At 36.3% G+C, this 232,174-nt stretch overlaps 2 protein-coding genes across 12 annotated transcripts in view; both read right to left on the bottom strand.

Annotated features, from left to right (window-relative positions):
• Positions 1 to 27,598, bottom strand: part of AKAP11 (A-kinase anchoring protein 11) — a 46,781-nt gene extending 19,183 nt beyond the window's left edge. For both annotated transcript variants that reach the window (XM_063102684.1, XM_063102685.1), the window contains exons 1-7: positions 27,511 to 27,598; positions 16,224 to 16,331; positions 9,897 to 10,013; positions 6,436 to 6,483; positions 4,776 to 4,910; positions 3,148 to 3,412; positions 1 to 2,570 (exon numbers count right to left, since the gene is read on the bottom strand). The exon at positions 1 to 2,570 is cut by the window's left edge and continues 1,919 nt beyond it. In XM_063102684.1, coding sequence (XP_062958754.1) covers positions 1 to 2,570; positions 3,148 to 3,412; positions 4,776 to 4,910; positions 6,436 to 6,483; positions 9,897 to 10,013; positions 16,224 to 16,283 — 3,195 coding nt within the window. In that variant the 5' untranslated portion in view covers positions 16,284 to 16,331; positions 27,511 to 27,598. The remainder of the gene's footprint in view (positions 2,571 to 3,147; positions 3,413 to 4,775; positions 4,911 to 6,435; positions 6,484 to 9,896; positions 10,014 to 16,223; positions 16,332 to 27,510) is intronic.
• A 34,748-nt stretch (positions 27,599 to 62,346) lies between these two features.
• Positions 62,347 to 231,412, bottom strand: DGKH (diacylglycerol kinase eta). Of its 10 annotated transcripts, XM_063101705.1 has the most exons (31): positions 174,849 to 174,914; positions 157,904 to 158,014; positions 155,481 to 155,561; positions 127,768 to 127,872; positions 127,382 to 127,514; positions 122,783 to 122,889; positions 122,034 to 122,159; positions 118,688 to 118,790; positions 117,007 to 117,166; positions 114,558 to 114,666; positions 114,284 to 114,423; positions 110,164 to 110,248; positions 106,086 to 106,171; positions 99,764 to 99,863; positions 97,868 to 98,141; positions 96,992 to 97,108; positions 93,534 to 93,665; positions 88,017 to 88,134; positions 86,901 to 87,011; positions 86,664 to 86,760; positions 82,141 to 82,248; positions 79,794 to 79,907; positions 79,409 to 79,543; positions 78,236 to 78,399; positions 75,003 to 75,108; positions 73,554 to 73,646; positions 70,643 to 70,762; positions 70,207 to 70,315; positions 68,610 to 68,740; positions 65,997 to 66,045; positions 63,376 to 63,413 (listed from the first exon to the last, which is right to left on the bottom strand). In XM_063101705.1, exons 1-30 carry the CDS (start codon positions 174,876 to 174,878, stop codon positions 66,010 to 66,012), a joined length of 3,441 nt encoding a protein of 1,146 aa, XP_062957775.1. In that variant the 5' UTR covers positions 174,879 to 174,914; the 3' UTR covers positions 63,376 to 63,413; positions 65,997 to 66,009. The 10 variants fall into 10 exon arrangements, with proteins under 10 accessions (XP_062957773.1, XP_062957774.1, XP_062957778.1 ...); XM_063101703.1 differs by lacking the exons at positions 65,997 to 66,045; positions 174,849 to 174,914 and adding an exon at positions 231,209 to 231,400 and having other exon boundaries at positions 62,347 to 63,413; XM_063101704.1 differs by lacking the exon at positions 65,997 to 66,045 and having other exon boundaries at positions 62,347 to 63,413.
• Between the last annotated feature and the right edge of the window lie 762 nt (positions 231,413 to 232,174).

The raw sequence follows: 232,174 nt of genomic DNA, 5'->3' as shown, positions 1-232,174 counted from the left end.
CTGTCCAAAAGACAAGGGCTCAAGTGCTGTATTATTCAAATTATGCTTTTTCACTGGTTTATCCTTAACAGGTTCCTTCAAATCAGGTTTCTGATCTGCCACAGCTGGACAAGGTGGCAGTGTCTCTAAAGAAAATCCATGAGCCATAAAACCTTTACATTCTGGAAGAACACAATCCTTTCCAACTGAAGGTGAACAGTGAGTTAAGTGATCTTGAGCACTGAGAAATTTGGGGAACTTTTCCAAGGTGATCTGTGATTCTTCCCCAGGAACAGGCAAGACTTCCTTATATGCTGCATTTTTATCTGTATTTACAAACACTGATTTGCTTTCATCTATGGAATGTTTAATAATAGATTTCGATAATCGGTCAGCAAACATGTCCTTATTACTAGCTTCACTCTGTTGCAGTGTTATTTGATCATACTGGGAAAAAGGAGGGTTTTTTCCATTTACAGTTTTAGTTAAACAATCTGTGTGTTCACCAACTGTTTTTGTAATTTCAAATGATGTCACTGATTCCAAAGTTTCGTTCACAATTGTATGCACCATTGCTGCAGAAAAGTTGTTAATAACCACAGGATCATTTGTTAATTTTGAAGAACTTTGCATTTCAATATCATCTTTAGTTGGTTTAAAATCACTCTGGTTACCTGGATTGTGTTCTGAAGGTAAACAAATATTTGTGAGACAAGCTATTTCCTCTTCTTTGATTTTTGTGGTAACACATGCTTGGGCAGAATCACCATTTGAATTACTATCAACGGATGATAGATGAGACTTTGCCTGATGTACAGATGAAATATGATATGGGAGAAGGGCACTTCCGGCCAAGGGCACTGGTATAGAAGTTACAATTCCAGAAGTACAAAACAAGGCCTGCTGTACTGTGTATTCCTTTCTATATTCCTTCATTGGTTTTGTCACCATAATTGCTTGATTGTGAAAAGAAGGGGAAAATGTAAAGGTCTGTGTCGATGGCACTACACTTTCTGCACTCACATATTTGACATTATCAGTAGAGACACTAACTGCTGCCTTTGTTGTGAAGGTCACATCAACTTGCGATAGCTCAATGAATGCTTCCTGTATTACAGATTCAGACAAATCTTTTGCATATGACTTCACTACTTTGTCTTCGAAGTCGAACGACCAACACTGTGGAGATGCAGGTGTTGGAGAATATGAAAACTGACATACTTCCATGATGCCTTCAAAAACAAGCTCTTCAGCAAGATCTGCAGCAAATGTAGCAACTGTATTTTTAAATATCTGCTTCTTTACATACTGTAAATCTTTTAAGGCATTTGATAAAGCTTCACTCACCAAAAAATTAGCCAGGCCACCAATGGCACGTTCTTTCAGTGAAAATGCACGCTGCCTTTTCAGTTCATTAAATGCCATCTGAAAAACAGATGATGTCAATTTGACGGCTAAGTGGCACAGTGCATTTGTGCATGAAGAGACTCCTTTCTGTAAGTCTTTAAATGCACTGCCAAAACTTTTTTCCACAAGATCTGCTGCAAATTTCTGAATGCTATCTTTAATCATTAAGGATTTATTTTTAGATTTACTTTTTTGATCAAGATCACCATGCTTAAGACCTACAGTTTTATTTTCTCCACTTTTAATACTATTAATGTTTGATGTGGCATTAATATGCTGGGTATGAAGAACTGAACCTAGTACTTCACAGGAAATGCTATTTGCATAATCTTCATAGGTGTAATAAATAGAATCATGATTTTTATGAATCCTATTTCCATTATTATCTGTTTGGCAAAAACATTCAGCAGGAGTACAGCCTCCAAGAGGACTAAAAGCAGAAGACCGAATAGGGCTAAACAAACCACTGTCTTCCCCTGAGGCCTTCACTGGGCGAGGAGAATCTGGAGGATCACGCAGGTTACCATAAGGAGATTCTGGTTTACGAGGAGTTGGCTTTCTAACATTAGCTGGGAGAGCTGGACGATTGAACTTGAATTTTTGAGGATTCATACAAGCTTTTCCATGTTTGTGCCCACTCTTTTGCAATGACTTCCCTACGACAGAATCTTTCATAAAGAGACAAGAAGTCTCTAAAGTTTGCTCTAGTTCATCAAACTGATCAAAACTATCAAAAAATTCACTTACTTCTGAATCTGAATCCTCTATATCATCTTTCATCACAGGAATTTTAGGCAGCTCAAGTTTTGCTTTCAAACTTTTTTGATATCCCTCTTCATCCAAAAAAATAACAGGACTTGGACTTGAGCATTCTGATTCAGATGAGTAGGCTGGAGAAGAAGAAAAAAAGGTTTTCTGTATTTCACTACCTTTATCTGAAGTATTAGATGACCTATAGAAACTCCTTTGGATCCAAGGCTCTGAAGTTGATGTTGTGACTGAAGTTTTCACAGAAGGCAGTTCTTTATGTCCCAGAACACTTATTAAGGAAGTTGAGGGTTTAGCCAATGACTTCTGCTGTCCAGAGCTAACCAGAATTCTTAAATCATGGGTTTCTAACTGGTGACCAGAAATAGTCTGAGAAGCAGCATCACACTGGCTCCTTAGTGCAGTAATGTTTATTCCTATAGAAAAGAAGAATAAAATGATTAAATTATTCTTGAACAGAACTTTTTGAAAATTAATTTAAATCAATGAAATAAATTGACTTTAAGCATGAAATATTTATTTGTAACATAAGTGTCTTCTACCCTATGTTAGTTAACAGAAAGATTCACCCCAAGTAACACCTTCACTAAAACAACTTCATTTTACCCTATGTCCTGGGATACCTGGTCTATGCAACATTTAGCATGCTGTCACACATGTTAAAAACACTACTGCGGTAACTCTGCCAGCTAACTCTTCTGAAATTTGAACTTAAGCATGTTCCACACACATTTACAGTAATGGGCTAAACAGTGCTTGAACAATACTACCTAAATAAGAACAGAAATAGCAAAACTGAAAACAAGATAACAATAAATTTAAAAATCACAAAGAAATTAATTCCTCAGGCAATCAGAAAAAAAAGGTTAAAATGTTTAAATTGGATCAAGTTTCAACATAAATTTCAATTAAACAAATCTGCCTTAAAACTGTCAAAACTGAACTTTAAACTTTAATCCCCTATTTCAAGAAAAAGTCTAATAAAAAACAAACCATCATTATATGGCTTTGAATTCTCTTCTTCCTCTAAGTGCTCAAAAGCAGTGACAAAGTCATCCTCTATGGAAGACACAGACTGGTTAGTATCATCATCATCTTCATTAGTGGTCTCAAGTTGGCACTTCTGATGCAAGTACGTGTCCAGGGTGTATCTTATACCAGTGGCATATTTACTCAGAAGACTAAAGATAAAATCAATTCTGAGTCTTGGTAATGTAGGTGACACTCTCATGACACAGAGCATTCCAGAATGACGATGCTTGGAAAAGATGAGATGATAAAAACAATTTTTAATTTCACATATAAAACATCTGGAAGCAAAGCCTAGAAATAAGACAATCACAGAGAAAAAACAAAAAAATTTCAAACAAAAGAAAACAAGAAATGCATGCATCCTGAAAGGCTTTCTGGTTTTCCTTTCTTTACATTTTTCACTTCCTAGTCTCTTTATCTCCTATCTTTCTCTTACCAAGGTTTTCAAATTCTATCTGGCCTATTCTTCTTAAATGTTACAGAACTTACTATCTACCTATTCGTTTGGGTAATTATGCTTTCCTGGATTATTGTACAGCTCTGTGATTTTCCTTATTTAATCATTCACCTATCTCACCAACTACATGGTAAACTACTTGATGGCAGGAACAAATTTTATTTTTTTATCCCATTTTCCAGGAGCTTCCAGCATGCTACCTCCTTCTCTCCTATCACAATAAAAGAATCATCCCCTCCTTTTACTTAAGTTTCCTTATTACTACAACTTACAATAATATTTACAGCTCTGATTATGAATACAAGTCACCAGACTTCCCCCCACGTATTATCTAAGAAAATGCAAGCGTGGACGAATGATTTATTCAAAAAACTAGGCACCAAATATAATAGCTAATCTTATATCCTAGCAAATAAGGCAAAGTAAATACAAATGAAGAATACAATTAAGGAAATGAGGCAAGCAGTTCTACTTTTACTGAATGACCTCATAAAGAACACAGCAGTTTTTCATACCTGAAGTAATCCAAATTTTAAACAATTGTATATGATTTAGTTCCTAAAATGCAAAGCATTTTTCTTCAATGATTTATTCAAAAAAATTATCAACAAAATCATACGTGGTAAAGAATTAAAAGCTGAATATTATAAAATAACCACCATTTGAAATGGTAACATTTTTGTTTATAAATAAAGAACACATCAAATGTCCACTTTACATAGAATTTTTTTTTTAAACAGAAAATGAGTTGAAGTACATATAGCACAATATTTACACAAATTGGAATTGACTGCAAAGGGGAAAAGTCCTCATGGCTTATACAAAGGTGGAAGAAGTTCAATAAATCCAGAAATAATGAATATTCAGAAAAAAAATTAATATGTACTTGCATTCCATTTATGAAACTTCACATATGGAAAATCTAATATATAAACTATGACAAAAATTGTTCTATACTTCAGGGATGACAATGTTTCATAAGTTAGATTTCTTATAAATCATATTTCCTTGAAATAGCATTAAAAAATACAAAAAAGAAACTTCATTCAAGCATTTAAAAGTTTAACATTCATGTTCAAATGTAGTAAAATTTGACCTAAAAAACTCATTAGAAAGCATGTATAAAAGTTACCTGATTTAGAGGAACATTGCTTCTATCTGATGATTTATTTATATCCTTCATACAAATAATTTCATTTTCATTTAAACTGCAGAAGTGGAGTGAATTCAGAAGATCTGGAAGCTCCAAAGAAACTGCAGCCAAATCCTAATTTAAAATAATAATAATAATAAATAACACTGCAGAATAACACTTTTGTTAAGATTCCTATAATGTGGGCCCTACCCAAAAATCATAAGGTCTACTGGTTAATAAATTTTCTGGTTCATAACAGTTAACATATACAGTTTATTATCCACAGATAATAAAATTTTTAAGAACTCAAAAATAAAATGTAGTAAAATGTCCTAAAATGTACTAAAATTTAATACAGTCCCCTTCAGGTTTAATTAACTCTGGAATTTTTCATGCAGGATTCTTGGCTATAGAATGTACTTCCTAAGAGCTTAAGTTTTTTTTCTTCCCCCCGACCCATGAGGGGATCGCAACCCTAGGCACATGTGGTCTGCACCACGCTCAGCCTGTGAGTGCACCGGCCATCCCTATATAGGATCCGAACCCGCAGCCTCGGCACTACCAGTGCCGCACTCTCCCGAGTGAGCCACGGGACTGGCCCTTAAGTTTAACTTTGTAAAATACAAGTCCATTTTTCTGACTTTCCTCTCTCCAAGGTATTGTATTAGACCTTAACTGAAAATTTTATTAAGATGAAAGGAGAAGAAAATAGCTTTTATTTTTCTTCCTGTTTGCCCTTTTTACATAAATATTTTACCTAAAGAATTATTAAAGTCTTTAACACATTATAGAGTACTTCCATTTATAAACATGGTTTTATCACTAACTCTTAAAGGAAGAATATTAGAGAAACACTGAAACATTTCTCTCTCCAGCCATATACTCTCAGGAATATGTCTCTTGTTCCTTCTGTCCAAACTATTTCCTAAGGACACAATCAAAACATATAGCAGAGTTTTCATTCATAATCACCTGATACGTATTATTCAGAAAGAACTGAATTATGTTATTTTTTTCCTCTATTAGGAGATGCTTTACTGCCACCAAAGAAAACATGTAGCAATCATAAATTTTTAAGATGCAGCATGAGGGAGGAAAAAAGTATGCCTAACACATACATACATCTACACAGACTTCATCAATTCTTTACGTAACTGCCAAGTTTTCCTCTGTTGATCCTAGTCACAAATATCAGTCCCTCTGTAAAACTGCCTAAATCAAACAGGCTAAAATTTTTGCATTGGCTAATTGCAAAAATTTTATAAACTTTATCTTTTAAACTTAACTCCATCTCAACTAAAAATATAAGAATTTTACTGCTGAAGTCAAATTATGAAAACCATCAAAATAAACAAAAATTCTTACATTCTATATTACGCACAGAATGGAAGAAAAGTCAACCTGTGATTTGCAACCTCCTCGGATAAATGACTTTTGTGGTCAAACCTAAAGCTGCCTTCTATAACAGGAATACTCAGGAAAAATGTCCAAAATGCACTTAAAAGTTGACCTCAAAATATCACCTTTTAACTCTAAAAGGAAAGATATCAGAAGAGTTTAATGTAAACTTTGGGCATTAAAGCAAATATTTCATGCTCTCAAAATTTGTTCAAAATAATCTCTCATGGTACTTTCCAGTGCAATAAGTTGACCATACCTGTATATGAGCAGCATCTGTTTCTTCATTAAAACCCAGAAATGTGACCTGAATAAAAAGGAATAAAGCTCCATTAATTTGAATTTTTAAATCTTAGATTGTTGACAGAGCTGAGAAACAGGAAAAAACATATAAAGCACTAAAATGCTGACTGCCTTGGAGAGGACACTTTTTTCGAAGATGATCAAAAAGATTTTTCACCAAAGACTTAGCTCCAAATTGCAGTTCTTAAACCTCATTCACATATCCCTAACTAGCAAGTTCAATCAATTCTACCCCCAAAACATATTTCAAATACATCCCCCTGCCACCCCTTCTTCCCTGCACTACTACAATCTCTCTCATCTGGTCCCCTCATTGTGACATTTCCCTGTCAAAACTCTTCCATACTTCCCAGGGAAAAATCCTAACTGGGGTTAGCTGATGCCTTCAGCCTTCCCTCATTCTCATTCATACACATGGGCCCCTTTCTGGGTCTGGAACATGCCCTGTACGCAGGTACATCAAAAAGTTCATGGAAAGATTCCTGTTATCCTTTTTTTTTTTTTGGCAGGGGGCAGGCTGGCCCGTAGGGGGATCCGAATCCTTGACCTTAGTGTTACAAATCGGTATTCTAACCAGCTGAGCTAACCAGCCAGCCCCCGGCACTCTTTTAATTCTATTTTCCACAAAAAATAGAACTTTTTGAAGTATCCTCACACTTTATGTTTTTGCCTGAGGACTTTGTGATTGTGTCCCTTGATCTGGGTGTCTCTTCCTTAGATGTTTACATGCCTGTCTCTTCCTCATTCTTCAAGTTTCAACTCAAAGATCACCTCCTCAGAGAGGTCATCTCTGGGTAGACCCCTAGGAATACTTCTTCACTCTCTGTGAAACTATCATTTACTTCCTTCAACACCCTTACATACAGATTACTCTGTAGAAGTTTATATAAACTAAATGTCTAAAAAATATCTAATGGCATAAGGAAATGTAACATTATTAAGTAAAAAGGACAAGTTACAGAAAAATGATATATAGTATACACATAATTTTAACACTATTTTAAAAAACATGCATGGAAAATAATACTGGAAGGCAATACACCAAACCATAAGCAATAATTAACTCAGGATGACGGTGTTGTAGGTAGGTGATCTTATTTTTCTCTACTCTTTTTTCCCCTATGCTTTTTTTCACCCAATTCAATGGTAGTCATTTCCTTTTTTTATACTTTCAGTATTTACTTTTCTACAAAGAATATGTACTAGTTTTAAAACCTGAAAAAAGTGTTGTTTTTTAAATTTATATTCTCTTATGTCTATGGCATCATATTAAGAAATTTTTTCCATTTGAAGATAGAATAATGAACAACTAAGCAAGTACTGTGGCTAAAAATATATAATACTTAACATGATAGCAATATGGATGATCAGTTCTCAAAAATTATGGAAAAAGAGCAGTTAAAATATAAAGCAACACTGAATATACTTTTGACCTCTTTCTGATGATTCAGAGGCCAAGTCAGAATCTTAAATTACCCTGCAATCTTTACTCTAATTAATTATGCTTATCACTTCGTAGAAGTGTTACAGTTAATTTCCAGGCATCTAGGTAAATTGTTAACATCTAGAAGCCTGATCCTTCATCTATAAAACTTCAGGCAATACAACTCCCCTCCCAGAGTTGTGAGAGTTAATTAGAAAATGCACGGGAAAGTACCTGGCATGTCACAGGCACTCAATAACAAACAGATAATCAAGTAACAAATTTCCTTCCTTTCTTTAAAAAGATACTTGGAGATATGCACACCCTTATAGTGGGACAAAAATTCCTCCTACTCTTCCAAGTTTCCTTTACTGAACACAGAAGAAAAAAATAAGCTAACATAGGATTTTGAAGATGCCAGGGGAGTTTTGTTTCCCACTGATCAAGGAAGGCTTTGCCAAGGAATGTGGGTTTGGAAAGGTACCACATAAGCAGCTGGAGAGATACAGGCTGGAAAACTGTTGTAGGGCAGAAGGACACAGGAGACTTGTCACACTTGCCAACAACTGAGTAGACTAAGAGTGGCTCTGTTTCACTAAATAAAGAAAGGAATGGTAAAGAAAATAAAAGCCAAGGGCCACAGAAATTATGCTGACCAAAAGAAGAGCCACAGGTGGCAAAACACTACAAGCCTGAAAGGCATGCCCATCTCCCTATGAAATGATGTCAGACAGAGAATTTCCCAAGGAATGTGAAAAAAATCTTTCCCTAAAATAAGAATAATCAAGATTTTTATTAGACCCCCTCCCTTCAAAAGAAAAGTTTTAACTTGACATATTCATCAGTTTTAAGCTATAATGACCTAACACCACATCTCTGATTTGGTAATATGATGATGGACTATGGAAATATTATAGAAAAAAACTCCTTTTTATAGTAATAGATTCAAACAAAGATTGAAAACACTGGATGAGGTGAGCAAGTTGTATATCTTATCCTCAAATAACAGAATACCTTCATATACCTGTTCCCCAATGTTCATCGCAGCACTCTTTACAATAGCCAAGAGTTGGAACCAGCCCAAATGTCCATCATCAGATGAGTGGATATGGAAAATGTGGTACATCTACACAATGGAATACTACTCAGCTATAAAAACGAATGAAATACTGCCATTTGCAACAACATGGATGGACCTCGAGAGAATTATATTAAGTGAAACAAGTCAGGCACAGAAAGAGAAATACCACATGTTCTCACTTATTGGTGGGAGCTAAAAATTAATAAATAAATCCACACACACACACACACACACACACACACACACACACACACACACACACACACACACAAAACCGGGGGGGTGGGGGAAGAAGATATAACAACCACAATTACTCGAAGTTGATACGACAAGCAAACAGAAAGGACATTGTTGGGGGGGGGGGAGGGAGAAGGGAGGGAGGTTTTGGTGATGGGGAGCAATAATCAGCCACAATGTATATCAACAAAATAAAATTAAAAAAAAAAAAAACAGAATACCTTCATTGCAAAGATAAATTCATCTCTACTTTTTCATTTTGAATCAGAGCACTGAATTTAAACATCAAGAAAACTAACAATAGCCCGAAAAGTGAATATAGGAAATAAGCATATATTTTATGTTCAGAGTAAAAAAATTTAGTATTAAAGCACCAATCATTGAATATAATAGGAATCATCTAATGTAGTAACATATGTCTAATGAGTCGTCAATAATGCCTATGCACTGAATTAAAGGTGCTTAAATTAAATGATTAAATTAAGTAAATTAAATAATTGAATTATAATACATTAAGACAATTATATTAGCCAGTATTTAGAACAGGTACTTCTATTTCACATAATAATACATAGAAATCTTAGACATTTTAAAAATAGGTTATACAGTCCCACAAAGATGCATAAAAATACATTGTGTTTTATTAGGAAAGGGTTTAGAAAGTAATATGTCAAACCTCAGTTAAACTGGTATGTTCATCCTGCTTTAAATAGTCCTCTGCTGATATGCTACATAGTTCCTTCTCACTCTGCAACAAAGACTTTACAGACTGGAACACATCTTCACTGAAGCTCTGGAAAAAAAAAAAAAGACATTCTTAATTTATTTAATTTTAAGACAAGGCAAGAGATCCTGGAGATATTTTGGTTTTAGATGGAGTCACTCATTCTCTAATTAATATTCACTTGGCACCTTTTGATAGCATATGCAGACGTCAATTCAGCTGATAAAAAGCTCCACTCAGCTCAAAGGCTTAAGTAGAGTTCCACATGCCCAAAATACATACATACACCAGAGCCTGAGCATTCATCTCACTGGAAGACCACACAGGCCCTCATGCTGGGTTCACTTACTCTTACCTTACACTAAAACCTAACAGACTGAATATCTGATTTCCAAGTCATTGGCAGAATAGAAGCAACAATTTCTGTAATGAGTGAGAGGATCTGGGAGCCACAGTAAGGCACACTAACAATAGTGATTACTCCCTTAACAAAGCTGGAGACAGGAAAAAGCAAGCAAGCACAACTCAAAATAAGTTTTTTCAGGGATCTTAAGGCAGCTAGTACGATGAAAATGAGGGAGGGAATTCTAGATTGGGGGGAAGAGGGCTGACACAAGTGCAAAGGTAAAGAGGGACGGAAAAGTTACATAAAGAAAACAATGAGTATTAGACATAAATAGAACATTATTTCCTTCTACCTTATTCCCCCATTCTGCTGATTTGGTGATCTGCTCTTCCATTAAAAATGTACTTACTCCCCAGTCTTCCCCTGTAGAAATCCTACCTGTCCCAAAACCTGTAAAGATTTTTTCCATCCCTTGGTCATAATAAATCTCTCTAAAAGCTCCTGCAGCAGTGTTGGCACATCTAATTTATATCACAACATATTATAATTACTATACTCATATATATTTATCTTTCCTACCCATTAAACCAAATTATGGAGACTCAGAGACTGTATTTCAATCATTTCTCCAGATTTCAGAACCTCAGATACTAAGTGAACTAAACAGTTGCTAATTTTAATAAATTGAAATTAATGGAAATCTTCATCCTAAGAGGAAAGATACAAATATGAAAACAGAGTTTAAGAAAAAAAGAAGTAACACAACTTAAATTTGACCTATCAATGTGAACTCATAATCTTTAAATATATGTACTACCTTTTCCCATTAAAATATCTTATAAGCAATGACTTATAAGTAGCAAAGAGTGTACCCAGAATCTAGATTTTGGTTTCTAAATATCAGTTACCAATATAAAGAACTGGAGCTCCTCAGGAAATGGCTGGTTCCAGGTCTGAAGCAGAGAAAGTATGCAGTGAGCCTAGAACATCTAACAGTGCTCAAAGACTAATTGGTCATTTCAAAAGAACACAGAAGCCAGTTTGAAGGAATTCCCACTGGCCACATTTGAGACAACTGGGACATCAAAAATAATAAAAGTAATAATAAATTATAACTACTGAATTTTTAAAAATATCTATGATTCCATTAAAAGAGAAAGAGAAAAGTCAGAATGCTGGTTGACAAACAAGGACAGAATGACAAAATTAGAAAATCCCATTTTGTTATTCCCAATGTAACTACTGGTTTAGGAAAGGATCATCAACATATACTAAATGTACTGGTTAAAAGCCATTGGGGAACATGATACACTGTCTCAAAGTATCACCCTACAGACTATTTATTAATTGTATTCATTACAAAGGGACTATGTGCATTTATACCGGAGACATCCAGTGGTTATAAGCCTGTCATCAATAATACGTGCCCCCTGATCTGATGAAGTGGAATGAACACATCACCTGTGAGCTGTCCCAGCTGAACTTAATTACAGGGAAAAACAGATGAACTCAGAATATGGGGCTGTTCTACAAGACAACTGGCCCACCTTCTTCCAAAGATTTGCTGTCATGAGAAAAGAACCTAGACCACTGGAAGGACACAGATTGTGGGAAACCAGAGACAAAATACCCAAATGCAGTGTGTGAACCTTTACTGGAAGCTAGATAAGAGGCAAGGAAAAAATTACAAGGACATTTGCGACAATTAGGAAAATCTGTGTATGGATTGCAAATCAATGATACTATTGAATGAATGGTTTTCTTAGGGGTGGTAATGACTCTGACATACTTAGAAGTAAAATAATGTCTGCAGCCTACCCTCATATAATTACAAAAGGAAAGTGTGTGTGTGTACAGAGAGAGAGACAGAATGGTTATGGCAAAATGTTAACAAAGGGTGAATAAGTGAAGGATATGTGACAGGTTTTTTCCAACTTTTCTGTGGGTTTGAAATTTTTCAATATTTCAAATAACTTTGTTTTCATTTATGAATGCAAGTTTTCACACTAATTTACAAACATAAAATCAAAAGAGGAAAAAATATGAAATGTGAGATCTGAACTTGAATTATCAATATAAACTCATGATACAGTAGGAGCAATGGGCACTCCTACTACCCAGATCTTGGTTTCTAATTATGAATAAGGGTTCTTTGAAGACATAGCCAATTCCAGGTCTGAGGAAGGGAAATAGGTGAAACTGGGTCATCCTGTACCAACAGGATACAACCAGAATAGCAAGAAAGCAATCAAAGAATTATGAGCCTGAGACAAAGGAACACGGGCACAAATTTGGAGGGGCTCCCAAGTACCAATTTTAGGACAATTTGAGAAACTTCAATAAATGAATGAATGGATAATTGACTGAATGAATGTAAATAAACAAAAGACTGTAAAATACAGAACTGTAAAAAACCATGAGTCCAGAGCAATACAAACAAATGAATGAATGAATGAAGGGAAATACATTCACTTGCCATCAATGGAGGTGACAATTACAACAAATCATTAATCTGAAAATCGGTAATTAGAGGGCATTTGCCCTGCCTTTACAGGAAATAATATAGTTCGTCTAAGGTGGATGAGGAAAGCCCTTCTTTAAGAAGAATGCCAGCTAATAAACGTGAAAGGAATTTAAAATTAGGAAAATCACCATTTTGCCACTCCCATGAAATCATGACTCAAGAAGGGGTCATCAAGGGATGCCAAAAATATTAGATAAAATGCTGTTGGAAAAAAAAAACAACAACATTTTCACACAGCCAAGTATCATCTCTCAGATTGCTAACTAAAAAACAGAAAGTGGAGTTTTACAATGGACAGCTCTGGCAGGGTTAGCACCTTAGCCAACTGATCGATCTTAGCATCTGAAAATCTGAAATTCTGTCCTGACATCACTGTATAAAGTACTCTTGCCAAAAATGTTTAACCTGATGCAATTAAGCCTTTACATCTGTAGTGGATTGAATGTCCCCCCAAAACTCATTGAAGCTTGAATTGTGTCCCCCAGGTTTTATGTATTAGAAACTTGACCCCCACTGTGACTGTCAGGAGGGTAAGAAATCCTATTATGGTAATCGAAAGGTGGGGTTTTGAAGAGGTGATTAGATTGCAGGACCATGCCATAGTGAATGGGTTAATAATGGTGGTCAAGGGTGTGGTTCTGAGGGCTTTAAAATGAGAGCACATGAGGAGGTTAGTCTCTCTGCTCTGCCATTTTCTGCCATGTGAGACCCCTGGGTCACTGTCCCCACCACCAAGACTGTCCCAGATGTGTTCCCTGGACTTTGGACTTCCCAGCGTCCGAAACTGTAAGCAACAAACTTCATTTTCTTTATAAATCACCCAGTTCCATGTATTTTGTTATAAGCATCAGAAATAGACTAGTACAACAACTAACTTCCTGTTTATGTGAAATATAGGAGAGAGAGGAATAATTTAAATAGCATTGTGAGTGGGCCGAGCCCGTGGCGCACTCAGGAGAGTGCGGCACTGGGAGCGCAGCGACGCTCCCGCCGCGGGTTTGGATCCTATATAGGAATGGCCCGTGTGCTCACTGGTTGAGTACCGGTCACGAAAAAGACATAAATAAATAAATAAATAGCATCGTGAGAAAACAACTACACAAATCCAGATGTGGGACATTTAAGAAATTGGCCTGGTCTATTCAAGAAGTCAGTATTGAATTTAAAAAAAAAAAAAAAGAGTAAAAACTCTTTCAGACCAGAAGAAATGTTAACAAGTCATAACTGACAGATGCAACAAAGACCCTAGGAGCTTACACTGGAACCAAAATGGGGGCAGAGGGTGAACTTTTTAGAGGTACTAAAGGAAATCTGAGTCTGACTGAGTATTAGATATATAGGAATTCTATTTCATTTTCTTGATGTGATAATGGTATTATTGTTACACGGGAGGAGCTGTTATTCCTGGGAGAAGCATGCTGAAGTGTTCTGGTCAAAAAGGCATTATGACTATAACTTTCAAATGGTTCTGCCAAAAAGTAAATACACACACACAAAGGCATACACACAAAGCAAATAAGAAAAAATATTAATGACTGTTAAATATGGGTGGTAGGTACACAGGGTTATATGTAGGTGACCTATACTTTTAATATTTCTATATGCTTGAAATTTTTCATAATAAAATGACAGAAAAAATTTAATAGGGTAGAAACTATACCTATTTCTGATTTTCCCAATATTAATTCCCAGTAAATATTCAATGTATCTCTATCTTTAAAGCAAAGTAAAATGAAATCTAGAGAAGTCAACTACACCTTTCAATTTCCACAGTTGCCAATAGGTAAGTTTTTGTCATTCAGTTGTACCAAGTAAAAACATGGAAGGTGGCGTATGTGTGTGCATAACTGTTTATATGAACAGTATATAACATTTGGATTTAAATACTTTTACCTGAAAGGGTTTCCAGGATTCAAGTGAATTCAAATCAAATCTTTACTGCATGCCTAATATGGATAATGTGCTGAATAACAAAAGACATTAATATGATAACTATAAGGCCGAGCCCGTGGCGCACTCGGGAGAGTGCGGCGCTGGGAGCGCAGCGACGCTCCTGCCGCGGGTTCGGATCCTATATAGGAATGGCCGGTGCACTCACTGGCTGAGTGCCGGTCACGAAAAAGACAAAAAAAAAAAAAAAAAAAAATATGATAACTATAGTACAAAATTTCAGTTGCTGCCTAATCCCTTAATCTTGGCAATGTATTGGTAAATTAGAGTCAGGTAGTATCACGCCTGGAGAACATGGTCGTCAGCTCACTATTACATTTTGTATATATTTAGTTATAATTATTAATTTAAAGCAATCAGTATAATTTGATCATTAAATGAAACCTATGGGTCCAACTGCTAATCTGAAAAAAGTATAGTAAAGACATTATAGCTTTTAAATAGTAGAAACAGAGAAAATATTTTTTATTATACTTTTTTCAAATTAAAAAGTGGACCTATTAACTTTAAAGGTAATTTACCTGAAAACATATACAGCATATTGTTTGAAAATATATTACTTTCTGTTTTGCAATTTTGCAGGCATCCTGTAGATCTGGGAACCATTCTATTAGATTCAGCAGTCAAACCCATACATTTCTTAGATCAAAAAAGCAGTGACAATTAGAAGTTAAACACTGACAATTAGAAGTTAAAAAGAAGATCAGCAAAGGAGACAGGGGTTACCATAAGAGAAAAGGAAAGCAAGTAAAAAAACACTGCAATGAAAGTAGTAAAAGATCATCTTAACATGTAAGGACTGGTCAACAGTGTCATATAATGCAGAAGATGAAGTCCAGAAAAAGGGCTAACAAAGACTGCTAATCATCTTCTAATCTCCACTCTCTTCTTTTAAGTCACGCTCCCAAACTTTTAGCAAATGCCAAGAAATGGAAGGTTAACCAAACTGTTTTAAGAGAGCAAGTGAGAGGTTCTTCTCCAGACTAGAAAGAAAAAAGGATCATGAATCATATTTCCTTTGCTCACAACTGATTACCCAACATCTAGCATAAGGCCTGGCATGTATGTAATAAGCACTCAAATTCATATTTGCTGAATGAAGGAATGAATGAATGGTAACATTTCTATATACCTTTAGGGTAAAGCTAAAGGTATATAAGAAAACTTACAGCCTCTATTGCTAAAAAACAGATGAAAAACTATCTGTTGAGAAGAAATAGGAAGGAGGCATTGTGATCTTTAAGAAATAAAGATTTTAGGAAGTAAAATCATCGTGATTATGGTTTCATATCCCTATTTTCATATATGCCAATCTTTGTAGTATTTTAATGTTACTAATTTTAAAAAAAAGATTTATTTAAAAACAAAATGTAATAGCTATAGGACTTCAAAAAAACTGATCAATATTTTTATTAAGAGTATCACGAAAAGCAATATAATACTCATATAATGAACTTACTTTTCTGACAGATGCTCTAGTCTTCATGTGACTGTTTCTGAAAGGCTGGAAAGTCGCCATAACTATTGCTGTTGTATGTAATCAATAAAGAGTTAATCCACAGAACGCCTAAATAAAATATATGAAAAGAAAGCAACTTATTAATCTTAGCAATCCAAGCAAACATTTGTGCTAAAATAATTTCATTAAACTCATTTAAGTAAAATTAAAAACAAATATTTTGAGCCCTAAAAGTTTACTTAACAATCCAACATGAATATTTGAAAAATATGTGAATATTGGTACTTAATGAAATACAAAATTATTATAAAAATCTTATTTTTTGGTTCAAAATTATAATGTAGTTTACCCTTACCTACTCAACCCACTGCCCTTTGTTATTGCAAAGCCTCAATAAGAAACATTTAGAAAATCTTTTAAAATCTTAGAGAATATCACAAAAAGAATCCCAGCTTTCCTGCTTCCCAAAAGTCACTCATCTCTATAGCAAGAGTGAATGCCCTAGACATTCTTAATTCTTGAGCAGAAAGGTTTGATAATATACAAATGAGAATATGGAATCTGCACATATAAATCAGATAGATGAACAAGAACAAATTCCTTATAGAGAAGCTTAAGAGCATACCAATGACTACAGTTCAGAAAACGTCCAAGCCGATGATTAACAGTACTTACAAACACACACCCTGGGATAAACTCGAAAACTAAGTCTTAATTTTTTAACAATGCTTTAATAAAATACCCTTGAGAACTTAAGTCAACTTAGAGCATTAACCACTCAATACCTAAACATGGCTGGAGAACCTTGTCCATTCATTTAAAATCTACTGTGCTAGATGCTATGGACACAGGGCGGATAAGGGAGATATGGTCCCCTTGGGTTCAGATTCTCCCAGGAAAAATTTTTATTGCAGTAAAGAGTAAAAGTTGGGAACTGGATGCTAAATAACCAAAAACTCTAAATCAATAAAGATTTAAGAAATGCTAAATTAGTTTCAAGTATTTTCAGTAAATCAAACTGGTCTTATCAAGAAATGCCTAGTTGAAGTTTCTAAGACATTTGGTTAATACAAATTTATACTATAAGAAATTTATATGTAAAAACAAATTTCAGTCTAGTCTCCGCCATCAGAACTTCAAAAAAACTAAATTTTAGTGAAGTTCTAATTTTATATTCTTTCACTGCAGAGATAACACTGAAGTGAGTGCTCACACACGTGCACCCCCCCTTTAATTTTTAGACAAAGAATTATGATGGTATTCTATTCTGAACTAAGATAATCCCAGTGGTTTCTATAACAATAAAATTTGATTAATTACTGAAATTGAAGCAACAATGTGAGAAAGGCTTAGCATGAAACAAGGGAGTTCTCCAAAGCACAAGACAAGGAAATACACAGAGGGTTAGAAGAGTACCATTTGTGTCCCTGTTCTGCCTCTTATTAGCTTTGCTTCCTCTGGGTAAACTCAATGTCTCTGGAACTGTTTCCTAAATGTATATAATACCCTACTTACCAAATTTATTGTGAGAATCAAATGGAAAATAATTTATGAGAGGCACTTTGGAAACTATAAAACACAGACAAAAAAAAATTTAAATATCTACCTATGGACTAAAATGATCAAGAGAACCAAAATTATCAAAACAAGGTTTAAGTATAAAGGTCTATGGGCCAAAGCAAGAAGATAATCCTTTTGTCCCAAGTCAACTCTCCTCTTTTTTCCCCACAGCATTCGCTTCAACTGCCAGAAATCCTCAGAGGTAAATGGACTTGCCTCAAATTTCACATAAAATATAAAATACAGAGGCCAACACAAGGATTCCAGAAAAGCAGGAACTCTCAAATGCAGCTCCTAAGAAAGGTGGCACCATCTTACTGGAGGGCAAAATATTTCCACTCTCTGACCCAGCAATACTTCTTCTTGGAATTCATCAAAACAAATAACGATCCTGGAGCACCTAAGGTTCTCAGGAGAGCTCATGATGCACCAAGGGTTCTGCTAAGAGATTCATGTTACCATCTCATTCAATCCTTGTGACTGGCAGAAGAGCACCTCAGTCTTACAATGAGAAAAACTGAGGCAAGGGAAAGTTAAGCAATTCGCCAGGCCCACACAGTAAGTGACAGAGCTGAATTTCAAATCCAAACTTCCTAACTCCAATACCTGGCTCTTAACCACTCTTCTGTAGTGCACAAAGGTTTGATAAGCTGTTCATCACACTTCATGAAAGAAATGAGAAGCAATCTAGATGTCAGAAACAAGAGAGTGATTAAATAACTTTTAGTTTGCTCCCACAATGATATGATGGCAGCCATTAAAAACAATGCTGAAGGACAGAGGAGTGGCACGCACAACGTCTTTAACTCTCTCTGAGTCGACTACAACTTGCCTGTAAAAGTAGGGAAGAGATGGGAAACAGCAATTACCTTTGTAGCTGCTGACTAAAGTCCACTGAGCAAGGATAAACACCAACTCACAGGAGACAACTGTCTAGATGAGCTGCTTACCCTAAGGTGCTACATGCCTCTGAGGCAGAAGAAAGTGTCAATCCGGGTTGGGGGAGGCCAGTGCTCTGAGATAACATCCTGGGATTGGTAGGTTACCTCGCCCAGCTCACTTTACCCACAATATTCCTAAATAGCAGACCCAAACAGAACACCCTTACTCAAGTTTAAGTAATAAAGCAAACAGAATCCCATATGGGACCTATGAAGGAATGTTAGAAGACGAACAACAACAAAAAATACATAAGAAAAAAAAATTTTTTTTAAATGACAAATATAATCATGCCCCCCCCAACTCACAGTATCTAACAGTACCTCAGAATTTATATTATTGTTTGAAATTAATAAAAATTAATTCCATGTTAAACTTAGTTTCACTCATGGAAGAAAAACAATTTACTGAACCCTACTCCACCACTCTGTGTTTAACTTAAACATGAATAAAATATTGCCTCACAAAACAAAAATCTATTAGAGAATATCTGCAACATAAAAATGAATCCAATATGAGATGATATGACATATTTCTGGAAAAGCAAAGAAAAAGAAAAAATCATCTTTGGAAAGGATGCAAGACAGACGGGGGTAAAAGAGTAACAGCCAGAGCAGCTGTTCTTCGTATCTTATATAATTAGAGAGAATGTAGTTTTAGAAAGATTTCACAAGAGGAGCAAAAATACAGTATCTTACCCCAGAATACCTTTATGTTATGATAAACTTTTCACTTAATGCTTTTTTGCTTTGTGCTCTATTCTGGGTGAATAAATAAGAGTCCTAAGCAGGGAATAACTAAGTGTGTTATATAGTCAAAGAAATTAAAGTGAACCTAGACCACCTGGAAAAAAGCAGATGAGAGACATGAAAGTGCAGATGGACAAGCTAAACAACTGAAAAGTGAGCTGCTAGAGCTGAGGAAAGACACATAAATCCTCTTAGAAGCAATAAAAAAGCAGGATATTCCTGAAAACAATGGAATATCAAGTATGTTTTAAGAAAAATCACTGAATGAAAAGGAAAACAAATGAAAGCCATTAGAGAAACAATTATAAAGAATACAGAGAACAGATATAGAACACTTTGAATAAATACACGTACTCTTTGATTCTGTGATTTCACTTCTTAAAATTTATCCCACATATATACTTGGCACGAAATTCACAAAGATATGTGAAAGAATATTCCCTGAAACAAAACAAAAAACAAAAAATAAAAATAACCTAGAAGTTCATTAATTCAGATAAATTATAATACATTCACATAATTATTATCCAGCCGTTGGAAAGAGAGAGAGTAACACATACTGGCATGAAAGAGCAAGTTGCAAAATGGTGTAAATACTGTGCTCTCAATTGTGATCTTAAAAAAAATGATATACATGCACAACCCTGACACACATGTGTTCACACATGCCTAGGAAATATATTAAAAGAGGTACTCTAAACTGATGACGGTGATCACCCATGACAAGCAGGTTTGTTTTTGAATGTTACAACATGTCATCTACCTATAATATGGGAAATGACAGATTATGTAGCAAAATAAGGCAGGTTCCATCATGTTCACATTATCCCATTTTGTATAAAATCTGTATAACTACATGTATATTCACATATGTAATATAAAAGAGGACATACACTAGACGAGTACAGACATTGGTTCTACCTGGGTAGATGCAATTAAGGGTGTTTTGGTTTTTGTCTTATATGTTTTGCATTTTTTTGGATGAGCAAAAACTCTTTTATAATAAAAAATAAATTTCTCAATTATTTCCTCCTCTTCAAGTCTGGCCTAAGAAATGTTCAAGTCAACATCATCTATTACCTGACTTTTTTTTATATCAGGAGAATTAATCGTGTCACAGAGTCTCTGAAACACCTTTCTAGTCTTCTATCAACAATATTGTCCTATCTTGACTCTCCTACAGCAGTGATTCTCAAAATTCAGTATGAAGCAGCTTACTTCTAACACATACACACATATTCACAGATTCAGTAAGTCTACGTGGAATCCAGAAATCTGCATTTTAACAAGTACAGTACGTAATTTCTGATGAGAAACAATGGCCTTTTTCTCTAACCATTACATCAGTCTCCTTCCCTAAATTCTTTCATAACTTCTTTCTCAAATATTAATATTTCCTAACCTTCATCCTTGTCCCCTTTCGTTCTTATTCTTTTTAGTTTTCCAAGTATATTTCACCTCTACCTCTGGTTTTCACTATGCGAATAACTCCCTAATTAACATCTTCAATGCATTTCTTATGTTTGAGTTTCGGTTCCTTATATCCAATTTTCTATTAGACACTTCCAACTAAATATCCCAGTTACTCCAAAATTAGTTATGTTCAAAAGCTAAATAAAACTTTCTCTCTAAAAATCTCCTCCTGTATTCTCTATCTCACTAAGAACCAGTAAACCAATCCCAGCCAGTAGGCCAAGCTGGAAAATGGCCCTTCCTTTAATTCCTACAGACTATCACAGCTAGTAAATTACCAAGTCCCAACCTGTCATCCTCCTAAACTTTCCTCAGATCTACCCTCTCTCTTCCATCAGCTGAACTGTTACTTACTCTTCTTCATGTATCAGTTCAAGGACCTCCCTCCTTGAGATCTTGACTCATCCTTCCTTTATCTCCCCCAGCCCAAACAGTAGCTACCTCCTTCATGCTCAGAAAGTTGTTTGTCCTTTAATCCTTTGGTGCCATGGTTTGCATACTTCCCTCCTGTTGTATGGTTCTTGAGGACAAAAGTGTTTTATGTACTTGTATTTTAACATAGTAGACATTCAAACATCTGCTGAATTAATAAATAAAAAGTAATTTTATTTAAAGAGCAAAGTACGTCTTTAAATGTTTAAATGGATATGTCCACATAAAATGAATTGTCTGTGAAAATACATTGAAAAGTCTGCAAAAATTTCTCTTTTATAATACTTGAGATCATATTCATATTAAGGACTCCAAATATACATTTTAACCAAATGCCAAATGGCCAAGTGTTAAAAATTAATATTCTGCTAAATATAACTACAACAAAGCAGAACAAAATATATATCAAACATTGGTTTACAAACATTAGACAACAGGCAATGCAGGACTGTGATCACTGAGAGAAGGGAAACATTGGCTGCCAGCTACTTCCAGGTCACTACAGAGGGACAGGAAAGCCAAGCAGTCTGGCAGTCTCACTGAGTTTTGGAGACAGAGATCAGAATTTGGAGAGACCAAAGTGGCTAGAATTTACAGGGTACAGTATTGAAGAGAGAGTTCAAAGACAGCAAGAGCTCTAGAGATCTACAGAATGGGTTCCCCTAGAACCTTTTGTCAAATACTAACCTGTGCAGAGTACCTGAGGTCGGGGAAATAACAATGAGAGTGCAGCAGGTCAAACAGTACCTGGAGCCAGACGGGGCTTGGAACAGTTTGCACTCTCACTAATCAGAGCGGAAAAACCTTGTAATATATCAGGCAATGGACAGATTCCTCAAAAGGAAGTTGCCTTAGTTGGGGGAATAAGCAAGCACTACATTAAAGGCTGTTCTGGACACACACTGACAAAGCTTAAAATCAAGGCTCGAAGCAATCCAACACATTCCAAATAACTGTGCACCACAACTAAATCCAACACTCTTAAGGAATACAACAAATCAAGCAAACAACAGCATAAAACTCAATACCTAGCACACAATCAAAATTCACCAGCTATGCAAAAGAAGAAAAATATGACTCACAGCTAAGAGGAAAAAAAGTCAATAAATGCAGACCCAGAAATGACAGAGATGGTGGTATGAACAGAAGAGGGCTGTAAAATTATAGTATAAACATGTCCTATACATTCAAGATCAGAGAGGAAAACATGATCATGACAAAGAGAGAAATAGAAGATATAAAAGAGACTGCAATTGAACCTTTACAGAAGAAAATAAAATATATCTAAAATGAAAAACATACTGGGTGCAATTACTAGCAGATTAAATACTAGAGAAGAAAAGTTCAGTGAACTTGTAGACACTGCAATAGAACTCATTCAAAATGAAAGAGAGAAGAAACATAAAAACAAATAAACCCAGAGTATCAGTGACCCATTAAGCACTGTAAAAGGTGAGTAACTGGAGTTCCAAAAAGTGTGTATGTAGAAGATGGGGGGCAGAGGGGGCAGGGGAGACAGAAACAAATATCTGAAGACAAAATGACCCAGAATTACCCAAATTTGATGAAAACCATAAGCTGACAGTTCCAAGGAACTTAAATAAACCCTAAGAAGAATACATATAAAGAAAACCACACCAAGGCACATCATAACCGAATTAATAAAAACCAGTGATAAAGAGAAAATCTTAAAAGCAATCAGAAAAAAAAGTACAAGTACACATTACATACAGAGAGACAAAGAAGAACAGCAGACTTCCTGTCTATGCAAGACAGAAAGCAAGACAATGGAAAAACATCTTTAAAGAACTGAAAGAGAGGAAAAAAAGTGTAAACCCAGATATCCATACCTAATAAAAATATCTTTCAAAAATTAAGGCAAAATGAATTTATTCAGACTAATAAGAGCTGTGGGAATTCACCATGAGTTGACTACCACTAGAATAACTGTGATAAGAAACTCTCCAGGCAAAGAAAAACAATACCAGATGGAAATTTGGATCTACACAAAGGAAAAGAGCAGCTGACATGGTAAATATGAGGGTAATATAAAAGTTATTTTCTCAAATAATCTTTTAAAAAATATAAATATTTAAACTAAAAATAATACTGTAATATGGGGTTTACAACAGACAGAGGTAAAATGTATAATAAAATAGCATAAAGGAGATGGTGGGTGGGAGATGAAAAAATACTGTCATAAGGTTTCTACATTATATGTGAAATGATATTATTGAAGAAAGACTGATGTTAAAGTTGTTTGTAAACCCTAGAGCAACCACTAGAAAAATAAAATGGAATAATACCCAATGAGCAAACAGTGAAACAAAGGTGGTGTTATGTTATCCCCCTTTTACAGATAAGGCTCACCTTCGCAGGACTGCTTAAGAATGCAATGCAATAACATATGTAAAAACAGTACCTGATACAGCAGGAACTCACATGTTCACTTCTTCCTTGGGTACAGACCTGCTGTTTGACTTACAAAATCTAAAAATACCACAGCTATCAGTTACTACTGTTTTGCCTTTCAAAACAATAATCAATCATATAAAAAAAGATTTGAATTATGTCGTAATATCTACTAAGATACTTGCTTTTTAATAGTTTCTGCCCTTTTAGTTCTTAATTTTAATTCAACCTCATTTCTGCATTCACAATATACATTTTGTTCTTAACTGATAAGAGGGTTTCTCAACCTCAGCATTATTGACATTAGTTCCTGTCATGTGCCAGCCAGACACTGTTTAACTGCTTTACATAAGCTCATAATTCTAACAGAAGGTGCTGTCATTATACCCACTTTACACATGGGGAAACTTGGGTACAGAATGTTTAAGTAATTCACCCTAGGAGAATTTGCTCTGAAAAGTTAGATCATTACCAAGCTGAGAGCAAGTTCAATGCAGTGCTAGGGGAAGAACTCAAACTGCAGGATGTTAGAGCACACCAGAGGTACCCATCATTTCCTCCCTGTCCACACTCTTTTTCTTAAAGAACTTGCTGTGGCCAGTCTAAAAAGTACAGCCCTACAAACTGTGAGAAACACCTAAGTCTCTTCCCCATCCATCTTCCCCTACCACTAGCCAACTAGACTAGAAGTAGGTATCTGACCAACCGGATTCTCTCTCCAGAAATTCAGAATTGAGATTTGGAGATATTTGCTGAGAATCATGCTGCAATGTCAAAGTGAGTCTTGGCACCGTGGCAAACCAAAGTTGTAGTGCAAACCCAAGTTATGGGGAAGCAGAAACCAAGAACTTTAAAGAGAAAGCCAATCTGAAATAAACTGGAACAGACTTGCAATGAGTAGCAGAGACAGAAGACCATGTGTTCCCAGAGAAAAACTGGAAGAGTAATTGCCTGAAGATGTTTGGTTCCCAGGACACTGAGCTGGAATCATGCAATGGACTTCAGAGGGAGTGCTCCAATTGTATGACAAATGCCTTTTTTTAAGTAAGCTAAATCAAATGGCTCTTTGTTGCATGCAGCCAAATAGTCCTCAAGCCATTAAGGGAGGTCAAAGAAAAAACACTGAGTAAGCAGCTACTAGGTGCTTCACACAAACTTTCAAAGGTGGGTATTTTAACTCTCATTTCAAGCATGAGGAAAATGAAGCTCAGGGATATTAATTAACAGATCTGTATGACTCCAAAACCGAAACTCCTCTATTCCTCATTTTCACTCAAGTAACATCCTCTGTGTTCCAGGACACTACACCACTTATCTTTTTTTTTTTTTTTTTTCCATAAAACATTCTCAGACTAATCCAAAAATGTTAACTTTTCTCCTTTTATCATATCCAGTCTCTAATCAATATATTTCAAATACCTTTACTCCAGGAAGTATTTTTTTTCAACGAACTTTTATATGTAAGAATGAGTAGAAGATTGAAGACATTTGGATCTGTCCAGTCTGTTTTTAAAGCATTTAATTATAAAGTATTTTCCTTTCCCTTCCCCAAATTGACAGTTTATGTACACTTAACTCATACCCAGGCTAAGCTTAGATCTTTTCCTGACCTGACCCCGCCCCTCATGACCTCCCAGTGGTTGATTATATTACTAAAATGCAGGCCACTAAACAGAAAAAAAAAATCAGTTTACCTTTCCTACCTAAAGTTACTTCACTTACTTCTCAAAGGCAAGACAAAATAACAAATACACTAAAAGTATGAAACCCTTGCCTAAAGGTTATAAAGACTAGCAAAAAATTCTATTACATATTGCATTCATGTACCAAAATATCACAATGTACCCCATAAATATATACAATTATTATGTGTCAATTAAAAATAATAATTTTAGAAATTCTATTTTTCTATCTCTGAAAATCAGCTTGGTAAGATGGAATAGGGGGAAATTTTCTAATCTAGACTGATCTTCTTTGCCCATTCTCAAAAAGGCATTTTCAGTTATGGACAGAACTCCTCTACCTATTTATAAATGGAAGTTTCCCTTAAAATGGCCTGTACTATATCATCTGAATTGGTTTGAGTCCTGTTCCCAGAGAGTAAGTTCCTGAAATTTAAAAAAAATAAATAAATAAATAAATTTAACATACCATCCCTTTTCCAGCCTCTAGAACACAAAGGCAGGCTTCTTCACCTTCCAGTCTTGCCCCTGGAGTTCAGAGGCTAGAGAACACTATAGAATTTCTCACTGTGGTCCTGGATCTTAAGCAACTCCCATATCCTCAACAACTGGGAAATATCTTTGGCCTAGGAGTATATCACGAGGCTTATCAATCATATCAATAGTGCAGTTATGTGGATACATCTACTAGTCACTAGCTCAGCTTGGGAACCGAATTCTTCTCTGATTCCCTTACACTCTTTGATCTCTCATAACTCACTGTTACTCACAGCTACAACTAATCGTGAAATTCACTGTCAACCCTTGGGTCACAGTTTTGCTCCAAGAAACATTTAAAAAATACGAATAGCCAGGGTACTACGTGAAAAACAGGACTGTGTTCAAAAAGAGTTATTCAATTACACGATTTTAACTGACACCCATCATGCCTTGCAGTGGGCCGCTATGCTGAAATCCTAAGACATTAAAACAAAATCATCTATCTTTACATTACCGAGTACCCCATCTTTTCTGAGCACTCTATTTTCTGAATATTTTCAGACATAGCAAAATTAGTATCAATCAACATTAACATTTCTAACAAGGTGGGGAGAAGCTAAGGACAACTTAAGCGTTTGCAAGCGACTGAATAATTACAAAGCTGAAAAGAGAACCAGAATTTTTAACTCCATCGTGCACTAAGATCATTAGATATGTATCTCAGCATTATTTCTCATCGTGAAATTCCTTAACATCTCAAGCTAAATCACTTCCAATTTAATAAGCTTTTAGAGAAGGAAAACAGAGGAAAAGAACTGTCATACCACTGTCACAGATTTTACCGTCATTGTCATTCTGCCAAAGTTTTTTTTTTTTAATACTCTGGTTAATCTACATATTTTTTATAAAGCAGCTTAGATCCCTGAAATAACAGAAATAAATCCAATCCATTCAGAATAACGAACGGCCAGCATTTAAGCATTAACCACCTAGGAGAGAATTTGACAGCGAATCCAAATGTCAGTATTCCGAGGAGCAGCCTGACGCCTTCCGTTTCTGTCGCAAGATTTGAGTAGAGCCTGGTTCCGTGGCTCAGGGGTTCTGACAGTGAAGGATGCTGTTCGGGAACAAAGTGCAACGTCGTCGTCGTCCTGCAAATGTTCCTGTGCCAGCATCACGAACACAAACTAAGCACACGCAGCGAGGGGTCCCGGCTCTGAAGACCACCTCGGAGGTGGAAATATCCTGTCATTCACAGGGACGGCGGCTCCGCCACCACACTCGGGACCTCAGGAAGACCCTTCTCCAGCCTGAGGACCTCCCCCTCCCCCCCGGGCCCCGTGCCTTGCGCTTCCTCCCCCTGCCCCGCTCCTCCCGCCTCCTTCCACTGCCTTGCGAAGGCGCAGCACTCGGGCGGCCCAGAAGCCAGTGAAGACACACCAGGCAGGCGGAGAGGCTCGGGCACCCGAACCAGGGTGCTCCATCCATCCCTGCCCCACACCCCGCCGCCACCCAGCCAGCGCGCTACTAACGCCGCGGGCGACTCCGCGCCCAGCTCACCTGGGTGCCGCAACCTCCGCAGCTCACAGGCGTGTCACCGGCCCGCAACGACGACCATTGCCGCGAGCCGGGCAGGAAGGCAGGCGCCCCTTCCTGCAGCCGCCCCCAGCCCTCCCCCCTCCCAGCCCCGCGGCCCGCCCCACCCCCGCTCTTGCCCACCCCCTCGGCTTCCGCCGCCGCAGCTCCAGCCTGCAACAGCGCCTACCACACACACCTCCCACTCAGTCTCGCGAGAGGGTGGCCTGCCTCTCGCGAGAAGAACGCCCTGGCCAAGCCCGCGCAAAAGTGGGTGGGCTTTATAACAGGAAAGCAGGAACAGAAAAAGCCTTCCCACGTGCTCCGGGGCAGCTAGTGGATCGGCCCCGCCGGTCACATGACGTCCAGGCGGCCTCTCCATTGGCCAGAACCCCGTGGGAGCTTTAAAACTCGAGGGTGACCTATGAACCTGCGGCCGACGTCTTGCGCGCTTCCTGGCCCGTTGTCCTGGAAACGGTTTAACTCTTTCCTCTGGCAAAACAGCCAGGCCTTGGCTTGCTCCGCAGGCTGGGTTTCAAGTCCTGCCTCCTTTCCTTGGACGCCTTGGTCTTACCGCCTGGGGTCAGCTGAGCTCCTTCGCCGCAAGACTAACTTTGCTTTCTTCTGAAGCCCCAGGCCCTTCCCAAAGCCGCAGCCCCACCAGATCTGACGGCCCTCGTAAGGCTCATCCTTTCGGGTGGCTCCGCCCCCTCTCCGCAGCATCTCTAGGGAGGACCGCTCCGAGAGCACCAGGCCGTCGGCCCTATCCGAACCGCGACAACTACCACCAACGGATCTCCAGGCCCTAGTGCTCACCCTGACGTGCTTACCTCGTGTCCCAATCAGAAAGTGAAGCTTTGGTCACGGAGCAGCTAAGGCCGAGATGAATTATTTCCACTTAAAATCGGCAGGGCCAGTCCAGTCAGGTTGCGCTGTCTCCTTAACGGCGTCTGTTCCTCGAGGGTGGAAATGCCGGATCCATGGGAAACATTTTTAAGTATGTCCTCATTATGAGTTAAGTCTTGCCCTATTCGGAGGAGAGGGGCGGGGAAGGAGGGGTGCATTCACATGTTCCTTTCTTCATTCCACACATTTTGGTTGAACTCCTCCATGTGTTAGGCACTACTGCGGGCCTTCGACTGAGCAGTGATGAAGACAAAGAGTCTAGGGTCTGGGGAGCATATCTCAGAGGAATAAAGAAAAAATATCTGTCTGTTGGTGTCAGCCGTATGCAAAAAAATTGCTCTAAGTGATGTGAGGTTGCTAGTGATTGGGTGGCTGCTCTTTTCAAGAGGAGATATTTAAGCAGCGATTTGGACTCATTTGAAGTAGTCAATGAAAAATTAGGAGAGCATTCCAGGCAAAGGAAAAAGCTAGTTCAAAGGCCCTAAATTGGGATCTCTTCTAGTGCATTTGAAAAGGAAAAGAATAAGAAAGTAAGCTTTCTTGAGCTTGGAGAGGTAAACAAACAAGGGCCAGATCCTGCAGGGTTTTGTTAGCCAAGAAAGGAACTGGGAGTTTATTCTAAGTGCGATGGAAAGCATTGGAGGGTTTTAAATAGGAGAAAGACAGCTGTAGTTTCCTTTTTATTGTTTTGTTTTGTTTTGTTTTGTTTTGTTTTTTAAGCTTCTCCCTGCAGAGAATGCGTCTGAAAGAGGCCAAAGCAACAGCAGGGAGATTAGGAGACTTGTAGTACAGGTGAAAAACAGTCGTGAAAGACTTAATTTCCAATGACCTTGGCATTCCTCTTCTAAAATCCTTTAGATCAGAACCCTGGTGCTGTTTGCTGCCTTTTGTTAAAAACATGTGGGTTCTCCTATTTAATAGGAGAAATAAATGAGATTTTTTTGTTGTTGTTGTTACTTGGGAAAATGAATGGCCCAAAAGGAAGTATCCACCTTTGACTTTCTTCCCTGTTTACACTTCACAGATAACCACCTCTTCTAACTGTTCTTAAAGTCAGTTCTCAGAAAAGCGAACATAAAATGATGTTCTGTGTGGATACTTATTCTTTAGTGTAAGATTTGAAAAGATGGAGATTGAAGGCTGAAAAATGAAGAGGGTGTTTCACTAAAAGAAATAGGAATCAGGAGATGAGTTCCAACTCGAAGTCCTCTCTTTAACTAGAGATGCAACCAAATCAAGGTTCCTTATCATTTCTGAGTCTCAGCTTCCTCATACATAAAACATGGCAATTTAGCCTGCACTCAGAGTGGTTAAGCTTGAATTACACTTTGGCATGCACACACCAGTAGGACGGAAGCTGGAAAGGGAAATGAAATGAATTTTTATCAAAAACCTAACAGAGTCAGCAGCGCAAGCCAAATGAAATTAGACACACACGTACCAGCAGAGGAACTATGAAACTGATTAATACAGATACCACGAATGCCTCCCTAAGAAACCTTGGCCTTCTCAGAGTGTGAAAACGGAAGCATCGCCACCTGCTCAACCTCATATTCCCTTTCTGTGAAGCTATTTTGAACCTATGTAGTAGTTAATAAATAATGATTCACATTCTCCTCATTAGAGTTTAAGAACTAAATAGAAAATGTTTAAAAGGTCTGAGGCAATATCTTAAAGTTAAGCTAACATCTTAATTTTAATGAAAGCAAGAAACATCATAGGGTTACTTTTTAAGAGGAAAAATGTTAAAAAGAGAAAGGATATTTTAACAAGACTATCTTTTAAAATGTTAATTGAGTACTTTTTGAGTGTTTCCAAGCCCTCATAATGATTAACTGAAACAGCTGCTTGGTACTGCTAATTTAAGGAACAATGGGCTCAACTCTACCATGCTAACATGTATTAAGAGAGCCATAAATCCTCCCAACTCACCTTAGCAAGACAGTCATTGTGGTCTCTTATGTCAGCTACAATTATTTGGAATACAATGAGTATAAAGTGAGCAGAAATTTAGGACTGAGATCCAGTTTTATACATGTCCCTAGTTCCTCGATGCTTTTTTAAATTCTTTTTAAGTTTTATTCAGATGTCATTCACATAACATATAATTCAGTGCTTTTTGGTTTATTCAGAATTGTGCAACCATCACCAAACTCTAACTTTAAAACAGTTTTGTCCCTCCTAAAAGAAACCCCATGCAAAGGAGCAGTCAATCCCGACCTCATCCCTAGCCCTAAACAACCACTGATCTACTTTGTCTCCATAAATTTGCCTGTTCTGGACATTTCCCATAAATGGAGTCATTCATATGTGGTCTTTTGTGTCTCACTTCGTTCACTTAGCATGTTTATATCAGTCGTCCATGTGGCAGCATGTATCAGCACTTTGTTTCTTTTCATTGTTGAATAAAGATCCCATTCTATGCATATAGCACATTTTATTGATCAGTTTATCAGTTAATAGTTATTTGGGGTGTTTCTACTTTTTGGCTATTATGAATTATGCTGCTTTGAACATTTGTCTACAAGTTTTGTGTGTTCATTCTTTTTAATCTTCAAAAAGTATAAGACATTAAATTTTTCCAGTTTACAAAGTTCATATTTCTTTTCCTAGCACAGTTGCTTGGCTCCTAGGCTTTATCTTTTTTGCATGCTGTTTGAAGTATCTGCACTCTATCCCCAGAGGACTGGCATCTCTAACCAGGCAATTCACATCTGACCATGTCACTTCCCTGCTTAAAACCATTTAGTGGCTTCTTATGGTTCTCCCCATGATCTGCCTGAATTTCTCCTCTGCTCTCATATCATTCTCCCTCTGACTGTCCCCATTTCAATTCCTCAAAATAGGACCAGACCCTCCCTGCCTGGGAGGCTTCCCACAAGCTGTTCCTTCAGTATGGAATATTCTTTCTCTGTCCATCCCCCTTAACCTCTGAATGCCCACAAATCCTTCAGCTTTCAGCTCTACTGTCATAGGAACTCTTGTCCTAACTCCCCAGACTAAGTAATATCCCCTCTATCTAGGACTCTTTACTTTTTCTTCAAAGCATTTATCAACTTATAATAATATCTGTTTGTGTGATTATTTGGTTGATGTCTATCACCCTCTTTTACTAAACTATAGGATCCATGAGCATACATAGATCGCATCTGTTTTTGCTTACCAGTCCCTGGCACATAATAGGAAGAGAAGGAGATGTCTTCCCAGACTATGCTGTGCTCTATTTCCCTGTTTTGCTAGGAATCTTCACTAAATTCTTAATAAATGTTGCAAGCCAAATCTGTGCTGTGCTAAGGGGAATTAATGGCAAGGCCTGTCCCATACCTGGGATGGTGCAACACGGGAAGGAAGACAAGTGTGCCCTGCCCATGCTTTCCACAGAGTTGGGGTAGGGCGAGGGGAGACCAGTGGTATACAAAGGAGCAAAGTTTGGCAAGTCAGCGAACACAGGCGATGTCTAAGGGCACCTCAGAGATCACCTGTGAAACCTTCACATGTCCCCCCGGGGGCCATTTTAGTAGGCTAATTTCTAGCAATCGAATTGGTGGTGTCTCCTCAATCAATTTTGTTATTTTGTAATTTAATGGAAATGTTACTTTCATTTGTAGGCAAAGTCTAATGGAGCCAAGACATTTGGGTTATAGGCACATGAAAGAATTGTGACCCGGCAAGGTTGAATGATTTGTTTTAAATCAAATGGGGTACTAAATATCATAGTTCAAACTAAAATTAGCTGGTTCAATCTGGTCCTACCTTTCAGTGAAACTAAGCATACTACACAAAGCTAGCTTCTCAGCTTAATCTCCCTCCTGACCTTTTGACTACAAAGGCAAGCATCATCTTTCCCCAGGAGCTTTGGAGCTTTACACTTGCAACTTCTGACAGCCAGAAGCAGATTCCATGTCGCTTCCTGTTTGAAAACTTGAATCTCCCTTTGGCCCACTTGCTGAATTCCTGCCTGAGTGATGTTTCCTGCCTGAGTGATGGCCCCAGCTGGCAGTTCACTTGTAAAAGAGAGATGTCAGGTCCTTCTTTTCCAACCTGCTCAGTCTTTGAATTTTGTTTTTTTATGATTATGAATTAATATACACTCCTTATGTAGAACATTGGAAAAGACAGGAAAGATAATGAAGCAGACCACCTTTTTTGGTGGTTGCTTTGTATGCATTATTTAATTCAATAATACTCAATAAACAAATATAAAACACTCTACTAAAGGGGAAATTTTATCAGGTATTTAAATATGTAAAAAATGTTTTTTAAATTTAAGAAATGAAGTATCTCCTTCGTGCCTTTGTTTTAAAAGCAAATTATATCACAGTTATTACATAGTTTATAACTTACACATTTACCTAATTCTTTTGTAGGGAGTCTTTTGAAGGACAGAAACACATCTTAATCATTGTTATAACATGATACCTAGTATTGTTTTAATATATAGAAGGTGCTCATTAAATGCTCAATGACTTCTAAGATCATGATTGTACTTATTATTAAATAGTACAGATGATAATTTAGATGTGCCACTCCAAATTAAAGACCTCTTGAATAGCAAAATAAATCTGAGTGCTGACATACATCACACAAATATAATGATTCTTCTGTTTAAAATTATCATAGTCATAGCTAATTACTGACTTAACTTCCAATATGTAAAATACAGATGTACGCTCTTTTAAGAAAATGTAATATATAGTTGTCTGAAACTTAAAAACAAATAATCATGCCTAAATGTAATTACTTCATAAGAGAGTTTCTTTAAATGTCATTGCCCTGCTGATTTTAAGTGGTTGGTATATAGTTAATCATAAAATAACTATGTTAATCATAAAATAACTAGTTAATCATAAAATAGAAACACGGTGTTTTATAAAAAGCTTATGTTACAAACCTTACATAGTTCAAAGAAGCATGAATGTTATCAAGCATTTCAAAAGCACTTAGTATAAGTAAATGGAAAAATAATTTACGAAGAAAAATTTATACTCAACTTTTCAAAAATGCCTTTGCAAAAGGTGAAATAGACTTCCTCTTTGTGTGAGCCAACAGCATACATGCTTACTACTTTAAAAGATATTAAATAACTTCCCCAGGGTTATGTATCTAGAGGGCAAGAGCAGTCTTTTGAATATTGTCATAACTTTATGACAAGATAAAACAGATCCTAGAACAAGTTGTTCCTGGGTCTATCATTTTTGTTGCTTCACTGCTTTGCTTTTCAAATGAATCATTAATTTAACATGCAGAGAGAGCATTCTTATCCGTTAGTTAACTCACATGAAATTCAACAGAAATATCTTTATGTGCTTAGATTTTGAGATAATACTCATGAATGTGAAATATGAATACTGCATGTCTACTTCTGGTCTGGGAAGTCAGTAAACAGTGTGGTAAAAAAATCTAGACTGAAAAGCAATAGAGCTTTTAAGATACCTTGAATGCTTTCTAGCTTAGGCCTTAAGAAATCCCTGTTCTATTTAGGGTTTTAAGCCATGAAACTATACTAGAGATGTCTAGTCTGGCCCCATGCCAGTTTTGATCCCCATTTGTTTTGGATTCCCTAGGTATATCTTGAACAGATTTGGCTTCTTCCCCACAATGGAATTTGTGAAATCGGCCAATCTTCTGAAGGACAGACTAGGATTCCTCATAGCCAATCTTCATGAACACCCAAATAGCCCACCATCTCTGATTTGTTGTTTTACTGGCCTACATCATTTCATGGTTAGCCCAGTCTTCTTCATTGGAAGGACATGGCTACCAGAAAATAGCAAATGCAACCTTAGGCTACATGAATGCTAGCATGATGCTCAGAACAAAAGAGGTGCTGGTCCTACTCTACTCTGAGCTAGTCAGTCCATATATGCATTAACCAAGTAAGATATAACCAGAGGAGAGGGGCTGGGGAATGTATCATATGTGGAATTTAACCTTTTGGTATTTAAAATGGAGAATGAAAGACTCAGAGGTATCTAACAAACTGAAGTTGAAAGGCCAACGTATGAGAAATGTCTTAGGCTTCTGCTGTTATTCCAAAGAGAAGAGAACAGAAATTAGTTAAAATATAAGGGGAAAAAAATAATTAGCACTGTCTTAAAATTGAATGGATTATTTTTATAAACAATGGATGTTAAATTTCTTGCATCTATGCAATTTATTTTTAAAATACCCTTTGTAGAGCTCAAATTTATAAGGTCCTAAGCTCTCACTTTGTCATATTCTCCTCTTATCTCTAAACTTATTTATAAATTCTTCTTTTAAGTGTGTCCTTATCTCACATTTGATTGTACTGGTTGCTATTCTTATCAGTTGGTGTAATAATATTCTTACAATGATCTTGTTATCTTCAAACAGCATGCCTATAGGTTGGGTGTAATGGGTGTAATAAGATTCCTACAGAGCGCTTATTTAGCAGTAAAATGGCCTGTAATTTTCTCTCTCTTTTTTAGGTGGTCAGCAGCTATTTTGAAACTGTCATATAAACTCCTAATGAAAGTAAGGTCTGAAGTAAAATAAAGTCTGACAAAATATACCATATTAATTTTTATGTACAGTTTGAGGAAATGGCATTCTTTTATGGAAAAGAGAAGTCAATATTTCCTATGTGCTACTTGGGCTTATAGTGTCAAACCCTATGCCCTTCAAACTTTAATATTAGTCTACATTTTTTATAACTTAAAAAAAAAATTCTCATGAACATTACTTGCTCATTTTATTCTTTATGTATTTCTAAGAATTCTCAATTAAGTTCCAGGGGGAATAAAGTCCTCAACTGAAGTCTGCTGAGATGTATATTATCCTATCTGATTTTTGATCATTATTTCCTTTTCACATCAGCATCCACTGACGTACCTGCATTTCTGCCTGGTCTTTAACTATGAGCAGTGCTGCTTTCTGCTAAGCATTTCCTCATTAAGACATGGCTGGACAATGCCATCTTACAAACAGGGATCCCTCTCTCTCTGCAGAAACGTTACTTGATCCTTAGATATCATGCAGAACCTGTATACTAGCTTCTTCTGCTGGGACATGGCAAATGTTTCCTCTCCTTATTTTCAATGATCTGATTGACCAACTCATTGAGGACAGGGTTTTGTGAGATTGCAATGTTTTGTCTTATGACCCAGCCTGCACTGGACCTGTCTCTCACCCAGAAATGGCAATAATATATTAAGACACCAAACAAGCTCTCTGCTTGCCCTCAGAGAGAAGTCTTTCTCAAATGACCTACATGTCATAAAAGAAAGTCATAAATCCTGCCCTCTGTTCATTGGTTCACTTTGGCCAACTTAAAGTTCTGCTTTCCTTGACTCATGACTTCTGGTAACTCCAGGTCAAAAAGGGAAAGTAATGGGATGCAATGATATTCAAGATATCCACAAGAACAAACATCTGCTGGGAAAAGCCAAAGGCTTTCCGTGCTCCCTGCCAAGCATTCAATTTCCCTGGGCCACCTTCATAATGGATTAAGCTCCCATCCTCTCAGTAATATGATATGATACCACCTTCGTGGCTATTCCAATAACAAGTGGCTCACTTCCACTTATGCCAGGGAACCCCCACAGAAGTCACTTGGATAGTCGTATTAGTCATTTTTTACCTTCACAAAGGCATCAAAAGATTGCTGTGGTCTGAGGACCCCTTTGTGTTTATATTCAGGGTGCTTTTACATTCTGTTTTCACTAGTACAGTTACACTTGTTGCCTGTTGTTTGCACGTCTTTTCTTAAAAATATCTCAGTTTGAAAGATAAGGTATACAGATACCCTATTTATATCCTGCCCTAGGCAGAACCTCTTCTTTACCTGTCAGTAAAAATGGACCTGTCCCAGGATATCACCCCCAGACTGCTAGCCAGACAGACGTAACTAGCCGAATCCTATAACTATATCTTCAGTGCCACTCTTCCCACTACCAAGATAAAACTAATTGATTATTTCTCCTTCTCATCATCTAACTTGCTTATTTAAATGGCATCCACTCTTAACACCAAATGTGCATGAGCCACATACATTTTCTAATCAAGGTACTTCTTGGGCTTAACTCCTTGTCAATGGTTGTAGCTGTAGGATATGTTAAGAAATTCTAAACCACAAAGGATAACTGACAGGCTTTCTAAAGGAGGGTAAGACCTTCAAATGACATGTCAGCAATGGTACCCAGGGGCAACCCTAAAGGCATGTTATTAGTGTCAGTAACAACTTGGTAATTTCTCTCCCCACAACACTTCACAAACCTACATAGTACTGTTCTCATGTTCTCATCATTATGACCATCATATTGGCGACATACAACTATAGCTCCTAATGCTTTCGAATTCTACAGTGTACTTCATTGGTCCCTCCTTCATCCTGCCAAATTCAACTCCTACTCTTCTTTGAGGGTGTGGGGATGGGGGGTGGCTTGTTACCAGCACCACACTCTCCCAAGTGCAACTTCTCTTATTTATACTATGAAAAGATATTTAGAAATATGTAGATTTTGTCATACCAGATTCTTGGCTCCACTGAAAACAAATCCAGTAGTCTGACAAATGCAAGACAGTTAGAAGACTAATGCTGAGAACCTTCTACCTCATCTCTGCCTGCCATTTGGGGTCCTTGGCCACTGACCTACGAGGAAAATGCAGAGACCCATAATGCTGAGATTTCTACTGCCATCTAGTCCCTAGAAAAGTCTTTAGTTAACTTGGAGAAAGTAGCATCACCTTCTATGCCCAGGAATCTGACTCTCCTTGAGAATTCCTGAAAAGACATTTATCTGGGAAAAGACACTTGTCTGGGCTTGGCCTGCATGGGATACATTTCCCCAGCCTCTGACTTTGGCCTACCTCCTGCTTCACCCATTATCTTTGCTTCTACACAACCAATTTGACCAATGTGCCACTTGAAGTCAAGAAGGGACTGTGCCTTGTTTATCACTGATTCCCAAGGGTCTGCCACAGAATTGGGCCAACAGACATCAGTTGGGCAACAAGCACATCTCTGCTGTTTCACAATATCTTCTAACTCTCTCTTTGTATGCTTGCTTGAAGCTTGGCCTGAGGAACAGAGACAAAATAGCAAAGGAGGTCTGGATCAGAGTCAGTAACCTTGAAGATAACGGGGAGCTCAGGTTGGGTATAGTCCAATAGCTAAAGAGTCTAAGTCAGGTGTGAGCTGTGGTCTTTAATAGGGCAATAAACAGGGGTCTTGCAGAGAAGCAAGAAGTCAACCTTGTATAAGGCCAGAGGGAAATCTTCAGATAGCAGAAGGGCCAAGCTGTTCAAATGCAATTATTCAGGAGGCCTAAAGCAAAAGAGTTGCTAACAGATGTTGCATTTTATAAGGCCAAGTAGCTTGGGGCCATTCCTTCCTGGGTGAACACTTAAAGGACTCACATGTCCTATCACCTCCAAGACAGAGGGTTATAGTTCCAAAAAGCACTTTATCTCTAGGTCCGAGGAGTGAGGGAAGGTAATGAGAGACAACTGTGTCCTAATAAATTTTCTATTTTAGGAGCCTGGCTCTCAGGAGTGATTAATTTGATCAGTCTGACACAGGTTAGGAAGGAAATCAGAAAGCTTAGCAAGTGCTAAGAGCTGTAAATTTTCATCAGTCTCAGCTGGGGCTCTCTATTACACTCATCCACTGGATTGGGACAGGTTTTAGGCAACAGAGCTAAGTGGAAATCCTGTCTGGAGTTCAGAGTTCCATATCCCAAAAATAGTTCATGAATGCAGCAGGTGTTAAAGGATCCAACACCAAGTATGAGAGGGAATCCAACAAGCAGACAAAATATAGCATAAGGGAATCTAGGCTCAAGAGATAACTGACAAAGATTCTTTGCTTGGTCGAATTTTAGTCGAGCTTCCAAATCTTCTGCTAGGCCTATACATGCACTTCCCTGTAAATTCTAGTTTCAGCAAAGAATGCTGCTGGGTCAGTTTAGCAAGGAACCCCCCATCCTGCATATTTGATCATCCTCCATATTTGGTCAGGTTCCTCATCCTCTGTTATCCCCTGAATGACTTCAGTGAGAATCCTGTTAGGTCGCCAGAATCCCCCTTATCCCTAATGTTTCTCCTTAGTAATTTTCGGTCCACTGACCCCCACACTGCTCCTTGGCTATAAATTCCCACTGGTCCAGGCTGTATTCAGCGTTGTGCCCAATCTCTCTCCCCTGCTGCAAGATCCTGTTGCAGTGGTTCCTCTACCTATTGTGGGTCCTGAATAAAGTCTTCCTTACCACATTTAACAAGTATCATTGAATAATGTTTTCTTTAACAATACTCAGAAATCTAGCGTGACATTTGGCACTCACTAAGAAAGTATGTCAATGAATAAAGTGGCCTCTGTCCATATGGGTGCAGGAGCAGGACACCAGTTGGGGAATAGGTATGGCCAAAATAAGGGAAGCTTCTAGAGCTCAATCAACTTCTTACCAAGTTGATAAGTTACAAAAGACCTCAGGTTTAGTGAAAAGAGAGGAATCAAGTCTGATGAATCAGGGAAATATTATCAGATTGGGGGCATAAGATTAGAGCTAGAGGCAACATGAGGGTATTTTGCGTACCCTAAAGAGGTTTCCAAGTGAGGAAAAAGCCTAGAGCCTGGCTCAGGATTGTTCTGCAGGGAGAAGATGGAGGAAGAATGTGGGAACTAGGTAGGGTATCATTTTAAATTATCAAATATTTAAAATAAACTGAGATAATATGACAGGTTTTTAAAAAAATATGTGCATGTATTTCATCAAGGACGTTTTAGAAAGTTTTTATTACTCTCATTTGTTTGTCTCTAGTTCTGAAATATTTGATAATTCATAGAAATAATTCAAATAGTGAAAAATGACCATTAAACTCTTCATGGGTTTTAGGCACTTCACAGTGTTGAGATGCAAGCCAGAGTCAAGGAACATTTTCTTGTGATGCTATGTTCTCAGTAGAAATTGTTAACAGGTTTTTTCAAGAACTGAAATGTTCCAGGTTGATAGAGTTTAGATGTGTTGTTCCCCCAAAACTCATGTGGAAATCTGATCCCCAGTGTGACAGTGTGTTGGAAGCTGTTTGAGTCATGGGGGTGGATCCCTCATGAATGGATTAATGCTCTCCCTAGGTGAGGGGATTAATGAGTGAGTTCTCACTCTATTAGTTCCCATGAGAGCTGGTTGTTTAAAAGACCCTGGCACCTCCCCTCTCTCTCTCTCTCTCTCTCTCTCTCTCTCTCTCGCTTCCTCTCACCAAGTGATCTGTTTGTATCCACCAGCTTCCTGCTGCTTTCTGGCATGAGTAGGAGCAGCCTGAGGCCTGTGCAGGATGCAGCAGTCCCAGAATCGTAAGCCAAATAAACTTCTTTTCCTTATAAATTATCCAGTCTCAGATATTTCTGTTATAGCAACACAGAACGGACTAAAACACAGGTACAGCTAAAACCCCATTCTCAGAATCCCTTTCTACTTCCTTCCTCCTCATGGGAAACACCTATCCTGAAATTAATGCACGTTGTTACCACAAATGTTTTTATATTTTTCTATACCTGTATGAACCATAAATAAGATATACTGTTCAATGTGTAAAATTTTTACATAAATGGTATCATGTATGTATTAGTCCATTTCTGTTGCTTATAATACCTGAAACTGGGTAATTTATAAAGAAACAAAATTTCTTTCTTTCAGTTTGGAGGCTGGGAAGTCTAAGGTCCAAAGAACATGTCCACTGAGGGCCTTCCTCTTGGAGGTGACTCTACAGTGACTCAGGGTGTCACATGGTGAGAATTGCCTCAGCAAGAGAGCTAACATTCTCACTTGTTCTCCTTTTAAAGACATCAGAACCACACCCATTACTCCATAAATGGATCAATCCATTCATGAGGGCACAATCCTCACAATCTAATCATTTCTTATAGGTCCCACCTTTCAAATGCCATAATTGGATTTCCATCCTCCTAACACTGTTAGGATTGGGATCAAGTTTCCAATACATGAGCTTTTGGGGGTCACATTTAACCCATAGCAATGTGGTTTATATTTTTGCAACCTGCTTATTTTTCCATTCAACATTGTTCTTGAGATTTATCAATACTGATTGGTGTATGTTGGTTTAATTCATTCAACTGTATTGATAAATGAGTTTATTCATTCTCCTACTATTAAATGTCTCTATTTTTCATTAATACAATCTTACAATAAACATTCTTGTACATATTTCTTTGTGCCCATAGGTATATAGCTAGGAGTGGGATTGTTAGGTCATAGACCAGATGCATCTTCTACTTACTAGGTATTACGAAATAGGTCTCCAAGTAGTTGTACTGATTTAAATTCCCACCTGCAGTGAGTACAAATTCCCATTTCCACTCATCCCTGTCAAAAACTACATGGTTTTGCCAGTCTGAGGGACCTAAAATGGTATCTTATTTCTCTGCATTTCTCTGACTACTAATACTACTGAACATATTTTTAGATGTTTATTGATTATTCTGAGTTATTTTTACAGAAATTGCCTGTTTATATAATTTGTCCATTTTTCTGATGGGTTGTTGGGTTTCTAGAAATTGATTTGTATGAATATATATAAATGGCAAAGAAGCACACAAAAAAGATGCTCAATATCATTAGCCATTAAGGAAATGCAAAGTAAATCCACAATGAGATATCATTACTCTCCCCTTAGAACTGCCTTTAAAAATGATAATACAAAGTATTGGCAAGGACGGGAGCAACAGAAATACTCATACATCAATGGTGGTAATAAAAGTGGTGCAGTCACTTTGGAAAAGTTTGGTAGTTTCTTGTAAAGTTAAAAATATCCCTGGGCCAAGCCCGTGGCGCACTCGGGAGAGTGTGGCGCTGGGAGCCCAGCGACGCTCCCGCCGTGGGTTTGGATCCTATATGGGAATGGCCGGTGCACTCACTGGCTGCGTGCCGGTCACGAAAAAGACTAAAAAAAAAAAAAAAAAATTAAACATATCCCTGCCATATGACCAAGCAGTCCTATAGTGTTTACCTGAGATAAAGAGAAATACATGTTCATACAAAAACTTGTACACAAATTTTTACTGTGGTTTTATTCGTAATAACCCCAAACTGGGAACATCCTAGTGTCCTTCAACTAGTGACTGGATAAACAAACTGGTATATCCATATAATGGGATACTACTCAGTAATAAAAAGGAAAAACTACAGATATAAGTGATGTTTTTTATGCTAAGTTAAAGAAGCCGGACTCAAAAAGCTACATACTGTGATTCCATTTAAATGGCATTTTGGAAAAGACAAAAATATGGGGATAGAAAATAGATCAATGATTGCCAGGGGCTGGGGTCGAGAGAGACTGATTACATACAGGCCCTATAAACCTTTTTTTTTTTTTTTTGGATGAAGTAATTTTCTATACATTGATTGTAGTGGTGGTTGTACAGTTAGACGCATTTGTTAAAATTCATAGAACTATACTAGAAAGAAAGAGCTTTCCTTTTTGTGAGTTATACCTCAATAAATCTGACCTTAAAAAAATAAAGCAAGTCATTTGTTGGAGATATGTATGTATATTGGCTACTAATCCACGGTAGCTTACATGTTTGAAAATATTTTTTCCAGTCAGTGGTCTGTCTTTTAACTTTTATATGTTGTTTATTAAACAGAAATTATACATTTTTTATCTAAATTTATCAGTCTTTTTTAAAAAATGAGCTCTGCTTTTTGTGCTTTACTTCAAATAATCCTTCCCTAGCCCAATGACATAAAAAATATTATCTTATATTTTCTTCTGAGAAGTTTGCTGCTTTGGTTTTCACATGTCGTTTATTAGGAATTCATTTTGAGTATGGTGTGAGGGACTTAATATTTTTTTTCTTTTTCCATACAGGTATCTAATTATTTCAGCACCATTTATTGAATAGTTTTTTTCTTTCCTTAATTTTTAAGCATCAATTTAAAGTCTAAGGAACATGCCTGACACTTCCCAAATTTTTCTACCTTTATATTTTGTTCTCTAAAATATCATAATGACATTTTACAAGCCCAAAATCTTGTTACTTCTGCATCACAGAACACTTGGACAGATTAAGTACAATGTTGTAATTCATTGTTTCATCTACCTTCTGAGAAATAACACTGACAGCAAATCAAGTGTTTATTATATGCTCTCTTTTAGAATAAAAATTCCAGGAAATAACTAGAACTCAAAGTCTCCTTATACAAATCTTTAAAAATTCTTATTCAGATAAAAAATATATATATATATTCATTCTCAAAATATAATCAATCTAGTAAGGATTCCGCAACATTATTGAGTATCTATAATGTACAAAAGACTAATCTAATACCATGATTTTTAAAAAAGACATTTCCTAAATAATATTGCACACTAGATTATTTAGATCACCAACCACAGTCTAGTAGAAATAAAATGCATGCCATGTATATAATTCTAAATTCTCTATTAGCCACATTTTAAAAAGAGAAACATGCAAAAGTAATATATTTGACCAAAATATTTTCATTTTAACAATTAATATAAAAATTATTGAGACATTTTGCATTCTATTTTTCATATTAAGTTGCAAAATCCAGTGTGTATATTAAAAAAACTCAGACTAGTCCCATTTTAAATGTTCAATAGCCACATATAGCTAGTGGCTACCACATTGGACAGTGCAGATTTGGACTAACCTTCCTTGGTAAATAATTTAAAATGCTGGCTAAAATATAAATGAAGTCAAAAACCTAGAGTTAACCTTATCACTGAATCAGATTTTATCTTAGGGTATTTGCCAAAGTGGCTAAATCAAGCTGTTAACTTTTATGACTCCTAGGAGCTCAGGAGGAACACAGTCAAGCCAGGACCCACTCTAGATGGGGAGTCTAACAGAACCCTCCCCCACCCCCTCTGCCAATAAAGCTAAAATACCAAAGCGCAGCACCCTGACTGTTATAGTCTATTCGTGCTGCTATAACAAAATACCATAGACTGGGTGGCTTATGAACAAGAAACACTTATTTCTCACAATTCTGGAGGCTGGAAGTCCAAGATCAAGGCAGTGGCAGATTTGGTGCCTGGTGAGGGCCTGCTTCCTGATTCACAGATGGCCCCTTTTTGCTGTGTGAGGGGGAAGGGATGAAGGCGCTCTCTGAAGCTTCTTTTATTTTTTTATTTTTTTATTTTCTTTTTTGTCGTTTTTTCGTGACCGGCACTCAGCCAGTGAGTGCACTGGTCATTCTTATATAGGATCCGAACCCGTGGCGGGAGCGTCGCTGTGCTCCCAGCGCAGCACTCTACCGAGTGCGCCACGGGCTGGGCCCAGAAGCCTCTTTTATAAGGCGACTAATCCCATTCATGAGGGCTCTACCTTCATGACCTAATCACCTCCCAAAGCCACCTCCCCTCCACCCCCCGCCCCTGCCAAATACCATCACCTTGGAGACCAGGTTTCAACATATGAATTTTGGGGGAACACAAACATTTAGGCTATAGCCCTCAGTGTAAGGGTGAGCCACAAATTAACCCATCCCAGACCTTCACCTCCAGGGTAGAAAGCCGCCTTTGACACACTTATTAAAATCTTGTGAATCAAAGAAACAAACTGTAAAGTAAAATTACTAATTGCTTGAAAATAGCCAATAATGAGACTACATATTAAAAGTTGTGGGACTCACAAGACCTTCCCCAGCAGGTTCAGCCTCCACAGGCCTCTCTGCCATTGGAACTCAGCACATGGAATCAGTGGGCAACAATTGCTGGTCTAGGGTCCAGGGGGCTTCCCCTAAAGTCTGAGCACCCACAGAATCCCTGAATGCTGGTTCTCTCCCCCGTCAACCATGCAGTCTAGAATGTCTGACTGGGATTCTGCCTGGGATTCCTAACTACCGATTCCCTTGCTGGAGTCAGAAGCTATCCTGGGTCTCAACCCTGTGACCTCCCTTAAGTGATTGAACTGGTCCCTTGAATTCCTAGATAAGCAAATGACCATCTTGAACTCAAATACAGCCCCTAAAAAAAATTAAAGAAAAAAAAAGTTGCAGGATGCAGCTAAAGTTGTATTAGAGAAAAACTGATAATTTTACGTGCTTTTACTGGTAAATAAAGAGAATATACTAAGCATCCAACCCAAGAAGTTAGAAAAATCAAACAGGACAAACCCAAAGTAAATAATAAAGCTATGACTAGACAGTTTTACAGATAACTCTACCATACCTTTGAAGAAAGATAATTCTATTCTTACTCAAATTCTTTCACAAATGAGAAAAAGCAGTATTTCCACAACTCATTTTATGACCTACTATAACCTTGACTCCCAAACTATACAAAGGCAGTGTAACGACACTTATGAGCACAGATGTAAGAGCTTTAAACAAAATATCCCAAGTAAAATACTCTCTTCACCCATTCAAAAGACATTTATTGAAGACCAGCTAGGAGCCTAGCTTTGTGCAATGTCATGGGGACAAGATGAAAAATATATGCTGTCTGCTCTCAAGCAAATGCTAATTTAGTGGGAAGATAGCTGCATTTATAATTCAGATGCAATATAATTGCTCTAGCAGAGGTATGTAATGGGAACAAAGTGTAATGGGAATACAGATGAGACTGTCTAAGTTTTAGATACTCTGGGTGAGTTTTAAAAGGTTCCGTTGGGGGACTCCTTGAGTGGAGACTACGGATGAGCAGGAGCTTCTCGGGTGGGTAAAGTGGGGAGGGTCGTAAGGATGTAATTTAGGGAAATGTGTGTGAGTTCTTGCATGTGTGTGTCTGTGTGTAGTGTGTAGAGAAACAGAGAAGGATGAGAAAAAACAGCAAACCAGAGGAGGACTTGGAAGCTTTCCTTTTATTCTGAATCAATACACAGAGGGAAGAAGTAACTTCAGATAATACCTGAAATACTCTGTAATTAAAGTTACCAGAGACTGCAGAAAAAATGAGTAGGTATAAAAGGAATACAGGTATGAAATGAACATAAATATTTAAATTCACAGAGCTTTACAATGAATTTTTCACTAATCTTGGTTTTTAACTTCTAATTTTTATTTGTGCCCATCTTTGCCCATTTTGTTGTTTCAGTATATTGAAGTCCACATATAAAGTCTGTATCAAAATAATTTCTATCTTGATGAAAATAGAGAACAAATTTTACTTTTAAAATTAAGTTCCTTCAGGCCAAAAAAACATGAAACGTATTGCCAGCATGCTATAATCACTTTCAAATCAGCTGACATTCTTTAATAATTTGATCTCTAGTTGAAATTGCACAGTTCATCAAATCATAATCAAGCTAATTAGAGTTTTACATATTAATGTTTTTTATTGGCTACAAATTTGTCATTATGGAATAATGAGATTTTAGACATTTATGTCTTTGGGCTGAAAAACCTTTTATAGTAGCCTTGAGATGCTTAATATTATTATCTATTTAATGGGCATTGGCTTCTGTCCTTTAATTGGTTATCACTTTCTGCTGAGTTGCTACAGGGAAATGTATTAAACAAATTATAAGAGGTGAGTTTTATGTTCTGTTTCAAATTTCTTGTTATTAGTTTCTAATGTAACTGCACTGTGATAGAGACCCCAGTTTGTGTGACCTGGGTTCTTTGAATTTATCGACAGTTGCTTGTGTCCCAGAACATAGCCTTTCAAGGCTTCAGTTTAGTGTCTATAAAACAGGGGCTGGGGTGAATGCGGACATTGGAACAGACCAGTGATTCCTAAATCTGGCCACATATAAGAATCACCCAGGGAGGATGATACAAGTGGGGTGTCTCAGACCCCTTCCCCAGAGATTCCAGTTCTATAGGTATAGGGTAGGTCCTGAAAACCACTTTTAACATACTTTCCAGATGATTCTTAGTCAGTTGAGCACTGGAAACTGTTGAACTAGCTCTGTGCTTTTAAGAAGTTAGTACTGTGAGCCATGACCTATTAGTGCTGGGGTTGTGTCAACATGTCTGTTTTTGTAAATAACGTTTTAGTGGACACAACCATGCCCATTGGTATTGTCTATGGCTGCTTTCCTGTCACAACTACAGAGGTGAGTAGTCCCAACAGAGACCACACGGCCTGCAAATTCAAAAATATTTACTCTCTGGTCCTTTACCGAAAAAGTTGACTGACCCTTTCATTAGTGGATTTTAAAATAACTCAATAGGTTGCAGTCAGTATTTAAGAAAAACTAAATAGAATAGAAACTATTAAAGCACATTGTATGTAAATAAATGCTGTTTTGTTAAATTTGTTAATATGTAAACATATATGTTTATATATTGCATATGTATATGTGTGTGTGTGTACACATGCACATTCATATACATTTAGGTATACTAGGGAAAACGTATTTCTCATTATGGACATCAGTCAAAAAAGCTTGAAAAAAATTAAATGAAAAGATCTAAGATCCGTCCATTTGTGGCCTTTCTCCTAGTTGCTGGGGTGCCGTGGCAGCACGGATTGGGGTGGGAGAAGAGTTGTGCGTGGGAGGAGCTGTGCGGAGAACAGCTTCCCCTGACTCACTGTGGTTCTTGGGTCTGCTTCCTACTTGGTAAATCAGTATCACTGCTCTAAGGAAGGGTTAGTGCTCCAGTGCCCACATGTATCCAAAATGTCATTGCCAGAAGTGGAACCAATTCCAAGGGTTCAAAGTCGTTTCAAACGGGGCTAATACTAAACTCATGAGGTGGTCATGAGGGTAAAATGTAGATATAGTGCCTCAAACTAAGAAGTGCTATACACTGCTAGGCTGCTACGATTTTTATCTGTAGCCTGTTATTCTTGTGGCTAGTGCCACCATCCCTGCCTTGCTTTGGGACAAACTCCACAACGTTTGACAAGCCTATCACTAATTGTCGCATTTTGTGATGCACCAGTGGCAGCACAAGGACCAATAGAGACAAACACTGAAGCCAGAGTAGGAAAGAAAAGATGGGGTTCAGACCCTTGGACTGCCTGATTCTTGATTTCCACATCAAAAAAATCTACTGTATTTAGATTTCCTGTTGAAAATCCTAAATTGCTAGCACTTATAAACCATTAGCTGCCAAGATTTAGGGAATGGGCCTTATGATTCATCAAGAGTTATGGCTATGTAAACAAATTGCTACTTTAAAAAGAATTAGTATATAATAAAATACAATTTGCATTTTAAAGTGAGAGTAATTTAATATGATGATTCAGATAGCCCTTCAGAATCAGGCAGTGCCTCAGGGCCATCGTGTAGATTCATGAGCGCATTGGTTAATAGCGACCTGCTTTTAAAGGGATACTGGATACTCAACCTTTTTGCAGCTTAAATTCTGGTTCATTTATTTCCTAATTCAGTTAGGACTCTGCATATTTTATTTTGTATATGATCAGTTGCAGGATGGAAAGGGACCTCGTGGTGATCTAGTCCTCTGATCTAATGCTTGAATCATTTCTGATTTATTCAACAAGTAGACGTTGTGCACATACCATGTGCCGAGCACTATTGCACACACTGGGATACAGTGTGAAAAAATGGCTTTCCCTCCTGGAGTTCACATCCTTGTGGGTACCAGCTGTCAAGTGGTTGCCAGCCTCTGTTAAAGCCCTGTCTCAAAGGGGAACTCATTTTATGAGACAGTGCATTGTTAGACATCATAGTATTTTCTGCCGATTTCACTTACTCATCTCATTTGGAAGTAATGCACGTCCAGTTCCCCATGGCGGTTCCTCAAATATCTGAAGACAGTTCTCTTCTCTGGTGGGAGATGTCCAACCTCATCTCCCACCACCTCTACCCCCACACCCTGCACCTGAATGTTATCCTTCCCAAGCTAAGAATACTCCATTCCCTTAAGTACTGCTCCTGGGGCAACCCTTTGCCCCACTTTCCTGTGAATGTGGTAAAGACTGTGTCGTTCTTGAAGAAGAGTGCCTTACTAGACTTAGTGGCCACCTATTGGACTGTATTCTCTCACCTGCACATACACCCTCTGATACCCTGGGCTGTGATGCTGGGATTGGGGCTCTGCATGTGGTATTGCTGCCTTGCTGGCTGGTTTCCTGCCCATTCCGCCAAAAGGGGAGAGACAGGGAGGCTGGGAGGCAGGAGAGCAGCCTCGCTCTCCCTGCTTTTCTCACTGTTGTTACCAGCATCCCAGCAGCACCGGTTCTCACCCTGGCAGAAGCAGCTGGCTTGTCCTCCAGCTTCTTCCTCTGGCACTGCCAGAGCCGCCATCGGAAGAGTACACCCTCTTCAGAGGTCTGGGTCCCAGCTCTGTGGGGCCCCTTTTCTGAGTTCAAAACAACTTCATCTTCTGCAATGGCTTCAACCCATGACTCCCAGGTCTGTATTTCCCTCCCATACCTCACTCCAACATTACATATCCTATAGCCATCCTACAGCACCTTAAACCCACGATGCCCGAATAGGAACTTGACTCCCATGCTTTCCTCTTCAGTCAGTAGAAATCTAGAATTCTCTCCTCTTCACATCCACAGCCAATCTCCAGGTGCACCTTGTACACCTAAGCATTTCTCAGACCCGTTCTCCTTTCCACTGCCACTAAAACTGCCCTAAAGCAGTCCCTTGTCATCTCTTGCCTGAACTTCTACAGTAGCCTCTAACTGATCTCCCTGTCCTCGGCCTCCTTCATGTCAGTCCTCCCACAGAGGCCACAGATCTGTCTAGGGCTCACGTCTGATTGCACAGTTCCTCGCTCGCCAACTGCAGTTCCATCTTCTGTCCGTCCCTGCTCTCCCTTCATGTGCAGCACCACACTGCACCCTCATGCTGTTTTGCTGCCTTTTCTTGCCCTGTCCTTGCTGCCTTTCTCATATACGTGATTTGCCTGACTAACTGATTGAAGACTCAATGTCACCTATCTGGGCAGGTGCCCCTAAACCTCCTCTATGTCCGCCTTTCTTTGGTGGCATATTTTTATCATTGCACATGACACTCCGTGTTACAATACTCTTTCTCCCTCACTAGACAGTGATCTTAAAGAGCTATTCCCAGAGTATTACCACTGGAGACAACCCTTGTCACACACTGGGCTCTTAAGTGTTTTTTGGTGAACTTCAAGGGATCATTGCTATAAGGGTAAATCAAATTATGTTTTTACCATTAGGAATTCCTGCACCAGACAGTAAATTAGTGTAGCCATTATGGAAAACAGTATGGAGGTTTCTCAAACAACTACAGATAGAACTGCCATACAATCCAGCAGTCCCACTACTGGGAATACACCCAAAGGAATGGAAATCATCATGTTGAAGAGACACCTGCACTTTCATGTTCATCACAGCTCTTTTTACAATAGCCAAGATATGGAACCAACCTAAATGTCCATTGATGGATGACTGGATAGGGAAAATATGGTAAATACACACAATGGAATACTATTCCACTGTAAAAAGAATGAAATTCTACCAATCACAGCAACATGGATGAACTTAGAGAAAATTGTTAAGTGAAATAAGCCAGGCACAGAAAGAAATACTGCATGTCCTCACTCATAAAGGGGAGCTAAAAAAAAAAAGCAAATAAATAAGAAAAGAAAGATACAACAATCACAATAATTCTTTCAAAAGAAGAGAACAGAATTGAGGCCACCAGAGGTGGGGAAGGGGAAGGGGAGAGGAGTTAGCAAGAAATTGGTAAAGGGCCACAAAAAGATGATTACATTGCATAATGTTGAATATACTAATTGTCCTGATTTGAGCATCACATATTGCACACAGATATTGATAGTCACATTGCTGTACCCCACAGATATGTACAATCAATTAGATTTGAATAAAAAATTCCCCCACTATACAGAATACTCAGCAATAAGAAGAAATGAACTATTGATACACACAACAATTTGGATGAATCTCCAGAGAATTATGCTGAGTGAAAAAAATGTCAAATATAACATGCTATAGGATTCCATTAATATAAGGGTATTTCAGAAGTCCATGAATAGAATTAAAAGATAACACAAACCTTTCCATGAACTTTTTGATGACCCCTCATATAACATTCTTGAAATGATACGATTATAGAAGTGGAGAAAGATTAGTGGTTGCCTGGAGTGAAGAAGGGGGTGAGGGTAGGAGGGAAGTAGGGGTACCTATAAAAGGACAACATGAGGAATCGCTGTGGGTCCTTGTGGCAATAGACTAGTTCAGCACCTTGACTACATCAATGTCAACATCCTGGCTGTGACACTGCACTGTAAGTTTGCAAGATGTTACCACTTGTGGGAAATGGGCAAGGGTACACAGGATCTCTCTGTATTATTTCTTACAACTGTATGTGAATCTACACTTACCTCAAAATAAAAAGTTTAATTAAAAAAAAAGATTTCCCATCAGAAAGAACAGTCTTCAGAACTTCTTCAAATGCATTCTTTTTATTTGAGAAGGACAATCTCAAGGCAGTGCCCTTTGGGAAAGACATCTCTCATCATTATGTACATTTAGATCAACCATTACTCCCAACAAAGTACAAAAATACACACACCAGTGACTTCCGTACAATAAATACATAATCATGCATCCCACAATAAAAGGCACCGAAAACTGGTCACTTAGTAGTCATAAAAATTACTAGTTACATTAACAAAGCCACCCAAATTATCTGTACAAGGAAATGTAACAATATATTCCAAAGGTGAAAACACATAAACATCTTTAAAATAGTATGCAATAAATATCTCAATTGTTGTATATAGTTTAAAAATTATGCCATTGTAAACAGCATGTAAACAAACAAAACTCATGTTGTCTTACCATTATTAAAAGTATTTAGAGCCAAAGTTATAACTTCTGCTCCGTCAGGTATATTTCACTGGCAAGTGTGCTAAGCAGTTTAAAAGTTTTACTCTTTTCTGCAACAAACAGAGCCCACTGTGTAATAAATAGATAGACGTTATCTGCATCTTTCAGATACAAGTACTTACTTTCAAAAAAGACTACCGAAATGTAGTAAATTCCTAACTGTAAATAATATGATAAGGATAAATTAAAACTAACTTTTGCAATGTAAGGGACAAAAGGAACTATGCTGTTATGTTTTCAACATGATGATAAATAAATAGGAGGCAAATAATTACTGATTATCTTTCTTGAAAAGTAAAATCAATGTACTGAATGGAAGGGTAAAGCGTCCAAACTTCTGAGCCTCCTGCTTATGTGGACTTTGTCGAAAGAGTAAGGTTGGATCAAATGGATTTTCTTTTGCTAGAGAAATAGAAATGGTTGATCCTTCATATTGATGGGAAACACTGACTTCAAAATATGATTATACACACAATAAGGTTTTCTCCATACTTACTGACAACAAAGATGGTTTTTTTCTTTCTCATAAAGGAACCCTATTGCTTAACTACTGCTAACTATTCAGATAAGTTAATTTTTTTTGTCTTTTTTTTTTTTTTTTTTTTGGCACCGGCCGCACCGCATTCAGCCAGTGAGTGCACCGGCCATCCCTATATAGGATCCGAACCCGTGGCGGGAGCGCTACTGCGCTCCCAGCACCGCACTCTCCCGAGTGCGCCACGGGGTTGGCCCAAGATAAGTTAATTTTTTATAAGTCAAATATTTTTGCTTTGTTTCATCTATCAGTGCCTTGTAGCACACAAATACTAGTAGCATATTTACTATATGCTTAAATAAGTATGCTACCTGTTAAATTTTATTACTCCCTGTTTCCCCATTAAAAATAACGGAGGTGAAAACATCACCGCACAACTTCAAGTGGAGCCTTTGAAGTATGTCAGAGCATTACTACATAACTTTTCCCTTCTACTGTCGGTTTACAATGCATACCTCTCATGTATTTTGGTGTATGTGTCATTAATAGTGATACATGCCTCCTTAAAGTGAACTTTAAATTTAACTTATGTCCTGCAAATCAGTCAGTGGGTCACACATAGCACCTATGGTTGTGGAAATGGGATACTCTAGGATTGATGAAACATGTACTTGACAAGAGATGATCAAAATGATTTGTGGCTGACATGAAAATACAAAAATTGTGGACATAAAAATGGAATTACCTCTTTTTGACACAGAATTTGGTTAGTTTTTTGGGGTGGAGGGGGGTAGAAGGAAACTCCTCTGAAATAATGTGAGAAAAACTTGGTTTAAAAAAATCTCCTCTCATTTCTTGAACAGGCTGTAGAAAAATAATTGTGAAAACAAACTTGAACTCTACCAGATAGGAGCTGTGTCTTATTTCACTTGTATCCTCAGCATCTAATCAAGTGCCAAGTATACAGTAGGTAGAAAAAATATCAAGTGAGTGAAGAAAGAGGGCATTTCACTTAATTACATACATTTTAACTAGTATTTAATTTTAGAAATTACTAACTTTAAAGAGCTTTCTGTGTTAACATTGATCATGATTTGGGGACAGGTAGAAAGGCTTTATAGAATCACAAAAGAAAAACAGGCCCACAGGTAATAGATTTTAGTCTTCGTATTCTATAAGGGGTGATAATAGTCACAAACAAGCCTTTTTACAATTACATTTAAAAAATCATTAACTATAAATAACCTGAAATCACGCAAATTCGGTCTACATCTACCTGGCTGAATATTATTTAAAAAACTTTCACCTTCACTATTACTTTTTATTCTTTCTCAAGTCTCATTATTGCGTGTAGGAAATCAGTGTATGTGTTTATGCAGCTTGTATATACTTAATGTCTGTGAAAGAGAAAGAATCTTTAGGGCATATTTATGAATTACAAATAAAACTTTGGCAGTTATGTGAAAATTGTGTAAGCTTCATTTTTAGAAACGAGGATTCAGCTTTGGTAAATATTTCTGATGCACAGCTAGCAAATGGTTATCCTTCACAAAGCAACTGCTCTTCCCTGATGTTTCTCTTCTGCTGGTTTGCCCAGAGTGCACCCATGCCCTCGAATGCACACTCACCTCATTTGGGCTTTTATTTGTGAAAGTATAAAAATATAGAGAGGTTTGGGTTTTAATTACCTTCATTCAGAAACATTTATCAATGTCTATGTGCTAACTAGACAAGGAGACTACAAAGATGGAGAAATTGAGAGAGGCAGGTGTGTGTGTGTGTGTATGCATGTGTGTGGGTATGCACAATTGAAAGGTGATGTTATTTTAACAGAAAAAGTTTCAAGATACTATGAAGCATGGATGAAATACCTGCCTGGGGAAGTCAGGTAGGGCTTCACAGAAAGTTAAATTTGAACTGAGTCTTGAATGAACTGATCTAGTGATTATGCCAAGGCACTAAACTGCGAGTAGTTCCACATTCCTGGATTGCAAAAAGTCCTTAGAGAGATGGTGGGAGGATGCTAAAAAGGTGGGAAGAGGCAAGATTATAGTGATTCTCATCCATCCTGCTAAGAATTTAGGTTGCTGTGCTGCAAAGAAAGGGGAGCCTACTTAAGAATTTTTAGCAGGGAGATAACAAAGCAAGTTTGTGTTTTAGAAAGACCACCCTGGTGGGGAAGAATGAAAGTAGGAAAACCGGTGGCTGAAAAACTATGACAAACGCACAGCAGAGAAAAATGATGGTTTGTATTGCTAAAGGCCTGAACCAAGGCAATGGAATTAATCACTTTACTGCAACTGATTAGAAACAGAACATGAAATGCCAATTCAGTTTTTGAAATGGTCAAAAATGAAATATGCGACTGCATAAATACTGAAAAATATTCTACATATAAAAACCAAGATTAGGATTAAGCATTTGTTTTGTTTCATAGTTTATGAGCTTCTTGGCAGAAGAACAAAATTTACATAATGTTGCCGCAAAAACTGTGTCATCTTTCAAAAGCTTTCTGAAAGCTTTGCAAGTAAAAGGAGGAGAGGAAACAAAAGAACTCTTCAAGTTTGCGATTCTTTCACCTCCTCATTATGTATATTACAAAACTGCTGCACAATTGAAATCTGTAAACGGGCAGGTTCTAATTAAAATTACAATTAATTTCACCTATGCTAAGGTCATCTGTATATCAAGTCATTGTGGGAAACAAATTCCCAGAAAAAATAATTTCCCAGTCACTGTACCAAATCATTCTGGAAAAAGCATTTAGAGATCCGTCAGCATGAAAATTAAGTTGTGTCATTAAGACAAATCAAAACATCAAGCTGAGGAATTCCAATTCAGTCTTTTCCCTTACGTTACATAGCTTATACTCTCTTATAATTCCAATATTTTTCGAGAAGGGGGATGCAACAGCAGCTCCAATTTATCATATTTTTGTTATAATAAATGCCAGATTTAGCAAAGAAAACTTTTGGTCAAGAATTGGATAGTGGCTGAAATCAAATGTCATGTAAAAATAAAGTCATCATTCATTTACCCTCATGTATAACCAACTTAATGAATTTTAACTAAGTTATTCTAATTCATAATTTCTTTCCCTCAATTGTACCCAGATTTCCATTATAGTAATAATTAAGACACTCTCTAGTCGAGTTTCTTTACAGGAAGTTTTGAAGGTACTTTGCCTGAGATAATACCATTCCACAGCCACAGAACACATGGTCCATGCTCTGAATCAAACAGCAAAGAAACCATTCATAACTGACTGTGTAGAGAATGTGACATCACAGGGAAAAAGAAGTTTTCTAAGTCCTGCACTTCATTTTTTTAACCCCTAATTTAGAGATATTTTCCTCTTCAGGGAGTTGATCTAAGAAAAACGTGAGGCCTAAATTTTAAAAAAGAAATAAATATATTCAAAATAATATGGTTGTTTGGGATGAGTGTAAAAAAAATGAAACTACTCAAAATTTTTGAAGATTTTAGAAGTGAGGATTTAGCCTATCCTAAAATGAACAATATAAACCTGTGGTATACAGATGAAAATACCCATAGCCTACTCCAGTACAAATGTTAATAATTTAACTTCACTCTCATTTTTAAACTGAACATCAAGGGATATTAATTTAGAATTTTAATTTTCATACTATAGTCTTGGAAGCCTTTCTTTGTATCTAAAATGACAATGGTAAAGAAATGGTCAATGATTCACACTTACATAGTTCCTTTCATAAAAGAAAAATTACCAGCTACTTACAATTGATAATTCTGTGTGCCATTTTTAATTGGGGAAACCAAGGAACCAAAACATACAGCTTGTAGAAAAGATATAATGAGCTAGTGCCAAAGTCAGTTACAGAACCCAATAAACCTAAGCCATATTTTCATCTCCATAATTACAGAATTCAGCTCTTTATAATACTGTACCTTTTACTAATTTTTTGTTATTTCAAGTGAAAGAAAAATTCATCATTGCTGTCAAATTTCAAGGCTTAGCAAGTTCATGAAAATCTCTTTGGTCTGCCTGGTATGGTCTGATCCATGTTTACTAGTGTTCTTCTATAGGATCCAGCGAAGCCCTTCTGTCTAGTTCTCCCTGTATCAATCACTAAGTTGAGAGAACATAGACATTTGCCTCATATAATAAACTCTTGTATGGACTATGTTGAAATTTAGGAGTCAGTTAAGGAGGTAGATTGGATGACCTAATTATTCAAGACATTTGATATAGTCCACACAAGTGTTTATTATATGAGGCAAATGTCTATGTTCTCTCAACTTAGTGATTGATACAGGGAGAACTAGACAGAAGGGCTTCGCTGGATCCTATAGAAGAATTTATGTCATCCAATCTACCTCCTTAACTGACTCCTAAATTTCAACAGTAGAATGGGCTCCCTGAATTCACTAGTTATTTTGGTAAGCTCTAGAAACAGTCTCAGCCTTCAGCCATGTGACATGCTTTGTTTTGTGGTGGTGTGCCCACCATACCATACATCTCACATGTAGTTTGCATCTCTATAAAACAAGGTGAAAGGCATCTATGTTCAAACTATTTGTTCCCAAATCTTTGCGAAATTACCAACTAAAGCTCCTTTCTTCTGCAATTTACATGTTTTTTGCATGTTTTCTTTCTTCCTGCCTTCAATAACTGCTTGTGTAAAACTAATATAAAACTCTATGTCTTTAAAATTATAGTAAATTAATTTTCAATTTCCTACTATGAGTTTTTATATAGCTTATAATTCACCTACTGCTTACACTGTAAAATAGAATAAAACAGTTGAAAAATAGAATAAACAGTTAGGGCTTGTTAAAGTGATTTCTTTACTATACCACACTGCTTCACATTAAGTCAGAAGAGTTTTTTTTTCTTCGCTGATGACATGTGACTTTATTCAGCATGATACATTGTGCCATTATGTTTTAAGTTTTTAATTTTTTGAACAGTTGGATTGAAAATGTCTAAACGGAAATAATTCAAAACTTAATTATACTCTCATCAACTTACTTGACAGAAACAAACCATTTTCCACCTTGGTTACTATCTGTAATTAGCCCAGAGTCACATGCAAACATATGTTAAAAATATGCACCCTGGAGCCAAGAGCTGGCCACAAGAGGTATGTAATATTTTGGGGGGTTCAAGATTCTTAATGTTCATCTGAATGTCATATTGGTAGCACAATCACTGTGATCACTCTTACAACAAAAATTGAAAATTTACCACAGAAAAGAAGTTATGACTTGAAGATAAAATATATACTGGCAAAATATAGCACAGTGAATCCCTTGGCTACGTTAAATTCTTAATATTGGTGATTTCATTTTGGCTTTATGTCTTTTTTGGTATTTATTTTAAATAATGAAATTATTTTAAATATTTTAATTATTTAATGAAATTATTTTTTAACAAAGCCCCTATTGCAATTCAGTTACCTATAATAGTAAACAATACAATTTTTTACAAGGAAAAACAACTGGGCTTCTGTTTGACAGAAATGAGTGCTTCAAGTACATAAGTAAATCATTAACAGAGCTATTACACTCTAAGCAAGAGCAGTAAAAAGGAAAAGAACTAGAATACGCATTTTATATAAAATTTCACAACATAATAAATAAATGTACTGATTTATACAACTTGTGAAAATCTTCTCCTGATTACAAGTAATACTATCTGTTTTTGACTTTGCTGATATCAGCAATGCCTTACATAGAGAAATTCAAAGATAAAATTCTTACCCCTAAAGCCACAAAATATACAAAGCTTTTATATTTGTTTGTTATTAAATATTTTATCTGTCAAAAGTCCTGCAAACTAAAATACATCTTGGCAGTTTGAATAACCAGCATGATAATTATTTTGGTATAAAACGATAAAAAATTTTTAATATGAAAATTAATAACATCAGTAAAAGGAGAAACCTGTTGTATAAATAGACATTTTAACATAAAAGCAAGACTTCTACCTCACTTAAGAGGAAGAAAAAAATTTAATACAACTTACTTGAAGATTTGAAAATAATTACTTTCCCAGCTCTAGATAAATATATTACTCCAATTTACTAGTTATCTTCAATATACAATATACAACTCACAAAACTGGGAATGTTACAATACCGAAACCTTCATAGCACTAGTCACCAGTTACCGGAACTGTAAGAAATCTTTAGCTACATATCAGCTTAATACTTAGAATACAGAAATAGATATGGCTAAGTTGTGAGAACCAATAGTGCAATCAAACATTATGGATCACAAAATATATCCTTTTTCCTTTTTAGCTTGTATACCTAACTGCATTATCTTACTTTAATGGTATTATCTACTGTGTATGAAACTCCTTTATTTTAGTGCATTTTTTAAATAACCCTATGTTCCCTTAGATTTAGTTAATTTACTCTTGAAATGCAGTTCCTATGAAATACCCAGAGTATTTATAAATTCCTATTCGATGAATAACTTGTAGCTAAAATGAAATATTTTATGTGGAGTTTTTATAATTTTAAAGTAGTGGTTTGGTTTTTGTTTTTCCAACTAAAACTTGGAAGTGCATAAAAAATTAAGAGAGTATATAAATAATGTAAATAGAATATCTTAGTTACATAAAGGGGAATAACCTGTTCACCTATGTCACGTAATATGGGGTTTCTCTTAAACATTGTTGCTGAGTTTAACCCAGTCTCAGTTACTCTGTTAAGCTTCTTTTCCTGAAAATAACAGAAAGAATTATACAAATAGGTACAGTCCAGCTGTCTATGATCTCTCTGTTTTCTATAATGATAAACCTATATAGTTTTTTCTTCTAACATAAATGTCTCTAAACAAAACTTGGAAAAAATAATAAAGAGAAAAGCATAATAAAGGTGAGAAAAATTAATGCTTTGCATATTATAAAAGCCAATAATCATCTTTTGGAAGTTTTGGTGGTTTCTTTCGGAAGGCATCCTATTGCAAAGGCATCCTATTACTGATCTGACACGGAGACTACTACACACAAGTCCACGGGGGATGCCACAGCAGAGACAAGTCCCAGGCACCACTGCACTGGGGTGGGGTGATGACAGGCGAGGGAGAAGTGGGGCCACCAAGCACTGTGGGAACCACTCCCAGAGGCTAGTCCATTTGTCAACAGTTACTATTTGAGAAATTCTCACTTCTCATTCTTCACTTCAGCTGATTTAAATAATTTGGTGTTTTAAAACTACCACTTGTATTATCAAACTTTAAACCCATTATCTTATCCAACCCGCATGTGAAAGATGTAGGATGAGTTCATTGGGGTGGGGGTTGGAGATGCGGGACAGAAAAGATCCTAGACGTCAAGTCAAGGTTGAGAGATGTATTGTTTTTTGAGCTTAATTAAAAGCTATATCCTTAAAGAATTCACATCTGTAGAACATGTAAATCCACTATGTTTTCAGCCCAGTTGGGGATAAAAAATGATTTACTTTAGAAGTATAGAGGTAACTCTACAATTTTCTAAGTCATAGCTTTAAATGAATATTTTCTTCCTCAATTCCTGTTAAAAATGACTTCCATGAAGGCTTGAATAGTGCTGCTCTCTTTATTCATAAAAATAAGCCAAAGAATCTCAAGGCAACTACATTTTGGTAAACTGTATCAATACGTAAAAATTATTAAGTGAAGGATTCCTGACAATAAGTCATTGGGAAAGATCTTACTATGGAACTAAATAATTTGTATTTTGGGGATCAAGAATATGATGCATTATTTTTCAGGCCCTATTTTAAGGAATTATTAACCATGTGAAAATCAGGATAAATGAGCATAAGAAAAACAGATCTAAATCTAGCAAAACATACATTTTTTGAGGGCTTAAATGACACACGACACATTTACTTTACTTATAACCATTTTGGTTCTATCCTTTTTTTTCCTTTTTACATGCCTCATGCTTCATTCAATGTGAGTGTGCTGCTATGTATCCTCAATCACGAACTATGTCAACAGGATAATCTACCGATACGAGAAAATGAAAATGTACAGGTTGTAGGAGACTGACCTGGTCTTTAACTCAGTATACAGTCTTCTGAAATGTTCCCTGTGACTTAAGTTGTGAACAAATGAACATGTCCCATGAGCAACAAACTGAGAAAATGTGGATTGTTACTGACTCAGACATGGAGTCGGGGCTAGAGCGAGGCCAGCTGTGTTGGTTGGCTAATCCCATGTTCCACATTAGCTACCAAAATACAGTCATTGGGTAGGTAGGATTCATTAAGAACCAGAATTAAGAATCAAGATTGAGAAGAAAACTCAGCAAGGGTGAGGAATGAATTTCAGCTTGTTTCTGGATTAGCCATAGAATGAAGAAGAAACAGTGGGTTGGAGAACAAGAGATTCTGAGGATATTCTGAAGACCTCAGATCTCAGATCACTAATATCTAGGAGGGATAAAATGGATCTAGGCCAGGGCTAATCACCTGAGTAATCTTGTTAAAAGGAAGATTTCAATTCAGTAGGTCTGGAGCAGACCTGAGATTGTGTATTTCTGTAAGCTCCCAGGTGGTACTGATGCTGCTGGCCCCTGGACCACATTTTGAGTACCACTATAGACCAGTGCTGTCCGACAGGATTTTTGCAATAATGGAAATGTTCTACATCTGTACTGTCCACCACAGTTACTGAGCACTTGAAATGTGGCTAGTGCAACTGAGAAACAGAATTTCTAACTAAATTAAATTTAAATTTAAATGGCCGCATATGGCTAGTGGCTAAAATATCAGATAGCATAGATCCATTCATTCAGGGTCACACCTCTTCTCAGCCAGAACACTATATATCACTGTCCCCAAGTTATCTAATCCATCAATTCATTTAGCTTATCTAGCAAACTGTAAAATTAGTTTCTTTAAATTGGTTACTTCCTAACACTTAGCTAAATGACGCACAATGTGTGCTTAAGGTAGGGAGAGGTGAAAGGGGTCATCTTGTAGTGGGGCACTTGATGGGAAAAGGAGAGTAGATGGCAGCGTGAAACCAAGCAACCATCACTGTGGGAAAGAAACTCAGAAAGGGAGGTGGAAGGACACCAAAGAGGAATATTGAGTACTCCAGAGTTTTACTTAGGCCTGATCCTGTCCCTTTTTTTCTTAAAAAGCAAGTTCTTCATCAGGAAAATGAAACTGAAAGAACGTAGATTTTGGCTGTGACCCCTGCCCACCTTCGTCTAGGTGTGGGAGAGCCTGTCAGGAGAAGAGGGGACAACTGCAGCAGGCAGTCAGGGGCCAGTGTAAGCTTCTCACTTCTGCTGAGGCATGGATCCAAGCACAGAAGCCTCTCCTGCACTTCCCAGAGCTGGGATCCTTTCCCATGGAGAAGTTCTCTCTCAATCTCTCTCTTTTTTTTTTTTTTTGTCACTCCCATCTACTGTAAGAACGTGGTTTCTCTGTGACACTGACAGGGGCTTACAGAAGCTCTGAGGGCTCCATCCTGGCAGACAGGTGTTAGCGAAGTCACCTGCACAGCCACAGGCAGACAAAGGTTACAGGAAAAACTGCTCTCTTTTAACAAAAGAATATGTCCAAATTGTCATTTTAAAGGATTTCGCTCATCCAAAAGCCATCTGCAGGAAAATTCTAGCCAATTAAGGATTCCATTAACTAGGATTTTAAAGCATATATAAAAGATGTTACCTAAGAGTGAAAAGATAATCAAACAAAAAAAATCCAATAATTTACATTATACTGTACTCTTAAATTCAAAACATGTAACATTTATGCCTTAAGAATTTTTTTTATTGGCAAAGAGGTATTTGGGGGACTATAAAAGAGTCTGGAATGAAAATCTTTAACTTTGTAAGTGTGGATAAAATTAAAATTATTAAGTGAGTAGCTTATTACTCTTTTAAACGACTTGATATAATATTCTTCGGAAATTTTCCACTTATCCTCATCTTAGATAAAATTTGTAGTCAAACCTACTTGGTCAGGAACCAAATTTCTTTTACTTTTAAGATATCCAAATTTTATGATTTTACTAGTAGTTAAATACCCATGTTATAAATAAGAATAAAGGATCAAATAATTTAATTCTTTTGAGATAATCTAATATGTCTAATAGTAGTTCATTTTAAATGCTCTCCTATTGATATTTTTCTTTACACGTTGGGCAAATAATTTTCAAGAAAATATCAATGCTATTATATCTCAAGACTATATGTAAGTGTGTAAATGGATATATGTATATGTATATATGTGTGTATATGTATATTTACTGAGCACCTGGCAGGCTACTTCATGAAAATTGTCACCACTGGATCACTACCCTGTTTATTTCTCTCATATAGAACATTTAAAAAATTATAGTTAATTTTTTGTACCTAATGGGTAAAGAAAGCTTATTTAAGGATATTTTTGTGACTTTTTGATATGTATGCCTTTGGCTTTCAAAGACCTGATAATTGTAATGTTGACTTCTAATGAGCTACACTGACATACAGTTTAGAAAAAGGAAAATAATTTCTACCTGATAGGATATAAGAATTAAGTGAGATAATAATAAATATAATGTAAAGCCCTTAAGAAAAACTTAAATCTCTTCTGTTGGAAACATGTCAGAAGTCACTGTAGCTAGTGGTTACCAACTGGTATACAAAACTCAGTTGAGACCTTGGAGAATTCCTGGATGTCAACAGTCTACTATATTAGAAATTCAAACAGAACATTAAATCACTATTAAATTGAAATGAAAAAATGGGAACAAAATGTGGACATTTTAGTTTGGAAAGCTGTAACAAATTCTGTTAAGCAATGGAGGATGTAATTTTATGAAAATACTCCCCAAATTTTCTTACTGTGTACACTTGCTTATGATAGGTGGAAATAAAATTGACTTGCATAAGATGTATATCATTTGTTGATTATGGCACAGACACATATTCACAAAATCTTCGGTATATAATATTTATGCAAAATCCACATCAAAAAAAGAGAAAAGTGCAGTGCCTTTAGCCAACAAAAAGGTACTTGAGTAGCAATAAATTAAATTCCATTAAAACTGACATTAAACCTACTAAAGTATTAAAATATTAGATGTGACATGCAAGAAAAAGAAAGAATTCAGGCATGAACACTGTGCAATAAGATTTGCATTCATTCATAGTATTTGATGGATTTTAACCACATTCTTTGACCACTGAGTGCTAGGAACCTGAGGTGATACTAATCTAATATTCAAAATACAACTTAATTTTTATCTCATTTTCCTAACCAAGGATTTTAAGGAAGAAGCCAATGCCTCCAATAATGAAACCTAGAAAATTTTAGCCACATATTGTTATGTGATTACACAGTAAGAACTTTCCAACACAACAAATTTAAGGAAAGGAAACATTTTGCAATCCCTCCTTTTAGACAATGCAATCATCTCAGATTCCTCCTACTTATTTACTGTTGTGACCATATTTGAACATGTCAGGTTTGTACAATAAGAAAATGGCTTCGTGGAATGTATTTTTGGCACAAAAATATTTTCTAATACCTCAAATCAAAATTTCCATCCACAGCAAAATAGCAAGCCATAGAGGTGTTTCAGTGGTGCTCACTTGTCTATGCAGAAAACTACAAGAAGAGCCAACGGCTTCCAAGCACTTTGTATTACGTAGCAACTACTTCTCTTCCCAGGAATAGCACCAATATGATTACACCTCAGACTGGGGAGTGCTCCTTCCAAGCTCTTTAATTCCCTGGAGAATTCGCTTCATATGGCCCACTTTCTGTATCCCCAGGTCCTAAAAAAAAAAGGTAGAAGGAAATTTTAAAAATGAAACAAAGAAAGATGACAAAGAAGTTTATTCATATGAGAAAAGTAGGGATTAAATATTTAATCAGCAAGTAACATAATTAGCATTTAGTTCATTCATTTTAGTTTATATTCAATAGTTTGGAAAGTAAAAGCTAGAAAATTGAATTAATAAAACAAAAATAAACCAACACTGAAAAATTACCAACTGTAAGAAATCACACTCTACACAAACTGTGACATTCTTGTATATTATACAAAGCGGCAGTTCTTTAAGAGTTAAAACTAATTTAGTTTCTCCTTTATTTTATTCCATTTTTTGGAGACAGGCCCGTTTGGTATCTCTGAGAAAAATGATGTATGACACTAGGGTATCCACAATTATTCCTACCGCAAAATATTAAATTTAAAAATGAGGCCTAGAGGAAGATACCAGTGCCCACTACATAAATTTGGAATGTAAATGCATTTGCAGTTGCATTAGGAGTCTTTGATTTGAGTGGATATTTAACTAAATATCCTTTATATTTTTTAATGCATCTGTGTAAAGAATTACTTAAACATAATTATCTGTTCGTTGTTGCTTTCCCTCAAATGACTATTGGCTTTTTCCCCTGCACAATTATTCTTCCTGTCTCTTAAATATATATCTTTCTCTAAGTGCCAAGAATTCTGCTTCAAGATAGCCAGAAGAGAGGATCTTGAATGTTATAACCACAAAGAAATGATAAATGTTTAGGTGACAGATATGCTAAGTATTCTGATTGGATCATCATACAATATATGCATGTACTGAAACAGCAAACTGTACCCCATAAACATGTAGAATAAAAAAAAATGAAATAAAAAAAATTTTTTTTAATTAAAGAATTCAGTATTTAACTTTCAGAAATGGAGGATGACTGCCCAGTGTGCCTAGCAGGCACTTGGCAAATACTTGTTGCAGGAATGTATGAAACCCATCGAAGGTAGCCATAATATTCACTATCTGAAAAACTAAAAGAAAGAGTTAAGGCCTCCAAACTCTATAATTTCTTTGAGTGTAATAGGTATACTCAGTTTGCTAATATGTGAAGTCAAACAACCTCTTCACATAACAGAGTTTGAGATATTTAAAAATTATTAAAAGATGATTTCCAAAGCAGACTAAAAAACAGGGTTATAAGATACCACAAGATTATTCGTCCAAGAAGATAAAGATTCCAAATATCCACATTGTTTTTTTAAATTAAGAGCATTATTTATTTTTAAACTTTAAAATGAATACATCGAACTGGTTTAGGTCTACACACTCTCTCTCTTTCCCTTGTACTTTACGAGCTCTTTCAGTTCAACAGCAACAATGCTACTGACGATTTTAAATCCTTCTGGAAATACTCTTCCCAAAGCCAGTGCTATTTTCAAGCTTGAGATAATTTCAGGGTAACATTTTTATAATATTTAACTGACCGACCCCCCCAATTTTTCTCATACAACACCAGGGCATCCAAAATTAGTCCTAAGGCAACTATACAGTTCCTAACTATGTACTAAAAAGCAAGGCCAAATCCTAGAGGAAGATACCAGTACCTATTACCTAAGTTTGGAATGTAAATGCATTTACAGTCACATTCAGATTTTTTTATTTGAGTGGAATGTTTAAATATTCTTTATACTTTGGGGTAACACAGGTATCTGATTATAAAATATATTTAAATATTAAATATCTTATTTTAGGTCATATATACACAGTATTCTCAAGAATGAAACTTTCTGTGGGAGAGGTAGACTACTCAGAAATAATATTTTGATGTAATGAGATGAATGTTTCCCATAGAGTTACATTAACTTTTTAGCTATATTTCTTTACTTCAAATTGAGTTCAGTACTTTTATGTGTTCTGGGGTTTAGGCTGTGATCAAATTATGCTGTGAAATTTGTTACATCTTTATTTATTTTTATCATATATCATATATTTTATCATATATCATTATATATTTATTTTTATCATATTCTTTATTATCGTATTTTTCTTTCTTTGGGTGAATAGGCCTGATTTTGCCAAAGTATGCTTTGTAAATACTCAGTTATCTTTTCAGCTACACACATACAACTTTCCAAGAAAAAAACAAAAAATAAATAAACAATAACCCACCCCCCCCACCATGTCTTTACCATTTTCTTTGGTATCCCTCACTTTGTCCTACTGTGTTCCAGAGGGGAAAATAATGCAGTCAGTTTGCTTCTTCATCTGCTAAAGCACATTAGGAATACTGCCCCCGTCTCAACTTTAGACTGTCACATTTCTACCTAGCTGTTTCAGTGATAGAAAAGTAACACTTGAGTCAAGCTCTGAACAGGAGTTAACCAGGTGGAGAAGCATAGCAAAAGAGGGTATACACCTAAGGTGAGAAAAAATTTAGTATTTTAAAGCAACTATAAAAGGCCAGGGTGGATGGGGCAGTGAGGAGCCAGAAACTCCAAAGGAGGTTGAATGAACAGGCAGAACCTGTAGGCCTCTATAAAGATGTGAGTCTTCATTCTCATAGAAATGCAAAGCCACTAAAAGGTTTTAAGCAGAAAAGCGATATACCTGATTGATGATGTTAAAATATCACTCTGGTTGCAATGTGGATAATGGACTGGAAAGACAAAGACAAAGTAGCAGTTGAAAGACCAGTTAGGAAGCTATGACCTTACACAAGCAATACTGGACAGTAGCACAGAGTAGGGTTGAGGAAAGGAGATAAAGAGAAATGAATGGAGATTAGACTCAACATGACTTGGTTATGGGCTTGACGGGTCATGTGGAAATCGATAAAGATAAAGAACATGCTAAGGGGCCGAGCCGTGGCGCACTCGGGAGAGTGCGGCACTGGGAGCGCTGCGACGCTCCCGCCGCGGGTTCGGATCCTATATAGGACTGGCCGGTGCACTCACTGGCTCAGTGCCGGTCACGGAAAAGACAAAAAAAAAAAAAAAAAAAGAACATGCTAAGTATGACTTTGGGTTTCTCTGCCTCGAGTACTTGGAGGGCCAGAGGCGTGATTTACTGAGAGCACAGAGCACTGGAGAAAGGGAAGAATGGGTGTGGAATAGGAGATGGAGAGCTTGGTTGGGGCATGTTAAGATTGATATCCCTGTATGACATCCAAGTATCCTAAAACTTCACACAATCCTGAAGTTCACGATTGAGATCAGGTAGGGCTGGAGAGATAACTTGAGAGTTACTGATATATTCCCAGGCAGTATTTGAAGCAGTGGCAATGGATGAGAGCACCTAGGGCGTAGGTAATCCTTCACCCACATTGAGAGACTTTATTCTGAAGGGTCTGCTCCTTCTGAGAGCTGCAACTGCAGAGAATGAGGAGAGATCGTTCTTTAGCTTCATGGTTTTGGGCTACAGAAGTCTCTTTTTGTAAACTTTCCTTTTCCCATCTCCCTAAACCCTATTTTAGAACCAAAGGAGTTAAAAAGGACAATGTTAATACAAATTTCTAAAAGCAAATTTTTAATGGAGAGAATATAATTTGCATTGAAAATAAAAACATAACAGAACAAAAAAGTCCCATGAAAAGCTAAAGAGAAAGTTTACTAAAATAATTCTTAACTATCTCCTTTTCACTCTTAACTTTCTTTCTCTCAGCCAGGTCCTAACACTCTAACTTTGCCTCCCGTATATGTGAGCTTTGTTTTTTCATTCTGCAAACATTTGCTTCATTCACTGCATGTGTGTGCATCTGTATGTTTGCATGTATATATATATAACACATAGATATGTATTTACACATGAATATGTTTTTATGCACACACAGTCTTTTCCTTGAGTGTATGCTTATTCATGCAAATGAGATGCAAGCTTCTAGAAGGCAAATACAAGCTAGAGAAACAGGCATAATATATTAATCAGTAGCTACTCAATTAAATATTGCTGCCTGCCAAGGAAGGATATCAGAAGCTACGTACATATGTTGGATATAATGATCCCCTACATTTTTTTTTTTTGTGCACTCATTTCAAGTTTTGAAGTCAACCTTCACTTTTATGAACTCTAACACTGTATATTTTGCTTTTTCCAGATTTAAAACTGTCAACTACGGTAATTCATTAATCTATTATTTTATTATTATTTTGGCTAAAAATGTTTAGTTTCAAGTGGTGGTCCTCTTTTGATGTGTTAAAACTCTCTATGACTCTGCTTATGATCTATACTTTATACTATCCATTATCTGTTCAAAGATCTTTGCTAACATATTTGTAGATGAAGGCGCAATAGTCCATGAATTTGTTAGGAATTCATTGTATAGTTATATATCAATATATCAATACATGTAGATTAGGACTTGGTCTACAAGAGAGGAATCACTCCAACAAATGTTATCACTTATTAGAATTTTAAAATGGCAGTGTGTGGTAAGAAAACATACCAAGACAAAATCCTATTCCTAACTCTTTTACAGAATAGGCTACTTTGGCTATTTCTGTCCAGTCTCCACCCAAAGAATAAAAGATTTGTTGCAGACCATGAATTCATGATTTTCCTTCTCTGTCATAAATGACAAATAGGCTATGAGCTGCTCTCTAGCAAAAGCTAGGCATAATTTTTACTTTGTTTACTAAAGAAAATTATGCATTTCTTTTTGAGAACAACATAATTTTAACAATATATCATAGAAAAGAAATTTCAATTTATTATTGGTGTGACCTATGAAAGGTCAATTTAGAAACACAACAAATTCATCGGACTCTAGCCATTGCTGAGTTTCTAATTCCATATATTAGAAAGGCTTTGTTATTGTTATTTTGAATTAACTTTTAGTTGTTAACCATATATTAGATGTTTTTTAGTCATTTTCAGCAACAATTATCACCTTCTATGATGATCCAATAAAATGAGCTGATGGAAACACGATTGTTTGGCAATATTAGTACAAGAATGGTCAAACCAATGAATGCAAAGAAAAATTACTAAGTTCATGCTGAACTTTAGCTATAATAGAGAATGATTTTGATAGGGAAGTATTACTGGCAATTCTTGTTCAGAAAGCATACAATAAACTCAGACCACAGAACAGTGAATGCTAGACTACTGCACATTTGCATAACATAAGCCAAGCTTAAAGCACATAACAGAAGAGGCACAGCAGAAAGGATTCTGTTTTGCAAGAAAATTTTCAAGAGCAGAAGAAAAGCACAAAGGAAATACCTTAAGATCTCGCCTTTCCAGATGCAAAAGTTCAGCCCCTCTGATGTCATGACTGATGAAGATTTCTTTGTACTCTCCCAAATTGAGCAGATCCAGCCAAGCAGCAACTTCCTCTGTGCCCCATTTCTGAACTACCAAAGTTAAGAGCAAAACCCCCTTAATTTCTACATGCTCAATGCATTACAAAGCAAAGATCTGGCCAAAGAAGATGCAAAACAGAGTGCAGTGGCAGTGCTAGCAATGAAAAGGTAAAGGCATTGTTTCAACAAAACTATGGTTCTATTTTTTCCCATGCAGGTTACAGACTATCGATCAACACAAGGATCTGACTATGCAAAGACATTCGCTGCCATGCACCCATGCCTGTAGCTTTAGTCCAATTTCTTCATTAAAACTACTCAAACTACACAATATGCATAAAAATCTTATTTCGCGTCAGTGGTGCAAGGTCTAAATAAGTCTGATGATTTCCTTAAGACCATGCATGAAAATGGTTATAGTTGGAAATGAGCTATGAATGTTAAATAAAATTTAAAATCTGATAGGGGATACTCAGTTTTACACAAACTATTCTCCTTCAGGTCTTGCGGACTTCAAGTGTTACCTTTATTAGTTCTATTGCTATTGAAAATTACCTGTTAAATCAATTTAATGTCATTTAAAAACTGTCAGCACTGCTCTCTAAAGTTAGCTGGATTATGTTATTTTGCAGTATGTATAATCATTCTCTTTACACATTTTATTCAACATTGATGAGCTTAATAAAAGCCTACTTATTTTCTGTATTTGGCTTTTAAATGCCCTTCAAAAGCTGCTCTATGAATATCACAAATAAGGTTTTATATCACTTTTAAAAAATGAGATCGCTAACTGAGAAGAATTTATGAAATGATTTGATTATGAGAGGCAGCTACTGTCACATACATAGAACTTGAAGGTGCGTTTACACTGGTACAGCAGTTTACTGGTACAGCAGTAAATTTAATCTCTAAGGAAAGACAGAAAGTGAAAGTGAAAGAAAAAGAGCAGCAAAGAGTGGGTTTAATCTTTGACTGAGAATACAAGTATCACAGCAGATTTTCATTAATGAGGGGTTGAAATTGTGTCCTTAAAACAAGAGAATATATAACTTTACGTGGAAAATATATTTAGCAAGGTAAAGAAGTAAATAAAAGTTTCTATGTTCCATTTATCAAAGCGACCTAGATTTTGAACTTTGAAAAAGAAAAACAAGATACACACTGATGCCCTGAATTGCTATTAAGAAATATAAAGATCCATCTGAACAGACAGCTTGACAACCACCAAACAAAGCAGCAGCAAATTAGCAACCACCTCTTTTTCTTGTAGCTTCATAACCTCAGATTCTTAATGATACTTTGACATATTTTAGGTATACTATGACTTCTTATGGTAGAATTCACATAGCATAAAATCCACCATTTTAACCACTTTACAGTGTACAATGCAATGACATTTAGTACATTCATAATGTTGTGCAACGCTCACCACTATCTAGCTCCAGAATATTTTTATCACTTTAACAAATTATTTTTTCCATCATGTTATACTTTCTCTTCCAGTGTCGTCCACTTACCAGGATGTGAACTTGTCTTCTGCTTCTGAACTTTTTCCTTTTTAAATTTCGGCACTATACGAAATACTGTGCTTCTGCTGTTTCTTTTGGTGCAATCCATAGGAGGCTCCTGTTTAAATACAGCAAGAAAAGAAATAGGATACGAAGAGAAGAAAACCTCACTCTGATAACAGAGATAACAGGAATAGGTTATAAACACTAAACAGTGATAACTGCTTTTAAAAATGTTCTTAATTTAACAGACTACTGAAAATGTACCAATTCCTAGAAGATGCCTTTGTTAAAATAAATGACTTTTCTCACTTGTTCAAGAACAATACATTTGAAAATAGTATTCAGAATTTATTTTCCCCTAAATATCTATTTTTCAAAGATGAGTTTGAATTTTATTGTCGTAAGGTCTTCATTTATAAAAAACATTCTGAGTGTTACATACCTCATCCTCATTTGGATGTAAGATGTAATAAAGCCAAGGAATCTCTGTCAATTTCTGTAACTCCACCTCCACAGAGTGTAAGGCATTGGACACGCGCTCTTCATGTGGAGATTCCAATTGCTATTTACCAGCAGATTAAAAAACAAGACAAAACAAGACTCAGTGACTAACCTCTAATAGAATAATGATTTTATTATGAGAATGAACATCCTCACCTTTTATTAGGCTAGTTTTTTTTTTAAACAAAGAAATATTTTTACAAGAACAAATTATTTTGTATTGACTCATCTTTAAAAATCTGTATAGATTTCATCTAATCCTTACTTCCCAAAGATGATATAAATCGTTAGTGTGACTTTAATAATTTCACAGAAAAAGTTTTGATTTTGGTGTTTTTTTCCATGTAAACCCCTTCCTTCCTTCCTCGCAAGCATCTACCTATCCATTCTGCTTGTTGTATTAGTGAGTAGTCTTATTATTCTACTTATTTGTGCCTCAAATCCTTCTGATTTACATAGGTCACTACATGAAGAAATAATATTTTTTCAGTCAGTCAAAAACTTGTCATATCAAAAGAACTCCACAAAAATCTCCTGGAGAATTAAAAAAATAAGTTTAAGGGAAAAAAACCATGAATCTCAGAAAAAATTTATTATGAAAAGCTGTTGTAAAAATCAGGGCAAAGCAAAAAGCTAAACGGCTTGTAATCTGGAAGAGGTTTTGGACACTTTAAAGAGAATTTAACTGGTCACCTGTTATTCACATTAACCCATTCAAAGCAGTTATTAAAATGCATTCAATAAATGAATAAAGGTGAAATAAACACTGCTATGCACAGAACTGGAAGGCAGTTGACTGAAATTTAGTCCTAGCCTTTTCACTAACTAACTATGCAACCAACAGAAGATTAACTGATTTAACTGATTTCAGGAGGCTTAGTTTCCTCCTGCAGAAATAGTACAATGTGACTAGATTATTTCCAAGGTCTCTTCCAGATAATCAATACTCTTAAAAATTACTTTAAAATTGTACAGCAACTATTTATGTTCGTAGAATTTTAGAACTGAAAGTTCAGAGAGAATATCACAGTTATTTATTATAAACATTATTTTTTTTATTTCCCCTTGTTATTCATGGTATCTGCCATTTCTAGTAGTTAAAGAAAATATGGAGATTTTTAAGTTCATATAAAATTTACCACTTCCCTTAAAGTCTAAGAATATATGCCTTATAAAATTGATAAAATGGCTATTACGTATTCATTCTAGAAGTAAAATAAAGAAGAAATCTTAATTGCTTTCAAATATAATTGACTGTTGTAATATTACAATTGTCAAAGGTTTTGGTAAAATTCACTTGTATACATTTTAAACCAAACATCCATATTTGAAAAGGAGACAATTAAAAGTGAAGGCAGGGTGTTCTTCCATATTAACATAATACAATTGATAAATATTAACAAAGGAGCACTCAGTGGGTACTTTATGTGTAGAGAAAAAAAGTACTGAATAAGTTATGCTTCTAGTCCTTGCCAGAAATTATCTTAAATGTATTTCAAATAATACAAAAAATACATGTCCTCAAGACAAAAATTAAACTCAATTATAATCATAAACTTTCACACGCATGTTTGTTGGGATGATTATCTCTTCTAATTATCATATCCCAGAACCAAAAGGATGCACTGTCTACAGTGAATACACTCAGGATCACATCTCCTACCTACAGCTCACTGGATTTCCTATAGGACTTATTTTAGAAGAACTGCAGAAGATTCCGGTTAACAATCGTAGTGCCAAAAAAAAAAAAAAAAAGCCAAGATGATGTCACTATTGGTTTTATCAAAAGAGACAAGCAATGTTTCTTCCTAAAAGTTTCTTTTCATGGCCACAGTAGAGGCAGCCACCTCTTGCCTCAAGGAAGTGGTTTGTTTCCTCTGGAGGTGGTTAAGAGAAATGTCTTTCACGCAGCCCCTGAGCTTGTCCTCTCAGAGAAAAGGATGCTCCAAGGGCGGCATTATTCTGGACCCCAATCAGAGATTCCAAGCACAGGCACTTAACTAGGCTATATGACGCACCTTACATACACCCACTGTGCCAGGTACTGTGACTCTTAATATCACTTTTATTTAGGTGTATATTTGCCCAAGGAAGAGAAAAAATTACTGTCAAAAGAAATATTTTAAGATCTCCACTTATCAATTAATCAGAATTGTTACAAGGAAGAAAAAGACAGCTAACGCATCAGGCCTTCTACACAGTAAACAGCATGTGTGAATAGCCCACAATCAAACACTAGGTGGCGACAAGACCCAATATGCTAGAACATTTGAAAATAGTGAGGTGCTATGAAGTCTGGCTGACTCTGGGGCTAACCAAACAGGACATCCACAGGCTTCCAAAATTCATGCTTGAGGTCCATGGATTGTGGTCAGGTTAGACTTGGCCTAAAGGTGGTTTCCAGGACCAACCTGAGCTAATAAACTAGGGATATGGCTAGTTCTTGGAATTTAGTTTTTGAAATACCGAGTCTAGAAAGTATCCTCTTTTAAGCAAATTTGGAGGACCACACCAATCATACTTCAAATGTTAATTCAGAGGAAAAAAACCAATGACTTCCTCTACTTTTGTGCAATAATGAGTACCTAAGGAATGTGTACTGTACTCTGTAAAGCTCAAGACTCTCCAAGCTGACTGCATAAAAACACGATGGCATACACAAGAGGAAATCTCTACTCCTGTTGGCCTGAATCATAATTATGAAGTTTAGCCATATATTTTCTTGAAGGCAAAAGCTAGGAAAAGAGGAAGCTCCAAGGATGGAGGTCAGACAAATGCATGTTCCCTAATGAAGGTAAGGCCCATACATTTATTTCATCATTCTTATGTTATCAACCATTTCTTTTCCTTACCAAAGGAACCCTGCCAACTAGCAAAGATTCCGTTTCATTATATAGTGCCTTCACATTGATGGCTATTTCAGTGGCGGTGTCTCTTGTAAGACTCTAGAAAAGAAGAATATCAAAGACACGTAGTTCTGCATTAAATTGGGATTCAATCATCAGTAAATACAGACGGTCCCGATTGACGATGGTTCAACTTATGATTTTTCTACTTTAGAATGGTGCAAAAGCCATATGCATTCAGTAGAAACTGTACTATGAGTACTCATACAACCATTCTGTTTTTCACTTTCAGTGAAGTATTCAATAAGTTACATAAGATATTCAACACTTTATTATAAAATAGATTTTGTGTTAGATAAAGGTAGGCGAGGCTAAACCATGATGGTCAATAGGTTAGGTGAATTAAATGCGTTTGGGGTATGATATTTTCAACTTATGATGGGTTTATTGGGACATAATCCATTGTAAGTCAAAGAGCATCTGGTTACTTTAAATTTCATTCTCATAAATAAATTCATACCACAAATACTTTTTTTAAATCTAACAAAATTCTATTACGATTGCAAAATTTCACACTCAACATTTGTTAGTATGATTATCTCTTCTAATTAAACACAAAACCAAAAGAATGCAGTGACTACAGTGAATACACTCAGGATCAAATCTCCTACTATAAGTAGGTATATGCTGGCACCAACATGTACATATTCCCATAAAAAGTTAGGTCAAAGAAAATTATGTCTTAAAGGGGGCATAATCTGATTATAATCAGTTCTGTCGTAGACTTTCACTCTCAGTAGTTCCAACCACATTGTTTTCTAGGCTGTAATCTTAAGGACTAACACTTATTTACACATTAATTTAAGTGTAACTTCAATTGAATAACTAAGAGAATAAAATAATGCTATCTGTCTTCTCTATACTGTTGCATTGTACCATTTAACATGTTTCAAGGGAGTTATATTCTATCCATTCTGTTATTAACTTCTACATTAAAAAAATTTTACAGAAGTATCAATTTCCAATTTAGTAAAACAAAATGAAGTAAGAGTAACTTCAGTGCACAACTCCAAAAATGAATGAACATCTCTAACAAAATGCACCCCGATGATATCTAGGTTTGCCCTTTATCAAGGTGTAGGGGAGAAGGTAAACGAAGGTGTAAGGAAGGATGGTAGCAGTTAAAATGGGAAAGAGTAGAAGGAAGATAGCAAGGTAACAAGATTAAAAGTGAAACAGAAAGAAGTGGAGAGAATTTAAGAACAGAAATGAGAAAAATGTCAGGAAAAGGAAAATAAAGAAAACTTCGGCCACCTATTTACTATAAACTTCTGGTAGAGACTCATATAGACAATATAACTTTATTTCACAGGGTGTGGCATATCTTACAGTATTAAAATATATGTGCAACACCAAAAGAATCTGTGGAATGAGAATTTACCATTAGATCCTCACCTCCGGGCATCTTGGGTTGGCTTTATTCAGTGCGTGAGAGCATGCATTCACAGCATGGGCCAGTTCTTGCTCTAAAAGACAGTGAATTGTGGCTGCATCACAAATCCTGAAAGCAAAATTGAAACAAATGAACAAAAAAACTTTATTAAGCATTGCTGATTTTTCTTTTTCTTGAAAGTGCAGAGGTGGTAGGATCAAACAAGTAAAAATTATATAAAAATCAGTAAGAAAAAAAATTTTTTTGATGGCTGCTCAGTTATGAATGGCACAGGGTAAGTTTAGGTTTGCAAATTAAAACCCCACTGCAACAAAGAATATTAAATCAAATATCCTTATATAAAAAGTTAGGGTTAGAATCAGAGATAAACACACTGAAGTGCTATTTGGAAGGACAAAATACAGTAATACGTCATTTTGCACTTATCACTGGAAAATGAGAGGGGTCAGAAGCATAAGGAGGAAATGCTTATCTTTTATTCACTGAAACTTCAAATACAACAGAATAATGGAAGATCATTATCATATTTATCACTTATATGCTAAGTGCTTTATAAGTATTATCTAATTTAATATTCACAACCTTAAAAGGCAGCTATGATTAATTTTCTTCACTTTATAGAGGAAGACATAGAGGCTCAGAGAGATTTTAATCTGTCTATCCAACTCCAAAGCCTGTTGTGCCACTCCTCTGTTATCTAAACCTCTAAGAGTAGTCCTGGAAACACTAAATCCGGGAAGGCACTAAGGCCAAAGAAGAGAAAGGAGGAAAAGTTCCTCTGATTGCTAGAAGACGATGTAAAGTTTGCAGACAAGCAAGAAGGCAAGACTATTCAAACACTTTTTGCTTCTGACCTCTGTATGGAGAATGATCTTCAGTCTGGAAAGGATGGAACAAGAAAAGGGACAGAAGCCCTACATAGTTGAATCAAAAGTAGAAGAAAAGAGTTTAATTGTTAAGAATCATATCACTGATGTCCAAGGCACAAGGGAACTTGCAAATGTTACCTTGGCATTACCAAACACCTTGAGAAATCATGAAGAATGGGCTGTTTATCAGAAGAATAGAGATGGGCAAATGTTATTCCAAGTTTCCAAGAAAGGGAAAGAGGTAAATCAACTTCAGACCAACATTTCCAACTGCCTACTTAATCTGCTCATAAATTTCTAATGTTATTTAAATACTAAGTCCAACATAGAACCCATCATTTTCCCTCTCCAATCTACTCCTCTTCCTCAATCTTATGGTTCATCAGAGGTACCACAATCCATCCAGCCGTTCACTAGAAATTTTAAAGTCATCCTGTCTCCTAACTCACACTCATATACCAATTTCAGATCCTAAACTCTTCTCATTTCCATCTCAACTGCTTTAATCCATCATTTCTCATTAGGACCATTTTGACAGTGCCCTAAGTGTTCACCCTACCCCAGCTTTGCTGTCCTACAGAAAATCCTCCACACTACTTCCAGAACCATCTGATAAAGATCTGGTCCCTCTCCTCACCTCTCCATCTGCATTTCCCACACTCTAGCATATATCATGCCAACATTTCAGTCATCCCAAACTCTCTAACATTTTCTGAAAGTAGCATGCACTCACACTCTGCCCATGCTGGTTTCTGTGCTTAGATTGCTTCTTCTCTTACATGCCTCAAGATGCGGCTAAAAGGTCACTTCTTCCAGGCAGCCCTCCTTCACTGCCTCTGGCCTTCTCTGTGTGCCTGCAGCATCTGCTATGTGCCCTGTGACAGTGCTTTGGCCACACTTTTCCCTTCTATTAATCTGTGAGCAAATTAAGAAGGACCATGGTATTCCTGGTGCTTAATATGTTGCTTGGCCCACAGAAGAGGCTCAAAAATATTTATTCAATATTGAATAAATACATTCTGAAAATACACAAGTCACCCCGATTTTCATCTTTTGTATAATTTAAAAAACAGACTGGGAACCAAACTAGGTTGACCAAAAGCACATCTGGCCAACCTTCCCTTCCCTTTTTTTTTATAGGTTATCTGGTTGGTGCACAGGAGGATAACACAGGAAGTATATTTTGGTTTCCAGGGAGTATATTTTGTTTTCAAGAAAACACCGTAAATTGGAGACCACAGCAGTTTGTGGTATATAAAACAGCATTCACCCTAAAACTAACATCCCTGTGGATAAGAAGCTGAGATGTACAGTAATGCAGTTACATGGACTTAGCTGAGTAAATATTCCTTCTCTTACCTTTCTTCTAAGCTACACAGTATCTTGCAGCTATCATACTTTATTGTAATTCTGAATGTTGGTTTTCAGCAGTAAGGAGTGTATATCTTTTCTCTTGTATCTCTAACATCTTGTACATTCTAGGTATCTAATAAATATTTAAAGAGAGCAAGAAATGAGAGAAGGGGAGCAGATGGCAAATAGAAGGGAGGGGGGTGGAAACAAGCTGCCTCTACCACCACTGAGCTTTGCTTTCCATTCTTTCCTTTTTCACTATTTTGATCAGTGACCAGGTGAAGGTGTGGGAAGCATATGACAGCTGCCATGCACGTGCACTAAATATGCCAGACATGATGTGCTTAGAGCTCTGTACCTCTAGAGTCTCAGTTACTTCTCACGCACTCCTGTAAAGTAGCTCTTATAACCCGCATTTGGTAGATAAGATTTAGGTGAAGAGGAGTTAACAGACTTGTCCATGGTTGCTCCTCCCCTCTGAAATTTGCTCCTGGTCATAGTGATATACTATGCTCCTCGTCATAGTTACTACAGAACTTGTTTTTTATTTCCTCCCTTTCTGTCTACCAAAATTAATTTGTGAGTGGTCTCAAAATGTTTGCTGCCCCCAACTCTCCTTGAACAGAGTTAATGTTTAGACTTTCTTCTAGATTCCATAAACATTTAATTAATAATTATAAGGCAACCTGTAAGTGAGCAGTATAGCATAAAGATCATAAATAAATGGGTAGATAAACAATAATGGAAAGAGGATTGTGTGGTAGGGTAAGTGAGGCACGTGTTTCAGGAAACCTAAGATCTGGATTGCAGAGAATACTGTGTGTATAGGTCTGCTGGAGAGGATCTGATCCAGGGCAGCACAATTATTGAGGCACAAATGAGACAGCAGATGAAGAGTAAACACATGTCTTTTTGATACCACAAACCACTGAAACAATGTATTAAAATTAAAAAAACAAAATTGGCTAAGACCAGAGCTGTCACGGTCGGACAAGCCGGCAGAACCGCCATACCTGGTAATGAGCTCCTCTGCAGCCTGGGAGCAGAGCTGCATCTGTGACACTTCTTCCGTTGCCAAGTCAATGGCATGATGGATGTATAAATGAGTTCGAAGAACTGGTTTGCCAGAATCACACTTCTGTTTATCTTCCCAAGATTTCAGAGTGCTTTCAAAGGCCTATTTAAAATCAATATTGCAATGCATTGTTAGTTTAGAGCTCTGAGGCCCACATAAATGTGTATTTTGATATTATATGAATGTCTTTGAAACTATGATTGCTTTTTCCCTAGTCTAATCCCTCATTAAATAAATCACAATAAAAGAGGACATTTCAAAGTTTTGCACGATACCGCAACAAACAAAAAGTAATGGAACCAGTGATGATGAATATATCACTGAAAAGTCAAAAAAATTTTTATGATTCGATCTTTACTATTTCTTCAATTTATTCTTCAATATTTACTGTTTTATACATACTAGATAGGGTGAATATTGGCAGTCTTATTTGTTAATTTTTTTTTTTTTTTTAGGTTGGCCAGTATGAGGAACCAGACCCTTGACTTTGGTGTTACAAGGCTGTGCTTTAACCAACTGAGCTAAGCAGCCAGTTCCTTAATTAAAAATACTTATTTTGGGAAAGGCAAAACTATGGAGATAGTAAAAAGAAGTAAGGGATGGCGGGATGAATAGGTGGAACACAGGGAAATTTTAGAGCAGTGAAACTATCTGTATGATCCGGTAATGGAGGATACGAGTGATTCTACATAGGTCCAAACCCACAGATGGACAACACAAAGAATAATGTAAACTATGGACTTTAGTAATAATAATGTATCAGTACTGGCACACCAATTATAACAAATGTGCCACACTAATGCATGATGTTAATAATAGGAGAATTTATGTGTGCATTGGGGGAGGGAGAGGATGTATGTGGGAATATAATTAGAATTCTCTGTACTTTCTGCTTGATTTTTCTGTAAACTTAAAACTGCTCTAAAAAATAAAGCCTATTAATCAAAAAAACTAACTAAATATTTGTTCATATTTTAAAACCACAATGACCTAAATGTCAGATTTAAGAGACAATTTAAATCTTTTTCCTTGTTTTCTACTTTTCATAACAATTTAAGATTTTTATAAAACGACTTGATACATTTCTGGAAGAATGTGTTTTGTTACATACTCTGTCCCTGGTTAGCATCTGAGCTCTGTTTTTGTGCACAATTTTGATAATCCCTGGAGGCTGAACCCATGCTTCACCATCCACCTGCACTGGGACTCCCTCATCACCGAATATGGTGATTTTTACTGTACGGCACTGAAATAAAACAAACAAGTTATTTTAGAGTACAAATCATCTTGAGAAATCTGCATTCAGGCTTGAGTTTTAGTCCATTCTGTGGAATAAAACGATATGCTTTGCCACTGTTGATGACATAGTAACAAATGACACAAAAAGAAAGTCAATATTTTACAGATGAATATCCAGGGTAGGAATCATTTGGAATAGCTTCCCCTAACTTTCCACAGCCCAAGAAGTATAGTCAGGATTGATTAGAGAAACCAACCTGGGCTATTCGATGATGCTGCAGTTTAATGACCCTTGAAACTGCCATTTGCATGCTGTCAAATATTGCAACAACTTCCAGGATCTTGTCATCAAATGATGGTGCAGCAAATATCTGAAAGAAAAAATTATACTATACTTCCACTGAAAGTTTAGGTTATGTGGTACATCAAGCAATGAAAACTCTGCAATATATATATGTATATATAAACTTATAAAAAACAGTAAGCAGGAGAGTAAGTAAATATTATTCGGAAATGATAATTCAAGAAGAAAATCGCTGAAGATCATTTAAAATAAACTAACATAATAAAAAAAGAATTTTAAAACCCACAGGAATATAATTCTTATATCTCTCATAAAGCACTCTTTGGAACAGTGAACTAATATATTTCTAAATAATTCAACTTGGTATAAAACATGTTAATTATCTGTTCATACATAACTCAGATATCTTGAGAAGATGATGCATGTAATTTTTGGAAATCTAAAAAATCTAAAAGGTGATATAGTTTCATAAGGTTAAAGCTAATGAATATTCAAATTATAATCCAGTTCACTTGGTATATTCTTGGGGAAATCTTTCAAGGTGTTCCAAGCAATTTGCATATGTTCTTTATATCTTAATACAACTTTTATTTGTATTTATTTATTTTTTTGGCTGGCCAGTACAGGGATTGAACCCTGGACCTTGTTGTTACATACTTTTTAGGGCATTTGAGTATTTAAAAACAGAAACCTTAGAGAATACAGATCATGTAGGCTTACTTTGCCTTTATGTTAGATACATTTTTACAAAATTAATTTACTCTAAAATTTTAAATTTAGCCTGTATTTGTCCTTCGTACTCTTTTTTACTATATCATAAATAACTGCAAGTAAAAAAAAATTCAGTATAAAGTAGTATCCTAATTAAAACTTTCACTGAAAATATCAGAACATGAATTTGCTAACATTGATGATTTCTTATAATTTTTGTTATTGGGCTGCCTGGATTTAAACCCTGTCTCTGCTACCTACTAACTGTAGAAACTCTGCCTCAGCTTTTTCATCGGGAAAATTTAGATTAAAAACATAGGTATTAAATAATGAATGTGAAGCTCTTAGAATACTGTCTGACTACCTAGTAGGTGTTCAGCTTAATTATCTTAATTTCACTGATTTCTTCCCTTCAAAACATTTAATAGTGATGGGCTGACAAAAAAATGTTGACTGCTAGTGTAAGCTTCTATACTTTAACAGGATTGGAATATATTCATATCACGAGTATTACAAATACTCCCCAAATCATCTTATACTTTAATCTCTTCTTGCCCATTTCAGAGCCCTGAGAAAATGGGTGAGTAGGAACCATTATTTCATAAGCTTCAAATCAAAATCAATGTATGACTCTTCAAATGAACACTGTTATAATGCTTCTCATTTTTATTGCTACATATATGTTAATTATTGTGCCCTCTCTTTTGTTCTTTTTAGAACAATTGCATTTGTGAGGTTGTGTTTTTCTTTTTTAATATAGGAAAGTGTAAAAAAAAAACAAAAATAGCCCTTAACCTTACTGGCCAAATAAGCCTTTTTAATTTTTCTAAAAATAACAACAATAATAATATACAGATAAGTTTAGAAAATTTAAAATGTACAGAAAGATATTATGGTAGGCAGAATAATGTCCACCTCCCAACCCTAAAAACATCCATGTCCTAATCCCGGAACCTGTGAATATGTTACCTTACATGGCAAAAGAAGCTTTGTATATGTGATTAAATGAAGGACCCTGAGATGGGGAGATTGTTCTGGATGATCTGGGTGGGCCCAATGTAATGACAAGCGTCATTAAAAGTGGGAGAGGGAGGCTGAAGAGGAGATCAGAGTGCTGTGATGTAAGAAGGATTTAACCTGCCTCTGCTGGCTTTGAAGATGGAGAGAACAATGTGAGCAGCCTCTAGAAGCTAGAAAGGGCAAGGAAATGCATTCTCCCCTAGAGCCTCCGGAAGAAACACAGCCCAGCTGACACACCTTGACGTTAGCCCCATGAGACCATGTCAAATCTTGATCATACAGAACTATAAGATGATAAACGTGTGTTAAGTTGCTAAATTTGTATTAATTTGTTATAGCAGCAACAGAAAACTAATACAGGTATGAAATTAAAAACTACAAACTTCCTTTTTTTATCGCCTAAACTACTGTTCAAATAAAATCTTAAACAAATCTATTCCACCCTTCACCTTTCCAATGTAAAATATTCCAGCGTGAAATTAATATTAAAAAGTACATTTTAAAAAGCAAGGCATTCCAGTGATTTAATTATTTTTGAGGAAACAAACTACTCCTATTAGGCTACTTACATCGTCCTCTTTGGTGCCACCCCAGAAGTTAGTGCCTCCGGCATAACTGGGAATGTTCAAAACAGCTATGCCTTGCAAACTGGGGAGAGGAATATACTGCCCATCACACTGTAAGTTAAAAAACTCAGAGGTTAGACAAAAAGAACAAAACTCCTGTTTGAAAGACACTAAAATACCAAAGGGCGATGGAGCAAAGTGTGTTGGTAATGTTTGCTCTCCTGTACATATTCATTCCTATGCAGTACAAGGGCTTTTACCTTATTTTTTTAATTAAAAAAATTAAAAAGTGTAAGTAACTATAGCAGAAGCTGTTACAGAAAACTATATTTCTTTTTTTTTTTTTTTCGTGACCGGCGCTCAGCCAGGGAGTGCACCAGTCATTCTTATATAGGATCCGAACCCGCGCCGCTGCTAGCGCAGCACGCTACCGAGTGCGCCACGGGCTCAGCCCCCAGAAAACTATATTTCTTACAAAATGTTTTCCCTCTTCTTCTCTCCAAAATCAGGCCATACTTTTCTTGAGTCTTGTCAGGCCGCTTATGACATTCTCACTCCTATCATGATCCTCTCTGCTTAATTGAAGCATGCTTTTGAAAGCAGGCTCTGTAAAGGCAGACTCTGGTCCTGGCCAGCTCATCTAGCACTCTCACAGCCCCTGATCTATTGCCAGTGCTCTGTACCTACCTGGTGACTGGCTAAACCCAAAACAGTTTTTCAAGTAGTCAGAACCAAAGCCAAACAAAAACACATGCATGTCAGAAAGTGCCTTACTTTCCTCCTTGCCTTCAAATTAATCTCTTAAATGAAAATTAAACTACAAATCTTTTTTTTCATTTAATTAATTATATATAACATGTAAATAAATTCTTACTAAGTAGAAGCAGAATTGTTACCTTTTCATAAATGTTATTTCTTAAATCAATTTCTTGAATTAATGTTGTTTGCTTCATTCTATCTATTAATTCCTTGATAAAACCTAATTAGCTATTAAGGAGACGATCAGTTAAGGAACTGACATTTTAAAAATACTGAAAAAAATGATCATAATTATGTCATAAATTTTATGATGACCAGATTTAATATTTTAATCAACATTTAAACAGAACCACTTAACATTTTTCTAAATGAACATTTAATCCAATGAAATGATTTAAGCCTTCATTTTAAAAAAGAGCCTGCAGATGTCAGATTTAAATAGATGCTACATTGTCACTAAACAATTCTTATATTAAAAAAAATTAACATAACCCCATAAAAATTGCATTTCAATGCACAAATGATCTTCAACCTTTAGAACCAATAAGAATCCAGTTTGAATAATCTACTTTAATAACTGAGATTTTATATACGATTTACCCCGTGATTTTTTACAATTACTTTCTTTACTTTTTCATGAAAACACACTGTTAACCATTATAGACACGTTGAGTATTTCATATTTAAAGGTCCATAGTGTACCCTAGCACCTGGGGCCATGCCACAACAAAACAGGGAAAGGAAAACTTATCAAGCAAAAAGATGAGTTGTTTTGCCAAGGACTGTCACTAGTGAAGGGATCTCTTTGGGAAAAGTTTCCCAAGTCGTGGGTCTCTCTTCTCCACTTTTTTCCCAAGTGAACCATCTTCAGGGAAATGAATTTTAGGACAATATAGGCCTTCCATGGTCCTTAGGAGGAAGTGTTTTCTTTGTGTACTTTTAACTATGGCTAAGAATTCCCTACTTCTACTTTATTTTATAATATGTTATTTATAACATTTTATATTAACATGTTTTCATTTATCTTGTTTTATTAATTTTATTTTCCTTTTTTATCATTTAATGTATACTCATACTTCTATATCAAGGGTTCTTGCTCTCACTTCCTCTGCTCTGCCATTCTCGCCAGGTGACACCCTGCACTGCTGTAGAGTCACCTCACCAGATGTGTTCCCTGGACTTCCCAGCCTCTGAAACTAGGCAAACAAATGAATTCCTTTCTTGGAACCTACATTCTGAACTCCTGCTTTGAAATCCTTCTACAAAGAACACAACAGCTTTGATTTTAAACTAGCTATTCCAGTAGTAGTTACAACAGTGCCACCCAGCAAAGGATTCCTTAAATTTGAAGGACAGAATGTCCCAGCTGTTGGTAACAGAAAAAACTGCTGAGAGCTGGTATGGCTGAAGACGTGGGCAGGGGGCCCCCATGCCCCTCCTGGCAGATGAGTCAGGGCACTGCCAGCCACCTTGCCACACCTTCCACTGACCTCTGGCCATTTGCCATGAGTCCAGGGCACCTGAGGCCTCAGTCACCCAGGGACTCTCCATCTCCCATTCTGGGACTCTCCAGGCCCGCCTCTGCCCCTACAGATTTGGCCCCTCAGGGCAGGTGGGGTGTGGTCCAAGGCAAAAGGGCCCTCAGTGCTGCAGCCCATTCCCAACCCTTGCTGCACCTCCTGCCCCACCCACCCAAGTTGTGTGTGATATCTAACAGCAGAAGAGCAAACCACATGGCTTTTCTAAAGACAAAAACAAAACAAAACAAAACAATTCTTAACTTGAGGTTCAGAAACCCGGCATCCAAGGATAGATTCAGGGGGATCTTGATGGTAAAAAAATATCTCTTTATGTTCACTAACCTCTGAAATTCAGTGTAGGTAACAAACCAGGTATTAGCAATACCTGTGACTTCATCATTAATAGATACATAAACATTTTTGGATCACATTATAGATGTTTCCAATATCCTATATCATCATTTATGTTCACCACTTTTAGTTTATGGTATTTATTAGACATGCCATTGGATTTTTATTTAACGTGGGAGTGATGAAACACATATATTACTCTTTAACAACTTAAAAAATATTTGTTAGTGTATTGTAATATTATTGGTTTCTTTTGTAAGTCTATGCATTTTATATAATGCATTTAAAAACAATATTCTGAGAAGGGGTCTATAGTTTTACCAGAATGCCAAAGGGATTCACAGCTGAAAAAAGACTAGGAACTTTTTTTTTTCTTTTTCGTGACCAGCACTCAGCCAGTGAGTGCACCGGCCATTCCTATACAGGATCCGAACCCGCGGTGGGAGCGTCGCCGCGCTCCCAGCGCCGCACTCTCCCAACTGCGCCACGGGCTTGGCCCAGATTAGGAACTTTTAAAATGGAGAGTAAAAAGCAGCTGTGTATGTAAGATGTCTTGTTCAAAATTTGGACCACCAGTTGAAGACACAACAAATCCTATTTTTGAAGAGCTGAGGCTCTTCCAGGAACTAAGACTATCCAGTCATTAGGATTCCAGATAGTTCCCTAAACCTTAAAAATGGCCCCTATGAGGCTTGATCACAGTACTTACCAAATTATGCTGAAATGATCATTCACCTATCCATTTCTCCCTCAAGACAGGGTCAGGTACTGTGCTAAACACTGGGATAACAAAAATGAATTCAACCTCCTACCTGTCCTTAAGGAGTGTGGCGCACCGGGGGATATGGATTAGAAAAGGAATGATTATAATAAAATACACAGGAGGACACCTAAGTTGACATGGGGATAAGCTGTCAAGGATAGCATTTATAAAATGTGAACCTTCCTAATTTTCTGCCTTTCCATCCAGTAATGTCTATCTTAATTTTACAAGCAATGGTAAATTAAACCAGCTAATCATGTAATTGTATTTTTAGAGTGGGAGGTGTAATAGGCTTATCTTCCCTAGGACATTTAGCTGATAATGAATGAACGAGCCGGGCACCTCTTAAGTCCACATTCCAGTATTGAGATAACACCTAAAATAATAATGCTCTGTTTAATTTATTGAGCTGTAGACTTAAGGTTTATATGCTTTTCTGTATGTATAATATACTTTAATTAAAAATATCCAGTTATAAAAAGATATGATAGGAAAGACATGCCTATCAGTATAAACAGTGAGCCCTGGACCAAGCAAGGGTAAAGGAAAATAAAAGTCACAGAAATTAATAGGCTTTTCAGAGCCATGTCCCCAATCTTCTTTTTTCTGTTATTGGAGGAGATAAAATAACTTTTGTTATCCTTAATTCCCTATTTAAATTAGTGAAAAGTACAAAAAAATTTAAATGCTCAAAATCTCTTTTTTTTTTTACTGACTTGTTATAAATAATTGAAACAAAAATATATACACTTAAATTAAAAGATTCTATTTATTAATGTTATTTTCAAGGATTTGTGAAACTTTGGGCATTGCAGAATTGGGTCAGAATTTGGAAACTTAAATGAGAAAATCTATTAAAAACCCTATCCTATACGTGCATTGCTGTGGCTCCACCTTTTCATGGGGCACCACCCCTCCATACTAGCCCCAACTTCAGGAGCTAATACAAGGATAGTTAACTGTCATTCAGTGTCTATACTTCCATTAGTATAAAGTTGACACTCACTTCCATTTTTTCCCTTTTAAGTATTTGATCACTAATCAAGAGGAATTTAGTTCGAATTGCATCCACAACTGAAATTATTTTTCAAAGTACAATAATCTGAAATGTCTTTACTTCAAGATGAACTTACCTCAAGTTGAACTCTTTGTTCTAAATTCTTGTACGATCTCTGTAATAACTCCCGAGTTCCAAGGACTCCATACCACATCAAATTTTTAGTTCGGCTCCTGAAAATGAATGTTGGCAGGCAATTTCAGGAAATTTTATTTATTTACCCCTTGAAGGCAGAGCAAGCAAAAGATATAATAAATGAAATTAAAGTAAAATTGCCTTCATGTAATAAGATTATTACTATTACGCAAATTACCTGCATTTTTCAGGGTGCTCCTCTCTTTTATTATTAAATTCTAACGAAATTTTTGCATCCAATCCAATCCCAAAGTAATTGTTCATGACACATTTTTCTGAATATCCATCTCTATAATAACAAGGAAAACTACATGAAAGTCAATTTCAGGTTCATTACAGCAATTACAATTTGTACACAAAATAGCACTTAAAACCATTTAAACTTCCATTCCATACAGACTTAGCAGGAATCACTTCCTATTTATATGCCATGTGTACAAGACGATACATGTGTACAATTTGTGGTACGTGTGATATAAAGGGATGGTGGGAAAGCAAAGCAGAGACAGATAGTTTGGTTTTTCTATTAACTATAAAATCTTAGTTCTTCTATCTCCTACATGAGTTCCTCACAACATAGACAAATGAGGATGATTATGGGGAGCCTGTGAGCAGGTGCCAGTACTTCTCTATTTTTGATGATTAGAAAGTCTCCTCCTTAACTTCTACTCTTAACAATGAAGAAATATTTACTGAGCAAAAAACTACTAGTTCTAATCCATTCTTCTAGGTGTTCTGGAAAGTTTAAAATGTGGTACTGTCCTTGAAGAATGTCATTACAGAAGTGAGATATAACAGAAGTGAAATTAAAAATGGAAGTAAAAGGAAGTATATTTTGGACTCCCAAAAAATTTTTTAGGAGTTTTGAGAAGGGAAGAGAACAATGTGGGCCATAAGTGTCCCAAAATAAGTAAACCCAGAGCTAGATGTGGAAAGATGACAGATTTAGCAAGACTGACAAAAAAGAGGGGAAGGGAATAGTATAAATACAGTATGAAGTACCACACTGAGTGAGCTACTCCAGGGAAACTGAGTAGAGCTGTATCTTCCTTTGCCAGAGTGTTGCTCTCACAAAGAATAGCCTAGAAAGGGACCTACCACAGGGACAGACCATGGAGTTCACTAAATTTCAAAGGGCTCAATGTGCTGCTCATCATTATCAACTTTTGACATTTTCTGATCATCTTTTTTGTATATGGAACCAAATTTATTGTAATACATTTGAAATCTTACAACTCATATAACACCAAAACAAGAAAAGACAAACAAAATACTTGCAAAAGCATTTTCTTACACTGAATCTGGATCTGGGTCAATAAATGGTGTTGCCCCAAAAGGATCAATATTTGCTAGTAACATTTTGTTGATAATAGAACTCCCAGCAATTGAGGCAGCTAGTCCTGCTCTTAAACCTGGACAGAAAAATAAATAGATACAGGATCACATGTCAAGAAAAAAAAGAGAAAGAACCAGTCCATTCAGGCCCAGTCTTAAAAATCTTACTCCCAAAGCATGGTTTTCAGTACCTACTTTTCTGATAAATCAAAACTAAGAAGTATGACATTTGTGAATACAAGGTTTTTGATACTACCAAGGATCTATATATTGTCATAAAGAATTAAGGAGATAAGGACATAAAGAGGAGTTGCTTTGTGAAATTTCTCATTTACCATCCTAATAATTCTATAACTTCAACAGATACACGTTACTTCCTTTGATACAGCAAATAAAGTATTAAATCTGTAAGGAATTTACAATAACGGCTGAATTATCCAAAATATCATGGGGTTATCACTTCCACATTCTCAAAGTATAGGTAACAGTAATTTAAAAGGTTAAGAGATGTATTAAGGCGGAAACTAAGTTTTAGTGTCAAGGATGAAAAGTAAAATAATAAGTGTAAATATTTATGAATTTTGGAAGCATACAGTATTGAATATAAAAAAGGAAGCATCCATTTTACTTCTGAGTATGCAAAACTTCAAATTTATTTCAACATGCTTTCCACCAACTAATCATGGTATTTAAATGAATGAACTTTATGATACACTCAACCCAACATAAAGGCTAGAAACACTAAAGTCTAGAAAGAAAACAAAGTAATAGGGGCCTAAGGGAACAAATGAAGGACAGAATCATGAAGAAAAGCATGTCATACAATTGAGAAACACTAGGAAATTAGAAATTTCTTTATCAAACATTCCTTTCCTCAACAATGTGCTCTTCTTAGAGGATTATTATTATTCATTATTTTAACTAATAATGTTTAGCTGATTATCAGATAGTCAAGATGAGTTTTATTTTCACTTAATTTCATAGTTTTGAATATGCTATGGCAGACTTTGCCAATTTCCTTTATGTCCAAATGAGTAAAAAAAACAAACAAGACAATAGATCTCGTGAGAATAAAGAACAATTTAGAGAGTTGAAGAGCCATATTCCAGGTGCCGCATAGAAAAGTATATTTTCTAAAATGTTTTAAGGTTAGCCATATTTGCAGATTCAGCCCAGAGGGGTTATTCCAGGGTTCATAGTTGGAATGGAAACATGACCTCTAGACCCAGAGGCCTTTTCAAGAACAGGCATGTTTCCAATTTACCTTTTTTTCTTTTAATATTGTTATTGTCATATAATTCACCTTTTTAAAATTTTTAAATAACGTAGTTGTTTGTAGTACATACATGAAGTTGTGCAACCATCACCACTATCTAACTCTAGAACTTTTTTATTACCTCCAGAAGAAACCCCATACCCATTTTTCCATCCCCCACTCCCCACGCACCCCCAGTCCCCTGGCAATCACTATCTACTTTCTGTCTTTATGGATTTGACTATTTTACACATTTCATATCAATAAAATCATACAACATTTGGCTTTTATGTTAATCTTTCACTTGGTATAATGTTTACAAGGTTAATCATGTTGTAGCATGTGTCAGTGCTTCATTCCTTTTAATGGCTGAATAATATTCCATTGTACAGATATACCCCTTTTTGTTTATCCTTTCAACTGATGGATATTTCAACTGATGTTTACACTTTGGGGCTATTGTGAATGCTGCTATAAATAGTCATATACAAGTTTTTGTGTAGAAATATATTTTCAGTTCTTTTGGGTATATACCTAATATCAGAAATGCTGGGTTATATGTTAACTCTATGTTTAACTTTTTGAGAAACTGTTTTCAGAATGGCTGCACCATTTTATATTCCTACCATCAACGCATGAAAGTTCCAATTTCTTTACATCCTTGCCAATATTTATTACCTGTCTTTTGTGATCATAGCCATCCCAGTAGCATAAAAGAACACCTAATTGTGGCTTTGATTTGTATTTCCTTGATGACTAATATTGAGCATCTTTTCATGTACTTATTAGCTATTTGTATATCTTCTTTGGGAAAATGTCTATTTAGATCCCTTTTTCATTTTATAATTGTGATGTTCTTCTTTTTATTGTTGAATGTTAGGAGTTCTTTATATATTCTGAATACTAGTCACTTATCAGACACATTATTTGCAAATTATTGAGTCATCATTTAACTTTTGTAATAATGTCCATTGAATCACAAAAACCTTTAATTTTGATGAAGTCCAATTTATCTATTTCTTTCCTTTGTCACTTGTGCTTTTTGTCATATCTAAGAAACCATTGCCTAGTCCTAGAATATTTACACCTCTGTTGTCTTTTTGATAGTTTTATAGTTTTAACTCTTACATTTAAATCTTTTATCCATAATGAGTTAATTTTTATAGATGATGTGAGCTAGGGGTCCAATTTCATCCTTTGCATGTGGATATCTAGTTATTACCAGTATCACTGGTTGAAAAGACTATTCTTTCTCCATTTAATTGTTTTAGCACACTTGTTGAAAATTAACTGAGCATAAACATAGTTTATTTCTGGACTCTCAATTCTATTCCATTGACTTATATGACTGTTCCTATGGCAGCATCCTGCAGTCTTGATTACTGTGCTTTGTAGTAAGTTCTGAAACTGCAAAATGTATGTCCTCCAATTTTGTTCTTCTTTTTTCAAGATTGTTTTGGCTATTCTGGGTCTTTTGCACTGCTATATGAATTTTAAGTTCAGCTTGCCAATTTCTGCAAAAAATCCAACTGGGACTTTAACAGGGATTGTGTAAAATCTGTAGTTCAATTTGAGGAGTACTGCCATTACAATAATCTTCAGTCTTCCAACCCATGAACACAAGTGTCTTTCCATTTAGTTAGGTCTTCTTTAATTTCTTTCAGCAATGTTTTGTAGTTTTCAGTGTTCAAGTCTTTTACTTTCTTGGTTAAATTTATTCCTAAGTATTTTATTATTCTTGATACTATTGTAAATGGAATTATTTTCTTAATTTCATGTTCAGATTGTTCATTTCTAACATAGAGAAATGCAATTGCTTTTTATATATTGGTCTTTTATCCTGCAACCTTACTGTACTCAACTTACTAGCTCTAATACTAATATATGAGATATATGTGTGTGTATGTGTATATACTCCTTATGATTTTCTACATGCAATATCAGTCTGTGAAGGTACATAGCTTTACTTCTTCCTTTCCAATTTAGATGCCTTTAATTCTTTTTATTTTGCCTAATTTCCCAGGCTGGAACCTCCAGTACAATGTTGAATAGAAGAGGCAAGAGTGGACATCCTTGTCTTGTTCCTTCTTTTAGGGAGAAATCTCCCAGCCTTTCACCATTTAGTATGATGTTAGCTGTGGGTTTCTCATAGATGCCCTTTACCAGGTTGAAGAAATTCCTTCTGTTCCTAGTTTGTTGAGTGTTTTTATGATAAGAAAGTTTGGATTTTTTAAAATTGTTTTTTTTCGAGTCTATTGAGATGATTGTATGGTTTTTGTCATTTACCTTATTACTATGGTACATTACATATTTTGATTTCCATATGTTGAATCAACCTTGTGTTACTGGGTCATGGTGTATATATCTTTTGAAAATGTTGTTAGTTCACTTAGCTAGTGCTTTGTTGAGGATTTTTGTGTCAATATTCATAAAAAATATTGGTCTGTAGTTTTCTTTTCCTGTAATGTCTTTTATCTGGATGTGGTATCAGGGTAATACTGGCCTTCTTTGAATGAGTTGGAAAGTATTTCTTCCTCTTCTATTTTTTGGAAAAGTTTGTAAAGGACTGGTGTTAATTCGTTTTTAAACATTTGGTAGAATTCATCAGTGATAATACAATTTGGATTGGGCATTTTTTTGTAGAAATTTTTTTGATTACTAATTCAGTCTCTTTACTTGTTTTAGGAATGGTCAAATTTTCTACTTCTTGAATCAGTTTTGCTTAGTTCATGCATTTCTAGGTATTTGTCCATTTCATCCAGGTTATCTAATTTGTTGGCATGCAATATTTTATAGCTTTCCCTTATAATCCTTTCTGTTTCTGTAAGGTCCATAATGATGTCTCCTCCATTCCTGATTTTTTGTAATTTGAATCTCCTCTTATTTTCTTGGTCAGTCTAGCTAAATGTTTGTCTATTTTATTCGGCTTTTCACAGAATGGACTTTCGGTTCTGTTCATATTTTGTATTGTTTTTCTATTTTCCATTTTATTTATTTTTACTCTAATCTTTATTACTTCCTTTCTCCTGTTTGTCTTGTATTTAGTTCACTCTTCTTTTTCTAGTTTATTAAAGTAAAGAGTTAGGTTATTGATTTGAGATCTTTCTACTTTTTCAATGTATGCACTTAAAGCTATAAATTTCACTCTCAGGACATTTCAGCTATATCACATAAGTTTTACTACGGAGTATTTTTGTTTTCACTCATCTCAAAGTATTTTCTAATTTCCCCTGTAATTTTTTCTTTGGCCCACATATTTGTGCATTTCCCAAATTTCATTTTGTTATTGATTTCTAATCATTCCATTGTGGTCAGAGAATATACTTTGTATGATTTCAATCCTTATAAATTTATCAAGAATTGTTTTATGGCCTAATAAATGGTCTGTCCTGGAGAATGTTCTATTCACACTTGAGAAGAATGTATATTCTGCTCTTGTTAGGTGGAGTGTTCTTTAGACATCTATTAGGTCTAGTCATTTAATGTATTTTTCAAGTATTCTGTTTCCTTGTTGACCTTCTGTCTAGTTGTTCTATTCATTATTGAAAGTGAGGCACTAAAGTCTCCAATTATTATTATTGAATTGTGATTCATCTTTAAAAAGAACTTGTAGGATACACTTATTTTCAGGGTCTAACTTGGATTCAATCTACTCTAAATGAATCAGGAAAGTTTTCAGTAAGTCAAAAAACTGGTACTTAAGAGGGCCTCTAAGACATCTATATTTTCTCCCATCTTCTGTCCCACAGTCCTTTGGTTTCCACTAATGCTAATGCCAAGGTAAATTCATTTTATCAGGGCTGAAATAGATGCCTCAGATGTTCAGAACTGAACCAGTATCACTAGTCTAAAAATGACTACAGAGAGACTTGAGACTTAAAACCAAAAGGAAAGCAGTGGAGATACTTAAGAGGTAGTAGAATATAAAATCATATTTACTTTGGTTACTTAATAAATGCAAATTTCTGAACTTTGTTCTAGAAATACTGAATCATAATTTCTCAGGGCAGGGCCCAGAAACGTGTATTTTAATACTTACTAGGCAATTGTTATACACAGAAGAATCTAAGGACCTAGATTCCGGCTGATAAGTGTACCATGAACATTGTCCTAAAGGAATATTTACCTTTAAGAATATATTTCCATAGTTCATGAAAATGAGTACTTATACATTTCCACAGAAATACTTAAAAATATACCATGTTTCAGAATCTGTACTACCTGGGCAGATTATTCTGGTGTTGAGCACAGGGAGATTTTCTTTGCTGGCTGCCATAACTGGACCAGAGACAGAATCAGTTTGGGAATGGCCACGACTTGCCCGGGCATCTGGAGACCGAGGTGCAGTTTTAACTGTTGGCAAAAACTCCAGATTAAAAAAAGATAACAATAAAGTTATAAAACTAAGCAAGACTCTATAAATTTAAGACATAAAATAATTGAATAGTTGTTTAAATAAATCGGTGGAACTGAAAATATTGTGCTTACTTGTTCTTTACCATTTTGTTTTCATTTTCTCGAGACTTATGTGGAAGGAATCTGCCACAGATAGATGTCTTGATCTCTCATCTCAGATGGAGATCAATAGAAGACAGCTGTCTACCATAATTAAAGGCCAGCAATACTCATAATTTGAATGTGATCAACCCACACTTAAAGATGAATGACATTTTGAAGCCTGATTTTTTAAAATAGAACATACGTTGTAATGTATACTACCAATGTAAACCTTTTCTTATAAATATTGAGTAAATGATCAAATTTAATTAATGTAATCTCAGAGCTAACATGTGAAACATGAGTTAAAATTGTCTTCTGTAAATGTAAGGAAAAATAGCATTCATTTTTCAATTGAAACCCATACAATTTTCCTGCATTTCTTAATTAATTTATTCAAAAGGATGATTTGCCCAAAACAGTTGTATCATGTTTTTAGAAAAGCTCAATATGTTTTAAAAATTATTCCAAAACATAATTACTCTCAAAATAAACAACAAAAAAGAAAGATTTAGTTCTATCTAAACTGAGGCAATTTAATGGAGAGCAAATAGTACCTTTAACTAATTTAGGAGTTATTGGCAGGTATTAAAAAAAAAACAGTAATCCTCAAACTCAATTTTAAAATACTCTAAATGTAATTATCTTCACTCTCTCTAAAACTAATTACAAACTAACTATATTAATCTTACACTCTATTCTCTCTGTTTAAAAACAGTTGCACTAAAGAAAAGTAACAGAACAGCCACTCTTCTTTTTTCTTTCTCTTTTTTTGATAGATGGGACTCCTGGGGCTAATTTCTAATAAAAACAACTTTTTGATGTTCATCGTCGATAAAAAACAGAGAGCGTACTAATGACTAAGATTGATGTTCCCTTGCAGGTAACTAAATTAATGTTTCATGTTTCTTCTTAAATGAAGAATCTCATTGATCATATTAATATACTGTATTTCTCATATCTCAGACAAATGAATTTAATAATAATACAATGTGTGCTTCAAAAAAATGGTTATTCAATACAGAAACACTTCTATTGTGACTGATTCCTAGTGAGTTGGATTACAAGCCAAAATTAAGATCAAATACTGCACCACTAAAGACTTAGAAGTTATGCCTGCTTCAACATCAATACGTGTGGCACTGTATCTGTATTTCTTAGTTTCCTTTACAGACTACAATGGAAGTGTAGAGTTTATGAAAGTATGGTAAGGTGGGATGAGAGCTGGTTGGAAAACCATTAGCAAACTGTTGAAAAACCAACCCTCCAAAGACAGCAATTACCTTATGGGGAATTACCAAACAGCATACTTACTGTAAGGATGCCATTGTCAGCCCTGCTTTAGTCAATGTTTTTTAATGGATGAAAACATCTAAGGCCTGTTTATCAAATTCATAGATGAAATAAACTTGAGATGACAGAATCAAGCTTCAAAAGATTTTCACAGGATAAAATGACAGATCCAAATCAAAAAGATAAAAGTTCATAGGGATGAGTGCAAACCACTATAATTAGAATTTTTTAAAAAAGAGAAATCTTGGGTAGTGTTTGCAACATCAAAAATGTCCAGAATGGATAGCATATGGGTACCAATGACACTACAGAAAATATCTGCAGAATTTTGTTCAAAATGAGACATCACATTTTGAGATAAACACTGGCCGAATAGATGCAACCAGAAAAACAAAAGGTCTATAATCATCAAGCTAAAGACTGGTAGAGGAACTCAGAGCAGATCATCTGGAAAAGAAGACATAAGGTGTGAGAAGGGGATATGTTGCCATTAAAGTTGTTTTCAGTGTCACTTAATGGCTACCACGTGGGAAAAGAGTAAGGTATAGCTCCAGAGGCAGAGTCATCTTCAATATAGTGAAATGATACGTGTGCAATTGCTTTTTAAATTACCCATAAGCACTGCACAAATGCCAGTAGTTGTCACTGTCAACATTATCATACATAAAACCTAATAATTACTGCAAACATGGGTAGAAATTTAAGGGAGAAAATAGAGAGCTCAGTATAAAGAAAACTTTCTAGCAATTAGAACTTACTGTAAGGGTGAAATGTACTGAAAGTGACTGGGTCCAATGACCATTGTCAATGACTATTCTAGGATATGCCTGCATTGGGTTGTATGCTGAACATGTGAGGTCTAATTCCAGAGTCTTTAAGAATTTTAAATGCAATCAAGGAATATTCTCTCAAAGTTAAGGTAATGAGTAGCAGCAGCAGCAGTAGCAGCAATAATAATAAACACTCATTAAAGCACTACATAACAGACACTATTCTAGGCACTTTACATAGTAAAAATTAACCTTCACAACAACCCAATGAAATAGGTACATTATTATCCCCATTTTACAGATGAGGAAACCTCAGACAGGTTAAGTAATCTGCCCAAGTATTTATGTAATAAAAATAAAAGCAAAAATTTAATGACTGTGAACAATTCTAATCGTGTTGATTTTTCATGAGTACCATGTATTTATTTCCATATTATTTCCTCATTTTCCTTAATATTTTAACTTCTGTTTTGTTTTATTCCAGTAAATTATAAACTTTTCCCTTAGGCAATACAAAATATTAAAAGTATAAATTCATCTTCAGTTAAAACCTAAAAGGTAAAGAAATAGCTAACATTCTTCAAGCAATTACATATTAATTTCCTGGAAAAAACAATTTCAGTAAAGTAGGTGTCCTGTGATATTAAAGCTTAATTTAGTAATAAGAACTATAAACCTAGAAGATTGATCCAGTGGAATTCAAGAGACTGCTGAATCATTAAATACCAAATTTTGTGCATGTGGAGCCTGCAGCTTTTCTAAAACTTTCAAAGTAATCTGTGTGCTAAAATAGATTAAAATTGGATAATTTAAATGTTTCTTCTCTTTCTTCAGGAAAACTAAGCTATTTAACCATCCTTAGTCCCATAATACTTAATTTATTATTATGGTCTACAGATTACATGATGAGAGAGAGACATGACAGTATTTGAAAATAGTCTAAATAATCTGTAACCTTTAATATTTTAGCATTCATGAACATCTAAGTTTTAACTTCCAAAAAGCCTTTTCGAAAATATAAATACAAGTAGTTTATTTCAACCTGATAATCCTTTCGAAAACTAAAAGTGAAACTACATTTTGTTTAATTCCAAAATAATTTTATCATAGTTTTCTTACCAGTTAATGACTCTTTCGTATCTTCATCTTTAGATTCTTCTTTAGATTCATCTGTGCTATCGTAATCGGATGACTGATTAACTGGTTCACAGGAATGAACAGTTTGATCGTCCATAACTTTAAGTAGAAAAAGAGAAATATGTTTGGACAAATAAAAATAAAATGCATCAATATTAAGATATGCTCAGGAAAATTGAAATATATACCAAAGGAAATTCCATATTTACAAATAAACACTATTTAGCAATACATTTGGGGGTGATATCTGTAAGCACTAGACATTATGAAACTAAATAAAGTTGTTAAAATTATATTTTTATCAGAATAAAAAATAAAATATAAGAATTTTAGAGAAGGAAATAAGTCCAATTACAAGTTACAAAGGGGTTTTTGAATATTAATTGTTCATATTAAAATTAACTTTTAGTCTACTACTAAAATTCTAAGAGAAGTATATACATTATATTAATACAAAAAATGAAAATATAGGCAGAGCTTTTATAAGCTTTTAATAAAGCAACATAAACATTTAGGAAATTAATGTTAAAGAATATTTTCTATATTTTCCAAGTATTTACAGGCTTAATTTTCTTTAAGAATTCAACAGATTCCAATTAAGTGAAATACATTTAAAATTTTAGAAATGTTACTTAAACTAATTTTCTATTTTAGATAGAATAGAAATGTCTCAACTTATATCTGAGATTTTGTTTTATGTATCATTAGTATGCTGATCCTTATACTAAAACAATAAATAGGACTAAGCACAGATTTCATTTTAATGGCTTTATCTTCTATCTTATCTTACAAAAGAATTTTTTTAAGTGTGTCCAATCTAACCACTATGAAAACTCTGTCATGCTTGCAATAGTGTACCTTTTCCAGCTTCTTCAATGACTTGCCTCACTGCTTTCTTTAAACTGTTTGCCCGCAACATTATTTCCCTTGGTTTGACAACTTTCTGGGAGGAAGGTTTTGTAACCTCATCAGTGAGCTGTTCCTTGCTTTCACCCAAGGATTCTTCACTTGAAGATTCCACAGCATCTTCTTCCACAATGAGAGGGTTGATGCCCGGCAGAACGGGAGCAGCCTGGGAATCTGTGTGCAAAGCCTGGAGCAGCTGTTCGAGCTTCTCATTTAGGATTGAACACTGAGAAAACAAAAATACGGTAATGATCTTACTTCAAAAAGAAGTAAGATCAACAGACAAAATACAAGAAATTTTTGTGTTAAAGGTATTTTGAAAGTTTAACGACAAGAGAGAAAAACACTAAAATTCGAATGGCTACCACCTTTAATTCTGTGGATGTTTGGGTTCAGGACAGATGTAATTTAAAGAACTTCATTTAGTGGAGATGGAAAATGATAATTAAAATGAATGGTTGTTGTTTTAGGGGAAAGATGCCTATGTTGATATTTACTATTAATTGGCATTTATTATTTATTCTTTAGACTTATGGGCTAAATAATCATTTTTCAAAAACAATATAGCACAATTCTTATGTAAATTCATTGATTTATACTTCCTCAACCATTCAGACTCCATTTCATGGGTAAAAATCTTTACAACCTTTGTACAGAGATTTTTCCTTAAAAGAACACAACAAACACTTTACTATAAAGTAATATACTACACAGAAATATTATATATTATATAAAATTTGCTATAAATTATACAAAACATTAGATAAACTTTTTTTTGAGTAATTGACTTATGGCACTTTGAGCATCATAAATTGCAGGTCTAGCTGCAAGTTTACCTTTGAAGCTTTGGTTTGCAAAAGAATGACCAGTGCCTAAGAGATTATTGGCTCAAAGGAAGAGCAAGAAGGAAAACGCACAAGGAGGGGAAAGAGAGACACTGCAAGAAAAACAAGCACTCGGCCCTTGTTTCTTTCTGCTTTCCTTGTATTACCAGCAGTGCAGAAACACTTAGGACTGAAGCTGTAGATACTACTCCTAATATACCTTTTGTCTCCATACAATTTCCAGTCCTTTCCTCCCCCATTTATTTGTCTCTGATGCATACCAAGACAAAGTAGGAATAGCTCAGAGACAAACATGTGGCTAGGGAGGGTTTCTGTCTTCTGAAACTCTCCACAGAGTAAAAGACAGGAGAAAGAGGCTGTAAACTTCAAATGTATGTTTATTTCCATTTTCTTTTCCTTCCACTCAATTAAACCACCATCGACAGCATGAATCTGGGGGAACGAATTCCTTTGAAGCCCAAAATATCTAAGCCTTTTGTAAGAATGCCCTGTCATGAACTTCTGAAAGCAAAGACAGTAGCTTTTCAGGTTAAGTAAACTGTTCTTATTTTAGCGTCAGAGAGCTCATGAAGGGAAAATAACGTCTCTAAAGAAAAAGGCAATGGAAAGATACCAACGACTGTAACGTCTAGGGAATCCAAGGAACTGTGCTGGGAGGGACCTTGAACGGCCAAAGTTTGCCTGGAAACAGAAAGCCACTGTCTCTCCATGGGCGCTGGCTGCACAGCATTCTCCCCTACAAGATGTCAATCACCAGGAAAGGGATATGAGTTATAAAATTCAGTGTGTCAGGTGGTTTTGAGCAATGCAGTTTTCCTACATACTAAAGGGTAACCATAAAATAGAATATCTTTTAAAATCCTCACATCTCATTCAAAAGTAATTTTTGTCCTGATTTAAGATGTGTTAGCAGGAAAACCACTTAATCAGTTTAGCTTTAAAACACAGTTCAATGTTAACACTGTCAGTAAACGACTTTCATGTGCTGAAGTATCTCTCTTACTTTACTGGCCACGGCATCAGCTACAACAGCATTTTCCAATGTTTTATCATATGCCTTCTCTACTTTGGCAACGAAGTCCTTTACAGTTTCACATAGTATCCTTTGAGGAAAAGAAATTGTACAATTCAGTAAACTTAGCTGGTTGATTTGCTCTGATATATAACATTATTTTAAAATAGGCACAATTAGGCAAACTGTCAAAATACCTGGATCATTTTAATATAAAGCCATACTTCTGTGTTTACCTCTGCTGTGTAATATGTCTTAGATAAGCTGAAGATATTCTAAGTGATAAATGCATACATGAATAAACCCTGCTCTACATAATTTAAATTATAGTAATTTTAAGGTTATAACAAGCCTTTCTCAAATATTTAAATTAAATTATTAAGAAGAGTATTTTTAGATCCCATTAAAAAAATGATCACCCACAGCTTATATATTTTCATAACAGAATCTGCAGTGTTGAACACACAAGGATAAGTTTATCACTCATGTTGTTACTGTTGACCTACTGTTCATGATATGGGTATCTCGATAACATATTGTTCCCAAAGAGAAAAGAGGTTGTGTATTATGCTGGAAACAACCTGCCAATTGAATTGAGCAATATTCTCTGTAAATCCATTCATTTTTTCCCCCTTAAGATAATCAATTCAAAAACATACAAGATTAACCTAATTTAGGTCTTGTTAGTGTCAGCAATATATGGTTTACTTATTTGTTCCTTTTAATAACATTTGGTTTCTCTGCAACAGAAATAAAGTAAAAGAAAAAATAACCTGAAACACTAACAAAATCTGTCTTTCAAAAATCTTTGAATCTGATGTTGGATTAAAAACAATTATCAATAGAATGGTACAAGACTGGCCTTTTTAAAGCAAGGGCTTATACTGATAGAATCAGACTATTTTAAAATCATTGTATTGCTCTCTATCATTGATATAGATTGGGGAATTTAAAGAAAAAGGAAAAAAAAAAAAAGGTTCCAGCCATTATTTCTTCTGTTATACTCCCAATTTTCTCTAGTAGGTGAGTGGCATAATGGTAAGTTTCCAGATACTTAAGTATTATGAAATTGAGCTATTCAATAGATATAGGACACACACACACACACGCATGCACACACTCCAAACCTTCACATTCATAATCTAGAAAACAAATGCAATACTCCTAACAATTTTGGTTTTGTTTGTTGTTTTTTGGCAACCATTTCTAGATTTCACCTGGCCAAAAGGTAATATTTCCTAACCCTCAACCTTCTTGGCCAGCTTTTTAAACTCAAATTTGTACAGAGAATCTAACTTACTACTCACTAGAGACACATTCATGTATTTCATGTCAAGTTTTGCCTTCTTTGCTCATGTACAATACTTTTCTTGAACTATAAGACAGACTATCATGAAATCTCTTCTATGGGCTTCACTGAAAATTTCTCTGAGATGTCTCCTCTGAGAGGAGACACTGGCATTCTTACCTCCTTGTGTAACTCCAAAATTGAGGTTTTTCTTGCCTATATTACAACACTGTCTTGCTATAATGAAACTGCATATACCATAACTTTATCATAGCTACTTTTGTTGTATTTTACTAACTCCTAGGGATACAGCCCATCAGTCCATCAGCCTAGGAATGAAAGGGGCAGAAAAGGGGCCCTTCCTCACTTGTGCCATGTTGTTGAGGGAGACAGGGGCTGAAAGAGGCAGTATGATCTTGTGGAACTGGTGGCAAAGAGAAATGATGAACGGGAATACGAAGGTTAGGAGAAAGCTTGCCACATAAACTGTGTGAAGAATCAGGAGAAATGCTCTATCATATGGTCCATTAAGCGCCATATTCCAGAAGGAATATAGAATATTTATATTCTAGAGGAATGGATTGACCTTCTACTACACTTAAACAGTGAATGTAGAATTTTTAAAATAGAAATAAAATATGTACTTAAAAATAGTATGATTTCAAAGTCACACCACCTGGGAACTTACAGATTGGAATAAAACAATTTTAAGATGTACTTACTATAGTAACACAAAAGACTTTCTCCAACTGTACAGTTTCCTACTTTAATACATAAAGGCTTCTAGAAAACATGTGCAAAAACCAAATAAATGAAAGTGGAACATGGGTTTTCCCAGAGAGTTAAAAAAATTTTAAATCCCTAATTACATCTTTAATTAGTATTAGATTTTGAGGATATATTCCCAACACTTTATTTCTTTAATTTTGTTCTTTTCCTTCCAAGTTGAACACAGCCAACCATGTGCACCAAATATTCAGTAGATGCTAATGACAATTCACACTTGACATGCTTGATGCTTTCCACCATGGCCTCGATTGTATTTATGAGATCTATACTTCTTAGCGCTACTGTATTTGTGCCTGCATTTATTAGTTTTCTTCCTATTTTCTTTTAAATAAACGCAAGTGACAATAAAATATGCAAACACTATATTAAGATATGGCAATGGTGCCCAAACAGAATCAGAGATTGGCATACCTGAAAAATTCATTTTTCATAAAATAGAAAAAATTTCAGTTAGAAATCAGAGATGACTTAGAAATATCAATCCATAATATACAAAAATCCCTAACTATCTATGTGCTCTGAGGGAAGATTTTTAATAACCATGTACCTCACCTCATCAATTAAATGAGTGGGTTGCCTGAATTACCTCGAAAGTAGATTCCAAATCTAAATTCTATGTTTTTATGACAATGGCTCCAATTTTATAGTTTTCACCTGCCAGCTATCCCATTTTCTGAAAGTTTTGCATACAGAACAAATTGCACTTATTTTAAAAGTTGGAGGTGAGTAGAGTGGGCAAGTAAAAACCTAATTAACTCCTACTGTTAATGCCAGTAAATTTTACAAACTGGCTAAATAAAAGTAGAGACATATATTTCAGGTAAAGACAGCTTATTTAATAACTTTGTTTTTCATTTGTTTTCATAAACAGTATCTATCATTACCATTTATTAGAGCTTGTGATTCTCAGAAGATAACACCTGTTACAATACCAAACTGACAAAATTCCAGCCAAAGTCAAAGAAATGATGTTTTAGGATAACCTACATTAACTACATTAGTTAACTTACATATTAGCTATGCTGATGAAATACAGCTTTCCATTAGCATTTCAACATTTAAAAAATAGTTGGAAACAGGCTATTGGGAATTATTATTGTATGAAATAAATATAAACATTCACAAGAGAGTTAAAACATTTTGCCTTAATACTGTATTCAACAAATAAATGATATCAACAAATAAATGATATCAACAAATACTATTCAACAAATAAATGATATTAACAAAAGAAGGGAATTCTTTATTTCATTCAGCTGGTGATTACAAGGGTGTGTGTGTGAGTGTGTGTGTAGCATTTTTTTTTTTAATCATTGAGTTGCACCCTTGTGCTTTGGATACTTTACTGTATACTTATTATGCCTCAATAAGAAACTTTTTTAAAAAGCAGGGGAAGCCATTACAGATTTTAAAGTCTTAAAGAGGCAATTAATGAACCTTGTTTGGATTTTGATTTGAACAAATCAACTGTTTGAAAAAAAATCTTCACAATAACTGGGGGAAATGGGATATGGACTGAGTAATAACGATGGTATTAGAGAATATTATTAAATTTATTATGTTTTTTAAAAAGTTTATTATCTAGCTATACATATACAGCAATAAATAAAACAATTTATAAGATTTCCATGGATACTGTAGCAAAATAAAGTGGGCAGAAGATGGCAAAATGTTGAAAAATACTGAAGTTGAGCAATGGTTATGGGGGGAAATCATTATACCAGTCTTTGTACCTTAATGTATGTTTGAAAATGCCCAGAAAAGAAAAAATTAAAAATATATTATATTACTGGTATAAAGTTATTACATACTGTCCTCTCATTTCTCTTTTGAAACTCGTTATGGCAAATCTCCTAGAATTTTAATCAGAGGCTGTAAAGGCAGGGCTCCTGGGCAGGCCTGGAAGCACAGATAAGTGACAAAAGGGGGTCAGGGTTGGAATGGAATCTGCTTAAAGGCAAGTGAGCTAGTTGGGGAGAAACTCAAAGCGAGGGCCAAGAGCAGAGCCTTAGAGAAGGAGCCAGATCAAGGTCAAAGGAAAAATTTGAAAGGTAATTGGGTAAAACACGAGGTGATGATACAATAATTTAATATAGCACTCTATAGTTTATAAGCTCTCTATTTTATTACTCAGCTTAATTCTCCTAACAGTTCCATGAGGGAGGAATAATAGGCATTCTCTCCATTTTTACAAAACAGACATAGATCACAGAGCTAGCAAACGGTTCAGTCTCAACTAGGACCCCAGATGGACTCCAACTTAGTCCAACACTATGGCTTACACCAGTGGTTTTCAAACTGTTTTCCAGAAATACTCCAAAGATTCCACAAATGCTTGATTCAAATTACATTCAGAAATATAGAATATAATTTTTAAATGCTCAAATTATCATTAGAAACATTAGAGACATATATTAAGTTTTACTTCAGAATTCACTAGTTTTTGTGTAAATATTGGATTAAAGCAACTTTGGCTAATTTTCATTTAATTAAAGACAATTTCCTTACAATCATGTAACCAAAATAAAATACAGAAATAACTGGAAACACCATCAAAATAAGACTACAACCGATATCTATAACTTTATCACTTAATTTTTCTCATAAACGACTTTAATAACTCAATCCTATCCAATTTATAAACATCAACAAAACAAAGCTTGAGTTTTTTAAATATTGGGATTCTATGTAAGATTTTCTTTGAAAGAAGGTTTCCACTGCTAAAAATGTTATACTACACAAGTATTAAGATTAAGAACAATAGGGAGAAAAGGGTGGTTGTTTGCATCTGTCCAAATTTATAACATGAATTCCATTTAATTAAAAATATATAAAATATATAGGAGGCAGTGATCAAAACATTAGACACATGAAAGTCAATATAAAGGCTTTGCTATCATCCAAAATGTGGCCAGATAAAATATTTACTTAATTATACTAAACGAAGAATAATTATTTTATAACTTGTTACACCATTCAAAAGCTTCCATTTCAACTTTCCATCTTTTCTAGCAATGTCCTCTGAAATGTCCTATAAAGACACAATTGATTCACAGGGCAGGGATAGCAAACTCAAATGTCTATGGGGTCCAGGAAAGTAATTACAGGTGTATGAATTGGGCCCAGGATGAGAAAGATGACAGGGAGTGCTGAGGCCCGGGACAAAGAGATTTGTCCATTTCAGCATAAAGCAATAGAATTCATTTAAAAAATCAGCCAAACAAAACAAACATAAGCCAAATAGCAGCACTGCCCAACAAAGAGAGAATGTAGCCCCCCTCTGCCTGGGCCAACCAGTGTTCTTCCCTTGCCCGAAGCCTTTGAACTTTTTTCCTATTGTTCAGTCCTATTTCCTATTCCTGGGGGTGGGTATGTCATCAAAAGCAATTGTTACTACATTTGTACTGGTGTCACAAGCAAATCTGTTTATAATGATTTATCTTGTCTTTTCTCCACTTCATTGCAAATTAAGTACATAATATACTGAAATTTGCATATTTTTTCCTTCACCACTTTTCCTTTCCCATTCCCTTTCATTCCTTCTTTTTCTCCCCTTTCTACATAGTAGTAATATTTGCCTGCATAGCCATAATCTTAAAGCATTCTTTTGCTTATCCATTGAAAATTTCAGTTGGTTTCACCTCTTTCCTCTGGTTGACTTTCCAGTTCTCACGACATCAGCATAGGATGCTTCAAAACTAAATTCTAAATTCCAGTCAGGCAACATTTGGGATAATAACATCAAGTTGCTTTGTCTCCATGTACAAAATCAACTTAACCAAAATCTGATAACTTTGAATTAAAATATAATTATGCAACTTAAACACGCTGAGAAATGTCATTTTGAAATTTCTCATCATTATTTTCCGTTTACTAATGTGAACAGTTCCTAAATAGTGTTTGTGGAAATAGTGAATTATTATGAAATGTGTTCTCCATATTATAATTAACCATAAATACTTCCTTAAATAGACGTTTAGGTTCATTAAACTCTACACACATTACTTTTTTGACAAAAATCTTCCAAATAAAGCATCATATAATATAACCTCTAAATACTGCAAATAAGATGCTAATGTGATTTTTAAAAATCAATTCAAATTTACTATATCCATGAGCTACTTCAGAGATGCTTTTTTAAAAGAAAAATCACAAAGAAATGATGTAAATGTAGGAACCAGATTTCTTATCATTTTCACCATGTAACTATTTCATGACTTAAACTCCACAACTCACTGGGCAGATGATATGACCACTGCGTGTTCATCAGAATTGAGGATTTTTGTAAGATGATTTGCAACTGAGTCTTCATAAATTGTCATCTGAAAAAAGAAAAAAACCTACACTGTATTATTGTTGTTGGCATTTATACAACTTGGTTGTTACTGCTTCAGATATGGACCCATTCATGACGTGTGAGACGGCATTGGTTATAATGAAATATGGAGTCATTATGCAAAACAGAAAAATATTTCCCTTCTGTGAAAGGCTTTCGATTTCTGAATTCCTTTAATTTATACTCTTAGAAAAATCCATTAAACCCCCTTTTAAAAAATTAAAGAATGTTATCTACTTGAATATAAAAAGAATTCCTACAAATTAGTACAATAAAAGCCAGACAATCTAATAAAAAATGGGCAAAAGACTAGACATTGGAATACGAAAATATCCAAATGGTCCATAAATACAAGAAAAGGTGTTCAGCCTCATCGGCCATCAGGCAAATGCAAACTAAAACTACAGTGCAATGTGGTACCACTCTGTGTACACCTGGCAGAAAGGCTACAATGAAAACAACCACCAAAGGAAAATGCCAAGTCAACAAGGCTGTGGAACTACACAACTCTCATACACTGCCAGTGGTACAAACACTCTAGAAAACAATTTGTAGTATCTCTTAAAGCTGAACATATGCATTAATACCACAGGACCCAGAAATTCACCTTCTACATATATACCCAAACAAAATGCAGATGTATGTTCATTAAAAGACATGTACTAGAATGTTCACAGCAGCATTCATTCAATAGAATGGATGACAAATTACAGTACAATTTGGGCAGTGGAATACAATAAGACAATGAGAATGAATGATTTACAACTATGCCACAATATAGATGAATCTAACAAACATGATAGTGAGTGAAAGGATCCAGACACAGAAGAGAGCATAAAAAACTATTATCTTTCATAAAGCATAAAACAGACCAAACTAATCTATGCTGTTAGAAGTCAGGATAGTGGCTACTGGGGTGAAGGTGAGGGGTGGTGACTGAAAAGTGGCATGAGGGGGAATTATGGGGTATGTGAATGCTGTCCTGTATGTATATTATATTCTTTTAAAATGCTGAATACGCTGCCATACAATCACATAAATAAATATTTCTCTTAAATAATGAAATAATCAAATGCCAAGTGTCCTCTTCCATTTGACTCAAACTTTAACATCCTGTTGAAAGAACCCATCTTCCTAATATGTAAACATGTGCACAATATTTAAATAGTGCTAGAGACTTCCATCAAATGTTTGCCTTCAATATATATTCCATGTCACACAGCTCAAAATTTTTCAGCATAAATGATCCACTCTATTCAAGCTGGCCTTCTATGCTCTTCTGCCTGACTTAGGTATATTTTCATTGCTTTTAACCAATCAGTATCAGATTACTCAAACTTAATTGAAGATTCAACTAATGTCCCTCTCGACAAAAAGCCTTCCTGACTAGCTGCTTCCCAAAGGAATCTCATTCATAATTTACATTAAGTCCACCAGTGGCTAGTATGTTACTCTTTAAAATTTCTATCTTACTTCCTTCAAAGGCATATCACATAAGGAAAAGCAATATTACATCAAAAAAAAAAAGAGGGGAGGACAGGAACTCCAAAGTGACATACAATATTGTATTGTCCAACAAATCCACTTTTATTGATCTCCTGGTTTAAACACTAAAAACTGCATATTCACAGTTAAGAACAGAAAAATGAAAACACGTCTTCTAAAAATACAAAAAAGGAAATGTTCTTCAACTATTAAGTCTATTTCTCTTTTCTGCAGGGTAGAAAATATTTTCAATGACTATTAATTCCATTAATTAATTAATTAATTAATCAAATGGCATTTGACTAGGGCTATTTGAAACTTACTTTTAAAAATCCAAGTGTTTGTCCATTAAAAATATTCAGACAAAAAATACAACCTCTTTCAGAGGACAATAAAATAACCTCCATGTCCAAGGATAAAATTATAGATGTCACCTATTATGTAGTCACTTAGCAGGGTCAGGAAGGTAAGTAATAATAAGAGTTAACATTTTTTATTGTGTATCAGACACTGTGATTAAGCACTTTGTATATATTTATCCCCTTTAATTGTCCTGTTTCACAGCCAAGGACCCTGAGGCTTAGGTGAGTTGAGTGATTTGCTTAAGATGCATAGCTAATGAAGAGTAGACAGCCTAAGAAGGAAAGTTCAGCTTACTTTTATTGCAGTTTTCAAGGTAAAGAGTCACACACAATAAAGTGTATTCCTGGTGTCAGCCAGAGGGCTTGGTCAGGGCCATCCAGAACATTCATTTAATCTGTAATCTTATTATGTAATCTTGTTATGAAAATAAGTTTAACAAAATAAAGTTACATTCAAAACCCTTTTGCACTAAAAAAAGTGATTTCCTTCATATACTTAAAATCGTAACTCATACTTAGGGATTTTATATGTGATAAAGTAAATTACCTTTATTTTACATGCTCGGAAATAGATACTTCTGACATAAGTAGAAAAAATGATTCCCCTTTTTGTCTTTTTGGAAAGAAAATAACTTTACAAAAATGCTGTTAAGAAAAAAGACTGGTGCAGGAGCTTTTTCTCCACTGTAAAGGTGAAGAGGGTGGGAAATCCTATTACAGTAGTCAAAAGGTGGGGCCTTGAAGAGGTGATTAGATTGTAAGGACCATGCCATAATGAATGGATTAATAATGGTGGTCATGGGCATGGTTCTGAGGGCTTTCAAAGGAGAGCACATTAGACTATCTCTCTCTCTCTCTGCTCGGTTATATTTGCCATGTGATACCCTCAGTCACTGTAGTCACCACCAAGACAAAGCTCTCACTAGATGTGTACCCTGGACTTTGGATTTCCCAGCCTCCAAAACTGTAAGCAATAAATTTTGTTTTCTTTATAAATTACCCAGTTCCGGGTATTTTGTTATAAGCAACAGAAATGGACTAATACAACTGGTTTCTATAAAATATATATAGTCAGATAGAACAATATTACAACTAAATGCTGCTGGAAATAAAGTAGCAAATATATTAATCTTCAATAGTGATTATGTCTAGGTGGAAGAACTGTAAGTGATTTTTACTCTTCATATAATTTTGTATTTTCCAAAATTTTAGAAGCAGTTTTTGCTACTTTTATATCAGAAAAAGTTCTAAAACTACAATTAGCTTCTCTAAGGATCAGCCCCATGTTTCTAGTTATTATTCCTTGCCTTCACTTAAAGAAGATCATAACTTTCTTAATGACAAAACAAAGATTTCAATTGTAAAATAAACAGATGAATTTTCCTAGAGGGAAAAATAAGCTCTCAGAGATCAAATGGTCTTAATGAGTCAGAGAATAATCTTTTGAAAGTAAGGTTCTGTTTTAAATCTCCACTGCTTTGAGGTTTAATCAGAATGCTGAATCTTTAAAAACATCTAAAAACTATAGTCATCTGTGGTCTGTAGCAGGGACAGAATGAAGTGATCTGTCTTTCTGCCTTTGTTTTACCTATATAAACAGGCTTAACCCAGAGACTGGTCCTGCTGCCTGAGCAGAAAGAGAGAAACTATATAATTTGGAGATTGTGTTTGCAGATTGTTTACAGGAGCTGAGCTAACACCTAATAATCAAATAGGTGCTCATGGCCAATGCAGAAGATGAGTAAAAGCTAACAGAAAACTGTCGTCAGCTGGCCTTCCCTGGCACTCTGTTGGTAAAGAGGAAACAGGCAGGTAGAATATCAGAGAGAACTATAGGAACAGGAGACTAAGGGGACCTTGCCTCCTGGTGCTTTGCATACATTAGTTACATCATTTAATACTCATAACAGTAGCCTGTGTGCCCAGTGTGGGTGGTCATAGAAGGACACTGAGAGTTTCAGAATTCTTTTATCTGGGGGAGAAGTCTAGAAGTAGTCAATGAGACCATACCCCTCAAAATAAAAATAAAATTAAGCGAACATGCTACAATATCTTATGAATAACTTCTCTCTTTTTTTCAAGATATCCACCCTTATTTCAAATGATAAACAGGTAAAGGGTTAAGTCTTACATAAAATTCTTCAGATGCTTCTGGAGGTCCGGGAAGTAGAGAAGCCTTTGTTGGCAATTTAAGTTCATATGTCATTATACTCCACCTGAAGGGAGAAAACTCTTTGGTTTAAAATTTCTTTAAAATTTAATAAACTGACTGTTCCCATTGCATATGCATATATTCATTAACTAGGGTTATTTGTATCTTAAAACAACTAAAAAATGGGAAAAGAGATGGAATTTTGGTATTCTCAGAAAATGTTGAATTCATAATTTATGATTTCTACGTCTTATCATATCATGATAGGTGACTTCAAAACATTTTAAGACCATGGCCCTCAGTAAGAAATATGCATATATAGCAACACTTCCCCTTCTTCAGTAGGTGCGATGCATTCTGACTTTTCTAATCTTTTCTGTTCCATTTTTAAAATAATGCTCATTGCATTTTACTAACTAAATCACAAGTTACTGAATCACAACCCATAGTTCTAAAACAACGTCCTAGAATATATAAATGCATACTACCTATGAAAAATAAACCATTCTCCATGTACTCTTGTTAAATAAGCTTATACAGGTACATAAATGAAATGAAAATTAGCTAAATACCCCTCCTTAAATTAAGAAAGAATAAATGTAAGCATGGGATTAAGGGGAAATATTAGTAGAAGTAATACTTAATTGCAGCAAAATTATTTCAATTGAGTATTAGTATTAATTTCAAAGCAAGTATTGAATCATTTGGTGTTAGAGAAAACAATCAACTCAGGATAAGTCCAGTCTTCTATCTAAAATAATAATTTCCAAATTTGGGAAGAACAATTGGGCCAGGACATTATAGACTAAGAAGATGTGAAATGAAGATTTTATACAGAAACAAAGCATAATAAAAGAGTATTGTTAATACGTGAATTTTTAAGAAAAGCATAACACAGCTAAAGCCAGTGAGAGAACCTAGAGGAAAATCCCAAGATCAATATTTAAACAAAGCCTAGTGCCTTGGGTTGAATGTCCCCCCAAAACTTAATCTCCACTGTAACTGTTGAGGGTGGGAAGTCCTATTACGGTAATTGAAAGGTGGGGTCCTCAAGAGGTGATTAGATTGTAGGACCATGACTAGTGAATGGATTAATAATGGTGATTACAGGCGTGGTTCTGAAGGCTTTAAAAGGAGAGTGCACAAGGAGCTATCGTTCTTTCTGCTCCACCATTTCACAGTGTGATACCCTACCATCACTGAAGTCATCACCAAAGAAAGCCTTAACCAGATGTGTTCCCTGGACTTTGGACTTCCCAGACTCAGAAACTGATAAATTTTGTTTTCTTATAAATCACCCAGTTCCGAGTATTCTGTTATAAGCAAAAAATCCAAATTCCCAGAAAATCCCCCAAAGATGTATGTTATATGTTAGGATATACAAACTGAAAAGTTACTTATAGCTACTACACAATTCTTGACATGAAAATACTATAAAGAAATTTATATTTGAGCACCAAAAGCCATTCATTCATTCATTCATCCATGCAACAGGTACGTATTATAATTTTTGTGAGTGTGTGTGACCAGTAAGGGGAACGCAACCCTTGGCTTGGTGTTGCCCGCACCGCGCACAGCCAGTGAGCGCACCGGATCCCTATATAGGATCCGAACCCTAGGCAGGAGCGTCGCTGCGCTCCCAGCGCCGCACTCTCTGGAGTGAGCCACGAGGTCGGCCCCAACAGGTACATATTGAATGTTCCAAAGTAACGGGGTCTGGAAACACAAGGGTGAATAAGGCTTCCCTAATAGAAGCTTATATTCTAGTGCAGAAAACAGGCAAACAAGCAAACAAATAAAACAATTAAGCTTTGTAAATATCCAAATAGAGAAAACTGCAATGGAAACATAAAAGTCAAGTTCCTCATAGCTGGAAATACTACTCTGGTCAAGAGACAGTTAAAGAAATGGGAAAGAAAGCCACCCAAATGTCTAGGTTCTTTGCACCTCCTCTATGGTACATCCCCCTTGACTGGGAATGAATGGAGCTGAAGAAACAGGAGAAAGTGGTGGCAAGAGTCAGGAAGAGATGCATATTAGTACAAGTTAAGCAGAGTTAGAGGCCAGAGGCAGGGACCTGTCTGGGGCACACATGTATGAAAGGAGAGAAGGGCAGCACTGAGGAAAGAACCTGAGAACCAGAGTCTAGACCCTGGTTGATAGTACCAGTTCTACTTATCAGCTATGTAACTTTGATAATGTCAAAACCTCTTAGGCCTTTTTACCAGTGAAATGGAGTTGACAATATTAGCTCTCTCTAGGGGCATAGTGATGATTAAACGAGATGATATGTAAAGTAAACCAACTAGAAGTGCCAGGTAGACAAATAATATTAGTTGTTCCAACTCCCATTGTCTCCACAAGTCTCAGTTTCCATGTTTATAGAATGGTCATAGTAATTCTTTTCTGACCACCCACAACGTTTGTTCTTTGAGGATCAAATAAATTAATACATAGGAAAAGCTTATATAATTTGTAATATTAAACAGTAGGTTTTTTTTCACCTGTTCTTTACAAATAGTAAACTAGTAAAGAAAACACGGAAACAAAATATCCTTATGTTTCTAATAACAGCCCTAGGTTTTTAAATCTCCTTTGTTTTTTTTTTTCCCTGTGTTTTTTTGCAGGCCAATCATTATCAAGGAATTTCACCATGGGGGGTGCTGTTTCTCAGCTAACCATGGAGAGAAGTGAATTTCTGTAACACACAAGGGAAAAAGCACACAACCAGGAAATGCTGCTAGGCACTTCAAAGGATGCAGTAGGAGGGGTCTTTAAATTTGCAACAAAGGAAGCTTCTAAAATACTCCCTGTTGTTTGGGTAAGCACAGAATTGGACAGTTTCTGGGCTCTTTTACAAATAACGGTGATTTTCTTGTTTCTTTCCAATCTTTTTTCCCCAGCTTTATTAAGGTATAATTGACAAATAAAAATTGTATATACTTAAGGTGTACAACTTGGTGTTTTGATATACATATACATCAAGAAATAATCACCACAATTAAGATAACATATCTATCACCTCACAGTTACCTATTTTTTTTTTTTTTTTTACCTCCAGCTTCTTTTAAAGATTGGAAACTGAATCCAGCTCCACACTAAATTATAAAACTCTATGCACCCAAACTACTGGAATGTCCCTCTCACGCCACTTTTGATCAATGCACACAAATGCTCTACTGTCCAGCTCTCTTCTGTCAGCAAAAGAATTAACCTTTACAATGTTATCATAAGACAGGCAAGGTTGCAATTAATTAGGTTATAGCTCATCTTCGAATAATTACATTTTAGATTGGTGGCTCCCTGATGAGACTTTGTTATTTTCGGGAAGAGTTCCACAGATGGCTAATCCTATCAAAGTTGTTTTGATTCATGCTAGCTCAAGTTTATAATGATATTTTGACATTTGTCATCTTTTTATGGAGAAGAGAGAGATTACCGCCTACTGAGTCCTGCCTGTTGTTCTCTAGACACAAATTCTAAACACCTCTCCATAATACTCAGGGTCCACACATTGGAATTTCTTTCTCAAACATAGGGCATTCAGAGAGAAAGCAGTTAAGAGATGTGATCAAGGTACAATAGTTCCTTCGTATGAAGCTATACTGTACTTGCTAATACTTGTACTTCCCTGTGCTTGGGAAAGGATTATTTATCTTTTAAAACATTTAGTTTTTTGTTTGGTCAATTCATTCTTAATATGTATGATTAAGAAGAGATATTCTAGCAAATCTGAAGTTTATATGTCTTTCTTAGCTTTTGTCAAACCACAAGATGAGAGACCCTACTGTTATAGTAACCAAAATCCCCCCTACAAAATTAACTATTTTAACTTTCCGACCTGAATAGTACTGAAAAGTAATTAGTATTAATATATCATCTATGATTAAAATAATGGGTTCATTAGACTAGTTTTTTCAGTTTTTTTTACAATTCATTCATTCACTCAAAAAACATCTTTATTGAGTGTCTACCCTGCTGTCCATCTCAGGGATGAAACAGTGGAAAAGATCATTTTATTGTTGGTAGAATTTAAGTTATCAAAAAATGATTCAGTATGCCATTTGCAATCCAGCTTTAAAAGAGAATTCACTTTTACCTGTCCAACATTTTGGTGCTGGCTCGTTCCAGCTTCTCTAGTATCTGAGGGAGTTGGGTGTCATCGTCATATGAACCTCCCCAGCCAAGAACCCGAGCAAGGTCATTTCCTGTCCCCAAAGGCAATACTCCCAGCTGACACTAAAAGAGATCACAATACAGAGACTGAAACTTTCAGACAAGTTGGGAAATAGGAACTATAACATTTCTGCAATTCTCTAGTAAATGCTAATATGCATTCATGTTAACTAGCAATAAAAAGAATTAGCACTTGCCTGTTTATTCAAGTTGAGCTTATCAATTTCTGACAAAACCCAACCTACACTTCCATCTCCTCCACAAACAAGAATCCGGAAATTGTCAAACTTCTGAAATAATCTTAAACTGAAAGTAAAAAGTATTTTATTTAAGTATAAATAAATAAAAATCACTTTTTCCAATTTTTTGTTATTCAGTATTTACTGGTATTCATGTTCAGATTAAATACAAGAACTCCTACTTACATATTAATTATACTATAAAAATAAATTTGAGTGCAATTTTTAATTCAAGAAAACTTCTGAATCATAAAAAGGAAAAGGAATTATAAGAAGAAAGGGAGATAAAATTAGGAGGAAAGGGGAGTGAGTACTGAGAAGACAAAAAAAAGCAGAAACGAAGAAAGGGAACTAAAGGTAAAGTAACAGATATGGTGAAAGTAGTGGTTTTTCTCTTTCCATTACAAGGATATGTTATTTCCCTAAAATTATAAACCAGGGGTGGGGAACCTGGGGCTCTGATGCTAATAAGGGGAACTGAGGCAGTTCCTAAAGAAACCTGCAGACCTCGCCCATGCATGGCTTTTAGTACTCTCAACCTGCTTTTTCCTCCTCCTTCTCTGCTATTCTCAGTCCAATCCTTTTACATCTATCTTCCTTCATCTCAACTTTTGACACATGCCATCTCCTGCATATACCTCTGTACACCTCACATATTGTGGAAAATCTGAAAAACCATATTATATGGACAATTTCAAGAAGTTTCACAAATAGAGCTTTCCTTAGAGAATGTCCTCCCTGGATGAATCAACAGGTCGTGTGGGAGGTACTTACATGGGATTTTTGAAAAATGCAATGCACTTTTCAGCTGCGAAAGCTTACAGCTGGCATGGGAAGCCTAAAAACAATTTAACATCTAAGAGTACAAACACATCATGAGGCTTTCTTTCTGGGAAAGGGGCAGAGAAGGAAAATAAGGTATCACTGTGCTTCTCATTTTCATGACTGTTGGCAGCACAATCCAGCACTGGAAGTAAGTCACGGAAGAAGGCTTGGGGAGCTTGGTGCGAGCTGTTACTTGCTTTACGTTCAATCACATTCCTTGTCTGTCTTGCTTGCTTGACATTGCATGAGGCAGAGAGTGTATAATGCTTTCTGACAACATGGGAAGAAAACTGAGGGACGGGAACATTCACCCGGAGAATACATTTTTAAGAGCAGCCAGCAGGCTCTACCTTTTACTGTAAGAGATGTTATTACTTTTAAAATATTGTAACTGTTTTAAAAAATCTGTAACCTCCCCCCCCAAAAAAAACAAAAACAAATAGAGATCCTTGGAATCTTAGAGAATGAATGGGAAAAAAACATCAAGAATATAAGATAAAATAACTATGAAGGATTATAAAATAGACGTGTTAGAAAGGGAAATAAAACTCCTCAAGAATGGAAGAGACAGAAGGCAAAAAGGGAGGCTAGATGAGAAAAGTCTAGCACCCAAATAGAGGAAAGGATGGGATGTGAAAGAAGATAAGGAAGAAGTTGGGTATAAATGAAGAAGACACTTGACAAGGAGGGCCTGAGACTTAGCAAGAAAAAGGCAATGGGAACAGGGACAAAAGTGAAAAGAGGCACAAAGAGAGACAGAAGAGAGAAATAGAGAAGACAGAGGAAGTGTCAAATTATAAAACACAAAATGTCTTTTCTGGCACTGGTATCTAAAACCCCCATTTCTACTTCTGTGTTCATGCTTTAAGGTAACAGGGGAACACAAGAGAAAAGCTGAGTTGGCATAAGCAAATCACAGAGATTGAAGCCCCCAGTTCAAAAGACACAATATCACTTCTTAAGAAAAAGCAGATACACACACTAAAAAATATATTAAAAGTGCCTCAAGGCATATTTTCCCTCAATGAAAATACTATTTAGTTTTTTTTTGTTCAGATTTTAAGTTATATGACATTCCAGAAAGCTGAAAAGACAATCAACAAAAGTATTTGTTTTTTTAATGTGAACTGAGTCTAAAATCCTTGAAGAACTGTCCTTAAGATCCATGATAGAACCTGTATTTTGGTTAAATAATTGATTATTCATATTACATATAAACCAATATTAGCCTTCCATGCAAATCATTTTCTAATGTTATTTTTTATTTCTATATTTATGCAAGTTGATCTCTCTTGGAGCTAAATGAACTGTTAGTATTGTTTGATGTAGGATATATCCTAAGACATCTTCTAAACAGATTTTGGAATTGGGAAACTTCGATATAAATTTTGGAATTTATATAAGGAAATATTATAACTATCAAAAAAGCTGTGTTAAAACTATTACAGCTTTATAAAAGGGAGGATTGAGAAGATCTGCATAGAGACGTCTAGAGAAATCCATAATTTTCATAAACTGAGAAGCCAGATGCATTTCATGCCTAGTGCTATATTTCATTCAAGTAAGATTTATCAATAATTACCCTAAGTGCGGACCTCCATTCATTAAATCAAACACCTGAGCCGGATTTAGCAACTGTTTAAAACGACGAAGGAACTTTACTCCCTGATTATCTCCACTCTTAGAATTGACAAAAACCAACAAAGGACTAACACAGAATGAAAATGTTGCTCTACAGAAACCTGTAAAAAAAACAAAACAAAACAGCACAAAATCAATAGGTACAGCTTTCTCTTAAATTTTTAACAAACATTCAGAGAAAAGAAGATAAATTCATAAGAATAAAGAACCTTGTTTATTACTGGAATATTAAGTTATAATTTAGCTCCCAAAATGAAGATAGGTTTACTGTTTACATACTAAGAATGTACAACTTATCTTTTAAAAATATGCTCTACAATGAAAAAATCATACCAAAGATAGTAAAAGTATTACCACATAATTTGAGATATACCACCTGCCTTAAACATACTTAAGTATAAGAAAAACTAATCACAGTCTATACATTCACATTTGTGAAAGATATGTTCATATTCAGTATTTTAAAATATTTTAACTGCTCCTTGCTGGTGCTAGAGAAATATTTTAAAATTTATAATAAACAAAAAAACCTTGATATATCAGGGCTTTGTGGGGGGCGGTGCTCAGGGAGGACTGTTCATAGCACAGGTTAAAAAACACAACTTTTGAGGTTTATATTATTATATCTAAGATATCTATTGGCATAATTTATATAAAAAGTTTGAAAAGCATAAAGTACTATATCAATGCAAGACATTAATGACAGCATATGGTAAGCTTTTGTAATATGGTTTGCTCAGAAGGAAGTTATTAACATGCTTTCTCAAAACCAGGGTTGCAAAGAGGTTCCTCAGAACTTACAAGTAACTTGTTAGATTTTGGAAAAAGTGAATGCATTTATAGGAATGTAAATTCCTGCAATGAAATTACAGGAAAACAGATTTTAATAACAGCCATGCTTTTTTTTTTTTTTTTTAAGAAATTAAATGTCTTTCTTTTTTATTTTTTAGATAATTTATTATAAATACATTTGGGGTACCATGTTGCTTTGCAATAATTGTGTACAATGTGTGATGGTTAGATCAGAATAGTTAGCTTATTCATTATTACAATACACAATCATACTTTGTGTCTGTTGACCAATTCCTCATTAGCCCCCCTCCACCCCACCCTTTTCCACCTCTAGTTTTCTAAAAGTTCAATGTATTACTGTTTTGGAAAAAATTGGGGAAAAAGAAAAAAAACAGCCATGCTAATGGGCAGTTTCAATTATGGAAGGGAAAAAAAGTTCAATTGGTTACAGCATAGTGCTACAACGCCAAGGTCAAGGGTTCAGATCCCTGTATTGGCCAGCTGTCCCCACCCCCCAAAAATTAAATGAATAAAAATTAACCTTTTCATATTGGCTTTCAGTACAGAATAATGATCTTATCTTATTTACTGAAACGTAAAATCTAAAAGTCTTACACAATAATTTCACCACTGTATTAACAATTATGTTAAAACTTTCATTTAAAATGTTCTTTTAAAAGTTAAATATACTATTCAGCAATTAAAATGTAATTATTATATAAAAACTGACCAGAATAACAAGTTACAGCTTTAAATATTTTAAGAAAATAAATGTACATATCAACATTAAAGGTACCAGAAATATACATACTTACACTACTAGTACATACCATCAGAATCGGTGCTGTTTAGTGCAATTGGAGGTATTATAGATACTTTACACTGACCAAGTGGACATATAGGATGGTATAAATCTTTGCAGGCAGTGTGTACCTAATAACAAACAAATAAACCTTCAAGAATCATAAAAACAAATTAATGTTTTGCTATGTTATAAATTACATCTAAGGAATTGATAATTTAGCATCAACTACATCACAAAAAGTTCAATAATTCATAAGTTACTTTAATGGCACAATATTTACACTTTTAAGAAACAAACTAAGCATTTCAGGGATGGAAATTTGATTTTGGTCTATGCAGTCTATTTTTGTGATTGTCTCAAGCAAGTAGTATATAATCAATGGATGCCTGGTTAAGGCAAGGAGAGAGGAAGAGAAGTGAGAGAGCACAGATGAAGGGAAGGAAAGAGAAAGGAAGGGAGAAAGAAAGTAGGGAAGCTAACCAGTATGTCAATGTCACTGTCCATAAAATAAACTGATGACATCTATCTCACAAAAATTCTTATAGAATTTAACGAAACTAAAAATAAAATCAGTAATGTGCCTGCTCTTTCTGCAGTGATCGTATAACTTTCTATTCACATTTATTTTATGACATTTTCATATTATTATAGTTACAAGTCCATCCATGCCTATATCCTTAGTTAGACTGCTGTTCTGTAAGTAAAAGAAAAGTGATGCACATTATAGCCACTCAGTAAATGTATTTTGGAGAAAAAGTTTCAAGGTCACTCAAAATACTACAAACAACAAAAGCAGAGATTACTCATTAATTAGGACACAGGCAATTTAGAATACTTTGTGTATTTGGCTAGAGAGCATTTTAAATGTTTTAATTAGTAAAAGCAGATATTTCATAAAGCACTTATTTAATATGGCTTTATTTCATTAGTCTTTTTTTTTTTATTTCATTAGTTTTTTAAGAAAACTTGCATACTAATTAAACTTGAATTTATCAAAACTTTTGGAGAGAATAACTGAAATTTAACAGTGATCCTTATTCTGCAGATGACCTGTTTTTGGACAGTTTCCTATTATGATTTACAATAATTAATAATCCAAATGCATTTTAGAAAAACTTGCATGCACAATTTTAAAAGTTATTAAAAGAATGTATGAGAATTATGGAGCAAACCAGAAAGACTTATAATAATGCTAAATAAAAAAAACAGGGCTCGGCAGTTAGCTCAGTTGGTTAGAGCACAGCCTTATAATACCAAGGTCACGGGTTCGGATCCCCATATGGGCCAGCCACCAAAAAAAAAAAAAAAAAAAGTAAAGTAAAAGATAAAATTGTTTCTTCATATCTTCACTATTTTTACAGAAAAGGTAAAACTGCAACCAGAGACTGGACAACAACTGGAAAAACTGTGAGCTGGCCCATTAGCGTGTGGCACTATGGGCTTTTTATTTGTTTTATTTTCTTTTTTATCAGCTGACTATATTTCAGGCACTAGATAGCCTGCTGTTTAAAGGCAAAATAATATGAAAACAGATCAATGATAGCACATAGGAAGTGCAAGCCTGTCTAACTTACACAGGGCAGGGCAGGAATGATGTCACAACTAAGAGGAGGTTTGAGTTTGCCAGGGAAAAAGGGGACAAGGCATTCCACAATGCCCTCCTGTAACACCTGTAATAACACTGCTACTCTATTTGTGAATTTTTTTAAGTTGGGGATGAGTACAACGAGCAAGTAAAATACCTAATTAACTCCTACTGTTAAAGTTAGTAGAGTTTAAAAACTACTGACGGTAAAAGCAGACATACATATTGCAGATATAGACAACTTATATGAATCTTTTCTAAAATAATTCATCGTACACGATATGTCTTTCTAAAAAGTTAAAAATAAACAGCTAAAGCTCTAGAAGTAGATAAATAGACTTTAGTAAATGTACAGACTAATAAAAATAGCAGGAAATGCTATCAGTGCTTGTGCCCCCCAAATGAAACCTTAGGTAGGATGATGATTTAAAATCTTATTTATGGGTAGCGCTCCTTTAAAATAAGGAATGGCGTAAGAGAGTTTTAGTGGTTAGGACTGCACTAAGATTCCAAACAGCGACACCTATTACAGTCTATATTACAGTATATATTACAATTAATATACTATATTAAATGGGATAAGAGAAATAAAAAGTAACACCCCTATGGCTAATAAAAGGCAAGTGATGAAGAATAACCAAAGCATGAAGACAAAGAGAAACATGTATAATTTAAAAATTAAAAGGAAACACAGTGTACCCATCAGGCCTCACTAAAATATTGTAGGACTTATTTTCTTCAGTGGCCTACGGAGTCAATCTCATGATTAGGAAATCAACACATTATACTCACACCTCTTACATTTGCTGATCTACACCATATTTACCAAAAGCAAAGATTTTTGCACATTTTTTTTATTTGGGACTAGCTGACAAATTTGGGCCAGCAACTTTAAAACACTATAAGACTCAAAACACCACCAAGCAGGGGGAGGGAGAAGGGAGGGAGGTTTTGGTGATGGGGAGCATTAATCAGCTACAATGTATATCGACAAAATAAAATTAAAAAAAAAAAAAAAAAAAAAACACCACCAAGCAAATTAGCCCCATGCAAGGCAATCACCGCCATCAAAGGACAGCATCACCCAGTGTTCAGATGAGCACTCACAGCTACAGCCTCCTGGTCTTGCGGTCCTCCAGCCCCACTCCTTGTCTGCATGGCCCCCTTCCTACTCTGACTGCCCTCATATGGTCCAGAGGCCAGTTCTCACTGTTCGGCATAAATGAGACCTGCCCTGCGGCCGACTCCGCATTATGCTGTGTGTGCTTTCTACCCCTTTCTTGCACATGCAAAAACGTTTTAAAATATTTATTTATTCATATGTTATAAACTTATATAATTTAAATTACATCAGTGCATGACCTATCAACCTCAATGTTCTGTCAGAGAACATACACGGGGTGGCAGCAAAATTGCATTTTGCATGTAAACCAAAATTTGGCGGCACACAGAGAAGAGCTTTCTGTGTGCGACAGACAATAAAACAGGCCTGAAAATAGCAAAACCACTAAGTGAAGCTAAAGCAAAATGAAAAACATTAAAACTGTGGGAAAGAGATCCTGAGACATAGACAATATACAAACGAGAGTATTACAAAAAGGGCATTGGAAAAAGTGACTAAACTGGAAGTAATACAGTTTTAAAAAAGAAGAATGTCACTATGGGGTATGTGTGCTACCAGGCTCTGGTCTGTTGTAAATTCTTTGTTTTGCCTCTAAACCATATAACTGACAAAGTTAGAGAGAGATGCTAATTAAAAAGGATGAAATACTTCCAAAACCCTCACCATCGTTTTACACCAAAGGCATTTCCAATCTTGCAGACGGAGAACACTGCCACAGGTCTTGTCGCAGACAGCACACTTGGCACTCACAGGCAAGTTACCCTCAAGCCACTGGTGAGGCATAGCGACCTGAGGAGCAGGAAGAGAGTGGGGAGGACACCATTCTTACCTGCAGGAAGACACTGAATGCCTTCTTACTCTATGGAATCCATAATGTGTACCATCTGTGACATTAATTCATTTAGCCACATTTACTGAGTGTCTGTTATGCCTGAACCCTGTAGGGTACAAAGCTAAGACAAAAGCCCTGCCCTTGGGACTCACGGGGAAGTCTGGCTGAGGAGAAAGACATGTAAAGGGATCATGATTAAGTGATCCTAGGTGCTGTTATAGACTCGTATGCAAGGTGAAATGCAGGCAAGGTTGAGAAGGTTGGGGCTAAATTGAGAGGATGTCCCAAAGTCTGAAGAGTGAACATCTGAGCTAAACTGTAAATAGCTCAGAGCTTTTCAGATAAGGGTCTGCAACACCAGCTCAGCACAACAGCCACTCCCAAGCCCTATTCACAACAGATTTTTCTCAAAATCTAGAGCTGAAGAAAGCTATGAAGGATTAGATTAAAAATAAAAATTCATAATTAATGAAAACCTTCCATTTAATCCTAATAATGATCACTCCCACTTAATCTCTATCATTTGGCAGAAGATAAGACAGGAGGTACAGGTAGAGATTGCAGACAGACAGACACTTACTCCGTCTTCATCCTCTATGATGTCCTTCCCGATGGAGGCCAGGGTGGTCCATTTGCAGTTATTTGTTGCCCTCACTGCACATCTTTTGTGAGCCTTGAATTTACACACTGCAAAAAAAGGCAACCATTTCTAAGTGAATAAGTACTTTTGGACCAATGATGAAAGGAAATCACGGCCTGAAATTTTAAAAGGGAGGGAGACGGCAGAAGGAAAACAAATATTAAAGAAAGTTTAAATTACTCTCCAACAATAGTAAAGGCCTTCTAAAAAACAAATGGCTATGTATTTATGAAGCACTTTTATCAAGCTGTAGATAGATTGCAACTTAGAAGAAAGGAAATAAATACAAAAGAATTAGCTCTTAAGGAAAAGGGAGACGACACACACACACACACACACACACACACACACACACACACACAGAAGCAAATAAAACTCAGTAACAAGGGTGCTCATGACAGCCTATTTCTTAATTTGGGTGCTGATTACATAAATGTGTTTAACTTGTGAAAATTCACTTTTGATTGATACTTGCATTTTTCTATGTGTATAAAATATTTATAATAAGGAGTTTGAAAACGTCGGTAAGATAAAGATACTTCAGAAGAGTTTTAAAGTGCAAGTAAACCAAGAAAATATCCAACACCGTGGGAAATAAATTGAAGAGGGTCACAAAGATAGCACTGTCTTTTAAAAGTATTATGCTGGGATGACTATATTATAAATGTAGAAGGGAAAATTGATGAAGTAATATTTCCAATACAGGCTTCACTAATTCTTCCCAGCCATATTATCATAAAGGAACTTATCAGAGAGAAATAAGAGGAAATGACTAGGAAAAAACCAGTACGTATATGGAAAAACAAGTAAACCACAGGTAATTTGAAAGATTAATAACCATGCTTATGAAAATCAGGACTTTACTACGAAACACATTTTTCATGCTAAGGACACAAATTCAAGCGTTAGTGGATACTGATGCGACATCAGCTCCTGGCCTCTCAGATAAACAGTTAAGAGTAGAGATCATTTCAGTGGAAACATAAGGTAACTTTTGCTGAATTTAAATGTAAGGTGATCTCCTTTTCACGTTTTTTAAAAAAAATTTCTAGTAGTTAATCATTATTTAATTTCGAATAAGTTACACACCACTCCCTTTAAATCATCCTAATTTGATGTAACATGAAAACAAAAGATTCAGGTAAAATAACTAAGATGTCTATAACCAAATGTTCAATATGCTTCAGATATCATGATGAACCAGTATATACATAGCCACTTAAATTGAGCTGGTTTATCCTTGAAGAATATTAGTCTATAGACATTAGAAATGTTTCACTTACCTCTTTTGTGTACTTTGACAAATTCTTTCCTGGCAATCATACTATTTTTGTTATAAATGACTATGTGACTCAAATACAGACTATATATAGAAAATAATTTTTCAGTTGAATTTCGTTGCTGATAAACAGTACGTGTAAAGACACAGAAGTAAGCTTAGCTTGGAAAAAAAATTTATCACGACCTGCTCCCTTTTGTTCCAATACAAGTGACTATTTTAAACTGTGGTTGGTTAGGATCTCTGTGCCTTTTCATCTGTTATGGTATTCCTCAAAAGTGCAGTCCTAAAACTATCTGCAACAAAGTCCCCAGGGTGCTTTATTAGTACAAATAGGTACTTGATATTAACAGTCAATACCTGGCTTCTAAAGGGAACAGAAGGAAGTAAAAGAGAAAAATGGGGCCTAATTCCATGGTTTTTTGGAAATTTTGCCATTAAAAATTAAACAGCTCATTAAAAATAAAAATCACACTTTTGTAATAATAAAGTGCTCATGCAATGAACCTCGAGAATTACAAAGTTGCTTAATATATTATATAAAGATATAATAAAACAAACCAGACTGCAATTATGGTCATTAAGAAATTGAAATGATCAATGGGCATCTTAATTTTTTTTTTTTTTTTTTTGTCTTTTTTCGTGACCGGCACTCAGCCAGTGAGTGAGTGCACCAGCCATTCCTATATAGGATCCGAACCCACGGCGGGAGCGTCGCCGCGCTCCCAGCGCCGCACTCTCCCGAGTGTGCCACAGGCTTGGCCCTGGGCATCTTAATTTTATTAGGTGATAATTACATTTCTCCAGACAAGTTATTCTGAAATAAAGCACTTTTCCCTGACCTGCAAAGACATTATTTAAAACTACGGAACTTAAAAAATATACTGACATGATAAAATTATATTTAATGCAATATTTAATCTTAACAACACTGAAACTTTGTGATAAACAGCAGTTAAGATAAAAATTCATAAGTCCGCACGTTAATGTATTTGATCTGTTAATTTTTAAAAAGTTGCCATTTAACTTTTTTTGGTGAATTACTGTTTAAGTAACTGTGAAGGACAATTATGCTCTGAAATTATAATCAACATTCTCAACTGATTTAGGGTATTATTCATGAAAATTATTTTTTGTCTTCTATTTTTCATTTATATAACATTTTATATATGCAATGCTTTAAAATAATTTTAGCTATTACTCAACACAAACGTAGAAGACAAGTTACGTACAGCCTCATTTTATTGCAAAAAACAAGGGAAGAAGGTTAAGTAAATTTAATGATGGATTTTCACATTGGAACCCGTATTCCATTCCAATACAAAAGTTATTCATCTTCATTGTTGAACAAATTTCTTATTGTATTTGCATCTTTGTTACAACTTTTAAAGCCTCTTGTACCCTATGTTTTTAGTTTTACCAAGCAACTAGTTTATTCAAATTTGAAGGGGTTTCAAAAGTTTAACTTTGATCATTGTAAAAAATATCTGAAATTACCATATTCTCATAAAATAAAAGAACAACTTTTCTTAACATCTATAAAATCTCTGAGATTTTAAAAACCTGCTACAGTTCTAAAAATAGTAATAGAAAAGATACTCTAGATTTAAAAATCTTACTACTGGAGAAAATGAATACTAACATATAATCTTCTAAAACATTTTCTTAATTCAACAATTGAAACAAAAATGTCAGGAAGACTATGTTATTTGCAGAAGGATATAACAAATTTATTAAATACATTTAAGTTTCTTACTTTCACCAATTAATATCATTTTCATTTTTCTTTTAAAATGCTTAGAAAAATATTCAGTCATTCCACTATTGACTCAATTCCCATATAATTAGGTGTATTTAATAATGCATAACTCTCAAATCAGAAGGGTACAAGAGTACATCAGACCTGGAATCTTTTTTTAGCATTTGGGGGATGAAAGACTAGAAGGTACTAGTAAAAAGATATTCAGAATAACACCACATAATATTACAGACTCGGTAGGAGTTACTCAGATCTACATGAACCTTTTTAGATTAACGAAGTCATAAAGTCCAATTATATCTTTGTTTGCAATCATTCTTTAAATCTAAAACACAAAAAGATTAATGTCTTCTCCAAGCTCACTTTCACAAATTTTAATATACACCAGGCCCATGATGCAATCTGGAATTATTTACTTGATAATTATTTTCTTGATAAATTTCTTACAGAGCACAGTTATAAACTGCTACAATTTATTTGACTAGAAAATTGGTTTTATATTATATATTCTCTCATTTAATTTTCATAGTGCTTCTATTAAGTAAAATGACTATTATCCCCTTTTACAGATGAGGAAAGGAAAGTCTAAATGAGTTAAACTATTTCACCTGGTTACATTTTGTAATGGTGGAAGTATAAGAGGTCTGACTGCAGAGCCCTTCTCTTTAACCATTACGCTGTATTATATTAAATACCTGAAACAATGATATATTGCAGATTTTATAATTTAAAGTCAATTAAAGTGACTATTACTATGCTATTTAATTATAATTGTTATATTCAAAATTACTTAAGAAATTTTTGTATTGGGAAAAAGGTATATTATATATAGCTCAAAAACTGGAAAACAATGGTATAATCACTGAGGTACGAAATGAAATAAATCTGTGAGTTTTCTCTTGGTAATTATGAATGTATTTGTTTTTGGTGGTCATTGCTCTTAAAAAATAACTCAGAAATCCTATAATAAAAACAATAGGATATACCTATTTTTAGAAAAATTTTAAAAAATTAAAAAGGATGACAGCAATTTAAATTAAACATAAATGAAATGAAAAAAAAAACATACCAAGGTTTAAAACAATGCAATATAAGCAACAATCAGAAATTCCGCCAGAGTGTATATGTCCTCAAAAAATTTTGTTCTCCCTAATCCATCAGAATAAAGAATACTACAATGATATATAAAGTCTAAAGTATTTTTTAGACAGTAGTCCTTAGTTCCTTAGGAGTGGAATGCTATATTTTGATTTATGCTTCCTTTTCAAATGATTCTATATTATTTTTTCATAAGCAAAAATATTTCCAAAGTTAATCCTATGTGTGCAGAGCTCAATATTAAGCTACAATGAAACTTAAACACTGTACTCCAGCTGAGGTACTCTCAGCTACTGCTTCCACCCAAGGGAAATGTTTTCTTGTGATGAGTGTTTCTGTGTACTTCGTGGAAGTATGTCTACGGTTACTGATGGGGGAGGACATATGTTGGATGCAACGGTACCTTCACAGGACAGGCCATGGGAGGTGACTCCAGAAAGACTCTCTCTGCACACGTTACAGAAGGTGGGGCGGGCATGGGAGCAGGCGTACCAGTTATGCATCCCTGAGAAATGTTCCACATTAAACTGGGCCACCTAGAAATGAGACATGAGGACAGATTTGCCAAACAAGAGATAAGACTACAGATGCTGAACTATTTGGAATATATACAGTAATGAGCAAAATTTCAAATCCATCATTTTTAAAACCAAAGCACTTTGCTTTATAGAAAAAATTTCAAAATCTGAATGAGTCTACACAAAATTATTTTTGCATAGAATAGCTCTTGCTCTTTGGCTAATCCTTATTCTCTAAGAACACAAGGTGACAGAAGAGATGCTATTTTACCTCGTAAGGTTCTCTGGTCTGTACAGATTTCAGTGAGCTGATCCAATCTTCCATCTCTTTTCGGTTCTCAGCACACAGCATTAGCCTTCTGAATGGAGTGATTATCTGAAAGGGATAATCCAGTCTAATGATTGTAAATACTCAACAAGGAAGATTATTGCAAAACTGAACATCTTATGGGGTAATTCCATTTCTAACATTTTATTTTCTTGATGAAGAAAGGATTCTCTGCAACAGAAATGAGTTTTTTTTCTCTGTGTATGATTTGATGTGGTCTAGAAAAGGAAAATTCTAAGGAGACTTTTCTTGTCTTTGTTCCTATTGCTACTTAGTTATCAGGCTTTTTAGCCTTTTTCAAGAGGCTATAAACCCAAAGAAATAATGCATTCTTATTTCATGGAATTTATTTTGAAAATTGATTGTAAACATACTTCAAAACAATTCATAGTAAGCTTAGAATACATAATTTTCAACACAGAAAATACTTTAAAATTGAAAAGCAAAGGAACACAATATTAAATGATTTCATAATTGATTTATTATATCAAGAATATTTTTAATAGTTATATTGAGTTTACGTATCATTTTCACTGCCTATTTTAATATGATTTATGTGAAAGATTCGCCCCCGGACCCCCCATTGTGTAGAACTCCATGTACTACTTTTTAGTGAGAGCAGGGAGTAAGAATTAGCATAAAAATCCTTTAGTTGGCTTTAGGGAAGAAAATAATTGTGACTTTCATCTTTTTTCATGTCACCAAAAAAAGGCAAATTAATTACCTTAAGAACCTTAAAGAAAGTGGGATGAAAACTTCATGTGGTTGTAACACCAAAAGTGCTTCAAAGTAAGATTCTGAAATGACTTGTAAGTCCTGTATATGTGTGAATATGTTATGTGGTTATAACCTTAAGTTTACTAAATCCTAAGCATCTGCTGCAAAGAAGGGACTATTTACTTGTGAAAGAAGAACAAAATGTTACATTCCTATCCAGAAAATATTACCAAATAATAAATTACATATTACTATAAAGCAAATAAAAAACTTTCCCAGATTAAAAGCCTCTTGATTAAGTGATAAACCTAAACATTCTATTGCATTATACAGATTTCACCAGTAATGAAAAAGCAATAGTCATTTAAAAAGAAAAAAAAGGAACCCTTCCCCAAAGAAGTAAACTAGTAAGCCTAAATCACTACAATTCATCTTAAAAAATAAATCCGTTTTCCAAAACAATAGAGAAATCAGCCCAATCTTAGCTACTCACCAGTCACTGCCTCCTCTCATGTGTAATCGGTTTAGGCTAGACAGTCCTTCCTTACACCCAGAAGATTTTAATACATCTGACAGGCACTCCCACTTAAATACAGCCGGCCAAAAGTCACATGGAAGAGGAGCACCAACCGTTCAGCTCTGGGTGTTTGTTAATTGCATATGAAACTGAAGAGAACCTCACTTTTGCATTTTTTGTTTTCCATGACCCTCTTTGGATAAAGCTTATTAGCAGTTGGTCACTTCTCTTCCTGAATAAATAGTTAATGCAAAGAGCAATGTGTACCTCATTACTTAAAAGCCAAATGGATGCTTTATTGCTTCAAAATGTTTTTCTAGGACAGCTCATCAAGTGCAGCAGAGAGGTACCATTAAATCATAATATGCTCCTGGCTCCAGCAACTGGCACGGCAGTCCAGAAACCTCCGTTTCACTGGAATCAGTGAATAAATGTCGCCTCTGGCATTTATTTTATTTTTTGCTATACTATGTGATGTAACTATAAGGATTCCCTCTTTGCCATTTATGATTTTATCATGAGACAAGTATTATTCAGAAAAACAAATCTTGCTTGCGATTTTATTCTTTCATTTTGTTCTTTGTTGAATTCTAAGTAAAAGCATGATGACATGATGAAAACTATCTTTAATGCCTTTACATTAAAAGTCTTTAGAAATCATCATGAATTTTAAAAAAGGTGAGAAAGGATAGACAATGGCTTCTACTTTTTCACACAGCTTTTGGAACTACATGAATGCCTCAATTCTAAATGCTTTCGGCAATATCATTTAATTCTGCATGTACCTTACATCCTAATGAAGTAAAAATTTGTTTTAAAATGAACAGTAATAAGTAACTAAAGATCTTAACACATTTTTTAAATAGAAAGTTAAGATTTCCAGAGGAAAAAATAAATTATAAAGTTATTTTGATTTATAGGCCATAATAGTGATTAAGAAATCTACTGATTATAAAGTTACATTGTAAGAAGTCAGTATGAAAAAGAAGTCCTTTGTAAATCATACGATGCAAAGATGTCTGGCTTTGTGGCTGCAGAAATACCTCAGTGAGCAGCCCAGAGGTGCTGGGCTGACTGAGACAAGCCTGACAAGAGCCAACTTGAAACATCTTCCAAATTGGCCCTTTCTCTCCTGGGGTAATCCCTCAGCAGGTCTTCAATGCTCTGAGTCCTCTCTCCACCTTTTAAGTTTTTCCTCATGCCAGACATTTGTAGGCAAGAATCTGACAATCATAGTTGTTGACTGACAGGCTCTAGTTATACCCAAACTGAATTCCATTACACTATAGCAGTTTCTCATCTACATGGTTATTGGGAAAATATCTGGGGAAGAGCAAATTCAGAAAATTATTTGGTTCTTACTCTGAAGGTGTATCTGATTTATCTTTATTATAAGTGAGTAGGATAGGGGCGATGGAGGGATAACACAGGATCCCTTCACCATGTTGTGGTGGGGAGCTATTCCCCAGGGAAGACAGCCTGTTGGGGGCCAAGTCCAGAAGCTTCTGGAACTTCAGGACGTTTTACTTTTCTTGAAGGATCTGAAGCTTACCTATCCTAAAGTGTCCTCTAGTCCCTTTCCTTATCTCAACCCCACTCTTACCTTCTCTGCCTACCACACCTACATTCCCAGAGGATTTTTTCAAAACATCTGAACTTACTTCAGTAATTAACGTTTTCAAACTGTAACCACCACTCCTGTAATACATATGTCTGTTCTTCCATACAAGCATTAAGTGAGCATGTACTGCATGCCAAAGCCCAGAAATAAAAATCACAAGGGCTTTGCCTAAAGAGTCTGTAAGGGGGACAACAGGTAAACCAGGGACTGACTTGTCTGAAAAAGTGCTGTACATTAATTTTTAGCTCCCACCAATAAGTGAGAACATGTGGTATTTCTCTTTCTGTGCCTGTCTTGTTTCACTTAATATAATTCTCTCAAGGTCCATCCATGTTGTTGCAAATGGCAGTATTTCATTTGTTTTTATAGCTGAGTAGTATTCCATTGTGTAGATGTACCACATTTTCCGTACCCACTCATCTGATGATGGGCATTTGGGCTGGTTCCAACTCTTGGCTATTGTAAAGAGTGCTGTGATAAACATTGGGGAACAGGTATACCTTCAACTTGATGATTTCCATTCCTCTGGGTATATTCCCAACACTGGGATAGCTGGGTCGTATGGTAGATCTATCTGCAATTGTTTGAGGAACCTCCATACCATTTTCCATAGAGGCTGCACCATTTTGCAGTCCCACCAACAATGTATGAGAGTTCCTTTTTCTCCGCAGCCTCGCCAGCATTTATCGTTCAGAGTCTTTTGGATTTTAGCCATCCTAACTGGGGTTAGATGGTATCTCAATGTGGTTTTGATTTGCATTTCCCGGATGCTGAGTGATGTTGAGCATTTTTTCATATGTCTGTTGGCCATTTGGATATCTTCCTTAGAGAAATGCCTACTTAGCTCTTTTGCCCATTTTTTAATTGGGTTGCTTGTAATATATAAATTCACACACACACACACACACACACACACACACACACACACACACAAACCGGGGGGCGGGGGAAGAAGATATAACAACCACAATTATTTGAAGTTGATAGACAAGCAAACAGAAAGGACATTGTTGGGGGGGAGGGGGAGGGAGAAGGGAGGGAGGTTTTGGTGATGGAGAGCAATAATCAGCCACAATGTATATCGACAAAATAAAATTTAAAAAAATAAATAAATAAATAAAAATAAAAAAATGAAAAAGTGCTGTACAACACGCGGTACAAAAGACAGACATCTAAATCAGCTTCCTAAGTGTTCCTTCAGATAACACACAAACTCTCTGTTAATAGAGACACTGCTCCACTTTGGGAGTTACTGGCCTATAAGAATTGATCCAACGACACTATTATATGTAAACAAGAATCAAGAATATCTCAGTCTGGTAAGGCATGTAAATACATAAAACAGATACAAGGCAATCTGGCATTAAATACGATACTATAGACCAGTAACACTGTAGTTAAAACTTTAAATATATAAATGTGCCCAGGGCAAAAAAAAAAGATACACATATCCAAATACTGTGCTGCTATCTTTCAGTGAAGGGATTACAGATCCTTTTGTCACTTTTTTTTGTTTGCAGTTTCTAAGGCAAATATGTAGTAATTCTGTAATAGAAACATTCATTTTTTACTAACTGAAAGATGGGAATTCGAAATTTAAAAATTTACATTGCTCCAAAGCAGTTCTCAGATTCTGTAGCACATTAGAATTACCAGGTGGTTGTATGTGGAACGTGGCCTGGACATTGGGATGTAAACAATGTCCAGGCCACGTTCCACATTAATGAACTCAGAACACCTGAGTGTTGGGCCCAGCCACCAGTATTTCTTTTTAACTCCCAGGTAAATCCAAAGTTCAGCCAAGTTTGAGACCCACTGTCTAAAGATATTTTATTGTTCCCCACAACGTTAGAACTTTAAAAATGAGAGATGCTTCTAGAGAGAAGTGAATTAGAGGGAATTGTTAGTCTGAAAATTCTCAATTGGAAATCACTAATATGAGCAGAGTGATTCAGCACCTAAACTCTGAAGTTGGACCGAGCTAACCTGAGTCTGAAAGCACCCCTTCTCACCTGTGTGGCTGTGGACACGATTTCTGGGCTCTCTGAGCCTCATTCTCTCCTCTGCTGAGTGGGGATAGAGCAGTAACTCACAACTGTGCAGAGTCAGGTGAGGATGATGAGACAATCGAGGTAAAGCATTTAGCACAGTGTCTGCCGCTCAGTCAATGTTGGCATCACAATTACTCTTGGCAGTGACAGAAATTACATATACATTTACCAAGTTCTTCTGTAATGTATTTACTTCCTGTGTAACTGTGGTCCAAGATGAAGGTCAAATGAGCTTAAGTCAGAAATGAAAGCACTTTGCCAACAAGCTAGTCACTGACTAGCAAACCACCAAGATAAGAATAATAATAACGATGACCTACTGACCTACGCCTTGGAAAATATTAGGAAAATATCAAACAATAAATGAGGAAAAAATTGACCCCCCTTAATTGCACCACATCTAACCTTACCCAAAGCAGTAGTATAAAATGGCAAAAGGCTCACCAAATTTACAGAATCAGTCTCTGTACAGCACTGAAAGAATTCAGCATGTCATGTTTAGTAGCTACTATACCTAAACTATTCAAGGTACGTGGTTACTCATTTTAACTGAGATCTTTTGATTCTACAATGTAGGAAATTCTGCAACCTTCTCTTCATTTTAAATGTCCAACAACTTTTTGTTTGGAAATTCTTATTTCTAACCTCAAGTTCTTTACAACAAACTGATCACATCTGCCCTATTGCAGGACTTCTTGTTGAATCTTTAATGATTAATCCTGAACTGCCCTTATACAAATTAAAAAAAAATTTTGGCGGGGGGTGGCTGGCCAGTATGGGGATCTGAACCCTTGACCTTGGTGTTTTAACACCATGCTCTAACCAGCTAAGCTAACAGGCCAGCCCTTGAAATAAAAATTTATATGCAGTAAGAAGCCCTTATTGGGAGGCAGGACAAGCAGAAAGTTTAATTGTTTTATAATAATTTTTATTGTCTACATTCATCGTCATTTAGGGGATACAATTTGACTTTTGTTATAGGTATATATATATATATATATATATATATTGTCAGGTATAATATGTGCCTTTTTAAAACTAGTTTTGCTACACCTGAAGTTGCCAACTGCTCAGTCTTAATATACCTCTTCTATCTTTCTGCATAAAATCTATATCCAGCTCTTTAATTATGCATGTTGCTTTTTTTCATTATTCTTTTACAGGATGAAATAATTCACTTTGACAACTTAAATGTGCCAAACTGCAATGTAGTCATGCATCTTAAGTGACTATTTTGAGAGCAGAGATCCTCCCATATTTCAAAGAGTAAACTGGGGCCTTCTACATCCAAGAGCACAAGTCTGCAACTGCAAATGTGCACTTGAATCAAGCCAAGAGGTTTTTTTTTTTTTCAAAACATACCCAGCCCCATACCAGACTTGCTGAATCAAAATCTTGGTTTGGGGGGAGATGTGGATAATTTTACATGTAGTTTGGCAAAGCTACACAAGTGATTCTAATGCACACCTCTGCTTGTCAACTATGAAGGATAGTGGAAATGTCCAACTTTCCTTTAGTAAAGGCAGGGTCTGGTCTAAATAATGTCAGGAAAGTGCTGTTAATCCTTATGGCTTCTTATCTCTCTTTTCAGCACCTTCTGCTCCCAAATTCCCAGTGTTCTCATCTGCCATCAATAGGATTCCTTTTTTGGGACCAATCTGAAATGGATTTTTGTTTTTGTTTGATCATTCTGTTTGAACCCTGAAGTGCTATGTTGTGGTTTTTTGAAGAAAAAAAAAAGGCTAAATCCACCATAATTAGACAGGTACAAGTACAAGCAGCTGAAGTCTATTTTTACTCCTACACAGACTCTTCCAATTCCTTTGCTTTCTGGAGTCAATATTTCCCCATTTTATTATCCAGTGACCTCAAGCCCCATCTGTTTTCTAAGATAACAAGTAGCAATTTTTCTGAGATATGAATACATAAAGGTTTAATGCATATTTTATTTCAAGGGTGCTTGAATTTTTAAATAAGGTAAAATGTCACACCAGATGCATTTCTGGCACCATGACCAAAGGAAGTGCCACTCAACAGACAGTGTAGTTTAAATCAATAGAATAACAGAATTCTAGATTGAGAAGAGACCTTACCACACCGGTGCAATACCATAAATGTTCATTTTATAGACATGAACATTATGGAATCTACTTAAGTGCTCAAGAAGAAAGAGAAGAGTTCCATGATAGCCTAGAACACAAATTTCACAATATCTAAAATGATGCAAAATAACTTAAAAAGATGTAATGAGGGCCGGCCCCGTGGCTCACTCAGGTGAGTGCGGAGCTGGTAGTGCTGAGGCTGCGGGTATGGATCCTATCTAGGGATGGCCGGTGCACTCACTGGCTGAGCGTGGTGCAGACCACACCGTGCCGAGGGTTGCGATCCCCTTACTGGTACATACATACATACATACATACATACATACATACATTACTTACATACATACATACATACATACATACATACATATATACATACATACATACATACATACATACATACATAAAAAGATGTAATGGACTAATGATAAGACCGAGGTTGCCAGGTAATTCAAACATAGAACTTCATTAATAATCTGCAGCTGAAATTTATAAAGAAATTCTGCTATGCAGGCAGCATACTATGTAAATAGGATCCTAAATCATAATATTTGCAGCTGAACTAAGGTCCTCCCTATTCCTTCTCAGAATGATCTAAAAATATTTTCAGATGTCTGCTTAGTACAACGTTTAGATTTATACACAAACACATATACATTCTTTACTGAGAATCAAAGAAGGTCTTGAAAGTCATTCTACACTTTTGGTTTTGGCTGACTGATCATCCTTCTAACTGGTTGGTCATTCTGACTGAATAACAACTTATTGATCTTAGGGGACATCCCTATAATGCAAACTAAGAGGTATCAAACTTCAAATCATCTCCAAAGGTGCTCAAAATAAAGAGGGAGCCATTTGTTAGGAAGTGAGAAAGTTTGTTCCCGTGCAGCTTATTTATCTGTTTTAAGGAGAAGCTATGCATCTTCTGGATGTAGTATTAATTTCAAAAACCAAACTACAAATCAAGTAATTACCTATATACTGACATAGATAATTGATTGAGAATTCTGTCCCAAATATAGGAAAGACTACTCACTTTTGACAAGGTTCTACAAAAAATGTACAAGTATCAAAAACGAAATTCTAATGAAAAATTTTTATAATAACAATTATTCTGAGAAATCAATGAATTATAGATAGGAAAAAGATCTTTGGATGACAGCAGAACATCTTTGCTAAGAGTATGTCTTTTTCCTTTTCTACAGGAACACTTGACAACTGGCTTATGGCAGAAAGGCAATATCTCATTGATCCCTCAATTATCTCTGTAAATTAGGTATGAATTAATTTTGCTGCAACATATTAAAGAGAACAAACAAATGTAGACGCTAAATGAGTTGTCCGCAAATTTAATGCATTTCTTATATGAAGAATTAAATAAGTAACAGCACTGTTATAACAAGAAAAAAATTAAAAAGATTATTCCTTCATTGGCAATACTGGACTATATAACTATGCTCAGTTCAGTAAATCTCTTCCACAGCTTCTGCATAACCAAGCAGTGTTTGAAAAGAAAGATGGAAAGGAAGATTTAAAATCTGGCAACCATATTTTTAGGGATGCCTACTGAAAAATGAGGGATGAACTGCAATGATGTGAAAAATTTGCTTTAAAACACTTCAGTAAAATAGGAAAAGGAGAAAATAGATGACACAAGTGAGATAAAATCTAGATAATACTGGGAGTTGGACAACGGGGATATGGGGCTCATTACAGAGTCATCCTGAGTTTGTATATATTTGAAACTTTTCATAATTAAAAAGAAAAGTACCCAAGCATTTGAGAACTCCTAGCAAAGCTCTTCAAGAGACTAAGAAGGTGAGGGACCTTAGTGTCCTTATGTCCACATAGACCCTGTTCAGCTCTTGGCCTTAGCTTGTAGACCACATCCACCAGGACCCATCTCTGACCTCCTACCTTTCTCTGACATACCAAACTCAATTTAGATGAGTAATGTGGCTCCCTTATTCACGTGGCCTAAACTGTCCATAGAATCTAATGAATTAAAACTTCTGTTCGCTGGTTGAGCTGGGGTGGGATGCACTGAGCTGAAGAAAGCTGTCACATCCTACTTCCATAATTCTTGAGCCTTAATGACTCTGCTTAACATCAGGTCAATTTGACTCCTTAGCACAAAACCTACTTCTTGACCAAGGAATCATGGCTTCATAACAGTGTCATTTTCCATGTTAATATGACTTCTTTTCATAACCTAATATTAGACTTTTTTATTGCCTTAAAGTGTAATGAAAGGAACTGGAAACCATCATGTTACGTTAAGTCAGGCACATAAAGACAAATACCACAGGATATCACTCACATATAGAATCTTAAAAAAAAAAAAGTGGTTCTCATAGAAGTAGAGAGTAGGATAATGGTTATAAGAGGTGGGGGCAGCGGGGAGAGGAGGAAAAACGGTGGACGAATGGGTACAAAACTATGCTATCTAGCCTAACTGAATCATTGCACAGTATATGCATGCATTGAAATAACACACTGTATTCCAAAAATTTGTACAAATAAATGTTAAAATATTTTGAATTAAAAAAGTATAAAATATAAATAAAATATAAATTCTGATACCTGTTTCCACGAAAAAAGGAACTACAGATTTCAATGCTCTTAGTACCAATAGTAACACTATATACACAGTATTTCCGCAGGTTCTCAAATTCTAAAAAGCAAAACTTTTTATTTAAATTTTTAAAATCCAAAATACTATAAAATCAAAAAATTTTTTGAAAAACGTAATAAAACATTACACTTTAATAAAATAAAGGCATGTAAGGTGGCACAATCCAAATATTTTTCAATTCAGCAACTGAATTCAACCTTACATAATTTATACGGTCTTAGACTATATACTAAAACTTTAAAAGAAAGCAGTCTATTTAACATCTTTCTGGGACCATCATGTTTTTAAGGCTGTGTTTCAGAGTCAAGGCCCCAACTGCTACTTCCCAGAAGCCTCTGGTTCACAGGAGTCAAAAGCAGAAGGACATAGTGAAACCTTGGCAGGTAAAGACAGTCTCTCTGTAGGTTGCGCCTTTGCCCTGACCTCCCTGGGAAGAAGACATGGTAAAGGCCCTGGGGAATCTACTTAGACATGCTTTAGGTGTTACTTGCTGGGGTATCCTATTATATCTATCTATATTATTCATCTATATGTATCACATGTACAATAATAAACCCCTATTGCTTTGAAGACTAAATTTGGGCCAAAGTCAGTATTAAAAGCCTCTTAGAATGCATACAAATTATGGTTATTAATGTTTAGTCTATCTCCATTGTATCAGTTTCCTATTGCTGCTGTAACAAATTGTCACAATCTGAGTGGCTTAAAACAATACGTATTTACTCTCTTACAGTTACGGAGGTCAGAAGTTTAATATCAAGGTATCTGGAGGGCTGTGTTCCTTCCAGAAACTCTAGCAGAGAATCCACTTCCTTGGCTTTTTCAGGTTCTAGAGACCACCCACATTCCTTGGCTCAAAGTCCCTTCCTGGCATCACTCCAACCTCTTACTTCCTTACTCACATCTTCTCTGACTCTGACTCCTCTCACCTCCCTTTTACAAGGACCCCTGTGATTACACTGGGCCCATTTAGATAATACAGGATGATCACATCTCAGGATCACATGATCACAAGTACAAAGCTCCTTTTGCCAGGTAAGGTGACTTTCACAGGTTCCAGGTATTAGGATGTGAGCATGTTTGAGGGTCTATTATTCAACTTACTACACCCATAAAATAAACATAATACATAATTATTAATTTTGATATTGTCATAATGAACTAATAAATCAATGATACCTGAAATTTATTTTTCTTAACATACTCATAATTTCAATTAATATCTATGAATACAAACAACTTTTCTTCAAACGAACTAATAATTAAGTTAATTAAAAATAGGACACATAGAGGGCTTTGATGCTGATAAACAGAAAGATTACTTCTGCAGCATCTTACATTTTCAAAGTGCTTTGCTGTCAAAATGGTCACATACATTATCTCATTTAATCTTCTATATAACTCTCATGGCCTCCATGAGAGGTAAAAAGATATTTAAGTTTTCTAAAATTGCAAACTCAGCAAGTAGCAGAGCCAGACTGTACAGCTGGGTCTTCTGACTTTAAATCACAATCTCTTTTCTCTGTTACACCAGACAAGCAGGTCCTGTTTCTCAGGTTCTGTATTAGTCCATTTCTATTGTTATAAAAAAAATACACAGAACTGGGTGATTTATAAGAAAATGAAATTTATTGCTTACAGTTTCTGAGGCTGGGAAGTCCAAAGTCCATCTGGTGGTGGCAACAGTGACCCAGAGGTCTCACATTGCAAGATGGTGGAAGCAGAGAAAGCAGAGAGAGAGCAAGACAGACTCTCTTCTTCATTCAAAGCCCTCAGAACCACACCCCTGACCACCATTTTTAATCCACTCACTACTGCACGGTCCTACAATCCAATCATCTCTTCAAGGCCCCACCTTTCAATTACCACAATAGGATTTCCCACCCTCTTAACAGTCACAGTGGGGGCTAAGTTTCTAATACATAAAACTTGGGAAACACAGTTCAAGCTTCAGTGAGTTTTAGGTGGACATAATTCAATCCATTATAGGTTCCTTCACATGAACCACAAAACGCAGCCTAGAGTACAATCTATTTTGCTATAATTTGATATATATAGCTCTAAGAAATCAAATGCCATTAAAACAATTATTTCAATAGAAAATAAAAGGGTTAAGATAGAGAAAATTTCAGATTAGCAATAACAAAATAATTTTTCCTTAAAATTTTTCAAAATAATTAAGCTATAATCTCATTTGGCTATATAATAAATAGCTATAACTAGGTTTTATTACTAAAAATATACTTGGTTCACCAAAATTGTAAAAAAAAAACTTAAAAATCTAAAAATAACCTAGCACTCTAGGAACAGACTAAAATCAATTAATACTTAGATTGCCAATATAAAGCAAGCATATTTCACAACTACCAAAGATAAACAAAAATAATTCAAAACTGATAGGCAAGCCACACAAATCAGCTGCATAATTCTATGTCATTTGCTTAGTGTTTGCAAGATTGCAAGCTTGCAAGCTCCCCTTAAATTCAACACCCAAGTGTTTGAAATAAAAAGTTTACTGGCTTTTCTCTGATAACCTTATCTAAAAGGGTCTCCCCCTTTTATTCTCCATCACAACATGCTATTCTTACCTTCGTAGCACTTTTCTCCACTTATATATTATCATTTGATTATTTTCTGGCTCCACCCACTTCATGTCTGTTTTCACAACTAAAAGCCAAACACAAGCCTAGAACAAGGTATGTTAATGTTTTAAGCCATGAGCAAATACGATAGGTTAGACAAGCTGTAGCATTTTGAGGAAAGTGCTGAAGGCTACCTATTGTGATAGTTTAAAACTCACATTCTCCATTTGAATCCATCCATTCATTCATTAGAAAATGTAAACTGTGCTTATTTTCTGCCAAGCAATGTTGCAGCTGCAGGACAGAGAGAGGAGATACCCAGTCCTTTCACTCAAGGAGCTCACAGTACAATGGGAAACATAGATAAGTAAACCTAAGTTCAGTATAGTAGCTCCCTCCCTTTCATCTTCCAAACCACTCAGAATGGCTTACAAGATACTTCATGATCTGAACCTATCCATGCTTTCAGCACCCAGGGGGCAAGGAGAACACAGTGAAGGAGCAACTAACCAAGACTAAAGGATCAGGGAATGTTTTGTGGGAGAAGATGATACTCAAACAAGTAAGGAGGAAGATTTCGTGTGTGTGTCTGTGAAAAGCAGAAGGCATGGATATTGTAAATCAAAGGAAACACGAACACACACACAAGAAGAGAGGTCAAGGCAAGGGCTGGGTATGGTTAAATAGTGTGATATAACAACCACAAGTTGAAAAAGGAAAATAAAGCCAGAGGGGTAATTATGAAAAAAACTGTTAACCACACTAAGGGATATGGATTTGATCCTAAAAGCAATGGAGCACTATGCTGAAGGGCAGATACTCGTTTTAGAAAGGTAACACCAACAGGGCAGTGCAGCCGGTCAGCTCAGTGGTCAGGAGACATGGTAGGAGACTGTTACAAAACTGCGGGAAAGGCATGACAGGACATAAGTTAAGGGTGCAGCAGGCCCTGCATTGCAGCACACCACACAGATTTGAGCAGATGATAGAGAGGAAAGGATTTAGCAGGTTTTTATAAGGCAGAATTAACGGGACTTGGTGATGAACTGGTTGTCAGGAGTGACAATGAAAAAGGTTTAGATGACTCCAGCTTCACATTTGGAATTTAAATCATTTTACAATCCAAAAAAAAAAAAAAGTTTTAGACAAAAAAATGCAAGAGAAAATTTGGAGATCTAGGAATAGGCCAAGAGTTCTTAGTCTCAACACCTTAAAAAAATCCATAAAAGAATAAATCTGTAAGTTTGAGTTTATTAAAATTAAAAACTCGCTCCATGAAAAAAAATTCTTTTTACAAGTCCAAAATACAGTACTAAGAGTTATCATTTATGGAGTAATTGTAACAGGCCAGTATATACTCTCATCTCATCCACACAATTCAACAAGGAGGAATCGCATTTTTCCTTGGAGGACCCTAAGGCTCAGAAAGGTCTGTAATTTGTCCAAGGTCTCAAAGTGCAGATGGGATTTGAAACTAAATTCTGTCTGCCCTACCAGCCATATACTAGATAATGAAGGAATGGCAAAGAATGTACTGACATCATCCTAGAAGGACGGGCGCAGAAAAGGCTCCATATGCTGCTCATTTTTTCTCCCCTTAAAATAATAGTAAGGGGACCGGCCTGTTAGCTAACTTGGGAGAGCGTGGTGCTGATAACACCAAGGTCAAGGGTTCAGCTTGTTTTATAGCCAGACAACAAAAACAAAACAAAACAACAACAACAACAATAATAATAATAAACAGCTGCTGCACACCTGCATCTCAGCCCTATACCTACTTGCACATTCTTTAAAGGTGAGCAAGAAAGGGGATACAGAGGTGTTGGTCAATAACAATAACGATGATGATGATGATGATGATGATTTTATTTACTAACATAGACAGGTCTCTGCAAACCAGGCACCTTTAAAGAATAAAATATTTACAGGATATGTAATTATGTATGGCATTGTATTAGAAGTATTATTACATTGTACACAGGAAACTGAGAGGTTTTTTTTTAGCATTAATTGTAATAACAAGGATCACAGTGATTTCAGAAATTACTTATGTAGGCTGTCACATACACTCCCATTGTAAATTAGTGGTATTAGTTAATGGATGCATTAAAACTTTTACCATTCATTTAATATTTTCAGACTGTACCAGAGATCGGAACAATGCATTAGCCTCATTCCCCTGGCACTAGCTATTTGGTTCATAACCGTAAATGGCTTTGTACAGGACACGTATGTAATGGGAAATTTCAAAACAAAATCATTATCTTGTTTTGTATTGGTCACCACTAAACAAAAATATTTCTAAAACCCAAATTTTCCATTACACCATATCATACTTAAGGAATGGAGAAGATATTTGAACATGTTAGAAAGTTAAAAAGAGCCATAAAAATGATACCAAAAAAGTACTTTTTTAAAAAAGCCACTGTAATAGTGTTTAAGTACCTCTTTGAACTGCCTGCTAGACATCACCAGGATATCTTACCATCACTTCAAATTCACAATGTCCAGAACTGAAATCTTCTTTTCATTCCCCCTCTCCCCCACAAGCCTGCTTTTATTCCCATTTTCTACCCTTAATTAAAGGCATAATTTATAAACCAATCCTTCCAAATTCAACAACTCTACATTAACTTCCTCCTCTTCTTCTTCTCTTTCTTTGGCCACAGCTCTCCAGTCTTCCTGCACAAGGTCCTCATCCATCCCTTCCTTCCCTCCCATAACAGACAATCTGATACGTATGTACCCTATCATGGTTTCCCTGGACATTGTGGTAGTGTCCAAGTGGTCTTCCTGCCATCTATCGCTCTTGTCAAATGTATCTGCTGGAAAGCTGCCAGAAAGGTCTCCCATGTAGCATTTTAAATTTTCTGAATAGGTAACACACATTTGTGATACAAAATTCAAAATGTATTTAGAACGAAAAGCTCATCTCTCTCCTAGCCTGCCCCCAGCTACTAATTTGCTCTCCTGAAAGCAAATATGTGTCAGCTTCTTGTGTACTGCTCCAGAGAGTCTAGCTCCATGTAACTATGTGCTCTTTTGAGATTTAAAATGCACGTGTGCACACACACAAACACACAGAGTAACATTTTATACGCGCATGCTGTTCCACATCTGGCTTTTCCCACTGTATAAAACCTGGAGTTTGGTATGTCTTTTTGGTGGCTGCATAATATTCCATTGTGTGATGTATTTCATAATTCATTCCAACCAGTCTCTAACTTACACATGTGGGTTGTTTCCAGTCTTTTCCTATTACTAAGTGAAATCAACATCCTTACATATACATATGTCTTTGCACACATAAACAGTACATTTCACTACCCCTCTGATTTGGATGATGTAGAAAGTGAAGGATTGATGAATCTAAAGACTTGAAAAACCTTCTTCACAACCTATTCTGTAATATGTGTACCTTGATATTGTGTTAAACCTCAGGTTAAAATCTTTAAGAAGTTCTTCTTCAGTCATTTTGAAGATGGTCTTGTCAGTCTTTGCTGGTAGACATGATTCTACCCATCCTGAAAAGGCACATACAATCTAAAACATATCCATATGGACAACATTTTACTTGTACAAACAAACAAAAAACCCTGAATTCTCACAAAGATCGCCCAATGGAGGATTAGATGCTTTGTCCTGACAGCTTTTCTCACATTATAGACCTAACAAATAGGGCAGTTCTAATAATATTGTTGAGCAACTGAGAAAAATTAATTACTGTTAGCATCCTTATTGACGGAATTCTAAAAAAAAAAGGCCAAGGTTGGTGCAGAAACCAGACCACAGAAACCAAACACTCAGCCCATTGCTCTTACAAACATGAGATCTACAACACGTAAAATACTGTCACTATTCCAACTTGAAATATTAGTGGTGGGACTATGTGGCTTCTGGTTACTCCTCCATTAGCTACTCACTGTCAGATGTTCATACTAAATAGTGTTGTGCTAGATTATCAAAAAGCATTAATGAAATGCATAAAGCATCCATTTGCAGAGACAAGAAGCCCTACCAATTGATCTCAATAGACCATGTCACTGGGAAATGCCTGCTATGTGGATCTAAGGAAAATATCACTCAATTTTGCTGGAATGGGCCTTATCAAGTCCTGATGTCAAGAGCAAGAGTTGTTGTGTAGCCACACCTCCTACTCTAAGATGTCAGATCTCTCTAATAATTTCTTGCTACTAATGTTTTCTTCCAAGATATGAAGACTAACTTCTGCCTTGAGTTCCATTCTAGTGGAGGCTGCTTACTGGAAGCTTCTGAGAATATCCTAAGAAAGGTGGCTAACCCTCTACCCCAGCCCTAATCAGCTAACACAACCTGAGTTCCAGGAATGTCCATAAGCCTTCTGTCTGCTACCAGCAAGTTTCATCTTGTGACAACCGACAAAATAAATAAATAATTAAATATCTCCAGCTGGATAGCACTTCACCTACTCGTTGTCATTAGAAAGATCTTGCTTCTGACTCCACGTGTCTATTGCTGACTAGATTGTAATTTGTCTCCTGTAAGTACAAACCTATCTTTGCCTTCTTGTATTAAGATTTGGTCTTGGCCAAATTTAAATTTGGTCCAGAGACCACAGAAGTGTATAAGGTAGAAAATACTGAATTGAAAATCTTTTTTACAGAAACTAATTTAAAAATTGACCTTCTTCAATTTTTCTTACCTGATTTCTTCAGGTAAGAAAATTAAATTCTTACCTGAGACTAAAATGCAGAGGGGGATCAAAATTGCTAATTCTCTTTCATCCATTAAAGATAATTAGCCTAATGACCATCACAAGAATGGACACTGTATGACTACAAGCAAGCTCTCTAATCACTGCTAGCTGTACACTTTTCTACATAAACTTTCTCCTCACTTGAAGGTAATGAGGATTCACTAGGAATGGCCAGATTGGACTAAATCCTACTAAAAATGGTGGGCTTTTACCTGGTTTCTGTGACTGTATTCTTAATTATAGGAGCTTGAAAATTCCAATACACTATCCGTTCTCATGAAAGAGCACGGGCTTTAAATGTTAATTATGCTACTTGGTAACTATGTAAATTTAAACAAATTAAGTTCTCTGAACCTCACCCCTTTCATCTGTTGAATGGAAGAAAGAATTCTTCCTGGGCTTATTGAGATAATTAAGAGAGATATAAAATGAAAAGTGCCTGTGTGCTCATACGGCTTATGATGAGTTATAGGATACATCAAAGAGGTTTCAGAGACAAATGAATAATCATTTGTTTTCTCATAAATAGTGTAAACACCTTAAATTTTTTAAATGTAGAATAATAGGATTTCCTCAGTACTGTTTTAATATTTTATTAACATTCAAGGCAAAACTAAAATTTTAATTTTTTTTTTAAATAAAAGGTTGATGCTTTAAATTGTCTAATGGAGCCAAAATCTGAGAGGTGTAATGGTGTATTCTTATTTTTAGAGCATTTCATAGAGGATGCAAAGCCTGATTCTCTAGTCGTCAGTATGACCAGATATGATGGACACGGAGCTCCTGTCTGGGTGCACATCACTTGGGCCTCATCAGGATGATTCGAGACTCTACCAAGCTTGCGTTGCTCATAAGGCACAGAGTTACAAACATCTCTGAAATTTTTTGGAGAGTTTGAGCACCATGGCTCCCTACTATTCGCAATTTCTTAATAGGACACCAAAGATTCTGGCTTCCTCAGAGATCTGGAACATCAAAATTCTTAGAAAACAAAACTCCACCCCTAGCTAGTGCAGAACTTCCAAGATATTAAAACTGATCAGGGTTCTGCTGCTTCAATCAGATGGTCATAAGATATGAGACCTTCTTTAGCTAATATCCATATATTTATATGTTTTTATTTTAAAAAGTTTACCGCCAGTAGTTTATTTTCTCATATTAGGCCCCTATTTCAGGTACGTAATGTAAAACAGAATATTGTCTTCTACAGGATTTGAGGCTTCAGTCTGCACCACAAATGGGTATCAGAAGTTGGAATTAATCTAAATGAGTGTGGGACTAAAGAGAGCCTTCAACTAAACACTTCAGCCATGTAAAAACCACAGTGTAAGCCAAGTAAATTCCGTAGTCCTTCTTCAAAAAGTGCATTGGTAGATCAGTCAGGCTGGCAAAGAGTGAATAAAACCTTCCATTGCAGTCTGCACAGCTTCAAAGCCTCTGTACAACAGGATGGCTGTTGAGATTGGGGCTGCTGGTCCAAAACTTGAGCCATCCTTGCCAGTTTTCATGCAGAATCTCTCAGGAGAGAAGATGAGCTGTAGAAATTTTACTCCATAAGTGCTTTCTCCAGGATCATAGTGATGGTGACAGCATCAGCTCAGGACCATCTCTTTGGAGCCTGTGAAATGCCTTGTGCATGGAGCATCTGAGTGAAATGCAGATTTACAACTAGGCCCAAAACCAGGAGGCTGTGCACGAAGTATGCAGCCATTCACTGGAGCTACAATATGGCAGGAGCACTGGGAAGGTCAATCCTTCATGATACAAGGTTAAAACTGGCCAAACTTTCCATCTGGACAGCAGTCTTCCATTGGCCATCCACAAGGTACCTATGGTTAAAGGCCTCCTAAAAAACTAGCTTCATAAAACACTGGTGCCCAGTCTCACGGATAAGTAGTTCTCCATGGTTGCAATATTTTGGCCTCAGAAATACTGACATAGGCGCATATCAGTGGAGAAGAGCAGATGATGCAGCCCTAGAGGAGTTTGTCTATGGAACCCTGAATGGTCTGGGCCTCAAGCTCCACAAGGGTGTATAATCCTTTCTCTTTCCTATAACTTTGGTCCTTGCGATGGTAGTTCCAGTCCCAGTTGGGAGGCGAGTCCCTGTTTTTTTGTATCCTAAGAATCCTATTCCCAAGGAATATCCAATCCTATCCCTGAAAGTAGTCCCCATATCCTTTTAAATTTGCTTAAATTCAAGTTAAAACTTTTTAAAAAATTGGTAGTCAGTAGCTAACTCTTTCTATTCGCCACTGTATACCAAGAATCTAGCACAACGTCTAATATAGGTAGTGAACCCTCAATAAAAACTTGCTAAACAAATGAATGAATGAATCTAAGGGCAGTCCTGGAAGTGAAGAATGAGGTGGGGATGGGATGCACTAGCCTAGGAGGACAGAAAAAGTGCTGGAGACAGCAGGTTGAAGGCTACTGATCAGAATGCCACGTTCTCCTTGAGTCACGGATCTTCAGCAAGACCAGATACAGGGCAAGGAGAAAGGGTTAATACCAAGCATAGCTACTTATCATGATACCCAGACCGTATCTCCAGGGACACAGCTGTTTAGTTGATGAGCCCCCTCCCCCAATCTATTGACAGTGTCTATTCAGACCATGACAAGTCATCGATCAAACTGATCTATGTACTAGGACTCCCATGGTCTGATTTTGCAAGCAAGCCCAGGTTCCCAAAGCTCCAACTTGGCAGAATACTCAAGGACATGTTCACTCGGTCTTTCCTTATATTAGAAAGCCCATTTGAAGGATTTATGGAGGGCTGCTAGTGAAGGTAGAGATAAAGGCACTGTTCTTCTGTCCACACCTTATCTCTACCCCAAGATTTTAGTCTTGCTACAAAAGGACTAATGGTTTCTTACCCCCTAGGACTTGGTCTGAGAAAGCCCATAACAACTTTAAGAGATATTTCTCTGGGCAATATTCTTAGAAATTTTGCTATATCACTAAATGAAAAGAAATAGGGCTACCAGTTAGCTCAGTTAGTTAGAGTGCGGTGTTATAACACCGAGGTCAAGGGTTCAGATCCCCATACCGGCCAACCATCAAAAAAAAAAAGAAAAAAAGAAAAGATAAATATGATACACCCACAGAAACAATAACAAGATATTTTATTTCTAAATGCCCCTAATGTTTAGGATGTAGAAAAAGGAATACAGATTTCAAACTTAACTTACAAATTATTAACTTTCATAGTACAAAGTCATCTAAACTGTATATGAATCAATTTAAAAAGGCAAACCAAAAACCACTTAAATTGCATTAATATGGTATAATTTTAGAATACTATAAAATATTTTAACCAACATAGATACATAAATATGAGGTTTACTTCTATCAGGCACATAATAATTACGCAAAGGTGGGATCACTGCAGTGATTAATGAAAGGCAAGAATCATGTTTGTAAGATTTACTGTTGGAATAAGAATAGTTTGAGTTATTATATAAAGATTTCAATGAGGATGCAAATATTTATGGGTATATTATATATAACCCAATATAATGGGGGGGTTGGGTGGAAGTTCAGAAACTGTGCTCTCTAGGTTAAAACATGAAATGACACTTTTGCTAGAAGAAAAATGAGATTTTACAAATATCATTCCTTCATTCATTCAGCAAATATTTATTGGCTTTCCCCTCTGTGCCAGGTACCATGTTAGCCTTGGGGATTCAGTGGTGAAGAAGACATAGACTTTGGGACTGCAAGGAAATTTCAGTCTCCACCACCTCCCCTCACCCCTCCCATATCCATACACCATGCAAAGAGCGCTCCAAAGGATGGTCAATTAGCTTCTTGCTGTGTGTTATAATGAGATGGTGTGTGTCTAACACAGTGCCCAGCAACCTCTAAATCCACTCCTCCCTTCCTACTCCCAACAAACACCAAGAGATGAGAGCCCCAAATTCTGTACTAGCTGCACATAGCAATCAGCCATCCAACCTTAAGAAATTCATTTCAGCACTTTAAACCTGAGTCTGCTCTGAGAACTCTCTTCTTGAAGGCCCCTTTCAGCTCACCGGGAATGAGATGACAAGATTTCTAATAATGGGCCGAGGCATTACCTCACAAGGGGCCTGTTCTATCAGATGACTCCTGTTAGAAAGTTCTCTTTTACACTGAGCAGAAATTGTCTTTCCATGAATTCAACCACGGGTCTTTGTCCTGCTCACTGCACTAACACAAAACTCTCTACTGCCTCTCCTACATGGTGATCCGTCAAATATTAAAAGACATCTGTCACATTTTCCCAAATCTTTGAAATAAAAAGTGCCCTTAAATGCCAATTAATCCCATGATTTCCAGACCTTTGTATAATATTGATTACCTTTCTCATGGGCTCTTTAGTCAACATTTCTTTTTAAAATGTAGTGCCCAAAATATAATGTAATATTCTAGATTAGTAGTCTAACCAGCAAGTAGAAAAGACAACTGCACATGTAATAACCAATTAGAGGAATACCACCAGAATCACATTTACTTAAAACTTGACAATAAAGAGGCAATAATAGCAGAATGGCCAAGTGTACAGACTGAGGCCAGATTCTAGTTGTTACATATATTAGATGTTAGCCTCTGTTTCAGATTCCTCATCTATCTAACTGGTGATCATAATAGACCCCACCTTATAAGAATGATATAAAGAACTGGATGAGTTATCAAATATAAACCATTTAGCACAGCAACATAGTTACAGCAAATACTCCTATTATCAAATAAGGTAGGCAACTTATTTAAGTGATTATTTATTCAGATGATTATCTAAATACATTCTGTGTGATGATCATTCACAAATGATATCAAAAGAAAACTTTTAGTTACTTCCTTTGTAACTAAATATTGAGTTATTAATGGATAAAAGTAAATTGATACTTTCTTCAAAGGATGTGATGTCCCTTTTAAGAGAGAGATGAACTGAACTATATTAACTGAGAGGAAGCTAAGAGGAAAACAGAATAAACAGAAAGTAAACATTAAAGAAGCAAATTCTTAAGAACATTTTCTCTTCCCTTTAAAACCCAGCCTGCTCATTTCAAATTATGCATAATTTCTGGCATTTTATGTTCTATAAAGGTCTGCTCTCTTTGTTTAATTGGTTTCTTTTCATGTATACTTTTTAAGCCCTCATAGGAAGAATCATAATTTGAGGCTAATCAACTTTCAGTCATATTTGCTATGGCAAGTGACCCCTAAACTAAAACAGCTCTTGGTTGCAGTGCTCATGCAGGTCTATAAATAAGAGTTATCACATGGCACCTGTGTTTTATCAAGGAGTAAGCTGGTGTAGATGTGCAGTACCCGTGGGATTTCACAAACACCACACCTGCAGACAGTTCACTACAAATGCTAAGTGGGTTAAATAAACCAAATAAATAACCTCCATATTTCTTCCTACTTCAAACAAACAAACAAGAAAACAAAGGAAAAGCATATGCTACTTTCTCTAGAAACTTCCATAAGAAGTTTTAACAGTGCCAATACAATAATTTCTTTAAAATGATGACTCACTTGTTTAAGGTTTAGCCTAATCTTCATTAAAATTTAAAGAAAATAGTCATTTGAACAGCACACTTTGAAAGCCTAACATATTACCATGTGATTGGGATGACTTTCAAATCATTAAAAAGCTTTTCTTTAGCAAATGACATTTACCTAATAAAGTACAATTATAATTCCATTCATTACCAAATGGTTGTTTTTCCCAGTGATACTTTTTTAACAGGAGATAAAAGTTGGAAAGACAGGCAGGATGAAATCTTCTCGCAAGATAAAGTTCACCCACATTCCCCTTCAAAATTCCCAAACTTTTAGGAATTAGCAACATATTGCCACTTGTGAAGGAAACAGAGGGATGATAAATTCAGGATAATAAGAGCCACCAATATTTATCAAACTCTATGTGCTCATGACTGTGCTAGGTATTTTAGTGTATGATCAAATTTAATATAATCCTCTTAACCTTATGAGGCAGGTACCATTTTTGTCTTCGGTTACAGGTGAGGAAATGAATCGAGAGGGCCTGATTTGTCCAAGGTCATATAACCACACATGGTCAAGCCAGGACCCAAACCCAGGCTGTTTGACTTCACAGTTCAAGCTCCTTTTCTCTGCAACTGGGTAAATCAAAAAAATCTGAGGATATACATATCTTGACTAGTAAGAAAGAGACAGAGAGAGCAATGGATGTGAAAAGAAAGAGCATGGAGGAGGCAAAGATTATCCAGATGGAGAGGTCGCTGTGTGATGGGAACGAGCCCTGGATTAACACCAGGAGGTCTGGGAGCCTTGCCCAGTTGGTACCAGTGTGACCAAGGGGAATTCGATTCTTCTCTCCAGCCTAATGTAAGAACACATTCACATACAGCATAGCGGTGTGTCCAAGATAGAAACATTAAAGTGAAAATGAAACTCTAATACATCATACAGATATCAATAAAATAAAAAGAAATATTTTTAAAATGAACAAAAAAAGGAAGAACATATTATAGATTCCACAATCATAGAAAACGCCATGGTAGAACTTAAACTACTAATAAATCAATAAACATTAAACTAAAGGTTTATAAAATGACAACAAGGCAGTCAGGGATTGTCCTTTTTCAGTCCCTGGTTACATTACTGCCACCTACAGTTGTAAAAAATGCTTTTGATGTTAGTAGATTTTGTTGCTATTGTTATCTATTGCAGAAGAAGACACTTTTAAAACCATAAACTCAAACCGTGGTTAAAATTAGCACAATTTAAGGCAATTTAAAAGTCTATATATAATTTTTTTTTCTTAATTTATCACTTCTATTTATTTCGATATTGTAAGACCCAGAGCAGAGGAATCTAGCTATGCTGTGAAACCTACAGAAACTGTGAGACAAAAGGGCATTGTTTTAAGCCACTAAGTTTGTGGGGGTTTGTTACACAGCAATGGAAAACTAATATAACATCCGAGGTAATTTACATGGCTGAAAGAACAAGATAATTATTAACTTGGGGATGGGAGTGGGAAACTCTGCAAGAGGGAGAAGTAATCATTACGTATGTAGGTTTTAAAACATGTCTGCAAATCCTTTGACACCAATGTCATGGTGTCTACATCCTTTCCTTTAAGCATGGCCAGCTTTAGTGACTCACTCATACCAATCGAATGCTGTAGAAGTGAGGCTGAGTAGCTTCCAGGTTAGGTCAGTTGCTGATCTTTTCTCTAGAACATTCACTCTAGAACCCATTTTACCAGAAAATTTGCATTGGGTTTTCAGGCAAAGCACAGGTTTTCCATTTTCCATTTACTATCTATAGATTTTCCATTTAATATTCCTCTTGTCAATATATCATCCTTAGGGACTTCATGGAGAGAAGGGATGGCTTTAATGAAGCAGAATTTGGCCATTCCTGGATTCTCCAGCCTTAATACCATCAAAATACACCATTAACCTCTGACATTAAGAAGCCAAAAAATAGCTTCAGTAGCAGTCCCTATAATCTAGAAAGGCAGGACATTTAAATATTTAAAGATAGAGAGAATTGTCAATTACTGGTTGAAAACATCTCTCTTGCTCCATTTTATACCCTGGAAAATTCTACCAAATTCATTTGCTGTAAAACCTTAAGCAATCTGCCTAACTTTTTAGTGCCTACATTTCTAGTCTAGCAAATTCCAGAAATAACATTGGGTTAAATGAAGAAATTGCTTGAAAATATTTCAACAAAAAGTCTTCTCATGCCTGTAATAAACTTTCATCTTATTAATTAAAATCAACAAATACTTATGGATAAAGTACTATGAGGTAAAAAGATATGACAGGTCCTGTCTTCAAGGAAGATATGATAAAAAAAAGTGCTTAACTAAATGTAAGGGAGAATACAGTAAACTCATTAAGAAAAATACAACAAAAGAGATCACAAGGAGTTGGAGAGCCAAGAAAGAGCTACAAAAACCATGCTTTTTAGTTCCCTTTGTCTTTATCTGCTCTAACACCCTAGACCTTGTCTTCACCTGAAGTTATTCCATCCTTCAAATCTTAAATTTTGGAACCCTCTTTCAGACCAAACTGTAGATCTCTATTAGGGGGAAACCTTTATTCCTCCCTCCAGGAGTCACCCTAAAGGGGAGAGGACTATAGTTCACTGCCTGGGAGGAGGCAAGTGGCCAGTCTGACTGGTAGGACTGGTGAGGTTCTTTACACCCATCCAACCCCATCTTCACCTGGAAGGAAGGAAGAATAAGCAACATTTCAGCTTTAGGCCTCCGACAAGTTATCAGAAGCCCCTGCATTCAGTGATTATTGAATTCTGTTCGGCCATTAATAAAGCTGTCCCCTACTCCTGTGTTTTACTCTCAAAAACTGAGAACTCAGAAGGGGAAGATGAATGAGTTACTGATCCCTCAGACATCCAGCAATCCCTTTATCTTTCTGTCCAGAATGCCCTATAAATCATCAACCTTGGATCAATTCATTCATTTGTTCTCTACTCCCATGTAAAGAAAATGCTATCACAGATATGCTAAATATCCTGATTTGATTATTACACAATGTATACATGTACTGAAACACCACACTATATATACCCCGTAAATATATACAATTATTATGTGTCAATTAAAACAATTAAAAGTAAAAATAAGATCAATTAGAAAATGCAACAGGCATAGGAATTAGGGATATTATTAAATTTGATTTCTAATCTTTGCTAGGCACTATTTACTGCCTAGTAGTAATCTTCTACAGGTCCCCATTCAGTTTCAATTCTCTTTTTCTACAGAAGCTACTCCAAACCATCCTAAACTCTCACACTCAGCAGATAACCTTATCCTTCAATTTCACTGAGAAAACAGTAGTATTTGGGTTTGAAAGATATGGCCACACCTACCTGCATAAGCATGCCATCTCGCTAACGCTGATCGCTGATCATCACTGTGCTCTGGTCCCCAGGCCTTCAACTCATTCAGCCATCACACCTAATCAATTGTTCCCCTTTCTCCTGAATCTTTACCTTTTGCTTCTAACAGTTCCTTCCTCTCTTCATATAAACACAATCAAAACCCATTTTAAAAACAAAGCAAAAGAACAATAACAACAAAACCAAAACTCTCTTCTAGCCTAAATATTCTTCTAGGTATCTGTTCTTCCCTTTTAACAGCCAAGTTTTTAGAAGTCTTCATCTACCCTGGGCTCCATCTGCCGTTGGGTTTTGCATTCACAGTTCAGCTTAACTCATGCCACCCCGCCACTGAAACTACTCACAGCAATGTGACCAAATGACTCCAAGCAATTCAACAATCACTTTCCAGTTCTTTTGACTTGACCTCTCTACAGTACTTCACGTTCAACAACTTCTACCTCGAATCTCTCCTCCACTGGGTTTTTATAACATCATTGCCTCCCGATTCTCCTTCTTTAATTAAAAATGTTCTCACTCAGTCTTTATTGATCAAACCTTAAATTTTAACATTTTGTCAGGATTCTATTCTTGGCTTTCCTCTTAAACTAAATTCTCCCTGCGGGCGGGGGTAGGGGGGAGAGATTATTTACTCTAGGAATTATCCCACATTCCCATAAATCAATAAGGCTAAATCTGAATTCATTTGCTTCCTCCCTCCACCTCTCCCCCTACCAGTGCTCACCTCCATCATGGCACTGCTTGTATTTGTTTATCTGGCTGTCTTCCCTGCCTTGGCATATCTGGCAGATGGAAACAGCACATTATAGTCAGTAGTGGTGGCTTCCTAGAATGGGGACTGGGAGTGTGGATAGGGGACAATATAACAAAAGCAATGCATCTGAGAGACCCAAGGAATACGGTTATAAAAAGTATCCCACATGAATTTCACTGGACTATAATGTGAATATCTTGAGGCACTTGTATTTCTTGTGCTTGGCACAAGTGCCTGACATAATGGGAACTCTATCCATATTTTGTGAATGAACGAAATAGAAGAAAAATGGGATGTCTGAAATAAGCTTTGAAGAATTGGTGGGATTTCAACAGCTGTAGATGGGGAAGGAATCATTCAAGTCAGAGGGAACTGGGAAAGCACAGACAGAACTGCTGATCTGCTGGGGCGTATGAGGACAAATAGTTACCAGAAACACTAGAATGCTGAGGTGTGAGCTTGCAAGACTTGAAGAATGAGTTGGAGATGTGATTTGCAAGCAGTGTGGAGCCAGTGAGGTCTTTTAAGCAATTTGATTTGTGATTGAAAAAAAAGAAACTGGAACAGAGGATACCTCTTAAATAGCTACCAAATGAATTACGTCAGTGAGAAGAAATGAAGGCCTGAACTATAGCAACAGCCTCAACAATAGCAACTAGAGTAAAAGTAGGAGGAGAAAATATTATTTTTACAATTGAAGGTAAGTAAACTTTTTGAATATTCAAGGACAATGGAATTAATAAGAATTAATTTAAAGGAGATGAAAAATTTAAAGCACTAAAATTAAAAAGTCTTAAAAGGAAATAACATAATTTAAAAAAATACATTTAACCCCAGGTTTACTGAGCCAAACAATCATGACTGGTACTAGGTGTTGGAATATGCAATACTTACCAGAGTTCACTGTGTTGGTAAGGACTCTAATATGCATAAGTTGACACACAGTTAGTAACTGAACAGGGCATTCTGTACTTGCTTAAGAAAGGTCATTTTATAACTTCTGAATAGGGGATTAGCAGAGTATAACCATACCGTGAAGCTGTTGTTAGCATTTTTTGTGCTGGCTTCGGCTACACTGGCATCTGAAAGGTCAACTTCATCAAATATCAGAGACTGTTAATGAAAAAGAACACAAACACATTAAAAGAAAACTTAATTCAATGCTCCTCAATATGTTTTTATTCTCAGGTCATGACTACAAAGCTATGTCAGGAATTAGGAATAGAAAATGAAGAAAAATTAAGTTAGTGGTACTTGGCAATTTCTTCCTAGGAACAGTGAGCAAAACGATAAAGCACAACTAATCCATAAATCCCAAACTGAGAAGGACTTTAAAGAACCCCCAGCACACTGTGCCAGTGCAAATGCTCTGTACTCTCTGGAAGCATAAGGGTAACCATTTATGGGGAATCTACTGAGTGGGTGGCGCACACACACACAACTCAGTGTCTCTAAAGCTTGCGACAACTCTGACAGAGGGGCAGAGGCAGTGTTATTGTTTCCAGGTTTGCTGCAAACTGAGAACTTGTCCTGGCTCAGATCACGGTGAGTTTCTGAACCTTCTTAGTTATTTTCCTCATCTATACATATGTGTTCAAATGAGATAGTGAGTGTGCTCTGCAAATGACATTTCTTCCATACTCTTAAAAGTTGTTTTAACTAAACAAGTTTCAGTGGTAAAAATGCCAAAGAAACAGAATTTTAAAAAACGTACAAGTTAGCAATTAGGAGATTCTAGTAAATAAAGGCATCCTTCCCACTTTTACTCAGGGAGTCATTATCCACACTCATTCAGTGTTTGTCCTTCCAGCAAGGCAGGCACAGCAATGCACCTCTAAAACTGCCCTTTTCTGACAGCTTCCACACTTCGCCCCCAACATATCCAGAGGGTTGTGATAATCTTTCTCAATTCAACCATTCTGATATGTTCCCTGACTGGAAGGAATTTATAATCTAGCACAGGAGATGAAATGGACAACTAACTTTAATGTAAGATAAATTATTAACAGTGGGAGAGAATTATGATCTATAATGATGAACATGCTAATAATATTGATTTGGTCACATACTGTACGCAAATACTGATAGTCAACTCTGTACCTCATAAATATGTATAATCAAAAATAAATTAATTAAAAAAATATGATTTTTAAAAAGTGGGAAGAGAAAGTTACAACAAAGTCACAGAGCTATGGAAAGTCACAGATGACGTGCTCAGCAGAGAACAATTAAACTCCTTCTCTTGTGAAGGACGGAATAAGGACTATTTGAGGGGGACCCTTGAGGGAGACCTTAAAGAAAACAGGGAATTTTGTCATTCTGGAGATGGGAAGCACGGGCCAAAGCTGAAGGCTGTCAAGTAGTCAATGCTGTCTAGAGATGAATGTGAAAAGCCAGGATGGAGCCCGATAAGAAATAATCTTGAACATAATGACTTTTAAAATAACATTGTTTTATTTGGTTATTACTTTTATAGCTGCTTAGACTAGACTAAGAATTAGGTTTGTTTATTTGTTTTTACTTCCTAGTGTATAACTCTACTAATTATATCAGGAACATACATTTTTTAAAATGGAAATGATTAATTATTCAACTGGGACAGTAGCAAGAAATCTTCATATTTTTTTTCAAAGTAATACTAAGATGTCAGTTTTAATGGAGGCTCATCGTTACATATTTTTCTCCCCTAAATGCATTATTATTATTTGATTCACTGTTATATAAAATTACTTTGCCTTGATTTTATTTCAATATGACTTTTATTCTCAATTGCTACCACACTGGAGTGATTATTTTGTGTCAGGTACTGTGTAAGCACTTGACATGCATCATCTCCTTTAAGCCTCCTCTCAACAACACATGCTACCCATGGCCACTCCACTGGCATGTGCTGGAATTGGGATGTAAACTCTTGTCTGAACCCAGAGCATGAATTCTTGCAACTATGGCAACTCTCTCTCATGGTCAGGGAAAGATGTGTAAGGTAAAAAGTAGCAGTGGGCTGGTTGATTAGCTCAGTTGGTTAAAGTGCAGCCTTATAACACCAAGATCATGGGTTCAGATCCCCATACTGGCCAGCTGCCAAAAAAAAAAAAAAAGTAGCAGAAATGGGGAGAAGCCCAAAATTTTTAGTTTATTATATCTAGTAAAGTTATATTTAATGTTTTGTTGTAATTGGTAGGAAAGAAGGAAGAAAGAAAGAGAGGGAGAGGGAGGGAGGAAGAAATAAAGAAAGAAAGAAAATTACACTAGAGCTTTCCTATAAGATTATCCTTTGGGACATGTTATGGGACTGGCTCAAATAGATCTCAATGGGATGGGGTCCAAGATGGATCACATTTATGCAGAATTCATGTAAGAATAATGAGCCTTTAAGACAAAAGCAACTTATACAACCAAAATTTTAAATCCATCCACAACCTCAAGTGCTAGGAACTAGTATTCTCTTGAATTACCTTTGAGTCCTTTGCATAATAAAGTGTACGACCTCGAAGTTTGAAGTATCGCTTTTTCCACCTTTGGAAAGAACTGGTTTGCTTCAATAGCTGTCCCTCTTTAATACTGGTCTGGGGAGAAGCAAAAGCACAATGAGATGACTAAAATGAAATTCAAAACCAAATTAAATTCAGAATCAATAATAATATCATTAACATTTTGAATGATATTTCCCATGTCTTATAGTTTACACAAGAGAGTATTTTATTCTCATCACAGTTAAATCAAGTAAGCACATGTGCAAAGCCCCAAAGAGTAAAAGTGAATGCAACATTGTTCCCTGCCCTCAAAGAATTCACAAATAATAAGGAAGACACATGCACACAAACTACTACTTGCAATACAGTATGATGTGTACACACCTTGTATACAGTATGATATAATGATTATGAAAGCATCTGGGCTCTGGAGCCAGAAACCTTGTATTCACCTCCTGGGACCACCATTTAATAGCTGGATGATCTTACACAAGTTCTTAAATTTCTGCATGCCTTTATTTACTCATCTGTAAAATGAGGATGATAATAGCCTATAAAGGCTGCTGTGAGGAGTAAATGGAAAACATGCGGAAGACTTTGTGCATGGCACATAGTAAGTGCTGGTTCAATGTTAGTTACCATCAGCTGTGCACTATTATAAAAAACACACACAAAGAACTGTGCGTGGTGGTCCAGAGAGGTAAGCATCACTTGTCTCAGAGGGAGTCAAAGGCAGCCTCCCAGAGGAGGGCCCAAGGTGAATCTTGAAGAAGCTTATCAAAATAAAAAGGGACACAAGAAGGGCATTTTAGGTGTGTGCAAAAGTAGAGAGGTTTAAAACAGTGTGGATATTTAGGAATCTTCAAAGAGCTTTCTGTTATAAATGTAGCAAGGGTTTGCAAGGGGGGAGTGCTGTAGATTGGATATCCCCCTCCCCCCAACCTCAAAGAAACTTAAATCTCCATTGTATCTATTGAGGGTGGGAAATCCCATTACAGTAATTGAAAGGTGGGACCTTGAAGAGGTGATTAGATTGTAGGACCATATCATAGTGAATAGATTAATAATGATGGTCAGGGGTGTAGTTCTGAGGGTTTTAAAAGGCGTGGGCATGAGGAACTATCTGTCTCTCTGCTCCACCATTTTCTGCCACGTGAGACACCTGCATTGCTGTAAGACACCACCAAAGAAGACTCTCACCAGATGTGTTCCCTAGACTTTGGACTTCCCAGCCTCAGCAACTCAGCAAGGCAACAAATTCCACTTTCTCATAAATTACCCAGTTTCAGGTATTCCGTTATAAGCAACAGAAATGGTCTATTACACGGAGCAGTAGGGATGTGGCTGAAAGATGTAGGCAAGGGCTCTGGAACTCTGGGCCAAACACCATACTGAGCGCTTTATGTATGCTAGTTCATTTCATAGTCACCAGCAAAATACTTTCTGTCTCTTGGTCCCTTCATCAACGATGGCTTCTCTGCTTTTAAGTGGGCATGCGTGCTCCTGCGTTAGGCCTGGGCACTATCTCCTCTCTCCTCAGCTATCCACCTGGCTAAGACCTTCACCTCCTTCAAGTCTTGGCCTTCTCATTGAGACCCACCTCGCTGACCATACTGCAGCTTATTCTCCGTATTTTCCCCCAACCTCATCTTATCCACCTGCACGAAGTACTTTCCATCTTCTAACATATAATTTACTTATTTATCATGTTTATTGTGCTGCTCCTATGAGAATACAAGATCTTTGAGTTTATTATATCTAATACAGTTAAATTTAATGTTTCATTTTAATTGGAAGGAAACAAGAAAGGAAGGAAGAAAGCAAACAGTCTTTCTATAAGATTGTCCTTAGGGACATGTCACAAGACTGGCTCAAATAGATCCTGTTAGGATGGAGCCCAAGATGGATCACATTTATACTGAAACAGCTGACAGAACCAAAATTGTAATCATCCCACTGGATTGTACATAATTAAATTCTAGAACATTATCTGACACGTATGATAATGAGATTTGCATAAACAAATGGCTGGTGCGGAGATTAAATCTATGTTTGTTTGATTTCAGAGTTTATTCCTAACTTTTACACCATACTGTCTCATTAGCAGCAAGACATAAAGTATTGAGAAAAGTTTGTTGTCTCCAGTAAGGTAGTTAATTTATATTAATGCTTATTTTCAATTTCAAATAAGACATTTACACCAGCGCTTGCTCTAAGACTGTCCTCCAAAATTGTTGTGAGATCATTACAATTTAATGAAAACAAAATACTTTTGAAACTTCAGTACCAAAGAGCTGATTTAGAGTCAGACAGACTTCAAGCCAGGCTCTGCCACACAATAATAGTATGAGCCAGGGCAAGTTACTGGGACTTCTATTCCCCAGTTTCCTCTCTTAAAAAATAGGAACAATAATACCAATTTCACAAGCTTGTTGCATCTAATTTGATTATAAGATAATGCCTGTAGAGCACTTAGCACACTGTCTGGGTTACAGAAAACATTCAATAAATGGCACAAAGTGTTGTTATTATCATATCATTATGCTATTAAGTTCAGGGAATATTTGCCAGGCATCAAATTATAAAAGCTTCTTGGAAGAAGTAAATAAGTGTTCACAGTCCACTGTCAGGGCAAATAACAGCTGGAGTAGAAGGAAAGTATCAAGAGATGAGGTTACAGGAGGCAAGAGCCAGGATATGCTGGCCACACCGGGGAGTCTGCTTTTTATTCTAAGTGCAAAAAGCTACCGAAATGTTTGAGGCAGGAAAGCGACAATAGGGAAAAGGGTGAGAAAGGAAGTGGAGAAACAGTTAGGAGGCTGCTGCAAGAGTCCAGGGGAGAAATGGCAGACACTCCAACTAAGGCTGCAGAGTCATCTATCGAGATGGAGAGAAACAGATGAATTTGAGATATTGTGGAGGCAGCATCTACTGTACATGCTGATAGACATGCAGGGCAAAAGAAAAAAGAACCAAGGGAAAAGTCTATAAGCATTTGGCTTGAGCAACTAGATGCAAAAGACTAAGTGAGAAAGAGCTTGTTAGGAGAGGTGGACTATCTGAGAAATCAAAACCAGAGAGAACCATAGCTCAAAAGTTTCACTCTCCTTAAATTCATATGTGGAGTGCAATGGAGATGAAAACTAACATTTACCAAAGTTAGCTGTTGAAAACCATGAGTGCATTTGAAGTCAGAGCCTCCTGGTGAATGGCTCTCACCCAATCTCAGAAGCCCTCCTTCTGAGATCAGCAGTAACTGGGGACGATACTTTAGGGTTACCCACTGTAGTAAATAGACTCCGACCCGCACACATGTCAAAGCTTTGCCTTGTCCCGCACCAGAGAGTAGTGATTGAAGGTCCTGGTCTCCAAGCCTACACCTCTAGAAACCAAGGTCTCTGAGAGAAACACACCACAAGTGCTGCTAGTGTCATTCCATGATGCAGAAATTACATGACTATACTCAATGATGCTGCCACCTCAGATATATTTGTATCCAAATAATTAATTGTAGAACAAAAAGTTTAAGAAGAAGCACCAAATCAAAGCCTGCTATTACAGTATTTCCTGTCCGAAAAGTGAGTGTAAATTGAGAAATACTCCTTAAAGAAGGCAGGGAAGTTTCAGAGTTGAATTATACAATGGGGACTTAGGTATATGAAAAGTTTAAGGAATGACAACAAGAAATTCCCCAGGAGAGAGAACCTGATCATGGGTCTTCAAATTGTACAAAAAAAGAGGGTTAAGGCAAAATGAGTGAGAATGGTTCGTAGCAGGGACCATTTTACAAAACTCTGGGAAAAGACCCAGACAGTTTATGGGAAGAATATCAGATATACTGAACTACAAATACATAGGACTAGGGGAAAATCTATGAACAAAACCCCCCAAAAAGCCCAAAGGAACAAACTAGAGGGTGACAGGGCTGTGGAGAAAGCAGTTTCAACCAAAAACCAAAGTGGAAATACGAAAGATGACATATTGAAGAATGTTTCTGCACAGAAAACCAAAAAGGAATGAAAGGGTTAAAAGCAGTGTAGACATATGACCCATTATAGACCTATGCAGGTCAAAAGATTGAGGAAATGCCTATGACAGTAGGCAGTAATGGCAAGAAACTCTTGAAAAGACAACTACATATTTTTTTTTTTTTTAAAGATGACCGGTAAGGGGATCTTAACCCTTGACTTGGTGTTGTCAGCACCACGTTCTTCCAAGTGAGCTAACCGGCCATCCCTATATGGGATCCAAACCTGGGGCCTTGGTGTTATCAGCACCACACTCTCCCGAGTGAGCCACAGGCCGGCCCACCTACATCTTTTAAATTCCTGCCAGGTTAACTACATAACTACTAAATATGGAGCATATAATTTACCTTAATGGAATATGGTTTATATCCTCAAATTCTCTTAAAGAAGTGGTTCTCAACCTTGAATGTACATCCAAATTACTGGAAGTTTTTAAAATAATAATTCTTGGATTCCATGCCAGAGATTCGGATTTAATTTGTCTGGGTTGCAGCCCAGGCATCAGAATTTTCTAAATATCCCCAGGCAATTCTAATGTCAGCCACGGTGGAGAACCACTGCTTTGGACCAAGTTGGACCTGACTGCACATCTAACCAAATCGTGTCTGCTGGAGTCCACACAGATGCAAGGGTAGAGAGGCCTGCTGAGAAGATGCAGTGAGGAAGGCCAGGTGTGAGGACAAAATCTTGCCCTTAATGAGCCTCATGTGGCCACAGCAAATAGTGCCGCTGGAGTGAAATTTCAGGCCCTATTCTGAGCAAACTCTTAAGAGAAATAAGATAAAATGTCTGAATTCTAAGGCTATCAAGTACCCCCCCCCTTTTTTTTGCTAACTGTAATTCTTTTTATAGAGTAAACCACCATTTAAATGTAGTACCATATGATACTAGCTTAATCCACCGTGGGAGGGACTAGGTTATCGTCTTTCATCTCTCCCCTCCTCAGGGCCCATGACCCATGTAAATCCAGGTCAAACCCTATTACCAAAATATACTGTGACAACCACCATTCATGTAGCAAGAATAAAAAGGTCTTCAAGTCCCATTCAAAAGCCTACTTTTATCAGTATTTAATAAAAGGGAATCCTAGTACAGAAAGGAAAAAACCTGTACCAGCCCTGCAAGTTGACTTACATTCAGTAACACTATTTTTTTATTCCACAAATTACACTTAGACTTTGCTTACAAGGATAAATATCAAGAAAACATAAATAATGGTATAAATTTCTTAATAACTTAATATGATTCAAGTCAATTGAGGCTGAGAATGTCATATTAAGTGCATATCAATATCAATTGCACGTCAAAATTATCAGAAATATTCAGATTTATTATATTAAATTTATACAAGAAAGAAAAAATATCCATGTTTATGATCTCATTATTTTGCATATTTTAAATGGTCATATACCTTTGAAAAAAAATCTATGCTAGCATCAATTAAGCAAGAAATACCAACCAAAAGAAAATGACATTATAGAAAAAAGTTTGCAGCTTTACTGAGATATAATTGCCATATAATAAACTGCACATTTTTTTTTTTTTTTGGTCTTTTTTGTGACCGGTACTCAGCCAGTGAGCGCACCGGCCATTCCTATATAGGATCTGAACCTGCGGCAGGAGCGTCGCTGCGCTCCCAGCGCCGCACTCTCCCGAGTGCACCACGGGTTTGGCCCATAAACTGCACATATTTAAAGGGTAAAATTTGATATGTTTTGACATACATATATGGCCATAAAACCACTGCCATAATTAAGATATTTAACATATTCACCACACACAAAACTTTCCTTATATCCCTTTGTAATCACTAACTGTCCCCAGGCTACCACCTATCTGCTACCAGTCAGAAACTATTATTTTGTTTTCCAGAATTTTATATAAATGTCGTTATACAGTGTATCCTTTCTTTTAGCCTGCTTTCTTTCAATCAGCATAAGTATTTTGACATTCATCCATACTGTTGTGTATATCATTTCTGTCTTTTTACTGCTTATATATTCCATTGTATGAATATATCACAATATGTTTACACATTCACCTACCAGTGGACATTTGGGTTGTTCCCCACTTTTGGCTATTAAAATTGTGCTGCTATGAATGTTTGTTTATAAGTTTTATGTGGACATATGCCTTCCACTCTCTTGGGTAAATACCGAGAGGAGTGTCATGGCTAGGTCATATGGTAGGTGTATGTCTAACTTTTTAAAAAATTGCCAAACTTTTTCCAAAATGCTGTACCATTTTACATTCCTAACAGCCACATCCTCACCAAGACTTGGTCAGTCTTTTTAATTTTAGCCATTCTAATAGATGTGTAGTTGTATTTTATTGTGATTTTAATCTGCATTCCCTAGTAACTACTGAATTGGAGCATTTTCTTGTGCTTATTTTCATTTGCATGTCTTCCCTGGTGAATTGTCTGTTCAAATCATTTTCCCATTTTAAAAATTGGGTTGTCTGTTTTCCTATTATTGAATCTTAAATGTTCTCTGTATATTCTGAATATAAGCTATTTATGATATATGATTTGCAAATATTTCTTTCCAGTCTGTGACTTGTTTTTTTCATTGTCTTAGTAGTGTCCTTTGAAGATCAGAGGATCTTAATTTTGATGAAGTCCTATTTGTCAATTTTTTCTTTTATGAATCATGTCTAAGAAATCTTTGTCTTATCCAATGTCAGAAAGATTTTCTCCTATAGAAAAACATTATTTTTGCAAGCATGACTATTAATCTCAACAAAAAAATCTAGTCATTTAAATTTTCAATTGCTCTGTTGCTAATTTCCATTATACACTGTTCTTTTAGAAAATATGAACAATCATTATTACATAAAATATTTGTTCATAGCAGTTACTCTGTAGATGAAGAGACTATTAAAAGAACACCATGAAATGTACAACTTTTTGAAGTTTATAATATACATTGTGCATATCTGTAAAGAGGGACCTTCATATCTGGGGAATTAGTGAGTTAACATAGCTACTGTGTAACTAAGGATTAGACTTCAGTTCCCACCACTGGCTTCTTGGTAGCAAACAGTGAATGTACAAACTAATCCAAATATTTTGTTCTAGAGTTAGTCACATCTTTTTGTAAGGCTAAACACATTTTTGGTCTTAGATTATATACATTTTCTAGTCAAATGAAAGAATATCTTTCAAAATTATTTGCGTAATTACAATTATTTGTGTAAATTCATACTTAACCCCAAAACATGCCCATCAAGAACCTAATATTCTCTCATTAAGAACCTAATTTGAGAAGGGAAAAAGACAATTTCCATGCTGTACCTCAGAAAGAAAAGTCTGATTTATGAACACTTCACATACAAAACAGTTGCTACTAATGAGAAGGTCCTTATTCTCGTTAATTCTTCAAAGGACTCTTCAGGGAGAGACTCTTCAGAAGATCTGTGTCCCAGACATCTGGGTTCCAAGTTAGAACTAGGAGTACATCTTCCAATAGAAACTACAACATATATTTGCCTTAATAGTTAAGTCCCCAGGCTATTCTACCTGTGTCTCAATCCCAAGGATACCAGTTACCTAATCCCTCTATAAGTGTCATGGGCACATGTTCAGGCTGAGAGAAGACAGGCTTTGTCCTTTCTCTTACTGACTCTCTGGCATCAAAGGGCTCGCCTCTCCTACTATTTTGAACCGAAGCTCTAGTGGTGAGAAGTAATTAATTCTGATACAGCTACAGAAAAATGAACAGAAAGGACACTAGTAAATTAGGAAGGAGTTCAATCTCAATTGAGGATTGGTTGGAGTGTCTTTTCACCCCAGGATGGATAATAAACTACTCGGAGTCTCGGAAGTGTACCTTATTTGTCTTTGTACCTCCATTGTGAAGGTTCTATAATATTTACATAAGTAAGAGATATATCAATTTTATGGAAAAATGTGGTCTAAGTGCCAAACAACCAGTTCATAAACAAACTACTTCTGGAACAAAATCTAGTTGTAAGTTGGGGCCTGGGCATAAACAGAAAAATGGGCGAAGTAAGCTCTGGGACAGTGGTTCATAACTTTGGTTGGATCAAGAAGTCTTTTCAGGACTGATGAAAGTTATGAATACTATCTCTCCAGAAACATGCACGCACACATGCCCACACACTTACATACTATAAATTACATACAATTTTACAGGGTTCACGAACTTTCTGGATCTACCATAACTAAAAATGATGGCATTCACATAACATCAAATTGGATGAATTTTTTGGTGGTGGTTGTTTAAATAAATCTGGCCTTAATGTGGTATGAGTAACAAATATTAATATTTTTAACTTTCTCTTTACTTAGCATAATAGTCTCTTATAGCATTTCAAACAGCATAATTTAATATTACTTAAGAGGTTAGGGAGAGATAACTAAAAAATTGGGGGTTCCAATTTTCTGTTGTCATTACAGCACTATTTAATAATTGCAACCCATAACCAAGCACATTGTAAAATATACAGGCTTTACCTAATTTGAAGGTTTAAAATATGCTTATTTATTTAATTTGAAACTCTGATTTTTGAAGCCATACTACATACGAAGGTACTTCAAAAAGTTCATGGAAATATTCATATTATCTTTCAATTCTATTTTTCCATGAACTTTTTGAAGTACCCTTGTAATTGTTCTTCCCAAGATCATTAAAGAAAAACATTACTTTGTAAAAACGGAAAGCTTGCCCTAAGAAAAGTTAATTGGAACTAAAATACTCATTCCTTTGACACACAAAAAACATATAATCTTTTTGTTTTGTGTTTTTAGTCCTAGCTTATTTTCCAACTACGATTAGAGATGGGAACCTTCGGGGTTATTTTCACTTTGAGACTAAGGAAGCTCAATTAGCACCTACACCTCAACAACCTCAAACAACCAAACAACAGTTCAAAGAATCTTTAATGTCATATCCAGTTTCATGGTTCGTTGCTTCATAAAGTGTCCACTTGTGACTCATAAAAGGACACTACCATGGAGAGGTCAAAAGGTAGTATGGGGAGAAATATATTAGAAACTACAGTAGAAAGGACATATCAAAGATTGCATTATTAAAGTACTAGTGAGTCCTTTCAGAGAGAGTTACTCTGAAAAGAATCTTGATTCAGCATTTATGATTAAAAATAGAATGTACAAAAAATGAGAAAAAATGTGTAAAACTTAAGACTTAGTAGCATGCTAAATAAAAATAATTATTAACCTAATCAGAAAGGAATATAAAGTATTAGTTAAGAATTAAAAGATTACATTGCACAACAATATGAATATACTTAACACTACTGAAAGGTACATTTAGGATTATAGGATGATAAGTTTTATGTTAAGCATTTTTCACCATAATAAAAATGATTTTTTTAGAGAAAAGATTACAAAATTCTCAAGAGTAGTGTCAGTATCTTCTAATCTAACAAAGTCAGTGAGAGAAGGCGACAGAAAGAAACTACATTGTATGACATGGACGAACTGTCTCACCTTGTTCTGAATGGAAGACTCATGCCCTGGCGCCTACAGCAGGACCACTTTTTGGACTAGACTGTAGATGACCACTAATGCCACATGAAGGCAGTTTTTGGCACCTAAGTTCTGAACTTTGTCATGTTACGTTATACTAGATTTTTAGGCTTTCGTTACTATAACTCTATTCCTCTTCTTTTAGACATTTGCTCTGATTAATTCACATATAAATTTCATCCTTTTTTCCCTGAAAATGCTTAAGATATGTAGAATAGTCATACCTATTCAATACAGTCCTATTTTAAGATGCCTTGAGGAGAAATACAAGAAAAACCTATTCTTACTGCTAAGCAAGGATTAGGGAGAGTTATGGGGTGAGCTGCATTGCTATAGCAGTATCTGATGTTACCTAGGCTACAGAGTCTATGATTCTGAAAACCAAACTCAAAATATTAAAATGCTATAAAAATATAACATCCAAAGTTAAATATAGATAATTTATCTCTAATTTGGAAATTCAAATTATAGAAGTGAGTATATTGGGACTTTTGTAAAGTTCTGTTTGAGGCGATGAGGAAAAAAGTTAATATTTGGTCTATTTATGTTCTCTAAGTACTATTTTAAGAAAGGATAAATAACCTACTTCATTCTCACATGCTTGCTTATTAGGGTGATTTTCTAAAATGAAAACCTGGTTATATTATGCTGCAGCTAAAAGCCCTTGCTTAGTTCTCTTTTGCATGCAGCATAAAGTACAAACTCCCATATGTATCATAAAAGATCCCTCATGATGCTCTCTAAACTCACGGCCTGTGCCTTCCCATGCTTCTTTCTCTGCCCTGAACGTCCATTCTCAATCTACCTGTTTTGAAATCTCCTATTCATCTAAACTCTGATCCAGTACCACTGGCCCTGTGAAAGATTCTCTGGCCCCCTAGGAAGAAGCAACCACTCCCACCTTCCTCCCTCTAACACGCCCTTATCCTCTCTGTGTAACAGCACCTATGACACTGAATGATATCTGTTTCCACGTTTATGGTTCCACTAGGCTGTGGCCTTCATAAGAGCAGAGACTGTGTCCCACCCATTTTTATAATATCACCATCTAGCACGTTCGACAACACATCATAGGGCCTCCATATATCGTCAGTTGAGTTGAACTGAACAACTTTCAGTGATGGTATAAAACAGTATGCAAGGTAGCTTTGTATTTTAAAGCAAGGAAAAAATTAGGAAATGGGAAAGCACTGGACTCCTGATTGAGGGGAAATGGTATCAATGAGTAGACAAGAAATAATGGCTGGAAATGATTTTATGGTTCCCAGGGTCCAGCAAGTCAGAGCCTGTTTCTTTTCATGTGTATAAAAACAGCAGATACAATATACAAAGTTGTATGTACCCCTAGGGGCACTTCCTGAGTGAGGGTTAAGGAAAGACAGGAAGAGGGACAGAAGATGTCTATCTATCCCAATTTTAAGAATATTGGTAATTTAGAGATGTCTGTGTATAGTCACTTTCAAGGCAAATAATTTATCTGGTTTTTTTTGTAGAACTATTGTTCTTCACATCTTACATAAGCATGGATTAATCCTCAGCAATGTGTGAGGTTGTAGGGAAGATAAAGATGTATGATACAGCCTTTGTCTTCATGGATTTACAAACGTCTCTCTGTTATACAAAGTTAATTTTAAATTCTTGAAGGAAAAAAAAAAGAAAAAAAAATTCTTGCTTTCCTCTAAGAGACACGATTAAAAAGATTTATCTGGGAGGCAGTTATTCACATGAAAGTGAATCCTCAAAAAAAACCTTCTGTTAATATACAGCTAAACAAACACTTCTTATAAAAGAAGGAACATAACAAAAAATGATTAATTTGTAAAATCTCTAGCAAATATAATCATATAATCAAAGTGTGATTAAGAAAAAAACATGTTTAAAAAAACATATACGGCTCCAAAAATTTCAGAATAATGAGTACACCAGTAAAAAAAAAAAGAATTATTTTTTATTTATTTTTTATTGATTATACATATTCATGGGGCAAGAGCTGGCTGTCAGCACCTGTGCCCAAGTTGTGCTGAACAAATCAATGCTATCAGCATGCTTACCACCTCAAATTGCAATTAAGAAATTATTTTCTAGTCATACTATTATATTCAATATTAACTTTCAACTAGAATAACAAATTAAAATTAGTAACAGATATAAGGAATAGTTATAATCACAGAGTTATGATTAAGAATTTGTTAAAAACAAATATCATATTTAATTTCATCTGGTTCACAATCTCCAGGGTAAGAATAAACTCCCCTCTTCTTCCAAAAAGGGCTTAGAAATATTTATATTTAACTGCCATTTAGTCATATGATCTGGCCAATATTGGTTTTAGTACTATCTGACTCTCATGAAAAATCAGTATAGCCATATAGACTCTAACCATAACCCAATATCCCAGTTTCCAAAAATTAAAAAAAAAGGTAAATGAACTTGGCTTTGAAAAAATTATTTTTAAAAAATAAGCTTCAAAGTTTTCTTTTTCTCTCTCTCTCTTAAGCTTAAGTTGTGTGAACTTTTGTCTAGCTGAATTTCTGAGACTGTTTTTAATTCAATGTCTTAAAGCTGTGGAATTGCTCATTTTATACTCCTTGCTTAGAGCAAAAAAAAGTAGTTTCTCTTTTGAATTATACACACACAGATGCTCTCGGATTTCACCTAAAATTTCAGAAGCTCCTCTGTGTCGCAAGCTGCAGTTGCTTAGATGGAATGCTACTTTCATGCCCTGAGGAGCATGTAATTTTAAAAATAGCCATCATTCGATGAGCCCTTTGTAAAGCTAAGAATCTTTGAAAAATCAGTCACTGCCTGATTTACCTAATAAGTGTGCATTTTCATATACTGGGGTTTTTTTTAGGGGGGTGGGGTGGGGAGAGGGCAATTAAATGTTGTAAAGTGCAAAGGTCAGTGATGATTCATGTGTTTTACAGAAGCCTTCAAAAATTCCAGAAAAATCTCTGACCTCTATTAGTCTTGTCCCAGCATGACTCCTTCACTTCTCTTCTAGGGAATGGAATTTGGTGTGATGGTCAGCAAGTCTTCACACTATTTTTATGTATGCATCACTTCTTTCCTATCTCTTCTAACTACTGTCCTGTCCTCCCAAACAGACTTTTTCTTTGCCCTCTACCTTTCCTTATCCATTTGTCATATAAGCTCCAGGAAGGCTGTGTTATGTGTTTGTATGGAACCTGTAACACCACGAGTCTATCTGACCATCTTTAATGATGAGCCTTTGGTTTACTGTCCTTAATTTCTGAAGTGGAAATACTACCTGCATATCACAATGTGCTATTATAATATGTGAAGCAATGGATATGAAAGAATATATAATTCTTTAAAAATATGGTATGTCAAGATAATATCATCATTAACATTAGTACCCATCAGAAGCATTATTTATTATAGAAAAGGTTTCATTTCTTAAATCTATCCCTTTCCTCTCCTCCTGCCATTGTGTTAGTTCAAGCTCCTCTAAATCCCTTGAACTCAACAGTTTCCTAAATGTTCCCCATGCTGTCGGTTTTTCCAACCACTAGTCCTTTCTTCCCAATGTGGGCAGAATTATCTCTGAAATAAAAATCTGATCCTGCCAAACTCTGGTTGAATATGTTCAAAGTATTTCCCATCATCCACAGTACAATTCCAGACCTCTGAGCTGTGCATACAAGACTCTTCCTTCCACAAGTGACCCACCTTCTCCAACAGCCTCACCTTCAGCAGTCGCCCTAAGTTCACTTAACAGTACAGTAAAAGAGAAGTACTTGCTAATCCCCAGGTATGCCCTGCTTCCCTAAATCCAAGCTTTTTCATGAGCTTTTCCTTCTACTCAATATTGCCCTCTGCTTCTTCTTATAAACTTGCCCCTCCCCCATCACTTCAAGGCTTACGCCACTATTACATCCTTGGTGCACCCACAGCACTAGGCTTATATATAATTTATAGCACTAATCGTGTTGTATAGGGATTTTTTTAAATGTCTGTGTCTCTCTCTCCTATAAAATGGAACTGTTCAAGGACAAAAACTGCATCTCATTTATTTTTCTATCCCCCATAGCCAAATACCTGATAATTAGAAAATAATACCTGTTAATTTATTAAATTATCAGGAAACAAAAAGTAAGAAAATAAAAGAATTAAAATATTTATTTTGACTGGTAGGAATTTAAGAATTCATTGAAGATATTTCAATTTTTCTTTCCAGCAAATCACTATTCTGGCAGAAAGTAAAAGAAATAGACTGACTCCTGAAAAAGCCCCAGATTGGGTTCCACTTCTAGCCCCACTAGAAATCATAACTCCCAAATTCTACATAAACTATCATAAGTAAGGTACTATTTTAGCAAGTCATACTTTTGGGAAAAGGTGTTTTATGTAGAACTGACACAAGTTAAATAAAGAGATTAACAATCCTTAACAAGGGCCCAATGTTCTTTTTAGAGAAATTATCTCACAAACCTCATGTTTAACCACATAAAGACTACAGTCCCAAAATGTATAACATTTTCTAAACCTTAAACATAAAAGCAGAAATCAATCATGAAATTGCATTTAATAAAACAAAGAAGCATAGTTTATAACATGCTATATATGTTATTTTACTTCTTAGAACACCAATCTTGTTCACCAGTAAGAATTAAGAAATGACTAGAATTGCTGCTGGATAACTCCACTTGGATGCCACTGGCTCTTCAAAATTCAGTAAGCCACAAACTGAAATAAAATATCCATCTCCCCAGCTACCTGCAAGCTTCATGCAAGCAGAGGCCATGTCCATTTCGTTCACATTGCAGCCCCAGCACTTCTCACGGTTCCTGGCACAGATAATAGCTATTAGTAATCATTCGATGAACAAATGAATGAAGATTGACATTCAGATAAAGCAGCTGAGATGGCTTTGGGGGGAACTTGGAGTAGATTATCTTTAAAAGCTCTTCAGGGAGGCATGAGCAGGAAACCTGACAGCATCCTGAGAACTGATCCAGAGATGCTTATTTTGTGGCTGGTCATCTCTTTCTCATTTGTAAATGTCCCCCTTGCAAACATTTGTATAAGCATTTAGTTGTTGACTCCTCTGAGCTTTTTCCCAAATTAAAAGCCATTCTGCTTTTCTCCACTACCACTTCATCACTATTAAGGGAGGCCTTCTATCTTGTCAGAGTTAATATTGTCTTCAGGTGGTACACAGAAGAGATATATACCTATAAAATGTATAAATCAGCTATTATTTATAGATAGTGAAATTGAAAGAATAGTAGTTTTCAGTCCTGTATTTTATCCAACAGTTAAACTTACATAATTTAGCTTGAAAGGTGGTCACACACGAAACACAGAGACCCACGTTTTACCCTGCATCTCTAAAACAGTTTATCTCCAAACATTTGCACTTTAATGTATTATGTCTCCTATTCAATGTTGCTTTTTTCTTTTGTTAGCCCTTCTAAATACTTTTTTGTGTAATTACAAAATAAGAACTATTTTTTTTCCATAAACATGCCAGAACTTATATCCAAAAGCTGCCTGCTCCTCGTCTTATGGCTGTGGACGGTAAGCCATTTGATATTCTGATTCAGTCTGTCAACTTCTTTCATCAGCCATGTGTGAAATTGCTTCAAGCCTGGCTTTTCTATCAGCCTCCAAAATTTCCCATCAGTTCCTTTTTTTTTAGATTGCTCTATTTTATCAGGCCATCACAACATTAATATTCAACATTTATATTTTTGTTTGGTAATATACATACAGAAAAATGCACATTTCCATTGTACAACTCAATGAATTTTTGATACCAGACCCTTTGGGTTTTATGCCTTGTATCCTTTCTCCTTCTAAGTTTTGTCCCTTCATGAATTTCCTACTTTCTTAAAAACAAATTAAGCCTATTTATTAAAATAAGTACATATACATTATACTAAGCTCTACAAAACATGCCAGTTTTTCTAAAATCTGACCGATTATTACATGGAGAACTTTATAAACATTAATGCCCCTTAGTTTACCTAAGAGGTTTTGATTCAATAGGTCTGGAGTAGGTCATATTAAAATTGATAATGCACATATTAAAATCTCTTTTGGTATTTGAAATTATCAGTCAGGCTTAAAAGGCACTCTCATTAACAACATTTTTAAGTATAATAACTTGTATAAACCATTGACAATGATAAAATTTTGGGGGGGGTCCTTTTTTTCATTCACCTTTATCATTCAGTGTTAACCAGTTATATTAACCTGGCTTTCAGCGTTTTAAAAATTCAGTGTTAGACTCTTCCTAAAACACATTTTTAGGAAGGTATTGCATCTGTTCACTCAAAAATGTTTCTTTCCCTGTGTGTGGAGCCCCATTAATATGCAATTCCTGCCCTTTCCCCACCCCTACTAGCTCTGCCCCCCAAGAGGGGTAGTGAGGAGAAGAGTAATTTGGGTTTAATAACTCAGCGTGCTCACGCAAGCACTTCCCTTCTTCCTCTTGAGAGCCAGCTCTTCACAAGAAACCAAGCTGCACTCAAGTACAATTCAGACAAAAAAACAATATTTCTTTGCAGATGGAGACTAGAATGAGACCTTGGATGAGGGAAGAAGAGCTGCGGCGGGTCCTGGTCACTACCACTGTGTGCTGGGAGGTTGTTGGGAGTGGGTAGAGAAGAGTGGCCCACGATGCTTGTCCTGATCCCTTCCATCATGTCTCCAGCCTCGCACTGCCACCCACAGCTGATGCTGGCACCAGCCTGACCTAGCCAGGAAAGCAAATGCTGGCGGAGGAACTGCAGTGGAAACAATGAGGGGGAGTTTAAGAGAGTGATTGACCAGCTTATAGAAGAATGGAGATATAGTTATTTCTGGAACCAATATTTAATGATCATGTAATAGGGTGATGATGGTTCTTTGTCATTTATAATATCACAAATCATTTCCCTTTTTGTAAACTGCCACTCGGAGCAGTTGTTCTCAAGTAGTTTTGTGTATCAGAATAATCTGAGGAGCTTCTCCCAAATATATACGACCAGGCATTTTGAATAGGTAATCCAGAACTTGATCACTCAGCTTCCCCATTCTGGGGTGCCTCTGAAGAATTCTACAGCTCCATGAAATTGAGTTCAAAAGACATGAGGCTAGATGACATGCATTTTATATATTAATATTTAGTATTCTAGAAATTTATAAAGTAGTTTTGTTTTTGTTCTCAGAAAAATATACAACCACTATTTTGTTTTGTTTTTGTTTTTTAAAATTTTACTAGAAGTAATTGTTTACTTTTACCTGTAAAACACACACCTTCTGATTCTGGTTGTCTGGGATGTACACGTGGGCTGACAACCATAATCTGGCTGCCCACCATGCATTGGCAGCATATACCCCCCAAGTACTGTCCGGTGAAGCATTCTTTAGAACTCACAAGTGGATCTGTGCATCTGCAGTTTTTCATCCTGCTACATTCAACCCAATGATAGAGAAAGGTTCCTCTTCTCTGTCCAAAAGGAAAAAAATTCAATCTGCCAAACAATAGCCAGTTATGCTGTAGGCTGCACACATCCAGGAAGTAGTTAGGTCTGCCCCTAGAAGAATCAAGAAACTATAAGCCTGGGGATCATGATGAAGAAGCTACAGTTTAGCCTAGTGAAGTATTCTGAACACCTCCAAATATATTCAAAACATCTTTGTTATTTTGTTTGAAATACTATAAACTCTAATATTTGGGACATGTATATTTAAATATGAATTAATGTATTCTGAAGCAAAATAATGGAGATTATCCAACATATTCTAATTACCCTCTACGCCAATAAGCCATCTAGTGATTGCTGACGTACTTTGTCCCTTATACTGGTTTGTAATTTTCTTGAAAAAAGCTATAAAGATATAGTTACCTTTTTGAGACTTTAGTTATTTTATGAATATTTATTTGTTAATTCCTAAAATTAAGCTGTCCCTCCATTTTTAATATGTACCTTTGTTAGAGCAGTTTCTGAATGTATTTCTCTAATTAATATTAGAGAGATCAAAATATATAGTTTAGTAAGTGCTATTACACCGAGAAGATACAAAATATGCATGATGTATAAATATCAGATAGTTTTTTCATAAAATTCAATGGACTACAACATACTGCCACAAGGTGGTAGTGGTGTTATGCTAATGCGCAGGATTTTCTTTCCAAGATGTTCACATAGATGGGCCTTTTTTGAGCATTACACAAACCCTTGCCTGTAACTCAAGAGTAGCAAATAAGTAATGCTATTGTAAAGGAGTAAAACAATTCTACCCTCCCAATTCTGAATTTACTTCTTTATCAAAGCCCCTACTCACTTCCAAGCATAATCCGTTTGCCCACACACGACACTGTGATGTAAACCACTTTCCCACATGGCCACAATGATACAACTATTTTGATGTAGGGGCATTTGATGTGGCCTCAAATAAACCATTAAACATTATGTTTATTTTTTTTAATTAGTAACTAATGTGCAAAACAGATGACCTCACACCATGCCTGAGTCTCACGAAGATGGTGCACTCCCAGTGTTCCCAATCCTGGAATGCACTTCATGGTTGAGATAGGAGTTGGGGGTCTGTGGGATAGTCAAGGATGGGATGGGAGATGGGGTGAAGGGATCTGTCAGACTAACCACATATAACCAGGAGTCATATATTTACACACATATATACTTATTACGGGCTATTCACCTTTCTACACAAAGGATCTACCTACTTTCTAGAATTTCAATTGTATCTTCAAAAATCTGCCTCTCAAGTTCTCTAGTTCTTCCCCCAGAGAATACCTGGGTCCCAACTGCATAGGAAATTCTCACTTAGAAATATATAATTTCTGTAAATTCATAGATAGAGAGACAGATGGATGAATGGATGGACAGATAGACTGGTAGATGAATAGACAGGTAAACATACATACAGACACACATTCATGTTATATTTAATACCATAAATGCCACTCCAATGATGGTTTTGAAGGGCAGGGCTGATACCTCTAAAAGGATAACCCAGTTCTGGTAGATTTTTTAAAAATATCTTCTTTGTTCACAGAAATGAACAGAATCGAATGTGACTGTCCTCTATGATTAGGATGGGACAAGAAAGATAAGAGAAAAAGGTTGTGCAAATTACTAGCTACAACAGCAATACACACACAGACACACACACACAATAACAACTTGGGTTGTAGACTTTGGTCATGACCGTGTGTTCTTTTATGTGGATCCATCCCGTCTTCCATTTATTCCTCTTCTGAGAACTTCCCTATCCTACTCTATTCCCAGCCAGAAAAATTTAACACCTCCCTCCTTTAGGCTACTTCTCTACATTATTCTCACTTCTATCTTTGCACTGTAGTGTAATAATATGTCTATATAATGCACAAAGGTGCAGAGCTATGGCTTGGATTCAAATCTTGACTCCACAGCTGACTAGTTTTGAAAGACCTTGAGCAAATTACTTAACTTTTGTGTGCCTGGATTTCCTCTTTTTAATGGATAATAGCAATAAACACTAGCTCATAGGGGTGTTGTGAGGACTAAACGAGTCAATGCATATAAAGTATTTGCAGCAGTTCTTGACACATGGTGCTCAGAAAAATTAGTTGTTCTTGTGTTTTATTACACAGTAACTTCCCGAAGTCAGGATGTTTACTTAATCTTTGTATCCTTAGTACCCAGCACCCAGATGATAACCCAGTATCGTTTCAGTAGTACTTATAATTCGTTCATTAAACTAAATTGAACTGTTCCTCTGTCTTCCATCTCTAATGTTTACTCTTCACCCATTCTTTCCCCTTGGCATGTCTTATCTTAAAAAGTAAAAACATTTTTCACCTCTTGATTTCATCCCAGGCTACAAACTATGTCTTCTTCTCCATTACTACAAAACTTCTTTAAAAAAATTAGAATACTGTTGCTGTCTCTTGCCTTTTCTCCAGCCTTACTGCATGCATTACAGCTTTCACTCACTCCTTCACAAGAAAAACACTCCTTGGTTATTTCTGATTATAACCTATGTGCCAAATCTCTCTAAGTGAACTTCTCCTTCCCATGGCTCCAATTATCTCCTTTAAATGTATGCATAACTCCTAAAATAAATTTTTGTACTTAGTCTCATTTTTTCACTCCATCTCCATTTACTACTGCCTACTTGACATCTCCACAGGGAGATGCTATCACCACCTGAAACTTAACAAATGCATGTTATTTCATGTAATACTCATATATGTCCTAGTATAACAGAAAAACATTGGTCTGGCTTCAGGAAACCTAGATTCTAATTCTGAAACTTCTGGTAACTAACTACATGACTCTGGGTAAGAAGTCCCTTACTCTCATTCACTGTATGTGGAACTTAAAATGAATTCGGCACCTTCCCACAGCAACTCTGCTTCTCTTCCTGTGACCACATCTGTTAGCAGCCCCAGCATTTTCCTAAGCACACACTCTCCAAATTTCCAAGCTATCTTTTCTTGTCCCTCTCCCTACCATCAAAATCTTTCTGAAATCTGGTTTTCCTTTTTGCTCCTACTGCCAGTGCCCCAATTCTTGTAAGTATTATTTCTCACCTAGACTGTAGAAATTACCTCCTATGAAGAAATGCTTTCAGGAGCAGCACTCGAGGAAGAATCTCCTGATGGAAAGCAGAGCTTGAAATACTACCTGACTGCCACCAGCACTAACCCTTCATTTGGAAGCTACTGCTTCCCTTTGAAGTTTTAACCAAGAGTGGAAAACAACTCTGCTCTTAATAATCATAATAAAGTGGAGACAAGACAGAACACTCAAACAAGACTTTACTAAAGGCTGGCAATAACAAAAGAGAGGTAAACAGAGAGTACTATTTCAGTCAATAGAACAAAATCCCTCTTGTCCTCCATGCCTGTGAGCCCAAAGAAGGACTCCAGGACCTTCCAGTCTCAGACCCCCAACCAGGAGCACCCCAGAAGGTCCCCTATGGCCAAGGAGCACAAGCTCAGAGAGACAACACACTCAAGGTCTCTGCACCACAACCAAGAAGCGGAACCTACTGCTGGCCTGTCTAGGCCTGTCACCACATTTCTTGTTCCTTTACTCATAGAGATGCTGCCTTACTCAGGCAGGCCTCAACTGAACTTCACAATCCCACAAGAGTCCCCTATTGTTCATAAAAGAAAATCACATGGACCTAAACATGAAAAACACATATTCTCCCTTACACCAAACTAGCCACCCCTGTAATTAATCTTCCATACTCCCTGCCTCCAAAATTGTTTCCTTAAGACACAGATCCCATCCAGCCATGTCTCTAGTGATTGTTCATAAATCACAGAATAAACCAAAACCCTTCAATTCAGCATTTACAGCCTTGACTGTCTACATCTTTACTGCTTTTGTAGCTCCCTCTCTAGCTTCCACCCCCACCTCACCAGCAGTTTATATTCCTGGCATACTGGTCTACCAGTTGGCCAAACAAAACACACATCTTCCTATCTTGGGCTCTTTACTTGGGTGTCTTTCCATAGACTCAGAATGCTCTTCCCCAGGACCTTTCCTCCCACTGACTCACCCTTAAATGCTGGGCTTAAATACCCACTCTTCCAAATGTCACTCAAGTAGAGCTCACTCATTTCCAATTCTGTGTTTTCTATCCTCACAGAGCCCTGTTTATAAAAAGTAACAGATTCACACAGGAGAATGATGCACTAGGTTTATGTTTACTCTAAAATCCTCACTCTCATATTTTCTAATTATTTTCAGTGGTACATAAATTCTGAAAGTATATTAAAATATGAGGAGAAAATTAATCATAAAACAGGTCAAGTTACCTACTCAGTCTTTAGAAGCTGGTCTAAACTTATTGCCCTAACTCCCAAAAGTCATTTTAGGATCTAAATTATTTTATTTCTTTCTCATCCTACCCTAACTTCACCTCACTTGAAAACAGTTGTCTTGAAAAGAGTGAATGTTTCTGTTGCTGTTGAGATGAAATGGAACTTTCTCCACGAATCATGTGCTTAAGGGATGCTGACGCTATTCCTAGTTCTAGCAAGTACATATTAATTAGTTTAACAAATTCTTATAGGGATTCCTTTTCCCTTGCCATCACTAATTAGTTCAGAGGTGAGATGTAACCCAATTCCAGCCAATGAGATGTGAGTGGAGGCCTCCTGGGGGAATTCTTCTGGTACACCAGAAGAAAAAGCCCGTGTTCTGTGTGCTGTCTGGACGTGACACCTGGAATTGATTCAGGCACCTTGCTAAGGACACGGTTAACACAGGGAGGAGAGCAAAGCCTTGAGAATCACAAAAAGGAGTCAGGGCCTGCCCCTCCTCCAGGTGCTCAAGCTAATAGAATTCAGGGTCTTTTGTTACCTGCAGCTGATGGCATCCTAACTGATAAAGTATGACAAGAGTCCTCATATAATGTACATAATAAACCAATCCTAGAAATGAAGTAGAATTAATGTACTACCCCCATCCCAATCATAAAATTCTACTTCCATTCCATTCGTTAAATATGGAAGAAACATGTTTAATTACTATCACCCTAATAACCTCGAAGGGCACTTGAACTGCCACACATGGAAGAAAACCAGTTATATCACAGTAGCATTCACATTAATTTACTCTTACTTCGAAATGACAGTCCATAAATCTATGAGGCTTCAAACTACTATAAATGCCAAATACATAACAATTAATTTCCTCCTTATCCCAGGCTACAGGGTACTTCTAGAAAAAGCAAAAATCTCATTTGACTGGTCCACTTATCTCCTGCTGTTTCTCTTCAACTGGGCATGTTGTGGGTTAGTATTTATCCATTTCTTATTGATTCTCAACACAATCTCTTAGAGGCTTTTCTAAACATTCTGCATTCTCATTAAACTGCAAGGCAGCAGAGCCATTACCTCACATTAAGCAGGGCCCCTTAGAGAGCAAGCAGCAAAACAACTGTACTCTTTGTCCACATGCCTTTAAAACCTTTCAGATGCGTATTCGTTGCCTCTGCTGGATCAGATCTGTTCCCAGGCTTTCCCACTCATTCATAAAAAATTAAAAGTCCTCTGGGTCACCTCTAGTCACAAAAGTACTTTATGTTTCAGTAGAGAAACTGTGCAGGCCCAAACTGCAAACTTTACTCAAAGTTAACATTTTCCCCTCACCCTCACCCTGGGCTATTCCAGGCACAGTGGCTGCTTCTCTCGAATCTGTCAGCTTCTTCCTTCAATTCACTAGTCACAGTATCTGACTCCTCAAATGTGGCCTCTCCCTGGTTGTGCAGAGATGTTCCTGCTAGAAACAGACTTCTGTAGCTCCCAGGGCTCATGCAGTAACTCTCTCAAGTGACCACTGAGAAGGCTGCCTACCCTCCAACACCTGCATCTGACAGGCACACCTCCATCCTCTATTGTGAAAGTCACATAGTCCCTGGTAGGAAGAGCTCTTGTGGGGGGCCACTTTTTAAAAGACCACCAGGCCTCTCCTGGTTCATGGAAAACAGACTCCGTTGCCACCTTATTAGTGAAAGCTCAGCTGCTCCCAGTGTAGCCACCTTTCCTTGATCTGCAGCCAGACAGAAAGGTATAGCTCCAGCAGAGATTTGACCTCTAAACTTTCCTAGACCAGGTTCAGTGTCCCCACAACCTCCGGAGGACACAGATCAAGTCAGGAAAGCCAAGCGGACTCCTTCCAAGCCCTTACTCAGCGTGAGGTGAGACGGAGTCATCCCTTTCCTTCCTGCCCTCCCAGAGCTTCCTGGCCTCTTCAGGCTCAACCACACCCTCAAGAAGTTGGGCTAAGGGTTACAAACTTTCACAAAGGAATGTGGATGTCATTGCCACTTATTGTTTTGTTTGCAATGTTTTGGGATCTCAGCCCAAACTGAGACAGAATGAAACCTATTTCAACATCCCGTTTCACTAATTTTCCCAACATCCAATACGTCTACCTCCTCCCACACAGTCTTCTTCCAATGTGCAGAACAGATTCAGTCTTTCCACTGCCACAAACTTTTTTCTTTGCCTTTAAGAATGTTCTTTTCCAATTCTCTCTCTGTCTCTCTCTCCCTCACACACACACACACACACACACACACATACACCTCTTTTTACTTGGGCATTTTCTTTTTCTCCTTCTTGCCACTGTCAGAGCTCTAGCACCAACTGTCTGTATGCATCACCTCTGTTTCCACCTCAAACACTTCAATCTGAATGAACTGCCAAGATATTTCTCCTGCACAAGTTTCTGAAACAGAATTCTCAAGTCACCTGTGACCAGCACTGCCCAGCAGACCTTTCTGCAACCAAGTAAATGTTCTATATCTGCACTGTCAAACGAAGTAGCCACTAGCCAAATGTAACTATTGAAATGTGACTAGTGAGACTGAGAAACTGAATCTTTCATTGTATGAGGGTACTTCAAAAAGCTCACGGAAAAATAGAATGAAAAAATAATACCAATCTTTCCATTAACTTTTTAAAGTACCCTCATATTTAATCTTAATTGATTTTAATTTAAATAGCCATACATGGCTAGTAGCTACTGTATTGAACAGCACAGCTCTCCACAAATCAAATGGCTTGTTCTCAGTTCTCATCTACCTAATTGCTATGCCATTTGGTACTGCTACTGTTCTTCCAAGAAATATTTTTTAATCATAAGTTCTAGAAGACTATTTTTAAAGAATGTGTAGAATTTAAATCAATGAGCTTAAAGGGGCCAGTCTGGGCTGGGAAATACCATGAATATATGCAGTGCATAATTAATCAGCAAATGGTGTGTGCATTGGGGAAGGGAAAAGAATGACCAGACTAGAGCAGAGGATAAAGGTGATGAGGGGTGCAGGAGGTACTGGGTGGTCAAGCTAGAGCCAGATCAGAAAGACCACCAACAGCTAGGGGTAAAAGTTACAGAGTAAAAACTCAGAGCAAAGATACAGATGAGAAAACAAAGGCTTACTTAAGGTCAGAGAGCATTTTGTGGCAGAGCTACTACTAATATCTAAGTCTACTTTCCCCCACAGTATGGTTTGGGTTTCAAGCATTTAATTAAAAGCTACAGTGTTTTAAGAAAATTAATGGTATATGTATTAGTCCATTTCTGTTGCTTACAACAAAATACACAGAACCAGATAATTTGTAAGAAAATGAAATTTATTGCCTAGAGTTTCAGAGGCTGGGAAGTCCAAAGTCCAGTGAACACATCTGGTGAGAGCCTTGGTGGTGGCAACAGTGACAGCAGAGTTTCACATTGCAAAAATGGCGGAGCAGAGAGAGAGTTCCTCATGCACTGTCCTTTGAAAACCCTCAGAACCACACCCATGCTCTCCATTTTTAATCTATTCACTACAGCATGGTCCTACAACCTAATCACCTCCTCAAGGCGCCACCTGTCAATTACCATAATAGGATTTCCCACCCTCAACAGTAATAGTGGGGATTTAAGCGTCAGTGATGGTGGGGGGCATCCAATCTACAGCAGCACAGAAGAGAGATCAGAAGTGAGAAAGTAGGAAGGTGCTGAAAGCAAGTATGATAATCTAAGAGTAAGGTGAGATGAATTCCTACAAGGTGATTTTCAAATAAGTTTGGCAGTGGATTCTCAATACATAAAATATCGAAATAAGAAGTTTTATTAAAGTAAATTCATCTTTAAGTTTAAGCGGTAAAATTATATATTATGAAGTCAATTAATGCAAGCAAAATCGTTTTAAAATCCATGCCTGTTTCCAAACATGAATTACCACGGAGGCACAAGTTCATGCTTTGTTGGTAACAAATGTGTAAATTTCCTTACATAACATATATGTTTGCCCAGGCTGTTTTTCATTACTGTTTTTGAGATGTTTTAAAACATACTGAAAAGTAAAATTCAGAACAAATGCTTACAGGCCACTTGAAGCACATCTGCTGCCCCCAGGGCTCCATGAACACAGTGTGAAAGTCATTCAGGTTACGGCCCAAGATCCCCAACTCCATCATCCTGCTTTATCATTTTCCTTAGGGCATATCACATTTCAACATACTACACAATCTACTTACTTATCATACTTACAGTCCCTGTCCATGAAGGCAGAGATTTTCATATGTTTTGTTCACTGTTGCATTCATTTGCAAAACAGTTGCCTGGCATGCAGTTGGCCACTTGATAAATATTTGTTGAATAAATAAAATATCTTGTCAGCCTTAAAAAATCTTTGAGCCTTGCTTACCAAGGCTGCTTCACCTGTATGTAGGTGGCCTCAGCCTTGCCACTTACATTTCAGCAATACTACCCAAATACCCTCAGCTGTTTCAGGTCTTCTCCCCAGATGGGTTCAGTATCAATCCTCCATGCTGCCAATAGGATCCTGTGTGAATGTGGAAGTCTAATATAAAATTTGGCATTTAATCATGTTTCCTGTGAATGTTTCATTTTTCCAACAAGAAAACTCATTTGTAACTCCTTTTGCATTTCAGTATACTTCTGAAATGTGACCTTACATATTAAAAATTATTTTCTCAATTAACATAGCTCTGAAGCACTTGACTAGCTTAAGAATAGTGACCTCATATAGACTAGCACATACATGCACTCAGATATTTGTTAAATTAATGGATTTTTAATATAATTCACTTTACAAATATATACTAAAAAATTTAAATTATACTTATGAAGCATTTGCTGCATGATTTAAATCACAAACAGAACAGCATCTCATTAAAAACGTAAAGAAAATGAAGACTTCCCACTGCAAATGTTAATGGTGGGAAATCCTAGTATGGCAATTGAAAGGCAGGGCCTTGAAGAGGTGATTAGATCGTAAGACCATGCAGTAGTGAATGGATTAATAATGGTGGTCAGGAGCATGGTTCTGAGGGCTTTAAAAGAGGAGCACATGAGAGGTTAGTCTCCCTCTGCTTCTACCATCTTGCAATGTGAGACCTCTGGGTTGCTGTTGCCTCCACCAAATGTGTTCCCTGGACTTTGGACTTCCCAGACTCCAAAACTGTGAGCAATAAATTTCATTTTCTTTATAAATAAAAAAGAAGAAAAGAAAGAGAATGAAGACTTGATGAATCATATACTTAAAGAGTCTTCTGATTTCTTTGGGGGTATCATCAAAAAGAGTGGCTCTAAAACATGGCCTCTACACATTAGTCAGCTTTTAAGAATTAATTTTTAAATGATATTAATTCTTTTATCATCTGTCTAAAGTTTTAATTTCCTGAATTCCTTACTAAAAATGGCTGATTGAACACACACATATATACAAACACATACATACAGTCAGCCCTCCAAATCCATGGATTCAACCAACCATGCATCAAAAATATTTGGGGGAAAAAAAACTGTGTCTGTGCTAAACATATGTAGACTTTTTTCTTGTCATGATGCCCTAAACAACACAGTACAATAACAATTTAAATAACATTCGGTATTCTGAGTAATCTAGAGATGATTTAAAGTATACGGTAGGATATGTGTAAGTTACATGCAAATACTACACTACGTTATATCAGGGACTTGAGTATCCACAGATTTTGATATCCACAAGAGGTCCTTGAACCAATCTTCCATGGATACTAAGGGATGACTGTATATGTTTATGTATGTACACATAACATATATATCTATCAAGAAATAAAAAACTCAATAGAAGAGTTGGAAGATGAAGTTGAAAAAAATCTCCCATAAAGCAGAACAAAAAGATAAAAGATGGAAAACAGGGAAGGTGATGGGGATAGGAAAATCAAATGATGAGTGGAGGAGGGCCAACATCCAAATAATAATGATTCCAAAAAACAAAGAACAGAGAAAACAGAAGTAAGAGACCAATCAAGAGAATTTCCTGGAACTGAGGACTGAAAGGGGATATAAAAAGCCCGAACAATGGATGAAAATAACCCATGAGTTTCATTGTGAAGTTTCAGATCCCCGAGGAAAAGAGAAGATCCTGCAAGCTTCTAGAGAGAAGCGGGGCGGGGGGTATTATATAAAGCATCAAAGGCCCACATTGCAAAGGATTTCTCAGTTCTGGAAGCTAAAACAGTGGAGCAATTCCTCAACATTCTGAAGGAAAAGTGGTTTCCAATGTAGAATCCGAAACCCAGCCAAACCATTAATCTAGTGTGAGAGAAAAATAGAATCATCTTCAGACATGTGTGCCCTGCCCACATGTACAAGACTCTCCCTTCCTATATGAGCAAACTCATTGGTCCTCGAATAATCTTTCCACATTTTCTTTTTCAGATGGTTCCCTCAACCTGACCTCAAATGACACCTCTACACTAAACGATCCTCAGTCACGTAGCAGGAACATTCTCTCCCAGGAGGGCAGCAATTTTATTCATCTCTGCAAATCCTACTAAGCATGGCAGAATGTTCAATGTTACTGAATAAAAGTTATTAAAATGTACCAATGGGAGAGAATCAGCAAGTTAGAAGTAATTGTGAAAAGCTTACCATATAAATGGGATCTGAACTAAATTTGAAATCTCTCAAAAATTACTTGTTACTTAAAACTATTGAATGTACACACATTGAAACAATTATTCATAAAATCGAAAAATTTAAATTCTATTAAGAAAATAAGCTGCAACATAGATGCAATATAATTTCAAAATAAGCAATTAGACATTTGAAAGTACACTGCTCTCTAAATTTAGAAAAAGATTCGGTTCAATCAAAAATGTTTTTAAACCAGAATACCAACAAGTGCATAGTTACCTGTCAATTAGTGAAAAAAGTCAGGTTATAACTTAATTAAATTGTGTTAATTATGGCCAATGATTACCCATAACAATTTAATAAAATGTTACTAATCATCATTGTCTAATTCAAGTTAAAAGTCTGATGAGCAATGCTAAAAACACAATTCCTGACTCAAACAATTTCTTCTTCCAACACGTATTAAGTACTCATTAAAAGTAGTCAACATTTATTGAGCAGCTGCTATGTCTAAGAGAAGACTATAGCAGTGTCTTCCACAGTCAGAACAGAAAAAAACCGAAGCAGGTGGAGTGTCTTAGGGGAACCCACTTGTGTTTCCTGGCCCCTTCCTACCTTGTTCCCCAGTCCTTTCTCAGTTTTCTGCATTATTTCAAGGGCGTCGCTAGTCAGGGAATCAGCTGACACACATCACACTACACATTTGTTTTCTGCTACCTTTCTATGGGTCTTCTTTTAAAACACAATTACTCAAAGCCTGGCAAGAAATAAATGAGTGGTAGTTATGATACAGATGTAGGAATCTGTCAATTTGGATGTCTTTCTGAGACTGTGGAAAACAACATATGGGCTTCACATAAACAAAAATTAATTCTGAATCTCTCTCTTGGCAGAAATTTGACTGTATAAAAATTTAAATCTCCTTTTAAAATAAAACTTGTAAATGGTACACTGTTGTAACCAACACTCGACTCTAACCAACTGATAACATTCAGTTCATTATGCAGATCTAGGTCTGTGAGAAATAGGAGAAAAAATGTAAAACCCTTTATGAAGCATGAAAATTCAAAGCATTACTACATAGGTACCAATGAAGCTTTTTACAGACCCACACTAAATACTAATATTTCCCCCAAAGCCACTGTAATTTATAACTGGAAAAATATATATTTAAAGATGAAAATTGTACTAACAGTTTTGAGTCAGAGTTTGCCTTTTAAAGCTGCTAGAAATCTAGAATTATAACCAGATCTGATCAGTTGTTGCCAAATACTATTTTAACATCACTTTATATAGTTTCTGTTTTGGTGTTGTGATGGTGGTAAAATACACATAATTTACCATCTTAATAATCTTTAAGTGAACAGTTCAGTACTGTTAAGTACATTCACATTGTTGTACAACCAATCTCCAGAATTCTTCATCTTGCCAAACCAAAACTCTGTACCCTTTCAACAACTGCCTGGTTCCGTCTCCCTCCAGCCCCCAGCAACCACCATTCTACTCTCTTTCTCTATAAATCTGACTACTCTAGGTACCTCACATAAGTGGAATTGTACAGTATTTGTCTTTCTGTGGTGGGGTTATTTCACTTAGTGTAATGTCCTCAAGTTTCATCCATGTTGTAGCCTGTGCCAGAATGTCCTTCCTGTTTAAGGCTGAATAACATTCCACTGCATGCATATACCACATTTTCTCTATCCATTCATCTACTCATTGGCACTTAGGTTGTTTCCACCTTTTGGCTATTGTGAATAATACTGCTATGAACATGGGCATACAAATAACACTTTCAGACTTTGCTTTCAATTGAGTATATACCTAGAGGTGGAATTCCTGCATGTGGTAAATTCTACGTTTAATTTTTTGAGGAACCACCACACTGCTTTCCACAACAACAACACCATTTTACATTCCCAACGACCATCAGTACACAAGGGTTCCAATTTCTCCATATCCTCACCACACTTGCTATTTTCTTTTTCTTTTTTTTTAAATAGTAGTCATCCTAATGAGTGTAAGGTGGTATATCTCATTGTGCTTTGGATTTGCATTTCTCTGATGGTTAGTGATGTAGATCATCTTTTCATGTGCTTGCTTATGATTTCTATATCTTCTTTGGAGAAATGTCTAGTCAAGTCCTTTGTCCATTTTTTAATTTGGTTGTTTGTATTTTTGTTGTTGACTTGTCAGAGGTTTTTCTCCCATTCTCTGGGTTGCCTTTTCACGGTTGATTGTGTCCTTTGACACACAGAAGTTTTTAACTTTGATGTAGTCCAATTTATCTATTTTTACTTTTATTATCTATGCTTTTGGTTTCCTATCCAAAAAGAATTGCCAAATCCAATGTCATGATGTTTTCCTATGTGTTTTCTTCTAAGAGTTTTTTTAGTTTTAGCTCTACGTTTAGGTCTCTGATTTTGAGTCAATTTTTGTATATAATGTTAAGGGCAGGATCTAACTCCATGCTTTTGCATGTAGATATCTAGTTTTCCCAGCACCATTCGTTGAAAAGACTGTCCTTTTCCTATTAAATGGTCTTGGAAACCTTGTTGAAAATCATTTGACCATTTACGCAAGATTGATTTCTGGGCTCTCTGTTCTATTCCATCAGTCTATATAGCCTGTCTTTATGCCAGTCTCACAGTTTTGACTACTGCAACTTTATTTATTTATTTAAAAAATTTTCATTGAAACATAATTGATTATACATATTTGTGGGGTACAGAGTTGACTGCTGTAACTTGATAACAAGTTTTGAAATTATGAAGTATGAGACCTCCAACTTTGTTCTTTTTCAAGATCATTTGGTCTATTTGGCATCCTTTGAGATTCTACATAAATTTTAGGATAGATTTTTCTATCTGCAAAACGTGCCATTGGGATTTTGATAGGAATTATGTTGAATTTGTAGATCAATTTTGTTAGTATTAACTCTTCCCATCTAAGAACATAAAATGTCTTTACATTTATTTGTGTTTTAAATATTCAGTACACAAGTATTACATATAATTTTTAAAAATTTATCACTAGGTATTTCATAATTTTGATGCTATTTTAGGTAATACTTTTATTTTAAATTCTAATTGTTTATTACTAACAGAGAAATACCTTTTACTCTTGTATATTGACCTTGTACTCTGACATTGTTAAATACACTTACTATTTCTAGTAACTATGTTATAGATTTGTTCACATTTCCTACACAGATAATTATGTTTCCTCTAAATAAAGTTAGTTTTACTTCATTCTTTCTGAACTGTATGGCTTTTATTTCTTTTCCTTGTCTCATTGCACTAGCTAGGACCTCCAGTATAATGTTGAATAAAAATAATAAGAGGGGACATCCTCGTCTTAATTCTCAGTCTGAGGGTTATATCATTTAAGCCCTCATCAATAAGTTAGCCTGTTAACTATCTCATGGATGCTGGCAGAAGACACAAGACTCTCGTGTAAGAGAAAAAGGACTTTATTACTCTTGTCACAAAAAGCATCATGAGTTAACTTGCACCAGTTCCTCTTGCCTCTAAGTCCCACAGATGATATGGCTAGGCCCTGACAGATGCTTGTACATGCAGTAGGTTGCATTACAGAACAATAAGCTTGGGGAATCCATCACTTTATAGCAAGCAATAAGCAAGCCTACTCTTTGTCTCACAAGGAGACATTATCTCATCCCTCATGGTTGCTCCCTGCAAAAACAATACTGAGAAATGACTCAGGTAAAATGTGTGCAGAGTTCTGTATTCCTGGTACACCCAGCAAGATGGGCAGGAGCATAAGAGACATGTGGACTGTCTCTGTCAACAATCCACTCCTTTTTCTTAAACCATCTTGTTTTTTGGCAAATTTTCAAATAAGTATGCCACTCAATTGGACATTCTAATTAATCTGACTGACAAAGGCTGGAAGCAAATCTATTTAATTTGCTTCATACAGTATTTAATGAAAGCTACTGTCAGTAAGACTCCAAGCAAGATGAGGCCAAACTGCAGTATTGACCATAGCTGTGCTTCCCAGGTTCCTGGACTCAGCCAAATGTGAATAAGTCTTGGAAGGGGGTGAACAGTAGGTCTCATTTCAGATTCCATTATCCATTACAACTACTACGATGGGGTTTTAAATAACTTGCTGATACTTGTATTGTCGATAGTTGCAGGGGGTAACGGGCCAAAAAACAACCGCCATATCCAATAGAGAAACCATTCTCCATGGTCCATTCTCCCTTACATATAAACGCAGAACATGAAGGACCACAAGTCATTCCAGTTTGAGACTTGTTAAATTTGATTTGGATCACAGTGACATTGGTTTGTTTAAGCCACATAGACAGCAGCCTCAACTATGTATTTCCATACAACCCTGGGCTCCTGGGGCCACAGGAGAAGCAAATGAATTCATATGAGTCAAATTTAGACAATGTTATGCCGGACCATGTGTTTGTAAATGTATGAGGGGGTCCATGTTCCTGAGCTCCCGTTGATAGAGTCAGGCATAGTAGAATAGTTCTGGGCTCTCTGTATCCACACCAATTTTTCTGATTTCACAGCATGCACGTGAATGAGAATGACCAACACAGTAGCAAGTCAGATTACCAGGTGAAGCTGCTAACTGAAAGGTGGATCATATCCCTATAGTTCTGAATATCTTGGAATTAGGCTGTGATTTCTTCTTTGACCTGTGGATTATTCAGAAGTGCGTTGTTTGGTTTCCAAATATTGGAGGATTTTCCAAATACCATGGGGGGGGGGGGTTCTATTTAATTCCCTTGTAGTCAGAGAATATACTTGAAATTGAAATCATTTAAAATGTAGTAGGCAGAATAATGGCCTTCCTGAAGAGTGCATGTCCTAATCTCCAGAACCTTTGAATGTGTGAAAGGGAAATTAAGGTTCCAGATGGAATTAACTTTGCCAATCAGCTGACAAGAGGCTAGAGTATTCTGGAATACCCAGGTGGGCCAAATGTAATCACAAGAGTCCCTATAAGTAAAAGAGGGAGGCAGAAAAGAACCAAAGAGATGGTGGTGTGAGAAAAACTCAGTCAGGCATTGCTGCCATTGAAAATGGACGAAAGGGACAACAAGGCAAGAACGTGGGTGGCCTTCAGAAGCTGGAAAAAGCAAGAAAACATTCTTTCCCCAGGGCCTTCAGAAGGAACATGGCTTTGCAGGTACCTTGATTTTAGCCCAGTGAGACCCATTCTGGACTTCAGACCTCCAGAACTGTAAGAGAATAAATTTGTGTTGTGTTAAGTCAGCAAGTTTGTGATAATTTGTTACTGCAACCACAAAAAATGAAGACATTAAATTTATTGAGACTTGTTTGTTACCTAGAATATGGTCTCTCTTGGGAAATAACGCTTGAAAAGAATGTGTATTCTGCTGTTGTTGGATTGAGTGCTCTGCTATTATCAATTAGGTCAAGTTTGTTAATAATAATGTTCAAGTCATAATACCCTTACTGATTAGTTCTGTCTACTTGTTCTATCAGTTATTGGAAAAGGAGTGCTGAAATCTCCAAATATAATTTGTCATTTCTCCTTTTGGATCAGTTTTTGTTTCATCCATGTTAAAGCTGTTATTAGCTGAATCAACCCCTTTGTCATATGTAATGGTCCTCTTTATCCCTGATAATAGTCCTTTTTCTAAAGTCTACTTTGCCTGATATTAATATAACAACTCCAGCTTTCTTTTAATTAATATTACATGATATATCTTTTCCCATTCTTTTACATTTAATACATCTGTATCTTTATTTTTAAAGTGGGTTTCTTGTAGACAGCAAATAATCAAGTTGTACGTATTTATCCAGCCTAACAATTTATTCAAAAGAAAGCATTTAGATTACTCACAATTACTGTGATTTTCAATATAATTAGGCTTAAATCTACCATCTTATTATTTGTTTCATATTGGTCTTATCTGTTCTTTGTTTTTTTTTTTTCTTGCCTTCTTTTGGATTAACAATATTTTTTAGATTCAGTTTTATCTCCATTATTGGCTTATTAAGTCATGTTTCTTTTTGGTTTTTTAGTGGTTTCTATTTTTTAAAGTGGTTTTCTATGCTTTGCTACATTCTTTAATTTATCACAGGGTATACTCAAATAATACTTTTTCTTTGTGTTCAGTGTAGGAATCTTACAAGGGTAAACATCCATTTCCTCCAATCCCTGTCCTTTGTTCTATTGCTATCATACAATTTATTTCCATGTCCATAGGCCTCACAACATATTATTAGTTTTGCTTTAAAAAGTTAATTATTTTTTGAGAAATGTCTATTCAGCTCATTTTCACATTTTTTTAAAATCAGATTTTTAACTTTTTTGCTTGAGTTCCTTGTATATTCTGGATATTAATCTTTTGTCTATATAATCTGCAAATATTTTCTCCCATTCTGCAGATTGTCTCTTCACTCTGTTGATTGTTTCCTTTGCTGTACACAAGCTTTTTAGTTTGACATAATCCCATTTGTCTATTTCTGCTTTTGAGGTTCTCTTCGTCCAGTCTTTTTCCACCTCTATGTGCCGAATGGGCCAAAGCAAGCATTTTCCCTTTTTTTGTAGTAGTAGTAGTAGTTTAATGGTTTCTTGCCTTACATTTGTCTTTAATCCATCTTGAGTTGATTGTTGTATAGGGTGAGAGATAGGGGTCTAATTTCATTATTATGGATATCCAGTTTTTCCCAGCACTATTTGTTGAAGAGACTGTCCTTTCCCCAATGAATATTCTTGGTACCTTTGTCAAAATTCAGTTTGGCTTTATTTCTGGGTTCTCTATTCTGTTCCATTGGTCTGTGTGTTTGTTTCTATGCCAGTGCCATGCTGTTTTGGTTACTTTAGCTTTGTAGTATATTCTGAAGACAGGTGTGTAATTGCTCCAACTTTATTCTCTTTGCTCAGGATTGCTTTGGCTATTTGGGGTCTTCTGTGATTCCATACAAATTTCAGGATTGTTTTTCAAAAGAAGACATACAAATGGCTAACAGGCACATGAAAAAATGCTCAACATCACTAATCATTAGAGAAAAACATGATGAGATATCATCTTACTCCAGTTAGAATGGCTATTATCAAAAAGATAGAAAATAACAAATGCTAGCGAGGATGCAGAGAAAGGGGAACTCTTATATACTGTTGGTGGTATATAGAGCATCTATTATAGAAGACAGTATGGAGTTTCCTCATAAAAGTAAAAATAGAACTACCATATCACCCAGAAATGCCACTTCTGGGTATATATCCAGAGGGAAGGAAATCAGTATCAAAAGATATTTGCACTCCCATGTTTATTGCAGCACTAGTCACAATAGCCAAGTTATGAAATCAATCCAAGAGTCCATCAAGAGATGAATGGATAAAGAAAATGGGGTATGTATTTACAATGGAATACATTCAGCCATAAAAAAGAATGAAATTCTGTCATTCACGGCAACATGAATGAGCCTGGAGGACATTATATTAAGTGAAGTAAGCTGGGAAAAGAAAGAGAAATACCACATGTTCCTGATCATGTGGAAACTAAGAAATTTGGTCACATGGGGGGAGGGTAATGTTAAAAGTCCATGGAAAGATTTATATTACTTTCCAATTGTATTTTTCCAAAAACTTTTTCAAGTACCTTCATAGAAGTGTAGAGCAGAATGACAGTTAACAGAAACTACAAAGGGTTGTGGGAAGGAGAAATAGTGAGAGGTTGGTTAACAAATTCAAACTTACATAGATAGGAGGAATAATATCTAGAGTTCTATAGCACTGCAGGTTAACTACAATTAACAGCAATTTATTGTATACTTTCAATTAGGAGAGGATTTTGAATGTTTCCAACACAAAAAAAGAATGGTAAATGTGTGAGGTAATGGGAAAAAATCAGTGGTTGCCAGGGTTTTGGCGGGGAGGGAGAGAGGGAGGAACAAATAGGTGGAAAACAGGATTTTTAGGGCAGTGAAACTATTTGTATGATACCGTAATGGTGAATACATGACATTATGTATTTAGCAATACCTGTAGAACTGTACAACACAAAGAGAGAACTCCAATGTAAAATTGAGTTAATAATAATAGATCAGTGTTGGTTCATAACTGTAACAAAGGTACCACACTAACGTGTTAATAATAGGAGAAACAGGGGGTGTGTGTGGGGGAATTCTGTACTTTCTGCTCAATTTCTCTGTAAATCTAAAACTGTTATAAAAATAAAGTCTATTACTAAGGAGGAAACAGTTAATTACCCTTTAATTTTGAAAATAATCTGAAAAGCTTCTTGCATTTACCCACATTCTGACTATTTCTGGTGCTCTTCATTTCTCTCTGTAATACCAAATTTTCATCTGGTACTATTTTTCTTTTGCCTAAAGAGCTTCCTTTAATGTTTCTTTCAGTGAATATTGCTGGTGATAGATTCTCTCAGCTTTTGTTTGTCTGCAAGTCTTTAATTTGCCTTCACTTTTAAAGGAGAATTTTTTGTTGGGCATATAACTTTAGGTTGATGGGTTTTTCTTCTTTTGGCAATTTACAGTTGTCACTCTACTGTCTTCTATCTGGCATAGTTTCATTGAGAAGTCTGTTATTCTTATCTTGTTCTAAATATAATTTGTCTTTTTTTCCCCCCTAGCTGCTTTTAGGATGTTCTCCTTACTACTGGGTTTCAGCAAGTTCATTTGATGTGTCTTCATGTTGTTTTCTTTATGATTCTTCTGCAAGGAGTTGATTGAGCTTCTTGGATCTGCACATTTATAGTTTTCATATAATTTAGAAAAACTGTGGCCATTATTTCTTCAAATACTTTTTCTGTCACTCCCTCTTTTCTCTCTTCTCCTATTGGGGCTCCAATTATACATATGTAATAAGCCTGATATTGTCCCACAGCTCATTAAAAAGAAAAAGCAGAGCATCAACTTTTTACTCCATTTTATGTTGGATATTTAAGTCGATGTCTTCGAATTCACTATTTTTTTCTTTTGTAATGTCTAATCTGTTAATCCTATTTGGCGTACTTTCTCATTTCAAATATTGTACTTTTCATCATTTCAAGTTAAATTTGAGTTCTGTTTTGAATCTTCTCATGTTCATGTTTTCTTCTAACTCCTTGAACAAATGGAGTACGTTTGTAATAGTTGTTTTAACAAACTTGTTGCCCAATTCTATCATCTCTTTCATTTCAATTCAGTTTCTGTTGACTTACTTTTTCTCCTATTTTTGGCTTGAATTTTCCAGCTTTTGTATGCCTGGTAATTTTTTATTGGATGTTAGACATTATAAACTTCATGTTGTTGGGATCTGAATTTTGTTGTATTCCTTTAAATAATGTTGGGCTTTGTATGGGATACAATTAATTTAAGGCTTACTTTTAAGCTTTGTTATGGGATGTCCATACCAGCCTTTAGTCTAGGGCTAATTTGTCCCCATTGCTAGTGCAATGCCCTTCTGAGGATTCTAAGTGTCTTCTAGGTATTATGAGGTCTTTCCACTGTCTGGTAGGAACATAAACTATTCCTAGCACTGTATGAGCTCTGAGGATTGTTTTGCCTACTCCTTTCAGATATTTCTTCTTCTTTTCTTTTTTGTTTTTCACATGTTTCTTTCCTCAGACAATTATCTTCCATGCATGTACAAGGTAGTTCTTGGCCAAAGACTGAAAGGAACTCAGCAGATCTCTAGAGCTTTCTTTCTGTGAAGCTCCACTCCCATCTCTCAAGTATTTCTCCCCACAAATTCTGGCCTTCTCAAACTCTGAATACTGCTTCTTCAACTCAGCAAGACCACAGGGCATTCTTTGGGTTTCTCCTCTGGCACTGTGGTCTAGAAACTCTCTCCAGACAGTAAGTCGGGGCACTCAAAGGGCTCCACACCTTGATTTGTTTTCTTGGTTGTTTTTCTCCCTTTCTCTAAGGCATCACTGTTATGTGCTGCCTGTTATCTAAAGACCATTATTTAATATAGGTATTTAAGGCAGAAAGTCCCTGTTACTCCATCATGATCAAAGGCAAATTGTTTTCTTGTTATGGGTTAAGTATTTCTTATCCAAAATGCTTGGGACCGGAAGTGTTTCAGATTTAAATTATTTTTAAATTTTGGAATATTTGCATTATACTTACCAGCTCAGCATCTCTAATCTGAAAATCCTAAATGTTTCAATGATCATTTTCTTTGAGCATCATGTTGACACTCAAAAAGTTTCAGATTTTGGAGCATTTCAGATGTCAGATCTTCAGATTTAGGGATTCTCAATCTATATCAGTTAATTTTTTGTTTCATTCCTCTAAAAATCTGTATCAAACCAACTTAAAAAGAACATTCTGTAACTGTTTGCTTGAGGGAAAAAAAAATGTAGTTTGAAGTTTATACATTAGAGTAATTTTTTCCTCAACACACAAAACCACAGAAAAGTAAGAACAATCTTCAGGTTGACTGTGTATCAACAAAGTTATAGATTTCAAGCCTGTTCTTATATCAATATTATGGAGATTTTTATAAAAAGAAATGGCAAGGGAGATTTGCCCACTTCTTCATTTATTAAACATGTACTGAACATCTTTGATAAGGACTGAATTGTGTCCCCCTAGGTTTTACGTATTAGAAGCTTAATCCCCACTGTGACTGTTGGGAGGGTGGGAAATCCTATTTGGTAATTGAAAGGTGGGGCCTTGAAGATGTGATTGGATTGTGCGGACTATGCTTAGTGAATGGATTGATCCTAGTGATTGGTGGTCATGGGTGTGGTTCTGATGGCTTTAAAAGGAGCTAACTGAGAAGGTTAGCTCTCTCTCTGCTTCACCATTCTCACTATGTGAGACCTTGAGTTGCTGAAATCACACCCAAAGAAGGTCCTCACCTTGTGTTCCCTAGACTTTAGACTTCTCTGCCTCCAAAACCATAAGCAATAAATTTTTGTTTACTTACAAAGTACCCAGTTCCAAGTACTTTGTCATGAACAACAGAAACAGACTAATACAATCTATATCTAAGACAATGCTTTAGGCACAAAGGTTGATACAAAATGCATGAAAGACCTGTTTTTATTGCTCTTGTAAGAAACTTAAGAGTCTAATTGGTGAGATAAATATGTACATATCACATATTACACATCACTATGTAGTAAATATCTTTGAAAATCTATTTCCTAAATGCTACAGAAACACATAGAGGAAAGGTATCACTCAGACTATAGATTTCAAATATACCTAGACTTTCCAGGAGTTGAAATAATTTCTAAAAACCCATTACTTCAATTAAAAAATCCCAGCTCCACTAGCCTCAAGCAAAAAGCACAGGATTATGTCTCAGAATCAAACTTTGACCTTATTCTCTTTGAAAATGTTGGTTCTGCTTGACGTTTTTTCCCCAAAACTCTCCATCCCATCCACATAAAGACTTATTTTACTCTGCTGCATATCTAACACCTTCAATCATAATCTTTTAACATTTCAAAAAAAATGAGGAATACATTTGCTGTATCATAGCAGCCTCATTGCTTATTTTTGAGAACTGTCAGAGCTTCCAAATTACCTATTGCTACAAACTCCAAATCATAATCCCTGTACTTTTCCCTTTATATCAATGTATGTCAAAGTGTATTCCACGGAGCCATGGCCATCCTGGGTTTATAGAGGGGTTCACAGGAAAGATGGACAATTTTAGGGGAAGGAGTAGAAGGGAAGGGGGAGAGGAATCTGAAAATACTTTGTTCAGCCGTATTTCACAAACATGATATGTAACATGAATTATGATTTCCATATAGCTGTTTTGTTCTCAAAGGTTCCACATGCCCTATAAAAATTGTTTTGGTCAGTATACCTCAGTGTTACTCAGGTAATGCTCTAACATATCTCAGCTAACATTTTTATATCATTTACATTAATGTAACCTAAATTTGCATTTTTTTCTTATGTTGTACCATATTCTCAATTCATAAATCTGCTCAAAATGGATGACTGCTTGACATTTACATTGTTGTTTTTATCTCTACTTTGAAAGTACCATGAGCTAAAACAGTAAACGGAAATTCAGGGTGCATACACAATATCCATTTGTAGGACTGAAGTGTGGTTTTTTTTGTACACTAAGAATAATGAAAATTTGAAAATTATGAAAATTTTCACTGGGTTAACAAAGCAAGATTAATTTGGCCATAACATATATTTTCCAAATTTGCTATCCATCTCAGCCACACTCAGAACCTAGGCAGTGATAAAGTCCTTGACATTTTGCTAGAACACTGCCAACCCAAATTATTATAGGTATAGTACAGGAAACAAACCTAGCACATTTATGCTACTAATCTGGGGGGAAAAAATCTAATCTTTAGCTGTCCCCTACAACCTACACAGGATATTATTAACTATAAAATTATATTTTATCCAAGTATGATAGTTTTAGAATATAACCATTGAGGTTATTTTAATATTTGTTCAGATCTAAAAGAATGTATGCAATGCTCTACTGTGTCAAAGCTTAAATACATTAAAATATATTTTTAGGTACTTACATTTTTTTTTTTTTTTTTTTTTTTTGTCTTTTTCGTGACCGGTACTCAGCCAGTGAGTGCACCGGCCATTCCTATATAGGATCCGAACCCGCGGTGGGAGCATCGCTGCGCTCCTAGCGCCGCACTCTCCCAAGTGCGCCACGGGCTCGGCTAGGTAATTACATTTTATGTTTATTTAAAGTTAACCTTAGTATCAATTTTTAATTGTAAAATTCCATAAGACGAATGAGGCTATTGTGAATAACTTCCTGAAAAAATCTGGTAGTTTTAAATATTTACACCTAAACTAAAAGCACACAAGTATTCTTGTATACAACACTGATTAGCAGATAGGAAATGATCCCACGATGTGGTATCAAAGAAAAAAATAACACATAGTACAATTTGTTTGGACCACAATAGGATGAACAGCAAAGAACTTTCAAAAGATACCTTCAAATATAAACACAGCAAATTTTTTTTCTTACATCCCTTTATGGGAAAAGTATCTATAAACATATGAAGCCCACATGTACTCGTATGAAGGTCTATGTCCTTTATATTAAATATTTAACATATTTACCTGAATATGGATGACCAAGAGTTCTCTTAACATTATAATTACCTATAGGGTGTGATTAAAGTCCAGTGACCAGTTTCTACTTATGGCTTCACATTAATCTGCTCTCATATTTGTCACTGCCTCACTTTTCTTAAAACAGAGTTTAACCCCCACTCCATTTTTATAATTTTCCAGAAAATATGGTCGGTTTCTGGGTTTTTTTGTTTTTGTTTTTTGCCGGTTTTATTTTTTCAGTATTTCTTTAAAGCTTTTAAGGACAGAGAAAGCTGTCTGTCCCAGTGACCCAGCCCCAGGCTGCAGCAAGAGGAAGGGAAAAAAGATCAACTGAAGAAAGGGAATGGGGTCAGCAAGGGCAAGGGGGTGGGTTGGTGGGCCAGCCGTGGGTCGGAAAGAAGCAACCAGTTGCTCGGGGAGGCCACGGAAACCCCAGTACAGCCTGCGGCGGGGAGAGCACGGCGTTCTCCTTGGAGGCTCCCCGCCAGTCGGTTACCCAGACCCTCCCCAATCTCCATTGTGTCCCAGGACCAGTAGCGCAGCACTCCCAGCTCCCTCCGCAGGGCGCCCCCTGCCGGCAGCACCAGGTGACGTGGTGCTGGGAATCCAGGGTCCACTCCAGACTCTCCACATTACGAAACACTATGGAATAGTAAAATAACCCAACCTTGCATTTGCGTAACTGTTTACAGTTTCTAGTTTCTTTGTCTAACAGCTGAATAAAACAGAGAGGATGGCAAGTCGCTATTTTACAAACGGAAAAATGTTTCAGTGAAACTCCCAATGTCATACTGCTACTTACTGGTATCACGGTCCCCTGCATATCTGTACCAATTTAAGGTGCAAGTTTCTTGACGCAAGAAGAAAATCTCTCTCCCTCTTTTTGTTTTTTGCTTCTCAAACATTTTTAAATGCTAACAATTGGCAGCACACTTACTAAGAGTGCCGTCCTTTTTTTTTTTTTTAAGATGACTGGTAAGGGGATCTTAACCCTTGACTTGGTGTTCTCAGCGCTACGCTCTCCCAAGTGAGCTAACCGGCCATCCCCATATAGGATCCGAACCCGTGGCCTTGGTGTTAACAGCACCACACTCTCCCAAGTGAGCCACGGGCCGGTCCTGAGAGTGCCGTCTTTAATGAATCTGGAATACTACATACAAATAAGTTACTAATATTCTCTAAAGTTGAATTTTCTAGTCTTTTTTTCTTAAAGACCCCAAACAGGATGAATGTCTCAGCAGTGAGAGCCTCTAGCATAAACCCTATTAGCTCTCCATTATCCCAAAGATTTAGAACTGACTACTCGGATTCACACTTCCTCATTTCAAAAGAATTTCAACAAGTCCCATGCTGGGCCCCACTTAAACCAAACAAGCAATGTTTGGAGACTCTAGTAGGGAAACAAATATAAATTGACAATACAAATTGCAAATGTACAGAGGAATAGAGTACTATTGATGTCCATAGGAGGGGCATATAACCCTCTCTGAAAGACGGCAACATCTTAAAAGATTCTTAATTAAATAACATTCTAGAACACGGTTAAAAAAATGATGATTTTTAAAATATTAATGACTATTTGGAACAAGCTGGCATTATTTTACAAACATTAATTCTGCCGCAGGACAAGCACTGAGATCCAATGATGCATGACTGCAAACAAAATCACTGTACCATAAACTAAAGTTTAAAAAATGGGCTTCTGCCTCAAATGGGAACAAAAAACACCCTATAATAATAAAATAGAAATTGATGGCTGAACACAATTTGAGATAATAAGGCAAATATGAGAATAAACGCTAAGGAATGTGAACATCCGAAGAACATAGAGAAGGTCACTAAAAATACAATTGGAAATTATAGAAGAATATTTCAAAAAGTAGCTTTACCTTATGCTATTACTGCTAACAATAAAAATGTAAGATGTTTCCTTCCTTCTCTAATAACTTGATCCAAAAGCTGTAAGGTGGGCTGAGCAAGATAGGCAAGTGTGGGGTGTCAGAGGCTGAGAAGGGTAATAAAGGTCACCACATAGCACAGTGAGAGTGTCAAAACCAAAGCAGAGCAAGGATGGTATGTGTGGCATGGGGTGAGGACAGCAGCCGTGGGGATGGTTGCTTACAGGGAGGATTGACCTGATAAGTAAATATATTAAAGATAATGGGAGCCAGATTTCTCACTGTCTGAAAAGGGAGAAAACTGGAACAAACCTTGTATGGTAGACTGAACTCAGTGGTACCAGTGTGATCTCATGATTTTTTACATGAATCAGTACAGAAATAAAAACAGATGTAAATCTGTGTGTAACTCTGTCCACTGCAAGGGCCTAGGAACAGTGGTACCTCAATAGCAATGAGCACACCTACAGCCTAGATCTGGTTTCTAAATACTATTCTCCATTAAAAGAAAACAGGGCTCTGTGGAGAAAGGGCTTATTTCAAGGCTGTGGCAAAGGGAAAACAAGACAAACTTGGGATATCTTGCTATGCTAGTAAGTCAAGTGCTTAGGAATGATGGGGACATATCAGAAGAATTGAGAAACTAGCCTTAGGGGGCTCCTACTGGATGATCTAAGACAATCTGGGAATTGAAACAAATAATAGTAGAAATGGCTTATAACCCACTGAATAAAACAGGAAGTCCATACTGTTATACACAAATATAAATTTTAAAATGGAAGAGAAAGATTTTCTTTAGATTGGCAACCTAAATAAGGAAAATGATAATGAAAATATAGAAAAGAGCAATGGGATTTGAAAACTCATTTGGCAACCATGATAGTGATTATTTCAAGGTAAAATTTACCTCTAATATTTAAAAATGTGTATATAAGATGGTAAATTTTCAAAGAAGTATGATCTGAACTTTCATTTCCCAGAACTGTGGGGTTAAAGAAGCATAAAAATTAGGAATCAGAAAAAAAAAAAAAGGAATCAGAATCTCGAATCTCTGACTTACTGGCCGGGTTGAGGCAGGACACTTCTGATTCTTAGCTTTCTTACCTATAAAGTGACATAAACTTAGATTCATAGTTTTACTAAACTGTTAAATTCAATGAAGCCTTTTTTTCCCCCAATTAAAATCTTATATGAAGCTTCAATATATAATATTCAGATAAATAACTTGAGATAAAATTTTCCGAGGAAAAATTAACTAAATTGTGTATATTTAGTTGAAAATGCCCAGAAATCTGGAGTTTACTGATATTTGGGAAAAAAAGGGTGGGACAGGAAAAAATGGTCATAAAGGATTCTGTTATAACTTTATATTGTAGACCTGACTTTTAACTTTATTTATAATAGCCAAATTAAGTAGCTTTCCCAGATTCTAAAACTTAGAGAAAGATTTCTGAAAGGTGAGTTGATTCAGAAGTTAGTTTTCAAGAGATTATTATTAAGAAATGAAAATAGTTCCTTCATTTCATTACATCAAACATAATTACCACTCAAAGGGTCTCTCTAGAATGTTTCCTAGGTACGGCTTTATAGTGGAAGTCACAATATACTTATTAAGGAATATCAGAGCTGAAAGGCAACTTAGAGTTCACCTATTTCAACCCGGAGGGCAGAAACCCATCTCATAATGAAAAGAGCTTATCCACCCATATGATAGGAAACTCAGCACTTCATAAGGTACAGACTTAATCTGAAACTGAAAAGTCAAATGCCTTCTCTAATACTCTTACTTTTGGTATGAAAAACATTAGCTATTCTGTGGAATGCACCACATCAAAAAGAGTAAAGTAAAAGGGCACCAATAGGTGAAGATGAAGAAATTTAAATTTTAGTTTTAAATAACTTAGTTTTCACTATAATACCAAAATAGAAAAATTAAGATATTACATTACTGAACTTCAAGGATTAAAAAAAGAATTATTCAGGCATCTGGACAGAAAAAGCAATGTGGGAAAATCAGGTTGACCTTAGATTTTTCCACAATAAAAATGTCAGAAGACAATGGAACAAAATTCAGAGGGAAGGAAAATGGGACCCAGGAATATTATATTCAGCCAAGATATTTATGTGTAAAGATAACAGGCAGACATTTTCAAACCCTTAAACTAAAAAAAAAGGAAAAAGAAAATACACATGTACCATTCAGACATTTTCAAACCCTTAAACTAAAAAAAAAAAGCAAAAAGAAAATACCCATGTACTATTCTTAAAAATACTACTTGACAATGAAATTCAAGTAATTAAAAACAGTCAACAAACATAGAGAACTCAGAAGTCCACAAGTTGTGCTAAAATGACATATGGTGAGCACTAAATGCAATCAAAGAATAATTTAAGAAGTTAGCATATGGTTACAAAACAAAAGACAGAGGTGATTTTATCTGAAAGTATAAAAGTTATTACACAGTAGGAGGTGGGGGAAGGAACAGGATGAGCTGTGAGAGTGGGAGTATTTTATCTTTCACAGCTGGAGGTCAAGGGCACTACTCAACCACAATGGTGCGGGCAAGCTGGGTGCTCCAGTGTTGGGTGGTGCATATACATGTATGATTGTTATGTCTTCTTTTTGCATTGATCCTTTTTTATAGTGTCATTGTCTCTTTTTATAGTTCAGCTCTGCTATTCACAGCAAAATGGGTGAGCTTGTAGAAAATTATGTTGTGAAATAAGCCAGCCATAGAAAGAGAAATACCACATGTCCTCACTCATAAGTGGGAAGAGAGAGAGAAAGAAAAGAAAAAGAGGGAGACAGAGAGGAAGAGACGGAGAAAGAGAGAACCACAATAAAATGTTGAACTTTCAGAAGGAGAGAACAGACCTGTAGTTTACTAGGGTTGGGAAAGGGTGATAGAGAGCAGAGTTAGGGAGAAATTGGGTAAGGGACAAAAAGAATAATTATGTTTTGTAATGATGAACATGCTAATAATATCGATTTGATCATCACATACTGTATACAAATATTGATAGTCAACCCTGTACTCCATAAATTGTTTCAATTAAAAAAACCCAAACAAACACTGATTGAAGCAGATGAAATGTTTTTTCTTTTACACTCTTCTTAAACCTAGAGGGTTCTTTGAGAATATAGCTCTTTGGAGAACTGCAGTTACTACAGGCTGGCGGGAGGCGAGGTGGGAGAGGATAGTGAGAGGTTGGTTAGTGAACACAAAATCACAGATCAATAGGAAAAATAAGTTCTGGTGGTGTGCAGTAGTGCTAGGCATCTGTACTTAATAACTGCATGTTCTCAAAAGGCTAGAAGAGAAGAGCTCAAATATTCTCATCACAAAGAAATGATAAATTTTTGTGACAATGAATTTACTAACTACCCTGATCTGATCATTACACATTGTATGCATGTATTGAAATATAACTCTGTACCCTACAAATACGTACAACCAATACATTTCAGCTAAAAGGGAAAAAATTTCTTTAAAAAGAATGTACTTCTCTTAGAGAAGGAAAAAAAATATATATATATATTTGAAGTTAAAACATTGTCCGTATGTTAATTCAAGAATTAATTTAAAATACCATCTATTGTGTGATTCTATTTTTTGAAGTATTTTTGTCTGTCTATCTGCACATATGCATAGGACACATATCTGGAAGGATGTACACCTAATGTTATTTATGGTTATTTCTGGGAAGTAGGATTTCAAGATTTTTTAAAATTTTCATCTTCATGCTTTGGGTATTATCTGTTGGCATCTGGCATCTGTGTGCACCCCCTCTGTCCTCCTCACCCCTCAGAGCACATAGGCTGGAAAGCTAAAAACCACATTTCCCAGACTCCCTAAGGTTCCAGATGCAATTTAGGTTCTACCAATTAGATACACTAGATTTAGAAGGTGAGCATAAAGCAAAGGCCACCTTCTAGGGCCGGCCTGTGGCTCACTCGGGAGAGTGCGGTGCTGCTAACGCCAGGGCCACAGGTTCGGATCCCATATAGGGATGGCCGGTTCGCTCACTGGCTGAGCGTGGTGCTGACAACACCAAGCCAAGGGTTAAGATCCCCTTACCGGTCATCTTTTGATAAAAAAAAAAAAAAAAAAGGCCACCTTCTAGCTGTTGGGGTAGTCAATAAGCAAAGTCCAACAGATGTATGTTTTTGCAGTGCCCAGAATCCATATTCCAGAGTCTAGTCACCTGCCCTGTAAGTACGAGACAGCTGTGGCAGTGGCAGTGGTGCTACCAGTAACAGCGCAGCCTCCTGACCTCTGGATGGCAACTTAACACAGTCCAGTGGTGGGCTCTGATTTTTACTCATCCCAAGCTCTCAGGGATTTTATAAGAATCCATCTTCCTGAATTAAATCCCTTTCTACTTAAAATGCCTAAAATGTTCTGTTTCCTGCATTGAAACCTCTCCGATGCAGTACTTTACTGCATTTATTTTGTTTCTTTACAATCGCACGGATCATATTTATATTTGCAAAAACAATACAGTAACTGTATTTCATGAAAATAAAAAGTGAAAGCAAATATGCAAGATGTTCATGCTGCTTAATTTTGGATGGTGGGAATATGAAAAGACTATTTCTCATTTTTCTATACCTTTTCCCAAAAATATTTCTCTTTTAAAGAAATAAGCTTTAGAGAGAGGACTGGAGGAAAGTAAAGCTGGAATCAGGAAAACCACATAGAATGCGGATGCAACAACCCCAAATTACCCTCACATTATAGCTGAACGTTTTTATCCTAATTCTACTAGGTTGAAATGGAAGTAGACAACATTTAAATCTGGATGGTCAGCAGTCCCTTCTGTTTTCTTCAGACAGAACAGAAGCTGAGTGCCTTGAACCAAGAGCCCAACTAGTCTAAGGCGTTTCTAAATAGGCTGGCCTACAGCTGTCCCATCACCGCACATGTATGAGGACGCGGCGCTGATCAAAGACCACACGCTTGTCATTTCCTTGATCCACGTGCTGCTGACACTGCAGGAGCCCACCGTCACGCTGGAGCTAGAGCCATCCCTCTTCAAGGACATCGGCATCTGACCTGCACCAGCCAGTGCAGGGCAGGGAAGGATTCTCGTCCTGCAGCTCGACCCTCCTTCGCAAAGGGACTAACCGAGTTATGCAGGAGACAGAAGCTGTACAATCACTGTAAAAAGAAAACTAGAGGATTTTTGGAATAAATCACCTGCTTTAGAGTTAATTTGCCGATTTGCTTGTTACACACTTTCACGTCAAAGAGTGATAGGGAGGAGGGGACGAGGTTGGCGCCTGCTGTGGCCTGAGCTGGGAGTCTGCGACCTACTGGGCTGAGCCGGCGGCGCCACGTGCAGGGCAGTTCCGCTTCCTCGCCCGGTCGCGTTGGTGAGGCCATGCCACAAGGTTTCTAAACTGTTTTCTATATTAACATTATGATGGATATTTGGCTTTCACTGGCTTTCACGGGTGTGCTGAGCGGGAAGCCCCATGTCCAATCACAGGGATTTTATTGGTGCTCCTAAGCAAGCACTGATGACTCAGTGCTTTTTTTGGTCAGAATTATTTGGGAAGGAGACACGCCGGGACGTGTCATCATGCCGAAAATCACATTTCCTCTCAGCACACAGTTGCACAGAAGTAAACATAAGCATGTTTTAACAGGTTTTTCTTTTCTTTTTTTTAATGTTGTATTTATTTAGCCCTCCACTGTGTGTTTTAAGTATGTCATTTTCTTTTCTTTATTTTTTTAAGGAAAGAAAAGGCTTGTCACAATCTAACTGGCTATGTTATTATTGTTAAATTTATGTTGTTTTACAACTTAAAAACCAGCAGTATAGCCCACTTAATAAAACACCTGAAACAAACAAAAAACAGACTGGCCTAAACCACCTAAAACAGATAAAAGTTAAAGGCCAGGGCCAAGGACAATAAAAGTTACTTTACAATTGCAATTCTACTTCAAATGAACAATATTAGAAAACTGTACTTTTCATTCCTTGTGTAAACATTAATCCCTTCTTTTTAATTTCTTGGATAAATGACTTTTTAAAAAATTGAAACGTTGATTATACATATTTATGTGGTACAGAGTTGAACATCAATACCTGCGCACATACGTGATGATCAAATGTGGATAATAAGTACACTCATCTTTACAAAACATAATCATTCTTTGTGACCCTTAGCCAATTTCTTGCTAACTCCCCTGCCCCTCCCCTTTCCCCACCTCTAATAACCATAGTTCTCTGACTTTATTCTTTCCTGGTATTGCAACATTAAGCCAAGTGTCACCAGTAATAATCAATAGTAAAGCTATACAAAACTTTCAAAGGCTCTGACAACAGACTTTCCCTAATGATGGATTTCTGCTCCAAAGTTTGTAGCATATATCCCTTTAAATATTAATAAAATGGAGATCTAAAACATATCATAAAAATATTATTTTTAGGGGCCCGCCTCGTGGCTCACTTGGGAGAGTGCGGCGCTGGTCGCACCGAGGCCGAGGGTTGGGATCCTATATAGGGATGGCCGGTGCGCTCACTGGCTGAGCATGGTGCGGACCACACAGAGCCAAGGGTTGCGATCCCCTTACCGGTGGGGGGGAAAAAAAAATTATTTTTAGAAATGTTGTCAAATTCATAATTCACACAGAATAATGAAGTATCTTATAGTCTTTCTACATACTATCCAGTTTCTCAAGGGCTATGTTACAGAATTTATTAAATGGTCTGGAGGAGGGATAATTACAAATATGAGCAATTTAAAAGCACCAAGAAGAATGTCTAAACTGAATTACCAGAAGAGTGAATAAACATTGTGAAGAAAGAGAAAGTGGCAAATAATTCTATATTCTATAAAAGTTGATGAAGAGAAACTTTGGGGACTTTTAAATAGATAAAATTCTCAGTTATAAACTGCCAAAAGAGAAAAAAAAAAAAATCCAGACACATTTAAAATGCAGAAAACATTCTAATAATCTAAAACTTCTTAATGCTATAGAAATTGGAACTATATCAAATTATTTTAATTAGCAGGCTCAAGCAGTTTCCTTTGGATGAATTGTACTGCCACATCTGTAGAAAAAAATTTTGAAGAGCACATTTTTAAAACCAATATTCTGTTGCTTACATATTCTTGGAAAAGAGCCACAAATTACTTGTGATAAAATAATTAAATTGTCAACACTACTCATATATGTCTGAGTCACAAGAAATAGAAACAAAGTTAAAATAGAGCCGATTGAAGAAGGAAAAAATGGTCAACCTGAACTGAAATAACAGTGAGATTTCTGGAAAACAAGCAGTAACTTTACTGATATAAATATCATGTCTTTCCCCTGCCAGCTTTATGCTGAAGGTTGATTTTCTCCTCTCTGTTCGATTGGTCATTGCCCAAAAGGCCAGTACAGAAAGTTTCCACCCTAGGAATATGACAGGTAACAGAAAATAAATTACTTCTTTAGATTGATTACACATCCAAATACACCATACATGAAATTTATATATATATATATATATAGTAATTCTTTTATTTTCTAGGCCAATAAAGAATTGAGCTCTCTCCTATCCGACACAGCAGTCTTTCACACAGGCTACAAACAACATGAATGACAATTTTACTAGTCAAGTAATTTTTAAAAACTTCTTTTAAGTTAGAGTCTTGGTGTCTAGAAACTTGGCATTTTAAAAATCACAGACCAAATTTTGAGAACTTTGTTTACAAAACCCACAATATTTACAAACACCATCTGGAATTTCCAGGAAAAGGCTATAAGAGGATCACAGGCAACGATTCAAAATGGAAAGTGGAATCACATCGAAAATGGGCTCATATGAAAAGGAAAAGGCTGTTATTGTGTGAGATTTAAAGCTTACTGTATTATACATTGCTTAACATTGTTCAGGAGATTTAGTTCCTTCAAAAATAAAAATAGAAAGTTTCAATTAGCACAGAAATCAAGGATGGGATTAGGTAACACTGGTGAAACTCAGGTAGCAATGAGTTTGTAAAATGCAGATAGTCTGAAAATAGGAAGGAGTAGGAGGAAGCTACTGAAACAGGTAGAAGCCAGTGCTTACCATGGTAACCATGACAACCAGATCAACACCCATCATGGCATAAGCCTTAAGAGAGTCCCCACCTGCATCTTCCGTAAATTTCAGTTACTGGCTCCAGCAATTGTAGACATTAATAAATAACATTTAAGTAGACTAAACAAGCTGGCTGCAGCAATGGGGACTAGCCAATAAATCTGTTAAGAGCTAAATTTCAAAATGACTTCTGAAAGATTTGCAAATTAAGGGAAGAAAATGACAGTATTTTATTTACAGATTAACAGTGGTGCAAAAATGATGATGGTGGAAGTTGAGCCAAGTACTTACTTCACTTTTACACTTAGATATCATATTCATTGATGTCCTTGGTTCCAAGAGACACACTTTCATGATGAAGTAAATATTTTGGTTATAATGTTCTTTCACTTTAGAACAGTGAGAAACAATGTAGCAGCATGACCACCACAAATCTGCCAGCCCCAAAATTAATATTCCAAACTACTGTCAAATTGAAGGGATTATTACACCTTCAAAGACTACCAGTAAATTTATACATGAACTTATTAACAAGTTGCAGAAACATGACCTAAAGCAGGAAAAAGTATAAAAGAGAAAGAAAAACTGAAGCTCACTTGTACTCATTTAATCCACATAAGATGAATCTAATTATCTCAATTTTAAAATTAGGAAACTGAGGCTTGAAGATGTTAAATAACTCACCTACTCCCTGGGTTGAATATTCCCCCCAAATTTTGTCCCCACTGTGACAGTGTAAAGTGGGTGGGAAATCCTATTATGGTAACTGAAAGGTGAGGCCTTGAAGAGGTGATTAGATTGTAGACCAAACCTAGTGAATGGATTAATAACAGTGGTCAGGGGCATGGTTCTGAAGGCATTAAAAGGAGAGCACTTGAGAGTTTCTCTCTCTCTGCTCCACCATTTTCTGCCAAGTGAAACCCTTCCATCACTGTAAAGCCATCACCAAAAAATACTGTCACCAGATGTGTTCCCTGCACTGTGGACTTCCCAGCCTCTGAAACTGTAAGTAATAAATTTTGTTTTCTTTATAAATCACCCACTTCAAGGTATTTTGTTATAAGCAACAGAAATGGACTAAGACACCCACTATCATACAATTATCAAGTATAAGAGGCAAAAGGGCCTATTTGCCTTAAAAACTCAAACAATATCCATTACATGGATTGCCACTCTAATGCTCAGTGTGAAACAAAGTACCAGTTAATACTCATTTCAAGAGTGGAACAGACTCAAATATCCAATTCTATTTTTCCAAAAATTGTTCTGTTAAATTTAACTATGCATTTATTAGAAACAACTCTCTAGCTTTTAATCAATATTATGTAACCACACCAGACAGTGAACACCCAAAATGTAGATGTATTTTATTAATCTTTGTAACTGAAACACATAAATAGGAACAATGGTCAAGATGAGAAATGATGTGCTCAGTTTCCCTGGGTTCAGGTTTCAGAACACATCTCTGGGTTTCATGCTACTCCCTGAGGTCTCAGGCTCCTCCTCTAGGCCCTTCCCTAGAGTAGAGTTACTGTTGTTTGCTGGACTTATTTTTGCCACCAACACAGGGAAATTGAGACCACAAGGGGTGGACTTATGCAAATCCAGTAGCTGAGCATGCTCAGTAGAAGGAATTTATACAGGCTTATATGACCCCAGGGATCGAGCATGCTCAATGGAAGAGTTTACCCCTTGAATGACTGTCCACTAGGGGTGCTAAAGAGCACAGAATATTCCTGATTTATGTTCAGTGCATGTGATAGAATTTGACCAATGAACATAACCTAATAGGAGACCAACTAAGCATGTGCAGGACTATGTTACATAATAGGGAACCACCCCCTTAGTTGAATATTCATCAGCTAGCATGAATATGTATTAGATACCAAAACTATAAAAGCTGAATCTCAGTAGGAGGTGGGGCTGCTGTTCACTCTCCTAGAGCCAGTGTGTACTCTGCCTGTGGAGTTTGTATTCCTTTCTTTTTGTATAAACCTACTTTTAGTAGGCATCTGCTCACTCTGTTGAGCCAGCCTGCACTCTGTACTAAACTTTAAGTGTGTGTTTCTTACTTTTGTGTTAAATTTGGTGTGGACACTGCTCAGTCTCTGGAGCCTGGCTGCACTCTCTCTGTGAAATCTGTTATCTCTTATTCATTACCAAACCTGTTCTCACTTTCTCCTGTGACTCTGCTCTTGTATCTTTCCTGTGGCAGAGTAAAGGATCTGGTAAGAGGGCAGGGTGGGTTGAGGCCAGCTGTTGGGCCTCCCCAGACCCTCTCCTCAGGCATCAAAGATGTCGGAGGATGGATGGATGGATGGATGGATGGATGGGTGGGTGGGTGGGTGGATACTGCACAGGTGCCTGTTTTGAAACATCATCTGAGTTAGGAAATATATGGAGATATGTTAAAGCCTATAGGTCAAGACAGAGAACAATGTTTTTTTTGCCCTTCAATAATGTGAATTCTATCAAATGACATTTTTTTAATTTATTTTTTTAACTGACACATATTGTTTGTACATATTTACAGAGTGCAGAGTTATATTTTAATACAAGTATACAATGTTTGATGATTAAATCAGGGTAATTAGCATATTCATCATCACAAAAATGTATCATTTTTTGTGATGAGAACATTTGAGTTCCTCTCTTCTAACCATTTAAGAACATACGATGAATTTTTTCTTTTTTGAATTGGCAGCTGGCCGATACAGGGACCAAACCCTGCACCTTGGTGTTATCAGTAGCACACTCTAACCAGCTGAGCTAATCAGCCAGCCCCTACAATAAATTATTGTTAATTACAGATGCCTAGCATCAAGTGACATCTTAACAGTTATTTTACTATGTCACTGATAAATAAAAAGTTTGCAAATATTTACTTTAATTTATTCAAAAGAGAAAGGGAAGATGAAATGTAAGTGCTTTTTACAACTGATTTTGAGTTAGACATCTGAATTTTATTATCCTCAGGACAGAGGTTTTAATAAATGATATGGAGACCTGACAAAAGACATAAAAGTGTAAGAATAGGGCTTTAAAATGGCAAAAGTCATATCCTGAAGAATCAGTTAATACACCTAAGCAAGTTATTCTTTTAAAAAGCACACATTACGGGCTGGCCAGTTACCTCAGTTGGTTAGAGCACAGCCTTATAACACCAAGGTCATGCGTTCGGATCCCGACACTGGCCAGCCACCAAAAAAATAGATAAATGCACATTATCCCAATTATTTGGACAATAATTCTATATGTCCAAAACACAAAAATGCAGATAAATCAGCTTCCTTCAACTGTAGTTGAGTTTTCTAACTATGTACCATAAGACCATGATGACTATAATGAAAAGAAAAATCTTTAATTCAAAAACACATATTCAATCATAATAAGAGTATAAACAGAACTCAACAAATTTTCTAAGTAGTCTTTCCTATTGTGTACAGTCTAACAAAAACACCATGTTAATTTCTTTGAGAATTCCTAAAAAAAAGTTCCATGAATCAAATATATTTATTTATAAAAGCTTTTTCAGGTGAGGGTAACAAAGTGCTCATAGCACAGTACTAGGGGGAAAAGCCATTGTGCAGTTCAGTCTTGCTAGAATGTCATTCTCCTCCTGGTGCCCAACTTCTATTACTCACTCTTCAAAACTCAGTTCACTGTGACTTTTCTGGAAGCCCTGCATATCTGCCCAAGACCACACTCTCTGCTTGTCTCTGTTACAGCATGCATCTATTACTATACTTGCATATATTTGTATACATATCTGTCTTCCTCACTACAAGAAGGGACCACATTACACTAATTTTCTATCCCCAGCACAGAATGAACACTTAATAAATGACAAAGAAAAAAAGGTATTAATAAACTGCACACCCTGCTATAAAATCTTGAGAGTATATCAGGCAGGTCCTTGGTCTAAAATTTACTCTTATTATACATATATCAAAGAGAAGGATGACCATTACCAAAACAGCCAAAATATATGAAAGAATTTCTCAAAACTAAAACTGTTCCCTTATTCATTCAACAATTTTTTTTTTAAAGCAACTACTATGTGACAGGGGACGTCCTAGGCAAAGGAGATGGAGCAGGGAACAAAACAGATAAAATATCCCTTCTCCCGTGGAGTTTATATTCTAGTACTAGAAGATGGACATTAAAGAAAATAAATTTACTATATATTATATTAGATGGTGATCAGTGCAAAGGGGAAAAGTAAAGAAGGAAAGGAAGTCTGAGCATCCCAGATTGGGGATGGGGGTTGAAATTTTGGATAGCATTTCTAGGGCAGGTCTCACTGAGAAGGTAACATCTGAAGTGAGGGAGGGTGTTTTATTAGTTGAAGATACTTTTTCCTTTATTTCAAAACACATTGGTTAAAAACATTATGTTCTATAAGATGTTAATTATAAACAAAACCCCATATATATCATTCTGTCCAGGCTTTCATAATGAGATTTCACAACCTAGTAAATTTAGAAACCATCTAAAACAGAGCTAATGGGAAGCCATCATCTGATGACAATGGTCAGATCTGAAATTCATTGCAAGGTAAACATTTTTTTTCTTAATCATCACAATTAGAGTAAACTTTGTTTTAGATGTTGGTTTTATTTTAAACATAAAACTTGCTATGACACATCATCTGTATTCTTTTAACATCAATATCATAACTGACCTCTTCTAACGACCAATTATGTTCCAGCCACTGTTCTAAATACTCATATTACATCATTTGAATCCTGACTACAACTCTATGAAGTAGGTACAGTTATCTCAATTTTAGAGATGAGACTGGTTTAGAGAGATTATGTAATTTAGAGAGATTAAGTAACTTTCCCAAAGTCACTTAGATGGGAAGTAGGACAACTGGGATTTAAGACCAGGCCTTTCACAAAAAACAAAGTCCACGATCTTAACCAAGACACTTTGCTGCCTCAAAGGTAAGATCAGTTATGTTATACAGCATTTCAATATACCTGTTTATTAACTGTTCAGTATAGACTTAATACGGAAAGAGACCTCCTAAAAAAGGTTTTCTTGTAATTCAAACATTAAGCAATATAAACTCTCAGGAGCAAAATACAGCCCCTATTTTTAAAGACCATCTTGGGAATCTATTATATAAACACAGTGAGTAGCAATGCCAGCCATTATGATAGGAAAAAGAAAATGTACTGATAAAAACAAAAGTCAAACCACATCCTTCTGTCTCTAAGAATTCCCTAGTCTTAGAGATGTTCCTTTTAAATTAAACCAACATAGAAGCAAGAAATGTACTATTGATTGCTAGGTCAATTGTAGGAACAATTAATAATTACACCCAAAGATTAAGAACTAATGTAAAGTGTTGGTGTTAGCACACACAATGATATCTATTTGTCATTTCAAGCTTTTATGATATTTCTGGCACAATAGCCATTTTTTTGTGTCATGAATAGATTATCTCAAAGTCAAATATATGTTCGGTGAGGAGAAAAATTGGTCATATTAATGAAATGAGTAATTATTCTTTGTTTTATTTTCAAAATTATTTTTTAAGTGTGTTGAAAATTAAAACATAAACTAGTTTCTATTCTGACAGAAGAGAGTTTTGGATATACTATTCTGATTTGATATACTATTCTGATTTCATGCATTCTGAACTGATGGGTTTCAGCTCAAATATTGGTTTTCCTTGAAAAGCATAGAAATTAATGACATTTTTCATTTAAAGTAGTTTAATATACAGTTGACTCTCATTATTTGCAGAAGTAATGTGCTATAAAGTCACTACAAAACTGAATTAGCAGATATTAAACCTTTGCCCCTAGGGGAAATACAGGGTTAGGTTTGTACAAACCTCTGCTCACAACATTTTTGTCAGCCGATAATATATAAACTTGTTTTATGTGTGTTTCTGTTTAAAGAATATATATATTTAAACAAAAAATATATATATTTGTATATATATATATGTTTATGTTTATTTATATCTGTAAAAACATTGAATTCAGGGCCAACAGCACTATAACTCATGCCTGAAGGACGCTTATCTAACACACATATTTTTTCCATAAGGCTCACCACTTTCTCCTTGCTTTTAGGAACACCAGACAGCACTTCACTAAACTGGGGGCCATTTTAAACAGCAAGGTCACCAACAAAAAGAACAAAAATGCTTTAAAAAGGGTTACTAAATAGATAATGAAAAGGACACATTTATATCATGAGAACTGAAACAAGAAGACAGAGCTTCCCCTGCTTCTGCCTCAGCTGGGAATGTGCACATTGGGCAACTCAAATTTTTCACCACTTTATGCATGTCCCCAAATGACCAAGTATTATTGATTTTGGAATTACAAATACATTTTAGCAAGTAGGCAAATTAACAAATCGGGAGGCCTTGAATAAGGAGGATCAACTGTATATAATGCTAAGTACATTCATGTAGTATGTATTTTTATTATGTGAAAAACTATGGTAAATATTTTGCTGTGTTCAATAATGTGAGCAAGTTGCACTAAAGATTGCCTGACACCTGAAGATTTGACTTCTGACCTCACAGTGATGCAAAGGCGTCATTTCACTCATATTTGTCATTTGAGGTATGTCATCACTGATCTGCGTAATGTATTTTGTCTCATAATGTCAGAATAAATTTCAGTGGTTTCTGTATATTAAGTATTACCAGTAGACACACAAACACTGTTTTTCAGATACTGAAAGAAATTTTTCACAGAAAGGGTGCAATTTATCAAATGAGTTCCTGTTGTGTCAATAATTATAATGTTAAGTATTTTTTGTTCAAATAGGTTTATATGCTACCAATAGCCAAAGCTTTTTGTTACTGTTTTCTTAAGAATTAATATTCAATTTATTAAAGGCAGAAATTAAAAATGTAGGTCGGCTTTGAGGTGAGCTCAATTTACAAGTTAGATTATTCTATTTACAAATGTGGCAATTTTAACAGCCCTTTTTAGGGCTATTGATTTTATTATCAATATTTAACCTTTTGCTTATAATAAAAATTAGGCTATGCAGACTTTCAGCTTCTAACATGTCAGTAACATCTTAATAGTAACCACATTTATAAGTATGGACCACACCTGTAGACTTTTATATTTGTTTTTATTTTTATAGAAATTATAAATTTCTGAATTATTACTATTCAATTATTCCCCTATGAAGAAACAAAAGTTAATACATGCTGCTAGGTAGATAATACCATCTCTCCTTGATTATTCCAACAGAAATGTTAACTCCACTTCTAGAAATAAGAAGTATTATACCATCTATTTATTAGATATGTTTTATTAATACAAACTGAGTGATGTTTGAATTCCTTTGGTCTATGAGAATTCAAAATTTTCTCTTTCTATTTTTAGTAATATAATGGAATACATCTGAATTTAAAAACTAAATTTTAAAACTAAAGTTTTAAAACTAAATTTTTTCTTATTATAAAAGCAAACATGTTACCTACAAAAAATTTTTTAAATAGAAATAAGCAATATGTTTATTATTGTATGGGTGTATAATATACACCCATAATTAAAAATTATTTCTTATGTCCTCCATAATGGTAGGAGATAAGATAAAGTGGCTTCTCATTGTATTATGGAATTATGGGTGTATATTATGTACATATATGTAACAAAAAGAGTATCAGAGTCTACACATGGTATTATAATATCTTTTCTCTGCTTAATATATTGTATCTTCCATGTCAACATGATATTAATTAATTCATTAATTAATTTTTTCATTTCTCCATTCACTTTAAACCTACTGAGTACCTTCTGTCTGCCTGGCTCATCCGCCTGATCGAACAGTGATTTTTTGATATGGATATAGCATAATTCATTTAACCAACGCTTTATTAATGAACATTTGTATCATAAACAAAGAATGAGAAATATCTTTCTAGCTAAACATTGTAGTAGAAAAATTATTTGCCTTGCAAATTGGTTCATGAAGAGTTTCAATATGTCAAGATCTAACAAGCTTTTTCTTTGTTTGTTTAGTTTTACATTTTAAAATTCCTTCCACCCCTGAAACTATGCAAATATTTACCTATATTTATTCTAGTACTTTTATGATTCATTTATTATACATTTGATCTTTAATACACCTGGAAATTATGTAGTCCATAGTGTGAGGTAGGGATTGGAGTTCAAATTTTTTTTAACTAAATGGTGAGCCAGTTGCCTCAAGAGGAATTATTAAGTAATCCATTGTTTTCCCCAGTGATTTCAAATATTACCTTTATTGTAAACACATTCTTACATATATTCATGGGCACATTTCTAAACTTTTAATTTTGTTCCATTGATCTTTCTGTTTATTTCCATATCAGAGCCAAATTAATTTTTTTTGTAGCTTTGTGCTAAGTTTTATTACATCTGACTGGCTAAGTACTCTTTGTTACTCTTCCTTTTCAATATGTAACTAAATATTATTTTATAACCTTTCAAGTCATCTTAGTCAACATACTAGTAGTCCATTTTCTGTTACTTATAATGAAATACCTGAAACTGGGTCATTTATAAAGAAATGAAATTTATTTTTTTACAGTTTTAGAAGCCAGAAAGACCAACATCCGGGGCCACATCTGGTGAGGGCCTTCTTCTTGGGTAACACTGTCTACAGAGTTCCAGGGCAACGCAGGCAATCACATGGCAAGGATTACAAGAGAGTTTTCATGTGCTCTCCTTTTAAGGCCACTACTCTACATTCATGATAATCCATTAATGGATTAATCCATTCATGAGGGCAGAGTCTTCACAATCCAGTCACCTACTAAAGGCCCCACCTTTCAATACTGCCACATTGGGGATCAATCTTTCACATGGGCTTTGGAGGGGACAGTTAACCCACATCAGTAAATTAGCTAAAATTCCAACAGCAATTATAATTGAATAAAATTTTCAAATAAACTGGGCAAAATGTATAGCATTAGTTCAAATTCTTTTTGTCCCTCAGCAAAGTTTCATAGTATTTTGATGTTTTGTACATTTCCTAAGTTTTTCACTTTTATCTCATTAAACAATTCTTGTAATATGATTTGAGTTTATAGAAGGCCATTCCTATAAGCTTTCTTTACAATTTTTTTATTGTAGAAAATATACAAAACAAAATTTACCATCTTAACCACTTTTAAGTGTACACGTTAGTGGCATTAAACATTCACACTGTTCTGCTACCATCACCGTCCGTCCACAGAACTGGATCTTTTATCTTGCAGAACTGAAACTCTGTACCCATGAAACAGTAACTCCTCATTCTCTCCTCCGCCCCTCTACACCAGCCCCTGGAAACCACCATTCTTTTTGTCTCTGTGAACGTGACTACTCTGGTATCTTAAATAAATGTAATCACACAGTATTTGTTCTCTTATGACTGGCTTATTTCACTTTGCATAATGTCCCCAAGGTTCATCCATGTTGGAGCATGTGTCAGAATTTCCTTCCTGTTTAAGGCTGATTAATATCCCATTATATATGTCTGTACCATATTTTGTTTATCCATCCATCCATCCATCAGTGAACACTTGGTTTGCTTCTACTTTTTGGCTCTTGTGAAATGAAATGCTGCTATAAAAGAGTGTAATCTTAACATTTTATATATCACATGCTCACATTGTACTACAGATGGTCGATTAAAGAGTACATCAAGCTCCCCAGGCTTTATCAGCCTGTAGGTAAACATGGGGTCACAATGATGATAACAATCTACACTTTACTGGCTATTTCCCTTCCTTACTCATATGGGACCTCAGTCCTCCTCTCCCTCACCAGATATTTCCTAGGGAACGTCTCATGTATGCTCATATTTGTCACCCTCCACCCACCCCCTTCCCATTGTACAGGAAAAACAAGCACCTGTGACCCTCCCAGTTCACTCCAGCCTCTCAATTCCTCCACACACACACTGGAGCCTTAAGGTAAAATGCCATGTAGTGATTTTTTTTCCTGCCTCTCCAGTATATCTACTCTCCTATCCCATAACAAAGGAGAATGAAAGAATTGATCCAACAAGCTAGAGTGCTTCTTTAAGAAGAGGAGGAGAGAGACTGTGAATACCCAAATGGTAATAATTTAGAACTGTTGCAACATCTATAGATGATGGTAAAGTAGAAGTGTTTATTAGCAGGGGAAAGTTGAACCTTCTTCAACATTCTTCCCTTCCTACTGTAGAATCTTAACCAGATCTATGATAAAATTTCTGCCTACCTCTTAGATGATCCCAAACTACAAAAATTTGTTTGTTTGTTTACAGTCGAACAGCTGACTTCTGGCTTGCCAAAGGCAGAACAGGCATGGGATTCTTTCCCTATGACTGGAAGATTTCAAGGGCACCTCACTCACTTGCATTCTTCTTATGTACAGGGGCGCCCTTTTGGAAAAAGTGCCATTTACCTGAAGCTTCTAGAATATACAGCTAACAGTTACTAGCGTTTACTGTGGGCAGGCATAAGCAGGACTTTATCTCTTTAATCCTCACCATAGCCTTAGGAGTGTTTACGCATGAGGAAACTAAGGCTTAGAGAGGTTCTGCAACTTGCCTAATAAGAACTGGAACTGGGATACGTATATTATTTAATGCATTTCAGGGCTTCATTTGTATATTTTTTAAAAACTCCAAACCAGATTTATTTATTTATTTGTTTGTTTGTTTATTTGGGGAACTTCCTTTAAAACTATAGTACATGGTTTCTTTTAGTGGTCTTTCTTTTCTTTCTTCATTTTTTAAATTTGAATAATTAAAGTATAATTCTAGGACTTCATCTTTGCCAACAATCTTCTCTTCCACTCTACCTCAGCTGCTTGGTCCCATGGTTACTCCCTAGAACCTGACTCAAACCCTCATTGTTTACCCAACATAAATTCCAGAGCTTGTCATTGTAATCTCTTCTTTACATCCCTCCTCAATCTGGCTGTCTCCTCTTGCCTGGCCATACTTGGACAGACTGCAACTGTGGCTTAACCCAGTTCTCCACTTACTCCCCCATGCAGCTGAACATGGTCCCACAGTTATGCTGACAGTGCTTTCTTTAAATTCACAGTCTCCCCCGCCCCGCTCAGCTGTACCCTAAATGCAGCTTGGTATTTATACCGCATTTCCCTAGTCTTCTCACTTTCCCACTTATCTGTTCAAGTATTTCATACCTTTCTTCTCTCCTCAGATGTCCAATACCTTTTCTCCCATCTGGTTTCTCAGTTGATGACCTGTCTTCCTATTCCACTGAGAAAATCAAAACAATCAGAAAAGAACTTCCAGAACTTCTCCCTGCATCTAAAGTATACTGTTACCCATAGTACCCAACTGACCTGCTCCCAGTGAAGACCAGCTCTGCATGTGATCCCATCCTGTCTCACAAATACAAGGACAATGCTCCAGTAATTCTGCTCTCTCTTTTTCACATCATTTAATCTTCCCTCTCAACTGGACAATTCTTCTCAGTCTGCAAACATACTCTCTTTCTCCGTAAAAATCATTTCACTTAAAAACCCTCACTTGACCCCCAGATCCCTCCCCAGCTATTGCTTCACTTCTCTCCTATCTTCTAAAGGGTTTGCTTTAGATGCTGATTTTATTTTAAAAGTCAAACTTGCTATGGAACAGCAACTCTATTCTCTTAATATTAACATGATAACTAGCATCTATTAAGTGCTAATTATGTGTTACCCACTGTGACAAATTGTGAAGGAAATTGTCACAGCAACCTATCTGCTGTCCCCCAGTCCCTGACCTCTCTGACTTTTTTTTTCCCTGCTACTCACTTCCCCTCACTCACTTTGTTCCAGCCACCCTTAGCCTCCTGATGTTCTTGCAATGTGTCAGGTGTGTCTCCACCTCAGGGCCTTTGCATTTAATGTTTTTTCACCTTTCTGTGCTCTTCCTCCTCCCAGTGTTCTCTCCAAAAATATAAATAAATAAGTACAGATACATTGTACCAGCAGGTTCTCCAAGTGTCCCCAAGACCTTTGCAGGGGTCCAAGAGGTCAACACTATTGTCATAATAATCCTAAAATGTACACATCTTTTAATAGTCTACAATGCATTCATAAAGCTCTACAAACATATATTTTTAAAACCTGGTTTTAGAACCATTTTACCATTTTTTTATGAGAGCCACCAAGAAACACCAGAGTTTTCTTTCCATACCAGCTAAGAACATACCACGCACTCCCCTCTTATTAATTGCACTTGAATAAATAAAAATAGCAGATAACCTGAGATTCTACAACACTTTGAAAGCATATTAGCAGATGACTGATTTAATGGGAGGATTGTTTTAAGTACATGCCCTTTATTCAATCTTCAAAAATATTTTGGATTTTATGACTGGATTTAGCCATAACTAAAACTGCCTTACTTAAATCCCCTGCAGAACAGCTGTCACAAAGTTGAAGTTTGGATTATGTTTAGACCTTACAAGGCAGAACATTCTATGGATACCCCCCAAGTCTGTGTTATGATGTAGGTGAGGTGGACATCTACTTCATCCCTCACCCACACCCACCTGAGAGACCAACAGAACACATTTCTTTGTTCCCCTCCCCCAAAAAGCTAGAAAAGCTTTTTTCCCCCTAAAATCTAGAGGGCTTTTTTTTTGCACTGACAATAAAATTTTATAACTGATCTTTTTGCTTTGGCTGCCAGGAAGCCAGGGGCTAAATTTACAACTCATCTTTAACTGCACAGGACACCCTGCCCAATACAGTAATCTTAACTTTCCTCTTGGTCTCATAGTCCTCTTTTATCTATATTTTACCTAGTGGAATGTAAACCACTTCAAATATTTTGAGGACTGTGAGAAAATAATAGTATATAAAATAAATCAGAGAAATAGAAAAAGGCGGACAATTCAGGTAGACGGAATAATATACGAAAACATTTGGAGGTATAAAAATGCCTGCCTTAGTTTGAGAACAGAGAAGAGTTTGGCATGACTGGCCAGGGAATTACAGTGACAGAGAGCACAACTGGAACACCATGGCACTGACTCTGCCTGGGCTGCTCTTAGCCCATGTATCTGCCTAGCTTGCTTCACTAAGATCTCGTTCAAATATTACCTTATGAAAGACAGTCCATCCTGGATCAATCCAACCAAAATCCACACACACACACACACACACACACACACACAACACGCCATCTCCTTCCTCTACCCTGTTTTTTTGTTTTTTTTTTTTAATTTTATTTTGTCGATATACATTGTGGCTGATTATTGCTCCCCATCTACCCTGTTTTATTTTTCTTTATCTGCTTATGAATACCTGCTATGTTATATAAATTTGTCTATTTATGTTTATTAACTTCTCCCTCAATAGAGTGTAAGTTCTATAATGGCAGGGCTTTTTATGTTGTTTTACCATCACAGCACCAAAAACACTACTCAATAAAAATATTGGGTGAATGAACAGAAAGCTAGCTGAGTATCCAATTGAGAAAGACCTAATAAGCCATGCTAAGAAATTTAGACTTTATCCCACTAGTAATGAGCAATGTCTAAAAGCTGATGCAAAATGTATTATGTATGATATTTCTTATTTATAAAGATAACTCTGGCAGTGGAGTAGAAAATGCACCAGAGGAGATTCACACCAAAAACCCAACAATAGATTATAAGGTTAAGTGAAGCTAGGGGAAACAGCAAAAGGAAAGGGAAAAATGAATTCATGAGAGATACCCACTGCCAGCAAAGGGAAAGTATATCATAATAGTTAAATCAGGCATCAAACAGGTTGGGTGAAAGCTGTGTGACCTTGGGAAAGTTACTTATCTACCCCTTGATTTCCCCATTTCTAAAATGGGGAGAATGATTGTACTTATCTACCTCACAGCTTTACTTTGAGGATTAAATAATGTATGAAAATACAGAACTGACCAAATTTGGTGACTACTGACAGTGAGTTATAACCATGAGGACAGGGACTGTGTCTATTCTGCATGCACTGGTGTGTCCCCAGCATCTAGCACTTTGCCTAGCTATAGTAGGTACTGAAGGAGGCAAATTTGTTGAAGGCAAATGAAATAATGATGATGATTAGTCAGACCAAAAGGTCAAGGTTAACTACAAGGCAATTTCTTCTACAGGATATGAAAGTAGTGAAGACAAATTTGGCCAGTAGTTGGGGAGGCTATTGCAAACTATCTATTCAGTTTGAAAACGTCGAGGCTGAGATGGCTATGGGATCCACTACAGAAAATGTCTAGTAGGCAAAGGAAATACAGGCCCAGATCACAGGAGAGAAGTATAGGCTAGAGAAAGACTGATAGAGCTAGTAATTGAAGACTAATCTAATTGATCAGATCAACCAAGGAAGAGGCAAACAGAATTAAAATAAGACTCCTAGGAATCAAAAACATTTGGCAGTGAGAAAAGAGATAGGGAGAGAAGCTGAGAAATAGTGAAAAGGTGATAAGAGAACCATAAATTTTTAAAGCAAAAGAGGATGTTTAAAGAAAATGGTCAACAGTGTCCAAACTGGCAAGAAATACATTTGACCAATAACTAGAGACCACTGGATTTTGGCAATTAGATTATTAGGGACTTTTGCAAAAGAAGTTTCATGAAGTGGCTGGGCCAAAATCAGATTACAGTGGACTGAGGGGTAAAATAGAAGCTGTGGAAGAGGAGAGAGGATCTGAGGAAGATCATTTCATAATAAAGTAGATTTGGCCATGAAAGCACCCAAAAGTCGACCTGGCCAATAATTTCCACTATCATCTCCAAGTGGTCATTCATTCTTATTACAGAATTCTTTCATGAAACACTTGTGATATATATTACTTCAGAAACAAGGTTGGCCCTAGCTAAAATCATCAAGTATAGTACACCCATCTTTACCGTCCCTGCAGTATGGGTTTTTATACATCCCAAGGGCCCCTCACAGTAGCAAAGACATTTTTTAAAGTGACAAAAGAATGACCTGCAAAAATATAGTAGTTTTATCAAACCTTTTAAACAGTAAGTGAAGGACAGTGGTCTATATATTCTGAGTTATTTTAAAAACACATGTATTAGGAGTAATTGAGTTATTGAGATTTTAAACCAGTTTTTAAAAATAATTATCATAATCATGGATACAAAAGTATACTGTGTATTTCTTTAATCATCATTACTACTCTGCAAGGTATGGATCACTATATCCATTTTGCAAATGAGAAATCTGCAGTTCAGAGAGATGAAGTGAATTTTTTTTAACAGTTCAATTTTTAAAAAATTTTTTATTGGGCCGAGCCCATGGCGCACTCGGGAGAGTGTGGCGCTGGGAGCGCGATGACGCTCCTGCCGTGGGTTCGGATCCTATATAGGAATGGCCAGTGCACTCACTGGCTGAGTGCCGGTTACGAAAAAGACAAAAAAAAAAAAAAATTTTTTTTTTATTGAAATGTATTTATAGGGTACAGAGTTGTATTTCAATACATGTATACATGTATACAATGTGTGATGATCTGTTCAGGGTAATTAGCATATTCAACATTGCAAAACTCAATCATTTCTTTGTGATGTGCACATTTGATCTCCTATCTTCTAGTCATTTGGTAACATGCAGTAAATTATTATTAGAGATTCTTGGGTTGACTGCACAACAAGAGGACTTACTTTATTTTTCCTATTAGCTGTAATTTTGTATCCATTAACCAGCTTCTCACTATGCCCCCTCTCCCCTCCTGCCTCTAGTAACCACAGTTCTCTCTCCTTTTAACAGTGAGATTAAGTATATTGGTCAGAGTATGATAACTGCTGTAGCAACAATACCCAAATCTCAGGGGCTTAACATAATAAGGGTCTATTTACCCTTTTTGTCACAATCCATAGTGGCTAGTGGAGGTGGGAAGGAGGAGCACACAGGGCTCTTCTCCATAAACTCATTCCAGGATCCAAGCTCGTTCCACTAGATAATCTATATCTAGCTAGCCGGTGAGGGAGAGAACCATAACCCATTTTAGAAGCCAAGTAACAGACATCACTCCCAACTGGCCAGAACTCAGTCACACAGATCCACCTATCTGCAAGGGGGAAATAAAGTCTAATATTGGGTAAAGGGAAACACAGATATTGGTGGGCACCGCATTTTATGCCACATCAAGTAATATCACGTTATAGTACATGAAAGATCACCTAACAGTACATGAAAGAACCCAACCCAACACTCCCCAACTACTCTGCAGAATCTTGCTATTCTATGCAGCTGCTCACTTCATTTCACTGAACCCACCTCCACTTTTAGAATTTTTCCAATGACAAGATGGTTAATACCCCAATGGTTCAGTATTACTGTACAATCATATTATGTGTGTATTAATATATATATTTTTTTCTTCTACCTTTTATATTCTATCCTACAACTCCCCTTTACAGATCGATGGTTTCAGCCTTCTGAGAGGCATACATACAGACACAAAACTTGGGGAGCCCTCTGAAGCCCAACCATGCTAGAAATGCATAGACCCCAGGCTAAGAACTCTTCTTTATGGTACCTTACTTTTCACGCTGTCCACTCACTTCCAACTTTCTACCTGCTTCCCTCCTATTCCACTTCAGCCCACTGACCACCTCCTTGTGGCACCTGTCCCTTGGTCTTTGCAGCTGCTTTCCTTCTGCTTAGACTGTTCTTCCCACAGAGTTCCACATGGCTCATTCCCTCAAGATCATGGCTCAAATGTCACATTCTCAGAGAGATCTGCCCCTTCCCACCTTCTCATTCCACATCCACTCACATCCATTCTTTATTTTTCTCTTTAGCACTTTTCACCTTATACACTATGCATTTTACATACTTATGAGTTCATAAATTGTCCCTGCATTAAAATGAGAGCTCTATGGGAGCAGCAGCGTTTTTGTTATTTTGCTTACTGCTCTATCCCTGGCACCCGCAACAGTGCTAGGAAAACCATAAATATTTTTTTGGATGCATGAATTGAGGGGTAACAGCACACAGACCGATGTACAAAATGTTCTTGTTTGAAAGCTAGATTCACAGGTGTTCATTTTAACATTGTGCTTCATAAACTACAGAGATATTATATACTTATATATATCAAATATTATAATATTACATTATTTTAAAGTACTACAGGAGTTTGGACATATAATCCAACTCAAAAAGTTCTGCCTGCTCAGGTATACACTTTTACACCTTTTCTTATCTAAATAAAATAGTCAGACAGAGAAAACTGGGCAGGAAAAAAACCTGTCATTTTGATTCCTTAGCTAGTTAAAAATAAATTTTATTCATATTTTTCCCTCTAATATGTCTTAAAGGTGAAATGGAAAATTACTTCACATAATTCTTTTTAAAGCTATATCATGACCTTTTAAAATAGTATCTTACCTTATAGAACTGAAACTAACAGTTTTCTTTGAAGATTTAGGTACCTAGAAGTATTTTCATCTAAATTAGTTCTTCTGTAGATGTTTTTTTAAATGATTTGATGATTTCTGTTAATTTTAATTAAAATGAATGTAAATTTCAGCAACAATTTTTTATTCCAAAATTCACTTTTCAAATGTATAACTCTTAGATTTATCACTAAAAATATAGGATTCAGATGCAAAAACGCATTATGAGACCTAAAACATTGATGAAAGATATGCTCACAGATTAAACAATAAAGAAGGGCAGGGGCAGGAAGGAGGAGGAAAGGAAAAAGAAAGGAGGAGAGGAACTTAAGGAAGAGAAGGAAGAGGGAAGGGACAAGGAAGGGGAGAGAGGCCAAGAGAAGCAAGGAGACTGCCCGCCTGCCTGCACACAAACATAACACATGCTTGCATACTGTAGATTAGTTTCACAGCCCAAGAAGCTAAGGGGCTACAGAAACAATCATTGGAATGCATCCATTGTCATCCACTGCACCAAGGTGTAAGGGTACATTAGTTAGAAGGCCTGCTTTTGAGATGCAGTTCTGCCATTTATTCAGTAGATATTCAAATTCAGTCTCAGTTTCATTGTTTATAAAATTTAGGTAATTTTACGTAACTGTTAAAAAAGATCATGTACATAAAACTGCTCTGTAAACACTAAAATGCTAAATAGAAAGGCATTTGTAAATTTATAAATTAAATAAACCAGGCTTATATTAAAAAGATTTATTATACTAAATTACATTGTAGTGCTCTGAAAAAGTCCTGGTACTCAAATGGCACAGTGAGAAGGTTAGAGATTCCAACCCCATACATGATAAAGTAAATCATATTTTCTTGGTGTGAAACGAGAGCCTAACAGTCTCCCAAATACCCTCCTAACAAAAAGTAGGAAGGAGAGAATTGTAACCACAATATGTTCATTTGAAAAAAAATAAGTGACTACACAAAATAGAAACAATGTACATTGAATCCTAAATTAAAGCTATTATCAATAGTAGTGGTTGACAATTTTAAGACACTTAGCCAAATCAAAAATGCAAATATATTTCAAGTGACTAAATAGTCACAGAGTAAAATACTAAATACCCAACAGAACCAAACAAGTTTGCCAAAGGGAACTGTAATGTACTAACATGTTATGGTCTTTTTCAAAGGTCTATTCTTAGATGCAAAACAAACTCTCTTTAATTAAAACCTGTGCTTATAACCACATTTCCTGAGTAAGTAAAGCCTAATGAATCCAACATAAGTAAAACACTGTACCCTGGAAACAGAAAGGACCTAGTAGTTTCACATAACGTTTCACCACTCCCACCACAATAGCAAACATGCAACCTTAAACTAAGTGAAAGCTTTCTAAATTTAGATTCTTTCAAATAATGCATCTTAAGTTATATGTAAAGGTTTAGTAAATTATTTATGATGTCCCTTAATCTTTAATAATGGGATATCATGTTTAACTTGTAATCAAAATGGAAAGAAGGCTGTTATACCATATATTACTGTACTGAGAGTCAGAGTTTCCAGTCTATATTTAGTTCACATTAAAATGGAAGCAAAGACGCAAACCAAGCTAAAAATAAAATGTTCTACAAGGATGAGATTTTTTGAAATCTAACTTTATTTGGTCCCTTAAATGCTGATTGTATTACCGGCACCTTAACTCCGCAGTACTTTCAAACCTAACTGTATCATCCTCCATCTTCTAGAACAGAGGACAGCAAACTGCCACCCACAGACCAAATCCACCGGCCATATCCTGCCAGCCTCCGGATTTTACATAGACAACAAGCTAAGAAGGCTTTTACAGGTTTAAATGAAATTTTTTTTAAAAAACAGGAATAATAATTCTTAACACATGAAATTCAAATTTCAGTGTCCTTAAATAAAGTTTTATTAGAACACTGCCACATTTACTTAAGTATTGTCTATGGCTGCTTTACACTATAATGGCAGAGTTGAATAATTTTTTTCTTTATTATGGTACATATGAGATATATATGTATATAAAAATTGGTTTTCATCCATATTTACTGACTCATAACTCCCACTGGGTTTCCCCACTCAGTCTATTAGTATTAAATCATTAAATCTTTTTGTCCACTCACACTTCCACAGTTTGAGCATCAATCATGCCTACATAACAAAGCCTCCATAAAACTCCGAAAGGACAGGGTTCAAAAAGCTTCTGGACAGCTGAACATGTGAAGGTTCCTGGAGAATGGTGTACCCAGGGAGGGCATGGAAGCTCCACACCCCTTCCCCCATACCTTGCCCTATGCATCTCTTCATCTGTATCCTTTGTAATATCCTTTGTAATATTCTTTGCAATAAACTGGTGAACATAAGTTCCTCGCTGAGTTCTGTGAGCTGCTCTAGCAAATTAATTGAACTCAAGTAGGGGTTTTGGGGAACCCCAATTTATAGCCAGTCCTGCAGAAGCACAGGCATAATAACCTGGGGCTTGCAACTGGCATCTGAAGCAAGTGGGGGCAGTCTCGCGGACTGAGCCCTCAACCTGTAGAATCTGACGCCACCTCCAGGTAGATAGTGTAGGAATTAAACTGGAGGACACCCAGCTAGTGTCCGCTGCAAAATTGCTTGCTTGCTTCCTTGCTGGTGGGGAGAAATCCCCACACATCTGGTGTCAGAAGCACGCTCTGGGAGTATAATGGGAGAAACTAAGTTTGTTTTTTCCACTCAGTATAACTGACAAATAAAAACTGTATGTACTTATGGTGTACCATGCGGTGTTTTGCTCATAAGTATACACTGTAAAAATTATTAAATTAAGCTAATTAGCATATCCATCACCTCACACGCTTTTTTTTTGTAGTGAGAACGTTTAAGATCTACTCTTTTAGCAACTTTCAAGTATACAATACATTATTATTAACTATAGTCACCATGCAGTACAATAGAACTTATTCTATTCTCCAGTATAAGAATTCATTCATCCTGAATAACTGAAACTTTGTACCCTTTGATCAACATCACCCCACCCCCAAACCCATTCTCCCCGGTAACCACCATTCTCAGAGTTGAGTAATTTTGACAGAGACCTTATGGCCCACAAATCTATAAAAAGTTATTATCTGGCCCTTTACAGAAAAAGTTAGCCAACTTCTGCCCTTGACGAATGTTAGTTATTATTTGAGATATTCTGCTCCTCATCTGTCAATATGTAAAAGTTCCTACTTGCCTCTCATCTCATACTGAGTTTCTGAACAATAAACCTGTCATTATCACTTTATCCGCATTTTTTTAACACTCTTTTAGCCATGTTTCTGTTTCCCATCCTATTTGGATCATTACCCATTTACAATGTTTTAAATGTAGCTAAAGTTTTAAATAATATTTTCTAATTTATTCTGTTTCTATTTTAAATGCTGAATGTGAAACATCATGACCTAATAATGGGCTGTCACAATTCGAAAAACACTGAGCAAGTCTTCCCTACCCTACTCTATCTAGGGCTGTGTTGAAAGATAATGTTTTAATTGCACAAATTGCATCTCATAAAGCAGTGAAAAGCACATACATATGTAAGCATGTGTTTATGTGTGTGTGTGAGGGGTGTGTGTGTGTATGTGCCACACAAACCATCCCAGGCTGCTACTCAATCAGGATGGAAGATGCCACTAGTAATAACCTGTCAGACCTAGTGGTGTTTTGGTGTATCTTCAGGATATATGAGCAAGAACTGCTTTGCTAGTATAACTGTAAAAGATGACTGGGCTTTGCGCTAGTCCTGGGGTCTACCTCTTCTCTGGGCTCCCCCATCTTACACACCTGTGGAAGGAGTCAAGAGAGTATATTTTTCTAAAGATCCTTCCCTTAACTCTCATCTGGATCATAATTGGAGAATGGGAACCAACAGTTAAATTCAGCAATTCACATTCTACAAATTCTCCCATTGCCACCTTCTTCTCTGAGGATCAGTGTATGTCAAAAGAAATGTAACTGATGAAGTCTGTGGCATATATGAACAGTCCGGATTGGGGGATGTTGGGTGTGAGAGGTGCAGAATGAATTAAGTTTGGCAAATTTATTTTTAAAGAGGGCACCCAAACCCAGTGATTTTATGGGTTCCTTTTTCAAATTCCTTGTTAAAGTCCCCCACTGATATCAGACTCTTTCTGTTAAGATTTTTAAGCTATGATAAAAATTAGAATATATAAAGGACTATGATAAAAATTAGAATATATAAAAGACTATGATAAAAATTAGAATATATAAAGGATATCCATAAGCATTTGCTTTGTATATGTTTACGATCAAATTAAAACTCAACTTCGAGCCCTCACCAGTAGACAGCACAAACTCCATAAAAAAGAGTAACATAACATCCTAAACCCCATTTAACATAGAGGTAACTTTTCATTATTAAAAATAACCGATCTGAACTCTGCACTTAGCGGGAACATGTGACAAGAAAGCCAGGCAAGCCGATTGCCCCATGCAGGGTGAGATTAAACACCATTTACCACTGGCGTCAAAGGCCGCCTGATGTCACCTCCCACCTACCCTCTCAGAGTGGGCCAAGAGGGGGCAGACTGCTGCCCGCGGGAAGGAAGGCGCTGGGGCTCACTGTGGCTCTGGCAGGTCGGCCTGCACGCACGCACACTCTACCAAACCACTGCCGGACAGGGAGGGGAGAAATAAAGCCCCCCTTCTAAGTTCCCTAAGTGGGAACTCGCAAGAGCGCTGCAGCTTTTTCCCACGCTCCCGCCGAACCGCTGGTTCCCGCTCCTCCGCCTGTGGCAGCCCAGCTCCCCGGGAGCCCACCCTGGGAGCCTCGCGCGCACCGGCCGGGAAAGCCTCTCTCGCGCGCCGCGGTCCAGCTCCCCGGCCCCGCCCCGCGTTCCCCGATCGCCCCGCGCGCTCCCGGCGCCCCCTCTCCACCTCCCGCCGCGTGTCTCCGGCTTTCCTTGCTCCCCTCAGATCCGCCCTCCCCGACTCACCTTGGTCCGGAGCTGCCCCGAGGTGGACACTTTGCGGATCAGTTTCTGGGGTCCCTCTTGCTCCGCTTCGCTATCGGACGAATCCTCTCCCGGCCCCGCCGAGGCAGGGGCGGGGGTTACCGCGGCGCCGGCCCCGGCGGCCGCTCCTCCCACGGCGCCCGGAGGGTGGTGCTGGCCGCCGGCCCCTGCCATCCTCTCCGACTCCTGTGGGGACACAGCACCGCCCGGCGGGGGCGGCGGCTGAGGGTCAGCGGGTGGGCTCTGCCCGAGCGGGGCCCGGATCCCCGCGCCCAACCGCCGCCGCCATCTTCTCCCCTGGCTGCCCCCTCAGGAAGGGTCGCCGGGGACCAGATGCCCGCCAGCCTCCTTCGCCCGGTTCCCGCCGGAGCGGCGGCCGCAGGGGACGCAGACCCCGGCCCGCCCGGGACCCCTGCGCACTTAGCCTCGGGATGCTCTGGGGTTCGTGACCCAGAACACGACCAGCGCGGGTAGAGAGGATGGGGGTGACAGAGGGATTGGGGCAACCTCCCTCCCACTCCTTCTAGGATCTGGGGTCTCCAGGATGAAGGGGAGGCAGGAAACCTCCGCAGCCAACGCCTCCGCAGGTCCGGCAGTAGCGACGTTCCTTCCCTCGGTGCTGGGCTGCAGGGGCAAGAACGGCCCCTCGGGAACAAAGGGAACCTACGGTTTCCTCCCGACTCCCTTGGGTGCACCCGCCACCTCCTGGACCCCGAATATCTCCAGAGACACTTGGGCCTCGCCGCACGGTTCCAGATGAATAAAAGTCCCCTCTGGCCCCGAGATGGACGGGCGCTGCCCCTTGTCTGTCTCACGACCCCCCACCTGGTCTTAGGACCATACCTTTCCTGCCTCTGCCTGGGGGTTCGGGTCCTTTGGGCTCTCCAAACCGTGGTGTTCAGTTTCTGGCCCACCCCCACCCCCATCCGGCGCACACGGAAGAGAAGA

The sequence above is a fragment of the Cynocephalus volans genome, chromosome 7 (genome assembly GCF_027409185.1).
Source record: "Cynocephalus volans isolate mCynVol1 chromosome 7, mCynVol1.pri, whole genome shotgun sequence".
Lineage (NCBI taxonomy): Eukaryota > Metazoa > Chordata > Mammalia > Dermoptera > Cynocephalidae > Cynocephalus > Cynocephalus volans.
Note: the sequence above shows the minus strand (reverse complement) of the source record. Positions and strands in the feature narration are given on the sequence as shown.

What these genes read in the sequence shown, in the direction of transcription:
- DGKH (XM_063101703.1), bottom strand. Translation starts at nt 231,400, where the DNA reads ATGGCAGGGGCCGGCGGCCAGCACCACCCTCCGGGCGCCGTGGGAGGA. An exon ending in GCCTTTGGTGTAAAACGATG is followed by an intron (nt 118,791 to 122,033) that starts GTGAGGGTTTTG and finishes GTTTGTTATTAG; the next exon opens with GTACACACTGCCTGCAAAGA. An exon ending in GAAGACAAGTTCACATCCTG is followed by an intron (nt 68,741 to 70,206) that starts GTAAGTGGACGA and finishes TAACTTTGGTAG; the next exon opens with TTCAGAAATGGGGCACAGAG.